At 38.3% G+C, this 288,358-nt stretch overlaps 5 protein-coding genes and 1 long non-coding RNA gene across 16 annotated transcripts; 1 reads left to right on the top strand and 5 right to left on the bottom strand.

The window, feature by feature from the left end:
* Positions 1–2,329: 2,329 nt before the first annotated feature.
* Positions 2,330–7,673, bottom strand: WNT8A (Wnt family member 8A). Its single transcript, XM_004420151.3, has 6 exons — positions 7,482–7,673; positions 7,354–7,387; positions 6,988–7,126; positions 5,702–5,827; positions 4,846–4,988; positions 2,330–3,718 (listed from the first exon to the last, which is right to left on the bottom strand). The coding sequence occupies exons 1-6, from the start codon at positions 7,547–7,549 to the stop codon at positions 3,170–3,172; spliced, it is 1,059 nt and encodes a 352-aa protein (XP_004420208.1). The 5' UTR covers positions 7,550–7,673; the 3' UTR covers positions 2,330–3,169.
* A 10,575-nt stretch (positions 7,674–18,248) lies between these two features.
* On the bottom strand, positions 18,249–21,638 carry LOC147917262 (uncharacterized). The gene is made up of 3 exons (XR_015551958.1): positions 21,314–21,638; positions 19,920–20,286; positions 18,249–19,379 (listed from the first exon to the last, which is right to left on the bottom strand). It is a non-coding gene; the product is annotated as an uncharacterized LOC147917262 (long non-coding RNA).
* A 38,282-nt stretch (positions 21,639–59,920) lies between these two features.
* Positions 59,921–147,423, top strand: FAM13B (family with sequence similarity 13 member B). Of its 10 annotated transcripts, none has more exons than XM_087429749.1 (25): positions 59,921–60,011; positions 72,163–72,329; positions 73,595–73,786; positions 74,243–74,455; positions 79,686–79,863; positions 80,166–80,307; positions 84,738–84,836; positions 87,215–87,375; positions 100,323–100,364; positions 101,040–101,195; positions 103,226–103,358; positions 124,426–124,490; positions 126,673–126,721; positions 127,387–127,534; positions 130,300–130,365; positions 131,791–132,001; positions 132,652–132,781; positions 133,381–133,462; positions 135,412–135,641; positions 137,748–137,831; positions 138,061–138,156; positions 140,957–141,040; positions 141,135–141,298; positions 141,845–141,946; positions 144,002–147,423. In XM_087429749.1, exons 3-25 carry the CDS (start codon positions 73,630–73,632, stop codon positions 144,123–144,125), a joined length of 2,916 nt encoding a protein of 971 aa, XP_087285875.1. In that variant the 5' UTR covers positions 59,921–60,011; positions 72,163–72,329; positions 73,595–73,629; the 3' UTR covers positions 144,126–147,423. The 10 variants fall into 10 exon arrangements, with proteins under 10 accessions (XP_087285875.1, XP_014651188.1, XP_087285878.1 ...); XM_014795702.2 differs by having other exon boundaries at positions 84,741–84,836; XM_087429752.1 differs by lacking the exon at positions 138,061–138,156.
* Positions 147,424–147,674: 251 nt separating this feature from the next.
* On the bottom strand, positions 147,675–195,415 carry PKD2L2 (polycystin 2 like 2, transient receptor potential cation channel). The gene is made up of 14 exons (XM_014795796.2): positions 195,385–195,415; positions 194,561–194,662; positions 192,775–192,908; positions 191,028–191,284; positions 185,296–185,517; positions 181,181–181,409; positions 179,652–179,822; positions 179,169–179,350; positions 162,029–162,149; positions 160,780–160,881; positions 159,199–159,263; positions 158,529–158,583; positions 148,526–148,638; positions 147,675–147,771 (listed from the first exon to the last, which is right to left on the bottom strand). The coding sequence occupies exons 1-14, from the start codon at positions 195,413–195,415 to the stop codon at positions 147,675–147,677; spliced, it is 1,881 nt and encodes a 626-aa protein (XP_014651282.2).
* A 2,040-nt stretch (positions 195,416–197,455) lies between these two features.
* Positions 197,456–224,017, bottom strand: MYOT (myotilin). Of its 2 annotated transcripts, XM_087429755.1 has the most exons (16): positions 224,010–224,017; positions 223,502–223,619; positions 222,752–222,814; positions 221,011–221,152; positions 219,684–219,707; positions 218,742–218,861; positions 218,402–218,645; positions 210,233–210,799; positions 205,807–205,981; positions 204,830–204,934; positions 202,376–202,425; positions 201,665–201,797; positions 200,147–200,354; positions 198,420–198,585; positions 197,853–197,986; positions 197,456–197,628 (listed from the first exon to the last, which is right to left on the bottom strand). In XM_087429755.1, the coding sequence occupies exons 1-16, from the start codon at positions 224,015–224,017 to the stop codon at positions 197,456–197,458; spliced, it is 2,430 nt and encodes an 809-aa protein (XP_087285881.1). The 2 variants fall into 2 exon arrangements, with proteins under 2 accessions (XP_087285881.1, XP_004420213.1); XM_004420156.3 differs by lacking the exons at positions 218,402–218,645; positions 218,742–218,861; positions 219,684–219,707; ... (2 more) ...; positions 223,502–223,619; positions 224,010–224,017 and having other exon boundaries at positions 202,376–202,422; positions 210,233–210,588.
* Positions 224,018–267,614: 43,597 nt separating this feature from the next.
* LOC101387506 (neuropeptide Y receptor type 6-like) lies at positions 267,615–268,960 on the bottom strand. The gene is made up of 2 exons (XM_004420157.1): positions 268,791–268,960; positions 267,615–268,560 (listed from the first exon to the last, which is right to left on the bottom strand). The coding sequence occupies exons 1-2, from the start codon at positions 268,958–268,960 to the stop codon at positions 267,615–267,617; spliced, it is 1,116 nt and encodes a 371-aa protein (XP_004420214.1).
* Positions 268,961–288,358: the final 19,398 nt, after the last annotated feature.

The following is a 288,358-nucleotide window of genomic DNA, read 5'->3' on the forward strand; positions in this document are numbered from 1 at the left end:
TTTTGGTTGCCTATTTCTTCACCAAAATTTTTGTGCTTAGATAGTGTCTCTTCCATTCCCCCTTCTACTACCACCACCACCACCACACACCCACACCCACACACACACACCCACACACACCACACTTCCTTTCTCTGTCACTAACTGTAGTGTGTTTTTTTTTTACCTTCCTTAAAAGGAAGAGGTAAAGGAAATCTTCCACTTCCTTGACATAGGCTGCATTTTTATGAATTTTTCCTTGTCTCTGGTCTCTGGCATCTGTGATAGTTCCCCCCCCCCAAGCCCCAGTAGATAGTTGTGTGTCATAGCTGCACATCCTTCTAGTTGCTGTATGTGGGATGCGGCCTCAGCATGGCTGGAGAAGCAGTGCGTCAGTGCGCGCCTGGGATCCAAACCCGGGCCGCCAGCAGCGGAGCGTGTGCACTTAACCGCTAAGCCACGGGCCGGCCCTCTGTGATAGTTTTAAATGCACAGAAATAAGAGAGACTAGAGTGGACTTTCAAGGCACCTGCTTATGGTTTCTTTTGAGATGCCAACTTCCTTAATGAATATTCCACCTTCCTTTTCACTCAAAAAAAAAAAAAAAAAAGGATTGGTTATTTCCTGTTGAAGTTAAAAACATAACTTATGGGCTGGCCCTGTGGCTTAGCAGTTAAGCGCACGCACTCCACTACTGGAGGCCCAGGTTTGGAGCCGGACATGCACTGACGCACCGCTTCTCCGGCCATGCTGAGGCAGCGTCCCACATACAGCAACTAGAAGGATGTGCAACTATGACATACAACTATCTACTGGGGCTTTGGGGAAAAAAAGGAGGAGGACTGGCAATAGATGTTAGCTCAGAGCCGGTCTTCCTCAGTAAAAAGAGGAGGATTAGCATGGATGTTAGCTCAGGGCTGATCTTCCTCACAAAAACAAAAAACAAAACAAAACAAAAAAAACTCATTATTAATTCTTTTTTATGACAAAAATATTTATGGTAGACAAATGCAAAAATACAGAAAAACACTAAAAGGAAAACAAACCACTCTATTTTGATATTACATGATAGCAAACATTTTCATATTTTTTAAAACGAAATTGGGTTCATCCTGAACATACTGTTTTGTAATTAACTTTATTCACTTAATTATATCATGCATGTTTTTCATGTTACTAAATATTTCTCTAGAATATTATTATTATTATTATTTTTGTGAGGAAGATCGGCCCTGAGCTAACATCTGCCAATCCTCCTCTTTTTGCTGAGGAAGACTGGCCCTGAGCTAACATCCATGCCCATCTTCCTCCACTTTATAAGGGATGCCGCCACAGCATGGCTTGCCAAGCAGTGCATCAGTGCGCGTTCGGGATCGGAACCGGCGAACCCTGGGCCGCTGCAGTGGAGCGCACGCACTTAACCGCTTGCACCACCGGGCCAGTCCCCTAGAATATTATTTTGATGGTTAATATTTCATTGTGGGGCCATGATTTAACTAGTTTGCCCTACTGTTGAGCATTTAAAGTGTATTCTAGGGGCTGGGCCTGTGGCTTAGCGGTTAAGTGCACGCGCTCCGATGCTGGCGGCCAGGGTTCGGATCCGGGGCGTGCACCGTTGCACCGCTTCTCCGGCCATGCTGAGGCTGCGGCCCACATACAGCAACTAGAAGGATGTGCAGCTACGACATACAACTATCTGCTGGGGCTTTGGGGGAAATAAATAAATAAATAAATAAAATAAGATAAAAAATAAATAAAATGTATTCTAATTTAAATCATTAAACATTTCTCCACTCTTGGTGATCAGTCATTTTACTTGTTTATTTAACATAGCTGAAATACCTCCTCCCTGCAGGGTGCTTGGTTTGTAGAGAGAGGAGACTCCCAAGACTGGGATGCTCAGACTTAGGAGACCAGTGGCTGAGCCCCCAGGGCTCTCTTTATGGGAAACTACTCCTCTCCCAAAGATTACCATCAGTGGAAGATGTAGAAGTGCAAATGAGGAAGGTAGAATCCACAACTTTCCTAGTCTCTTGCCCTGGGGCCCAGGTCCTCCGTGTACAGACACCCCAGGAAGCCCAAATTAAGAGTGTAAACACACTTTGAATATGGTTCAAGTTCAAAGGGCTTCCTTGTTCCTTAAGTTGCTTAGGTTGCATTAAAATAACACCTTCTAAATCTAGGAATCTGGATTGTTTTCCTATTCCCCAGTTCCTGGGTCTTCATTTTATTATCTGTCAAACAATGATATCAAGGGAGTTGGATATTTCCAGTTTCTCCCTTAGCCTTGTGCAAAATTGGGATATAGAAGCAGGGTTTCCCATTCCCTTTCTGATCCCAAGGTTTCCAAAGAGAAATAAAAGGTTTCAGCTGGATATATATTCTAGAAGCATTTATTGCAAAATGAAGTTGAGTTCCCAATCTGGGAAAATAAAACAGAGTCATTTTACAGCTCTTTGGGGGAAAATCCCTCCTGGGGGGCCTTGTCTGGATAAGTTGTAGTCACCTGTGTAAGTCCACTTACTGTGACTGGTCCTTCTTGGTGGCTCCAGAGATAGTTTCTGAGCTGGAAGAGTCCTCAGGTTATGTTAGGTCCTGGTTTCCCCAGGGTTAGGTGGGAAGAACTTTTCAAAAGTGCATACTCAGGTGAAAAACCCAACACCGTAAAAACCTCCCATTAGGCAAGTATGTGTCTCTGCCCCACTGATCTGCCTGAACTTGTAGTTGGTCTTTCTGGAGCTAGCCAGACTAGGGGAAGGTTGCTCCTTCAGGAGTCTGGACAGAACTCTTTCATTTTTTGCTTCCATTCCTTCTGATTCTCAGCACACTGGGTTGGACATGGTCTGAAACGTACAGGGACAAGTACTTTGAAGGTCCTTCTGGATATGGACCCCAAACCAAACTCCCCCTTTAGCAAGCTGCAAAAGCACAGGCACAAAGATCAGGATGTAACTTGTAGGAAAGATGAAATGGGGTCTGCCCAAGTTAGGAGGCCCAGGTCCCAATTTCAGCTCTGTCAAGAATATGCTGTATAAACTCAGGCCTCTGTTTCCCCATGTGTAGCATATATCAAGAGGACTACAGACCAACCTTGTGATTTTCCAATTGTTTTCCAATCTTCTCTTTCCAAGAAAGAAGCTGTGTCCCCCTCCACTGTCATGCAACTGAGCAAATGAGTTTGTGTGGGGTGCTATCTTGTGCTGCCCTTGCCCCAGGACAAAGCACTGCCTGGGGAGCGCCTGCAGTAGTACTTGTTCACCACATGCCTACACTGGTCACACTTGACTGTACAGCACCACTGGAATTTGCAGTTACAGCTGCTGATAGCCTCAGTCTTCCTCTCTTCCACCTGCAGGCCACATTCGGTGCACAAGCGCCCGCAGCTGCGTCGCTCCCACCTGGATGTGTTGTGGCTGTTCTGCAGACACTCCCGACCCTCTGTGCCATAGATGCCCAGGCTAGAATTGCGGGTACAGTAATCTGGCGATTCCTCTAAAAAGATCAGCTCAGCCTCTGCACTGGGAAGGAAGGCCTCAGTGGGTGCCCAGCAGCCCTCAGCACTGTTCCCAGCCCTTGGCTGCCGCTTATCCATCTCAATTTTCAGTGCCTGGTCATACTTGGCCTTTAGGTAGTCTCCCATCTCCCGGAAGTCAGCCAGCTGCAGCCAGCATGTCTGGATGCTGCAGCTCCCTGAGATGCCATGACATTTGCAGGTCCTCTTCATGGTGGCTCTCACTGCCTTCACAGAGAAAGAAAGAACAAAAGAGAGAATGGCTCTGAGTAGGGAAGACCAAAGGCTAGCAATTAAATGGCATATTTTAGAGCTGTGCTTCTTAACTTTGGAGGAGCATCAGAATTACCAGGGAGGCCGGCGAAAAATATTTATTCCTGGGCCCTACCTCAGATCTTCTCAATTAGAATGTTCAGGGGTTTAAAGGCCTTGGTATTGGTGATTTTAAAGCTCCCCTGGGTGATTCTTATGGAAAGCCCAGCAAGCGTTGAGAAGGTTACTGGAGTCAGGAATCCTAGGCTCCAGGCCCAACTCCATCAGTTGTTGAGCTTGTTTCTCTCCCTGCCCAATTGGAATAAGAATCATCAAGAAAATACTTAGAAAATTAAAAAGGAAAATATGATCATTGGCACTGTTATTATCTTGAAGCTGGGGGCTAGAATATTTGTGGGGGTTTGGATTTGTCCTCTGGGCCCTTTCCCAGAGGGAAGGAAGCTCCTGGAGTCAGAACCCCTACCCCCAAGGTGATTACCTATTATTGTAATTGCCTTGAAAACCTCTCCCTCTTGCCCTGGGCAACCAGGACATCTAGGTATAGGTTGAAAGGGAAATTTCTATGCTCTTAGCTCTAAATCCAACTTGCTTTCAGATTTGAGTTCAGAACACTCCAGGGATTGCTATTCCACCAGAAGTCTTGGGGGAAAATAGACCCTCGGGAGAAGCTGAGACAGACCTTAGGACACAGGTTGGATGACAAATCCCTGTTAATTTCCTAGAGTATGCAGTTGAAATAGTTAAAAATTTAAGTCTTGGAAGCAAGGCCTTGGTTCTGTATTGTTTTGTGTTCTCAGAAACCCGCCTGTGGAAGAAGGCAGAACATAAGGTTTAGTGATAAGAGGACTAGACTAGAAGATCTGAGTTCATTGCCTGGCTCTGATGCTTATTAGTTGTATTGCCTTGGGCCTTAACTGGCTTTGTCATCCAAGGAATGGGGGTAGCCATCCCAGTCCTGCTAGATGGTGTGAGGATGAAACATGGGTATGAGACAGCTCTTTGTAAGTTGTGAAGGACTGTACAGATGTGAGGCTGTTGCCAATACTGAGCCTGATGGCTCACTGGCTGACTCCTATACCTACCAGCCTGCCTGCCCTGTTGTTGTGAAGATTCATTAGGGCTCTGGCATCCTTTCCCTTCTCCAGGCTGTCCACAAAGAGTTTGGAGATCCTTTCCCCAAATTCCACATTATCACTGCAGCCCCCCCAGATCCAGCCATGGCCTCCTACACATAAAGAAAGAATAAGTTCTGCATACAGCTCCTTGCTGGAGAAGAGTCATGGTCATCTTGGCTGACACAGCCAACCATCCCCAAGAGCCCTAGAAGTGTGTGAATCTATAGCTGAAGGTGAGACAGGGAAATGGAGGTGCTCTGGGGTGGGTAGGGGGGAGTCCTGTTCCCAAAGCCAACTTCCCACCCTTCAGGCACTCTTCAGTTTTAGGCAATTAGTCTCTATACCCACAGTAAAAGTAGGCACACTGGGGCTGGCCTAGAGATCTCAAAGGTACATCACAACTCAAACATTCTGGAATTCTGCACCATTATCCTACAATAGTCTTGTTAGAGCCACCTCTTCCCTCATTAGTGATAAATCTGAGTAAGTCTCTTAGGCGGTCTGCAAATAATTGAGTAGCTCTGGATTACGGACAAGCCATTCTAAGCCTGAAATACAAGCTTTAAACTCTCTTTGGCCTCCTTATTTCTAGATCCCTTGTTAGTTTTAAAGCTGGGTGTTACTAGCTGATTCTGGAACCATGGATCCAGGCTCCTCTCTCAGGAGAGTCTAGGTCCAGGAGCTCCCACCAATGAAGTTGCTGTTGGAGTCTAGGGGTTTGAGGGAGCTGGAGCTGTGTCCCTTGGCCTCTCCCTGGAAGACTTTAGCCTGTGCTCAGCTCTGCACCCCTCACTTCTTCCCCTCATCAGAGAGCCCGCCTTACCTGTTTTTCCATTTTTTGACTCATCACAGCCACAGTTTTCAAAGTCGCCCATGCTACAGTTCTTGGTGATAGTGTACATGACTCCAGCAGAGCTGATAGCATGAATGAAGGAAGTCTCCCTAGTAGCTTTGGAGAGAAAGAAGGGTCTGGAAACTTGGTCCCTGATGACCCAAAGCAGAGGCTTTGGAAAGGCAATGCTATTTCTCTTCCTTGTCCCCCATCCCCTTTGGGTTTAAAAAGATGCTCTTCTACTTAAGAGAACAGAGCATATCTCTTTACTTCATACTTAGTTCATCCAGGCAGGAATGAGCATCCCCATGCTACAGATGGGGAAAGTAAAACCCAGAGACAGAGTGATGAGACCAAGGCCACTCTCCTCACCAGTTGTGGTGGTGGGACCAGGACCCTGCTCTCCTGAAGTCCAGCCTAGGCCCCTGTCCATTAGCTACTGCTTCTGGTCCTTGGGCCGTGAGGACTCAGGGCCATAAGACTGGCTTAGGAAAGTGAGAAGGACCTTTTCTTCTTTCTGACATGAAGCTGGAGCCATGTAATAATCATAAGGGTCATGGCTACCACTTAGTAAGCTCATATCTTACTAAATTCTTTATAAACACTGTCCCATTTCATTTCCCACACTCCCCATTCTATCTGTACACCCCATGGGAAGATAGTTCTTTTTGTCCCCATCTTTTTTACCCTCTTCCCCTCAACTCTTCTCAGGTAACTCTTAATTGTTTCTACATAAATGACTTTTATGCAAACGACTACACAGAGTTACACACAGCTACGCGCACGCACACACACACATACACACACACACCACCTCAGGCACAGCTCAATGTGATCTCTCAGCTTCTCTGTTGGGATTTTATGACAGCTGGGCAGATGGGAAACTCCTTCAGAGGCTGCAAACACAGAACCCTTTCCCGATCTTTATTTCACATAAATCAGTGCAAGATAAGTGTGTACAAACACACAAGTACAGGGATGCATTTAAAAAACAGAGTAATTTTTACATTCATATAGAGATACCTTTGTATTCACCTCATTCAACCCTTACAATACTCCTGGTGAGCTAAAGAGAGCTGGCCTTATTGCCCCAAATGGCAAAACTGGGGTTGAGAGAGGGGAAGTAACTCACTCAAGGTCACATAGCAAAGAAGTGGCAAGTCAGCAGATCACTGATAGCTTTTCCATTTCACTGTGCACATATATGTTACACATATACATATACTGCAAGCCCACCTCCATGCACAATACCCCCCTGTACAGGTGAACAAACTTACCACTTCTCAGTCTGTTGTGAGTGGAGAGCTGGAGAGCATTTTCGGGGCAGTTCCAGCGTTCCCAAGCAAATTGGAACTTACACTCCTCGATGCCACTCTGGGCACCCAGGGCCACGCTGGTAGTGTAGGTCAGATAGGCCTGGCAAAGGGAAAAGGGCTATGAGCTTCAGCCCTGGCTCAGGTCAGGTCATCAGGGGTTGGGGGAGCAGGCAGGACTCAAATGGGTTAGCTCTCCATTAAAGAACGATCATGGGTTCCTCTGGGTGGGGGACTTCTGGCACTGTCTCCCCTCCCCTCTTTTCTTTCCCCAAAAGAATTCCCTTAGGAGCCCCAATGGGTAAAAACAGGACCCAGAGAACATCCTACCTTGGGACCTGTTATCAGGAAATTGTTCACTGACCTACCAAAAAGAGAAAAAGTGAGGCAATGGTGAATGCGAACGAGGTAATGGGGGCTTCCTTGACAGAGAGTGAGGGGTAGGAGAAAGGACTTACCAGGCAGAGGCACTGAAGGTGGCATAGCATATGCCCACAGCCACCCTGAGCATAAACAGGTCTCCCATGGCCTTGCCCACCCCCAGGGGACCAGGTCCAGCCCAGGGCCAAGTCCAGGGAAGAAGTGAGGGGAAGGCAGGGTCTTTCTCCGTATTTATGTGGGGAAATTCTGAATGGCCAAGGGGGAAAAATCAACAGCTCTTCTCATTTGTCCCTCACTGGCAGGGCTGCAGGAGCCACTGACCCAATGGGGGACCAGGGAGGAGGGACTCAGCCCAAAGCCTCAAGGAAAGCCCCGCCCTACCCCGCCCCCCCTGCCCTTCTTCCCTCCCGGGCTGACAGACGGCTAAAGCCTTTCCCTACTCTCCAGGTTTCTTTCCTCTATATATCAGACTTTTGTCTCTTCCTGCTTGAGGGCTCATTTCTCAGAATCTTGTAGCCTGGAGCAGGTGAGGTTCCTAACCCTGAAGGTAAGTCACCTATCCATCAGAGCTACAGACAGTATCATCATCTGTCAGTGAGACCCCACTCCTTGCCCTGCCTTCCTCCCCAAGGTGTTAATAATTATAGAGGGGCTCTATTTGGGGCCTCCTCCTACTCATTTACCCAAGTAAGCAAGTGCACCATTCCTACCTCCTCCTTTGGTGACTGTAAAGTCATGGAATTGTGGGACCATGGAGCAGAAACACTTCAGAGGCCATCTCTCCAACAGTCCCTTCTACCACATTCTACCAAAGTCAGTTCTAGTAAATTTCCTTGATTCCTAGTAGGTCTATAATTTTGTATTTGAGGGTTAGATCTCCAGTTTGTTAACTGCTTGTATACTTCTGTGAGAATCAACCTTTGGGCCACCCAGGGCTATATTTGAAAAGACTGATGCCTTTCTTTCTGACACCACTTTGTTGCTAGGACATCAGCTCCTTAGGCCGCAATCTGTCTCTAGATTCACTTTGTATTCTTAGTGCTTAAGAAGATTCCTGGATGAATGAACAAATGAATGAATGAACAAGTTAATGAAAGAACTTGTGGCCCCTAGTAGGGACCCAAGGCACCATTAGGTAGGGTTGGGGACTATGGTGAAGGGATGGAGATCTTCCTTGGTTGGTGAGGCTCTTTCCCAGGCCTGGGGATGGCAGGCTAGAGAGATTCAGAGGAAAGTATGAACAGGAAGTCACAGTCCTGATTCATTACCCTGTGACCATCCATACCCAAATCACTTCCCAGCACCCTAATTTAGATGAGAAAGGGAGTTCAACATCCCCCCACCAAAGGTGTTTCAGGGGCCAAGGAATCCCAGGCCTTTTTAGGGCAGTGCACTGAAAGTATGGGCCAGGATTGGTGTCAGTCTGCAAACTGTTATCTTTCTATGACAAGATAAGTACGGAAATGAAAGTGTTTAGGAAGTTTTACAGAATTTGACAGAGTAATTTTAGATATGTTGAACCTAATAATAAGAAATTTGGGCTCCTATTTTATGTCCTTTTTTCTGTTCCATTTTTCTAGGAGAATGGGTGCGAAAATTCCAAATGCAAAATATCCTTAATGGACTAAAGCTCTGCCTCTCAGACCAGCAAGCTTTCTTCTTTGCTTGCTTGTGGGCTTCTCTCCTTGGCGAAAAGAGGTGTCCCAGACTTGAGTCACTTGGGAAAAGCCCGCTGAGTGTGCCTCAGTGGTCTTTTCTCTGTTTCCTATTTTTCCCAATCAAGAATCTAATGTTTAACTTGCACTTTTTTTTTCCTGAGGAAGATTGGCCCTGAGCTAACATCTGTTGCCAATCTTCCTCTTTTTGCTTGAGGAAAATTCGCCTTGAGCTAATATCTGTGCCAATCTTTCCTCTATTTTGTATGTGGGTCACTGCCACGCATGGCTCCTGACGAGTGGTATAGGTCTGCACCCGGGAACTGAACCCTGGGCCATCAAAGTGGAGTTCACAGAACTTAACCACTAGGCCACAGGGCCGACCCTAACTTTCACTTCTTAAAAGTGAAAAAGCAGCATTGATTTCCATGCCACTTGCTGTGGGGTTAGAACAGGCTTAGCGTTAGCCCTGAGGTAGTCCCCCGATGCACCTTGAGTTTTAGGTGTGACTCTACATTCACTTCCTGTATATGAGTGAGTGGATCTTATTCTTCTGTGTTCCCATAGCACCTGGCATTTAGTTGGTTCTCTATAAAAATACTCTGTTTTACTTTCTAGGAAGCAGAGGGGAAGGTAGTGAGCTTTTTGTCTGCAAACTTTGTGCTTGCTCCTGCTCCGATTCTCTAAAGATCATATAATTTCTCTAAAAGGAATTTAGTATGTTTGGGAAAGGCCTCTGCTCCAGGTATTAGGAGCCCTGGGGTTTGGCCACTAATTTGTCATGTGACCTTGGGCAAGCTATTTACCACCTCATGGACTCAGTTTCTTCATCTGTAAAAGGAGGGAGTGGAAAAAATGTTGAACATTGAATGACCTCTAAAGACTTTCCCAGCTCTCTTACATGCTAGAATCCTATTTTTAAGATTTACAGAATTTATTAATCCCAGAGGTGATTGTAGGCTGGAAATGAGGAAGTCTCATTTTCCCCAGCTGTCAGCATGGGAATCATCTTATTTATCTTTGAATCCTTTAGTTGGCCACCAGGATAGACCTGTAAGATGGATACCTAGAGGACAACCAATACCTTCTTCAGAGTCCTTTGGGGCTCTGTCTGCATAAGACCTCTGTGCTGGAGTGACCCAAGTCCTTCATTGTGGATAGAAAGTCCCCTGGAAGGAGAGAAGAGCCAGAGACAGGCACTCCACACTGGAGTCTACAAACCATTTGCAGCCAACCTGTGTATCATTTCCTTAACCCCAGCTCTATTATCTCAGTAGTATTTAAGTGACAATCCAACTCTTGGTTTCTCTCTCCCAGGAATGGAAATATGGAACTGAAGACTAGAGCAGAAGATGACAGAGGAAATAGAGCGGGCCTATGACAAGACAGAATAGTAGTGTCTCTGAACCTACACTGGTGTGCTAGTAGATGTTTAACAACTAGCTTTAGTGTGACAGGAGCCATGACTGGTAGTGTTTGCTGATTTCCATGGTGTAAATACTCCCACCATTGCCGATTTCAAACTACCAACATGGACTTGAGAAGAGATGAACAGTAGCACATCATTATACAATATTTCCATCATGTAGATATAACAGATGTAAATAACCTTCAGAACATAGATAACAGTAAAATGTAGTAAAATATTTAGGAAGTGGTGAATTTTGAGTACTTTTTATTTTTGTTTTTAATATAACATTTAATTTTAAGTTTATATAATTTAATTTTTAATAATGGCTGTATTTAACAACCAGTTTGCCAAATTCCTGAAAATTTAACAATCTGCTTTCTGAGGTGGGACAAGCTGCCTTCAGTACACCATTGGAGCCCTGTGTCCTCCCTCTAGGCCACTGGGGGATAAAGTACAAAAGATTTCTCTGTGGAGTTTAACACCAAATATTTATTTGTTCCAGTTGTGTGCAAACCTTTAACCCTTGCTGAGCCGTAGGTCTTGCTACCTGCCCTCAAGGAACTTAGTATCTAGTAAATAGGAGATAAGGTATCTATCTAACTCTATGGGCAGAAACTGGTAAGTGAAATACAATTAATAAATGCATGTACCTCTGGAAAGGTATTCACAGAGCTAGAAAGGAGCTAGGACCGATAATCCTGAAGGCCCCTTCCACCTCTAATGTTCCAGGATGTTGCGATTCCAGGAGTCCTAGGGAAGCACTGGTGGCTGTACTCAATGAGGACTAAGTCACCCTTGCTATGCCCAGCTTCAGGAAATCTAGAGGCATTCATTCACAGGACCACAGAGTGTCTGACCCAGAGGGTCCCATTTTACAAGGAGGTAACTGAGGCACAGAGAGAGGGGACTTAGGGTTACATAGTGAGTCAGGACCAAGAGAGCCTGGATCCTTCCATCTTGGTTTGTCCAGGACTGAGGGGTTTCCTGTGGTGTGAGAATTTCAGTGCTTAAACCTTGGATGGTTAGTTACCCTATGATGATGATGGTATGCATCCCAGGCTAATGCTTCTTTCCAAATGTGCACTTTCACTAAAATCCCCAAATCCCTGGTTCCTCCACATTTCTTTTCCAGGCTCTCTCCAGGGCTCTGAGCCTACAGGGGCTGCTTAGATTGTGGAGCAAGTTGGGGAATGGGAGGGTGGAGGTGGCTGGAGAATGCCAGAAGTGAGATAGGATTTCTGACTTTTTACACTCCTCTGCTAATTAGATAAGGGGGTTGAGGAAGGGGGACAATGAGCCTCTATGCATATTCTTCTGAGCTGTGACACTGAGCAGAGCTTAGGGATTTTCAATCTCTGGTCTCCACCCCTCCTCCCTAGAAGCTTGTCTCTTCCCACCCCCTGGGGATACTTGACTCCCAGTCCAAATGCCACAGCTGCTTGAGCTCCTGACCCTCCCTTTGGCCCCCCAATTTAGCCACAATGACTTGCAAAGTTCCTCAACATATGCCCAGAGAAGGAAGAGGAGAATTTAGTTTTCCCTTTCAGACCCAGAGTTCCAGGTGTGGGGAGGAAAATAGGAGGCCCTCCTGTGTGGAAAATGGGAGCAGTTGGTGGTCTGTTGAACACATGGGTCTATGAGGGCTAGGGTACGTTAGAGGGGATAAATCTGCAAGCCATGACTAGATCTACTTCATGTTTGAAGGTGTGTTCCCTTCATCAATCTGCAAGCCCCCTAGGGCTAGGGTTGTCAATCCCAGCCACATGGGGATCTCTCCAAGGATAGCAGCATATTTCTCCCATCAGACTGAGGTGCACAGATGGCAGAAGCTACATCTTCACCACTAGCCTAGGAAGGTTTGGAGTTGGAGGGGCTTATCCAAGGAGAGATTTCAGATGGCTAAAACCCCTGTATTATATTTTTTATTCTCTCACTGATCTAAACTCCCATCTTTGGACACTGGATAGGACACAGAAGTTCCCAAGTAATGTTTCTTGATTGTTGGGGAATAAAGTATGGAGATGATTGTGGGATTTTTATTAGTTTTCAGAGAAATATGCATCCATCCATCCATTTATTCATTCTAAAAATATTTACCTACTGAGTTCAGGCCAATACTCAACACTTATGGGTCTAAGATGAATTATCCTTAGTTGATGTTTTTATCCTGCAGGAGCGCTCAGTCTGGTCTGAGAGAGATAAGCTTAAACAGTTTATAACAATACAGTGAGATAAAGTACTCTGTAAAATGTTGGCCGGGGAGTGAGGATATTGAGGAAATTCCATAGAAGAGGACTTCTGATAGAGACCTGCCATCTGGTGGCAGGGAATGGTATAACAAGCTCCTTGTTGCTCTCATGTGGGATTCAGTAAGGCAATTTCAGCCTTTATTGAGCACCTGCCTAATGGGTAACCAGCTCAGTGGTTAGCACTGTGGTGCAAATATAGTAAAGCTTCTAAGATGACCTTTGTCCTTGAAAAACTTGCAGCGTGCTTGTGGATATAAGGCATAATTGAAAAAGTTATCAACCAAACAACAAGTATCTGATGGGCACACATGAAAAAATGTGCTTTAAAAAAAGTATGTGATTCATGCTTGTCACCAAAAGAATTAAATAAAATGGAAATATGTAATGTAAAAAACGAGAATCTGGGGCCAGCCTGGTGGCGTAGTGGTTAAGTTCGTGTGCTCCGCTTCAGTGGCCCTGGGTTCACAAGTTTGGATCCTGGGCGCAGACCTATACAGCGCTCATCAAGCCATGCTGTGGTGGCATCCCACATACAAAATAGAGGAAGATGGGCACAGATGGTAGCTCAGGGCCAATCTTCCTCACCAAAAAAAAAAAAAAAGAATCTCCCCCATCCCACTCCTTGTAAGTAACCATTATGAACAGTTTAGTGTGGACTCTTTTCTCTGCACATACAAATGTTTATATATACATATATAATTTTAAAAGTAGAATTGTGCTGTTATTCCTCAATTTGGTTTTTAAACTTTTATTTATATTTTGGACCCCTTTCTGTGACACTACATATCAATTTACCTTGTTTTCTCTTAATTTTCATATGAAATCAAAATTAAGCATACTCCTAAGAGTTAATAGTTCTGTAGGGTTTGTTATGAAAAGCAGCATCCCTCTTCAACTATACCCCCATTTTCCTCTCAAAAAGCAACAGTTTTTAATTCTTGTATCTGATGCTCTCAGTATTACTTCCATATTTCTAAAAGACCTATTTGAATCCTATTTATTAATTTTTCAATTTTAGGTATTATCTGTTGACTTCCCACCACAGAGGATGAGGATTAGCCTCTCTTTTCTCTCCCCACTCACCACAAATGCATCGTTCTCATCTTCCCATCTCCCACTATAGTTAAATTGTAATTTTAATTAGGTCAGTATTCAGTGTTTACATTATGATCATGTAAATACTATTTAGAGGAGAGTCATGTAGTAAACCAGGCTTACTTTTCTTTCCCGACAAGTCTTTGTTTTCCTTGGAATGAATAATTATCTTTTCTTTTGTTGTTTGCTTAGTTTTCTACATAGTTATCACCACTTCAACCCCAAACTCTGCCACTTATCTAAAGCACCTCTCAAGACATTTAGCTCTCAGATCTGCTCCAATCTGGCCTAGTTACTTCTCTACATCCCACACAGCTGTCATCTTAGTAGCTTCTTTCACCATCAGGATGGGGGTTCACTTTGCTTCCTCACTTTGTTGCACATCAATTTCTTAAATCTTGTCTTTCTATTTCTATTTATATTTATTTATTTATTTTGTGAAGAAGATCAGCCCTGAGCTAACATCCATGCCAATCCTCCTCTTTTTGCTGAGGAAGATTGGCCCTGAGCTAACATCTGTGCCAATCCTCTTTTTGCTGAGGAAGACTGGCTCTGAGCTAACATCTATTGCCAATTTTCCTCCTTTTTTTCCCCAAAGCCCCAGTAGATAGTTGTATGTCATAGCTGCACATCCATCTAGTTGCTGTACGTGGGAGGCTGCCTCAGCATGGCCGGAGAAGCGGTGCGTCGGTGCGTGCCCGGGATCCGAACCTGGGCCGCCAGTAGCGGAGCGCACGCACTTAACTGCTAAGCCACGGGGCCGGCCCACTTTCTATTTATATTTATGCTCTCATTTTGGTGGGTAACATATTCCAGTAGCTTCCTGAGAAAGGGTGCATAGTAAGCAAATTTTTTGAGACTTCACATGCTGAAAATCTATATTCTACCTTCACTTGATTGATATTTAAAATTTTTTTTAAATTAATATTTTGGTAGGGTATAGAATTGTACGTTGGAAATAATTTTCCTACAGAATGTTGAGGTCATTGTTCCAATGTCTTCTAGTTTCCAGTGTTGCTGTTGAGGAATCTTATGCTATTTTGAATGCTAGTCTTTTATAGGTTACCTCTTCTTCTTTCCCCCACCCCTCTTGGGAGCTTTTAGAAACTTTCTTTTATCCCTAGCATACTGAAATTTCAAAATGATGTGGCTTTGATGTAGAACTTTTTCATTTCTTGTGTATAGTACATGGACTCTTTCAATCTGTAAATATATGCTTTTTGTTCTGGTAAACTTTCTTGTATTATTTCTTTGATAATTTCTTTCCCTTCATTTTCTATGTTCTCTTTTTCTACAATTATTTTTTTGTATATGGAGGGGAATATCAGACCTCCTGGACTGATTCTCTCATTTTATCTCTTCCTGTTTTCCATCATTTTTTTTTTTCTTATTATCTAGGAGAATTCTTCAACTTTATCTTCCAACCTTTATATTAAATTCTTTTTATTTCTGCATCAAATGTTGAATACCTAAGAGTTTTCTCTTATTCTTGGACTATTTCCCTTTTTTGTGAGGAAGATCAGCCCTGAGCTAACATCCATGCCAATCCTCCCCTTTTTGCTGAGGAAGACTGGCCCTGAGCTAACATCTGTGCCCATCTTCCTCCACTTTATGTGGGACGCTACCACAGCATGGCCTGACAAGTGGTGTGTTGGTGCGTGCCCAGGATCTGAACCCGGGCCGCCAGCAGCGGAGCACATGCACTTAGCTGCTAGGCCATGGGGCTGGCCCCCTGGAATATTTCTTTTTTAAAAAAGTAGTATTTTGTTCTTGTTTCATGATTGCAATTTTATCTTCTAACTCTCTGAAGGTACAATTTTTTAAAAAAAGTTTTGTTTCTTGCATTGTTTCTTCTTTCAAGTTCCTTTTTTCCCCCTATAACATTAGAGCCTTCTCTCAAAAGTCTGGTGATGCTAGGCTATTCATTCATACTTAATAATGAGGGACTAAAAAGCTGATAGGAAGCTCTTTGTACCTGGATGGGGCTTGTTGAATGATGTACTTCACTCTAGAGTGATAAGGTAGGCCCCTAGCTAGTTCACTGAGGGAACCCCAAGCATCAATATCTTTAAGTCTTTTCTCTAGGGCTGGTCAGTTTTTCCAGAGAGAAGTCTTCTAATCTCCTGTCAGAATTCTGGGAATCACATGGGGAAGGGGACTATCACTAGGAGAAGGGGAAGTCTCACCATTCAGACTTATTTAATGTCTCGTTCTTGGTTGTGTCTGGCCTCCCTGAACCTAGAATCTCTCTCATTCAGCTATGAGAGACAAAATCTCCAGTCTTCTGCTGGATGGGGGAGGGAATATAGGATGATAACCTGCTTCCTAAATAGACATTTAACCTATCTACCTCCAAGCCTTCAGAAGAACTAGGCACGTTCAACTTCTGAGCCTTTTTAGGGTTCTATGGCAGAAGCTTCTTGGCATCCCCCTATGTAGGCACTCAGCTTTTGGTTTCTCAAGACTTTGTTGTTTTTTTTTGTGTGTGTGTGTGTGAGGAAGATTAGCCCTGAGCTAACATCCAATGCCAATCCTCCTCTTTTTGCTGAGGAAAATTGGCCCTGGGCTAACAGCCATGCTCATTTTCCTCCACTTTATATGGATGGCACCACAGCATTGCTTGACAAGCAGTGTGTTGGGCCGCGCCTGGGATCTGAACCTGCGAACTCCCTAACATCTATTGCCAATCCGCCTCCTTTTTTTTTTTTCCCCAAAGCCCCAGTAGATAGTCGTATGTCATAGCTGCACATCCTTCTAGTTGCTGTATGTGGGACGCAGCCTCAGCATGGCTGGAGAAGCGGTGTGTCGGTGTGCACCCGGGATCCGAACCTGGGCTGCCAGTAGTGGAGCGTGCGCACTTAACCGCTAAGCCACGGGGCCGGCCCTCAAGACTTTTAAATAGTTTTTAAAAAACTTTTAAAAAGTTGCTTTCCACCTTTCTGAATTTTGTTTTTTATCTGCTATTGGCTCCTCTTTTGTTCTCTTTCACTTTGGAATTTCATGCCTTAAAAAAAATCCCTGTACTATTTTGTGAGGGAGGGGCAATAAATGCATGTATTCAATCTGCAATGTTTAACTAGAATACACATATTTATTATTTTATGTCATATTTCTTAAAAATAGAATTTAAAATGGGGAAGAGAAATGCACCTGGGATGATTTGAGTAAGACCAATTTCAGCCACTGCCTAGCAGTGACCATCTTCCAGCAGGTGCCTTCATCTCTCCCTGCCCAACCCAGGAAACAGAATCAAGGAAAAATCAGGACAGATAATAAAGGGACTAGTCTTAAATACTTGGAATTATTTAAAAATAGAGGAGCAGATTTAGTTTTTTAGTATTAACAACACTAAAGTGAAGAATGCGTGTATCTAAATTTTTACAAACTTCTCTAACTATCACTAAAGAATAAACTCTTACAATAGAAACCTCCTTCAATAGAAATCAAAAGAGAGTTCACATGTTTGGAATTAGTCTGCTCCTTTGCAGGCTGCCATTGACAGAGGTCAAGACGATGGCCGTGATCTCAGAATGAGATTGCTCCCATGTTTGTCTCAAAGCTTCTTCCTGCAGAAGTCAACAGGGAGCCCCTGTGCTTGGGGGAAGACTATTCCTCCACATGACTTTCTGCTTCCATCAGCAGGACTCAAGTGGTAGCCCTAGAACTGTCCATGCTTCTGGCAAGACCTCACACCCCTCTCCCACTAATACATCTTTGTTGCAAAGATCTGCCTTGGCATCATCAAGAATAAGTTCATTATGCTCTTCATTCTTGCCATGTCATTCACTACAAGAAACCCAAGACACCTCATCCTCAGACTGTGACCCCCATTATGTTCTGTGTATCTTCTTTTCTGGCTCCAACTCCTTCCCCATCCTATCTCCTAAAACCACTTCACTGAATCCTCTAGATTTTGCAGTCAAACATCAGCATATTTCCCCTTCTCTTCAACCTCTTCTGATGTTCCCTTCTCTTTCTCACTTTAACTGAACCCTAGCTCAGTAGGGAGGGCATTGTTCCTTGCAACCGTCTCAAAAAGTGACTGTTTTTCTCCTACACCTCTCATGCCACTCAAGTCCTCCTCGCCACTCATTGACACTTTCAGACTATTCTTCTCTCCTCCATAAAAACACCCAGCTTTGTATCATGTGTCATTCAACGTGAACACTCATTTCTCCTCTTTGTTGTAGTTATCCTCTGTACTCCTCCACCTCCAATCTATTGAAGATTTTAGATCCTGTCTCACTGTCAGTCTGTATTAGTTATCTATTTTGGTGTAACAAATTACCCCCAAAACAAGTGGCTTAAAACGACAAACACTTACCATCTCGTAGTATCTGTGGGTCAAGAATCTGACTGCAGTTTAGTTGGATGCTTCTGGTGCAAGGTCTCTTGTGACTGCTTCATAATATGGCAGCTGCCTTCCCCCTGGGTGAGTGATTGAATGAGAGTAAGAGAGAATGCACTTAAGACAGAAGCCACAGTCTTTTTGTAATCTAATCCCAGAAGTGACATCCCATCATTTTTTCTGTATTTTATTTGTTAGAAGTGAGTCCATAAGTCCAGCTCACATTCAATGGGAGAGATTATACAAGAGTGTGAATACCAGGAGGCAGGAATCATTGGGGACCATCTTAGAGGTTGCCTACTACACTCTGCTCTCTGGCTTCCTAATGATTCACATCCCTCCAACATGCAAAATATACTTTCCTCCCGACAGATCTGTGAAGCATACCTTTAATCTTACGAAAGGGCCTTTTGGGTGACTGAATAGTATTCTGAAGCACCTCCTTTGATCTTTCTGAGGTTTTAACAAAAGGTATAACAGTCCTCAGCTTTATATTTAAACCATATTTTCCTCTCAATGTCCTGGATTTAATCTTTTCTCAGAAGCCAATTCTTTTTTCTTTTTTTTTTTTTTTTTGTGAGGAAGACTAGTCCTGAGATAACATCCGATGCCAATCCTCCTCTTTTTGCTGAGGAAGACTGGCCCTGGGCTAACATCCGTGCCCACCTTCCTCTACTTTATATGGGACGCTGCCACAGCATGGCTTGATAAGCGGTGCATTGGCGCGCACCTGGGATCTGAACCTGTGAACCCTGGGCCGCCGAAGTGGAGCGTGTGCACTTAACCGCTGCGCCACCAGGCCGGCCCCTCAGAAGCCACTTCTTAATTTTAGCATCATTTGCTGTCGAAAGAGGCTGAGAATTTTCAAAACCATCAAGTCCTTGCTCCTTTTTGTTTAACAGTCGTTTCTTCAATTTCTCTCTCTCCTCTCAAATTTACCATAAGCAGTAAGAATAAACCAGCTGGCATCTTCAACACTTTGCTTAGAAATCTCCTTAGCTAGATCACCCAGTTCATTAGTCACATTTTCTACTTTCCACATATATGAAAACGACAATGTTACTAAAATTTCTGCCCCTACATAACAAGTACTCCTTTTCCTCCACTTTCCAAAATATTTTTCTTACTTTCCTGTAAGCCTTACCAGTAGCCTCCTCAGAGTCCAAAATTCTATGAAAAGTGTCTTCAAGGCTCTTTAAACTTTTGAAGCTGGGTACCTGAGGATTATTGTAAATATTCAATAAGAACATGATTACCTTTCAACCTTGTTCCCAACACAGACATAGATGAAAAGAAGTTAATCTTGTCAGTTTGCTGTTTTCTTGTTTAACCTGAGGCGTGACTCAGGTCACAAGGATTTATGAGCTTGTTTTGCAGAAGAAAAAGAATGCCTTCAAGGAAATTATGATCTTCAGACAAGCAGCCCCCAGCTGCCAGTTGACACCCAGAAGTCAGATTGCCCAAGGGCTTATTGGAAGTGAAAGAAACACAGATTACCCCTTTGTTTCTCTGAAACCCCTCCTGCCTATAAAATCCTCTGCTTTCTTCTCTTGTGAAGGCAGATTTAAGAGACCCTATCCTCCCACCTTCTTTTGGCCAATTCGAATAAACCATTCTTCATCTCCAAGCACCTATGTCTCAGTGACTTACTGCACATTGCACACAATCTTGAATTTTGGTATCACTTTAAAACTCTCCTCAAAGTCACTGTCCTCTTTCAAAGCAACAACCACATTTTAAGTTATTTTTTACTGTACCTCACTTCCAGGTTCCAAGATCTGTATTAGTTTTCTATTGCCACATGGCAAATTACCCCAATACTTAGAGGGTTAAAACAACAGACACTTGTTATGTCACAGTTTCTGTGAGTCAGGAATCTGGGCATGGCTTAGTTGGGTACTTCTGGCTCAAGGTATCTCAGGAGGTTGTAGTCAGGCTTTGGCAGAGGCTGGGGTCTCATCTGTAGATTTGACTGGGTTGAGAATGAGGGAATCCACTTCCAAGCTCACTCACATGGTTGTTGGCAGCCTCAGTTCTCACCAAGTGGGCCTCTCCACAGGGTTGTCTCATGACACAGCAGTTGGCTTTCCCCAGGGTAAGTGACCCAAGAGAGAATGAGAGCACCTAAGAGAGAAGCCACAGTGTTTTTATAACCTAATGTGAATATGACATCTCATCATTTCTGCTGTATTCTATTTTTTATAAATGAGTCAATAAGTTCAGCTCACACTCAGGGGGAGGGGATTACACAGAGCATGAATACCAAGAGGTGAGAATCATTGGGGCCATTTTAGAGACTAACAACTCACTTTTGCTCCATTTTCCTAGTGATTTCAATATTCATATAGATGATCCTTTCAATTCCCTGGCCTCTCAGTTCCTTGGTCTCCTCTTTTTTGATGACTTTTTTTCTACCACCCTCCCTTAGCCACTCCCTTCCCAAGATCATATCTTAGACTTTGTCATTACCAACAAGCACACCTCTCCATGATTCCAATTTCATATATTTCACTCTCCATCTACCTCCTCACTTTCCAGCTTGCTTCCTGTAGTACCCCAACTCCATCAATCCTTCTGCTCCATGGGGACTTACAGTTAATTAATCCTACCATTTTTCTCCTGTCCTTCACCCTTCTCATGTCCTCACCTTCTTCCTTACTCAACTTAAATCATATTGTAAATATATTTACTTCTTTGCATCCATCCTCAACTCTCTTACCTGGACTCAATTCTTGCCCCCACTTAATTCTTTGTAGTAAATGAAATCCAAATTGCCCCCACTTAATTCTTTGTAGTAAATGAAATCCAAATAAACCTTGATTAAATCTGATTCTTTGCTTACTCCATTCCTGTAATTGCATTACTGAATGTGGCTGGAGAGAAACACATAAACATGCTGTTTGGTTTCACTTACAATCATAACCACTAACCTAAGTGGTTTCTTAATGCTGCCTGGCAATCCTACTTTATTTCCTTAGTCCACTTACTCTCCCATTCTCTAGATGACTATTTCATAGCTTCTCTTTCTTCAAATCTAATTCCTCCTCTCTTATTCTGACTCTCAATCGACTTACTTCCTATTTTACTGAGAAAATAAAAACAATCAGAGGAGAACTTGCATGAGCTTCCATCACCACATATATCCACTTACCTGCATCTGTGTTCTAGATCTTCTATTCTGAGGCAATAGATGAAAGGGCTGTGCTTCTATCTAAGTTAGTCAATCCACTGTACATCAGCTCCTATCCCTGAATTCCCCCCTTTCTATGAGATTTTTTCCATCAGCATATAAAAGTAGTTTTTCCTGGGCCAGCCTTGGTCGCCTAGTGGTTAAGTTCGGCACGTTCTGCTTTGGCAGCCCAGGTTCGGTTCCAGGGTGTGGACCTACACCACTCTTCTGTCAGAGGCCGTGGTGTGGTGGTGGCTCACATACAAAAAGAGGAAGATTGGCAGCAGATGTAAGCTTAGGGCGAATCTTCCTGTCACTGTCTAGTGCCCCTGAGAAACTGAAGGATGGGTTTGGAAGGATTTAACTGTTTCTATGTTAAGGAGACACAACCAGCAACCACCCTGAAGCTAACCAAGCCTCCCTAGAAGAGCTACGCCCATGACCTTGCCTTAATTTTAATATGAAGGTCTCTTCAGGAGGAGATTAAGCCTCATTACCGTAATCTGCAGTGTATGCTGAAGCATGTTTTCCAACTGAGCCTGTGCAAGCGAATACCCGCTTCTCCTTTTTGAATATTCATTCCCCAACCAAAATAAAGTTCCTGCTTCCTTTTGTTTGGGGATGGCATGACTTTGGAAATGATTCCTCATGGCCTCCTATTTGCTGCAAATACACTTTACTTTGTGAGACAACTTCCATTGGTGTAGAGTCTTACTTAACTTACCAGGAGGCAAGCCCACTTGGTTCAGTATCATTCCTCAGTACAAAAAAAAAAGTTTTTCCTCCATTAAAAAAAATCATCTCTTGACCCTACTAATCTCTCCAAGTACCACTCCATTTTTCTTCTTCTTTTTACGGCAAAACTCTTTGAAACAGTTCTCCCTACTCACTGTCTCTAATTCTCTCTTTCCATTCTCTCTTAAACCTAGTTCAGTTACTCTTTCACTCTCACCATTCCATTGAAACTACTCTAGATTACCAGTGATCTCCACATTGCCAAATCTAGGGTTAATCCTCAGTCATTTCATCTGATTTTGCAGCAGCATTTGACATAGATGATCCACTCTCCAACTTGTAACCGTTGATTCTTTCAGCTTCTAGGACTCCAGGGATGCCTGGTTTTCCTTCTACCTCTCTGTCACTCAGTCTCAGTCTCCTCTTCATTTCTCTGACCTATTAATACTGGAGTGTCCTGAAGCTTTTTCCTCAAACATCTTTTATTTTCTATCTATATTTATTCCCATATAGTGACTACTCCAAAATTATATGTTTAGTCAGACTTCATCTAAACTCCAGATTTATATATCCAACTGGCTACTTGACATCCTCAAGTAAGGCTTAATTGGCTATCTAGTAGGTATTTCAAATGTAATGTGTCCAAAACAGAGCTTCCCATTCTCTTCCTCCTTGCTTTCAGTCTGATCCTCTAACTAGTCATCCCATCTCAGTAAATGGCAATTCTATCCTTCAGTTGCTTAGGGCAAAAACCTTGAAGCAATTTTAGATTCCTCTTCGTCATGCTCCACATCTACTCTGATAGCAAATCTTGTCAACAGTAACACACTAGATATTTTACATATTAATCTTGTTTATTGTCTGTCTTCCCACCAGAATGTAAACTTCATGAAAATAGGGAATTTTGTCTGTTTTATTCACTGTTGTATCCCCAGGGCCCAGAATAGTCCCAGGCACATAGTAGACATTCAATAAATATTTGTAAAATAAATTTAAAAAGATACACATTCTTAAATTTTTTTAAAAGTCAAGTTTGGTGAGGCATAACTTACATATGGTAAACTTCACCCCTGTTTAAGTATACAATTTGGAGTTTTGACAAATATATACAGTCATGTAATCACCACCGCAATCAAGACACAGAACATTGCCATTACCCCAAAAAGTTCTTTAGTGCTTTTTTGTAATCAACACCCTTCCTCATCACAACTCCTTGCAACCTCTGATCTGATTTCTGTGTGTGTGTGTATGTTTGCTTTTAAGACTTCATTTTTTTAGAGCCATTTTAGGGTTACAAAAAAATTGAGAGTGAGGTACAGAGATTTACCATATACCCCCTGTCCCTACACAAGCATAACTTCCCCCATTATCAACATCAGTTACCAGAATGGTACATTTTTACCTACATAGACACATCATAATCACTCAAAGTCCATAGTTTACCTTAGGGTTCACTCTTTGTGTTGTATATTCTATGTATTTGGACAAATGTATAACGATATGTACCCATCAATATAGTATCATACAGAGTATTTTCATTGCCCTAAAAATCCTGTGCTCTGCCTCTTCATCCCTCTGCTGTTCCCCTCACCGCCCCTCAATCCCTGGCAACCACTGATTGTTTTTATTCTCTCCATGGTTTTGCCTATTCCAGAATGTCATATAGTTGGAATCATACAGTATCTTGCCTTTTTAAATTGGTTTCTTTCACTTAGTAATATGCATTTAAGTTTCCTTCATGTCTTTTCAAGGCTTGACAGCTCATTTCTTTTTAGCACTGAATAATATTACATTGTCTGGATGTGATAGGAAACCTCTTAATCTCAAGTTTGTGTGCCCAATGTGCAGTAAGGCAAACACTAAGACATCAGTGCTTGGAGATGGAGAATGGTTTATTTGAATTGGCCAAAGTGAGAAGGTGGTAGGATAGGGTCTCTCAAATCTATCTTCACAAGAGAAGAAAGCAGGGGGGTTTATAGAGCTAAGGGGCTTGGCAGGAGGGGTTTCAGAGAAACAAAGGGGTAATCTGTGTTTCTTTCACTCCCAATAAGCCCCTGGGCAATCTGACTTCTGGGCATCAACGGCAGCTGGGGCTGGTTATCTGGTGATCCTTGAAGGCATTCTTTTTCTTCTGTAAAATAAGCTCACAAATCCTTGTGACCCTTGAGTTACCCCTTAGGTTAAACAAGAAAACAGCAGATTGACAAGATTAACTAACCTCTTTTCACAACAAAGTTGAAAGGTAATCTTATTGAATATTTACAGTGACCTTCAGGTACCCAGCTTCAGATGTACCATAGTTTATTTATCCGTTCACCTACTGAAGGACATCTTGATTGCTTCCAAGTTCTGGCAATTATGAATGAAGCTGATAAAAACCTTCTTCTGCAGGTTTTTGTGAGGACATAAGTTTTCAACTCCTTTGGATAAATATCAAGGAATGTGATTGCTGGATCACATGGTAAGAGGATGTTTAGTTTTGTAAGAAAACTGCCAAACTGTCTTCCAAAACGGCTGTGCCATTCTGCATTCCCACCAGCAACGTATGAGACTTCCTGTTGCTCCACTACCTCACCAGTATGTGGTGTTGTCAGTGTTTCAGGTTTTGGCCATTCAAATAGGTGTGTAGTGGTATCTCTTTGTTGTTTTAATTTGCATTTCCCTGATGACATATGATGTGGAGCATCTTTTCATGTGCTTATTTGTCATCTGTATATCTTCTTTGGTGGGTGTCTACTAAACTCTTTGGCCCATTTTTTTAATAGGGTTGTTTTCTCAATGTTGAGTTTCAAAAGTTCTTTGTATATTTTGGATAACAGTCCTGTATAAGATATGTCTTTTGCAAATATTTTCTTCTAGGCTATGGCTTGTGTTCTCATTCTTTTGATGTTATGTATTTTTTACCACAATGTAAAATAATAATAATAATAATAATATATGAATTATTTATCTTATGAAAGTTTGATAGAACTCACAAGTAAAACTCTCTGAACCTGGTGTCCTCTTTAAAATACAGTTTTGAAAACTTTTAATTTCTTCTATGGTAATTGATCTATATAGGTTTTCTACCTTTTCTTCAATTTTGGTAATTTTTATATTCCTCAAAAACAATTAATAATACCATAGGTAAAATCAAAAGACAAATGAAAAATTGGGAGGAAATATTTGCAATTCATATTACAGATAAAGGCTAATCTGCCTAATATAGTGTGAGCCTAGAAACTGAGAAAAGATCACAACTCAAGAGGAAAACTGACGAAGAACATGGATAGACCATTCATAGGCCAACAAATAAAAACAGCCCTTCAACATATGAAAAAATGCTCAAGGGCCGGCCCCGTGGCTTAGTGGTTAAGTGTGTGCGCTCAGCTACCGGTGGCCTGGGTTCGGATCCCGGGCGCGCACCAACGCACCGCTTCTCCGGCCATGCTGAGGCCGTGTCCCACATACAGCAACTAGCAGGATGTGCAACTATGACATACAACTATCTACTGGGGCTTTGGGGGAAAAAAAAAAAGAGGAGGATTGGCAATAGATGTTAGCTCAGAGCCGATCTTCCTCAGCAAAAAGAGGAGGATTAGCATGGATGTTAGCTCAGGGCTGATCTTCCTCACCAAAAAAAAAAAAAAAAAGATGCTCAAGCTCAGTCATAATAAAAGAAATGCAAGTAGAAACTACACTGGAGTACTATTTCTCATGTATCAGACTAGCAAAAATCCAAAAGTTTGATAACATGCTATGTTACCATGGCTATGGAGAAACAGTCAGACTCATTCCCATTACTGAAGGGAATGCAAAATGCCATAACACCTGTGAAGGGGAATCTGGAGATATCTATGAAAATTATAGACACATTTACCCTTTGAACCAGAATTCCACCTTTGGGAATCTATCTGCTACAACTTCATAAGTATGAAATGACATATGTACAAGATTATTCATTGGAGCACTGCTTACGATGGCAAAAGATAGAAACAATACAGCAACAGGGAATGGGTAAAATAAACTATCTATGCAGCGGTATACTCTGCAGCCCTAGAAGAGTAATCAGGAATATCTCCTCTTTATCTACTGTTGTGGAGAAATCCCCAGAATATACTGCTAAGTGAAGAAAGCAAGGTGCAGAACAGTGTGAAGAGTGTGCCCCTTTTGTATAAATACAGGGAGTAAGAAGAATATACATTAATATTTGTTCACATTAGCATAAAGAAACATAGGAATAATGCACAGGAAACTAATAATTAAAGTGGTTTCCTGTAGGCTTAGATAAGGTAGGTAGGATATGGGTAGATGAGGACAAGATGGGAGCAAGACTTCTCAAATCTTTTTATATGGCTTTGATTTCAAATATGAATTATTACTCATTAAAAATCATTATAGTTTAATAAATATATCCATTAGCTTTTTAAAAAGTATTTTATTTATTTATTTTGTGAGGAAGATTGGCCCTGAGCTAACATGTTGCCAATCCTCCTCTCTTTTTTTTTCTGAGGAAGATTGGCTCTGAGCTAACATCTGTGCCATCTTCCTCTATTCTGTATGTGGGATGCCACCACAGCATGGTTTGATGAGTGGTGTGTCGGGCTGTGCCCAGGATTTGGACCTGCAAACCTTGGGCCGCAGAAATGGAATGCGCAAACTTAACCACTACACCACCGGGCTGGCCCCTAAAAGGTATTTTAAAGGGCTAAACAAATGTAAGTTAGGTATAGTGGGCTTGCTGCAATTCAGGGTATAAAGAATGGTCCTTGCTCTCAGGAGAAATTTTATATCTGGAAAATAAAACAACATACATAAAACATTTTTAAAAATTGACAATACTGAAGTAAGGAGAGAGTCTGACAAATACTGAACAATGGATCTGACCCTAATTTCTGTGGGATTCATGGCAGGGAGTGATTTCAGTGGGCTCACCCTCAGGGAAGACGTGATATTGGCTGTGCTTTGAAGGACAAACAGGAACTGGGTAGAGAGGAGGACACAGGTCACTTCGGGTACAAATTCAAGTATAATCTTGAATATGGGAGATAATAAGCAGCCTTTCTGATATTTCTCAAAATACTGAGGAGTTGGGTTCAAAGTGAAGCAGGTTTTTAAAGACAAGAAGTCAGGCATGCAAAGAATAGGGAGAGAAGGCTCCCTAACAGAGGAACCCCAGGGGCAAATGCTCTGAGATCTTAATGGAGTCTAGGAGAGAGAAGCTGAGAAAGGTGAGGGGAGCAGCAGGAGCCAGATCACATGGGCCCTTTATTCTAGGTGCAATGGGAAGTCACTGCAGGGTTTTAAGTGTATGTATGGGGAGTGAGGGGAATCTGACTCACATTTTTAAAAGATCACTCTGCTGTGTGGACAATGAGTTGGGGTGGTGGGTGCAAGAAAGACTGAGAGATCTCTCTCAAGAACTGACTATGGGGCCGGCCCCGTGGCTTAGCGGTTACGTGTGCGCGCTCCGCTACTGGCGGCCCGGGGTTCGGATCCCGGGTGCGCACTGACACACCGCTTCTCTGGCCATGCTGAGGCCGCGTCCCACATACAGCAACTAGCAGGATGTGCAACTATGACATACAACTATCTACTGGTGCTTTGGGGAAAAAAGAAAAAAGGAGGAGGATTGGCAATAGTGTTAGCTCAGAGACGGTCTTCCTCAGCAAAAAGAGGAAGATTAGCATGGATGTTAGCTAAGGGCTGATCTCCCTTACACACACACACACACACACACACACACACACACAAAAGAACTGACTATGTCTTCGTACTTAATTTACCTTTCTCTCTATCCCTGATCCCCATCTCAATCTCAGCATTTTCCAGCCTGTGTGACAGGGGAGAAGGGTGACGGTATCACCTGGGAAGTCAGGGCTTCATTTGGTGAGAAAGGTGATGGCAGCAGAGCCCAGTGGAAATGTTGGTAGCTGGAAATTTGGCTCAGGAGCTGAGGAGAAAGGATAGAATTTTGAAGGTCTAGATCTGGGAGTCTACTGTGGAGAGGAAATAGTTGAAGCTGTGAGACTATGACACATCAGAGAGAGGGAATTGAGAGAAAAGAACAGAGAGCCAAAGACAGGTCCTCAGTGAAGCAACAGCAGCAAAGGAAGCAAGCGGATGAATAGAGAGTAAGGTTGCAGCACCAGGGCAGTGCAGAATCCCCAAAACAATTTAAGCTGAGGGGTGCAGTGCCAGCTGAGTGATGAATATAGTACTGTGTGGCAAAGCGGGGGTCATGGTGGGCTGGAGTACTGAGGAAGGCTTGTGGCAGAAATAGGACTTGAACAGACCGTGAAGGATGGGTAGACTAGGTGGATGGAGATAAAGCCAGGGAGTTTCTAGAGTAAAAAGCACAAGAACTAAGGTACAACAGACAATTCTGACCATTGAGTGTATGTGTAAGTTCAGGGAGTTGTTGAAGTTTGTGAGTGGAGGTTCTAGACAGGAAGTCTCGGGTGATAAACGCATGCAGAAAGAGTTGAATCAATTAGTTGATCAACATATATATTTTTTGAGCACCTCTGTGTATCAGGCACCAGGTTAGGTGCTGGGAATATATCCATGAACCAACAAACCAAGGCCCTGTCCTCCAAAGTATACCCTTTAGTGAATCAGATTGGTCTTCACAAGCAAGCAGAGGAATTTAGACTCTTTCCTGTGTGATACTGCTCTCCTGTGGCCTTACAATGGAAGCTGGGTGGAGAGATGTCCCCAGCATGTGGGGGACATGGAAGGGAGTGTATGCAGAAGAAATGCAGACTGTTGAAGAGCTTGGTCTCCAACAACTGCATGAGCATGTGAACCTGAACTGTGTACACACAGACTAGGATGAGTGCGTTGGAAAGGCAGGGAAGTGGTTGGAGTTTCTGAGACAGTCATACATTTGGAGAGACTGCCGGCTGATTTATTAACCTTTGCAAGGGGAATCTGTATTTAATAAGAGTAAAGCCTTTGTTTGGCTTAAGTGGCAGGAATGAAACTCTGATGATGGAATTATCGGCTTGAGTCAGTAGGAAGAAGAGGTATTTGGTGGAGAGAGGGCAGTCAGAGCCATTCCTACTCAGAGGCCAGCTCCTACCTTCCATGTGATGTGAGGAATACTGCTTCACTTTCTGGACATCATTTTGACCATTCAGAAGCAGAAGTAGGAGTTCTTGATTTTCTACAGATGAAATCATTCCCTCTTAATTCCTAAATGACTATCACCCTGCTTGCCCTGCAAACTCAGCTTTCTCAGAGAAAACAAGGGAGAGGGGATGAAGAGAAATGAGCAATAGGCAGTAGGATATAGTCTTAAAAATTCTGTGTAAAAGTCAAAAGGGAAGTCAAAGGAAACAGACAAAGGTTCTTCCTGAGCTTGGGACCAGCAGGGAATGATGCAGCTTCCTGAAGATATTTTTAAAAAGCACTGGATGGCCAGAACCAAGAGACAAAGTGACCAAGTCATCCTGTTTTTCCCTGAACTTGCCCAATTTTAACACTGAAAGTCCCACATTCTAGGAAAATTGGGACAGTTGATTGTCCCATCAGGGGGCCTGGGCTCTATCTCTGCATTTGCCATTAACTCCCTTCCCCTCTGAGCCTGAGTTTTCTCCTCAATTGTAAAGTAAGGTACCTGGACAGGATGATATCGAAGAGCTCTTCCAGTCCCAATGGGACAATCTGGAAATTTGCCCAGGCTGCCCTGACATCCATGCTTTCTCTTGGAGCCTGCCTTGAGCTTGGGCAGAACCAATCTCACCACCAGAGGGCACACCAGAAGGCTCAGGGACCAGCAAGTTCTTATACAGACCTTTCTTTCTTATAGATCCTTCTGTGAGTGACATTAGTTAATATCAGCAAACAGTGTATTATAATTATTAGTTGTCACTTACAAAATAAAGTGAAGATGATTATTCCTATTTTGATATTGTTTCAAGGAATATGTAAACCAAAAATAAGAAACTTAGAAGAAAAATAAATTTCTCAAAGTTCGCAGCTGGCACTATATTCATTTAAATCATAGCCTATACAATCATATTGGAATGATATGTGGTTATCATTTCTATTTAGAATTTTACTTGGCTACTAAAAGAATGATTTCTGCTCTCAATTTGTAATATCAAATAGAAAATGTTTCCCTCTGTTATAAATCTTCTAAGTATCTACTGTTCCAAAAGTGGTCTTTTATGCCAGCTTTACAAGCTCATAATCTTTTGGCAAGAATTTCAAAACCAGTAAATTTTGAAAGTACTTCCATTGGGCTTTTCCAGAGTTAACAGTGACATAACTTAAGAGCCTAGACCCGGAAGCCAGACTGCCTGGGTTCACATCTCAGCTCTCTAACTGATTAGCATAACTTGACGTTTCTGTACCTCTGTCTTCATCTGTAAAATGTGGATGATGTTAACAGTACCTACCACATAGAGCTGTCATGAGGACTAAACAAGTTGATATGTCTGAAGTACTCACACTGCCGCTTGACACAAGGTAAGCACTATGTAATTGTTCTAATGCTACATCAGGTCCTTCAGCACAGAGATTCTCATTTGTTTTATTCACTTGTATATCCCCCATGCCTAGAACTGTGCCTAGATCATAGCGGGAATTCAATAAATATTTGTTGAATGAAGGTCTATGTCTTAGGAATAGGTGTTCAAAGTGATATGTGGTTATTTATGAAGTTTTTAAAGTTTTTATCTATTTTAACCCTTTAATTTTTACAAAGGAAAAATTGGGGTCCAGAGAGAAGGAATCTTCCCAATGTCATATGAGCTTTGCTGGCAATAAAACTAAAAACCAAATCTTTGTCAGAAATGAAAAGCATTTCGGGGCCAGCCCCATGGTGTAGCAGTTAAGTGCGCTTGCTCCGCTGCTGGCCACCTGGGTTTGGATCCGGGGCACGCACCGATGCACTGCTTGTCAGGCCATGCTGTGGCTGCGTCCCATATAAAGTGGAGGAAGATGGGCACAGATGTTAGCTCAGGGCTGGTCTTCCTCAGCAAAAAAGAGGAGGATTGGCCTGGAGGTTAGCTCAGGGCTGATCTTCCTCACAAAAAAAAAAAAAAAAGAAATGAAAAGCATTTCATGTCTCTGTTTCCCGGAGACAGAAAACCTCTGTTTTCGCACTTTATTTCACCTTTCTTTTACCTGCTGTTCCTGTCCCAATATTTCTACGTGAGAACCTCTCACGTAGAAACACTCAGCTTTTCTTTGAGTAGATGCCATGGGTTTCTGAAGGTGCAATGTCCATTGCAGCAGCAGAATCAGTCTTCTCCCATGGGAACAAAATGGCTTGCACTGAGAGAATATGGATAACTGTGTTCATGCTGTGTCCTTGGCTCCTGTGTTTCTACTCACTCTGATGTCTCCTCTTTTTTCCTTCCTCGGAAAGCCTGAGACTCAGTGTGTGTAGTCAAAACTCCCCCAGCTACTCCAGAAATAAACATTGCACTGGTTATGCACTAAGACAAACTTGGTTTCAAATCCCATTTCAGTTACTTAATACCTGTTTGGCCTTGTTGTGCAAGTTATTTCGCTTCCATAGCGTGGGTTTGTGCATCTCTAAAATGGGCATAATGCCACCATCCTCACAGTGGAGGTAAACATTAGCAATAATATGGGGCTTACTGATTGTTCAATATGATTAACGCAAACAAGACTGACAGCAAGGCATGTTGTAATTACAGGTTAGGTTCTCTGAGAAGCAAATGCTGAGATGGAGAGTAGCAGGCAAGAAGTCCACAAGAGAGTGCTCTTGGGATCAACACCTATGGCAGGCAGGGGAAAGAAACAGGATTGGGCAGAGGAAGAAGTTGGGCTTTGATGCAGGCCCAGTGAAGACCTCAGCTGACCTCTCACAGGGAGCTCTAGAGCTGGGATGAGCCTTCAGAATTGTTGCCAGTTGAGGTAAGGGAGCTGGGCCTTCACACCCCCATGTTGTCAGTTATTGGGTACAAGCTGGTCCTGGAAGTTTTCTTCAGCCAAGCCATTATCCAAAGAGGGCTGACAGCTGAGGGTCATGGCAGCATTCCTAAGAGCTGGGGCAGTAAGTCCTGCATTCCTAAAGGGGGATCTGCGTAGTGCAGCAGAGCATCCATCACTCCCAAACTCCAGAACCAAGCATAAAGAAAAGATCTTGAAAGCTTCCAGAGAGGAAAATGGGGCATCCACAAAGGGACAAGAAAAAGAATGACATCAAAATTCTCAAAAGCACCATTAGAAGCTAAAAGGCAATGGAGAAACGCCTTCAAACGTCCCCTGGAAATCAATGTCTGGCCTAGGATTCTATTCTGAGCCAAACTGTCAATCAAATTTGAAGAAACAACAAAGACATTTCAGACATGCAGTCTTGACTTTTTTCTTTTCACTTCCCATGCACTGTTTCTCGAGAAGCAACTGGATGAGGGATCCAGGAAGTAGAGGATTTGCCAGGAAGACATGAAGAGAAGTCTGAGTAGAGCCACTGAGCAGCAGGGGCACCCAGAGTGGGAGTCTGGGGCCTGGAGGGAAGCTGTTTATTGTCTAAGCCTTATATTACTTATAGCTATGTCAATATTTGGTAAAACAATAAAGAAAAATGAAAAAATGATGATTATAAAATCAGGATAGCGGTTACCTCTTCAAGGGAGGGTGGGGGCTGTGATTTGAGGGAGGAGTTTCTGAGGTGCTGGCAATGTTTTGCTTTTTGATCTGAGTGATGGTTATGTGGGTTTTTGCTTTATAACTACTTGTAAAGATATATATATACACACATATACACATATATACTTTATATATCTATGCTCTATACCATTTTATGTATTTTTGTTATATTTTAAAATAAGTTATTTAAAAAATATTATATTAGGGGTCGGCCTAGTGGTGTAGTGGTTAAGTGCGCGCGCACTGCTGTGGCGGCCCGGGGTTCAGATCCCGGGCGCACACCAACGCACCGCTTGTCAAGCCGTGCTGTGGGGGCATCCCATATAAAGTGGAGGAAGATGGGCACAGATGTTAGCCCAGGGCCAGTCTTCCTCAGCAAAAAAGGAGGATTGGCAGATGTTAGCTCAGGGCTGATCTTCCTCCACCCCCCAAAAATAAAAAAATAAAAAATATTATATTAAAAGAAAATAAATAATAAACATAAAGCCCTCAACATAGTGCTAGGCCCGGCATATAGTACATTAAGTGTTAGTTGAATATCGTTGTCAACATCATTATCATCATCCTGCCCTGCCACTCCTGAACAGGTGCTTTCAGATCTTGGTTTCTACAGACGGGCGTGAGGGGTGTTCCAGAGGAGCATGCAAAAGGGAGGAGGATTAATGCTTAGCCAAGAAATAGTTTTATGTTTGCACTGACAAAAAAGTTGAATCCAGAGCTTCCTGTTCTGAAAATATATCACTAGCAGAGAGAAAATTAAGATTATTTTCTATTTTTCCTCCTTTTACAGCGGTCAAGTGGGCAGTAGGATGGGAAGATCAGCTATTCTACGTCTCCTTTCTTAGCCTCAGTTGATTTTATTAATAGCTCAGTGTGAACCTGGAACTCAGGAAGGTGTTTTTTAAGAGCTGTTGGTCTCATGAAGAATTTGTAACTCTAGGGCCGGCCCGGTGGCTTAGCGGTTAAGTGCGTGCGCTCCGCTGCTGGTGGCCCGGGTTCGGATCCCGGGCGTGCACCAAAGCACCGCTTCTCCGGCCATGCTGAGGCCGCGTCCCACATACAGCAACTAGAAGGATGTGCAGCTATGACATACAACTATCTGCTGGGGCTTTGGGGGGAAAAAATAAAAATTATAAAAAAAAAGAAATGCAATAAAAAAAAAAAAAAAAGAATTTGTAACTCTAAAATTCCCGTTGAAATTTCAGATGTAACTCTGCATGCCCTAACCTGTTGGCAGTTTGCTTGTTTAGTGATGACAGAACTGCAGATACATTTCTTGCATAAATGATTCCTTGTTGCATCAGAATAGCAAAGACCACCAACAAGAAGAAGAGCCATCATGCTTCTACGCACTTTAAAGACCCTGCCTTGGACGGCTGGACTAAAAGGACAAAGGACACAGGAGGTGGGGCTTTACCTGATGGTGACAAGATGCCCAAGAAGCCCGGTGGGAGCACTGGTTAGCTTGAGGGCTGTTTCCAAATGGAAGACACTAGAAAGAGGAAAGCAGAATTACCTTCTGTGTCCTGACAGCAGCCTCTGACCTTTGGAGGGCAGCCGTCGTTTGCCTCTGAGGACCACTTGAACCCCAACATGGAAACTTCTTATGGGGCAGATACTTCTGGGGACAGAGGGGACAATTTTTTTCCTCCTCTTACACTCATCTAATAGGGAGTCAGGTTGATGGACTGGAAAGAGCTCTAGACCAGCAGTGTGGAGGCCTGGGCTCCAGCTCTGCCTTTAAGCAGTGTACATCTTGGTCAAATCATTTCCCTTCTCAGTCATCAGTTTTCTCATCTGTAAAACCAGAGTGCTGGGACTAGGTTATTCTTGAGATCCCTTCCGGCTCTGACAGTCTGTGATTCTAATATCTTGCAGAGGTGCTGAGAGAGGTAGCATGGCTAACAGGAAGAGCATATGGGTGTTGAGTCAGGCAGACCTAGGTTGAGATTCCAGTGCCACCACTTACTTGCCATGTGAGCTTTGTAAATTATTTAACTGTCCTCAGCCTCAATTCCCAGATCTATAAAATTGGAGCAGTACCTACCATGCATGTCTGTCGTGAAGACAAAATGAAACTGTATGTCCATGGTTCCCAAACTGTGTGTTGAGGCGCCCTAACGCTCTGCATTGAACTCACATGGGTTCCACCATGGGATATTTCAAATTTTTGAGGGAAATACAGTGACATACGTTGGGTACCAGAGGTAGTTCACAGTTTCAACATTAGATTGTGCTACATTCCTCGATGCCTTATGTTGTATCTTCACAAAGCTAGGTTTTCAGTGTGAGAAAAAGCAAGTAGCATGTAAAAACCAACATGGAACATGAAATGAGGGTGTGGTGTCCAATCTGATTAAGAAGTTGAGCAGTATGCAATAGGTGCACACATCCATTAGTAAGTAATTGTGGTTATCTACGAATAAAATAAAAATATTTTTCTTTCAATTTATATGTATCATTTTTTTCCCAAACAATTAGAAAGTTGTTAGCATATTAATGCTTCTTAAGTTGTTTGGATCTAATTTATTTAACAAATGGAGCTGTTAGGTATTTCTTTTGGCCTAAGGGAATGGTGGAAAACTTACTGAGACACTGTGGGCTCTGTGAACAGAGAAAGTTTTGGAACCTCTGATATATGGAAAGAACTTGGCACACAGTAGGTGCTCAACAAATGGTAACATTATTAAGGAACTTTGCACAAGGGAACACTGAGCTACCTCTTACAGCGTATTTCTGGTAGTGGTGGGAGCCAAGCTTGAATCAAGAGGAGTCCCCAGGGGCAGACACATCTTTGTAACAACAGCACCAGGCACACAGAAGTGCTGAATAAAGGTCAGCTGAATGAGTGAGCGTCACAGATAAAAGGTTTTACAAGGCAACTGGGACATAATCACCAAAGTGAATAATCATTTTTTCAGGGTCCCTTTGTCTCTTCCTCATGGCCTATTCCCTGCACAATTTATTTCTCAAGGAAATCCCCAAGTCAGAATCTGTCCCTTCCAGAGGATTTTGGTCTTTGGTCCTGTTTTACTGTGGTTAAATTGCTCTGCTGTAGAATTCCAGTTTGAAGAGTTTGCCACCGATTCTGCCATGTTTGGAACCTGCTGGTTGCAGTCTGGGCTAGGCTCAAAATAGGCCTGGCCACAAAACGGAAGCTCTTGAGTGTGAGTTGCATTGTAACACAGTGAACCAGTCATTGGTTTGGCCTACTTCACTGAAAAATAGCTATTTTGTAAGCCCTTAGGAAAACAACAACAATCCACAACAATCCTCCCCCATATTCTGTCAATTTTAAGTTTAAATCAATTTAGAATAAAAGATATAACTATGTTCCCAAAGAGCCTCTACCTACAGTATGGGAACAGGACACCCTTCTCAAATACTCAACTTTTCAATTAGAGTGGTTTTCAGGCCCGGTTTGCAAATCAGCTCTTAGGTGAGCGCTAATAACTTCCACTTATGGCAACAAGTCTATCTTAGGAGATGTGCCTTCTTTCTCTTGACTTTAATCACTAAATGCAAACAGTTTTTGAAGCATACATAAAACAATCTTTTGTTCTTAGTTCTGGCAAATATGGGGTTTTGACAGGTTTACTGAGAGTTTTATTCATTATAGGGTTTAAATTATAAACTAGAACTTCTGTCTGCTGATATTTATTTGTGTTTTTTTTTTTTAAAGTTGGATCTTATTATTATTTTTTTTGGTGAGGAAGATTAGTCCTGAGCTAACATATGTTGTCAATCCTCCTCTTTTTGCTGAGTAAGACTGGCCCTGAGCTAATATCTGTGCCCATCTTCCTCTATTTTATGTGGGATGCCTGCCACAGCATGGCTTGATAAGCAGTGTGTACGTCCCTGCCTGGGATCTGAACGTGTGAACCCTGGGCCGCCGAAGCGGAGCATGAACTTAACCACTATGCCACCAGTCCGGCCCTTGTTTTTTTTTTTTTAAAACAGGGTATCTTGGCAGTTTGCACTAAAAATGGAGGCTGTAGCTATGAGGATAACTTTATTTATCTTATTTTATTTCATTTTATTTTTTGTGAGGAAGATCAGCCCTGAGCTAACATCCGTGCTAATCCTCCTCTTTTTGCTGAGGAAGACTGGCTCTGAGCTAACATCTGTTGCCAATGCTCCTCCTTTTTTTTTTTTTCCCCAAAGCCCCAGTAGATAGTTGTATGTCATAGCTGCACATCATTCTAGCTGCTGTATGTGGGACAGGGCCTCAGCACGGCCGGAGAAGCAGTGCGTTGGTGCGCGCCCGGGATCCGGGTCCGGGCCGCCAGTAGCGGAGTGTGAGCACTTAACCGCTATGCCACGGGGCCAGCCCCGAAGATAACTTTAAAAAATAAGTTTCAAGGCGAGCCCCAGTGGCCTAGTGGTTAAGTTCCATGCGCTCCGCTTCAGCAGCCCAGATTTGGTTCCTGGGCGCAGACCTACACCACTCATCAGTGGCCATGCTGTGGTGGCCGCTCACATACAAAAAAAAAAAACCAATAAGTTGCAAAAACAAGCTCAGTTTCTTGCTAATCTGCCCCAAAGTGTTTTTTTTATTATTCTTTTTGGTCTTTGTCCCTCTGACAGTTCCACTGCAGGTTTGAACAAGACTGATAATTCACTTTCTTTGCCTCATCCTCTCTGACTCTCCCTTATTAATCTGTTGCAGATAGCTTCTTTTTTTCCTAAAGTCACTAAATAATAATTTTTGGGGAGAGGAGATCTAAACCTTCTCATAGCCCTTGTATAACTACTTAGGCTTAAGAAAAATGTTATGGAAATGTTTATTGTTCCCCATCCACCGCTTTTCCTAATTTGAAAATAATGAGCAGTAGGGGAGGAGGGTTCCCCCGCCAAGGGGTCTGTGTTCCTGACAAGTGTTAATTTACTCGAGTGAAAGCCTTGCCCAGAGTAATTTTAGCCAATAGGAGCTCACCCTGATGAGGTAATGCTTTCAGCCCACGCTTCATTGGTTGCTCTTCTCCTTACTTGGTGTTCTCCCAGAGGCTGGGAAGTGAAGTGGGCTTGCTTTAAGGATAATGGGAGCTTTTTTCTCTGGACATTCACACTGCTCTACTGAGTCTTCTCGTAGCATTGCTGGTGCAGGAAGTTGCTGAAAACAGGCAGTGCTTAGAGAAGTGCTTAGAGCCACTGGGGAAAATCTCAGGTTCCTCTTCTTGAGCAATTAGATGTCCTGCAACTTGAGCCAGCTCTTTTACCTGGGGCTGTTGGGGTGTATTCTAGTCTGGCCCTTTATTCCCATTCCTTTGTCAGCAACTAGGATTCTCAGCACTGAGAACGTGAGTGAAATGAGGCTGACGCTAAACTCTGAAGAGCTGAGAGAAAAGCCAGCCAGACCTAGGACAAATATATCCCATAATGCTTGTCATCCAGTGACCTTGGGGCCCAGCAGTGTTTCACTTCTTAACCCTCTTTGACCTGGGAGCAGTAGCGCTGGCTGTGAGTCAGGCTGATTGCCTCCATACCTCCCCCACAAAGTTGGAGGGGTGATGATTAGGGGAACTGAGGCTTCTTTCCAGCCATCTCCCCTCTGTCCATTGCCTTTTACTTTGTCTACCTCCGTTCTGGGAAACTGTGTTGTCTGCACTATAGTGGCTGGTGTAGCTCTTTCGACAAGGAAACAATTGTTTACCTGTGTCCCTAAAAGAACTTGGAGAGAGAGCCCTTGGCCCTGCTTTTATATTAAAATCTGTCTAAATTTCCTGGGAAAGAGGAAGGAAGCATCTGATGTTAGGCTGTGTGCAAATAGGGAAACTGAGGCAAGAAGGATGAAGTAATTATGGGTGAGGTGGGGATAACAGGCGAGTGCTTATCTCTGACAACCAGGCTAGTTTTTGCGCATAAACTCATGGTCCTTTTCACACAAAGAATTAGACAACAAAGAAGCAAGAGGGTATACCCAGTATGGCTGAACTCTCTGAAGAAGTTTTTCAGGTCTAACTCGTTAAGAAGAAGTGGACATTGTACACATGAATAGGATCTACAACCACATGGGTAAAAATTAGTAGGTAGAAACTTCTAAAAGAGAATTGAAGCAGAAGATATTCTGTGGACTCTGAGAGCTGAGAGTAATAGCATTCCAAAGGGAAATGGGTTACTTGGGCAGCTCTATGGAGTGGGCAATCAATCCAATTTGAAACATAATTTAGTTGTAAGCATCAGTCTTCTGCCTTGCATGGAGCTTCACAGAATGAGATTCTGGGAGTTGAAGGGAATGAAATTTTACTCCATTTTGCTACCTAATCCTGGGAAAGCGGCTCGTTTTCTGTGACCCAGTTTAACTGTCTTGAAATAGGAGAATCACCCTGAATTCAAGGGAAGATTTTGAGAGTGAAAGGCTCACCCTAAGTGTTTAAAAAGGTGGAGATGGCATTTAAGATTCTGATAATATTGTCTCAAACATCCTGAAAGTAACTCCACCCGGGTCCCCACCCATAGGATAAAGGTCTCTCTATCCTGGTCTTGCTCACCCCTCCCACCCCCAACGATGATCCAACCTGTTAGAGATCTGGCCCTCCCCAGATTAGATTTATCACTAAAACAAAGACAGACCAGGGAGAAAAGGAAAAATAAAAAGTAGGAGGCTTCCAGGTTGATTTGCAATCATAATATGTGATTACAGGATAAATCAGATAATATATGTGCAAGTGCTTTTTAACATGTAACATGTCAACATGATAATGAAAGGGATTATGGCTCCTCGAAAGAACAGGAACTATGTTCTACTCATTGCTGGATTTCCAGTGCCCAGCCCAGTGTCTGGCACGTAGGATTTTTAAACTTTTTATTTTTGGAAAATTCTAATTATACAAAGGTAGAAATAATAGTTTAATGCATCTCCATGTACCCAGCTTCAAACTGTTATCAACTCATTACATAGGCATTTAATTAATGTTTTTTTGAAGGAAGAGATTTTGGCAGTTTCTTAGACATAATTTACCCCATCCTCCTTTTCTTTAGAAGATTATGATCAATATGAACAATAAAATCAGAAAATCACATTTCCTATTCTTCTCGTTAGGTTAATCACATTTGAGAAAAACAGAGGTGAAATTCTTAGGGACACTTTTCATTCTGGGTTATTTAATAAAAGGGTTATAAAATAAACACCTTGAATTTATAAAGAGCAGAACCTTAAACCGACTATTTGCTACTCATGCCTGTGATTAATACCTTGTCCAGCCTCAGAGCTTTAAAAAGAATTTCAGCATGGCAGGTGGGTGTTGGGAAGTGACGGGAAACCATACTAGGCCCTAGGGCTGACTTGTAGGGCCATCAGCCCTCTGCTCTGACTGTGATATGGATGGAATTGGGGCCAAGGTCTCCATGTTTCTTGGTATTTCTATTTTATTTATCTTCGACCCTTGTCCTGAGGGTTGGTTCTTTATCTCTAAGGACACAGATAATAGGCAGCCAAGTCTGATATGTTTGCCTGAACAGCCGGCAGTTTTCAACCTTGTTTCCTGGGTAGACCAGAGTGGTGAAAAGCCCACCAGTGGTCTGGACTGAGATGGGCATCTAGCTACGAGGCTGTGAGTGTTTGGGTGAGTCACTTCCCTTTGTGGTTTCCACATTTGGGTAAAATGAGGCTTTTTGGTATAGTGACAGTGGAGAAAGTGTAGTCTTTAAGTAAAAGAGACCAGTAAAAAAGATCATGTTTTGAATTTCATCTCCATATGTTTCTCATATTTCTCATCTGCAAAATGGGTTGTTTTTTTTTTTTAAATTTTATTTATTTGTTTTTTCCCCCAAAGCCCCAGCAGATAGTTGTATGTCATAGCTGCACATCCTTCCAGTTGCTGCATGTGGGACGCGGCCTCGGCATGCCGGAGAAGCGGTGCGTCGGTGTACGCCCGGGATCCGAACCTGGGCCGCCAGCAGCGGAGCACGTGCACTTAACCGCTAAGCCACGGGGCCGGCCCCAAAATGGGTTGTTTTAATAAAAAATTTATTTTAAAGCTCCTAGTGCAGTGGCTGGCACACAGCCTAATGCTCAATATATAGTAGCTACTCTTACGATCAAAATGAGGAAGTTGTAAGCAGAAAACCAGGCAATGGAGATGGATAGGTAATCCACTGAATAAGAAATACAACCGGCCAGGAAGCATATAATCAACCTGACTTGTAATTAGGGAAATGCAAGTTCAATAATGTGTACCATTGGCAAAAAAAAAAAAAATATATATATATATATATTCACATAATATCCATTTTTGGTGAAAGTTTAAGCAAATAGGCATTCTCCTACACTGTTCATAAAGCCTCTTCTGAGGTAGGTTTGGTAGTGTCTATCAAATTGTAAATGCGTTACTCTTTAACTCAGAAATTTTGCTTCTAGGAATCTGTTATAAACAAACATACACGAGTATACAAACATTTATTGCACTACTGTTTTTAATAGAGAAAACTGGAAAGAACCTAATTTTTCTAGGAGGAACAGATTTCTATGGAATACTATGGGTAAACATTATGTGTAAAAAACATATTATAGAACATTACAGAATGATCCCATTTATGTTAAGAAAAATAATTACGTGTGTGCTTTTTATAAATGTGTGAAAAGAGGTCTGGGAGGATATATTTCATAAGGTTTACTTTTAGAGAGGAGAGTAAGATTAGGGGGTGAAGGGAGAATTTTGCTTTTTATTCTTCTAAATTTAAAAAATTTTCTCCATGACTATATATTATTTTTGTATTTGAAAAAACAATTACAAAAAGGTGGTGGTGTGAATTAGACCATCTCTCAGACCTTCTGTGAATACTTGTCTAGATTCAACATCATAGTTGGGTAGAGCCAAGCTCTTTTAGGTCTGGAAGGGTGGGAAGAGCTTGTATTTAAGAAGTAAAACTTCCTCTTTGTGATTCAGGGCTTGGATTGTTGGACCAGTGACCCCTTCTGAAGATAGCAGGACTGCATGGGAGCGAGGGAGAGGTGTTTCAGTAGCCTTCTGTCCTAGCCAAGGGGCTGTGTTAAAAAAAAAAAGGTCCTGGGCTTCTTTGGAAGAATCAAGGCGATCTCAGAGTTGCAGTGTCTCAGAACCCAAGACTTCTGGGCTGGCACAGAACCCTCTGAGTTCATCTGTCTGCCTCTTTACCTCCTTTCAGGTCAGCAGGCCAGATTTTATCAGACATGTCAGATCCCTAAAACTGAAATTTCTCTTTAGTCTCAGGGAGCTTTCTTGGATTACAGGTGCTCACCAACTTCTCCATGGTTTACATATTTAGCTCCTACCACTGTGTACAGTATCTGGGTGAGAAAACAGACAAAACCTCTTATTTAAGACAGGGATAGGGGCTGAAAGAAGGGGAATCCTGTTTTCCTGCTCACGGGTAACTTGCCCCAACTCTGAAAAGACCTTACAAGGATTTAAGAAAAGCATCACTCTAACATCCTTCAGAACTCCCTGATTTTTATTTTTCTATTTAATTAATTTTTTATTGAGGTAATATTGATTTATAACATTATATAAATTTCAGATGTAGATCATTATATTTCATTTTCTGTGTAGACTCACCACCCAAAGTTTAATTGTCATCTGTCATGGTACATGTGCCCTTTTACCCTCTCACCTGGCCCCTTCCCTTCTGGAAACCACCAATCTATTCTCTGTGTTTATGGATTTGTTTGTTGTTGTTTTTTTAATCTTCCACATGAGTGAAATCATACAGTATTTGGCTTTCTCCATCTGACTTATTTTGCTTAGCATAATGCCCTCAAGTTCCATCCATGTTGTCACAAACAGCAAGATTTCATCCTTTTTCATGGCTGAGTAGTATTCCACTGTGTATATATATATACCACCTCTTTAGCCATTCATCCACTGGTGGGCACTTAGGTTCCTTCCAAGTCTTGGCTATTGTGAATAATGCTACAATGAACATAGGGGTGAATATATCTTTTCTTTTTTTTTTTATTAAAAGATTTTATTTATTTTATTTTTTCCCCCCAAAGCCCCAGTAGATAGTTGTATGTCATAGCTGCACATCCTTCTAGTTGCTGTATGTGGGACTCGGCCTCAGGATGGACGGAGAAGTGGTGCCTCGATGCGCACCCGGGATCCGAACCCGGGCCACCAGCATTGCAGCGTGTGCACTTAACCACCAAGCCACAGGGCCGGCCCTGAATATATCTTTTTGAATTAGTGTTTTCATGTTCTTTGGATAAATACCCTGAAATGGAATAGCTGGATCATATGGTAGTTGTATTCTTAATTTTCCAAGGAATCTCCATACGGTTTTCCATAGTGACTGCATCAATTTACATTTCCACCAGCAGTGTACGAGTGTTCTCTTTTCTCCAAATCCTCTCCAACACTTGTTATTTCTGGTCTTTTTAATAATAGCCATTCTGAGGGGTGTGAGGTGATACCTCGTGGTTTTGATTTGCATTTCCCTAATAACTAGTGATGTTGAACATGTCTTCATGTGCCTGTTGGCCATCTGTATATCTTCTCTAGAAAAATGTCTGTTCAGATCCTCTGCCCATTTTTTAATAAGGTTGTTTGTTTTATTGTTGTTGAGTTGTTATGAGTTCTTCATATATTTTGGATATTAACCCTTTATCAGATATATGATTTGCAAATATCTTCTCTGAATTATTAGGTTGTCTTTTCGTTTTGTTCATGGTTTTGTTTGCTGTGCAGAAGCTTTTTAGTTTGATGTAGTCTAATTTGTATATTTTTTCTTTTGTTTCCCTTACCTGAGGAGACATGATATTCAAAAAGATACTGCTAAGACCGATGTCCAAGAGTGTACTGCCTATGTTTTCTTCTAGGAGTTTTATGGTTTTAGGTCTTACATTCAAGTCTTTAATCCATTTTGTGTTAATTTTTGTGTGTGGTGTAAGATAATGGTCTACTTTCATTCTTTGCATGTGGCTGTCCAGTTTTCCCATCGTTTCTCATCATTTATTGAAGAGACTTTCCTTTCTCTGTTGTATGTTCTTGGCTCCTTTGTCGAAAATTAGCTGTCCACAGATATGTGGGTTTATTTCCAGGCTCTCAATTCTGTTCCATTGATCTGTATGTCTGTTTTTGTGCCAGTACCATGCTGTTTTCATTACTATAGCTTTGTAGTATATTTTGAAATCAAGAACTCCCTGATTTTTAGATTGTACACAGAGGGGAAATGGCGCCAAAGTACTAGGAAAGGTCTGCATGGGGGGCAATGGTACTACATTTCATCACATTGCTGAATATTTTGACATTCTAAAAAGTGTGAACAATATCTACACAAAAGAGAGCATATGATGTACATGAACAGTTTAAAGGACAATTATGAAAAATGAACCACATGTACCCTCCACCCAGCTTGAGAAGCTGAATGTTACAAAACCTCTGAAGGACTTGGTGGGGCTGCTAGCACTGTGGTGCAAACTAGGCAGTGCACAAAAGTCCTTGCGAAGGAGAGGGGGATCTCCTCCTGGAGGATGGGGTCTTTTTCTTGGGTACAAAGTCTCCATCTGCTGCTAGGCTGTGGGCCCACTGTCGTTTTCTAATTCATCTGCCCAAAGAATGATCCTTTTTCTAGTTCCCATTGAGGCCACTTAAGGCTAGTGCAGCCCTGTTCCTAGGGAGTCCCACCTGTTGCTCCATAGCCTCCACTACAAGTAACAACTATCCTGAATTTTGGATTAATTATTCTCTTATTTTTCTTTAGCATTTTACCATATATGTGTGTATCCCTAAATCACTTACCTCTCTTTTTTTGTCCTCTTAAAAATGCCATTGTATTCATTTTTTAATATTGTTATAACAAATTGCCACAAACTTAGTGGCTTAAAACAACACAAATTCATATGTGGGGGCAGAAGGTACATGGGAAGTCTCTGTACCTTCTGCTCAATTTTGCTATGAACCTAAAACTGCTCTAAAGTTTATTAGGGGCCAACCCGATGACGTAGTGGTTAAGTTTGCATGCTCTGCTTCGGTGGCCCAGGGTTCACAGATTTGGATCCTGGGCGCGGACCGACGCACCGCTTATCAAGCCATGCTGTGGCAGTGTCCCACGTACAAAATAGAGGAAGATGGGCACAGATGTTAGCTCAGGGCCAATCTTCCTCAATAAAAAGAGGAAGATTGGCAACAGATGTTAGCTTGGGGCCAGTCTTCCTCACCAAATTAAAAAAAAAAGTCTGTTAAAAAAAAGGCATTAGGGCTGGCCTGGTGGCGCAAGCGGTTAAGTGCGTGCGCTCCACTGCGGTGGCCCAGGACTCACCAGTTTGGGGTTTGCCAGTTCGGATCCCGGACGCACACCGACACACTGCTTGGTGAGCCATGCTGTGGGGGCGTCCCATATAAAGTGGAGGAAGATGGGCACAGATGTTAGCCCAGGGCCAGTCTTCCTCAAAAAAAAAAAAAAAAAGCAGAATTGGCAGATGTTAGCACAGGGCTGATCTCACACACACAAAAAAAGGCATTAAGTACTAACATTAAGGGAAGCTGGGAACTCTCTGTACGATCTTTGCAACTTTTTTGAAAATCTAAAATTATTCCATAATAAAAAGTTGTTTTAAAAAAGAAAACAAAACACCAATTTATTATCTTACAGTTCTATAGGTCAGAAGTCTGACGTGGGTCTCACTGGGTTAAAATCAGGGCTCTAGGGGAATATCTAGGGGCCTGTAGGTAAGAATCTGTTTCCTTGCCTTTCTTAGCTTCTAAAGGCTACCCACATTCCTGGGCTCGCGTGCCCTTCCCTCTTCAAAGCCAGCAATAGCCGGTGGAGTTAGTCTCCCATCTAATCACTCCAACCTCTCTCTTCTGCCTTCTCTTCCTTTTATCAAAACCCTTGCGATTACATTGGGCCCACCCAGACAATCCAGGATAATCTCTCCATCTCTGGGTCAGTTGATTAGCAGCCTTAATTCCTTTTTGCCATGTAACCTAACATATTCACAGGTTCCAGGGAGTAGAATGTGGACATCTTTGGGACATCATTATTCTGCCTACCACAGCCATCTTTGTGTACCCCTTTGCCACATGCTTGTTCTGCCCACCATCTAAAAAACTATTCTTTTGTTTCTTTTTTACAAATAGCTCACTCCATTTTTGTCAAGTCTGAGTTGTTTTCAGAGCAAGTGAAAAGAATTAATAAGCTTATTTTGATATAGTGACAGTGTTTGGACACGAAGTGACTACTAAATGTATTCTCTGGACATTAAACTCAGGGTGTCTACCAATACCTCCGTGATCAGCTTCTGGGGCAAATAAGGTAATTCAGACACTACCACTTAAGCTCCCCATTGTTTCCAACTTTTTAAATTGCAAGATGAACACACAAAAAAGAGCAGAAACCATAAATATACAGTATAAAAAAAGAATTCTAAAGCACCACCCAATTTAAGAAATAAGACATTGACAACACTCCTTCCCTAAAGTTTCCCTGTGGTCCTTATCTACCACTTAATCTCCTCTCTCCTTTTAGAGATAAACCACTGTCCTGACTTTTATGGTAATCAGTTGCTTGCTTTTCCTTTGTAATTTTACAACCAATGTATATACCTCCAAATAATATAGTTGAGCTTTGTCTGATTTTTAACTGCACATAAAAGACCTATTCTTTACGTTTCTTTGGTATTTTATTTACCTTCTATATCATAAAATCTAACCATGCTGTTACCTGTAGGTTTAGGTCTAGTTCATTCATTTTTCATTGCTGTCTGTATTTCATTGTGTGGTTCATTTTTCTGTGGCTGGAATTTTGTGTTGTTACCATATTGGGGCTATTACAATCAATGCACCTGTGAACATCTTTGCACTTGTATTCTGGTACCTATGTGCACGTAGTTCTCCAGGGTATATACTCAGGAGTGGAACTGCTTAGTCAGAGTTTTTGTTTTCAATTTTAGTGAATAATGCTAAATTGTTTTCCTACTAGCAGTGAATGAGAGATCTATTGCTCCACATCCTTGCCAACATTTGGTATTGTCAGACATTAATTTCAGGCATTCTAGTGGGTGTACTGTGGTGGATGTATTTCATTTTAGTTTGCTTTTCTCTGATTACTAATATGGTTGAATATTATTCACACTTTTTTTTTTTTTTTTGTGAGGAAGACTAGCCCTGAGCTAACATCCAATGCCAATCATCCTCTTTTTGCTAAGGAAGACTGGCCATGGGCTAACGTCTGTGCCCATCTTCCTGAACTTTATATGGGATGCCACCACAGCATAGCTTGACAAGTGATGCGTCGGTGTGTGCCCAGGATCCAAACCTGCGAACCCCAGGCCGCCAAAGTGGAGTGCGCGCACTTAACCACTGCGCCACTGGGCTGCCCCCTATTATTCATACATTTATTGGCCATTTGGATTTCCTCTTATGTGTAGACCCTAAAAAAAAAGGTTTTTTGTGTGTAATTTAATATTGGATTGTCTGTTTTTAAAAAATTTTTAATTCTAGGAGTTCTTTATATCATATGGATAATAGTCCTTTCTGGGTTGAATGCTTTGTAATTAACTTTTCCAGTTCTTTGGCTTGAGTTTTCACTCTTTTTATGGTGTCAAATATAATGTAGATGAATTTATCAATCCTTTCCCTATGGTGAGAGAGTCTGTGTTTGAAGAATCATGAAAACATTCTCCTATATTATCTTTTATTTTTAAAGCTTGTTTTAAAATATTTTTATTGTGAAATATTCATATAGAAAAATGCCCAAAACGAAGATATACACAGCTCAATAATTTAATACTAAGCCAACATCCATGTAACCACCACTCAAATCAAGAAACAGAGCTCTATTTAGCACCCAGACAATCCACTCTTGCCCTTCCTCCCCAAAGAAACCACCACGACTTCTATGTTTAACCCCTTATTGGTCTTTTTTTTAAAAAAATAAGTGTTTCCACCTAAATATGTATCCCTAAACATGATGGCTTTAGTTTTGCTTTTTTTTGAGAAAAACTGTCATATTTAGTTTCAAATTTTTTTTTTTTTTTTTTTTTTTTTTTTAAAGATTTTATTTATTCAGTTTTTTCCCCCCAAAGCCCCAGTAGATAGTTGTATGTCATAGGTTCACATCCTTCTAGTTGCTGTACGTGGGACTCGGCCTCGCGTTGGACGGAGAAGTGGTGCCTCGGGGCGCCCCCGGGATCCGAACCCGGGCCGCCAGCATCAGAGGGCACGCACCTAACCGCTAAGCCACGGAGCCGGCCCTAGTTTCAAATTTTAAAAAAGATAGGGAGTTGATTTTTATTTTTAAATTTTTATTTATTTATTTTTTTGAGGAAGATCACCCTTGAGCTAACATCCGATGCCAATCCTCCTCTTTTTGCTGAGGAAGATTGGCCCTGAGCTAACATCCGTGCCCATCTTCCTCTACTTTATATGGGACGCCGCCACAGCATGGCTTGACAAGCGGTGCATCGGAGCGTGCCCAGGATCTGAACCTGTGAACCCCGGGCCACCGCAGCGGAGCACGCGCACTTAACTGCTATGCCACTGGGCCGGCCCTATTTTTAAATTTTTTGAAGTATAAAATACATATGCAGAAGTGTACAAATCATAAGACAGCTGGATGAATTGTCCCTAGTGAATATACCCATGCAACCACCTCCTAGGTTAAGATACAGAATATTCTGTCATGACCCCTCTCCCAATCACTGACTTCTTCCTTCCCCAAAGAGGCTTTCCTCCTTAACCACAATCCTGACTTCTAAAACCATAGTTTAGTTTTCCTTACTTTTGAAATATATTTAAAATGAAATCATACAGTATGCCTTTGTGTCTGGCTTCTTTTTATTTTTTTTTGTGAGCAAGATCAGCCCTGAGCTAACGTCCAATGCCAATCTTTTTGCTGAGGAAGGTTGGCCCTGGGCTAACATCTGTGCCCATCTTCCTCTACTTTATATGGGACGCTGCCACAGTATGGCTTAACATCGGTGTGTACCTGGGATCTGAACCGGCGAACCCTGGGCTGCCAAAGTGGTACGCGTGCACTTAACCACTGTGCCACCGGGCCGGCCTCTGGCTTCTTTTATGTAAATTATTTTTGTGTGATTCGTCATGTTGCTGCTTGTAGCTGTAGTTTGTTCCTTTTCATTGTTGTATAGTATTATATGGTATGAATATATCAGAACTTATCATTCATTATTCTATCATTGATAGCTACTTGAGTTTCCATTTTTTTGCCATTATGAAAAATGCAGATATGTACATTTTGTACATGTCTTTTAATGCCTATGTACACACATTTCTGTTGAATCACAATGATGAAGTTTAGGGTATGTGTATATTAAACTAGGCTGAATATATCTATATACATATTCACATATATATATACTTTTAATGATTTAAAGAAGTTTAACCTCTCTGTGTTCTTACGTTTTACGTATGTTTGCAGTAAACAGCATTTAGCTGCATTAAAAAATTCAGTTTGACATTTTTTTCTTTTTAATTGAAGAGTTAATATATTTAACATTGATTCTTTTTTTTTTTTCTTGTGAGGAAGATCGGCCCTGAGCTAACATCTGCCAATCCTCCTCTTTTTTTGCTGAGGAAGACTGGCCCTGGGCTAACATCCATGCCCATCTTCCTCCACTTTATATGGAACGCCACCACAGCATGGCTTGACAAGTGGTGCATCAGTGCGCGCCTGGGATCCGAACCGGCAAACCCTGGGCCGCCGCAGCGGAGCAAGTGCACTTAACCGCTTGCGCCACCGGGCCGGCTCCGATTCTTTTTTTTTTTTTTGTGAGGAAGATTAGCCCAGAGCTAACATCCGATGGCACCCCTCCTTTCTTTTTTTGCTGAGGAAGATTGGCCCTAGGCTAACATCCATGCCCACCTTCCTCTACTTTATATGGGATGCCACCACAGCATGGCTTGACAAGCGGTGTGTCGGTCCACGCTTGGGATCCGAACGTGCGAACACTGGGCCACCGAAGTGGAGAGCGAGAACCTAACCCTGATGCCACCGGGCCAGCCCCTAACATTGATTCTAATTACTCACAAATTTGGATTCATTTCTGCTAATTTTTTACTATTTCTCCAGCTTTTAAAATTTCTTAGCCATTTTTTTATTAAGTTCTTCCCATTCCATTTTATCCCCTCTAATAAACTAGAATTTATACATACTGTTTTATTTAATTTTAGTGATTACATAGAAATTTTGACATGCATATTTAACTCAACAAATTATAAACTTCCTATATTTAGCCTCCTCCTAAACAACACAAAGCCTTATAATACTTTAACTCCATTCACCCTTTCCCAATATATGTAAAATTGTTCAGTAATAGTAGAATTTAGACATTATTGCTATTATTTTGGACAGCCAGTGTTTGTTTAGATTTACAGCATGTTTACAATTTTCTTTGGTCACCATTACTTCTTGCATTTGGATCTTCCTTCGGGGATTACTTTTCTTTTTCCATATGTACATCCTTTGGATTTCCTTTAATGAACATCTATTGGTAGTAAATTCTCATTTTTTAAAATCTGAATTTTATCTGATTTTTAAAATCTTATATTGTTTATCTGAAAATGTTTCTATTTTGCTCTCATCCTTAAAATGTAGTTTCACTGGATATAGAATTTGGTGTTGATGACAATTTTTTCTTAACATTTTGAGGATATATTCCAATGTCTTCTGGCTTCCACTGTTGCTGTTGAAAGGTCAGCTGTAAGCTGAATTGCCATTTCTTTGAATATTAATCTGTCTTTTCTTGCTGCCTAATTTTGAGATCCTCTCTTTCTCTGATGTCCTGAACTTTCACTATGAGGTGACTAAGTGTGGATTTCATTTTATTTTTTCAGCATGGCAATTTCTGGTCTTCCAGAATTTAGGATATTTATTATCAATTCTGGAAAGTATTCAGCCATTATTTCTTTGAATATTGCCTTTCCTCCATTCTCTCTATTATTTCCTTCTTGAATTCTAATTAGCTATTTGCTGAATCTTCTTACCCTATCTTCCATGCATCTCAACCTCTCATATTTTCCATTTCCTTGTCTCTCTGTGTTGTATTGTACAAATTCTTCAGATGATCTTTCAGTTAACTAATTCTCCCTTCAGCTGTGAAATGTGATGGTTACCTGTCCTTTGGGTTTTTAATTTCAATTATTGTATTCTTTACTTATGTAGGTTCATTTGGCTCTTTTTCAAATCTGCCTGGTCAATTTTGATGTTCTGTTATTACCTTGTTATCTTTATTTCCACTAATTCCTTCAAAAATATTGAACATACTAAAGGAAAAACTGTTTCTCTATTCACAACACTTCTGATATGAAATGTGTGGGTTTTCCACACCAAACAATTCTCTAATTCTCTGTGGACACCAACTAGGTGTCCTACAATTTAATTCAATTCTGACACTAACTACCTGGAGTTAGTGCAGACCCCATGGGTTAAAGGCTCAGTCTCAGAAGACTGCCCCCCAATTCAGATACCAATCGCAAGTAGTGGGTTCCCAGGTTACCCACACTTCTATTACTTGGCTACAAATCGGGGGTTCCTATGACTCTCTCTTCAGGTTCGATAATTTTCTATAATGGCTCACAGAATCCAAGTAAACACTTTACTTTCTATTACCAGTTTATGATAAAGGATATTATAAAGGATACAAATGAACAGCCAGATGAAGAGGTACATAGGGTGAGGTCTGGAAGGGTCCTAAGCGCAAGAGCTTCTGTCCCTGAGGAGTTTGGAGTGTATCACTGTCCCAGCTCATGGATGCATTCACCAACCGAGAAGCTCATCTTGTTGTTCAAGAGTTTTTATTGAGCCTACTCTCCAGCTCCCCTCCCCTCACCAGAGGTCAGGGGTGGGGCTGAAAGTTCCAACCCTCTAACCATTTGGTTTTTCTGGGGATCAGCCCCATCCTGACGCTATCTAGGGGCCCCACCCTAAATCACCTCATTAGCATAAAATAAGGCTTGATGGAAAGGGGCTTGTTATGAATAACAAAACACACTCCTCTTACCCCTATTGCTCAGGAAATTACGACGGTTTTAGGAGCTCTGTGCCAGGAACTGTGGACAAAGACCAAATACATATTTCTTATTATATCAGAATATCACAAATACACAGTCATGCATCACTTAATGACAAGGATACGTTGTGAGAATTGTGAGGTGATTTTGTCATTGTGCGAACGTCACAGAGTGTACTTATACAAACCTAGATGGTATGGCCTACCACACACCGAGGCTATATGGTACTAATCTCATGGGACCACTGTTGTACATGTGGTCCCTCATTGACTATAACATTGTTATGCGGGGCATGACTGTATTCTGTATCTGATAACTAGAATACTTGCAGTCATTGCAGGTACTATTCTGAAGTTCATTATTTCCTTATGTTTTTACTGATATTTTATTACAAGGTCATATTTTTTAGAACCTTACCTCTAGAATTTCCAGAGAAGATTTACTTTTGCTTATACCAGGTGCCTGGGTCACTAAAGTATCACCTTTCTAATTTTCAGCTCAGGGTTCTCTGGGTCACACAGGTAGTGTGAAATTCTGGCCCCCCACAATATGCTTACAGACTTGTTTAGGAATTCTCAGAGGAGAGTTTTTTCTTTTTTTCTACTCCATCCACAGTTAAGGTAGAGACAGTCAGATATCCTTATCCCTTCCCTCTATAGGTCAGGTTTTTTCTTGTTCTCCCACTGAGGATGTAGCCCTTCAGGGATCTTAGTTTTGGGGAGGTTGCCAATGTGATATATGGGCAAGATGTCCAGGGGCCAGAGAAAAGGGACGCCTTATTCAACCTAGATGAGGTCATACAGGCTGCCCACCCAGATAAAGTGACACTTAGGACACTTAAACTGAACTTACACTTATGGAACAATAAGTGGGAGTCTGCCATGCCATCGGCATATTTACACTGTCTTCATCACAAGGCAGGAATCATGTCTAGTGTGTTCACTGCTGTGTTTCCAGCACTTAGCACAGTATCTGGCACATACTAGGTACTCAATAAATATTTTTAAGTCTATGAATGAGTAAGAAGTATCACAGTATTCCAGGTGGGGGAAAACAATACATATAAAGCAAACAAGAAGAAAAAAAATAGCAAAACCTTATTAAAAAACAACAAATTTGGTTAAACTAAGGGCCATTTCTCTTTTCAACAAGTGTTTTTACAGTACTTGTTTTTGGTAAGATTTAGGATACAGACAGTGCCATACTCTAATAGGGATAATAAGATACAGACATAATAACTATAACACTTCTCCCCGTGCACACAGATTGGCTTCTCTCTCACTATGAAAGCCTAAAATAAGGGTGTGAGCCTTTATGCTTCAGAGCTTCTCTGCTGATGAGCTTGAGGATTGATAAAATACTAAATGCTTCTGCAAATCATTATACCCTTGTCTTTAGTGGAAAACAGCAGTTGAGTATAAATGTTTGGCAAAAATATGGTTGTAGTTAGATTGCAATCTGCAAATATTCGGGCTGTCAGTTTGCCACAGATGTGGTCCTAATGAAAAGTGTTTGAGAAGGAGCCTAGTTAGTCAAATGGTAGGAAGGCCCAAAAGCGTAAGGCCTCTAAGGAAGAGGTAGGGTATGCAGAACAGCGAGACCCTCCTACCTGGATTTCTGGCTAAAGTGGCAGCAGAAAGTCCATGGATTTGTGAAGATCATAATCTCATCGAATCTCTGAGCACTTTTATTTTTCCCTTTACATGGATATAGGAAGAGGGAAGACGAGAAAGGGATATCTATCCCTTTTAAAAAAAAAAACAACAAAAGTTCTGATTGTGGAAAAAATATCTAGTTGACTATAGGAATTTAATCAAGAAGCCAAAACAACTTAGTCTTATAGCTGATGATCTCATTGGCTTATATTATTGTCATACACTGAATTCCAAGTTATCAGGCCAAAAATGTGGACTTGGCAAAGATGAGAGTTACTGTCAATTGTTCCAGCTCCCCAAACTGGATGGCACCAGTGGCTGTGTGAGTGAATATAGAAGCTAACTTTGTTAGCAACATTATGCTAACTTTGGTTCTATTCCAAACCATTCTATTCCAGAGATATGTAAGATGAAGCTTTTTCAGGGCAGAGATCATGATTATATCCCTTAATACAGTGCCTGGCCCATAATAGTTGCTCAAGAAATACGTGTTGAATAAATAAATGGCACAAAAGTTACTTGGGGTTGCTAAGATCAGAACAGTATTTGCCATTATTTTGGATGGCGTGGGATTTGTACACCCTGGAACAGTTTCTTCTCTTTGCAGCTAGTAATATTTTTCTGTTTATGAAGAACATGCATTCTAGCACATTGGTACAACAGTCCTGGGGAAAGTGGCACAGACAGATTTCCACTGCATTCCTCAGAAAAGCGGGCAATACCATTCGCTAATGGTAAGTTGCTTCTTTATCACACGATTTTAACTTTGTTGGGTTTTTAGTCCTTTCTTTTTTCCCAGTAGAGATGAATACTTCAGGAAAGAGAAAGTTAATTAGCCGAGTTTGATTGAATTTGATAGGATTTTACTGCTCTGCGGGAGTCAGAGTAGCTACAACATCATCTCCCCGTGCAGGCGTTTTTCCCACACACAGAACTGCATATGTTGTCCCATCCTTATCTACACTTATGTCTTAGTCTATAAGTGGGCAGTGTAAACATGCTTCTAATTAGGGAGGAGGTGTGCTTATATTTATCATAATTCAGAAGGTTCAGAAGATCTTAAAAACAGCACCAAGAGTTTGGTGGTTCTTGGTGGTTCTTGGTTTTCATTTAAAAATAAATGGGCAAGTATTTAGCAACTTCTGCCAAGAAAAGTTTCCATATGGGGCCTCATCCTTGGCAATAAAAACCCAGATATAGCGGCAAAACATTTCCAGAAACTTCTTTAGGCCTCTGAAAGCCGTATAGGAGGGCACAACACTTTTATGCATACCAATTTATTTTAGTATTATTTTTCCTATCTTACCAATGGAGACTCTAAGGTGCATTTAGGTTAAGTACCTTGACCAGAGTCACATGTCTACTAAGCAACAGGGCTAGAACTGAAATACAAGTTTTCTTAATAAGTTCAATGTTCTTATTCCAAGTCCAACATTGATGAGTATTGAATGTTGTGTCTTTTTTACTTTCTAAGTGATAGGATTGGTGGCGATGGGATATGTCTTTTTGGCTCTTGCTGGCTACCGTGACTCCAGTTTCTTATGAACATTGTATTAAAAAGATAATAGCAGCCTTGACTGAACAAAAGTTAATCCATTTGTTAGTACTCAAATAGCCTTAGTCAGAGATGAGATCAGTAAGGGTGAGGAGGACACTTGAATAATGAAAGTTTCCTTATTGATGGCATAAGAGATGGGCTCAACATCATGCTACATCTGGAAGAGCTGAATTTAATCAAACTAATCTACGTTGGTGGTGGTGGGGGAGAAGTCTATTTGCATTCTCTGTGAATAATAAGGGCATCAATTGTAAAGTGACTACAGAGACAGCTACTCCCTGACCTCAAGTCACATCCCAGTGACACTAGTGACCCTGGGGAGGCAGACATGCTGAAGTCCTCCCTGGCATCTAGGACATGGTCTGGGGTTGCAGCAAATATATACTCCTTTTTTTTTTGTGAGGAAGATCAGCCCTGAGCTAACATCCATGCTAATCCTCCTCTTTTTGCTGAGGAAGACAGGCTCTGAGCTAACATCTATTGCCAATCCTCCTTCTTTTTCTCCCCGCCCCCCAAAGCCCCAGTAGATAGTTGTATGTCACAGTTGCACATTCTTCTAGTTGCTGTATGTGGGAGCTAACATCTATTGTCAATCCTCCTCCTTTTTCTCCCCGCCCCCCAAAGCCCCTGTAGATAGTTGTATGTCATAGTTGCACATTCTTCTAGTTGCTGTATGTGGGATGTGGCCTCAGCATGGCTGGAGAAGCAGTGCTTCAGTGCATGCCCAGGATCTGAACCCCGGCCGCCAGCAGCGGAGCGCGAGCACTTGACCTCAGTGCTAAGCCACGGGGCTGGCCCAATATATACTCCTTTTACAGTGATTTGACTCATGACTTTACTTCTGCGAGGCATAAAGCCTCTGCTAAGTTGGGTAAAATGTTTGTTTCCCTGGGCTATAAAAGTCATCTTGCAAAGAAATAAGTACAAAATCTCACCTTAAGTAATAATTTCCTGGTAGGCCTCACTTCCAGAAGTCTTAGAAATACACCAATCACTTCTGATCCTGGCCAAATAGCTATTTGAAATGCTATTTTGACACTAGTTATATATTAAAATGTGACCTCTACATCTATAGGTAAAGCATTTTAGGAGAAAGGAAGAAAAAGTGATGTAATTTTGAGGTATTCTCTTAGTGACTGCCAAGTGTAGAAATTCTATTGTTACAAGATGTTAAATTGGAAGTTACATTTTCAGCCAGATAATTCTTTGTTGCGGGGAGGGCTGTACTGTGCATTGTAAGATGTGTAGCGGCATCCTTGACCTCTACCCGCTGGATGCCAATAGCATCTCCCCAGTTTGACAACCAAAAATGTCTCCAGACATGGCCATAAAAATCATCTCCGGTTGAGAACTATGGTTTTAACTGAAGCACCAAGATATTACAAAAAAACCCAACTCCCCCCACCCCCTCCAAAAAAACACTGAAGTGAGTTCTGAAATGGACTCCCCCCTACAAATGAGAGAATTTAGACAAAATCAGGTAGATAATTCTGAACAGTCACAACAAGTTATAAAAGGTCAAGTGAGAATTACTGAGGAGTATTTCTTTGGAGACCGTTGCTGGTATGCTGTGATTCTTACCATAGCTGCCTGCCTGCCTCTTACCTCAAGCTGAGAAGGACCTTCAATGGAACTACTCAAAGTACTTGAGATGTGTTTCTTGCAGTTAGAGGGGCACAGTGGACCCGTGTCTAACTCCTACCTGGAAAATATAGAAGAAAAGAGAAGGGCTGACAGCTGTTTTGGCAGCAGTGCAGAGGAATGCTGAAGCTGTACTGGGATTGGCCTGTACTTCCAAGTTTGTTTGCGCAAGAAGAGCGTGAGAGCTTCGTGTAGTCCAGGTGTGGACCACAAAGAGCTGCCACTAGCCTAAACAGCACCATCAGAAAAATGTCTGATGGTGCTGAAGAAAGCTCTGCTTCATCCAGACACTTAGTTTCATCTACTGGAAAATTGTCACACTAATTTAGTTTGGACAAAACACTTTACTGCCACCTGCTGGAAAACTGTCAAAATAAATATACAAATCTACAAGGAGGATGATGTGAATGGCACTCCCTAGGGTATGGAGCACACAACCTTGCACAACAATATGGGGTGGCACCAGGGCCACTTGCAAATGGGCCAGTGTGAGAGCTATCTTAGATCCTATCTGACAGGGCCCTTACAGAGAAAAACAGGTTTGCACAGACAAGAAGTTGGAGGTGGGCCACCAGATTCCTAGGTGCCAAAAGAGGGAGGAAAGAACTGCTAGAATAGAGTGCTTTTGCTCAGATTAGGGGAACTATGGGTGGGAAACCACCAGAGAATGGGGATGGTGGTGGTTTCTGAAGTAACCATAAAAGTATCCATCAGAAAAAAAGGCAGCTTTAAACATCTACCAGGCCCAGAGTGTTAAACCATCACATGGAAGTAAAAGTTAAGAACTTTCTTGCTCCCCTTTCTTTTCCTCTTTCTCCCTCTCTTTGCCCCTGGTTGGTAAGGTGGGAGAGAACAAGAAAGACCAGGCACGATGCCTCTCCAGGGCAAGCAGTGAGCCAGCTGTCCCCAGCTGGAGAAGAAGGGAAAGTTTCACTCTCTGTGACTCAATGACCACAGGACTTTCTATTCCTAAGGGGAACCACAGAACTCATGGAACCTGCCTGAATCAGGTATATGACAGATCTGCACCCACTGCACAGGACTAAAGGGATGACAAAAGATGTGTAGCGTTGTTTTTGTTTTTAAAATTATACCCCTGAATTCTGCATGTTGAACATACTGGTTACATATTATAAAGTAGGATTTGGAAAAGATATCTTCCAAGCACATTTTCTTGAGTTTTACAGGAGAAAATGGTCATTAAATCAACTCATTTGTTTTTTGAGAGTCCATACTTTGGGAGTAGGGCGCATAAATGCAAAGGAGTCTCTGTCCTCAGGAAGCTTAGTCTTGAGTTTCATACTCAGAGTAATGTACCTATCACAGTCAATTATGTCAACAAGAGCCTGTGTTGCATAGGCAGGGCAGGTTCAGGAGGGTCTTTACTCTAATGATTTACTCTCAAGATTTTTACTAGCTTATGATCACACTTTAGAAGCAATCATGTTGCCCCTGTTCTTCAAGCATGGAATCACAGGTAAAGCTTACATTTAAGATGTTTAAAGAGAGATGCAAGGCTGACTGCATAGGCTGCATCTTGATTGGGCTTCTATGAAACCAGGGTCTGTGTGGTCCTCAGTTTGGCAGATCCAAAAACTTATATTTCACTTTACTCAAACTTAATCAGGCTCTGAGAAGTTAATTTGGATAAAACAACTTTATAATTCAACCCAATGAACAGAAGCTGATTTATAAACTATGATGTGTATTTATTAATTGAGAAAGACTGTATAGCTAGTATAACTAGTACTAGTCACGTGTCTTGGACAACGACTTCTTACTGGGTGTGTTGACTTACTCGAGACCCCTCGAGTGATGGGAAGGCTACTTGATGAGTATGGAATCAGAACACGGGTCTTTGTATGTTCTTCAAGGACATCCAGAATTTTAGTTTGCTAGGATATAAACTCAATAAAGGCAGGGATCTTATTTGTTGATGTAGAACATAGTAAGCATTCAATAAGTATTTGTTGAGTGACTGACTGAATCTGAATTAAGTTTTTTAACTGTTCTGATAACGGGTATTGGTCCTGGTCGTTAGAATCAGTAGCCTCTCTCCTGGATAAAAGTTGGAGCCCACCATGCATTCTTACTCAGATTCTGCTGGTTCTAGACTCTTTATGGACCCCACCCTTCTTTTATGACAGCATCAACTGGGCATGTGACACTTAGGTTACAGATGACTTATTTTACTTTCTGATGAAATTTGGGAGCCACCCTGGCCTCTTTAACACATTTACAGATCATCTTATAGGGTGACTTTTTTTTTTTTTTTTTAAATCTTGTCCCAAGTTCTGTGAGGGTTTTTGTTTTACATTTTCCGGGTTACTGGTTTCCAGCTCAGGCAGGTAGGGGACAACCGAATTGTGCTGGTTTATATCTTTACAGACACCCAGAGTTCTTTACGCAGGTATGGATATACCCGCCGTCAAGGACTCCAAAGGCAGAACACGGCCTTTTACTCAATGGTAGATCTCAAAGCCCTTAAAAGACCAAAGCAGAGATTGGCTGAATATTCATACCTCTGGGAGCCGCAGGTCCGTCTGGGCGGCTATGCAAGTAGACTCCCTAGGCTCAGACAGCTCCTCATTCTTTCTGCTTCTGAAACTCGGGGTCTAGTACTGGAAGCTCCCTGTGAACATGTAGCCTATCGACTTTCATATTCCTAGACGCTTTCGGCACCAGAGGCATCTGTGTTCCCTCTTGCGTTTAGGTCATGTCCTTAGGTGAAGAGGAAGGTTGGGGGGCGGGGAGGGTCTCCGATCTAACCCCATCGCTGGGAATGGGGACGTGTCACTGCTTCGGCCTGCCGGGCGGTTTTCTGTTAAGGTCTCCGTGCTCCTCATCTGGATAAGGGCACCCGGGGTTTTCTGGCCTTCTGCAGGGGGGCACGGGCCCCTCCGCAGAGTCCAGGAGCGACCTCGGTCTTCCGGCTTTCCTCCTACGTCCCCTCCCCAGTTTCCTCTATCTTCTTTCCAACCTCCCCAGACCGAAGACCCTCAGACATCTCCCTCAGGCCCACGCCCGGCTTCTCGCACCCTAACTCAAGGGCCCAAATTTGTGGCGGCAGAAGCACCGCGGCTCTGAACACCACAGACCACAAGCCTGAGGCCAGCGGGCCTGGGGGACCCCACCCGCGCGCTCTCGCCCCGCCCCCGCCCCCGCCCGCGGCCCGCCCCGCCCCCTCCCACGCACGTCACGTCCGGCCCGGCCCCCGTCCGCCGTCCGCCCTCCGCCCTCCGCTCTCCTCCCGCTTGCCGTTAGGGAGGCTCTGCGCCTCAGCCGCTGCCACCGTCGCCGCTCCCGCCCGTCTTCCGCGTCTCCGCCGCCGCCCCCGCCGGGGCCATCTGGGGGTCGCTTACCGGGCTGGCCCCGCGCCACAGCCGTCGCTTCAGCCTCCCTCCAGCGGCCGCCGCAGGAAGAGTCTCGCCGGCCGCGGAGCCTCTCGGGGCCTCAGTTCTCGCTCCCTTGCCGTCGCCGCGGGTCCTGGAGAAGCGGCCGCGGCCGGGGAACGGGGCGTCGCGGTTCCAACGGTAGGTGAACGGGCGGGTTCCCGTATCTGCGCATGCGCGGGTCTCCTGTCGCCGCGGCCCTCCCCCCTCTGCCGCCCCCCAGCGCCGTGTCCCACCCGCGCGGGGCTCAAGGGCGTTGCACAGTCGGGGTGCGGGGGATCCGGGCAGTGCCCTGCGGGTGGGGCATTCCGTAGAAAGGGCCCCCTTTCTGCTCGAGCAAGAGGAGATGAAGCCATGCCCCTGGCTCCTGGGGGGTGTGGCAGTCTTCGATTTTTCAGCCGCTGCAGTGCGCGTGTGTCTTCTCACCTTCTGGCTTCCCCAAAGTAGAAGGCACAGCAACCCACGCTTGTTTGCTAGCCTCCCCTGCACGCCGGACCTGCACCACCTCCCTGTCCCCTTCCTTCATGCTGGGCAGTGAAGTTGATGCAGAAAAAAAAGTGTGGTTTATTCCGGGCTCAACTGCGCCCCTTTTTAAGATCACGTGAGATGAGTGGTTGCTGACTTCCTTAAATCGCTCAGCGAGTATGGCCAAAATTGGGCTGTTGGTGCACTGGGGACTTGTCTAGAATGCATTCTGCATAGGCCAGGCGGAGGGGTTACAGCGTTAAGTTTCAGATGAGGCGCCTGGTTTCCGAGATAAGGTTATAAGAAATTGAATCGGTTGGCACAGCTGCCCAGTGGGAAATTTGGTAAACTTTTGTTTGTAATCAATTAAAAATCAAACTGAGTTTTAGAAAGGCAGTTGCAGAATTTCATTCAATTCCCCGTAAAGCTGTCTAATCAATGAAAAAAGTACCTAAAGTTGGGCATTTACCTTACTTTCAGATTTCTGATAGTGTTAAAATGGCAACCAAAACCACAGTAATGCAGACTATGAACATTAAATAACTGGGATGCACTTAGTTTTAAAGGCAGACATAAAAGGATGGTTTTGAATTATTGACTTTCTGGGTTAATGGGAGGCTTGTTTAGCTTTCCTTTTTGTAACCTTGCAATACTTGTTGGCCAGGGTTTCGCACATGTACTGTGCATTTAGTAAGTATTTGTTGAATGGATTGAATGAACTGGTCATTATTTGTATATCTATCAGAGCCCTTTCTTACTTTCTTAATCTGTGCTGCTTTTAAAATTGGGGCAGTATTTTCTCTAATTTAATTGTATCACCAGTTAGGGATCTGTGACAGCTTAAATACTTGGGAAGATGCAGAAAGGCATATCACAGTGTCATAAAATTCTTCATTGGGTGTAGTAAGTGTTACAGTGTGTTTTTTATTAGAATGCCATTGTTTTAGGACAGAGTAAATGGCTGAAAAGAATACATTGTGATTTGTCAGTTTTCCCCCACCAATAAAATGACAACTACGTTTATTATCATTTATGAATAACTTCAGTCTGTGCATGGCTCCCCCTTTGTTGTACACTAACTTTAATACTGTTGGAGAATATAATAGTATAAATTGCTGTAGCTATACTTTGAAAAAAAATTGTGGTAAATATATTTCCATTTTAGCCATTTTTAAGTGTACAATTCAGTATTAAGTATATTCACAATTTTGTGCAACCATTATCACTATCCATTTCCAGAACTTTTTCATCATCCCAAACAAAACCTCTGTTTTTGTTTGAGACAAACAATAATTCCATATTCCCTCTTCCTTCCAGCTCCAGGTAACCTCTATTCTACTTTCTGTCTCTGTAATTTGCCTATTGTAGCTATTTCATATAGGTAGAATCATATAGCATTTGTCCTTTTGTATCTAGCTTATTTCATTTAGCATGTTTTCAAGGTTCGTCCATGTTGTACCATGTATCAAAATTTCCTTCCTTTTTAAGACTGAATAATATATTCCGTTTTGTCTATACATACAGCATTTTCTTTATCCATTCATCTGTTGATGGATATTTGGATTGTTTTCAACTTTTGGCTTTTGTGAATAATACTGCTATGAACATTGGTGTACAAGTAGCTGTTTGAGTTCCTGCTTTGAATTCTTTTTGGTATATGCCTAGTGGTGGAATTGCAGGATCATTTGGTAATTCTGTGTTTAACTTTTTTTTTTGTTGTTGTGAGGAAGATCAACCCTGAGCTAACATCCATGCTAATCCTCCTCTTTTTGCTGAGGAAGACCGGCTCTGAGCTAACATCTATTGCCAGTCCTCCTCCTTTTTGTCCCCAAAGCCCCAGTAGATGGTTGTATGTCATAGTTGCACATCCTTCTAGCTGCTGTATGTGGGACGCAGCCTCAGCATGGCCAGAGAAGCAGTGCATTGGTGTCCCAGGATCTGAACCCGGGCCGCCAGTAGCGGAGCACACGCACTAAACCGCTAAGCCATGGGGCTGGTCCCTGTGTTTAACTTTTTGAGGAACATCCAAACTGTTTCCCAGGGCAGCCACACCATTTTACATTTCCATTAGCAATGCACAAGGATTCCAGTTTGTCCACATCCTCTCCAACAGTTGTTACTTCCCTTTTTTTGTTTGTTGGTTTATTTGTTTGATAATAGCTATCCTAATGGGGGTGAATGAGTGTCTCATTATGGTTTTGATTTACATGTGCCTAAGAGATAGTGATGTTGAACATCTTTTCATTTGTATGGCATCTTTGGAGGAATGTGTATTCAAGCCCTTTGCTGATTTTTGAATTGGTTTTTGTTTCTTTGTTGTTGAGTTAATTTTTTAAAAAGATTATTTAAAAATAACTTTTTAAGTTATTTTGTACATGGCTTAAATCTTTTATCTGAAAACCTTAGGTTCTTAAAATGGATAAAATGCTGAAATTTAAAAAATAGAAATAGAAAATTTCTTTTTTACAGAGGGATAAACAGCACAGAGACTGATTTTATATCTGGAAGAGTTTTCCAATTATTTAGTAAGTCACACTATATGTATATATTTTTTTTTGCTGAGGAAGATTTGCCCTGAGCTAACATCTATTGCCAGTCTTCCTCTTTTTGCTTGAGGAAGATTTGCCGTGAGCTAGCATCTCTGCCAGTCTTCCTCGGTTTTATATGTGGGTCACTGCCACAGCATGTCTGAGGAGTGATGTAGGTCCCTGCCTGGGATCCGAACCCATGAACCCAGGCTGTGGAAGCCAAGCACACCAAACTTAACCACTAGACCACGGGGCTGGCCCCCAAGTCACACTATATTTAGATCTCGACTAGATATATATGAGTATCAAAAACTTCTTTCCATCACTTCAGTATTACAAAGGTGCACCCGTTAAATGAAGACCCTATCCTCACCAGTGAGTAAGATTACTTCTGAACTTTTCTTTGTTTATAAAGTGTTTTGTTAACATGGCTAAGAGCAGAGGAGGGGTTTACTTGGAGTAAAAGGAAGTGTAGTATGTGCACATGAACTTGACCTGAGTCAGTGTTCCCCAAGTGAGGCAGTAGGCTGATACATGAGTAAGTTCCCTTTGGGGCCTCATGGAAGAGCCAAGTTGGATCAGAAATGGAAATAATGAAGGATATTTGGAATGAAATGTAATAAAGGCAGTTTTAGTGCACCAACTCATAATCAGGAGGTACATTAAATAGATATTAGTAATAATGATATTACAGAAGTAATTCATTATTAGATTGGTTTAGTCATTCACCAGATATTTAATCTCCTTCTAAATGCCAGAGAACATTGAGGAGCAAAACCCAAGCAGTCACTTGGTGATGGTTGCATAACTCTGTAAATTTACTAAACACCATTGAATTGTACACTTGAAACGAGTGAATTTTATGGTGTGTGAATTGTAATAAATAGCTTTAATAAAGCTATTTTTTTTTTTTTAAAACAACCCACCAGTGGACTTCAAGAGGCTTATACTCTCTTGGGAGAAACAGACATTAAACAAACACAGAAAGGAATATATAATAAAACTTAGTTATATATAGTAAAATAAATAAAAGGAATATATAATAAAAGAAATATAAAATAAAAAACACTGATGAATGTTTTGGAGCCAAGGAATGATATGCCCTGAGAGAAATTAACAGGGTAGATCATTAGATTGAGTAGGTTGAAGAAAGCCCCTCCAAGAATGGGACTTGAGGGAGAGCTGAAGATGAGTGGGAGGAAGCAGGAGAGAGTTTTAGGTAGATGAACCAGCATGTACAAAAGTCTTAGGGTGAGGAAAATACAGTGGGTTGACAAGATAATTTAATGAAATTTACTGGATTTCTACTAGAGAAGGAAATATCCCAAATCTTTTCTGTCAGTTTATTACGTAACTCTAGTGTATATTTTCTTTTTCTTGTGTATATGATATATAGTAATTCTTATCTCTGATTATAAACAGTTTTCAGAGATGTGTCTACTTTGTCCTGTTATTGCCCTTTTCAGGAATAGAAAAACAGAAAAGTTGAATTGTTTATTTATTAAAATATTTATTTTTGCTTTCGTGTATCAAGCTGCTGTTCTATACATTGAAAAGGAAAAGTAAAAAAAACTGAAAACCTCTTGTTGATTGACATAGTAGGTGCTTGATATTTTTGGGAGGAGGGCAGGGGAAGGTACTTTGTGGTCATAGTTGGAACAAACACCAGTCACAATGGATTAAAAATTTTGAAAGGCAAAGGATCAGATAAGATGAGAGAATTTTTATAGGAAAAGCAGACCATATTATGGTAATTGTAGAATCACTTTTGAAAATTATAATTTCAAAAGATATACTTTTTTCTGTTAAGGAGTATTCCAGTGTTTGAATAATGATTTTTGACTAGCAAGTACAAAATATTTAAGTGTTTTATGAATTACCTTCTGTGTGGCTTCATACATTTTAATGAAATTTAAACAAAATTTTCAGTGATGACTGTAGTCATTATTGCCTGAAAGAGCATCCACCTAAGAAGACAGCAGCCTTATAGTTCTAGTCACTAGTTTCTTCAGCTATCTGAGATTTTTTTTTGTTCCTCTTCTGAGAAGGGAATGATAATCTGCCCTGCTTATCTCACAGGGATAGTTGTGAGGATTCAGTTGAATAGTGAACTGGAAAGTACACCTGAAGTGATAGCATCAGTTCACATACTGGGGATCTGCGATTGTTGAGTGTTCACAAATGGGGAAACAAAGATGAAGTCATATTTTTTGCTCTCCAAGTTCACAATGTAGTGGGGAAGATAGATACAAAAATAAGTATAATCAGTGCCTTTTTTGTTCATGTGCCAGCTTCCTTTTTTTTGGGGGGGGGCCAGTTTTTCACAAGTCTGTGCAAAAAGAGAAATAAGGGACCCATTTGGCTAGAACAAGTTGTGGAATTAACCTCAATACCCCTTACCTGAAAAAATGAAGTGTGTTGTAGTTTTGTATTAATGAGCAATAAGAGATGATAAGCTAGTCTTTTTAAGACCTTACTCATTAGTCTGTGGTAGGCCCTGGGTATGCATGTTTTCAGTGGAGAAGAGGTGAAAGGTTACTAGAATAGAGGAGTCTTGAAGAGTCAGTATTTGTCAAAATTGAGAGTGTATGCACACATGTAACTGACTAGAATTTGTGTTCTCTATTATGCGTTTATGCTTTCTCAGATATTTTGTGTCACCTTCTAAATTGTAGTGCTTTTTTTTTTAAAAAAGGGTCAGTCGTTGATGCTTAGTGGAAAGAGCTAATGTAGTAGATAATCACTTTGACTTAATAGAAAATCATGCTAAATTAGTGGACCAGTGACATTAGAGTGCATGTGGGGGAAGGGAACCTGTTGGGAGCCATCTTGTGCTAGCACATTACAGATTTACCCTTTAATCAAGGGACAGGCATTTAAAGTGTCACCTTTCCTCCTACTTTCATAAGTAGGATTAAACATCCCTCTACCACTCTTTCCTGTTTTTCATGTACTGACGTGTGAACCATGTAGAACTCTAGATCCGACTACTGACAGATATCTCAAGAGGTCATCCTTTGGGGAAGTTTCTTCATCTAATCTTGGAGACTAACTCCAGGTACCTCATGGTCTCCTTGGCTTTTTGAATCAGAATTATGGCTGGTTTCCAAGTAAATGTGAGAGGAAGTCTTTTGTCCTTGTAATAGTGCTCATTTTAATGTTCTGGTTTCTCTTAAGACTTAAATTGCTTTCATTAGAAGGATTTGTGGTTAGATCCAGAGCACATTCTAGCATTACCATTTACAAATTTTGAAGTTTAGCTGAGTGACTTGAGGCTCACAATTGAGGATTTTGTGCAGAGGAATTCAGGTTAGATTTTAGTATAGAGGAGATCAGTGAGGAGAATAGATGAAGGGACTTAGTCACAGGGGATTTTATCTTTCTCTGGTTTTATTACTTTTGCTTTGATTTGAATAGCTTGAAATCATGGTTGGAGGTTATAAAATAATTGATTGTGGCCATGAAACCCTTTTCAGAGTTTCTCAGAATTAGCCAGGCTATTTACTGATAGATTATCTCTAGAGGCAGCCAGTTTTTGCCTGAATACTTTGTATAAGAGAGGAATAATGAGCTGTCTCAAGGTGAAGTGTTTTACATTTAGTGGGTTGCAGTCTGAGAAATATATGTACTATATCTAGTACCACAATTTGGCAAGTGTAGTCCTACAAAAATACGCTTGATTCCAGTGTAGTTTTGTGTAATCACCATGGAGGATTGTTCCCTCAAGTTAAAGTGCACACAGATGAACAGTCTTTAGGCGTAGGGTTAATAATTGTTGCAAGAAATACTTTATACTCTTTTTTTGCTTTTGTTTATTAAGGCAAAGAAGTTCCTAAACTTTTGAGTATTAGAGCTCTCTTTAATTTAAAAACTTTCTAGTCCTGTGTTCTGTTTTAGTTATACTTTGATAAACTGCTTAAGGTCAAAGTGAATATGAGTTTAATAATAGATTAAATGACTTGGTGTTTTCTTCATCAAAGTATCATCTGTGAACATTTGATAAGTTATGTGCTGTTGAGACATTTGTTCAGCCTTTCTGTTTGTTTGGTACTATTAAGGATCTCAGATAAATTAATGCCTTGTCAGTTTCTCAGGGCAGGAAGGGACCTGTGATTTAGCATATTGGCAACTTTTGTAGTCCCATCCTTGTTGAGGTAGAATGAAAGAGGTGCCTTTTCCTTTGCTTTGCTGAACTGTTTAGTGCTTGCTAATGAAAAGCTAAATGTATGGAGTAGGAATAAATTTATTTTCCTTAAACTTTGGTTCATTGACTTGGAGTTAGAGACAGCAGTCGTCTACAAACTTAATCTCTGTTCCCAAAGTTTACCATCTTTATTAAGACCCAGCTCCCTCTTGGCTTTTCCCTCTTTGGATACTATTGATAGGTTTTTTTTTTTTTTTTTTTTGGCTTTAGCAGTTACTGAGGTAGCTCTTTTAAAGTTTTCTATGTGAATTGTATCCTATTTTGTCAAAAGCACTTTAGGCAAAAGTGACTTTTCTTGTTCCTTTGTGTTCAGTTTGAAGGTAAAACTTTTTCACATGAAAATGATCATTTACTTTGGCAGATGCTGCTCTTACCACAGGTTGCCTTATTTGTAAAATGATAAAACTTTATTAGTGTATTGCTGATGCAATATTATTATAGTGTTTTTAAAAAAATTATTTGCTTTGAAAAGACTTTAAACAAGTGTCTAAAATTTATCATGTCTTCAGTGCAAATGATTATTCTGTTTTTCTTAGTTACACTATATAGAAAATTTGGTAATGTCTAAATGTGCTAGATAACATAGAAGGGCCAAACAGGATTGGTTCTGAAATATGATTAAAATAAATCTTTTATTTTCCTTTTGTGAGTGGAAAAGTATATTTTAAAAATGTCATATTCTATAATAAAAATAGTTTGATGTTAATCTATTGAAGTGATGCTATGTCTTTATTCATGTGATTTCTTTTTTTAAAATTTTTTTAGCTTTAATTTTTTTCAGTATAATTTATATACTGTAGTATTCACTAATTTAAAATGTCCACTTCAATAAGTTCTCACAAGTGTCTGAAGCATGTAACCATCATTATCACAATTGTGACATAGAACATTTCCATCTCCTCAAAAAGTTTCCAAGGCTTTTTAGTTTTCTCATCAGTGAAATGGTTATAGTGAAAGTGTCTGTCTCCATAGGATTGTTGTAAGGATTAAATGAGTTAATACAATTAGAGCCCTTAAAATAGTTCCTGGCATATTGAAAAGAGCTCAGTTAATGCTATTTGCTATTATCCATAGTATTGATGTTGGTGTTCCACTCTTTTTTAAAAGCCCCTCACTACTAATTTTATTAGGTATTTAAAACTTAAAGATTCTGTGCTACTAAGAAAGATGTGTTTGTTGCTATCATTTATATGTAAATAGAACTGAATGGAGTGCAAAAGTACCTTGAGCCTTATCAGAACTCAGGTTGATAGCTGATGTATGAGGGTACAGTTACCTGAATGTACGCATCACCCAGCTTTATTGATAATTGGTATTTAATTGTATTATTTTTATATACTCTTGTCTCATGGTAAAGTTGTTTTGTTGTTAGTGCTGTCCAGTCAATTCTGACTCCTAGCGACCCTGTGTACAGCAGAAGGGAACCCTGCCCGGTGTTTTTGCACCATTCTCCGTTGCTATTCATAGGGTTTTCATGGCTGATTTTTTCGGAACTGCGTGGCCAGGTCCTTCTTCCTAGTCTGTCTTAGTCTGGAAGCTCCGCTGAAACCTGCCCACCGTGGGTGACCCTGCTGATATTTGAAAATCCAGTGGCATAGCTTCAGCATCACAGCAACACGCAGCTGCCACAGTATGACAACCAACAGACGGGTGGTATGGGTCCCTGCCGGGAAATGAACCTGGGCCAGGGCAGTGAGAGCTCCAAATCTACCAGGGTTGGCTTCGTGGTAAAGTATGTGATGTAAAATTCAAAATGATTTCTTATTGGTTGTTAGTACCACCATGCTAGGTAGCTGTCACTTGTATTTAAAATGATTTTGCTGGTTTGATTTATAATAAAATTATACTTTTGAAAATCCTTGGTTATTTTGGAAGTCTACACATTGTTTTCTCTTGTGTCAAGCCTTTTATTTATTAACTGTTTTCTTTGCATTTTATTGATCCTATCTGCTAAGATGTTTCATCAGATCTCTTTGGGACATTTTTCTGTGGTATCTGCTGCTATTTTCTTTGAGAACTGGATATTGTAGTTTAGATATTGCTTTAGTGTTCTAGGGCTTTCATAACAAATTACTACAAATAGGGTGACTCTAAAACAATACAAGTTTTTCTTTCACAGATCAAGAGGCCAGAAGTCTTAAATCAAGGTGTTGGCAGGGCCACACTCTCTCTGACAGTTTTAGGGGGAGAATCCTTCCTTGCCTTTTCCAGCTTTTGGTGGCTCTTAGCGTTTCTTGTCTTGTGACTGCATAACTCCAACTTCTGGCTTCGTCTTCACATGGCTTTCTTCCCCTCTGTGTGTCTCTGTGTGTCCTCTCCTCCTCTTTTTTTTTTTTTGTGAGGAGATCAGCCCTTTGCTAACATCTGCCAATCCTCCTCTTTTTTTGCTGAGGAAGACTGGCCCTAGGCTAACATCTGTGCCCATCTTCCTCTACTTTATATGGGATGCCGCCACAGCATGGCTTTACAAGTGGTGCGTCATTGCACACCCGGGATCCGAACCGGCGAACTCCGGGCTGCCGCAGCGGAGTGCCTGCACTTAACCACTTGTGCCACCGGGCCAGCCCCCCCTCTCCTCCTCTTATAAGGACACCAGTCATTGGATTTAGGACTCACCCTAAATCTAGGATGATTTTATTTTGAGATCTTTAATTACATATGCAAAGATCCTATTTCCAAATAAGGTCACATTTTGAGGTTCCAGATGGACATGAATTTTTGGGGAGCACTATTCAACCCACTGTATATGTGAAGGGACTATTTACATCATTTAAGCTCTAAAAAGGGGCAGGAAACAGGACTAAATAATGTTAAAAACTACTTTGCAGTTGGCAGAAATGTTATTTTGGGCCACTCTAGTCTGAATGCCCTCAGCAGTGTGCTCTAGATAGAGGTCTCAAGTGAATAATCATTGGCCAGTAGGGCTTGGAGAATGGGTCTGCTGTTATTAAGTACCTTTTAGAAAGCTAGGAATAAATGACCTCCTATAATGTATATCAGACTCTGTGGTCAGTTTCAGTGATAAAATGTGAGATTCTGTGGTACTTTAAATTGTGAGAATTTACACAGAGCGATAGTGTAGTATAGTGATTAAGAGCAAGGACTTTAGGAGTCACACTCTCTGGGTTCAGATTCTGCCTCTGACCCTTATTAGCTGGGCGGACTGTGGGTAAATTGGTGAAATTCTACACAATGTCTTATTAAAGTAAGGGTTTACGTGTATTATGTATATATAGATAGAACTATATGTATATACCAGAACATAAAATACGTGTAATTACATAGAACTGCCTGGCACATAGTAACTGCTAATTTAATGTTAGCTGCTGCTGTTTTCTTCATCATCTTCAGTGCTCTTCTTCAGGAGAAAGACTCATCACCTGAAAGATTTATGCCTTTGTTTTTCTAGTAGTAAGGATGAATTTCTACTGATGAATTCATATATTCCTACCCAGCTTCGCCTTAGGAAAGATAGGCTTTTCAGATTGTCTAGTTAGGGGTTGGAAGTAGTAGAGAATACAGGATGAGGTAACTGGTTCCTGGTTTCACTGACAGGACAGCTAAACACTGAGTACTCGTTTTAGTGATGTATGGAATTTGCATCTGACAGACTCTTCTAATGAGTCTTCGTTTATTGTACATCAAGCAAATCCTCCTTTCCTTTATGTCACGAGGGTATCAACCTGACTTTTAATGTAAGTTCATTAAACATCTTATCCCTGCAGTTAACCTCGCTAAAGGATGTTATATAACTTTGAAGTTGTTTTTCAGGTGAATAGACTACATGTTTCAGCAGGCGTTTCAGGATGTTTTAGAAGTAGTCATCTATTCAAGATTTGTTGTGGGAATGTGGTTTTCCTTCCCCTCAGTTTTTAATGTCCCTCCTGGAGGTATATGTTACTAATGAGACTTTTTTGAAAACCACATTGGATGGTAATATTCTTCTGCTTACCTGAACCCTGGTGAGCAGAGTGCTGCAGTGTAGTTTATTGAACATATTAAAAGGTTTTTTAATAGGTTACTAGAATTCACAGAAGATGATAAGACCAAATATTAGAACACATTGCCAGACAGGTTTTCCCTTCGCTCCCCAGCCTATTTGCTGGTCTTTTAACATTACGCAAAGAAGAGAAAGAAACTGGTTCTCTGTCTACTACATGCGTGTATTATCTCGGTTAAACTTAACAGGTGTATAGGTATTATAGGCTTAGAGACATGGAAGTTGTTCAGGGTCACACCTACAGAATGGTGGAGTTGATGTTTGAATGTACGCCTTTCTGGTTCTGTTAACTGCTCTTTTCCAACATGTGTCCCTCTTTTTTTTTTTTTTTTTTTAGTGAGGAAGATCAGCCCTGAGCTAACATCTATTGCCAGTCCTCCTCCTTTTTTTCCCCCTTTTTCTCCCCAAAGCCCCAGTAGATAGTTGTATGTCATAGTTGCATATCCTTCTAGTTGCTGTATGTGGGACGCCACCTCAGCATGGCCAGGCAAGCGATGCGTCGGTGCGCGCCCGGGATCTGAACTTGGGCCGCCAGTAGCAGAGGGCGCGCACTTAACCGCTAAGCCATGAGGCCGGCCCCTGTGTTACCTCTCTAAATCAGAAAGCTCAGACAACTCTGTTCTTGTTAACAAAATATTCATTCTACACAAAGAAAAGAATAAAATATATAAGTTCAGTTTCAAGCTTAAAATCATGGCTTTCATTCTTTGATCTGAAAATGATTCCTTGTTTAGTTCTGAATATATAAGGATGGAATGGAACTGGGTGGGATGTGTGTGTGTGCACAAATGAAGGGTCCATTGAGGAAAATGGATTATTTGTATGGTGTAATCCCTGAAGATGTGTACTGTCAAACATTCTCCTGTGCAGTTCCTTTATTTATTTTTAGCAAAAAGATTCTTACCCAGGCTAACCATCATAATTTGAAACCTTGTGTAAGATTTTTGTCTCTAACTAGGTCACAGACAGACTTTTAAGGCAGAAGAATGTTTTTCAGTATAGGCTCCTTCCTAAATGGATTTCACTGCATATTCTAGTCTCTTTTCATAGTTAAGGATGTTGTGAGAAATTAAAAGAATTGTTTTTTTCTTCCAGATTAACTGCTGAAGTACTGATCGAGTTCTGTGTTTCTTCAATGAGGAACTACAGGCTGATCTTCTGCCATAATCTCAAACAGCCATAAATGACAAAAGAATGCTTGCTCAGTGAGGGTAGCTGGTGCAGAAGCCATTTTTTAAACTTAGGTGTTTAAGTACTCAAAGGTGAGTTTTCAAAATGGTAACTATCTCATGCTATATAAATCCACAGAGATTTTGGAGTTTATCTCCTATTGTTGCTATTTGATTATTAACTTGAGGTTTTATAGTTTTTAGCTGGCACTGGATGTGTTGAAGAATGGATCTTGTTTATCTAAAACTATCTAAATTTATGGCATTTTGCTGCTCCCAAGTTAATTTCTGCCATTTCTGTAAGTGGATAGATTTATTTCCCAGTCACATTGTGACACTCTTTGATCAGTGGGTGTACCTGTTATATATATGGACCTTATTTTTGGAAACTTTAGAATATGGAGCAGATTTATTTTTTTGCTCTGTTATCTTTCTCTTGTAGTACAAAAGGAATTGTTTCTCTGGGGTGATGAAAAAAGCCCACTTGTCATTTTGTTCATTATCAACTTTTGAAAAATGTTTTTCTTTCTTTCAAAAATAATCCTTTCCCACATAAAATAATAAATGTTTATTTTAGAAGATAAAGTTTTCTTGGGATCACTTTTTCTTTGATGCTTCAGCTATTGGAAATATTATTTTCTCCTACTGCTTCTTACTGATCACAATTCCTACAAAGTTAACTTATGTCTTTTGAACTAGTCTGGCTGTGGAAATTTTTCTTTTCAATAATTATAAAACAGCAAGATTGATAAAAAAACATTTTCATTGAAAGCTGATGTCTAGAAATGAAAAATTTCTTTTGTTTATAAAAACATATTATGATTGCTCTGTTATGTAGAAATAAGAACTGGTTAATCCTCTTCTTATTAGCCCATTGTTTATAAAATGTGATTCTTAGCCCATTACTTTATAAAAAGTGATTCTCTCCTGTTTGGGTGCTTATGGATTGAGGGGTTAGATGAGCTTCATACAGCAGAGTTCCAGAAATGATTGGGTTTGGCTTTGTACCTGTGTCATTAATAAGCTTGGTCAGTGAAGGTCCTCTTGGAGCCAGATCTGCCTCTTAATTTGTCTTTGAGACATTAATATCCTTTGCTAAGTTTAATGATCAGTTTTCCCATTGTTTGATAAATATGCAAACACTAAAGGGAACATTCAGAACTAACTCTACATAGTAGAGAAGTACTTAGATGATTATATTGAGCTTTATTTGTAGAACACACTATGGGCCTGATAACTGGAGCTTATTTAATAGATGAGTACATTCAGGTGTAAAGCCTTTTTCTTTAATGTATTTAGTCATATTGCCATCTGTTAATCATTATAGTCTTTTTTTTTTTTTGTCTTTCATTTGGCAGAAAAGACAGCTTTGATTTCTGGCTGCAAAAAAGATATGAGGAAGAGCTCCTCCCCTTCCTTGAGTAACTGCAACTCCGTTCTTGCTAACAAAATATTTGGAATTCCACTTGATGAGCTGCAGCAGGGAGGACATCCAGACAATGAGGTTCCGTTCATAGTCCGCCATGTTGTGGACTATATTGAGGAACATGGTATACATTTCCTTACTTTGAGGGCTAGCCTTTGTTTTAATAAACACAACTTATCCCTTTTTGACCTTGGATTTTTTTGTTTTTTGTTTTTTTAGTATGGAAAGTCCAAAATATGGTGAGGAAAAACAATAGAAATTCTTTTTAACATTTTAATGTGTTTTTTACTTAAAGTCATATACTTAGAAATGCCCAGCCTAGAGCATTTTTTAGTGGGTGGGGGCAGGGGGATGATAGAAATATTTTTAGTGGATAATAGGGGCTGGGATAAAAGAGAATATCCCTCAGGACAGAGAGAGTATATTTCTAGATGTGTAATTTGAAGGTGCTTAGCCCAGTAAGGGGAGCCAAGGATAGCTTTCCAAAAGTATGAATATTTTAAGTTGATTGGAGAATGAATGTGTATGGCCAAGTAATTGAAGTTGAAGCTGGTTTAATTTTTGCCTTGAACTGACGTAGGAGGTCTGGAGCAACAAGGACTTTTTCAAGTCAATGGAAATGCTGAGACAGTGGAGTGGCTTCGGCAGAGATATGACAGTGGAGAAGAGGTGGATTTGGTTAAGGAAGCAGATGTTCCCTCAGCTATTAGTCTTCTTAGGTTTTTCCTCCAAGAACTTCCTGAACCTGTTATCCCTGGCAGTTTGCATATTCACTTGATGCAGCTTTCTCAAGGTAACGTAATTTGATTCTTATCCATCAGTCATTTAACATTAATTTCAAAGTCCTTACCTTTTAGAAATCTTGACATGAAAACAGTAATTATATAGTTCTGAAATTAATTTTTTATGTTCTTGTTTGGGAACATATACTCTTTGGGGCTGTATGGTCTAGTCAAGGTAATGGCAACTTCTTAGATTCCTGTAGTACTATTTACTTTTTATGATTGGTCTTAGTAAGCCTAAGATAACAGAGTGAGAAGGAGAAGGAGGAAAGGCAGGAGAAGAAAAAGGAGTAGGAGAGTAGGGAAGGAAGGAAGAAAAATATATATAAGGTGATATATGTGGCAGAATGTCTGATAATAGCCAGTGGTGTTGCTTAGTGGTGATGTTACTATAGAATGTTTATCCCTGGTTTGATAGAACTTCCTAGCAAAAACCAGAGGACAACTTTGATTCTAAGTTTGGAATACAACCTAAAGCTTGTTCTTGGACACCTGCCTGGAGGAAATAAAATATCATATTGGACATCAGACTCCAAGCCAAATAAAGAAAAAAAATTGATTTGTTCTTGTTGGGTTATTTTTTTGGTGGTGACTAAAAGTAGAGCTCAGCTGGAATGGAATAGGGACAAGAAAAATAAAGGTAGAGGTAGGCAGACGGGTAAAAGAATCAGAAGGTGAGGAAATGCTTCTCTTCCTAGCGCCAAGTGGTATTCATGTGCATGTAATGGAGCGGACATGTTTCATCATATGGGAAATTTATAAAGTTGGTATATAATGTTATATATTCATTGAATTTTTTTTTTGTGTGTGTGTGTGGGGAGGATTAGCCCTGAGCTAACATCCAATGCCAGTTCTCTCCTCTTTTTGCTGAGGAAGATTGGCCCTGGGCTAACATCTGTGCCCATCTTCCTCTGCTTTATATGGGACGCCACCACAGCATGGCTTGACAAGCGGTGTGTCAGTATGTGCCCGGGATCTGAACCTGTGAACCCCAGGCCACCGAAGCGGAGCGCGTGCACTTAACCGCTACGCCACCGGCCCGGCCCTCTGAATTTTTAAATTATTTTTTCTGATTTTTCTTTGTATTATGGAGTCTCTGATTTTTTGAATTGAGGCTTCTTGAGAAATGCAGTCGTGTTAAGAAATTATAACTACTTCTTCAATGTCTATTGCATCATAGCTGGACATTTTATATGTTTGTGTGTATCCTTAACCAGTATGTAGTCAGAGAAGGAGAATTTCCTTTTAAGAATATTTATCCATCTTTTCCTTAAATTTTAAACACCTATAAGCCTAAGTTAGTGGATGCCTCTATTTATGCGTTAAGGTCAAGGCAGAGATATTTTATGACCCTCTTACGTATGTTTTCTTCTTTACAACTAGATGATAGGACTCACTTTGAACCTGCTATATTCAGGAGTGGTTAGCCTGATTCAATTTAGTTCTTTTATTGTGCCACCTGGATCAAAAAACAGGTTTCAAAATGAAATGTCATCAATAATGTTACCTTTTTTCATAGTATAACTTTATTTTTTTCTCCTAACAAATATTACATTTTTTGTTTTGAACTTCTGAATCTATTTCTTCCTTTTCTTGTAGGTATTTTTTCAAATGTTTATAATGAGTCACCCAGTAAGCATTTTGCATCCATTAAATATGTGATGAAACTGATGTGTTAGGTTTTTGAGCCCTTTTTATGACTTAGAGCCATTCTTTTTTTGTGAGGAAGATCAGCCCTGAGCTAACATCCATGCCAATCCTCCTCTTTTTGCTGAGGAAGAATGGCCCTGTGCTAACATCCATGCCCATCTTCCTCTACTTTATATGGGATGCCGCCACAGCATGGCCTGACAAGCAATGACTGCATCGGTGTGTGCCCGGGATCCGAACCTGGGCCGCCAGCAGCAGAGCGTGAGCACTTAACCGCTACGCCACGGGACCGGCCCCCTCTAGAGCCATTCTTTTTGTTTTTATAGTGATCGAGTTCTGTGTTCCCTGTGTTAGGTGAATTACAGACAAGACTTTAAAGTTCCAAGAATCAGATAATCTTTCAGTCTTGAATGAAAATTTATAAAAGAATAATTGGAATAAGATTTAATGGTAATAAAGTCATTGACTGTCATTGATACTATCAGAAGCTATTTTATCACTGGTATTGTCATTTTGATTGGTATTAATTTAAAAGTATGACAGCATTGTGCACTATATTATCATTCCTGGAATTACAATATGCATCTTACTAATTAATTATTCTTAACATTCACTTGTGAAAGAATTTAAAGTATGCAAAAATGTTTGTGGCCCACAAGTCTTTTAATGTTATAATATAAGAAATCCACCGTTCTCCTTCGTTTCCCACTTACATAACCATTAGCATGTGTATGTGTGCATGCACACACACCCACTTACACTCATTTCTTTAATAGCTATGCAGATAGGTGTGGCAGTACTTGGTGATATTTGCATTTCTGTTGTAATATTTGTTTTATGTTTTTCCATCGTTTATTCATTCTTTTGGGAAGGTGTGTAGGTCTCCGGACAAAGACTCTTTTCTCTGGACAAAGATTTATTGTTGATAAATATTGTGTTATATTTTGATTGACATTCACAAATACATGAGAAGATTATTGCTTTTAAGATCCTGGAGGGAGCATTATTGCTATTGCATTAGAGTTGGTACTTTTAAAAAAGTGGTTTTCATTTTCTGTGGTAGCAGGACACTGCAGTGTGGCGTTTCTAGTGTAGTTAGATCTTTATTTAGACCAGGATTTCACGACCTTGGCATTGTTGATATTTTGGGCTGGATAATTCTTTATTATAGGGGGCTGTCCTGTGAATTTTAGGATATTGAGCAGCATCCCTAGCCTCTACATACTAGATGCCACTGGCATCCCTTTCCCCCAAGTTATGACAGCCATTCCATTCATTGTCAAATGTTGTCAGCCACTGGTTTAGACCATGATGGTTTGTCCAGTTACTTATACATTGTGTTTTGGTAGAAAACTTAGTTCCTAGTTTCTTAAATTTGTTTTAACATTTACGAAAAATGTTACGATGCTCAAAAGAATTGCTAGTCAGGGGAAGCTTCTTTGATATATAGTCATGTGCCACATACTGACATTTTGGTCAGCGACAGACCATGTATATGACAGTGATCCCAAAAGATTAGTATCATGGAGCCTAGGTGTGTAGTATGCTGTGCTATTTAGATTTGTGTAAGTATACTCTGTGATGTTTGCACAATGACAAAATTGCCTAATGACACATTTCTCAGAATATGTACCCTCATCATTAAGTGACATATGACTGTACATGTATTTTTCCTGGATTTGATTCAACTAGGAAGTAGTTTCAAAAGGAAAGAAATTTAAGCAGGTATGTAATATATATACTTTGAAATGCTTCTCTACCTTATTCAAAGACTTTAGAAGCAGCCTGGTGGGTATAAATATTTTCGTGTAGTAGAAATGCACACAAACAAAAGTAGAACAACACGGACAGTATTTCAAGTAAAAACAGTATTGCCCATAATCTTACCATCTTATCAAGTCAACGTTTTAGTTGTCCAGTATCTTTTTTCGGTTATTGTGTATTCATTCAGCTTATTCAACTAATATTTATTGAACACCTTCTATATGCTAGGCACTGTTCTAGATTCTAGGAAGGCATCAGTGAAGAAAACTGGATAAAAATCTCTTCCATCATAGAGCTAAAATTCCAAAGGGCATAAGGGGAGATAGAGGAGAAATAGATGATAAAATAAATATATAGGTATATTAGGTGATAAATGCTACAAAGCTAGAGAAGATGTTATGTAGAATTTGTCAGTGTTGCTGTAGTCATCATATTGATAATATTAATTGCTTGCATATATTTTTTGAGTTGAGTTGCATATTTTCTTTTCTACTAAATGCTTAGGTTGTTAAAAATTTCCACCAATTATAGGCACGATGGTTTAAAAAACATTAATCCAGGGACTGGTCTGTCCAATTATAAAATCAAAGTACTTGCTGCATTTGAATGGCCAGTTGGTAATATTACAAAATATAGAAAAATTGTTGGTTGCATTTTAAATTTTAAGTAAATCTCATGTGACTACATTCATGTGTCCATCACTTAGCGACAGGGGTATGTTCTGAGAAATGCATCTCCTTAAGTGGTTCGTCGTTGTGTGAATATCATAGAGTGTACTTACACAAATCTAGATGCTATAGTCTACTATGCACCCAGGCTGTATGGTACTAATCTTATGAGACCACCATAGTCTATGTGGTCTGTCATTGACACAAACGACATTATGTGGTGCATGACTGTAGACCCTTTCCTGATAAACTTCTTAGACTTGTGTTATTTTGCAGAGATGGCCGATGTCCTGACCATAAACTTTTACCAAGAATTTTTTTTACCAACAATTAATTTTTAAATTAATTTTAAGAACCTGAAGAAAAATATAAAATGAAATATAATTGGGTTGATTTTCTCCGTTACTTCATTTTGAGGGTAGCTCTGAGAGATTATGTCTCCTAAGTGGGGCCCTCACCAGTCACTGGGGTTGATACAGACCTAGTTTCTGTTAATGAAAACTCATTGACATGATAAATACAGAGCGTAGCTTCTGCTAGTTGAAATTTCACTTGGTAAACAGAAACCAACATCAGCTTAGAGAAGAAAAACAAATGAGAAGTGGAATTTCTTTTTATTTAGTTGTACTGATATTGCTGAAGTTAATTGTTCTTTTCAAGGTGTCAGGGGAAAAGAAAGTCACTCTCACCCTGTTCCTTCCTTGTTTTCCCATTCACTCAAGTGGAAAAGTATCACTGATGCTATTAGCCAGTGAAATTGCTTCTCTTTGCTCACTAGTAGTTGGTGTTAAGTGGTGTTGGCCAGTGCATTTTGACTTCTTATAATCAGCACTAATTTGGAAACACAGGTACAGTCACACAAGAGACAGTATGATGAGAATTTGAAAGAAAAAATTAGAGAGGGAATTGGGGCCAATGAGTAACAGATGAGGAAAACATCCTCCAGCAATTGAGGGGTTGAATTCCTTCTCTCCAGCTCTTCTCTTCCACTTAATAAGTGAAATGCAAAGCCCTAAGGCTTTGGCCTCTAGTAGAGGAAGTGAAGAGATTTTGAATTGTTAGAGTAAAAAGATGATGTGGGTGGAGTAATGGGAACCTGGCAGAATAGCTGAGCTTTGCTTTTACTTCATTAAAAAAAACCTGTCATTATGTTTTGTAGATTATAGTAACGAAGATGAATTTGGAAGAAAGTTGAGGTTCCTCTTGCAACAGCTTCCACCTGTTAATTACAGTTTGTTAAAGTTTCTGTGTAGATTTTTAGCCAATGTAGCATCACATCATGAAGAAATTTGGTCTGCAAATTCTTTGGCTGCTGTCTTTGGTCCAGATGTCTTCCAGTAAGTTTTCCCACAAAATTTTGTTTAATTAAAAAAAAAATGAATTTGTGAAATAGAATCATTATACTGTCTCCCAAGGATCATAGGTTACTTGATGAACCTTTATTTTTTATAGTAGATTTGATTAATCCAGCATTTCTGTGAACAGGGTACAAATTAGGTAAGCTTTACAGATGGGAAAAGTGAGGCACAAAATGATGACATAAATTGCTCAGGTATATAAAAGTGACTCATTGGTTGTCTTCTGACTTTACCTGTGATTGATTTAAGGACTCAAAATTCAATCTGGACTTTATTCTTAGCATTTACACAGATGTGGAAGATCTGAAAGAGCAAGAAATAGTGAGCAGGATAATGGCTGGACTTCTGGAAAATTACTATGAGTTTTTTGAGAACGAAGAGGAAGATTTCTCATCTCATGATTTGAGTTCAATTACTGAACAGGTAAGAATATTTTATTTATTTATTTATTTATTTTTTTGTGAGGAAGATCAGCCCTGAGCTAACATCCATGCTAATCCTCTTCTTTTTGCTGAGGAAGACCGGCTCTGCGCTAACATCTATTGCCAATCCTCCTCCTTTTTTTCCCCCCAAAGCCCCAGAAGATAGTTGTATGTCATAGTTGCACATCCTTCTAGTTGCTGTATATGGGACTCGACCTCAGCATGGCCAGAGGAGCGGTGTGTCGGTGCACGCCCGGGATCTGAACCCGGGCTGCCAGTAGCGGAGTGCATGCACTTAACTGTTAAGCCACAGGGCCGGCCCCAAGTAAGAATATATATATATATTTTTTTAATTTTATTTATTTATTTTTTCCCCCAAAGCCCCAGTAGATAGTTGTACATCATAGTTTCACATCCTTCTAGTTGCTGTATGTGGGACGCGGCCTCAGCATAGCCGGAGAAGCGGTACGTCGGTGCGCGCCCAGGATCTGAACCGGGGCCGCCAGCAGCGGAGCGCACGGCACTTAACCGCTAAGCCACGGGGCCGGCCCTAAGAATATTTTAAATGTACTACTTGGAGGGAGAATTTTTTTTTTAAAGAATATGCTCTTAAGGGCTTGGCACAAACTTAGGTGGAATTCTTTTTTTTTTTTTTAATTTTTATTTATTTATTTATTTTTTCCCTGAAAGCCCCAGTAGATAGTTGTATGTCATAGTCGTACATCCTTCTAGTTTCTGTATGTGGGACGCGACCTCAGCATGGCCAGAGAAGTGGCACATTGGTGCACACCCGGGATCTGAACCCAGGCCGCCAGCAGCGGAGCACGGGCACTTAACCGCTAAGCCATGGGGCCAGCCGTTAGGTGGAATTCTTAAGTACTAAACTGGAAGTAGTTCTCTTGGTTATTATATGTAGTCATAGTGGCACATCCATGTAGTATATGAACGTGATACTTTTTCTGAACAACTTCTCGTTCCTTAATTTGTGTAATATGGAAAAGACATTGAAACCAGAGTATATGGTAGAGATTTTGTGGGGAGTTTTTTTGTGTTTTTTTCCTGTTAACATAAGCATTGTTTATTTTGTAAGAGTAGTGTGTTGTTTTGTTTTGCAAAGAAACTGCCAGCATAGAGGGCTGTAGGCAAAAGGTGAGAATTAGAAGGTAGGGGTGATGATTCAACACCAAGTTCACACATACTTTAAAAATAAGAAGTTTTTCTTGACTAAAATAGCAAGTCAATATAGCAGTGCAATTGTTGTCCTTAATGGGAAGCATCAGGAGAGTAATAGTTTAGGTTGCAGATATTTTTTAGCTCTTGTAACTCTTCAATATTAAAATCCATTTTAGGCTATATTATATTTTATTGTTACTGCTATGCCTTATATGTTACTGCTATGGTTGAGATTGTACAAAGATCCTAGTTACTTTCTCCTTTATGAAGTGAGAATATTGATGCTGAGTAATTGTAATTCACTGTCAAACCACATTAATCCAGACTTCTCAGGTTTAGAATTTGTGATTTAGGTCTTTGTGGAGGTTTTCTTTTGCACTTAAGTGAATGATTTGTCAAGAAAACTTTTATTAGGTTAAAACCTGTGAATTATTTATATTTTAGCTGTGGGGTGGGCTGCTACTTTTTTTTTTAATGAATAATAATTCACCTGGTTAAAAAAAAAGAAAAATATACAGTAAAATGTCTTGCTCTTACCTATATCCACTCCCTCTCTTCCAGTGTTTTTTTTCAGTTTCTTTATGCAAATATAATTAAATATTTCCTTGCAGTTTTTTAACAGAAAAGTAGCATACCATACACACTGTTCTGCACTTCATTTTTTTTAATCAGTTGTCAGTATATCTTGGAGATCTTTTCTTATTGGAATATAGGAAACATTTTCTTTTGTTTTTACATCTGCATAGTTCCCTACTGTATGGTTGTAACATTATAATTTATTTGATTTAGAGTACCAGTCCCTACTTGAAAAGGTGATAGTACATCCCAGTTTTCTCAGAATAGTCCTGGTTTGTATCTGCTTTCTGATGTAATTATTAGTCGCTCCCTTTTTCACTCTAAATATATCCAGGTTTAGATAAAAAATTATACGGTCACACTGTTTATTGATAGACATTTGGGTTGCTTCCCTTCATTTGCTCTTAGATTATAAAGCAGCATCTCTTGAAAGGTAGTTTATCATACAGATTTTCATTAGTTCTTAAAGGCCTTGGGTCTGATTGAATTAAGAGTTTTATTTTCTGGGTAGCCCAGCTTTTATTTAAAAGAGTTTCTATACTGTTGTGAACTTTTATGGATAAGTCTTTTTAACATTTGGGGTTCATATTTTCCTTAGTTTTTCATGTTTTCTTCATGTAAGCATTTTTATCTTTGTCTGATTTTCCCTCTCTCTTTCCTTTCTTCTTTCCTTCCCTCCTTTCTTTCCTTTCTTCCTCTCCCCTCTCTCTTTTTCAAGTATCAGGAGCTTTAAGGAAACAGTAACAGATGCCAGATTGCAACTTGTAACGTGTAAACTGAGGATGAAATCAGTGTGCATATATATATATTTGTAAAGTAAATCAAGTGGGTAGAATTTGTAGCCTGAATCAGTGATCCATGGAACTTTTAGCATACTTTTTTAATGTTTCCAACTATCATATACAGTTCCTGACTTAAAATAACTTGGTTAAGATAAAGAACTGACACATTGCTTCAAAATTATTCTTGCTTAAAAGAAAATGACAAGTAGACAGATATTCCTTAAACTTTTAATGTCTTTTTTTTTTTTCCTCTGAGGAAGATTTGCCCTCAGCTAACACCTGTGGCCAATCTTCCTATTTTTTTTGCTTGAGGAAGATTAGACCTGAGCTAACATTTGTGCCAGTCTTCCTCTATTTTGTATTTGGGTCACTGTCACGGCATGGCTGATGAGTGGTGTAGGTCCGTGCCCAGGATCTGAACCCGGGCTGCCGAAGCGGGGCGCCCTGAGCTTAACCACTATGCCACGGGGCTGGCCCCTTTAATGTCTTTTTATGTCCATTCCTCATCTTTGAGGAATTCTGTGTGCCACCTTTCTTTTCTTTAAATTATGTTTTAGTTCAGTAATTTATTTTTTTAAATAAAATTAATGGCTGCTCAAAATGAAATAATATACATACGTTTGTGTCACTAATTTTCTATATTTCTAAGATGATTTGACTTATTGTAAGAAACTGATGATGTCAGTTTGATCTAATGTTTAAATCTTGAGTCCTCTAATGTGTGCAGGGTATACCTTGATTATGCTTTACATTGTGGTGCAATTCTCTGATATCTATTATCATGTAGCTTCCTTGTGTATGCTGAAATATATCCATATCTCACATTTATTGCATTTGTATTTTTGTATTTTTTATTGTTTTTGTGAGGAAGATTAGCCCTGAGCTAACATCCGATGCCAATCCTCCTCTTTTTGCTAAGGAAGATTGTTCCTGGGCTAACATCCGTGCTCATCTTCCTCTACTTTATATGGGACACCGCCATAGCATGGCTTGACAAGAGGTGCATTGGTGCGTGTCCGGGATCCAAACCTGCAAACCCTGGGCCACCAGAGTGGAGTGTGCGCACTTAAGTGCTATGCCGCTGGGCCGGCCCTTGTATTTTTGTATTTTTTTAAGCACTAGAAAAATACACTTAAAATATGTTGTGCTTTACATTAAATAGAATAGTGGTTAACACCAGGAGATAATGTTGAATTCTGTAGATTTGCCTGTGGTTAGAAAAGAGGATTTTAGCCTATTGAACAGAATATGCTCAATAAATGGAGTAGTGCATTGAGTCCTGGAAGACAGTGATGTATATTTAATTATCTTGGCCCATATTGCTAATTAACAGGATCTATTTTCTTATCTATTTTTATTATATTTCTGAATTATAAGTGGGTTGCAAGTAATAGAAGAACAGATTTCTGAAAGTTTTTCTTTAAAGCAGATTTGATAATTTCAGTTTGACTTGTGAGGCTGAATTGAAAGATATTAGGTGAAAGTAAAATCGCCTCAAACTCAGCACAAATTGGTTGTATTTTTAAGTTGGCATAACTTAAATGCTGCTAATTTCTTATCCGCATATTTAAAGTTGTGGACAGACCTGGCCCATTCTGGGAATGCTTTGATTTTTCTCCTAATCTTGATATTTGAAGGAAGCAAAGTTTATCTAGCACTCTCTCCTTTTGGAGTTTCATCCCAGTAATGAAAGTATTTTTCTGTTAGAACTTTTTTTCAAGGTAGTAGATATTTTTATTAATAGTATGAGAGAGATGACTGGAGATGATGAGTAGGGAGTCTTTGAGAAATGACCGAGAGTCAGTGGACAGGTTCTTTGTATGGGATCCTTAAATGAATGCGAATCCAGTAGAGTGGTTTGAAGATGTAGGTGGTAATTATGTTTCTTTATACATTTGAGAAGGCAGGTAGCAGCGTTCTCCACAAGCTGGAGTCTGGAGAGCAGGCATTTCACGAGGCCCTAGAGAAGGGAATTACAACAGTCAAAGAAAGAAGAGATGTAAGTATGGATGAGAGTTTTCCATAAATGGCGTTGAGGCAGCTGCATATATAGGGCAGGTTCAGAATAACTTATGAATAGAATAGAGTGTTAATAAGCAGAACGTCAGGTTGACAAGGAGAGGATCAAGAAGACTTTTGAACATAAGTGAGGGGTGAGAGAGAGAGCATTTTTATCTAAGTTTTTGATGTTTACTCTTACCCAAACTAATTTAGTCAAGCAGGAAGTTACATTGGGAGGCCTGGGAGTTGGAAGAGGGGAGAAGAAAAATCCATAGGCTATTGTTCATGTCATGTCTTAGTTGATGATTATTGGTGAAAATACTGAAGAATGTCAATTAATTTACATCAAGGTTATTGAATATAATGTATTCAATATAATTGAGTATAAGGCTTTTGTTGTTGCTAAGAGCTGTTGACTGTAGACACAAACTGATTTTAAAACGTATCATGTAACATGTTAAAATAGTAGTCCCTCTGTACCAAAAATTTGTGGACCAAATAAACATTCATCTATTCTCAGTTAAATAAGGTTATCTTTTAAGTTTTTTTTTAATATTCTATTGTTGTGCCAAAGCTTTTCTTAATCAGCCACCGTAGTTCCCATTTTATACTTCTGAAAACAGTATTTTCTTGGCAGGTTTTTCTTGCTTGGGTTACCAGGTTACCAGACAGATATTCATTAAGTACATTCTTGACTTTCACTAATTAATTAAGTACATAGATGGAAAAAGAGGATAATTTTCCATTTGATCCAGTTTAAAAATGGATCTATCATTTGAAATTTTCACCTTTGTCTATAAATCTTACCTCTCAATTAATAACCACTTAGGCCAGTCATTTTCAGTCTTTTTCGTCACTGTTATACATGATAGGAGATAGATGAGGGATGGCATTTAAAGCACAATAAATTCAATAGAATCTGCTGCATATGCTTTATATATAAAGTAAATGGTTCAGAAATTGAGGTCATTAACTATTGATGATAATGAATTTTTAGTGACCTAACTAGTGACCTTGATACACCAGAGGTTGAGAGCTCCTGCTTTAGGGAGTTTGGATGGCAGATACTCTCTTCATTTTTTATAAAAAGTAATGTTACATATAGAAACTAGGATCTATGCTATATAGAAATAAGATAATTCCAGTTCCATTGATTGCTGTTATTTATTGCTTATTATGTATAGACACTACTGAAGAGTTTACATATATTATTTGATGCTTTCAACTAGCCCTGTGAGGCAGGTAGTATAGCATCTCCATTTAATACATAGGCCTGGAGAAGTTAAGTAAGTTGCCAGAGATAGTTAAGGACACAGTAGGGATGTGAACATAGGTCTTTCTGTCTCCAATTCTGGCTTTTACGTACTTACTGTATTATGCTTGAAAGAGCAGGCAATCTGTACATGTTAAGAGTAGGGTAGACTATCAGAGTGTAATTACCTTTCTTTTACCTTCTGAGGGTATTGTAGCAACAATTTTCCTGTCCATCAGGATAAACACCACTGTTACATGTAGTAGTAAATTTATTCTAGGTATTTCCAGTGCATTTGGCTAGAATGGACAAAAGTATACTTTTACTGCTCAATGTTTTTAATGACTAGTATTAATTATAAAAGATGTTAAGACCATTTATGGCTAGTTTCTTCTTTGGAATAGCTTAAAAAATATTTCTAATTTGAAAATATTTTGTTGGTTTTCCTTCTTTAATATTTCAGTGTCTTTTTATTAGAGTGATTATTTACTTATGTAGTCAATTTGATGATGGAAGATGTTTTATAGCCCCTGCCAGAAAGAGAATTATAACCTTGAGTTGTGCTTAATGGTCAAAACAGTGAGTTCCCCCTTGTTGTAAGGTCCAATCTCGTCATGAAAAAATCAATCTGAGTCATTTAGAAGTTAACTGATGTTTTCTAAAACATAGTTAACACCTGAAGGCAAAATTTCTGTGCCCTTTTTTTTTTTTTTTCACACTTACTCTATATTAAAATCATTTGTTTAATGCACCTGGAAATTAGATCAATTAGAAGTCTTTGTAACTATTAGATTTACAAAACTGGTTAGGAAATGAAGCTTTCTTAATATTGACTAACTATAGTGTGCAGGCTTTTTCATAGCTTGCAGTCTTACTCATATTCCTAGTGATGTACTAATGTAATCATTACTTCTTGCTTTAAAATGTTATGTTTGCTAGTTTGCAGTTTTATTCTAATATGGAAAAGTTGGCAATTGCTTACTCCATAAGAGAAATTAGTCCTAGGAAATGAAGTAAAAAATCAGTTGTTTGTGTTTAAAATTTTCTTAGAATAGTATATCTTAGACAATGTCAAATAACAGTTTCATTAAATTTTAATTCTCAATTTCCTTTTATTTACATAGGTTAATGAACTTTCTGAGGAAGAAGAGGAAGATGAAAAGTTGGAACATATAGAAGAACTTCCAGAAGAGGGTGCAGAAAAATCAAATGACATGCCGGAGGTGGTACAATTAAGGATGACTGAAAACATCCTGGAACCAAATAGTGTTACAGCATCAACAAGGTAGTATTTCATTTCAAAGAAAAAACTTTAGCTTTTGAGCATTTCATTCTAGGTGTAGATTCACTCAAGCACTAAATCACACAAATTGTTAATAGTATGTGATAGATTGGTTTGTGTATGAAAAAGAACAGCAAGATTTTAAAGAAGCAACCTTGCTAAGGAATTTTCAGTTATTAGCATTTATACCTTTCTTTAAAAATATAACCTCTTACATATATTTCTTCTTAAAGTTTATTTAGCCAGCCCTGGTGGTCTAGTGGTTAAAATTCAGCACTCTGACTGCTGCACATAGGTTCGTTTCCTGGTCAGGGAACCACACCACCTGTCTGTTGCTTGTCATACTGTGGCGGCTGTGTGTTGCTGTGCTGCTGAAAGCTATGCCACCAGTATTTCAAATGCCAAGAGTGTCACCCATGGTGGACAGGTTTCAGCAGAGTTTTCAAACTAAGACAGGTTAGGAAGGAGGATCTGGCTACATACTTCTGAAAAAATTGGCCATGAAAACCCTATGAATAGTGGAGCACTGTCTGATATAGCACGGGAGGGTGAGAGGATGGTGCAAAAAGACTGGGCAGGGTTCAGCTCTGCTGTACACAGGGTTGCTAGGAGTTGGAATCAACTGGATGGCACTAACAACAGCAAAGTTTATTTGTTTTTGTGTTACTAGCATGTTAGTTGTGTTGGGTAAAATTTCAGAACCTTTGGAAGTAGAATTGCTATAGTGGTTGAATTGACTTTTATTTACAGCTACTAGGCTAGAAGAACTAGGTTGAACTAGGTTGTAAGGACAGAACTTTGTGATCCATTAAGGTAGTACTTTCCAATCTTTTTCATATATAAAGTGATAATATTTATATGGCATACTGGGTAAACTTGGTAAATGTGGTAGGCTGGAGGCACTATCCTAGCATATAACTGGGGCCATTGGACACACTGTTTAGAAAGCTTTAGAGAATTTAAGAACTCCCCATACATAGCTTTAGGTTTGCTAAATTCTATGCTAGTTCTCTGTAAAGCTCCATGGTTTACTAACCCTTTCTAATTAGGGGGCAGCTATATATTTAGACCACTAGATATTTTTCATTAAATTTGTGTTCAATAGAATGGTGGTTAAAAAGCAGAGGAAATAATAATTTAAGAGTCAGAAAGCAAAATGTCATTTAAAAATAACTAGTAATATCTAAAGGAGGAACTATCCAATGTCATTTGGAAAATTTTTCAAGTAATTTAAAATGTATACTGCTAAATAAGACTATTTCATTTCTCAATGGGCCTCTAGATCTTTATATTATATATTGTTTCTTCAAACATGATTGTAATTATGGTATATTAACATGTTTATTTACTCTTTTGCCCTTGATTTAACGTTTTATTTGTGCTTTTCTATGTTTACATGACCTTCTAATTTATTTTTTGATGGCCTCTTAATAATTACATATAAGATATTTATAAACTATATGTTATTTATATCTTAATTATATGTTTACTCTCATTCTTTTCTTTGAACATTTTGAGTTATTCCAGCTAGTTTGTCAGTACTATACTGCTACTAAACAATCATTATTCTTAGACCCTTTTTTCCTTCTTTTGAAATATTTGGATAAATTTATGAGGCTCAAAGAGTGAACTTTTCTATGGCTTTTTGTGTGTGTGTGAGGAAGATCCTCCCTGAGCTAACATCCAATGCCAGTCCTCCTGTTTTTTTGCTGAGGAAGATTGGCCCTGGGCTAACATTCGTGCCCATCTTCCTTTACTTTATATGGGATGCAGCCACAGCATGGCTTGACAAGTGGTGGGTTGATGTGCGCCTGGGATCCGAACCTGTGAACCCCGGGCTGCTGCAGCAGAGTGCACACACTTAACCTCTGCGCCACCAGGCTGGCCCCTTCTATGGCTTTTGATAAGTATTTGCACACTACTTAGATAAAGACTTGGCCCAGTTTGCATTGCCATTAGCAATATTCTCTTGAGGACCTGAAAACAGTAGGTTTAAATGGGTGTTAAGAGTTATGCTTTCCAATAATGTGCCCACTAGCTACATGTGGCTATTTAAATTTAAGCTTAAACCAATTAAAATTAAATAAAATTTAAAAATCACTTCCACAGTTGTACTTACCACATTTCAAGTGCTCAGTAGTGATTAGTGGCTATCATATTGGACAGTGCAGGTATGGAACATTTCTATCATTGCCTAAATTTCTTTTGGATAGTGCTGATTTAGAGGGGCAAATTTGTCAAGTTTTTTAATTTATTTAATTACCAGCAAGGTTAAATGTTGTTTCAAATGTGTGTTACTAATAGTTTCTTCTCTTTGATCATCCATCTAGTTTTGTAGAGAATTCTCCTTCTCTCCAACAGTCCATTTTTAGATGGATTCATTTAATATTTGGTGGTAGTCAGGATTCCTTAATGGGAAGTCATAGAAACAGACCTTGGTTAAAGGAAAGAAAAAAGGCACTTTATTAGAAGAATGCTGAATAGGTCACAGAGTCAAAAGGAAAAGCAGAGATAAGAACATGGGCAGCTTGGGAGAATTTAGTAACAAAGGGTCATGGAAGAATCTCTTTAGCGTGTGACTAGTGCTGTGAGAGTTCCAACTATCTCCTTCCGTCTGTCATTCTGTTCAAGATCAGATTTATGTGGGGTGGCAGGGGAGAGGGTCTGGCCTAAATTGGGTCAAGTGTCCATCCCTCTGGCCAGGGTAGAACTGGTCGTTGTAATTTATGCGTCTGCCAAGATCATTGGATGGAGAAAGGAGCTAGTTTGCCACAGAAAAACGGGATTATTACTGAAAGAAAGTGGTGGGAATATCAGGCAGGAAAAACAAATGTGTCTGCCATAGTAGTCTTCTAGATTTAGTGATGATATTTGTAAATTTCAGTTAATATTTATATATTAACTTTTTATTTTAGTTTTGGCTGATGTGATTGCGTAAAGGTAAAAAATACGTTCTTTGATTATACATCTTGGATGAAGGAAAAGTAGGGGAGAAATATCCCTACAATGCACAGAGCCTAGTATATAGGGAGCTCTCAAATTTGTTTTAGGGAATTAGTGGATACTGTATTGCATGAAACTGGAGATTGAACTTTTGGTAACTTAATGTTTCATCTTTTTGAGTTTTTCTGTGAGGTAGTTCACAAACATTTATTGGAAGTATTAGGTAGCCTACTTTGTATTTCTCTTCAGAAGAAGCTATAGGAAGATATGTTAGAAACCTAAGGGAAATAAGCATTTAGTGACTGTTTAAAATAGTAGTTCTCAAACTTCTGGTCTCACATGTTATACAGTCATGCGCTACATAAGGTCGTTTCAGTCAGTATGGACTGCATATATGACAGTGGTCCCATAAGATTAGTACCATATAGTCTAGGTGTGTAGTAGGCTATACCGTCTAGGTTTCTGTAAGTACACGCTATGATGTTTGTACAATGATGAAATTGCCTAGTGATGCATATCTCAGAATGTGTTCCCATCATTAAGTGACAGTTGACTGTATTCTTAAAAATTATTGAGGACTCTAAAGACCTTTGTTAATTTTCATTATACCTATTGGCATTTGCCGTGTTATAAATTAAAACAGCATATTTAAACCACTGGGAGTGTTTCTTTATTCTGTTATACTTTCAAAGACACTTTTATTGGTAGCTAAAATATAGCTGTTTATGACCAAACAGTCTTTTTATTGATAAATTCCTCCTCCTTTATTAGTTTTAAGTTAGCAGTTCTCAAACTTTTTGGTCTTATGACCCCCTTACACACTTAAAAATTATTGAGGATCCCAAAGAACTTTTGTTTCTGTGAGTTACAGCTATTGGTATTTTCTGCATTAGGAATTAAAACCAAGAAATTTATTTGTTTTTTTAAAGTAACAATAAGCCTATTACATGTTAATATAAAATTTTTTAATCAAAAGTAACTGTGTTTTCCAGAATCTCCCAAAAATTTTTAGTGAGAAATTTTTCAGTGGCATTGTTCTACATTTTTATACATCTCCTTAAGGTCTGGCTTAATAGATGACAACTGGATTCTTAGATTTTCTTCTGCATTTAGTTTGTTGCCGTATGTTATTTTGGCTGAAGTATGTGAAGAAATCTGAAGTATGTGAAGAAAATCACACCAGTATGTAGTTGGAAAAAGGAGGAGGATTTTTATAGCCTTTTCAGATCATTGTGAATACTCTCCTTTGACAATACTCCAAAATTCGATAAGTGGTAGTTTCCTACAGGTTATTTCTAATGTGGAACCTGAAACCATATCTGTGAATTTTTCATAGTCTGATTCGTTGGTCTCTCTTGCACTTTAAGAGAATCTTTTACCCATGCTTGATTTTTGTAGGGTGGTACATTGGTCATTTGGAAAATACTGCTTCTCTGAGTTATTCACATCTTCCAGATGATGATAATTTTTGTTATATAATATCAAAAGCTCATGGTCTTTAATATCACCAGTGATTGTATCAAAAACATCTTTAAGTATTGGGATGCTGTTGAGCATATGGCGGATGATATAAGTTTTCAAGAATTCTAATTTTTGCTTGGAAACTCAGATTTTATCAGTACTGTTAGTTGTTTTTCTTGAAGTTAGTTTTGCTAATTTTTTTTTTTTTTTTTTTTTGTGAGGAGATCAGCCCTGTGCTAACATCTGCCAATCCTCCTCTTTTTTTGCTGACGAAGACTGGCCCTGGGCTAACATCCATGCCCATCTTCCTCCACTTTATATGGGACGCCACCACAGCATGGCTTGCCAAGCAGTGCCTCGGTGCGTGCCCGTGATCTGAACCGGCGAACCCCGGGCTGCCGCAGCAGAGCGTGCGCGCTTAACCACTTGCGCCACTGGGCCGGCCCCAGCATTTGATATTTTTAAAACTTATGGTTATTATAATGTATTGCCAAAGTTTTTTTTTTTGTGAGGAAGATCAGCCCTGAGCTAACATCCATGCCAATCCTCTTCTTTTTGCTGAGGAAGACTGGCCCTGAGCTAAAATCTATTGCCAATCCTCCTCCTTTTTTTCCCTTTTTCTCCCCAAAGCCCCAGTTGACAGTTGTATGTCATAGTTGCACATCCTTCTAGTTGCTGTATGTGGGACGCGGCCTCAGCGTGGCCGGAGAAGCGGTGCGTTGGTATACCCAGGATCCGAACCTGGCCGCCAGTAGCGGAGCACACGCACTTAACCGCTAAGCCACGGGGCCGGCCCCGAAACCATGGTTTTTTAAATGATAATTTTGCCATGGTTCTGGCATGAGTTATCTGGAAATCATCCTAATTTTACATTGGAAAAATTAACCATTAATGCTTTTCTGAAAATGGATAAGTGAACAATAGTACTGTACCTGTTGTCCATCTGTTTTAGCAGTTTCATATTTGTCATAATTTATATCTCTGGGTATAGTAGTTTGACTAATGAAAACAGACAGATTGGTTTTTCTGCTTTACGTTGGGTTAGGCTTAAATATTTTTATAGGAGTTCTAGACAGATTCAAAATTTTGTCCCTTTTTCCCTACATCCCACAAAGTTGCACAGTACTTGGGAAGAAATTTGTGGACTGTTGGTTGAGTCCTTCCTTGTCAGTAGTGACCACATGTTGCAGCCTGCTTCTGTTTAGACTGAAGCTCTGATAGTTTCTCAGAAGTTTTTATAAGCCCATCCCCATCCTTTATAGTGTTTGAAGTCTCTTTACCTGATGTTTTTGTTGGGAGAAGCCTCAGTATTCAGAATGGCCTGCAAGGCTCTATTGCACAGGTAAAGTGATCCTTATCAGATTTAATTGAAGCAGAGCTGCAGTACTTTTATTGAAGCATTGTTCGTAACATTAAATATTTGCAATTGGGAAATTAAAATAATAGTTGTTCCCTATGATGATTGTATTTAAATTACAAAAAATTAGTAATGGGAATAAATGGCTGCAAGACTGATTGTAAGTTCTCAAGAAGTTTACGTGATTGTAGGCAGATTTGAAAATAGAGTTAACAGCAGAAGGGAGAAAAAGGTCAGAGAATGACTACAATCTTTAATGTTACACTTGACTGAAGACTTTAAAATATGTGTGACCCTTGTGATTTATGTTTGTCCTTTCATTCTGGTCTTCCTGGTCTTGGGGTTTAGTGAAAACAGTTAGCATTTTTAGGTAGTCTTTATGGCATCTGTCTATAGTACCTAAGTAATTTGACCTTAAATTTGTCAGCAGTTCTTTTTCTTGTGTCTTTATTAATCAGAACCCATATCCTTATGATACCTATGCTGTTTTGCTGCTGCTGCAGATGCATAGCTCTACTGATAAATCTTTGTTACAGCCATGTGTTAGCCCTGGTTTGTGCATAAGTGCTTTTTTACCCACAGAACTTGCCTTAGTCTGAAAACAAAGCATAATTAAATTCTTTGAAATCTGAAAACTAAATCAGTCCTTTGTCCTTCAGAAGTTCAGAGAACAAAGTTGTACAGTTGACTTTATAGCCTCGTGGGTGACAATCTGACTCATAAAGTACAAAATCTATTTATTTTATTTGTTTACTGTGGCTTTTTGGGGTGGGGAGAGGATCTTCATTGAAAGGAGCTGTTTATTTGATTGTCCCAGCATACAGCCTTCAGGGCTAAAGAATCTTTAGTGTTACACTAATAATCTAGCTTGCTGATCACTACTTTTATATATATTTCACTACTTTATATACTTGTAATTTAATTCCAATAGCATTTAAAAGGGATAGGAAACAAAAAGATCAACTCTTCTGCTTACTCATCCAATTTAAGACTATCAGAACTTTTACTCTTTTTGCTCCTTTGGATAACTGGAAAATCTTATTAAAGTTTAGTATTTTTGGAGGGTAGTTATAGATCTAGGCCAGTGTTTCTTAAACTTATGAGAATGGATAAAAATCATCACTGGTGCTTGTTAGAAATGGCGACTCTGGGGCCTTGCCTCAGAGGTTTGGGAAGGGATCCAGGAATCTACTTTTTTAAAGCTTTTTTGTAAATTGGGAAATAAAATCATACATACAAAAATGGCATATAACAAATGTGTAGTAAAACAAGTTAGTAAAAAGCCAATATCCATGTAACCACCACCCAGATTTAGAAATAAACACTGACAGCACCCCAGTAGCTCTCATAGTCCTGATCCCTATCCTCTGCACTAAAGGTCAGCACTATGCTGACTTTTATGGCACTCAACTTCCTTGTATATTTTTGAGTTTTATGAAAATTAAATATGTATAATTTTGGTCTAGTTTCTTTCACTAAACATTGTATGTGAGATTTATCCATGTTGTTGCACGTCACTGTGGATTGTTCATTTCGTTGCTGTAAAGTATTCCATTATATGATTATACCATAATGATCCAATTTACTGTTGTGGACAATTGGATTGTTTTAACTTTTTGACTATTGTGAATAACGTCACCATGTACATTCTTGTATATGTCTTCTGGTGCACACATGCATGCACATGAAGACATAAACCTGTGTCTCGACGTCAGTAAATATTGCCAAATTGTTTTCCAAAGTGCTTACTCCAGTTTATGTCTTCACTGATAGTGTTTGAGCATTGCCATTGCTTCACATCCTTGCCAACAGTTGATATTAGCTATTCTGGAGGATGTATAACAATATTTTGTTTTCATTTTAATAAGATCTGTCCCCTTTCCATATGTTTATTGGCCCATTCCTTCTTTTGTGAAATGCCTGTTCAAATCTGTTTCCTACTTTTTTATTGGATTTTCTTTTTCTTATTGAATTGTAGGAGCCCTTTTAAAATATGTGTTGCAGATTTCTTTTTGCCATTGTGTGTTGTGCCTTTTCCTTCTCATATTGTGTCTTCTGATGAATAATTTCTAATTTTAATCAAGTTTATCATTCTTTTCCCTTTGTGGTTAATGCTTGTGTACAATTTAAGAAATCTTTTTTTTAGATATACATTCCTGTATTATCTTCTAAGAGCTGTATCATTTTACCTCTCATTTTAGGCCTATAATCTACCTGGAATTGATTTTTGTCTCTGGTGTGTGAGGTGGGGCCAAGTTACCTTTTCCAATATGGATACCAAATTGTTCTAGTATTCATTTTTTGAAGAGACTGTTTTTTTACCTGTAGTGCCACCTTTCTTCTGAATCAAGTGTATATGCATGGGTTCGTTTCTGTTCTGTTTGTCTATTCTTGTGCCAATACCATACTGTCTTATTTACTTTGACTTTATGGTATTTGAGGTCTGGGGTAGGGTCCATATCTCCAATAAAAACACTGTCATTTCAGGAGAGTCTGATACAAGTGGTCCATAGATGACATCCTGTTTTAGGGGTAGTAAGAAAGCTCCCAAATTCTGGTTTAATCTTTACTAGCCTGTGTGTATAATTACTATAAAAACACATTTTTTTAATTTATTTATTTATTTATTTATTTATTTATTTATTTATTTATTTATTTATTTATTTATTTATTTATTAATTATTTTTTGTGAGGAAGATCAGCCCTGAGCTAACATCCATGCTAATCCTCCTCTGTTTGCTGAGGAAAACCGGCTCTGAGCTAACATCTATTGCCAATCCTCCTCCTTCCCCGCCGCCCCCCAAAGCCCCAGTAGGTAGTTGTATGTCGTAGTTGCACATCCTTTTAGTTGCTGTATGTGGGATGCGGCCTCAGCATGGCCAGAGAAGCGGTGCGTCAGTGCGTGCCTGGGATCCAAACCCGGGCCGCCAGTAGCGGAGCGCGCGCACTTAACCGCTAAGCCACGGGGCCGGCCCTAAAAACACATTTATTAAATGTTACCATTTTGATATATAGTTGCACACATTATTTATGCACATATAAAAACGCTTTGTCATGTTATTTCCTAATCTTTATGAATATCAGTAATTTAAAAATGGTCCGTTGATTGTATGTACCCTAGTCCATTTTATATATTTGCTGGTATTTCTTAAAAATAATTCTGTAAATATAGTAAAATTTTAATTTTAGAATCTAGATGGTGGATCTGAGGGTGTTTATGTAAATTTTTATAGTATTGTGAAAAATAATGCTTCAAAGAACAACTTATGGTATAAAGTTTTTTTTTTTTTAATTTAGGATAGATTTTGGTAGATTCGATAGACTCTAGATAGAGTTGCAGATGTGGAATTTCTTTTTTTTTTTTTTTTTTGTGAGGAAGATCAGCCCTGAGCTAACATCTGCCAATCCTCTTCTTCTTGCTGAGGAAGAGTGGCCCTGGGCTAACATCCATGCCCATCTTCCTCCACTTTATATGGGATGCCGCCACAGTATGGCTTGACAAGCGGCATATTGGTGCGCGCCCGGGATCCGAACCGGTGAACCCTGGGCCGCCCCAGCGGAGCACACGCACTTAACTGCTTGTGCCACCCGGCCGGCCCCCACATGTGGAATTTCTGAGTCAAAGAGCCTGTGCATACTTTTAGGGCTCTTGAAAACACATTGCCGGGGCCGCCCGGTTGGCGTAGTGGTTAAGTGCATGCATTCCACTTCGGCGGCCCAGGGTTTGAAGGTTTGGATCCTGGGTGCGCACCGATGTGCTGCTTGTCAAGCCATACTGTGGCGGCATCCCATATAAAGTAGAGGAAGATAGGCACGATGTTAGCTCAGGGTTCATCTTCCTCGCCAAAAAGAGGAGGATTGGCAACAGATGTTAGCTCAGGGATTATCTTCCTCACAAAAAGAAAAACAAAAAAACCCCAACACATTGCCAAATTGATTTCCATAAATTTTTCTAATTTACCTTCCCACCAGCAACATAGGAGTGTCAGTTTTATGCCTTTATCATTTTAGTTTATTAACATCAGCAAACATATATATTAGTTTTATCTTTTTATTTTAAATTTGCATTTCTAGTTAGGTTGATTATTTTTCATTTGTTTATTTGATTCTTTGTGAATCTATGTGTGTCCATTTGTCTACTAGCATTTTAGTGATAGTCTAATCTGACAAAAAAGAGTGAGAAAATTCCTCTGGGAGAATAAGTAGATGATGACTAACAGTGGCAAATTCGAAAATGAACAGAAAGGATATAAGCTCTATCAAAAGTTAAAACATGGTATAAGGCTTTAGTAACAGATTGATGGACTAAGTAGTTGAGAATTAGAACTTTTTGAGAATTTACTATAAGATAAAGCAAAAGCTCACCAGAAATCACAAATTAAATGGTGAAGAGAAGGGTGTTGGATTTATAAATTTTCTTCATACCATTCAACATACTATACTGTCAGTGGATTATAGTTAGGTATTAAAAATAAAATGAATATTTCTAAATAGGTGTGGAATTGTCTAAGTTTAGAGATTACAAATATTACTGAGGAAAATGTAACAACACCATGTAAAGATTTAACTTTTATAATTAAATAGCAACTCGTAACCAAAATCGAAAATATAAACAATAGATCATTGCAGCAAAATATCAGAAAAAGATTTAATCTTAGTTGACATTTAAACACTCTTTAGGGAAAGCCTCATTTATCTTTCTTTCTTTTTTTTTGTTTTTTTCTGCAGAAGTCCCTAAATATTTAACTTTCAGCTCACCTGAAACTACTAGAAGTAGACTGCTGGCTGCATTCTTCTTTGTGCACGTATATGTGATTTTTCTCCTCAGCTTTTCCTTATTTCAGAAATAAAGTCCCAAGAAACTTCAGTTAAATATGAGCATGTCTTTAAGTACTTCTATTGAGAGTATCAGCATGAAAGCATTTAGAGCTAAGAATAATCCATTCATGAAAACCAGAATAATATTGGCAGTTAAAAAATTTTTTTTAAAGCTAGGAGAGGTTATATGTGCCAAACCAGGATGGCTTACTGTTGTCTGATAAAGCAGTTGTGCAATTTGCTACTGTTGTGTTTGCTGTAAGGGAGACCTGAAGATTACTGGGTGAGTGATAAATGATATTCATTTGTTCTCCTATAAAGTATCCTGAGAATATTAACCTGACAGAACCTGTTCCTCGTGTTGGTTAGAGTTTGTATTGGCACATTTTATAGAGGATCTTCATAAAACTAATTTAAATTTACTTTTTTAAAATGACTCTTTTTATTGAAGAATCACATGCATACAGAAAAGTTCACAAATCATAATAAGGTCATTGAATTATCAGAAAGAGAACTCAACTTGTATAACCACCATCTGGGTCATCTGCTCCTGTCCCTTCTCCAATACTACCATCTCCCTGTTCCCCAAAAGTAGCCACTATCTGACTTCTATTGTTGTAATTAGTTTTTCCTGTTAGTGATTTTTTTCCTTTAAAAATCAAGTTTATTGAGGTATAATTTTCACACAATAAAATGCACCCATTTTATAAATGCACACATACACATATATACCTGTTAACATCCACTACAGTCAAGATAGAGACTATTTTTATCGCCTCACATGCTTCTTTACAGTAAATCCTGCCCCCTCACCCCCAGTCTGTGCCCCAGGCAACCACTGATCTGCTTCTGTCACTGTATAGATTAGTTTTGCCTATTTAGAATTTCATATAAATGGAATCACATATTGTAGATACTCTTTTGTGTCTGGCTTCTTTTGTGTGGCCAGACACAAAAATGTTTTGTGAGATTCCTGTTGTTGCATGTATCAGTTCTTCATGCCTTTATGAAAAAATGCTGAGTAAATTCCGTTGTAGGGATATTCCACAGTTTGTTTATCCATTCACCTGTTTGGGTTGATTAATGTTTTGAGCTATTATAAGTAAAGCTTCTATGCTTGTGCAAGTCTTCTTATGGACTTATGCTTTCATTTCTCATGAGTAAATACCCAGAAGTACAATTGCTGGGTCATTTGGTAAATTTTATAAGAAACTGCCAAACTGGTTTCCAAAGGGGTTGGAACATTTTCTATTCCCACCAGCATTATATGAAAGTCCTAGTTGCTTCGCATCCTACCAACACTTTAATTTTTATTTTATTTTTTTTGTTTATTTATATTTTTGTGAGGAATATCTGCCCTGAGCTAACATCCATGCCAATCCTCCTCTTTTTTTACTGGGGAAGACTGGCCCTGAGCTAACATCCGGGCCCATCTTCCTCCACTTTATGTGGGATGCTGCCACAGCATGGCCTGACAAGCGGTATGTCGGTGCGCACCTGGGATCTGAACCCGGGCTGCCAGCAGTGGAGTGCGCACACTTAACCGCTGCGCCACGGGGCCGGCCCCTTTAATTTTAACTTTAAACATTTTAGTGGTATCCACATTTTATTGTGTGTTTAAGTTGCACTTTTGATAACTGTGGTAAAAATGAGGCTATTATCTATCTATTTTTTTTGCTGAGGAAGATTTGCCCTCAGCTAACTTCTGCTGCCAATCTTCCTCTTTTTGTATGTGAGTCACTGCCACAGCATAGCCACTGACAGATGAGTGGTATAGGTCTGTGCCTGGGAACCGAACCCTGGGCCACCGAAGTGGAGCATGCTGAACTTAACCGTTAGGTCATGGAGGCGGGCCCTATCTGTATTTTTATAAGGATCCATAGTATGGTGCAAAATTTGCTAAGGAGAGTCTGTTACTGGCCCAGTGAATGAGGTGGTCTGAATTTTAGTATCCACTTTACCTTTTCTTTTTATAGCCTGAGAACATCCTTTGAGTAGTAGCATATGCTGTTACTTCTGGCAAGGAGTGTAGGGCCAGCACTGAGGCCTTCATACTATCCTAGATAGGATGCTTTTGTTGGGCCAGTCAGTAGTCGGGTTTTTTTCCCTTCAGCCTTGGAATAGGTCGTTTCTCCAAGTGAGCTCTAAGTGGAGTAGTTGGCTACACGCACAGAGTATATATATTTAAGGATCTTTTTGTGTGAGAAAAGATTTCTTTAGAAAATTAGAATCATACTCTGCTAGAGGTGAACATAAAGCTTAGTGCACACTCTCCTGTTTGTCAAGGTAGTGCAAATGTGGCAGTTTCAGCACGTTTTGTAGTCATTTAGTATTGAAAAATTTTATAGCTAATTTCTTTCTTTGATTGCAGTGCCCATATATCTCCCATCAGCATCTTACCAGCCTCTGCGGAGTGAGTAGTATACTTACAGAAGATAATTATAAAAAAATTTTTAAATATTACTAAACTTTAGAAATTAAAATCGTATATTTATTGGGCTCACTTTAGAGGAAGTATTGTACATAAGACCATGAAACTAGTTAGTATATTATGTACTGCAGTAGGAGCAAGTGAAGAAGGAACACATTCCACTAATGTACAAAATAAAGAACTTTCTTCAGATGATTTTTTTTGATCTTCTGAAATGATTGAAAAATGTCAGTAGAGCTTTTTAAAATTGTTTTAAGATGTAGATTTCATGTAAAAAATATGGACAGTACACTACAGTTTCTTTTATTTAGCTGAATCTTGGTAAATTATTTTGCTTTATAAATGTAGCTTTGAAAAGTCTATTAAATGGCTTTCTATGTAGTACTGAGGAATGAATTATTGGGACAACTGATCCTTCCCACCTCAGTAGTAATGGCGACATTATGATTGATTTATATAATACTGATTTGGGAAAATTTAATTTTAAATTTTAAGCCAGTATCATGTATTCCTTTTATGTATTTCATTTTACACTCTAGCACCCATTTAAATACCATAATAATTTGTTTCAGTGGTTGTAGGTTTTAACATTTGTTTATGTGGCCAAATATCCAGTTAGGGTGACTGCTTCTCACTAAAATGTGTTCTGTTTTGTAGCATTTTAGAAAGAACAATTAGAGCAGCTGTGGAACAGCACCTTTTTGATCTGCAGAGCAGCATAGATCACGATCTTAAGAATTTACAACAGCAAAGTCTGGTGTGTAATAATGAAGCAGGAGGTATTAATTGTGATGGGAAAGGATCTAATAACCAGTAAGAAATTTAAAACATTTTACTGTTATTTATTAAGAGTTATACAATTGTTTTGTTATCAAAAAAGTAAATATTTTTACTTAAACAATTGAGTCTCATCTTACTTGGGGATTTCTGAAAAGCGACTTTGTATATACTTGTATATAAATTGCATATACTTAATTAACATTGAAAATCTTATAAATCTTCCATTAAGGTAGTAGACATTAAAGTCCAACACAGCTAGAGTTTCCTCCCTGAACACCAGGTGAAGTAGTGAGCTTACCTTTAGGGACTATGTTGTATGAAAAATAACTTAGAAAAATTAGACCCAAACTCTGTGCAGCACATGGTCATACCATGAGAGACATGCGGTGATCTAGACAGATAGGTGCAGAGACGGCAGATTGACATCACTCCTAGTGCATGTGGTCATTGAGTGAAATGGTGAGCAGAATCACCCTTTGCTATTTGACTTGTTATCCCCTGCTACCAGCCTCTGCCCTCCCTGCATGGTTTTTTTAGGTTAGCTGTTAACAGTTGAATTTGTGTAAGTTAAAAGTACCTCTGTGTACCGTGGGATGTGTGATGTTGCTCTACTCTTCATCTGACTTGTTACCTTTAAATGGACGAAACCCTCATCTCCTTTCCTGTTACCTTAGCCCTCCCGGCACTTTAGGATATATAGGTGCCTTCCTCTGAGACCATGATGCAATCATTTTATAGTTTTTATTTATCAGTTTTTATTTTGGGGACAGATGAGAATGATGTACCCAAGTTTGGATGATTCATAGGAAGGTAAAAAAAATAGATGGTTGGGTAGATTGATTTTTTTTTTTTTTTAAGCATTAGATTTTTTCTTTTTTTTTGTGAGGAAGATTAGCCCTGAGCCAACATCTGTTGCCAATCCTCCTCTTTTTACTGAGGAAGACTGGCCCTAGGCTAACATCTGTGCCCATCTTCCTCTACTTTATATGGGACGCCGCCACAGCATGGCTTGACAAGCGGTGCGTTGGTCCTCGCCTGGGATCTGAACCTGCAAACCCCGGGCTGCCGGAGCAGAGCGTGCAAACTTAACCGATATGCCACTGGGCTGGCCCCAAGCGTTAGACTTTTAAAAGGCTAAATATGTGTAATATACTAGAATAGCTATCAAATATGAAATGAAGCTGAAAAAATTAACAGATGTGAAAACCAATGGTTGGAAGATGTTTATTTTAGGAATAATGTTTATTGTACAGCTGCAGGTGTACCATGTATTCTGCGTGGATGGCATCACCAGTCCCTGCAGCTCTGTGTGATGGCCCTGGTTTGTGTTGTTTGAAGGCATGATTAGAACTGATTCAACTGGATCTATAGGGCGTATTTGGGCTGAATATGAAGGAAAAAAGTGGTATCTAAAAATTGGAAACAGTGGGGAAATGTTTCAAAGGATATGATATAAGCAGATTCCTTGGAGTTTGTCCTTAGCTAGAAATTCTGAAAACCTATGCCCATGCTCAGACAATATTCTTATTTTTATCACTGGGGAAATAGTTCATGTTCTATTAGTGGTAATGTTACCGTCTTTAGAAACAAAAACCTGCAATGTTTTGCGTATTCTAAATTATGTAAGATGGAAAATCTGCAGTAGGAAGGTGTTCCTGTTATACTTGATAAAGTGTTGGACACTATGGTGCCTAGTGCTAGACTTGTATTTTAATCAGAACAAACAGGTCATTATTATGATTGAGAGTGTGCATTTGTAAGGGAAATCATTATTTTGGAACATAAATTATTTTTAAAGCCATTCATTTGCTTTTGAAAATTTTTAAAGGGGATAACAAACAAACAAAAGGGGGGTAGATTACTCACAACATTCTATGGAGAGACAAAAATAAACTCAGTGCATTTAATAATCTAACTTGGCAAGCTAAAAGTGTGGATTTTTGTGAAAAGGACACATTTTCTTTAAAAGTAAAAGTTTCAGATCATTATTGATATTTATTTATTTTAAAGGCATTACATATTCAGCATTTGACCTGATCTGATTTTTTAATCTTTATTACTAGGGTTGATATTGCTGATGATATTATTAATGCCAGTGAAAGTAACGGAGACTGTTCAGAACCTGTGGCCAGCACTAATTTAGACAGTGAAGTTATGCAGCAAGATTTTGTATTTGAGGATGAAGAAAATAACCAGGTAAGAAATGCAAAGAGTTAAATCTCTGTAAGATGTGCCAGATGTACAACTGTCATTGCTTTATGTGTTGCTTTGATACCAGAAGCCATAGTTCAGTAAATTTGCTGACACATATTTGTCTTGATTATAAGTCCCAAGAACATACATTCTCTCAGTAGAGGTCAGGAACCATCATTAGGTAGAGAAGTAGGTATAAAACACCTTATTTTAAAATATTTTCCTGGAAAGAAAGAAATTACAATGTCAGCTGAGGTGGCTGGTGGTATTATGGTTGAATTTTGTTCTTTTTAAAAGCTTTTCTGTATTTCCCAGATTCCTCCTGAAGAACATGGGATCTTTTCATAATCAGAGAAAATCCATGAACTTCGTTTTAGAAATAAGTAAATTATTTTCACTGTCACAATTATTAGTAGTAACATTGTTTTTAAAATAATTAAATTTCAATAAGTGTACAAAGCAGCATCTTTCTAAGACATGTTTCAAAGTTTAGTTTTGATAACACTTTGAAAAATAAGATAATCGATAAGGAAGTTTTCTTCAGCATGTTTTCATTCTAAGCTATAAGCTAAAGTAGGTATAATAAGGCATTTAGAGTCATGCTGAGTGAGATTTGTATTCTGGCTTTGCCTCTTAATAGCAGTGTGACTTTGGCCAAGTTACCTAACTTCTCTGAGCTGCTCTTTGTTTTTCTGTAGGTAAGTGGGGGGTAATACCTGTGTTAGGGGATTATTATAAATATCAAAAGAAGTAAAAGTATAAATTTATATTTTATTTTTTTTATTATTATTACTTTTTTAAAATTTATTAATTTTTCCCCCAAAGCCCCAGTAGATAGTTGTATGTCATAGCTGCACATCCTTCTAGTTGCTGTGTGTGGGATGCAGCCTCAGCATGGCCGGAGAAGCGATACGTGAGTGCGCGCCCGGGATCCGAACCCGGGCCACCAGCAGCGGAGCGCGCGCACTTAACCGTTAAGCCACGGGGCCGGCCCTAAACTTATATTTTAAACTGGAAAAGATTTCACAAAAGTTAAGCTGTTGCTGTCACTTTTACTGGACTTGTATATTACTTGTGTGTTAATGCTATTACTTCCACGGGTATATTAGTTAATCTCTTTGCATCTATTCATGATTATTGCTTCTGTAGTTGTCTCCTTACCCTTTCCTGGATTATCAATTGCTGCCTGTCTACTGGATCATTCCCATCAATGTAAAATATTTATACTACTTTTTCTCCCAAGTTTAGGAAGAAACCCTCTCTCTTTTTTTATAATTTTATTTATTTATTTATTTTCCCCCAAAGCCCCAGTAGATAGTTGTATGTCATAGCTGCACGTCCTTCTAGTTGCTGTACGTGGGACACGGCCTCAGCATGGCCGGAGAAGTGGTGCGTCGGTACGCGCCCAGGATCCGAACCCGGGCCGCCAGCAGCGGAGCGTGCACACTTAACCGCTAAGCCACGGGGCTGGCCCAAGAAACCCTCTCTTGACCCTTCATCCCACTCTAGCTACAACTCTATTTCTCTGCCTCCCTTTATAATAAAATTACTTGAATGAATTGTCTATGTCTGTTTTGTTTAATTCTTCTATTCTCTCTTGGATCCACTCCAGGCAACCTTTTGCCCCTACCATTCCTCTGAAACCGCTCCTGCAAGTCACTAATGATGTCTGTTGCACATTTTATTTGACCTAAGAGCATGATTTGATTCAATTAATTACTCCCACTACCTTGATAAATTTTCTTCACTTGGCTTTCAGGATATCTCACTCCTCTGGGTATTTTTCCTACTTGACTGACTGTTCTATCCCTTTGCTGATTGCTTTTCTTGTTCTGAACCTCTGAAATTTGGGATGGCCTGGGCCCAGTTTTCAGATCAGCTTATTTTTTTTCACTCCTCTGGTAATCTCATTTATTTTGATGTTTTTAAATACCATCTATATGCTAAAGCTTCCCAAATTTATATCTCTAGCCCAGACCTCTCTCTTGAAGTTTAGATTCCTATATCTAGCTGTTATACTCAACATTTCCGCATGAGTATCTTATAAGCATCTTAAACTTAATATGCACCAAACTGAACTTGTAATCTTGTTGACACATTTGCTCTTCCTTTTTTCTTTAAAATCTCAGTGAAGGACAGTTTCTCTTTCCATATGCACAGACCAAAAAGCCTTGGGTCATCTTTGATTTCTTTCTCACTGCATATCCAGTCCTTTACAAAGTCTTGTTGGTTGTACTGTCAAAGTTTGTCTAGAGTCTGACCACTTTTTACTGTTTCCATTGCCACCACACAGGTCCAAGCTAACATCATTTTACTTAGATTAGTATAGCCTCGCAACTGATTTCATCGTCTCCCTATGATCTATTCTCAGCACAGCAGCTAGAGTGATCCTTCTAAAATGAAAATTACATAATGTCAGTTTCTTCTCAGAGCCTTCCAGTGCCATCTATGTATAAAAATATAGCAATAGGCACTATGGAAACACTGACTGATAGTTATGATTGAGACAGCTTAGTCTTAAGGTTCTGTCTAGATTGCTATTTGCCCAGATATACCCATTGTTGTTTCCTCATCTGGATTTGCAGATCTTTCCTCAATTTTACCTTTTTAGTGAGGCCAAATGTCCTCATCACTCTGTATATATTAGCAGGCTCTCCCACTGACCCACCCCAGTTCAGTCCTTGAACTTTCTGTCTTTCCCTGCCCCTCCCCACTTTGATAGTGTTATCACCATCGCACATATCTTTTTGTGTGTGTGTGTGTGAGGAGATCAGCCTTGAGCTAACATCTGCCAATCCTCCTCTTTTTTTGCTGAGGAAGACTGGCCCTGGGCTAACATCCATGCCCATCTTCCTCCACTTTATATGGGACGCCACCACAGCATGGCTTGCCAAGCGGTGCGTCAGTGCACGCCCGGGATCTGAACCTGTGAACCCCGGGCTGCCGCAGCGGAGCACGTGCACTTAACCGCTTGTGCCACTGGGCCGGCCCCTGCACATATCTTTTAAATTATTAGTTTATTGTCTGTCCCCCACCTTTAGACTATAAACTTCATGGAGGCTGAGGTTTTCATCTGTTTTGTTATTGCATCCCCATTATCTAGAACACGTGGTAGGTATTAATTATTTGTGGAATATATGAGCAGACGAATGAATAGCATCTGGCGCATAGTAGGCAACTCAGTGAATTTGTTGAATGAAATTGGTGTATCAATTACTTTGTTAAGGAAGCAGGAATCTTTTTTTTTTTAAGACTTTTTTAGAACAATTTTAAGTTTACAACAAAATTGAGAGGGAGGTACAGAGATTTCCCATATGCTCCCTGCCCCCACACATGCATAGCCTCTCCCCCATTATCAACATCACTCACCAGAATGGTACATTTTTTACCAAGGATGAACCTACACTGACATATAATCATTCAAAGTGTAGTTTACCTTAGGGTTTATTCTTAGTGTTGTGCATTTCATGAGTTTGGACAAATGTATTAATGATATATATTCATCATTATAATATCATACTAAATTTTTTAACTACCCTAAAAATCCTCTGTGCTCTGCCTGTTCACTCCACCACTACCCCCTGCAACCACTGATCTTTTCATTGTGTTCATAGTTTTGCCTTTTCCAGAATGTCATATAGTTGGAATCATACAGTATGTAGCCTTTTCACCTTGGCTTCTTTCACTTAGTAATATGCAGTTAAGGTTCCTCCATGTCTTTTCATGGCTTGATAGCTCATTTCTTTTCAGTGCTGAATAATAATATTTCATTGTTTGGATGTACCACAGATTATTTACTCATTCACCTACTGAAGGACATCTTGGTTGTTTCCAGGTTTTGGCAGTTATGAATAATGCTGGTATAAACATTGGTATACAGGTTTTTGTGTAGACATAAGGTTTTAACTTCTTTGGGTAAATACCAAGGAGCATGATTGATAGATCATATGGTACGAGTTTTGTAAGAAACTACCAACTGTCTTCCAAAATGGCTGTACCATTTTGCCTTCCCACCAGCAATATATGAGTGATCTATTGCTACACAGGCTTACCAGCATTTGGTGGTGTCACTGTTCTGGATTTTGGCTATTCTAATAGGTGTGTAGTAGTATCTCATTGTTTTAATTTGCATTTCCCTGATGATATATGATGTGGAGCATCTTTTCATTTGCTTATTTGCCATCTTCATATAAAAGGACAATTATCTTTGGGAAGGTGTCTATTAAGGTCTTTGACCCATTTGGCCCATTTTTTAATCAGGTTGTTTGTTTTCTTAGTGTTGAATTTTAAAAGTTGTTTGTATATTTTGTATAACAGTCCTTTATCAGATGTGTCCTTTGCAAATATTTTCTCCCAGTCTGTCACTTGTCTTCTAATTCTCTTGATAATGAATTTTGCAGAGCAGAAGTTTTTAATTTTAATGGAGTCCAGTTTAATCACTTATTTCTTTCATGGATTGTCTTTGGCAGTGTATCTGAAAAGGTATCACCATACCCAAGATCATCTAGGTTTTCTTTTATGTTATATTCTAGGAGTTTTATAGTTTCACGGTTTACGTTTAGGTCTATTGTCCATTTTGAATTAAATTTTGTGAAAGGTGTTAGGTCTGTCTAGGTGCGTTTTTTTTTGCATCTGGATGTCCAGTTGTTCTAGCACCAGTTTGTTCAGTTGTATTGCCTTTGCTCCTTTATCAAAGATCAGTTGACTGTCTTTGTGGGGGTGTATCTCTGGGCTCTCTGTTCTGTTCTATTGATGTTTTTGTTTATTCTTTTGTCAATACCACACTATCTGATTGCTGTCGCTTTATAGTAATTCTTGATGGCGGGTAGCATCAGTCCTCCAACTTTGTTCTTCTCCTTCAATATTGTCTTGGCTATTCTGTGTTTTTTGCCTCCCCATATAAACTTTAGAATCAGTTTATTGATATCCGTAAACAGGAATTGCTGGAATTTTGATTGGAGTTGCATTGACTCTGTACATCAAATTGGGAAGAGCTGACATCTGGACAATATTGAGTCTTCTTATCTATGAACATGGGATATCTCTCCATTTATTTAGTTCTTCCTTGATTTCATTCATCAGAGTTCTGTAGTTTTCCTCATGTACATCTTTTGTTAAATTTATACCCAAATATTTCATTTCTTTGGGTGCTAATATAAATGATGTGTTTTTAATTTTAAAATCCACTTGTTCATTTTTGGTATATAGGAAGGCTGTTGACTTTTGTTTATTAACCTCATATACTGCAACCTTGCTAAAATCACTTATTAGTTCCAAGGTTTTTTTTGGTCTATTCTTTTGGATTTTCTACATAGACAATCATGTCGTATGGAAACAAAGATGTTTTATGTCTTCCTTTCCAATCTGTATGTGTTTTATTTCCTTCTCTTGCCTTACTGCATTAGCAAAGACATCTAGTACAGTGTTGAAAAGGAGTGGAGAGAAGGAGACATCCTTGCTTTGTACTAGATCTTAGTGGAAAAGCTTCGAGTTTCTCGCCATTAAATATGTTAGGAAAAAAAAAATATGATGTTAGGTGTAGATTTTCGTACACAGTCCTTATCAAGTTGAAAAGGTTCCTTTCTGTTGCTAGTTTACCAAGAGTTTTTATCATGAGTGGGTGTTAGATTTTGTCAAATGCTTTTTCTGCATTTATTGATAAGATCATGTGATTTTTCTTTTTTAGTTGTTGATGATGGATTATATTAATTGATTATATTAATTGATTTTGACATGTTGAACCAGGCTTACATACTTGGTCATTGTGTATAATTCTTTTTATACTGTGTTGGATTCAGTTAGCTAATATGTTGTTGAGGATTTTTGCATCTGTGTTCATGAGCGAGATTGGTCTGTCATTTTCTTTTCTTGTAATGTCTTTGTCTGGTTTTGGGATTAGGAGAATGCTGGCCTCATAGAAAGTTAGGAAGTATTCCCTCTGCTTCTATCCTCTAAAAGAGATTGTAGAGAATTGATATAATTTCTTCTTTAAATGTTTGGTAGAATTCACCAATGAACCCATCGGGGCCTGGTGCTTTCTGTTTTGGAATGTTATTAATTATTGATTCAAGTTATTTAATAATACGGCCTGTTCAGATAGTCTGTTTCTTGTGTGAGTTTTTACAGATTGTATCTTTCAAGGAATTAGTCCATTTCATCTACATTATCAAATTTGTGGGCCTGGAGTTGTTCAAGTATTCCTTTATTATCCTTTTAATGTCCCTGAGATCTGTAGTGATGTCTCCTCTTTCATTTCTGAGATTAGTAGTTTGTATCCTTTCTCACTTTTTCTTAGCTAGCTTGGCTAGAGGCTTACCAGATTTATTGATCTTCTCAAAGAACCAGCTTTGGATTTCGCCAGTTTTCTCTATTGATTTCCTATTTTCAGTTTCATTGATTTCTGCTCTAATTCTTATTGTTTCTTATCATCTCCTTACTTTGGATTTAATTTGCTCTCCTTTTTCTAGTTTTTGAGATGGAAACTTAGATTATTGATTTCAGATCTTTCTTCTTTTCTAATATATGCATTCAGTGCTATAAATCTCCCTCTAAGCATTGCTTTGCTGCATCCCACAAATTTTGATAAATTGTGTTTTCATTTTCATTTAATTCAAAATATTTTAAAATTTCTCATGAGATTTATTCTTTGATGCATGTATTATTTAGAAGTATGTTGTTTAATCTCCACGTATTTTTGGATTCTCCAGTTATCTTTGTGTTACTGATTTCTAGTTTAATTGTATTGTGGTTTGAAATTAATTCTTTTTAAAATTGGTTTGAGGAAACCTTTATGGACGATGGCTTGTTGGCCTTGAAAAGAAAGCCAGCTAAGATGCAGACTGATTTTATTCTTATTGTTTGAATAAGTCACTTCAGTTCAGCATATGTTTACTTAATGCAATATGTAATACCTGGTTATTTGGAAATATAAACAGAAAAACACCAGATTTAAATTTTCACTGACTTGATAATCTAGATTGTAAATGTACAGTTTATAATACAGAATATAACTAATGCTGTTAGAGGTAGAAATGAAGCACTATAGTTTTGCAGAAGAGAGAAAAGAATTTCTGGCCAGGGAAATCCTGGAAGTCTTCTTGGAAGCAGATTTTTGAACTCAGCCTTTTAGTGGGTGATTTTGTTGGGGATTTGTGGAAGAGACTAAAGGAACAGTATGAGTAAAAATTATAGGGAAATATTGGATGTTAGTGGAGTAGTACTAGTCATAGTGTTCACGGTATTGTGGGAGGGTATGTTGTGGAAGATAATTCTGGAAACTTTAGTAGATTTGGGTTATGTGTAAAGGCCAGAACGCTATCTTAAGAATTATGAATTTTCTCAATAGAAGGAAATTATAGAAGACTTTGAAGCAAATGGAATGTATAACCAGATCTATATTTTGAGGCTGTTGCAGTAGAACTATAGAAAATAGTTCTACTGTAGGGAAGATTGGATGTAAGTACAACAATCAGTAGGCTTTTTATACTAGATTTGGTGAGATCTTATAAAAGGTCTGAATTCCAGGCGCTAGGAATGGGAGGGAGGATAAAGAAAATTCTGCAGGTGATTTAGCTGTAAACTTGGGTAAGAAAGATGCTAGGAGAGTGGAAAAGAGGTCAGTTTTGCATCACTAGGGTATCAAGGTGGATATGACAGCAGAAATTTGGGTCTTGATCTTTGCCTGATGGTGGGGGCTCTTTTGGCTGTGAATGAATGGAATTGCCAAAGAAGTGATTTGAACAAGAGAGAAAAAGGGAATTGAGAGAAGCCTTGGTGAACATCTATATTCTAGGGCTTTGGAAGAAAAAGCAGCAATGGCCATACAAATTGGGATTATCAAAAAGGGTGGATTTTTTCCTAAATCTGAAATTCTGTCAAAATAGTTAAAAGAAACAAAAGGGATGGGAGGCAAATATGCAGAAATAAAATAGCAACAGTAAGTTAAATTTTTATTTATTTGCTTGCTAATCAGGTTAAAAGTCTAATAGTGTTTGGGTTTTTTACCCCCTTTGTCTCACTGTTGAACAAAAGAATTAAAATCACCCAAGAACAATATATTTAATGCTGGTGAGGGTAAGGTGAGATGGGCGTCCTTATACACAGACATTGGGAGTATAAATCCCTACAAACTTTCTGAAAATCATGTTGACAATAAGAACAAAAGACCTTAAAACCTTTTACTTAGAAATTTCAAAATCTAGGACTATGTCCTAAGAAAATACACACAAGTTAGAGATGCATGCAAAGATTTGTCTACTAGAATTCTTATTAAGGGTTTATTTTCAGTAGGAAAAAAACAGGAAGCAGTAGAAATTTTCATTAACTGGGAGATGGTCACATAAATCATGGTATATCCATATAATGGGATATTGTTGAGGAGTTAAAAATGATATTTTAAAGGCCTGAGTAATAGTCATGATGTAAAGTTATATTGAAGAAATCCAGGTGTTGATTGCTGGAACTAATGCAGTCCCAGTTTGTGTGATATTGACACATAGTTGAAAGACTAAGAAGAAATGCAACAAAATATTTACACTGGCCATCTTTGACTGATGGGATTATGGGTGATTTTACTGTTCTTCATATACTCTTTTACATTTAGGTTTCTGACTGTTTCTGTTGATTTTTAATCAAATAATTTAAGCAAAAAATTAATTTCAATTAAAGAAAATTCATTGGATTTAGTGATAGAAATTATTGGTAAAGCAAGAGGAACTTTGGTAGGGTAGTGGATTTCAAGGAAGAAGACAGATGTTAAGGGTTGGGGAATGAGTATCAAAGGAGTAGGTAGAGGCAGCAAAGTGGAATGCCTTTTGGACAAATTTTGCATTGAAAATAAAAGAAAAGAGAACACTTGAGGCAGTCTAGTGTGGAAGAGTTTTTGTGTTGTGTCTGTGTTTTTCTTTCTGTAGGAAGGAAGGAGATTTGAGGATGTTGGTAGGAAGGATGGGAATCAGTCACTAATAGGGAGAGATAGAAAAATGTCAGTAAACCAGGATAATTAATGGAAATGTTAGTAAAATGGGATAATTAATGGAACACTACATAGGGAGGTTGTGTGGTGGTGGGAGATGGAGGGAAGATGATTCAGGACACAGATTGAGTGACTAGTCCTACATAGGAAAAGATACTTTTAATCCTCAATTGAAGAGGAGATAGAGAATATTTTTGAAGTGGGAGGAGTTTGGGGGACTTGTTCCAGATGTTTTTGACCCCTTTCAGATGAAATGCCTCATCTGCAGAGGATGAGGAGAAAGGAATAGGGTTTGGGGTTTGAAGAAGCTGGTAAAGTTTTATAAGAGCCTCCATGTGGAGAAATCAAGTAGATCAGAGATCAAGTAGAAGTGAATTAGTAGTACTTGAATACCAGTAGGGGTCTAATTGAAGTTTGACGGCATGTTTGTAGTGAGCCAACTCAAGCAAGGTTATATATGTGATGTTATCTTGTAGTATTTGCCTGGAGGACAGAAAGCTGACCTTTAACTTGTTCCACATTGGTAAGAGCATTGATAAAAAAGCTTTGAAATAGTTGGCCAGAGGGGCAGAGTACATGTTCAGTGGGTTGGAATCTTGAAATGAGGCCTTAAAGCTGGTTCAGTAGAAGTGAGCAAGGTGAAAAAGTTACCAGAAGAGGGGTATATGAGTTGGAAAAGATATGTGACATGGCATGATTCAAATGACTTAGATAGGAAGTAACTAGAGTCCAGAGAATTTGTAAGGCTGGCTAGAGTAGGAGTCCGCAAGCTTTTTCCTAAAGGGCCAGATGGTAAATATTTTAGGCTTTGTGGACCTTACAGTGTGTCATAACTATTTAGCACTACTGTTGTAGCATGAAAGCAGCCATAGAAAATATGTAAATAATATAGCATGGCTATGTTCCACTAAAAACAACTTTATTTATGGACACTGAAATTTGAATTTCCTATAATTTTAAGTCACAAAATATTATTATTCTTTTGATTTTTTTTTTTTCCCTCCAACCACTTAAAAATGGTAAAAAACATTCTTAACTTACCGTAAAAAACTGGCAGTGGGCTGGATTTGGCTATAGTTTGCTGACCCCTGGGTTAGAATATTGTAAGGAGGTCAAGATTTTAGCTACAAAAAATAATTTTGAAGATCGTTTCTCTGAAATTGACTTGAAATATAAGGAAACCTGATTACTTTTTAACATTTCAAATAAACTAACGAGTACTAGGTGCTGCTAGTCACACCATAGATCCCTAGTGGTTGTTGATTAGCTAGTGTGAAATTAGTCTTAAGGAATCTTTGGTGACTAAATGCTTTATGTGTAGATAATTGATTTTTGTTCTATAGATTTTTAAAATATAATTTTTATATATTTGTCATTTGAAAAGGGATAGATTCAGATAGTAAAAATTAAAAAGTTACCAAAGAATATTCCCATCCCTATCTATCCATATTAATTTCTCCTCCACTATAATGGCATGTAATAAAACTATACAAAAACATTGTCCTTTCCTAAAAACTGCTGCAATGAATAGCCTCGTACATACACTATTTCACCATGTGCAGACTTATCTTAGGATAAATTTATAAAAGTAGAATTTTGGGTCATAAAGAATATGAGTTTGTAATGTTATTATATACAGTCATGCGCTGCATGATGATGTTTTGGTTAACAATGGGCCATTTTTACGACGGTGGTCCCATAAGATTAGTACCATATAGCCCAGGTGTATAGTAGGCTATACTATCTAAGTTGTGTAAGTACACTCTCTGATGTTTCTACAATGATGAAATTGCCTAATGACACATTTCTCAAAACGTATCCCTGTCATTAAGCGACGCCTGACTGTATTGCCAAATGGCCCTCCATTGAACCAGTTTACACTATGAACTAGTAATGTATAGGAGTACCTATTTTATTTTACCTCACCCTTACCAATAGCAGATTTTTTATTACGACCTGGTAAGTGAAACTTGTAAATTATAATTTTCATTAACATTTCTATAGAAATGTTTCTACTTCCAATTGTCTGTATCCTTTGCACATTTTTCTATTGGGTTGTTGGGTTTTTTTTCCTTTTTGATTTTTAGGCACTTTTTTTTATTAAGGAAATATCACCCCCTTTTTGTGATCAGTTGCACATATATATTTCCAGTTTGTTGTCTTTTGACTACTTAAGGTAATTTTTGACAATATTCAATTTAATCAGTTTTTTGTTTTTTTTTTAGATTTTAGGTTTTATGTCGTTAGAAAGGCCTTCCCTACTCTGAGATTTTAAACTGATTTTCTTCTTCTTTTTAAATATTTCTATAGTTTCATTTTCCATATTTAAATATTTGGCCCATTTGGAATTTATCATTGTGTGAGGTAGGAAGAATGGATTTAGCTTTTTTCTTAGCTGTTTACCTAGTTTTCCCAATACATGAATTTATTGAATAATCTATCTTTTCCCCACTGATTTGAAATGCCACCTTTATTATAAACTAAAAGCCTCCATAAATTTGAGTGTGTTTCTCATTCATTCACCAGCAGTGAATGAGAGTTCCTGTTGCTCCACATCCTGGCCAGCATTTGTTGTTGTCAATCTTTTGATTTTGGCTGTTATAATAGGTGTCTAGTGGTATCTCATTGTTTTAATTTGCAATTCCCTGATGACATATGATGTTGGGCATCTTTTCATATGCGTATTTGCCAACTGTATATTTTTGGTGAGTTCAGGTCTTTTGCTCATTTATTAATCAGGTTGTTTTCTCTTGAGTTTTAAGAGTTCTTTGTATATTTTGAGTAACAGTCTTTTATCAGATATATGTCTTTTGCAAATTAGCTTTTTTTTAAACGTGCTATTGGATTCTGTAGTAAATATGAAGGGTTTTGTATCGATATGACAAGATTGGTCTCTGTAAATTTTTAAATAGGTACAACAAGTTGTATGGTAATTTGGACTATTTTGGGGGTTGAAACTGTATAAAAGTCAATAGCCTGATTAGAGTTCACATTATAATACCTGGTCTTATTAGTAAACTTCTAAGAAAATCAATCCATTTCAGGATTAGCAGGGCTTCATTGGTGGTGCCCTGCCAGATTTACAATTATTTATATCTTCCAAACACTGAGAAACTACTGGAATGTAATTATCCCCTTTCAGAAGTGGAGGCCGGAAGTTATTAGGGAAACTCTAGCAGACAGCCAAGAGGAAGACATAGCTGTCCATTTGACTTGTACTGTTATGAGACCTCATTAGTTTTTTTTTTTTTTTTCCTTAAACAGTTAACAGAAATACTGAAAACCTCCAATAGGGAAAAACCACTCAATAACATTTTTTTATCACCCCAATCTCTCTCTCTCTCTTTCTGATTTTTTTAAATTGAGATATAATTGACATACAACATTATATTAGTTTCAGGTGTATAACATAATGATTTGCTATATGTATACATTGTGAAATGATCACAACATGTCTAGTTAACGTCTGTCACCACACACAGTTAAACCTTTTTTTTTTCTTATGATGAGATTTTTAAGATCTACTCTTTTAGCAACTTTCAAATATACAGTACAGTATTATTAACTATAGTCACCATGCTGTACATTATATCCCCGTAACTTATTTATAACTGGAAATTGGTACCTTTTGACCATCTTCACCCATTTCACCCACCATCCAACCCCTACCTCTTGCCAACCACCAGTCTGGTCTCTATGTCTATGAGTTTGGGGTTTTTTTTTAGATTCTACATAAGTGAGATCATACGGTATTTTGTCTTTCTCTGTCTGACTTATTTCACTGAGCATAATGCCCTCAAGGTCCGTCCGTGTTGTTGCAAATGGCAGGATTTCCTTCTTTTTTATGATTGAATAATATTCCATTGTGTGTGTAGATATATATATCACATATATATATATCACATATATCTACACACACACACCACATTTTGTTTATTCATTTCTCCATCAGTGGACACTTAGGTTGTTTCCGTGTCTTGGCCATTGTAAATAATGCTGCAGTGAACATGAGGGTGCATATATCTTTTTGAATTAGGGTCTTTTTTTCCTTTGGATAAATACCAAGAAGTGAAATTACTGATAATTCCTGGTAGTTCTATTTTTAATTTTTTGAGGAACCTCCATACTGTTTTCCATAGTGGTTGTACCAGTAGTGCACAGGTGTTCTCTTTCTCTACACCCTTGCCAACACTTGTTATTTCTTGTCTTTTTGACAGTAGCTGTTCTGATAGGTGTGAGGTGATAACTCATTGTTGTTTTGATTTGTGTTTCCCTGATGATCAGTGATGTTGAACATCTTTTCATGTACCTGTTGGCTGTATATGTTCTTTGGGAAAATGTCTGTTCAAATCTTCTGTTTTTTAATTAGATTGTTTTTTTTGCTGTTGGATTGTATGAGTTCTTTGTATATTTTGGATATTAACCCCTTATCAGATATATGATTTACTAATATTTTCTCCCATTCCATAGGTTGCCTTTTCATTTTGTTGATGGTTTACTTTGCTGTGGAGACCTCATCAGTTTTGACCACATCAATTCAATGGAAGAAATTGGGCTAGATTGAAGTATTTAATATACTACTTAGTAGGGGTTTGCTAAGCACATGAAATGTGCAGGATGGAGTGGGGATATTTAGCCTATTTAAAAGAAGTAACTAGCATGCTTGAGCAAAACTAGGTGGGTGGGGATGGGAAGATGCAGAACTAAGCAATTTAAAGCACCAATTATGGATGGCTAAGGAATGGGTGGAGACCAGAGAAATTACTGGAAATGCCCATTAGGCTTTAATTAGCTCCTGACAGTAAGCCCTAACAGCCCCTAGGACTTTGGCAGTATGATTGTGCTGCAGCTGCTGTTCCCACTACTACTGCCGCCGCCACCGCCACCACCACCACCACAGCTCTCTAGCTTTTGCCTCAACTGAGACCAGGGTGCCTTAGACCTCCTTTTGAGGACCCTGATGTTTGTGGAGAAGGGAGAGGAGAAAAAAGTATGGGCTCTTTTTCCAGTTGACATTTTTTAAAAAACAAGCTCTCTCTACCCATGTGCAAAGGAATGAATGTTTTTTCTAGAATGAATTCTGAGGAAGTAAAATTTCTTCAAGTAATGAAACATTTAAATTTCTAAAGAAAGTATTACATATTTACCTGTTTGTAAATTGAAGTCTAGCCATATTCTAACCTGACTCTAATAACTCTTATTTTTCTTTGTCCTGGGGCATAATATAGAGCAGAATTCTGTACCTGACTGCACATTTCATCTGCCTTCTTCACTGCTGAGCTGTCAGCTTTTACTTCTGTCGCTGTATCTTTCTTTTAAATTGCCTCCAATTGCCTTTTTGTTTATTACTTTTCACTATTTGTTTAAGAATTATCTTGCCTAAATCTGGCTGTAGGGTGTGTGGGTATTAATTATATCAGTCTTTATACTTTGTTTCAATTATTCCATACTAAAAAGAATTGTTGGTTAAATTAGAGTTGGTGATGTAACAGTATGCTTTTATAATAGAGCTTTATAGTTTTTCTTATAAGCTATTTCTTTTGATTCTCTCAAAATAACTGTAAGATAGGCAAGTAAATGATTGTTATTCTCATATTTATGATGAGAGAGAGAGCTGGGGCTTGAATTTGGTTCTTTGAGTAAAATACCAAGGCTCATTTTATTTTTATTTTTATTTTTTTTGTGAGGAAGATCAGCCCTGAGCTAACATCTGCCAATCCTCCTTTTTTTGCTGAGGAAGACTGGCTCTGGGCTAACATCCATGCCCATCTTCCTCCACTTTATATGGGATGGTGCAACAGCATGGCCTGACAAGGGGTGCGTCAGTGAGTGCCTGGGATCTGAACCGGCGAACCCCAGGCCGCCACAGTGGAGCACGCGCGCTTAACCGCTTGCGCCACCGGGCCCGCCAAGGCTCCTTTTAAATATTGGGTCTGGGTAATGGTTATTTCATGTGCTCAGAAACCTTCGTATTTAAGAATGTAAAGCTGCATTTCTAGCTTTCTGCATATTCCAGAGCGTAAAGATTGCTGAAGTCTGATTTCTAGATCAGTGCTTCTTGCACTTTGGGTCTTAGGACCTCTTTATACTGTTAAAAATTGTTCAGAATCCCCCAAAACCTTTGTTTACATATAAATAGTTACCATATTAGAAATTAAAACTGAAAAATTAAAAAATGTTTATAAATTCACTGAAATATAACAATAATAAACTCACTCAAGATAACATAAATAAAGTTGCTTTTTTCCTTAGTAAAAAACAGCTAGGGGCCAGCCCCGTGGTGTAGCAGTTAAGTGCGCGTGCTCCGCTGCTGGTGGCCTGGGTTCGGATCCTGGGCGCGCACTGATGCACTGCTTGTCAGGCCATGCTGTGGCAGCGTCCCATATAAAGTAGAGGAAGATGGGCACGGATGTTAGCCCAGGGCCAGTCTTCCTCAGCAAAAGGAGGAGGATTGGCATGCATGTCAGCTCAGAGCTGATCTTCCTCACAAAAAAAATAAATAAAATAAAAAAAATAAAGAAGATTGGCAACAGGTGTTAGCTCATGGCCAATCTTCCTCACCAAAGAAAAAAACACAGCTATTTTTTCCCAAAGTATTCTCAACTCTGTATTTCTTTTTTATTTTAGTTTATTTTATTGAGGTCATATTGGCTTTTAACATTGTGTAAATTTCAGGTGTATGTTGTTATATTTCAGTTTCTGTATAGATTGCATCGTGTTCACCACCAATAGTCTAGTTTTTATCTGTCACAATACATGTGCCCCTTTACCCCTTTTGCCCTCCCCGCATCCCCTTTTCCTCTAGTAACCACTAATCTGTTCTCCTTATCTATGTGTTTATCATTCACACATGAGTGAAATCATACGGTATTTTTCTTTCTCTGTCTGACTTATTTCGCTTAGTTTAATACTCTCAAGGTCTATCCCTGTTGTTGCAAATGGCATGATTTTGTCTTTTTTTTTTTTTTAAATATCTGGCTAGTATTCCATTGTATATATATAAGCACATATTCTTTATCCATTCATCCATTGACGGGCACTTGGATTGCTTCCACGTGTTGGTTATTGTGAATAATGCTGTGATGAACATAGGGATGCATAAATCTTTTTGAATTGTTGATTTCATATTCTTTGGATAAATACCCAGTAGTGGAATAGCTGGATCATATGGTCTTTCTATTTTTAGTTTTTTGAGTAGTCTCCATACTGTTTTCTGTAGTGGCTGCACCAGTTTGCATTCCCACCAGCAGTGTATGAGGGTTCCCTTTTCTCCACATCTTCTCCAACATTTGTTATTTCTTGTCATGTTAATTACAGCCATTCTTATGGGTGTGAGGTGATATCTCATTGTAGTTTTGATTTGCATTTCCCTAATAATTAGTGATGTTGAACAGCTTTTCATGTGCCTGTTGGCCATCTATATACCTTCTTTGGAAAAATGTCTGTTCTTAATCCTCTGCCTATTTTTTGATCATGTTCAATTTTTTTTTTGTTGAGTTGTATGAGTTCTTCATATGTTTTGGAAATTAACCCCTTGTCAGATATATGATTTGCAAATATTTTCTCCCAGTTGGCGGATTGTCTTTTCCTTTTGTTGATGGTTTCCTTTGCTTTGCAGAAGCTTTTTAATCTGATGGAGTCCCATTTGTTTATTATTTCTTTATTTCCCTTGCCTGAGTAGACATGGTATTTGAAAAGATGCTGCTGATGTCAGAGTGTACTGCCTGTATTTTCTTTTATGGTTTCAGGTCTTACATTCAAGTCTTTAATCCATTTTGAGTTAATTTTTGTGTATGGAGTAAGATAATGGTCTGCTTTCATTCTTTTGCATGTGGCTGTCCAGTTTTCCCAACACCATTTATTGAAAAGGTTTTCTTTTCTTCATTGTATGTTCTTGGCTCCTTTGTCAAAGACTAGCTGTCCATAGATGTGTGGCGTTATTTCTGGGCTCTCAGTTCTGTTTCATTGATCTGTGTGTCTGTTTTTGTGCCAGTACCATGCTGTTTTGATTACTATAGCTTTGTAATATAATTTGAATACAGGGATTCTGATACCTCCAACTTTGTTCTTTTTTCTCAGGATTGTTTGGCTGTTGGGGGTCTTTTGTTGTTCCATATAAGTTTTAGCATTCTTTATTCTATTTCTATGAAGAATGTCATTAGGATTCTGATTGGGATTGCATTGATCTGTAGATTGCTTTAGGTAGTATGTAAATTTTACCTGTGTTTATTCTTCTGATCCATGAGCATGGAATATCTTTCCATTTCTTTATGTTTTCTTCGATTTCTGTCAGTAATGTCTTGTAGTTTTCAATCTATAGGTCTTTCACCTCCTTGGTTAAATTTATTCCTAGGAATTTTATTCTTTTTGTTGCAATTGCAAATGGGATTGTGTTCTTGACTTCTGTTTCTGCTAGTTCATTATTAGTGTACAGAAATGCAACTGATTTTTGTGTGTTGATTTTGTATCCTGCAGCTTTACTGTATTTGTTGATTATTTCTAATAGTTTTCTGATGGATTCTTGAGGCTTTTGTATATATAGAATCATGTCATCTGCAAATAGAGTTTCACTTCTTCCTTTTCAATTTAGATCCCTTTTGTTTCTTTTTCTTGCCTAATTGCTCTGGCTAAAACTTCCAGTACTGTGTTGAATGAGAGTGGCGAGAGTAGGCAGCATTGTCTTGTTCCTGTTCTCAGAGGAATGGCTTTCAGTTTTTCATCATTGAGTATGATGTTGGCTGTGGGTTTGTCATATATGGCCTTTATTATGTTGAGGTGTTTTCCTTCTGTACCCATTTTATTGAGAGTTTTTATCAAAAATGGATGCTGTATGTTGTCAAATGCTTTCTCTGCATCTATTGAGATGATCATGTGATTTTTTTTTTTTTCTTTTTGGTGAGGGAGATTGGCCATGAACTAACATTCGTTGCCAATCTTCCTCTTTTTGCTGAGGAAGATTGGCCCTGAGCTAACATCTGTGCCCATCTTCTTCTATTTTCTATATGGGACGCCACCACAGCATGGCTTGATGAATGGTGCGTAGGTCCGGACCCCGGATCCAAACTGGCAAACCCCGGGCCACCGAAGCAGAGTGCGTGAACTTAACCACTACGCCACCGGGCCGGCCCTGATTGTATGATTTTTATTCTTCATTTTGTTAATGTGGTGTATCACGTTGATTGATTTGCAGATGTTGAACCAACCCCGCATCCCTGGAACAAATCGCACTTGATTGTGGTGTATGATCCTTTTAATGTATTGTTGTATTCTATTTGCTAATATTTTGTTGAGGATTTTTGCATCTATGTTCATCAGCAATATTGGCCTGTAATTTTCCTTTTTTGTGTTGTCTTTTTCTGGTTTTGGTATCAGGGTAATGTTGGCCTTGTAAAATGAGTTAGGAAGCATCCTGTCCTCTTCAGTATTTTGGAATAGTTTGAGAAGGATAGGAATTAAATCTTTGAGTGTTTGGTAGAATTCACTGGAGAAGCCATCTGGTCCTGGACTTTTTTGGTGGGAGAGGTTTTTGATTACTGTTTCAATCTCTCGTGATTGGTCTATTCAGATTCTTCTCTATTTCTTCTTGATTCAGTTTTGGGAGGTTGTCTGATTCTAAGAATTTATTCATGTCTTCTGGGTTATCCAATTTGTTGGCATATAGCTTTTCATAGTAGTCTTTTATAATCCTTTGTATTTCTGTGGTGTCTCTTGTAATTTCTCCTTTTTCATGTCTAATTTTATTTATTTGAGTCTTTCTGTCTTTTTTTCTTAGTGAGTCTGGCTAAGGGTTTGTCAGTTTTGTTTATCTTCTCTAAGAACCAGCTCTTAGTTTCACTGATCCTTTTTTTAATTATTTTTTTAGTCTCTAATATGTTTATTTTTGGATTTTTATTATTTCCTTCCTTTTACTGACTTTGGGCTTTGTTTGTTCTTCTTTTTCTAGTTCTTTTAGGTATAGGATAAGGTTGTTTATTTGAGATTTTTCTTATTTGTTTGAGGCAGGTCTGTATTGCTAAAAGTTTCCTTCTTAGTACTGCTTTTGCTGCATCCCATACATTTTGGTATGTTGTGTTTTCATTTCATTTGTCTGTAGGTACTTTTTGATTTCTCCTTTGATTTCTTCATTGATCCAACAGTTGTTCAGGAGCATGTTGCTTAGTCTCCACATATTTGTGACTTTCCCAGCTTTTTGCTTACAGTGGATTTCTAGTTTCATAGCGTTGTGGTCTGAAAAGATGCTTGATATGATTTCAGTCTTTAAATTTATTGAGGCTTGCCTTGTTTCCCAACATATGGTCCATCTTTGAAAACGTTCCATATGCACTTGAGAAGAATGTGTGTTCTGATATTTGGGGATGGAATGTTCTTTTTACATCTACTAAGTCCATCTGATCTAGTGTTTCATTTGAGGCCACTGTTTCCTTGTTGACTTTTTGTTTCGATGATCTATCCATTGACGTAAGTGGGGTGTTAAAGTCGCTTACTACTATTGTGTTGCTGTCAATTTCTCCCTTTAGGACTGTTAATATTTGTTTTATATACTTCCTGTGTTAGGTGCATATATATTAATAAGTGTTATGTCTTCTTGGCGGAATGTCCCTTTTATCATTATATACTGCCCATCTTTGTCTCTCATTATCTTTTTTATCTTAAAGTCTGCTTTGTCTACACCTGCTTTCTTTTGCTTGCTATTTGCTTGGAGTATCATCTTCCTTCCCTTCACTCTCTGCCTATGTGTGTGTTTAGAGCTGAGATGTGTTTCCTGGAGGCAGCCATATTGTTGGGTCTTGTTTTTTAGTCCATCCAGCCACTCTGTCTTTTGATTGGTGAATTCAATCCATTTACATTTAGAGTGATTATTGATATATGAGGGCTTAATACTGCCATTTTATCTTTTGTTTCCCGGTTGCTCTATATTTCCATTGTTACTTTTCCCTTGTATTTCTGTCAAAAAGCAGCTATTTTTGAAAAATTTTATTTTGAGGAGTGGCATTGTTTTACATATTTACAAATATTGTTAATGCCTGTCTGACATAATAGAAGTCAGCTGGATTCTCATATCTGCTTCTGCATTCAAGTTTGTTGCTATAGGTTCTTTTGTTTTGAGGGTATGAAGGCAATTCAGCCTTACGGAGATATGTAGTTGGAAAAGTATTTTGATAGCTTTTTTCAAATAATTATGGACTGTCTCATATTAAACAAAAGTGGACAATTAGGGCCAGCCCCGTGGCTTAGTGGTTAAGTGCGTGTGCTCCGCTGCTGGCGGCCCGGGTTCGGATCCTGGGCTTGCACTGATGCACCGCTTCTCTGGCCATGCTGAGGCCGCGTCCCACATACAGCAACTAGAAGGATGTGCAGCTATGACATACAACTATCTACTGGGGCTTTGGGGGAAAAAATAAATAAATAAAAATTAAAAAAAAAAATCTGGACAGTTGGTAGTTTCCTAAGAGTCTAAGAAGAATCGAACCTTTTGTTGATTTCAGAGGTAATCAAAAACATTAAAAAGTTAACATGGTTTGTAGTAATACACAGGACATTTGTTTTAAACTTGGTAGGTATTTATTTCGGGGAGGAATAGGGATGGGATGTTGTCAGTAAGCCCACTGGAAAATTGGGGAGCATTCTCATGTTTCTGAGGTTCACAGTTGTTATTTCAAATATATGTAGTAAAGGAATCTAGTGAACTACATGACTCTTCTGTTACCTTGGTAGGAAGCTACCAACTTACATGTTTGTGGCTGAGGAGAAAAAGAAGCAACAGGTAGCTGCTGGGACCACAAGACCATCATTTTTGGAAGAAAGAATTCTAAGGAAGGAAAAGGAATGTGATAGTAGTAGCAGTACCTTTGACCTAATAGGGTAGAGAAATGCAGCGTCCCCATTTTACACACACACTCAAACGCATGACTCAGGCTTTGAGGAAGATAAATTACTCTCTGTAAAAAGAGATGTCAGCACCTACAGGCTATTATAAATAGTAGTTAAAGATGGGTATTTGACTAACTTGTAATCCAATATCCTAATTTAGATTGATAACTTTCTCTCATATATGAGTGTTGGGAGCTCCATTAATACAGGGGTTCTTTTTGTCAGTCTGTAGGTATACTGTTAGAGCCATGCAATGACCATGGTGATAGTGAAGATGGCTGTCTTGAGAGGTAAGCATTTTCTCTTATTATTGCCAATTAATCATTTTGAGAATTGGAGTTCCATACAAATTTTGGGGTGAAATTTTTAGATAAAGCTATCCATTATAACATACATTTTAGGTAATCTAAAAAACCAAGGTTCTTGTTTTAATGGTAAGCATAAAGCATATTAAATGTCCATAAATATTCAGAGAGGGTACAGGTTCAGACAGACATTAGTTAAAATTTGGAAAACATTCAGAGGGAAGAACACAACCTTCTTGGAGACACTTAAAACTTTCAGTTGATTTGTAGAACAATTGGGAATTTATTGATATTCTGAATATACCTTTCAGTGAGTTAATTCATAGTTTTGGAACTATGGATAACTAACTGAAAGATTGTAACATATTTGCTTTGACAAATACATATAGGATGTTTTCCTTCCCCTTCAAACTCGTCCTTGGTGTGTCCCAGTGCAGTCGTATGCAGTTGGTGCTTGTTTACCTCCTTGGCTAGCAGTAATGGGAGGGGGACACCTGAGGCAATGAGTACTTCAGCCAGATGTAGTCTCCATAGATACTTGATAGATAGAGTCCTCTTGAATGAAGCTTTCTAGAGTATTTTAAGTCACTGGGTAGGTTTTGGGTCTTGTTACTCTTTTTATGATTCTGGAAGATGTTGCCAAGAAGTATATTATCACTCTCTTAGGAAAGATGATTTGATATTCATCTTACACATCAGTAATGAAGTTGCAGACTAGATTGTAAATACTGAGAAATTCCAAACAGCATTACTAATTTGGTGATAGCCTGTTGGCATGGGTAAACTTGTGTTAATGCCATTGTCTCAAATTTTAATTGTGAGTTGGAAACTTGTTCTCTGAGGGTAAGTAAATTCTTTGGAGCCATGTCTCTGGAGCATCCCCATACTCTGAAGGTCCACAGATTTCCTGCTTACAGCAGTTCCTTGTGCTTCCTTTCAGGAGGCAGGAATGATCTTCTTCCAGCCCAGGGAGTATTGGAGCTGTGGGCTGAAGATATAAGATTAACAGCATTAACAGGCATCTCCAGAATGATGACATCTGGATTTGGTAGAACCATAAGGATCCATTTAGTGAGGACTCAGTCTTTTTGGAAAAAGCTCTTTTCTCTTCAACTTGTGTATAGGTTAGCAAACTTGTTTTTAGATCCAAAATTATTCCTTGGTTAGGTGGATTACATTTTGCATGTTTAACACTCGTTTCTCAAATTTAGGTGATTAGGTCTTTTAGTGTGTGAGGGTAGAATTTAGCTCTTCCCACCATTTGCTCCCACTCCAAGCAGAGGAAGGCCTTTGAGCTTGCCAAGGAATTTAGTTTGTTTCTTGTGCTCAGCAAGAATAAGGTAATTAGGTATATGAGGAGATGACGTGCTGTATTGAGAGCAAGACCTGTCTTCTGAGTGCACTCTTTTATGGCAGTGTTCACAGCACCTGTGTGTATCATCGTAAATTGCCGCAGTATCTGGGGAGAAGAACTTTCCCACAATAGGCATATTGATAACCTACTATGATACTAGATGCTCTGTTGACTGGTCAAATAGGTAGAGATCATTTGTGACAGCTTGCTGTAACACTTGTTCTAAATAGGGATTAGTGTTGTGGGGGGAATAAAAGGTGAATTGAAATTTTAAGAAATTTTCTTTTTACACGGTATCATGTTTTGAGGAAGAAGAGGTTTAAAGTAGTAACCTTGTTTTGATTGTGATAGAACACAATCAGTTTTAAAATATAGGACACAGCTATACCTTTAAAAAAATCTTCTTTAAAAGAAAAAAAATGTCCTAGAGTGGGGAAGAATAGAGCTGTTTGGTTAAAACTAATATTTATTTTACAAAATCTTTTCCATTATATATTCAATCCTTTTGGTTTCTATTCATTGTAGATTTTATTTTTCTTTTCAAAATGTTTTCCTTTTGGGGGGTGGTTGTGTGGGAGGGTGGTGAACGTTAACTTAATTTTTCTGAACTTGAAGTGATTCTGTGGATCTTTTCAGTAGTGTGTGATTTTCAGATATAGGGCTCCAAAGAATGGGCATATGTTCAATTGTCATTTTCTTCTCTCACACTATAAATGCTAACTATATGGGGAACAGAGAAATCTAGGTAAGAAATATGCAATGATAGTAACCTATTTATTCTTAAAAGACTAATAACTTCACTTGTATTTTTAGGAAAGAATATTTGTCATTTGACAGTGGTAAACTGTCACATTTGATTCTGGTAAGAACTACTTTTCTCTTACAGTTCTTAAAAATTCAACTAGGTTTAATCTACTGATTATTATGTCTGGCCTTTAACTCTTAGGTTGAATAAGTTTAAAGGAAATTAAAATAGAGATACTCTTACCAAATGTTTTACAGTTAAGCAGCAACTTAATTTGCCACTTTTGGTTACAAGAAATTTGGTTATGAAAACACTTTCCTGGGGCTGGCCCCATGGTGTAGCGGTTAAGTGCACGCGCTCCGCTGCTGGCAGCCTGGGTTCGCGTCCTTGGCGCGCACCAATCCACTTGTCAGGTCATGCTGTGGCGGCGTCCCATATAAAGTAGACGAAGATGGGCACGGTTGTTAGCCCAGGGCCAGTCTTCCTCAGCAAAAAGAGGAGGACTGGCATGGATGTTAGCTCAGGGCTGATCTTCCTCACAAAACAAAACAAAACAAAACAAAACACTTTCCTGAATTTGGGGTCCAAACTTTGTCTCCCAGTAAGATATATTATAAAATTGCAAATTTATATTTGAAAATAGTTGGGATGGTGGGAGTGGGACAGTTGACTGTACAGGCACAATAAACTAATGAAGACTACACAAGGATATATGCTAGTTATATTTAAGCTGGGTGAAAAGCTTCATGGTTGTGAAATGTATTTTTTATTTTAAAATACAGGATTCTAGTAGCAAGATATGTGATTTGAATGCCAACACTGAATCAGAAGTGCCAGGAGGTCAAAGTGTTGGTGTTCAAGGGGAAGCAGCATGTGTCCAAATTCCACATTTAGATCTGAAGAATATTTCTGATGGTGATAAATGGGAAGGTAATTTTACCCATACACATTATTTTCCTGACAGTGTTATTTGTAACTGAAATTACCCAAAGCAGTAATGAGATTACTGCCCTTTTCTGGATAACATTATTCATTTCAATTTTTCTATTCTCTCTTTCATATAAGAAGAGCTAGTGAGTGTTTTTACTCAAATACACTAATGAGATTATGGACAACTATCTTGTATGAACTAGAAGTTCTTATTTGATCCACTAGCTTTAAAGATGGATGTTAGATCTGATTAAAAAAATAAAACCACCTAGGACAGGCTTTTGTTAATTGTTAAACCAGGTGCTATCTCCCAGTCTTTGCAAGACCAGTATGTTACAGCTAGGGGATCTCACCACATCTAAACAGAGGGCTTATATATAGCTATCTTTTCTTTATGATCTCCAGGAATACTTTTTTTAAATGATCTTCAATGGCATTTGTAAACAAATATTGTACCATATCCCTGTATCCCTGTATCAGGTTATGAAGATATGGGAGTGGGGTCCTAACAATTTTCACAAAGGAGAGAAGTTTAAATTTTAAAAGCCAGCCACATGGAAATACGTATTTGTCAAAAGTCAGCAAATGTATATTTAAGATGTGCATTTCATTGTATATAAGTTTTTCTTTTTTTATCACAAGAAGCAAAAACTAAATAAATATTGAACTCCAGTGAGTGATTTGCATGCTGAAGTGTTTCTGGGGAAGTATATTGATATCTGCAGTTTACTTTGAAATCCATGAGAAAAATAAGATGGCAGCAGGATGGATAAATGTTATAAAGCAAGTATAGTAAAATGTTATGGTAGAATATAGGTGATTGGTATATGAACGTTCATTGTAAAATTCTTTCAACTTTGCTGTATATTTGTAAATTTGCAAATAAAATGTTGGGGGTGGGGGATGCAAGCAACAAATTTGGATCCAGGAGTCCTTCTGGATCATAAACCTTCCTAGGGAAAGAGACAATGAGATGACTCAGGAATCTTAAAGTTACATATTTGTTCACTTGGATGAAGATCCCTTGGTTATCTCACCTTTGGCAAGTTAGCTGATGACATACAGTGGCAATAATAAGAGGAATTGCAATACCAATACCATGGACTCCTTTTGCCACCTCAAGTCCACTCACCTGATCACAGTTGGAGTGTTTTTATATATTTATATATTTTTAAGATATAGCCAATTTTTAAAAAGCCCCAATCAAGTCATTGTCTGTGCCAATCTTTACTGCTGTCTCTCCACCCCTTCCTTTTTTTTTTTTTTTTTTTGGTGTAGATGTTTGGCATGCCCAGTGGCATATTGTGTCTTAACTTACACTAAATCAAGAAGTTGTCTTTCATTTGCTTTGTTCTGGGTTATTCAGGACATTTGGAATTTATGAAGATGCTCCCCGGAGTTAGGGGATATGTTAGCATCCTGGTGGCAGTGAAGATCAAATGTCCCTTTTAGTTAATTATTCTGGCATAGTCACTAAAAAGGAGTGGTAGTCAACAGAGCATCCCAGGAGCCGCAGTAGGAAAGGAATCTTTCAAAGATGAGGCTGGGATTCTGACAAAGGACTTATGCTTCTTCCTCTTGGAGGATGCAGATAAATAGCCCTTTGCAATCTTCGGCCTAGGGTCCTGATCTTATGTTTTAAACATAGAAGAGCGGTTGGTTCCGTTGTCTGAGGAGATAGGACATTCTCTGTCTAGCTTCAGCTTTTTTGAGGCTTCCCCAAAGAGAACATAATGCTGGGCTCTCGTTTGTTTCCCTGTCAGAATCTACCCCTTACACCTTGTGGTAGGGAAAGGAGGTAACTATGGACTACTTGATCCTGATTTTCAGTGCCTGATCTGCTGTTGTCCACCTGGCTCAACAGCTGTGACAAGTCCACGTAGGCCTCCTGCTGGCTCTTCCAGGAATAGGAGTCAGTGATTTTCTGAGAGCCAACGGTAGTAGACATCTGAGTGAACTTCTCAGCCACAAACCCTGCATGTGCTTGGGAGAGTGGCTGTTAGCAGACCATGTTGTTCCTTCCAACTTTGCCACCAATATAGTGATTGATTTTCTACACCTAGGAGTTAGGATATTAGGATAAATAAAAGTTTTCCTTAAGAGACCAAATTACTTTAGACCCTAGAGAACTTGGAATCAGAGACATACTTTGTTTGATGTGACTCTTAATAGAGAAGTAGGGTGACTCCAAATAGAGGCCCACCTTCCTCCTCCTAAGTATGTGGGTTTTGTTTTTTGAATTGCTGAAGGGATAGTCAGCAGAATGCAGTTAGCAAGCAGGTAGCACTTGTCTACCACTAGTATGAATTTGTAGCAGCCGTTTAAAAGTCTTGGCTTTTAATAGAAGTGGACAGCATCTTTCCTTCAGATTCTTTCCTGTTAACTCTTGAATGAAATATAGTAGGATCTTTTCAAAGAGCAAACTAAGGGAGATATTTATCTGTCAAATCAATTATACTGAAAAGCTTCAAACAGAACCTGGTTAAGAGTTTCCATTTCTTCAGTTTTATGTTTGAGTTTTAATAAAACAGCACTACTTTGATTTTTTTGCCTTGCTTGCTGAAATGGAAATGTATGTTTGTGTTTGTTTATAAAGTTTGGTTAGTAGTAATTTCTTTGAATAAAGTTTTTGAGCAGAATGTCTTAACTGGTTTTAGGGAAATGTTTTTGGTATCTTTGGCTTTGTGTTAGTTATGTGTATGGTTTGTTCTGACTGTGCTGTGTGTTCACTTTAGTATTTTTTGCCATTTTTTCCATTTTATTAGCGTCATGCCCTATCACTTTTCCCCTCATTGATTTCAAAACAATGCATCTGCAGAGAGATGGGGAGGGTAAGTATGGTTCACCATAGTTTAGTTTTTTTGCCTTTTTATGGTTCACTTTGTTTGCCCTTTTATTAGCCCTTCTCCTGCTGTCCCCATATGTTAGGAAAACTGTTCTGGGTTAAAAATGATACCCAGAAAAAATTGTTTTTGTTACTTTTCTCTTTTCTTAAAATAGGAGATTTCTCACAAAATGTTTATTACCGGTTGCTTATTTGCTGGGAAGCAGGTACAAGGGTTGCTTTGAAAATCACTTTATTGTTGGGTTTATAGTGGGATTGCACGCTTTGTACCCAATTTTTAGTTATCAGATTGATCTGGGCTTTAAAAACTAACTAAATTATGTTCTTACACCCTGAAAAAAATGTAATGCTTTAAATTGCTAATGCATAAAGTTAAACTACGTTACTAAAGTAGCAGTCTTTAGCTATTGTGTGAAGAAAAAGAAAACATCATCCTTGATTTCTGACACTGTCAAGCCATCTTTGCATCCAAAAATACTTAAAAACTCATTTTTGCTATTGTTAATAGTCATAGTATCAAAGTTTTAAATTGTAGTTATGAATAAAATTAATGTGTAGATGAATTTTTATCCCCCCTCCTGGACTCCAGTGATACTTGAAGTTAATTTTGTATTTGGAATATATTTGTGGATTTTGTGTTTATCTGTATGTGTTCTGGATGTAATCAAACCTTATATGTGCAGAAACATCACATATATCAACATAGTTTCATTTGAGAACATGCAGGATAACGCCAATAAAATAGATGTACTTAAGAAGGACTAGTGCTATTAAATTTTGTCTTGTTAATACCGTTGGGTGTTTAGGTTAAAATATATATTATACACAGGTATCCTGTAACAGAAAATAACCACCACAGTTTAATGTTAGAGGCCAGGTGCTGTCAGGTCAGTTAGCTGCTTGTTTGGAAATGTTTTGGAGTCTAGAGAGCTCCATTTGGTGAGTGTTCTGTATAGCATGGGGTATAGCTTCCACTTCTTGACATACAGTGAGGGACAGTTTCTCTACCTGGCAGCATTTGGCTAAGTTAAATTCCTAAGGACTATTGAGTGTTTACTGTTTCTAAATGAAGACTTTCCCCTACTTGAAAAATAACAATTAATATAATTTTAAAGAGCTTGACAGTGTTTTTTCTTGCTTTGTGACTGGGTTCAGAAATTTAAGCTATAACTCCCTTATGTGAAAATAGAACTCTGGGGTAAAAAATGAAGCTCAGACAATTTTAAACTATAGTAGGCTTTATGAAGATCCTAGTATCCCTTGTTTTGTTTTGTTTTTTTTTTTTAAATATATATTATGTGATCCACTACATACTGATAAGATTTAAAGAACATATAGCTGATATTGTGTGACATTTTTTCCATGTGGAACCAAGAGACCCATGGTACTATCCTTTGTGTTTGTTTTGCAGAGCCATTTCCTGCTTTTAAGTCTTGGCAGGAAGACTCTGAGTCTGGAGAAGCTCAGCTCTCTCCACAAGCTGGAAGAATGAATCATCACCCCCTGGAAGAGGACTGTCCTCCAGTATTATCACACCGTAGTTTAGATTTTGGGCAAAGCCAGCGTTTCCTACATGATCCAGAAATGTTGGATTCCTCGTCTAAAGCACTTTCTTTTGCTAGGTATGTGATTTTTATGTACTTATGAGAAGTGATTCCTAATATGTACCCAGGTTCTTTTAAGAGATTTAATCCTCCAGACCTGCAGCTCAAAGCTTTCTCCTCTATTTCCTGAAGCATGTTTTGGTAATTTTTTATTTTTTGGGCCCCTAAATTCTGCATTCATTGAGGTGCAGTGTTTGGGGTTTGCTCCCTAATCGACATTTCCTCACCGTGTATTTGTTCATTTATTCATGCATGACTGAAATCCAGAACTCTGGAAGGGAAGCAGCAGGTGGAGCTCACCAATCCCTAATGTTTTTATTGTCAAAACTTTAAATTAAATTGACTCTGTCAAAATCTTTCCTTTGCAGAAAGAGCTCTGAGCTGCTAGGTATCTTTGTTTCTTTTCTGCCTTTGCCCAAACAACTTTTGAATGATTCCAAATTGTTTTCATCACCACTTGTGTTAGCTAATTTTGTGGTCTGTAAAGCAAGAGTGTAAGTTTCTTTTTACTACCTGTCCTTTAGTGTTAGGGACTTAATTTTACTTGAAAGATATACTTCTTGGTAATAATATCATGTTATATTAGGGCAGTGAGAGATATAGGGTTGATAACTTGAAAATTTAAGTTATAATTTAATATATAATGTTCACCTCTTGTTTTAATTCAGAATTCGAAGATCATCCTTTAGTTCAAAAGATGAAAAAAGAGAAGACAGAACACCATATCAATTGGTCAAGAAACTTCAGAAAAAAATCAGACAATTTGAGGAACAGTTTGAAAGGGAAAGAAATAGCAAAGTAAGTTTGTAGCATTGCCCAGCATGAGGTAGATCTATTGGAACTGAGTGGAAGTCTTTGGAGAGGATTAGTCCATCTCTTTCCTGGGAGAGAGAATGAATCTGAGATGCCCAGAGAAATAGTGATCATATAGATCTGAGATTATACAGATCCTTAGCCTCCTGATTTCCAGGCCAGTATTCTTGCCATTGCACCATTGCATCTTTATATTTCCATTGTAAAACAGCTTGTAGAATTTTTAAAGCAAATACTTTACATTGACAAATCATGTTAATTCTGTTTCTGCTCTCTCAAAAACCACAAGTACCCAGGGTGTGGGGAAAAGAGAGAGAGATTTAATAATTAGAACATGTAACGTGGAAAGAGTCCTATACTTGGAGTCAGAAACTCATCTTCAAATCTGGGCTTCTGCCATTTGCTAAACCCTGCTCTGACAGAGCTTTACTTAATATCCTGCCCTATCTACTTAAAATAAGGAAAGCTGAAATGAGGAATGAGTGAAATCTCTGATGTGGAAAGTGTGAAATGTTATTTGGGAATAAATTAATAACTATTGCTTACCACAAAAGTGTCAGTGATATTGTTCCTTAATTTCTCAGCCCTCCTACAGTGACATTGCAGCCAATCCAAAGGTATTAAAATGGATGACAGAGCTTACCAAACTGCGGAAGCAAATTAAAGGTATAAAATGTGCCATTTTTGTAATATATTTGCAATTAAAAATATTCTTTATAATAATGTCCATAAGAATTATAGTTATAATTTTTTATAATTTTAAATATTGGACACTGGCAAAAATAAAAGTTTCCTTTTGTTCTTTATTAGTTATGGTCCAAGTTGAGGTACTATATTATATAATTCTTCCAAATGTCTTTCCTGTGTTTTTATTTGGAATACTCTTTTGAAAGATGCCCTAGCTTGTATATTCATAGGTGATAAAAGTTTATCTGAAATATATTTCAAATATTAAGCAGTTTTGGGTTTTGGTAGCTATTTCATTAAGAATTTTTGGTATTTCATCTAAAGCTAAGAATATCTGATCATAACTATTTATACTACAAAGACTAAATTATAAGTCTTCTTGAATCAAAACCTAGGTCTTGTGTTACCGAGTGTCAGCCCAGTACAGCAGTTGCTAAGGCATATCTACCTTGTGGGTGTTTAGTGAGCATGCTTTTTTTTTTTTTTTTTTTTGGTGAGGAAGATCAGCCCTGAGCTAGCATCTGATGCCAATCCTCCTCTTTTTTCTGAGGAAGAGTGGCCCTGACCTAACATCTGTGCCCATCTTCCTCTACTTTATATGGGACACTGCCACAGCATGGCTTGACACGCGGTGCGTTGGTGCATGCCCGGGATCCTAACCAGCGAACCCCGGGCTGCTGCAGCGGAGCGCGCGCACTTAAGCGCTTGCGCCACCGGGCCGGTCCGAGCATGCTTTTTAATAATTGTTAATAATTAAAAAATTATCTGTACCAAGTAGTGTGGGTTTATAATCTTGAGCATCACATTTTGGTTTATTCATTTGAATTTATTCAGCAAATTTTTAGTGTCTTTAAGTACTAAGTACTTGTAGACATCTGAGACTATAGCAGTGAACAAGAAGACAGTGTCCCTATTGTCATTGAGTTTATATTCTTGTGGTTAAGTTCTTTTACCTCTTCTTTAGAATTTTCCCCTACAATTCTATTAAGCATTTTCTTGTTTAATACCAATTTCCAACCATCAGTGAAAATTGTTACCTTGTATGTATTACTAGTGAGTGTTATTAAATTGACTAGCATTAGCCTAACTGATTTCCCAGTTTTCTCCCACTCTTACTGTCCTACAGTCCATTCTCTACATAGCAGCCAAATTATCTTTTAAAAAAAACTATGTTACTGTCTTGTTCAAAGCCCTCAGTGGGCTTCTCTTTCCACTTAGAATAAAGTCCAGACTCCTTACCATGGCTTTCAAGGCCTTGCATACTCTGCCCTTAGCCCATTTTATCACTTTCCTCTCTCATTTTCTGTTCCTTAAACATGGTACGCTTTAGGGCCTTTGCATGGGCTCTTGCCTCATTGGGGAGTAATGCTCTTCTCCTAAATCCCCTAAATCTTCTATGCTAGGTTAGCTCCTTATTCCGTGTTCAACTAGGATGTCACCATCTCAGAAGGGCTGCCTTTGTCAATCCCATCCAATGTAGTTCCTCTTCCACAAAGCACACTCCTTTTAGCACCATGACACCATCCTATTTTATCTTCTTTATAGCACTTAGCACTCTTTGAAATTATTTTGCTTATGAATCTGATTGCTTGGTTTTTGTTTTTACTTTTCTGCATATATGCTCCATGAAAACAGGGACCACGTCTGTTTACTACCACATCTCCAGTGCTTGACTTTATACTAGGCTTTCTATGAATGTTGGTTGAAAGAATGAATATTAGAGCTCTCTTGCTATACATACTTTATATATTTATAAAATATATAAAATTTAAATTTAAATATTTCATGTGACCTTCATGAATATCTGAGCCTGTGTGCTGTTAATACATGCTTTCCTGTTGTATACTATATCTTGCTTACTCTTTTGACTAGTTGCACTTTAGCTGAAATCAAGATTACCAATGTATTCTTTTGGTTCTGAAATGTAGATGCAAAACACAAAAGCTCTGATGGAGAATTTGTACCTCAGACACGTCCACGTAGTAACACTCTTCCAAAAAGCTTTGGCTCTTCTCTAGACCATGAAGACGAAGAGAATGAAGATGAATCCAGGGTCATTCAGAAGGAGAAGAAGCCATCTAAGGAAGCAACACTTGAACTTATTCTGAAAAGACTGAAAGAAAAACGTGTTGAGAGATGTCTTCCAGAAGATGTCAAAGTAATGTTGAGCTATGATTTTTGCCCACACTAGCCTTTAGAGTCTCTGAAACAAAGAGATGTCTAGGTTGTCTGACTGGCCTTAGTCTGCTCCCCAAACTTGCAGATGTAGAAACATGTTTTTATCAGCACATCAGAAGTGCCTGATCATTCAAGGACTGAATAATAAAACTAAAAAACTAGAATGCTGATCTCTTCATTTATGTTAGAAGCACTTGGCAAGATGAGTATGTAAAGAACATGAAGTATACCTGAGTTTGAATCCTGGCCTTGTCTCTTAATAATTACTTGTATTGAGCTCTTAGCCTATGCCAGGCTCTGACTGGTTATATTACGTGCATTCTGCCACTGAGTCCTTTCAATAGCTCTGTGTCTTATATGGATGTGATTATGTCTATTAAAATACTAACACAATATGGTTGTTATGAGGATTAAATGAATGGATTTTTTTTTGAAGAACCATTACTCAGTAAAGCTATGTCTAGGGCAGTCCTGGTCAAACCATTTGGAAACCCAAATCATGTATCAGATGAGTTTTGCTGGGAGAGTACAGAGGTAGATGGTCTCAAGTGAACTTTTGTCCAGGCAGTGATGAGTCCTGATGCACATTCCTATCTTGAGAACAGAGTACACCTCTTTTATGATCTAAGTATTGGAGTCTTACTCTCCTTTGAACAGAGCTGGATTAGAAATTCGAATTGCTCCCCTCCCCAATTTATCTTGTTTTTCTGATTTTGTTTTAGACCAGCCTCCTCTCCTCCCCATCCCCTTTTCCTATAAATGATTTTGATTGGATTAGCTTTATTCAAATTCATTACCTTAGGTTTAAGGTTTGAGCTTGAGGTTGAAATCACAATGATTTACAGAGTCTACACCCAGATATCCTCTACTGAATGTACATAGTCTAAAGTGATATTGTTATAGGAAGATACTATTCAGTGAATTTGTTTTTTACCTCTAATTTCACTCTGGTGAGAAACAGGGTAGTATTATCTAGTCCCAGGAATAAGTAGAGAGTTTGTTTGGTCTAGTGTTAGAGGGTATTCTCTGGAACATTAGTTCATTGGGATATTAAAAAGTGGCCCTATGGGGGCTGGCCCAGTGGCATGGCCATTAAGTGCACACGCTTCACTTTGGCGGCCCGGGGTTTGCAGGTTCGGATCCTGGGTGCACACCGATGCACCACTTGTCAAGCCATGCTGTGGCAGTGTCCCATATAAAATAGAGGAAGATGGGCACGGATGTTAGCCCAGGGCCAGTCTTCCTCAGCAAAAAGACGAGGATTGGCATCGGATATTAGCTAAGGGCTAATCTTCCTCACACACACACAAAAAAAGGTGGTCCTGTGGAACAAAGGGAGGAGGGTTCTTTGGGCAAATAAATTTGAGGTGTCCTGCCTACTCTACCCTTTAGATTACTGAAAGATATGAGAAGAGTAATGCAGTGTAAAGACACAGTCAGGTGAAGGGAAACTGAGGTCATAGAGTAGAAATCTAAGGTCACATACTGACATTGTCGAGCTTTTTCCAGGATCTTTCTACTATACTGCTGCCAGATTTTCTTAATCGTTTAGGAGAAATATTGGATTATAAGACCTGTGCTGTGTATGCATGTATGTGTGTGTCTGTTCACACACACAAAATTACAGTTATAATGCCAATAAAAGACTGTGCAAAATTAAATAATAGGCATTTATGTGTGCTTATTGTGTGCTAGGTAGGCACTGTTGTAAATGTTTTACAACATATTAACTCATTTAGTCCTCATTAGAGCCTTTTGAGGTACAGTGAAGTATTCTCATTTTACAGATTATGATATTGAACAAAAGGAGGTTATGTAACTTACCCAAGGTCACTAAGCTAGTATTCCTAACTTATTCAGATAAAATATAAATCAAGTCACCAAAGAGGATTGGTACCTACTTATTGGAAGACCAGATTCTATAGGAGACTGAAAAATGTTGTCTGTAAATCCATAAGCAAAGGATGTATTATTATTAGCCTAGGCTAGACTGGTGATGGCCTGCCCTTTCAACCTGATTATTTACAGTTGTGGGGGTGAGGAGAATAATGATGGTGCCAATGGAAGTTTTTTTTTTTAATTTTAGAAGATGACAAAAGATCATTTGATAGAAGAGAAAACTTCTCTCCAGAAAAGTCTTCTTTACTATGAAAGTCAACATGGAAGGCCGGTAATGTCTCTCTTGCTAAAAAGATTTGATTTTCTGTCTTAAAAAAGGGCATGGATCACTTTTGTAGTCTACAGTATACAGAACTGTTTTATAGGACATTGTTTCCTACATTTGGGAGATTACCTACTTATTTAAAATAACTTCTTAAAAATTGGAGAGAAAGTCATATTGCTTACTATTTTGGGCATTTAGATTTCTGACTAGGTAATTTCCATTTTTCTTGCTTCAGGTGACCAGGGAAGAAAGGCACATTGTTAAACCTCTCTATGATAGATATAGACTTGTAAAACAGATGCTGACAAGAGCTAGCATCACTCCTGTCCTTGTAAGTAAAACACACAAATATTTATCTAGTTCATTTTACCAAGATCTACTCTTTAAAAAAAAATTATTACGGTGGTATATTGGAGAGATAAACAGCCAAGGTAGCAAGAATTGTGTATGTAAGGTGAGGTTACTGCTTTGAAAAGAATAGGAAATTAATAATACGTGCCTACTACTATCTCCCAGGCATTTTTATAAGCATTTTTATGTATGATTATGTCATTAAGTTCTGACAGGTCACACCATGTAGCAGATGATAGCCTCATTTCATAGATGATGAAACTGAGGCTCAGGAGTGATGTACTCAGGGTCACCTACTTTGTGAAATTAAAAAACTCATATTTCAGACCCTCACCTAGTTTCTTTCCATTTAAATTCATGTCTTTGAAAATATATGTTTTGTGACAGCCATCATGACGATGTGCTCTTAATCGCACAATAATATGATGTTTTTTCAAGTTCATCTTTTTTAATCAAAAAGTCTGTTAAAATAATGCTTATTCATATTGGTGTACATTTTTAGAGAAAAATGAAAACTCTAAACTTACGTGCAAATTAAGTACTATCCCCAAATTAACCTTTAGATAGTATGGCTCTAGATTTCTCTCAGGCTCAAATAGAAAACAGTGTTTAGCCCATTCTGCATCATCTCCTAGGAATTAATTCACTGAAGCTTATGGTTTGCTTAGGCTTCCAGGCCATTTTTATGTCAATAGCCACTTGCATGGGGCTTCCCTTCAGGCTTTGACTGCCTCACTACTCATTATTAGAAGGTTCACATTGGCCTTCTGAACACTTTTTAGTTAGCCTTCATATAAACGGATTATTTTTTAATTGGCCATTTTTTTAGTTGGTCATCTGAACACTATTTTGTTTAGATATAATCAGTTTTTTTTGAACAAGGAATTCTGTGTGGGTTATATTCTTTACACATAAGACAGTTTATTTAATACAGATTTTATCCTTTGATTACAAGGTATTTTTGTGTGTGAGTGACATTTTCACAATTCCATAATAGTGTAAACAGTCTTTGAATTTCTTTATGAAAACCATTTTAGAATTCCACAAGTTTGTTTTTAAAAACAGTCTATAGGAGGCATCTCTAGATCTTATGGACTCCTAAATATGACTATCCTAAAGAGAAATTTGGAGTTTAAAAATTAAGCCAAGACAATTCACTAGGAAAGAATAGTCTTTTCAACAAATGGTACTGGGACAACTGGATATTCACATGCAAAAAAAGAGATGAATTAGACCCTTACCTCACACAAAATTTCACTCAAAATGGATCATAGACCTAAGTGTAAAAGCTAAAACTATAAAACTCTTAGGAAATAGAAGAATAAATCTTTGTGACCTTGGATTAGGCAGTGTTTTCTTGGATATGACACCAAAAACACAGCAACAAAAGAAAAAATAAATTGGATTTTATCAAAATTAAAAACTTTTGTACATCAAAGGACACTTAAGAAAGTGAAAAGACAACCCACAGGATGGGAGAAAATGTTGGCAAATCATGTATCTGATAAGGGATTTGTATCTAGAATATATAAAGAACTATTATAATTCAATAATAAAAAGATGAATAACCTGATTAAAAAATGGGCAAAGGATTTGAATAAAAATTTTTTGGGAAAAGATATATAAATAGCCATTAAGCACATGAAAAGGTGTTCAACATCATTAGTCATTAGGAAATGCAAATAAAAACCACATTCAGATACCACTTTATACCCAGTAGTACGGCTGTAATCAAAAAGACAGATAATAGTGTTCGCGAGGATGTGGAGAAATTGGAACCCTTACACACTGCTGGTGGGAATGCAAAATGGTATAGCCATTTTGAAAAACAGTTTGGCAATTCCTCAAAAGGTTAAACATAGAGTTACCATATGACCTAGCAATTCTCCTCCTAGGTATATGCCCAAGAGAATTGAAAACGTTTGTCTACACAAAAACTTGTACGTAAATGTTCATAACAGCATTATTCATAACAGCCAAAATGTAGAAACAACCCAAATGTCCAGCAACTGATGGATAAACAGAATGTGGTATATCCATATAATGGAATATTATTCAGCCATAAAAAAGAATGAAGTACTGATACGTGCTACAACATGGATGAACCTTGAAAATATGCTAAGTGAAAGAAGCCAAACACAAAAGGCAACATATTGTGTGATTCCGTTTATATGAAATATCTAGAATAGGCCAGCCCATATAGATAGAAAGTAGATAGATTAGTGTTTGCCAAGGGCTAGGGGGAGAGGGCAAATGAGTAACAGCTAATGAGTACAGGGTTTTTTGGGCAGGGTGATGAAATATTCTGCAACTAGATAGTAGTGATGTTGGCACAACTTTGTGATTATACTAAATACCACTAAATTGTACGTTTTAAGAGTGAGTTTCAGGGTGTGTGAATTATATTTCAGTGAAGCTTTTTTTTTAAAAAAGGAGTGTAAAGGGGTCCTCAGACCAAAAAAGTTGACAGTTCTTGTTAAAAAGAAAAATGCTCCCAATTAAATTATATGTAATGCTTTCTTATCATTTAGAATTTTTAGAATATTTATGGAATGAGCTCTTTTAGAATTATATAGATATAAGTTATCATTTATCACTTTTGTACATATATAACAAGAAAATATAAGCAAAAATAAATTTACTAAGGAATTCCTAAAAAAATTAAAAGCAGATGGTTAGGATTTTAAAAATAAAGTTTAATATCTGTTCCATAGTGAAGTGAAGCTTCGTTGAACACTAAATTCTTAAAATGTAAATCATTTGTATGTTGATTGTTACAGGGATCTCCATCCACCAAGCGAAGGGGTCAGATGTTGCAGCCAATCATAGAAGGAGAAACTGCACATTTTTTTGAAGAAATCAAGGTAATCTTTAAGAGAAATCATTCACTGATCTCTTTCCTAAAGGGAATGTTGAAAGTCAACGCCTATTTGATTCTCTGTTTGGATATCTTTTTAGGAAGAAGAAGAAGATGGTGTTAGTCTGTCCCCTGAGTTAACTGATATCTTGAAAACTGCTGTACAGGCACAGTCTTCATTGGAAAACTCAGAATCTGATGTTGAAGAAAATCAAGAAAAACTGGCTTTAGATCTCCGATTGTCAAGTACTCGGGCAGCTTCTATGTATGTATGCTGGTTTGTGATTTTAGCTTCTTTGTATAATAAAATTTGTATGCCAAGAAAATCAATGGTAAATAATTGAGCACTTGGAGGGAATTAATACAATGCTCAAGAGATACACCCTTTTTAGAAAGTGTGATTTACAAATACATGTTGTCATTTACATTTTATATATTAAACATTAATGTGTTTTAAAAATTTTAAAAACTAAAATCCTATATTTGCTACATAACAAAGTGTAGGAACCAGCTGAGAGTTATTTGTTAGTTTGTTCTCTGTCAGCTTCTTTACCTGATATAGTTTATGGCTGTGGTTCTCAGCCCTAGCTTCACTTTGGGATCACCTAATGATTGAGTTTTTGAAGTACTGATGCAGAGCCCTACCTGCAGCTGTTCTGGTTTAGTTGGTCTGGGGTGGAGCTTACGCTTTGGTATGGTCCAAAAGTTCCCCAGCTGACTTTAGTTTGCAGCCAGGGTTCTAACCACCGTTAAGAACATAACGAATCCACAGTGCCCCTTCAATAATGTTTTCTTCCCATCTCAATTTTAGGCCTGAATTACTGGAACAACTTTGGAAAGCCAGAGCTGAAAAAAAGAAACTACGTAAAACATTACGGGAATTTGAAGAAGCATTTTATCAACAAAATGGAAGGTTTGTTGAGCATCACAAAATCGAGTTCTCTTTCTCCTTAAATACAGTCATGCGCTGTATAAGGATGTTTTGATCAATGATGGACTGCATATGTGACTAGTCCCATAATGATGTTTTGGTCAGTGATGGACTGCATATGTGACTGTGGGTCCCATAAGATTAGTATATAGCCTAGGTTATATAGCAGGCTGTACCATCTAGGTTTGCGTAAGTATTGTAGGGAAGGAAGAAATTTTCCTCTGCTTTTCTAGGTTCTCTGGCTGGTCTAAGAATTAAATTGATATGAGACAGATTAGTAGTAGAAAAACAAAAGTTTAATGACATATATATACACATGAGAGAAACCCAGGAAAACTGAGTAACTCACCAAAATGGCCAAAGCCCTCACCTTAAATAGCATCTTCAGCTAAAGACAAAAGAAGATGTTGTGGGTGGGGAGAGTCAGGGACTTCAAAGGAAGGTAGGCAATTCATAGGTAGGTGAAAAGGAGCAAACGTTTGGAAAACATGTGTTTGGCCACACAGAAACAGAAGAACACAGAGGGGAGCCCAACAAACAGGCTTTTCTAGGTTCCTCCCTGTCTGCCACCTAGTCATGTTATGCTAAGGTGATAGCTCACTTCCTGAGACAGGCTTTTTAAATCTGAATTCTTTTTAAGGGGGATGTAACAAGATTTTCTGAGTCTTTTGTTTTTTAAAAATAATCAGCCTAAAATAATCCTTATGTTAAGGAGACATATTTTGGGATGGCAAATTTTCTTCCCCTTCAGTACACTCTATGATGTTCACATAATGATGAAATCACCTAACAATGCATTTCTCAGAATGTGTCTGCGTTGTTAATTGACACATGACTGTGTAGGAATAGAAATAAATTGTGCATATTAAGGATGTTAGCATTGAAAATAAAAGTAAAAAACATCTCTTTATACTTTGAAGCCCTTCTATTAATGGCAAGAAAAAGTCAAAACTGGAGTAAACTACATCTGATAAAATATTTCAAGGTTGTCCTAGGGAGGTTTGGTTGAGTGGCAGTTATTCTTTGTTTTTTAATTCTCCATCCTCACCCTTTTGGAAGTGTTTGTGAAACAAGATATTTCTGCTTTTAGAAAGGGTCCCATAACATCCTCAACTAGTTTTGATTCTTATACTGAGACTGTTCATTACTGCTTAGGCTGCATGTTGGGTCATTCCAGGCTGCTCATTTCCAAGATGTGTAACAGTGTGGCATCATGTGGGTCCTATAATACAATATGGCAAGCACCTTTATCTAACTGGATAATGCACAGTTGACCCAGTGAGGCTCTTTTAAAAGTAAGAAAAATACATTCTAATTCAGATGGTGGCCAGAAATGAGGGTTATCTCAGGCCTCAGAAGAAGTTTTTCCATGTAACTGGGTGCTCTTACCAAGCCAATAGCTATGTTAAGAATTCCTAAATGTGTTTACTTTAATTTGAAAGTGTTCTATATAGGTTGGCAAAATGGTTAAAAAAAATCTCAAGTGCAGGAATGCATTTTCCAAGTACCTTCTAATTCTTTGTCTCATTGGAAGAGAACTTTGCTTATAATTATACTTAGGATGGTTTGATGCTTTTACCTAGTGATTGAATTACATTGAGTCGTTAATATAAAGTGAGAAAACTACTTTCTTGCTATGTGTAAGATGTTTGACATCTCAATTCACTGAAGCCACAGTTAAGTAAATGTATGAAATGACTCAGTGTAGCCCTCTAGCACTTAATGTACACTCACAGACCTGACAGAGTCTAGCAATGCATGTCTTATTAAAATATTTGGTTACTTATAGCTATCTACAGTGATCATTGATAATAAGTATAGCATCATTTAATCTGTCAATAGAGAAATCCATAAAAAATAGAAGTATTTTAGGAATGTTCCTTGGGGATGGGGGGAATTAGTCCAATAATCTTTTTTCTTGCAGAGCAGTTTTTTATTTGAATTTATATTTGGTAGCATTGTGTCTTACATTAGGACAACTTCTGGAACTTGACCAGATGATCTCTAGAATATTACAGATTTTATTTTCTACCCTAGGAATGCCCAGAAAGAGGATCGTGTTCCAGTGCTTGAGGAGTACAGGGAGTACAAGAAAATTAAAGCCAAGCTTAGACTTCTTGAAGTTCTTATCAGCAAACAAGATTCTTCAAAATCCATATAAAATATGCTCCTTGAAAACATCATAAAATCAGTTGTATTCCCTGAAGCTATCATCCTGTGTACTTGGCTGGTTCTTGAGTTCATTTTGTCAGGCACTCAGCGAGTCTCATTTTGTACTTGGTTGTGGTGCCACTAGAGAAATGATGAGGGGTAAGTAGACCCTCTCTAGGGAGCGCAATGTTCCATATTAACCACAGACTGTCCTCTCGACCTTTAACAAACATCTAGTTTTCTTCATTGTTTTGTACTACAGATACATCCTGTTAGCAAAAGACTAGTATTTTATCCTTTCAACTTCAAGAACTTTGGAAATACAAGCTTTTTGTTATTACCAACTTTATTATTATTATTTTTTCATTATTGAAGAAAATTGAGAGGAAAATCTTCACATTGAATTCTTCGGTTGCCTTTTTCTTACAGAATGACTGAAAATTTGAAAGAAAAGCCTATAAATATGCACGTATGCAAATGTTTTCCTAGAAAACCAAAATCAACTGAAATTTCAAGTCCTACTGTGGAACACATTCCTGTTTAATTCCCAAAGTGACACTTTCTTGCAGGTAGTATGTCAGTGAAATTTTGCAACTCATTGGTCACACAGCTCCTGGATGAAGATATCAGTGGGTAGACCAAAAAGTGACCTTGCGTATTAGTATAGTGAAAACACACACCGCACATCACACACAGAACTGAATCATACCACATGCTGCCTATGGGACTTAAGTTACTGTTTGTTTCCTCAGTTACTGTTTATCAGCTGGCGATGATGTGATTTATCTGGATCAGATCCTGCATTTTTTCCCCCTACCCACCTCCAGATAATGTGAGAAAATAGATATGTCAGTATGTAGGAACTCTGATGGTGCTCAGATTTGTGTGTTCAATCAAATGGGCCTAAATTGGCAAAAGAATCATTATACCGGAAGTAAATCTGTTTTTAACAAGGGCTATACCACTGCATTTTTACATGTACCTTCAGGGGGTTGCATCATTTTCTTTTGTTTTAATCAGCAAAATCCATATAGAAGACATCCTCTAAAGGGACCACCTTTTGCTCACATGCTATTTAAAGAAGATGGTTACAAGATGTATAGTGGTATGCCCCTTGTCATATACATATAAGCGTATCTTTTTCTCTTTGGCTTTGCATGGCTTTTCTTAAGGTACTCTCCTGGTATCATTCTGCTAATCATTTTCACAGAATGGTGACTTTATTTATGCTAACAATATAATAGCATAATCTGGTCAGGCTTAATCTAAGTGTTAAATTTTCTTCCTGGTGCTTTTTTGGATTGATGAGTGTCTCACTTTGACTGTGCCCATGTTTTGCATGCAGTGACTCATGCATGGTTTTCTTAACTAGCTAATAATAACAATTTGTTCCATAGAAAAATGGACTTTTTCAACATCTTTTAATAAGATGAGGGAAGCATGAACCTCAGACTTCTGGCACTGTTACACAGTAAGCACATGAAGTAGCTTGATAAGTAGCATTTCTAGTACTTCACATTTCATCTGTGTGTGCAATGCCTTTTTTGGGGGGAGGGAATATCCATTGGTAGTGAACGTGTATTTAGGGAATAAAGCACTAAATCCAGCCCTGTTCTTGTGGTTTCCTTTTGATACTGCTAAGTTCATAATGTATACCTAGAAAAGTGAAATTGAAAATGCCAAAAGTTGTATCACGTTGATTTGAATCCATCATGCAGTGTACATTTAATTTCTTTCAGTCTCCAGACAGGAGTATATCCAAACATCTAATTTAATGTGCACTGTATATTGTTTTATATGAATGTTTTATTTTATATACCACATGCAAAAATGTCCATATGCACTATTTAAATGTTTTAAATAATATATTCCTTCTTTATAATGCTAAATCTATATGAGTACCATATTTTTATAAGTCAGTGGCCTGACTGGTTTCATTTTAGAATTAACAGCTGCTTCATGATGTTGGTTATTCACTGTTAATGTTTGGTTGCAAGTAGAATAGATAAAGTGGCATGGCAGCACTTAACGCTATGTGACAGTATTGTGTGTCATAGTTGAGCAGTAGGTGGTAGAATTAGGCAATTTGTGATAGTTTTACTTTGGTACAAGTAAAAACTGTATATCTATATACAAATAATATATAGATATATATGACCACCAGTATAATTGCATTGCTATGTCTGGCACTTCATTGTATAGACTTTTGTAATAAAAGAACTTTAATGTTCTAAGTAATTGTAAATGTTCCCCCCCCCCCCACTAGATGTTAAAAAAGAAAAAATAGAGACCTCAAGTATTCCCTTGCCTTAATGTTTCTGGGCTTTTTTGAAGTACCTCAACCAGGGACCATCTGGGGGACAACAGGGTTACCAAACCACTTGGCTGGCTACAGCTCTGGGGACTAGTAAGGCAAGGAAAGGCCATGCTGTTGATTCCCTGTGGAAATCTAGGGAGGAGATGTAGAGAGAATAGTCAGCATTTTTTGTTGTAGTGAGTTATCCTCTTAAGAAAACTTGAAGTACAGTCTCTAAGAGAAGAGCTTGGCCCGAGGAAGGTGGGTAGACTTAAAAATTACGTTGTTCGAGTTTTAAAATCCAGGGACTTTGAGCACCAATGTGGAAGTTGAGTGCTATGGTCAAATGATGTACTTGGGCTAAGAGAACATGTGGCTCTTCTAGGAGGGCTTATGTAACCTAAAAAAATTAATAGAATTTCCTTCTAATTTCCAAAATGCTGACCATATACAACTTTCCAACCATCCAAACAGGGCTTTTGCAGCACCCTCATTTACACTTAGAAACATAACTTGACTTCTTATAACTCTGATACCCCTAGCTTGCTCTTTATTTTTTAAAGTATATCTTGCTTTTAAAGTAGTCAAGGAAGCACTTTGGGGAAGCTTTAAATGTGTTACTTTAGAAACTATCTAGATGAATTTCCAGTTTGAAGATATTCGTGAAATTTTTGTAGGTGGTTGGAAAGTTTATTCTTCTGCACTATGACTTTTTCCAGGAGACTTCAAATCGGAAAGAATGGAGATAAGATTATTTTACTTGGGGTATTATATAATGGTTTTCCAGAATCCTAAACATTTATTAATTTATCTGTGGACAGTGGAAGTTAAAACATGGTACATGATGAGAGCACCAACAGTTGTTATACTCTGTGTAACAACACTGAGAAAACTGTCTATCTACTTACTGAACTATTAATTATAGAGACCTGCCCCATGAACTATAAGCAGCATTATTTTGTACTTTCCCTTCACATCCCTAGAGTTTAATAATAAATCTTGTTATAAAATCCTTTGTGTGTATCAATGTGTATATACTCTGGAGGCGTGTTGTAATATGCATGGATTATACGTTGGTCTCATTCAGAGGCACTTAATTCCTGGAAATCATTTGGTGATTATCATTGACTCGGACAATAGGTGGTTTAGTACTTTTAAAGTGTACCTGAAATGGGGACAAGTTTAGGAAATAATTGAATACAAGAATAAATCTTTGTTAGGAATGGTCAGTGATTGCATCACAGATTCTCACCTCCACTTCTCTCAATATCGTAGAGCTGAAACCTTTCTCATTACTCGGTTTAGTTTTAAACTGACGTAGTGTAATTCTTTTTCCAGCTCCACGGCATATAAAAAGAGTCTAGAGGATAGTTTAGAAGGAAATAGAAAATGAGTCAGTAACACACTTTCATGTGTAAAGAGACGGCAGGTTATTAGTGCCTATTGTGAAATGCTTTGAGTCGGGGCCGGCCTCGTGGCTTAGCGGTTAAGTGCGCGCGCTCCACTACTGGCGGCCTGGGTTCGGATCCCGGGCGCTTACCTACGCACCGCTTCTCCGGCCATGCTGAGGCCATGTCCCACATACAGCAACTAGGAGGATGTGCAACTATGACATACAACTATCTACTGGGGCTTGGGGGAAAAAAAAAAGGAGGAGGATTGGCAATAGATGTTAGCTCAGAGCTGGTCTTCCTCAGCAAAAAGGAGGATTAGGATGGATGTTAGCTCAGCGCTGATCTTCCTCACAAAAAAAAAAAGAAAAAAAAATGCTTTGAGTGGGAAGACAGTATTTTAAGCTCCTAAAACATGCTTGGTATAGACAGCTATGGATCTAATATTCTAAATCTGTGGAGAACAGTGTCTGCTATGCATATCAAGTATAAATGACAATTCCATTTATTTAGAGATGTAAAGATAAAAGCAATCTGTCTCTCACCTTACATTTAAACTAATGGAGTCCTGTGCTTTCTGTTTAAAGTTGGGTAAAAATTTTTTAAAAAGCGGCATCTCAACAGAATAAGGTTCTGAGTTCAGGAAAATAATGTTTGTAACTCATGTCCCCCATCCCTGTATCATTGATATCCCATAGTACCCTGGTTAGAACAAATGCTTACTCTCGAAATTCTTGTTGAGTGACAGGCTGGTAGTCATCTTGAGTTTCTGTAGAATAGTACTTTTTCTCAAGCCTCTCTTTCCATTTTTTCATCCGCTCTGCACTTTGAATCTCCTGTCAATTTGGAGGAAAAGCATAGGCTGCAACCTTTCAATTTTTCTCTGTTTCACTGCTTTGGCACACAAGTATCACAGGGTTGAGAATCTTAATTTATTCTCTGTTCTCCAGGGCTGTGACTTTATAAGCCGCACTGGCTTTCTGCTCTGCCTGGTTTTTAGGTCTGTGCATCAGCAGAGTCACTTCAAAGGACTTGTGTTAGAACTGTTTAGCAGAGTTAGGGGATTTTTAAAATTATAAATATCAGCTTATTCTTGTTTCATTGCCTCTTCCCCTCTGCATCGCTAGCTGATTTTCTCCATTCATCACTTGGCCAAAGCTGAGACATTCTTTTTTGTACTTCTGTTCTTAAATGAAGCAAATGTACTTCAAAGTACATCCGTGGGTATTCTTTGCCCTCTCAGCTGCTTCTCAGCCAGACTCCTGCAGTCTTACCTAACAATCCCAATCCCTTCTTCATAATTACTGCATCAATTCGTGCACTCCAGTCTGTCCACATACCCAAAAATACACTCCTCATTCCGGAAAATTCTTGTGGTTGCATCCTTCTCTGATCCTAAAGAGTCCTTCCCGTGCATTGTCCTCACTACCACCCACTTTCCTTTTAGTATGCAAATACCTTTTCCCAACTCTAGAAAAAAAATGCCCTGTAAGTTGTGGAAAATAGGGACAGCCCTAGAAAAACAGGTAAAGGAGACTGCACCCAGATAAGATTCTAGGCCTCAGTAAATCAGTATGCTACTGCCCTGCTCCAGCAATAATGCTAGGTAGCAAAGTGGCTCCTTGTGTAAGGGTTCTGATTACTTTCCTCAGAGAGAATGGTGATGCCTAAGTTCATACCCTGTTTACCTGATAAATGTGTGCTGTTCTGGTCAGAGAAACTGTATAGGACAGTGTCTGTCTTTACACTAACGTATCTTAAGTAGGAAAGGATGGCTTTCAATCTTTCTAGTTTTATTTTGGCCACATTATGGCACCCATGTTTTGACATATTTAGTAATCCTTTTAATGTGGTGGTAAAAAAATGATAGGCCCCACAACTATTTCTAATTGACCAGGCCTATAATAACGTGGATGCATTAGTAATATGAGTTGAATAGACTGTCTGGTAGACTTGACTCATTCTACAAAAGACCCATTTCAACCATCACTTTTTCTGTGAAGCCTTCCTTGACAGTCATGGGAAAGTGGTACCCTTCCTCATAGACAGAGCAGCAAATCTTTGGGGGCGTTTCCTCCAAGCTCCTAGGTTCTAGTCACCTCACCTCTTCCCTGTAGGTGGTGGCTGCCTCCTACAGTTAGTCTGGATTAATTTAGTGTTCCACATTGGCTCTTAGAGTACTCTAATACCTCAAAAACAAATTGTCTGTAGTAAATCCTCTGTTTTTGAACTACGGGGTGTGTTTCTGTTTTTCTGACTGGACCCTAACTGATGAGTACTTGGTAGCAGGGGAAGTCCAAGGAAACGGACCTTCATAGATAGCATGCTTCCACCAAGGGACACAACAGTTGACTTAAGAATTTGAGACTACCACCTGGCCATTTGGGATTCCTCAGCCTACTGAACCAGCAGGCAAAGAAGCAGGTACTCAACTGACTGAGGTGATTGATCCCGTTACTAAAGGGAAATTGGTTGCTGCTACAAATTGGGTGCCGAGAGGGCTGTATTTGGAAACCAGAGAATTCTCTGGGAGGTGCCTCTTAATACTTCCATTTCCAAAAATAAACTGTAGTTTAAACATTAAGTTCTTAAGGAATTATGGTTTGAGTAGAAAACGTCTTAATGTCACCCAGAGATGGATACAATTACTGTTGGGACTTTGCTTCTCCCTTTTTGGGGAGAGGATAAGAGTCTCTTCATTTGTATAAAGTATAGTTTCATCTTATTAGATGGAAACTTGAAATAGTCATTGACATTTTATGGAAGTTCAAATGTGTGTTCTAAATAGCCAAAAGGGTGAACTGGGCCGACTTTAGCTAATGTCTCTCAATTCAAAATTTACTCTTTTATACTCTTGCTCTGTGATGCTGGGTCTACGGCTTTGCCACCCTCATTCCCTAGACTCTCTTGCTATTGGATTTGTTAGGTTCTGCCTTATTGAAGGATGGAGGGAAGAAAGGTCTTCTTGTTTTTTTTCTATCAGCATTGCTTTTGCAAATGGTAGTTATTTCCAGCAGCAGTGGTTGGCTTGAGGCTGCAGCGGTCCAGCTTCTTTTGGCATACCCAGAACCAGACTCATCACACTTCCTCAGAAGTAGCAGCAGCAGCAGCAGCAGCAGGAGTGGGATGGGGGAAGCCTTCAGAGGTCGGAGCAATAGCTCCACAGACCCGTTCTTTTAAGATACTGGGTTTCGATAACCCCACCTTTTGTAACATTAGCATCTTCTTACAGTTATTATTTATTAGTTGCCTGAGTGTTTTTACTTCTTCTGTCTTCCAGTACCTGTGTAACCAATTCCCTAGTAAATTTTCTCTGTTTGAAATACATAATGTGGTTTCTATTTTCCTAGGTCTGACTGATACATGTAGTAAGTATGTCTTCTAGTTTGGTCAAGTATATTATTTTTGTGTCTTTAAGGAATGTTTTAAATTTTTGCTTGTCATGGTTTTAAACATTTTTTATTAATTTCTGGGCATTTTCTACTGTGTTGCTGTTATAAATAGAGTCTTCTATTATAATTTTTAACGAACTGATGTTTGCATATGTGACATGATTGTGTTTATGTAAATTATTTTCTTCTACTATTTTACTGAATTCTCTTTTTGTCATAATTTTTCAGTTTATTGTATACCTAGAAAACTTAAGAGAATCGTATCTCAAATAAAGGTAGTCTTTACCCCTTCCTTTTTAATTCTTATACTTCTATTTTATTTCTCTTACTTGTTTTGGCTGATCCCTTCAGTACATCCTTGTCTTGTCCCTGACATGTCCAGTGTTTCCCTATTAAGTAAGGTGCTAGCTTAGGGGTGAGATAAATATGTTTTTATCATATCAAGAAAATGTCCATTGATTCCTGTTTTGTTTTCTCCCTCAACATTGGAGGTTGAGTCTTACCAAATGCCCAGCATCTGTGGAAAATGATCATGTAATTTTCCTCTTTGGATCTATTAATGGAATGAATTATGTTAATTAGTTGATTACCCAATTTTGAACTGTCTTTCCATTCTTAGAATAAACTCTATGTGAATCATGATATATTACTGTTTTCTGTTAGGTTCTGTTTGCTAATATTTTTAGGATTTTTGCTTCAAGATTTATAAGTGATATTTTCTGTTTTTTTTTAAATTCTTTTTTTGGGGGGTACAGTCTTTGCCAGGTTTTAGAATCACTATATGGTCGCTTTATAAAAATAATTTGGAAGTTTTCCATTTTCTCTTTGTTCTGGAACAGCTTAAATAGCTTGAAATTATTTGTTCCTTAAAAATCGGGTAAAATTCCCTTGTAAAACCATCTGGCCATGATTTATTTTGGAGGTGGCTCTTTGATGACATTATTTCTTCCACAGAATGGACTTGCTTAGGTTTTTTAAAATCTCTTCTGGGCTCCTTTTTTTTTGCTGAGGAAGACTGGCCCTGGGCTAACGTCCATGCCCATCTTCCTCTACTTTATATGTGGGATGCCTGCCACAGCATGGCTTGGATAAGCAGTGCGTAGGTCCATGCCTGGGATCCGAACCTTTGAACCCTGGGCTGCTGAAGCAGAGTGTGCAAACTTAACCACTACACCACTGGGCTGACCCATGGGCTCAGTTTTAGTAAATTTTATTTTCATTGAAAAATTATGCATTGTATTCAGTTTTTCAAATGTTATTTGCATAGAGTTATACAAAAATTCAGATAAGTCTCAGTGATTTTTTTCAGGTGTTGTAATGATTCGATATATGTATATATTGTGAAATGATCACCACAATAAGTCTAGTTAACATCCATGACCACAGAGTTACAGACTTTTTTTGTATATGATGAGAACTTTTAAAATCTACTCTATTAGCAACTTTCAAATATATAATACAGTACTTTTAACTATAGTCACCATGCTGTACATTATATCCCCATATTTTATTTATTTTACAACTGGAAGTTTATACCTTTTGACCAACTTCACCCATTTTGCCTGCCTCACCTGCCACCTCTGGCAACCACCAATCTATTCTCTGTATGAGTTCTTTTTTTTTTAGATTCCACATATAAGTGAGATCATATGGTATTTGTCTTTCTCTGTCTGACTTATTTCACTTATCATAATGGTCTCAAGGTCTATCCATGTTGCCACAAATGGCAGGATTTCCTTCTTTTTATGGCTGAATAATATTCCACTGTATATATATAAATATAATATTTTCTTTATCCATTCATCCATCAATGGACACTTAGATTGTTTCCATGTCTTGGCTATTGTAAATGCTGCAGGGAACATGGGGGTGCATATATCTTTTTGAGGTAGTGTTTTTGTTTTCTTTGGATAAATACCCAGAAGTGGAATTGCTGGGTCATATGGTATTTCTATTTTTAATTTTTTGAGGAACCTCCATACTGTTTTCCAGAGTGGTTGCACCATTTTACATTCCCATCAACAGCACACAAGGGTTTCCTTTCACCATATCCTCGCCAACACTTGTTATTTCTTGTTTTTTTGATAATAGCCATTCTAACTGGTATGAGGTGATATCTCATTGTTGTTTTGATTTGCATTTCCCTGATGATTAGTGATGTTGAGAATCTTTTCTTGTACCTGTTGTCCATCTGTATGTCTTCTTTGGAAAAATGTCTATTCAGATCTTCTGCTCATTTTTTTTTTGTGAGGAGGATCAGCCCTGAGCTAACATCTGATGCCATTCCTCCGCTTTTTGCTGAGGAAGACTGGCCCTGAGCTATCATCTGTGCCGATCTTCCTCCACTTTATGTGGGATGCCGCCAAGCATGGCCTGTCAAGTGGTGCATCAATGCGCTCCCGGGATCCGACCCAGGCCACCAGCAGCAGAGCATGCACACTTAACCTCTATGCCATGGGGCCGGCCCCTTCTGCTCATTTTTTAATTGGGTTGTTTGTTATTGAGTTGTATGAGTTCTTTATATATTTTGGATATTAACCACTTATCAGATATATGATTTGCAGATATTTTCTCCCATTCCGTAGGTTGCCTTTTCACTTTGTTGATGGTTTTCTTTGCTGTGCAGAAGCTTTTTACTTTGATGTAGTCCCACTTGTTTATTTTTGCTTTTGTTGCCTTGACTGTTGGTGCCAAATCTAAAAAATTATTGCCAAGACTGACATCAAGGAGCTTACTGTCTATGTTTTCTTTTAGGAGTTTTTAATCCATTTTGAGTTAATTTTTGTGTACAGTGTAAGATAGTGGTCTAGTTTCATTCTTTTGCATGTGGCTGTCCAGTTTTCCCAACACCATTTATTTAAGAGACTGTCCTTTCCTCATTGCATATTCTTGGCTCTTTTGTCATAAATTAATTGACCATATTTGCGTGAGTTTATTTCTGGGCTCTCTATTCTGTTCCATTAGTCTGTGTGTCTGCTTTTATGCAAATACTATACTGTTTTGATTACTATAGCTTTGTAATATAGTTTGAAATCAGGAAGCCTGGTGCCTCCAGCTTTGTTCTTTTTTCTCAAGATTGCTTGGCTATTCAGGGTCTTTTTTGGTTCCATACAAATTTTAGGATTGTTTGTTCTATTTCTGTGAAAAATGCCATTGGAATTTTGATAAGGATTGTGTTGAATCTGTAGATTGCTTTGGGTAATATGGACATTTTAACTATTAATTCTTCCAATCCATGATCACAGAATATCTTTCCATTTGTTTGTGTCTTCTTCACTTTCTTTCAGCAGTATTTTTTAATTCCTTTTGCTTCTTGATTATTTCCCCATTGTAATTTCTTACTTTGTATGTTTTTTTTTGATTTTTAGTATGATGCTTTTTTTTTTAAAGATTTTATTTATTTATTTTTTCCCTCCAAAGCCCCAGTAGATAGTTGTATGTCATAGCTGCACATTCTTCTAGTTGCTGTACGTGGGACACGGCCTCAGCATGGCCAGAGAAGCGGTGCGTCGGTGCGCGCCCGGGATCCGAACCCGGGCCGCCGGCAGCAGAGCGCACACACTTAATCGCTAAGCCACAGGGCCAGCCCACTTACTTTGTATGTTTATGCTTTTTCTTTCTTATTCTATTTGTTGTCTAGTGGTTTCTTTTCCCTAATCTTTTCAAAGACCAGCCTTTTATTTATTTATACTGCTTTTTGTTTGTAACTCATGAATTCTGCTTTTCTCTTTATTTCTGTTTTCTTTCTATTTATTGTTCCTTTATAACTTTTTTGAGTTACATGCTAAAATTAATTTCTTTTCAGTCTTTGATTTTTATTGATAAATTTAAGGCTATTAATTTTCCTCTGGTTAGTCTTTGACTTTATCTCATAGATTCTGCTATATGTAGTGCTTTTATTACTTTATTTTCTAGGAATTCTGCAATTTCATTTTGTATTTTCTATTTGATTCAAGAATCTTTTAATAGACAGTTTAAAAATTTCTTGGTTAAAGAAGCTTTATTTTCTAATTTTGTTAATAAAATTTTTATTATGTTGTTTTCAGAGAATTTTTTTCTACATTAACTACTTTTTGGAATTTATTAAGATTTTCTTTGTAGCCCAATACATGATCAATTTTCATGAATAGGTTTTTGACAAGCAGGTTTATCTTCTGACTATAAAGAGTTTAATACTTAACTCTAAGATTGCCTTATTCATTATGTTGTTTTGCTTTGGGTTTTTTTATCCTTTTTTTTTCCTTGCTCTGTTCTCTATTTTTAGCGTGTTCCTGTCTATTCCTCCTTTTATAAGTCCAGTAGTCTTTACTTTATGGAAGTTGATGAAATATTATTTGGTGTATAGATAATCATAACTATTAAGGTTTATCTTAGCCTTATAAACTGCCCTTCATCTCATTTAGAGCTTTTTGTCTAGAATTCTACCTTGACTTACATTAAGTTGTATCCCCTGATATCTTTAGCTTTCCAGTTCTACCTTTGCTCATGCTTTCACATTTAACTTTTCTGAATCACATTGTTTTAGGTATATATTTTAGGATCTAGCATAGAATTGGGTGCTGCTTCGTGATTCAATCTGAAAATATTTTCTTTTTCTTGTTAAATAAATTGAATTTAGTCGCCTTTACTGATATGTCAAATATATATGGTCACAGTTACATCATCTTGTTTTATGTTATATTTTAAGTCTTTTACCATGTGGTATATTTTCTGTTCTTTTTTTTGTTTTGGTACTTCTGCACTTCAGAAGTGTATGCATTTTTGTTTTAGGGGTTTGTCTTTATTCATGTATCTTTCTATACACTCTGAGTCCTCCCTTTCTTGCTTTGGTTCCCTCAACAAGGAACCAAACAAGTTGAACAAGAAAATTAGCTTGTAATTTTTTCCTCCATATCTCCTTCCTCTCTACTACCCAATTATATTTAATTGTATTACCAAATTTCATTGTATCTGAGAGATGGAGTTTATTGTAAGATACCCCATTATTTTATGTACCACTTGGGGAAAAAAATGCTGCCAGGTAAAGTATGACACACTATCCACCAACCATAAAGCACATCTTGATTTCAGAGATGTTAAAATGTGAAAAAAAATGTTTTAAAATCAGTAAAACAATATATTTTTACTATTGTACTCTTAAATATGCTACAGTTTCTTCTTCTTGATTATTAACTCTAAATGATAATTCTTTCACTACTAGCTATTACATGTGCACCAGTCAGTCAGCTTTTTGCACTTTATACCTTCTCTCGCCCTTCTTTTTTCCAACATTTCTCCAATCATCTCTTAGTTGGCTGAAGCTGATCTTCTTGTAGAATCCTCAGGAATACAACAGTATTCTTTGAGTTCTTACACGTTCAAAACTGTTTGAGCCTTTATACTGAAGCACGGCTTTGCTGGATATAAAAATCCTTGGCTTACGTTTTCTTTCCTTGCATATATTTTAGGTGTTCTGTTGATTTATGGTGTTGAATGTTGTCATGCTAACCTGATTTTATTTTCCTTGTAAGTAAATCCAAATTTTACTTGGATAAGGCTCATGTTCATTCTAGGTACTTTATCCAGGTATCTTTTATTTCAGAAATGGTTTATTGAAATATAGTTTTATTTTGTTTTTTATAGGAATTTCAAACTTACGGAAAAGTTACAAGAACAATACAAATACTTTTTTTCCCCTGAAGTATTTGAAGTTGCCAACATGAATGCCCCATTGTTCCTGAATACTTCAGTGTATGTTTCCTGGATACAAGGACATTCTCCTTTATAATCACAGTACAACTATCAGAATCAGAAAATTAATATTGATAGATTATTACCATCTAATCCTCAGTCCCCCATTCAAATTTACCAGTTGTTCCAGTGATGCCTTTTATAGTAAAAAGATCCAGTTCAGGATTATGCGTTGTATATTCTTGTCTTTTAATCTCATTCAGTCTTGCATAGTTCCTCAGCTCTACCTTGACTTTCATGACTTTGACACTTTTGAAGAATATAGGCCAGTTATTTTGTAGATTGTCCCTAAGTTTAGCTTTGTCTGATGTTTCATTATGTTATGCATCTTTGGCAGATGTTACAGAACGGATGCTGTGTTCTCTTTGGCATCCTTTCAGGTGGGGTATGATTTCGACTTGTTCCAGTACTGATTAAGGTGATATCTGCCAGACTTCTCCACTCTGACATTACCCCTTTTCTTTTTGTAATTAGTATGTATTTTGTGGAGAGGTGTGGAAATGTCCTATTCTTCCTCAGACTTTTATTCATGTGTATGTTTAGATCAGTGTGGACTCATGGAATTCTATTTTATTCAATGAGTTATAAGTCGTTATTCGTTATAGTGCTTAAATAGTCCCAGATTTGGCCAGTGGGAGCCCCTTCAAGCTGACTCTTGTCTCTTTTTCATAGATTTCCATCAGTCTGTGAGCACTTGTACTTTCTGGCTCAAGAAGATATTCCAGACTCATCTTGTACTTTTCAGCCCTGGAATTAGCCTTATCTCCAAGGAGCCTTGGTTCCTTTTAGAGGAGAATGGTATTTGGAAACCAAGATCTAGGCACTAGTTGTGTCATTGCTACTAGGATGTCATTGCTTCTAGCTTTCTCAGTGGAAGTGCTAGGACAGCAGGACCTTATGGTGTCTGAGAGTAACCACAATTCAAATGTGGGCAACAGAGCTAGAAAATACACACACACACATATACATCTGCAAATTCTAATCCAACACCGCAAGGTTCGTTTTAACCTTCAACCTTTCCATTTTTGTAACTCCGTTATCTGATAATGAGAAACCTCACTCCAACATATGTACTTTCTTGCTTATTCCAATTTCCTGACCATGCTGTCCTCTTTCTGAGCAATTCAGGGGTTGGGCTGGCAATCAGAAGTAGAGCAATGTTCTGTTTTTTTCACTTGGGTGGTAATTGTATGTGAGGGTTTGCTTTATAATTGTTTCTTAAAATAAGTGATTTGTTGAACATATATATTACAATTTTGAAATATAAAAAAAATCATTAAAGTGATTCATCACATTAATGATTGCAAGAGAAAAATTATATCATCTCAATAGAGTGTATTCACTAAACCCTGTGTGATGGTCCCATAGCGAGTGTACAGCTGTAGGACCAGGGTGTCTGGCTGAGAGCACCAATAAGAGAGAGGGAACATCTGGAATCCAAATGATTTGTCCTAAACAGGAAAGGATCTAGATTCTGAGAGAAATATTTGGAGGTGGCAATTCCTGCTCTGAAAAAACCAAATCATTAATTCTTAATCAGAACTTTTTTGTAAGCGTATTTCTAATAGAGTTATCATTTCTTTATGATAAAATTAAAATCTTACATTTTCGTCAAAGCCTTCTCTTCTGGCTCGTTCAGCCAAATCTCCGCTTTTCATACTGAGAATATAAAATAAAAATCAGAGGCATGTGACAGTAAAAAGGGAAGTGCCAGCATAAAATACAATCAGATATGTAGTAAGGATCTGAATTGCATTTCTGTTCTTTCTGACAACACTAATTATTTGGAAAATGTGGTTATTAATAAGTTTTCCAGAGTATCCCATTTATACCTATAAAAAAATGTTTATATTGTGTCCCATTGCCAGAAGTATGAGTTTGGAAGCAGTTTGACACCAAAATGACTCAATAAATATGTGTATCTTTAAATATTTTGTGTAAAAATATTTTTATTTTGATAGCTAAATAAATGCACTTAATGTAGACTAAAACTGTTTCTTACCTTTTTAGAGGAACTTTACTCTCCTGTCCAGCTTTCTGTTAAAACTCTGAGTGGCATGGCATGCCTTACATTAATTTTAAATTAGCTTAGAGTTTCATGACACTCTCAGAAATTAGAAGGCACTAGCTGAATGTATTGAGAACATATTTAGAATCTGCACATTTGATGGTGAGTGTTTTGCAATCAAAACCTTACTCTCATTGTAACCTTACATCTCATATAATTTAGAGCTTTAAAATGGTAAGTTAAAAATTTAGGGAAAGTCGTCTTACTTGTTCTTGTTTTCATCCTTTTGAGGTTTCTTTAGATTGAGTTTTTCGAGAGCATTGTTGTAACTCTGGGCATAATTAAAAATAGTTAAAAGTTCATCAAAAAATATATCCTGTACTGTTAATGTTTGATCAAGGTAAAGGGAATATGGAATGCTTGTCTCTAGGGACAGCTACCCTATAGAAATGTGGAGGCAAATGCTATGATTATCCTTTCACTTTGTCACCACTTATGGTTTCTGCCTGATGGTGAAAAAGAAAAAGGGGTTCTCTTGTGGACATCATACTTGAACTTGAAAAAAATCTTTAAAGAGTATTATTAACATGTATTGCATTAAGGATGTTAACACTTTAATGCACATAACCAACATCATAATCAAGAGATAAAAGATGAAAAAAACCACAGTTAAGCTCAATGGGGGACATATTAATAGTTTTCTGTTACAGGTAAGTTCTTGGGCAGAACTAACCCCACAGCTATTAGGACCTTTTCTATGTGAAGTGCTATGGTTAGAGCCGTGGGTATGCAGAGATGGGCAAGATGGTACACACAACTCTGCTACACTCAAAGTGAGAGTAGGTGTTGAGAGGACAGGGAAGATTCCACTCTGTCAGGGAGAACAGAATGTCAGTGAGAGAGTGGAGGGAATATTCCTGGAGTTAGGGGATGAGATGAGTAGAGGCCCAGAGGAGAGAGTGAGAGCATAGCAAAGAGCACTGTGCTCACACATTAGCTGGGACGTTCAGTGCTGTAAATGGAGGCAGGGAAGGTAGAAATTCTATAGTTAAGTGATAATGAATAAAGCTAGGTTGAGACTGTGAGAATTGAGAAGGGCCTTGAATGTTTGAGTAAAGAATTTGGACTTATTTTGACAGGCCCAGGGAAACTTTGAAGAATTCTGAGCAGAGAAATGATATGATCAGAGCTGGGCTGGCACAGGAAAGAGGCTAGAACAGTTAAGAACATGTTACTATTCAGAAGGCTGGGTGAAAAGTACTTAGGGCCCTAATTTAGTGATGGCAGTTAGAATTCAAAGAGTCCTTGAGTTCCACATAAGTGAGCAAAAATACAGAGATGAACTTTACACACAAGCCTTGGCAACAGAGCATATAAGGGACAAGGGAATAAAAAGTCCAAGGTTTTTGAGCCAGGGTGGGTGACTGAGAAGAGCGTTGCCATTAACACAAACAGGAAAGTGAGGAAGATAAGGCACATGGAGTTCTGAGTTTAAATTGTTTGTGGAAATTTACCAGCATCTAAATTAAAACTTTTGGAGAGAAGAACGAGTTATTATAATATCCAACAGTGCTTTGCATTTAGTAAACAGCTCAATTACTATTTGATATATGGAACTCGGAAATAATTTTGGCCACATTTTTAAAGCCAGAGAGCGTATCTCACTGCCTTGTTAGTGAAATTATACGAATATGAGTAACACTGGACCAAAACAAAAAAACACCCCCCCCCAAAAAAATCCCCAAAACCCACTACCACTTGGGGTTTAAGTGTTACTTAAACTATAAGAGTATAAAACTGTACAAGATTTGTCTTAGAATTCTAATTAGGAAAAGAATTTGACATACCTCTTTAATCATTTTACAAAGCTCAAAATCTGGCCTTCTGCCTAGTGAATAATCAGCTTTCACTTCAGAATAGGTATCATTAATTATTGCCAAGAACATGTTCTGGGGAGAAATATTCAAATAATTATTTCAATAAAAATTTAGTTTAAATGTTAGTGACTTTGACAGGTGCTGGGATTTGTAAAGTTAGATTTAAATTTTAAAAGTAACTCATATGCTCAATACTTGAGAAATGGCTTTGCAGACTATAATATAGTAGAATGGGAAATGTGTAGTGTGTGGATATAGGCATATATATTTATGGTAAATGAGAAAAGCAGAATGTAAAATAGTGCATGTGAACTGGTTACTAATATATATACATTAATTTATCAATATTACATATCAGAAGAAAAAAACAGAATAATGTAACTATATGTTCCTAAGGGCAGTGTTTTTTTTTTTTTTTAATTCTATAAAGCTGTTTAAAGGCAGAATCTTACTAAGGCTCTTATGACTACTAATGTCCAGATAACACAAACAGAATTGTGGAGAGGGTATTCTTACCCCCAGCCCTCCTCTCCACTTGTCACTGTGGCCCAGCTCTGTCACCCTGAGGACTCTTGGCCACCACCAGGGTATATCTGCTGTGTGTGACAAAAAAATGTTTTCATGGAGGACAGTAGCAGTGCCTTGACTAGGAAGGCCAGGTTCCTGGATTAGGAAGCCCAAATAGATTTGTCCTCTGCACACGTGAGAGACCCATCCTGGGGACTTCTAAAAATCACAAACGTGTGAGCTTTCAGCTGTAAGGGCCAAAAGCCATTGCAATATAGGCAGAATATAAAGGGCCTAATTCATACCTACTGGTATGGCATGTCCCAGGCTGGAGAGACCTGGACGTTCAAGTTATATGTGTAGAAGATTTAGCACATTCTTGGCGCACAACAAATACCCAGATGGTAACTATTGTGATCACATTCTCCATTGGACAACTTGAAAACATTCAGACATTGGACTGGAGAACCTAGATTACTAGGAATCCACACTATTCTTTTTTTTTATTGTGGTAACATCGGTTTATAACATTATATAAATTTCAGGTGTACATCATTATATTTCAATTTCTGTGTAGAACACACCATTCTTAATAAATGTAAAGTGTTGTGACAGCTAGGCAGTGATACTATAATTTCTTCCAAATTAGTAATTTCATTTTATTATTCTAAAAAATGTAAGCAAAAAAGGGAACATATATGGTCATTCTTACCAGCAGGACAAAGAACACAAAAAAGATGAAAGTGATGAAGTAAATGGGTCCCAAGATACGATTGGCTTGCTGAATTCCAGCAAAATTAAAATCTCCAAGAATAATTCGAAATTGTGCAAATCTGATGGGAAGAAAGAAAAACATTAGAAAATATTATTTCTCTTTATACATGCATGATGACTGATGGAGTTACCAATGTGTCTAGGAAAGTGGCTGCATGTGGCGTATGTTCTCTGGCTTTAGTTATGTTAGCACAGAGTTCTATAAAACCGGATGTAGAAAATTCCCCTAAAGGCAAGACTTGAGGTACCTCAGTAGCTGAACAGGTAGTTCAGGAAATCATGGGCTTCAATTTATTTAACCAATGTGAACCCAATGTTCACCTACAAGATTTGAACCTTGAGATACCTGCTTACCAACTCGTCTTGGCAGTGGTTTCCTTAGCCCTGCCTGTGCCCTTCTAAAACTTGGAATACTTTGACCTTGTTCAGTCAGTGATTTTCTTCTTTTTTTTTTTTTTGTGAGGAAAATCAGCCCTGAGCTAACATCCATGCTAATCCTCTTCTTTTTTTGCTGAAGAAGACCGGCTCTGAGCTAACATCTATTGCCAATCCTTCTCTTTTTCTTTGTCCCCCCAAAGCCCCAGTAGATAGTTGTATGTCATAGTTGCACATTCTTCTAGTTGCTGTATGTGGGACGCGGCCTCAGCATGGCCAGAAAAGCAGTGCGTCGGTGCGCACCCAGGATCCGAACCCGGGCCACCAGTAGTGGAGCGCCTGCACTTAACCGCTAAGCCACGAGGCGGCCCCCAGTCAGTGATTTTCAACTTGTACTTAGACCCAAGAGCCCTAAAATTTCTAATATTAATGATATGTTTAATTTTTGCACCTGTTCTGCTAAAATAAGGATGCCAACAATTTGTCACTTGTTAAGTCTCAAACAAGTGCTACAAATGATCCTCAAACGTGATCCTGAGGTTTATTTTATTCTCTTCAATAACTATAAAAGCTTGGTTTTGATGTGAAATAGCATTTAAAATATTACAAAACTTTATTTTATTAATTTTAAAGATGAAAAATTAAGAAATTAAGGCTTTGAATGAGCAAGTAGTAGCAGAGGTAGAATTAGGATTTCTTAACTTGAAGTCTTATTTTATTTTCTCACATTAATTTGCAATGACATTGCCAGACACAACAGGGATATAAGTTATATAGTGAGTTCTTTATTTTAAGAGGAAACCTGGGAAGGAATTTTTAATAATATGTAGATACTTTGCATGATTGGTCAGTCAGTCAAAAGGGAGAACACTTGTTCCTTTTTGCTTTTGCGAATCACGTAGAGGGAGCATAGGGCTATCTACAGTGAAGGAAGATGTATTTAAAGAAATTGGCTACTTGGAGTCCTAGGACTAGAGTTATCTAGAATTTCACCCCCAGTACCTAACTAAGATCTGACTAAATCATACTTAGAGTATTTATTCAAACTGTAATACTGGTTTGTAATGCTCTTTTACACAAGATAGAAAAATGCTGACTTGGAAGGAGAGCAAAGTTTTTCAGCAAATGTTTTTTCCTCTCTGGAATAAGAGAATAAGAGATTCTGTTTTCCTGTTTCTAACTTGATCTTTTACCCTTAAGTTGTGTTTATACAAAAAAAGTTAAAGGCAGCATTTCTCCTCTCCATAAATTAGCTCATTAACTAAAGCTTCCATTCAGCCCTTTTCTATCAGGAAAGTGTCCAGATACTTCTGTTCTGTAAATAATAATGTGAATAACAAAAACCTGAGCAATTTACTGAATGGTTATAATCACACAGGAACTGGAGACTCCAAATACAGTGTTAATTGTCACTTCTGTCCTCTTACTTGGAGCTTAGTTTATCCTTTTTTCCCACAAGCTAAAAGGAACACCATGACCCCTCAGCATACAGGGTTATATTGAATGAAAATAATTTCATAACTTGATACCCCTGCTAGATTTCTAGAGTTCTCTCTTATTGAATAAAATAGCTAACAGACTGTTTCATAATAATGTACCATTTGTGGTTAATATGACTTCCCAGTCCCTCACTTGGAGGCATGATTTGGTGGTAGCTATTCCTAAGCATTCTCCCAATATTGCCTCTATTCCACACTGTCTTCTTCTGTAACTCAGGTTAAACATGAATTAGCCCTTCTCTCTATCCTTTATGTCTCATACCCTCTCCCAACATTTTGTCTCTCTATGCCACATTTTCTTTTTTATTGAGGTAACATTGGTTTATAACATTATATAAATTTCAGGTGTACATCATTATATTTCGATTTCTGTGTATATTACATCATGTTCACCACCCAAAGACTAATTACCATCCATCACCATACACATGTGCAAATCACCCCTTTTGTCCTCCCCCCTCCCCCCTTCCCCTCGTAACCAGCAATCCAGTCTCTGTCTCTATGTATTTGTTTGTTGTTGTTTTTATCTTCTATTTATGAGTGAGATCATATGGTATTTGACTTTCTCCATTTGTCTTATTTTGCTTGGCATAATACTCTCAAGCTCCATCGATGTTGTCGCAAATGGCAAGATTTCATCTTTTTTTACAGCTGAGTAGTATTCCATTGTGTATATATACCATATCTTCTTTATCCGTTTGCCCCTTGATGGGCACCTAGGTTGCTTTCAAGTCTTGGCTATTGGCTAATGCTACAATGAACATAAGGGTGTGTGTATCTTTACGCATTCATGTTTTCATGTTCTTTGGAAAATACCCAGCAGTGGAATAGCTGGATCATATGGTATTTCTATTCTTAATTTTTTGAGGACTCTCCATACTGTTTTCCGTAGTGACTACACCAGTTTGCACTCCCACCAGCAGTGAATGAGGGTTCCCTTTTCTCCATATCCTCTCCAACATTTGTTATTTCTTGTCTTGTTAGTTATAGCCATTCTGACAGGCACGAGGTGATATCTCATTGTAGTTTTGATTTGCATTCCCTAATAATTAGTGATGCTGAACATCTTTTCATGTGCCTGTTGGACATCTGTATATCTTCTTTGGAAAACGGTCTGTTCAGATCTTTTATCCATTTTTTAATTGGGTTTTGTTGTTGTTGTTGAGATGTATGAGTTCTTTATATATTTTGGATATTAACCCCTTATCAGATATACAGTTTGCAGATATCTTCTCCCAATTGTTAGGTTGTCTTTTTGTTTTGTTGATGATTTCTTTTGCTGTGCAGAAGCTTTTTAGTTTGATGTAGTCCCATTTGTTTATTTTTTCTTTCGTTTCCCTTGCCTAGTCAGACATGGTCTTTGAAAATATGCTGCTAAGACCAATGTCAGAGCATACTGCCTATGTTTTCTTCTAGAAGTTTTATCGTTTCAGGTCTTACATTCAAGTCTTTAATCCATTTTGAGTTAATTTTTGTGTACAGAGTAAGATAATGGTCTACTTTCATTTTTTTGCATGTGGCTGTCCAGTTTTCCCAATACCATTTATTGAAGAGACTTTCCTTTCTCCACTGTATGTTCTTCATGCCCTTGGCAAAAATTAGTTGTCCACAGATGTGTGGGTTTATTTCTGGGTTCTCAATTCTGTTCCACTGATCTTTGTGTCTGTTGTTTGTTTTTGTGCCAGTACCACGCTGTTTTGATTACTGTAGCTTTGTAGTATATTTTGAAATCAGTGAGTGTGATGCCTCCAGCTTTGTTCTTTTTTCTCAGGATTCCTTTGGCTATTCAGGGTCTTTTGTTGTTCCATATAAATTTTAGGATTCTTTGTTCTATTTCTGTGAAAAATGTTGGAATTTTGATAGGGATTGCATTGAATCTGTAGATTGCCTTAGGAAGTATGGACATTTTAACTATGTTAATTCTTCCAATCCAAGAGCATGGAATATCTTTCCATTTCTTTGTGTCCTCTTCAATTTCTTTCAAAATGTTTTATAGTTTACAGTACAGATCTTTCACATCTTTGGTTACATTTATTCCTAAGTATTTTATTCTTTTTGTTGCAATTGTAAGTGGGATTGTATTCTTTTTTTTTTTTTTTTGATGAGGAAGATTAGCCCTGAGCTAACATCTGTTGCCAATCCTCCTCTTTTTGCTAGGGAAGATTGGCCCTGGGCTAATATCCATGCCCATCTTCTTCTACTTTATATGTAGGATGCCTGCCACAGCAAGGCTTGATAAGTGGTGCATAGGTCCACGCCTGGGATCTGAACCTGCAAATCCTGGGCCGCAAAAGCAGAGTGCACGAACTTAACCACTACGCCACTGCGCCGGCCCTGGGATTGTATTCTTAATTTCTCATTCTGCTACTTTGTTGTTAGTGTATAGAAACACAACAAATTTTTGTCTGTTGATTTTGTATCCTGCAACTTTATTGTATTCATTTATTTTTTCTAAAAGTTTTGGGTGGATTCTTTAGGGTTTTCTATATATAAAATCATGTCATCTGCAAATAGTGACAGTTTCACTTCTTCCTTTCCAATTTGGATCCCTTTTATTTCTTTTTCTTGCCTGATTGCTCTGGCTAGGACTTCCACTACTACGTTAAATAGGAGTGGTGAGGGGCTGGCTCCATGACGTAGTGGTTAAGTGTGTGCGCTCTGCTGCTGGCGGCCCAGGTTTGGATCTTGGGTGTGCACCAATGCACCGCTCATCAGGCCATGCTGTGGCGGCGTCCCATATAAAGTGGAGGAAGATGGGCACAGATGTTAGCCCAGGGCCAGTCTTCCTTAGCAAAAAGAGGAGGATTGCCATGGATGTTAGCTCAGGGCTGATCTTCCCCACAAAAAAAAAAAAAGAGTGGCGAAAGTGGACATTGTTGTCTGGTTCCTGTTCTTCAAGGATAGCTTTCAGTTTTTCTTTGTTGAGTATGATATTAGCTGTAAGTGTGTCATATATGGCCTTTATTATGTTGAGGTGCTTTCCTTCTATACCCATTTTATTCAGAGTTTTTATCATAAATGGATGTTGTATCTTGTCCAATGCTTTCTCTGCATCTATTGAGATGATCATGTGATTTTTATTCTTCATTTTCTTAACATGGTGTATCACGTTGATTGATTTGTGGATGTTGAACCATCTCTGCATCCCTGGAACAAATCCCACTTCATGGTATATGATCTTTTTAATGTATTGTTGCATTCGATTTGCTAGTATTTTGTTGAGTATTTTTGCATCAATGTTCATCAGTGATATTGGCCTGTAATTTTCTTTTTTTGGTTGTCCTTGTCTTGTTTTGGTATCAGGGTAATGTTGGCCTCATGGAATGAGTTAGGAAGCTTCTCCTCCTCTTAAATTTTTTGGAAGAGTTTGAGAAGGATAGGTATTAAGTCTTCTTTGAATATTTGGTAGAATTCATCACAGAAGCTCTCTGGTCCTGGACTTTTATTTTTTGGGAGGTTTTTTTTTTTGGTGAGGAAGATTCACTCTGAGCTAACATCTGTTGCCAATCTTCCTCTTTTCTTTTCTCGAGGAAGATTAGCCTTGCGCTAACATCTGTGCCAATCTTCCTTATTTTGTATGTGGGTTGTCACCACAGCATGGCTTGATGAATGGTGTACGTCCGAGCCCAGGATCCAAACCCGCAAACCCGGGCTGCTGAAATGGAGCATGCCAGATTTAACCACTATGCCATGGGGCCAGCCTCTTTTGGGAGGTTTTTGATTACTGTTTCAATCTCCTTACTGGTGATTTGTCTATTCAAATTCTCTATTTCTTCTTGACTCAGTTTTGGAAAGTTGTATGATTCTAAGAATGTATCCATTTCTTGTAGATTATCCAATTTGTTGGTTTCTTCATAGTGGTCTCTTATAATCTTTCGTATTTTTGAAATGTCCATTGTAATTTCTCCTCTTTCATTTCTGATTTTATTTATTTGAGCCTTCTCTCTTTTTTTCTTGGTGAGTCTAGCTAGAAGTTTGTTAATTTTGTTTATCTTTTCAAAGAACCAGCTCTTCATTTCATTGATTTTTTTCTATTGATTTTTTAGTCTCTATTTCATTTATTTCTGCTCTGATTTTTATTTTTTCCTTCCTTCTACTGATTTTGGTATGCCACATTTTCAATAACTTTTTCTTACCTATTTATTTTTCACTTTATCATTCTCTTTTCATCTGTGTCTTATATGCTGTCAAACCTGTCAACTGGGTTTTTAATCTCAGTTGCTATCATTTTCAGTTATAGAATTCTATTTGATACTTTTTCAAATATGTCACTATCCTGTTCTCTGAAGATATTTTCTGATGTGTTTTATTTCTCTAAATATAGTAAATAGGAGGAGGAGTCAAGATGGCGGCGTAGGCAGACTCTGAACTCACCTCCTCCTGTGGACACAGCCAATTTACAACTACTCGTGGAAAAATTACCCCTGAGACAGAACTGAAAACTGGATGAGAGGAACTCCTGCAACAACGGACAATCCTAACTGAGGTGGAAGAGGCAGAGACTCCCTTCTGGAGAGGAAAAACGCCGCCTTCACAAGCCGCCAGCTTCACGGCCGCCGGGAGCAGCTCACAGGTACGCAGCCTCCCTGGAGGCGCAGGGCCCTGAGCCGGGAGTGCCCCCGCTGTGGGCATATTGTGGACCCAGCACAACTGAGACCAGCGGCATAATATCTGACTGTACCTGCTACTAAAACACTGGGGAGCACCCCCAGAAAACCCGGTTCACAAAGAAACTAAAACTGGCTCTTAAAGGGCCTGCGCGCAAACTCACCCGTTTCAGGAAGCACCCTAAAATCACAAGAAAGGTGTACAGTGCTTTGGTGACAAGAGACTCACCTAATAGGCCCTGAGTGCATCTCGGTGAGGGGTGAGACCTCTCCAGGGACTGGGACATTGGCGGCGGCCATTGTTGTGGCCTGGTGTGGGCGTGCTGACACAGACACCATTGGAGTTCTCCCTGAGGCCTGCTAGTCCAGGGTCTGCCCCACCCGCTAGAGCACCGATTTAATCCAGCCCAGCCAGGGCAGGCAGCCCACCCTAGATACTGGCCCCACCGAACAACAAGCCCTCAGGCAACTTGTGGGCCTGCATAGATTGGTGACTGGATTCTCTGCAGCCTGGCAACTGAGCCAACTTGGGCAGGGCAGGGTGTGCACAAGGAGCGGGTGGAGAGTGTGGGGCGGTGGCAGAGTGTGTGGGGCTCCCGCCGTGGAGAGACTGGGTCCGCTTGGGGAGGTCGGGGCGCTCACACGGGGCAGGACTGTGTTGACTGTGTGTGTGGACCTGTGGGCGGCAGGGCTTATCAGCCGCAGAAGACTTGTACTTCTCAAAGACCCACATAGGAGGTTTGCTCCACCTTCCAAAACCTGAAACAATTGGGTGCTCCTGTGCCTGAGGCCAGCCCCACCCAGCTTCAATCCTCAGAGAGCTGACAAGAGACCTAATAGGCTAGAGGCTTACAGCAATTGTAAGGCCCTGAGCCTAACAACCTGCCACGGTGGGGGCCTACTCACTTAAAAGAAATACTGCAACACAAATGTGGTATTAGAACTTGCAGCCAACTGTGCTGGGGATCCCCACACCTGATAAAGAGACTGAAGGGCCCACAACAACTACAAGCAGCTGAGCATTACAACAGCTGGCCAGGAGCATAACTCAGCCTCCCTGGGTGCCTACAGGGAGAGCAAACAGGCCACAGCAGAAGGATACACGTAGCCCACATAGGGGTCACCCCTGGAACATTGAGAACTGAGGGAAGCACACTGGAAGCCTCCTAAGCCATCACTTACCTAAGGTCACCTATCCAAGAGCAGGAGACGTAGCTGACCTACCTAATACGTAGACACAAGCACAGGGAAAGAGGCAAAATGAAGAGGCAAAAGAATACATTCCAAGTAAGGGAACAGGACAAAACCCCAGAAAAGGAACTAAGTGAAACAGAAATGAGCAACCTACACGACAGAGAGTTCAAACTAAGAGTGTTAAGGATGCTCACTGATCTGGGGAGAAGAATAGATGAACTCAGTGAGAATGTCAACAAAGAAATGGAAGATATAAAAAAGAACCAATCAGAAATGAGGAATACAATACTGGAAATGAAAAATTCATTAGAGGGACTCAAAAGCAGAGTAGAGGATACAGAAGAGCGGATCTGTGAGCTGGAAGAAAGACTAGAAGAAATTACCCGAGGTGAACAGGTAAAAGAGAAAAGAATTAAAAAGAGTGAGGACAGTCTAAGGGACCTCTGGGACAACATCAAGCGCACTAACATCCGTGTTATAGGTGTCCCGGAGGGAGAAGAGCGAGACAAGGGGTCAGAGAATCTATTTCAAGAAATAATAGATGAAAACTTCCCTAACCTAAGGAAGGAAACAGACATCCAGGTACAGGAAGCACAGAGAGCCCCAAACAAGATAAACCCAAAGAGGCCCACACCAAGACACATCATAATCAAAATGTCCAGAATTAAAGATAAAGAGAGAATCCTAAAAGCCACAAGAGAATGTCAAGTTACGTACAAAGGAAACCCCATAAGGCTATCAGCTGACTTCTCAGCAGAAACCTTACAGGCTAGAAGAGAGTGGCATGATATATTTAAAGTGCTAAAAGGAAAAAACTTACAGCCAAGAATACTCTACCCAGCAAGGTTATCATTCAAAATGGAAGGAGAGATCAAAATTTTCCCAGATAAGCAAAAATTAAAGGAGTTTGTCACCAAGAAACCAGTGCTACAAGAAATGTTAAAGGGACTGATTTAAGGGGAAAAGAAAAGACCACAAATAGGAAAAATCATCTATTTCCATGATAAGAGGGTAATGGATACAAATGCACAAAAAAGAGGTTAGATATGATATCAAAAACATAAAAGGAGGGAAGAGGGGTGTTAAAGAGTAGAGCTTTCAGACAGAGGTCAAACTAAAGAGACCATCAATTCTGTATAGAAGAAGAAAGGAACAGAGAAGGACTACTAAAACACTGAGAAAAAAAAAAAAGTTAAAAAATGGCAGTAAGTACATACTTATCAATAGCTACTTTAAACGTCAATGGACTAAACGTTCCAATTAAAAGGCATAGGGTGGCTGACTGGATAAAAAAACAAAACCCATATATATGCTGCATACAAGAGACACACTTCAGACCTAAAGACACTCACAAACTGAAAGTGAAGGGATGGAAAAAGATACTCCAGGAAAATGGCAATGAAAAGAAAGCTGGGGTAGCAGTACTCATATCAGACAAAATAGACTTTAAAACAAAAACTGTAAAAAGAGACAAAGAAGGGCATTACATAATGATCAAGGGAACAATCCAACAAGAGGATATAACACTTGTAAATATCTACGCACCCAATGTAGGTGCACCTAAATATATAAAGCAATTATTAACAGACATAAAAACAGAAATAGACAGTAACACAATAATAGTAGGGGACTTTAACACTCCACTTACACCAACGGATAGATCATCCAAACAGAAGATCAATAAGGAAACATTGGCCTTAAACGACACACTAGAACAGATGGACCTAGTAGATATATACAGAGCATTCCATCCAAAAACCGAAGAATACACGTTCTTTTCAAAGGCACATGGAACATTCTCCAGGATTGATCACATATTAGGCCACAAAACAAGTCTCCATAAATTTAAGAAGATTGAAATAATACCAAGCATCTTTTCTGACCACAACGGTATGAAACTAGAAATCAACTATAGGAAGAAAATCAGAAAAGCCACAAATACGTGGAGATTAAACAAAATGCTACTGAACAACGACTGGGTTAACGAAGAAATCAAAGAAGAAATCAAAAAATACCTGGAGACAAATGAAAATGAAAATACGACATGCCAGAATTTATGGGATACAGCAAAAGCAGTTCTAAGAGGGAAGTTTATAGCGATACAGGCCTATCTCAACAAACAAGAAAAATCTCAAATAAACAATCTAACAATGCACCTGAAGGAACTGGAAAAAGAAGAACAAACAAAGCCCAAAATCAGTAGAAGAAGGGAAATAATAAAAATCAGAGCAGAAATAAATGAAATAGAGAGCAAAAAAAAATAGAAAAATTAATAAAACCAAGAGCTGGTTCTTTGAAAAGATCAACAAAATTGACAAACCTTTAGCTAGACTCACCAAGAAAAAAAGAGAGAAGGCACAAATAAGTAAAATCAGAAATGAAAGAGGAGAGGTTACAACAGACACCTCAGAAATACAAAAGATTATAAGAGAATACTATGAAAAGCTATATGCCAACCAATTCGACAATCTGGAAGAAATGGATAAATTCTTAGAATCATACAACCTTCCAAAACTGGATCAAGAAGAAGTAGAGAATTTGAATAGACCAATCACCTGTAAGGAGATCGAAACAGTAATCACAAACCTCCCCAAAAATAAAAGTCCAGGACCAGACGGCTTCCCTGGTGAATTCTACCAAACATTCAAAGAAGACTTAATACCTATCCTTCTCAAACTCTTCCAAAAACTTGAGGAGGGGGAAGCTCCTAACTCATTCTACGAAGCTGACATTACCCTGATACCAAAACCAGACAAGGACAACAAAAAAAAAGAAAATTACAGGCCAATATCACTGATGAACATCGATGCAAAAATCCTCAATAAAATACTAGCAAATCGCATACAACAATACGTTAAAAAGATTATACACCATGATCAAGTGGGATTTATTCCAGGGATGCAGGGATGGTTTAACATTCGCAAATCAATCAACGTAATACACCACATTAATAAAATGAAGAATAAAAATCACATGATCATCTCAATAGATGCAGAGAAAGCATTTGACAAGATACAGCATCCATTTATGATAAAAACTCTGAATAAAATGGGTATAGAAGGAAAGTACCTCAACATAATAAAGACCATATATGAGAAACCCACAGCTAATATCCTCAATGGTGAAAAACTGAAGGCCATCCCTCTAAGAACAGGAACCAGACAAGGATGCCCACTGTCACCACTCCTATTTAACATAGTACTGGAAGTCCTTGCCAGAGCAATCAGGCAAGAGAAAGAAATAAAAGGGATCCAAATTGGAAAGGAAGAAGTGAAACTGTCACTATTTGCAGATGACATGATTTTATATATAGAAAACCCCAAAGAATCCACCAGAAAACTTTTAGAAGTAATAAACGAATATGGTAAAGTTGCAGGATACAAAATCAACATACAAAAATCAGTTGCATTTCTGTACACTAACAACGAAGTAGCAGAAAGAGAAATTAAGAATACCATCCCATTTACAATTGCAACAAAAAGAATAAAATACCTAGGAATAAACTTAACCAAAGAGGTGAAAGATCTGTACACCGAAAACTATAAAACATTTCTGAAAGAAATTGAAGAAGACACAAAGAAATGGAAAGATATTCCGTGCTCTTGGATTGGAAGAATTAACATAGTTAAGATGTCCATACTTCCTAAAGCCATCTATAGATTCAATGCAATCCCTATCAAAGTTCCAACAACATTTTTCACAGAAATAGAACAAAGAATCCTAAAATTTATATGGAACAACAAAAGACCCCGAATAGCTAAAGGAATCCTGAGAAAAAAGAACAAAGCTGGAGGTATCACACTCCCTCATTTCTCAAAATATACTACAAAGCTGTAGTAACCAAAACAGCATGGTACTGGCACAAAAACAGACACACAGATCAATGGAATAGAATCGAAAGCCCAGAAATAAACCCACACATCTATGGACAGCTAATCTTTGACAAAGGAGCCAAGAACATACAATGGGGAAAAGAAAGTCTCTTCAACAAATGGTGTTGGGAAAACTGGATAGCCATATGCAAAAAAATGAAAGTAGACCCTTACCTTACACCATACACAAAAATTAACTCCAAATGGATTAAAGACTTGAATGTAAGACCTGAAACTGTGAAACTTCTAGAAGAAAACATAGGCAGTACGCTCTTCGACATCAGTCTTAGCAACATCTTCTCACACACCACGTCTGACCGGGCAAGAGAAACAATAGAAAAAATAAACAAATGGGACTACATCAAACTAAAAAGCTTCTGCACAGCAAAAGAAACCATCAACAAAACGAAAAGACAACCTAACAATTGGGAGAAGATATTTGCAAACCATACTTCTGATAAGGGCTTAATCTCCAAAATATATAAAGAACTCATGCATCTTACCAACAAAAAAACTACCAACCCAATTAAAAAATGGGCAAAGGACCTGAACAGACATTTCTCCAAAGAAGATATACAGATGGCCAGCAGACACATGAAAAGATGTTCAAAATCATTAACTATCAGGGAAATGCAAATCAAAACTACAATGAGATATCACCTGACGCCCGTCAGAATGGCTATAATTAACAAGACAGGAAACAACATGTGTTGGAGAGGATGTGGAGAGAAGGGAACTCTCATACACTGCTGGTGGGAGTGCAAACTGGTGCAGCCACTATGGAAAACAGTATGGAGATTCCTCAAAAAATCAAGGATAGAACTACCATATGATCCAGCCATCCCACTGCTGGGTATTTATCCAAAGAACTTGAAAACACCAATTTGTACAGGTACATGCACCCATGTGTTCATTGCAGCGTTATTCACAATAGCCAAGACTTGGAAGCAACCTAAGTGCCCATCAAGGGACGAATGGATAAAGAAGCTGTGGTATATATACACAATGGAATACTACTCAGCCATAAGAAACGATGAAATCCAGCCATTTGTGACATCATGGATGGACATTGAGGGTATAATGCAAAGTGAAATAAGTCAGAGGGAGAAGGTCAAATACCGCATGATTTCCTTCATTAAGTAGTAGATAATAACAACAATAAACAAACACATAGGGACAGAGATTGGATTGGTGGTTACCAGAGGGGAAGGGGGGAGGGAGGAGGGTGAAAGGGATAATTCAGTACATGTGTGTGGTGATGGGTTGTAATTAGTATTTTGGTGGTGAACATGATGTAATCTATGCAGAAATAGAAGTACAATGATGTACACCTGAAATTTTTACAATGTTATAAACCAATGTTACTGCAATAAACAAAAAATTAAAAAAAAAATAAATATAGTAAATAATGCTTAAGTATTTCAATATCTGAAGTCTTTGAGTCTGTTTCTATTGTCTGCTCTATCTGCTGGTTCTTGCTTTTGTTTTTTTACCTTTATGTACCAGGTTATCTTTGACTATGAGCAGTAAATTATATTTGAAAAAATTACTTGGAGAAGTAATTTGAGGTTTAGGATGAAGATATATTTCTCTAGAGAGGTTTTTTGTTTGTGTCTGCAGGTGCCTGCAGGCATTCTAGCCTGGGACCATCTTAATTCTAGTTCAAGACATGAGATTCCTTGGACACTCACACTTCAAGTCACAATGAGGGATTCACGTTTAACTTGAGGCTGTAGCACTTCAGGCTCTCTGCTTGATGTGTGGAGAGGTTATTAGACAATTTTCCTCTCCCCTCACCCCTCACATACACCCACACACACACACACACACGCAGGCCCTGGGCTTTGCCTTCTGTTTCCTTCTCCCTGAGAGGTGGCCAGGAACACAGTTTCTTAACTATTTCTTCTGGATGAGCAAAAATGCCTTCAGGGAGGAGGATTTGGGGAAGATAGTAGCGTAAGAAGCACTAGGAATCTTTCTCCCCACCTAGACAACAATCACACTGGTAGAATCTGTCTGATGTAACTATTTTGGAGCTCTGGAGTCTGTTGAAGGCTTGCAACTTCCAGGGAAAGGCTCAACAATTTTGGTTAATTTCAGCTTTTAGTTTGCAAGCAGCTACCCATCTCCCACCCCTCACCCTATGGCAGGAAGCCATGCAGGTATTCCTGGAGCAGCTCACACACAGCTTGCGGGAGTCAGGGGTGGGCAATAAAGACCCTGTGCTCTAAACATCAAGGGTCTGTGTTCTGATTGCTGACTGCTGCTTCTGCTCACATAGGTGCAAACACAGAGGCAGGTGGGTATGTTCTCCCACTTTGTTGCAAGCCCCTCCCCCTCTGGCTGAAGCAATGTCCTTGGAACTTAAAGGGTCAGTCCCCTTCCCTCCTCCTTCATTTTTCTTTTATTGCCCTTTTAGGAGCCAGACATTAAAGACTAGGACATTCAAAAGCAACTGCATATATGGAGGAAATTAGAAAGTCACCATGCATGCCCAGGAGAAGGCACAGTCTTAGAAAATACCTGAGAAGATCTTAAGTTTACACCTCAGGCTGATCGTCAGCATGGAGACAGTCTACAACAATCAAAAGCAAAAAACAGTAAACCCTGGGGAAGGGAAAGAATCTGATTTCCACAGTTATCACATTATTACATTTAAATGTCTAGTTTTCCACACAAGAAAAATAAGACATACAAAGAAACAGGGAAGTATGGCCCATTCAAAGGAAAAAAAAATAAACCAATAGAAACTATCCCCAAGAAAGACCAGATGGCACACCTACTAGACAAAGACTTTAAAACAATTGTCTGAAAGATGCTCAAAGAACTAAAAGAAGACATGGAGAAAGTCAAGAAAACAATGTATGAACAAAATGGAAATATCAATAAAGAGCTAGAACACCTAAAAAGAAATTCTAGAGCTGAAAAGTACAATAACTAAAATGAAAATTCACTAGAGGGATTCAAAGGCAGATCTGAACAGGCAGAAGGAAAAAATCAGTGAACTTGAAGATAGGACAATTGAAATTATCAAGTCTGAGGAAAAGAAAGAAAATGATTGAAGAAAAGTGAACAGAGCCTAAGGGACCTGTAGGATACCATCAAGGAGACCAACATAGGCATAAGCACATGAAAAGATAGTAATCAATATCACTAATGATTAGTGAAATGCAAATCAAAACCACAATGAGATATCACCTCACACCCATTAGGATGGCTACTATCAAAAAAAAAAAGCCCAGAAAATAACAAGTGTTGATAAGGATGTGAAGAAATTGAAATCCTTGGGCACTGTTATTGGGAATGTAAAATGGTATAGCTACTGTGGAAAACAGTACGGCAGTTCCTCAAAAAATTCAAAATAGAATTACCATATGATCCAGTAATTTTACCTCTAGGTATATACCCAAAAGAATTGAAAGCAGGGTCTCAAAGAGATGTTTGTACACCCATATTCTCATAGCAGCATTATTCACAATAGCTAAACTGTGGAAGCAACCCAAGTGTCCATTGACAGATGAGCAGATAAACAAAATGTAGTGTGTGTGTGTATATATATATATATACATATATATATATACACACATACACACACACAATGGAATATAATTCAGCCTCCAAAAGGAAGGAAATTCTGACATATTTTACAACATTGTTGAATCTTGAAGACATTATGCTAAGTCGAATAAATCACTCACAAAAAGACAAATACTGTATGATTCCACTAGGTACCTACAGTAATCAAAATCATAGAGACAAAAAGTAGAATGGTGGTTGCCAGGGGCTGGGGTAAGGGAGGAAATAGAGAGTTCTTGTTTAATGGGTATAGAGTTTCAGTTTTGCAAGATCAAAAGTGTTCTGAGATGGATGGTGGTGATGGCTGCACAAGACGAATGTACTTAATATCACTGAACTGTACACTTAGAAATAGTTAAGATGGTAAATTTTATGTTATGTGTATTTTAACACAATAAAAAAAAAATCCTTATCAACCTAAAAAACAAAAGCCTTCAGTGCGAAAGTAGCTTTGGGTGCTGGGCTTACTTCTCTGGATTCTTGCCTTCTGATTTTGGCCCTCATATTACTCACTTTTTTGTTAGTTCTTCAGTGTTTTCTATATTTCATCCAGCTTTTAAATTGTCCTGAAGAGGTGGCTGATCCAAATAACCTAGCACGTCGTTACCAAAAGTAGAAGTCCCCTCATTCATCCATTCCAAAGTTTTCTACCTGTTTATTCTGTGCCTTCTACTTCCTTTCCTACCACTATTCAAGGTTAGACAAACTTCCAAGGTTCTATAAATATATTCAATGTCCAATGCTACTAAGTGTTATTATTAACTAACACTTGAATTAAGGTCCTAGGAAAGGGCCAAGAAGTTCTTAGAACTGAAAACATTATTCACTCAAGATAAGCTGATTAGATTTCTCAAAATATAGGTCATTTGAAGTTGGAAAGGACCTTTGGGAGTAATTTATCCAGTCCCTTCATTTACAGATAAAGAAATTAAGGTCTAGAAAAGCTAAATAGCTAGTGGCAGAATTGGAAAGTAGAATTATGTCCTCTTGGTTCCTAGTCCACTCTTCTTTCCGCTATTGATCTAGTAAAGGGTTATTTCAGAAAAATGTTATTAAATTTCATACTATTGGTACTTCAATTATTTAGATGTGGATGGTGAAAAAAGGGCAACCTAAGACATTTCTTTAGACCAGAGATTCCTCTAAATTGGGTAAAAGGATCACGGACAAATAAGTTTGGGGAATTCTTAACCAAAGTTAAGAAAGTTATTGTAGTTTTTCTCAGAGCCATATATTACTATGCACCACAAATTTCCAAAAGAGTGATGCAAAATTTCCCAAACTTACTTAAATATGAAGCTATTTTTCTCCAGACAATCTTGGTCTAGATTCCACAGAACACATTTTGAGAATTGATATTTTAGACTGTCATAGTTTTATTATACAGACAGAACTTGCTTTTCTTACCCTAAAAGGGCAGTAAACTTATTAAAATTATTCACTTTTAAAGAAAAGTCTGAATACTTTTCTAGGGATTCTACCTAATCAGTTCTGTAAGTTTGTTGCCTGCTGATTGCTTTATGGGTATAAAGATATTTTTAAAACACAGGTTTGCCAGATCAGCAAAGGACAATCAGGTCAATATCACTAAAAGGATTCTAAAGATGGAGCCCTCCAAGGAAAACACTTCAAAGATTTCTTTTGCCTAGAGAATAAATAGTACAGAGACATGGAGCCAGATTCTTTTATCTTAGGTAAAATTTTCACTTCTAGTGAAAAATGAAAAATTATTTTTATAACTTGACTTAGTAACACTTAAAAAATGGATATTACCATCCATTTGGATCTTTCAATGCCTAACTGTACTTTGAGCGTGACAGATATTTAGCCATCGGTGAAAATATCAAACCAAGTTTAAATTTATTAAAGCTTATGTTACTACTTATCATAGTCCTTTTCATGATTTTTTTTGTTATAAACTTGAAAATATAATCACATTTATACTAAGAGCTTACATGGAATTGTGAAAAGTGGAAAAGTCATCAACTTGTGATCCAAAAACAAGAAATCCTAACTGGGCGTAAGCAAAGAATATTATAAAAAACATGATGGCAAATCCTACTATGTCTTTGATACAGCGGGACAAGGTTGATGACAGCTGAGACATCGTCTTATTAAAGCTTATGAATTTGAATATCTGAAAGAGAACAAAGTTAATTGAAATAAGAGAATATTAAAGATTATAATTACTTAGAGTAAGTTAAATTAATTTCAGAAGAAATCTGCTTTAAATTAAAGGAAGTGCTTAATGATAGTCAGGGGTGTTTGAGGATTCACCAGCAATCGTTACAAGGACAAACTACCTTTAAAATTACTTTATAGTTAAGAATATCCTTTTGTTTGTTCATGACTTTGTAGTTTAAGTTCCCATTTTGCTATGTAATATAATACAATATCATATCTAATCTGTTGTATCTAATATAATAAAATATAAATACCTTTATCCATGCAAAGAAGATGGTAATAGCAAGTATATTGTTGTAATAAATGTGCCAGTATGCAAGAAAATAGAAATCTGAATATTTTTTGGTATTTTTTAACAGCTGTCCAAGTAACAGGAAAACTTGTATATTACAGTATGAGTTGAAGAAAACAGCCACAAAACACAACTAAATGGGAAAATAAGAAAGGTTAAATTAGAGACTATTTATCTAAATCTCCTGCAGCCTATGAAGAAATACATGAAAAAGTTCATCAAAAGTTAACAAAAAGGGAGGGAGAGATAAGGCATAGGCTTTTACATAAATGGAAGGAAGCCTCAACTTATAGAAGTTTAAGGAAGCATAATTATCATAAAAGCAGAAAAATATTGATCACCTGGTCATCCTAACCTATCTGCCTGTTTGTTTCTTTGAGTCATAAAGTACAAATGTATAAAATGATTATATAATTCTGACTAGGCTGTAAGAGTTTCTGCTCCATGTAACTACATACTTTAAAAGTTTAATATTTTCCACGATGTAACACTATAAGAAAAAATTTTTTACAGTTCCAAAAAAATAAACCCTTTTAGAGCCCTTTAACAACTCTTTTAGAAGAGAATTTCAGAAGCAGGTTATCTTAAGTATCAGAGCTTTGTAACTGTCATGAAAATTTTCCTTTGATTTCTCTTGCCTGAAATACTCAATAGTTAAACACTTAATGCACTGTTAAACCTTACTTGGGATACCAGAGAGGTAGATGGCACACTTTCTGACTCTGAGAAACTTTCAATCTGGGTTTTGGGAAAGAAGGCTTATATACTGGATTGGCTATAACTACGGGCCAATAAAGGTGAAAGATCAGATTGTATAAGCCAGAAATGTTTGTTCATTGTTCCTAAAACCAAGCTCTTACCATTTGTCCTGCCCTGCCTACATCTCTATGTTTAATTTAGTATGTCCCAGTGACCAGAACTGGCAGTCTTTGGAGTTTCTTTCAGGGATTATCTCCCCAGGTCTGGTGTCTTCTGTGCCCACAAGCTACCCTCTGGCTGTTCAAACCTCCTCCTCCTTCAGTATCCTGCTTAGGCTTGTCTTTTGCCTATCCTTTCAAAATTCAGAGTGAGAAGGAAAGCAGATTTAGGCAACACAGAAGACTACATTTTAAAGGACCTTGCCCAAAAAGATCCATGAGTTTTAACACGAGGCCCTGTAAGGAATACATTTTTGAGTGGGAGTAGGGAGACCTACTGTGTACATTAAATCATAATACCTACGGGATCTCCTATTCCTCCAGGTTTATGCTGGTCCTCCCAAGGACCAAATCAGAAAAAAAAAAAAAAAGACTTTTCCCTTTTGGAGGAACACCATTAGTATTTACTAAGACAGTTCATTTTATGATTCATACTTTCAGCTTTTAAAATAAGTCCCATATGAATAGAAAATTCTGCTGGTCTCAGATGAATAGAAAATTCTGCTGTCACACCACCCTCACTGGTGGGTTCAGATGTGATTTCATTTAACCATACGTGTGAATATATACTTACCACCAAAAGTAGCAATTCTAGCCAGTTCCAAATACTTTTGAAATAGGCCCACTTAAATTCTTTCATATTTTTGATTTCTTGTATTGTGAAGACAATAAGAAAAATACAAAATATGATTTCACAGGAAGCAATAAAATAATCATAGTAGCTAACATATCTGAGGAGCTTCACAGAGTAAAACTGCCATGAAGTAAGTATTCCTCCAGTTGCAGGGAATTCTGCCACCAGTCTGTAAAATAAGGTTTGTGAAAGTAACTATGCATTTCAAGTATTTATATTTCAGTTCCTAACTCAATATGAAATTTCTATTCAGTTATGATGTGTACTTGAACGATAACCTGTAATTTTGTACAAAATATGTATTTTGTTATTTTGTACAAAATATGTTTTCTCGGGGTCATGGGTTCAATTTTGAAAATTTGTAGTGGATTTACTTCTTTTTTGATGGCTTCTTCACTTTTTTTTGGTACTCTGAATATTCACAGTGGTCAAAGACAAATGCAAATCAGAAAGTAAGATGTGATTTTAGCCAGGCATTTGTTCTATTCTGTGTTTAGATTGCTCGTTCATAACTGGGAATACTAATTTATCTCCACAGGAGAATGAGATGATGTTCAAAAAATGCAGTGCTGTTAGTTACTGTTATTAGTCAGGACTCCCTCCAAAATATATAATTCTTGAACATTTCAGAGAGGGGAAATACACTCTCCCTCTTTAGCTTATTAGAGATACTTCTTGCTTCTAAATGTCAAGTCGCACATTCTACTAAAGCAAATGTTTTCTTTTTACTTTAGGCACTGGATGTTGGATACAAAGATCTATACACAAATAGAAATATAAAAGTTAATTCCAACACTGAATATAAAAAGATTTTGAGGTTGTTCACTGTATTTCTACTGTTCTCCACAATTTCAGTTAATTAAGAATTGGCAGTAATTTACTCATACAACTGAACAACAACAAAAAAACCCAAACAACCCAATCAAAAAATGGGCAGAGGATCTGAATGGAGATTTTTCCAAAGAAAATATACAGATGGCCAAGAGGCACATGAAGAGATGTTCAACATCACTAATTATTAGGGAAATGCAAATCAAAACTAGAATAAGATATCACCTCACACCCGTCAGAATGGCTATTATTAAAAGGACAAGAAATAACAAGTTTTGGAGAGGATGTGGAGAAAAAGGAACCCTTGTACACTGCTGGTGGGAATGTAAATTGGTGCAGCCACTATGGAAAACAGTATGGAGATTCCTCAAAAAATTAAGAATAGAACTACCATATGATCCAGCTATTCCACTTCTGGGTATTTATCCAAAGAACAGAAAAACACTAATTCTAAAAGATATACGTACCCCTATGTTCACTGCAGCATTATTTACAATAGCCAAGACTTGGAAGCAATCTAAGTGATCATCAAACAGATGAATGGATAAAGATGATGTGGTATATATATATATATATATATATATATATATATATATATATATATACACACACACACAATGGGATACAGCCATAAAAAAAGACAAAATCCTGCCATTTGCAACTATGTGGATGGACCTTGAGGGTATTATGCTAAGTGAAATAAGACAGAGAAAGACAATTACTGTGTGACTTCACTCATATGTAGAAGGTAAAGAAACAAACACATAGATACAGAGGACCGATTGGTGGTTACCAGAGGGAGGGGGGTGGGAGGAGGACGAAAGAGGTAAAGGGGCACATGTGCATGGTGACGGCAACTAGACTTTTGGTAGTGAACACGATGCAGTCTATACAGAAGTCGAAATATAATGATGTACACCTGAAGTTTATATAATGTTATAAACCAATGTGACCTCAATAAAAAAAAAGAATTGGTAATAATTTAAGGAACCAGCATCTCTAGCACAATGTCACAATGTAATTATTCCTACCTAAAGATATTACCAAATCTTATTGGTACTGGAATAAGGTACTGCCAAAAAAACAAAAACAAAACCACCAGTTAACAAATAGAAACAGAACTGTTTGTTACACCTTGCACATGTATGTTCACAATACTGGAGAAGTGAGTGAAGTGAAAGAAACTCAATATTTTGATTTGAAGTGTAGACTAATAAACAAAAAGAGAGAAAAAGAATAGCATACAGTTTAGTTTGCCAGATAAAGCGTACAAAAAGGAAAATAAGTGGATAACTTCTTTTGTTGTTAGTGCCGTGGAGTTGATTCTGACTCCTAGAGACCCTGTGTACAGCAGAGCAGAACCTCGCTCGGTATTTTTACACCATCTTCTCACCTTACGTTGCTTTATCAGAAAATGCACCAGTGCTATTCATAGGGTTAATCATGGCCATGTTTTTAGAAGTGGGTGGCCAGGTCCTTCTTCCTAGTCTGTCTAGTCTGGAAGCTCAGCTGAAACCTGTCCACCATGGGTGACCCTGCTGGTATTTGAATGCTGGTGGCATAGCTTTCAGCATCACAGCAACAGCAGCCACCACAGTATGACAACCAACAGATGGGTGATGTGGTTCCCTGACTGGGGAAACTAACCAGGCTGCAGCAGTGAGAGCGCCGAATCTTAACCATTAGACCACCAGGATAAGGTCTTAGCGTAAGCAGTATGCTTCCATACAACTACTGATTAGATATACAACTAGTTAAAAGTTTCAAAATCTGCTGAAGTTTCTAAAAAATAACACTTTAAAAGGTAACATAGAATAAGTATAAAACGTAGAAACAAAAAATCCGGACTTAATCTAGAATAACAAGGTGTTCTTCATATGACTTTAAGCCAGTTACCCCAACATTTCTACTCTTATTTAGGACATAGAAATGATTTGCATTCTTCACTTTATCCTGATCAAGACTATTGGGAAGAGTGACTAATGTTGGTTAAAAGCTCTGATTCCCTGAAAGAAAAGAAAGAACTATAAAATAAAAGGTATAATGTCCATTGGCTGCTTAAGGTAATTCATTTGTTTTATTGTTTCACAAATTTTAAAGGCCATGGTTGTGTTTCACTGTCACTGTTGCACCAGGGCAGAGTCCCCTAATCAGAGTAAACACCAATTCCACATTCTATTCAGAGTAAAACTGTAAGACTCACGAGAGGAAAGTGGCTCACTGAGATTGTGGGGGACACTATTGTTTGCCTGTCTAGAGGTCATTATCCTGGTCCTCCTTCTAACAGAACCCTGATTGTATCAGGCATCCACCCATTCCCAGATCACTAGAGGAAGCTGATTCAATCCCCAGACAGATCTAATCATGGCAATCCTATTTCCTTTGCAGTATTTGATTCTAGAACCCAGGCCTACGCCAATTATATGGTCCAGGTTAGGCACACAACCTAAGGTAATCGGACTAATGGAAAGAATTTTTTCTCTTTGGTTGGTTCTCTCTCCTCCTCCAACCCATGAGAGAAGGTTTCTCATCCTCCTCCTGGGTCCAACAAGTTAGCCCAGGCATGTCCTTCTTATGCAATGGCAGAGTGCAAGAGAGCAAGTTTTAATGTCCAAACTCATTTCAAGCTTCTGCTTGTATCATTCTGCTAACATTCCATTGACCACAGCAAGTCACATGGTTGAGCCATGGGCACAAGGGCTGGGGCAGTGCACCTTGCCCTGGGTGGCAGGGTACTACAAGTATACACGGCAAAGATGTAAAGAATTGGGGCGATTTTTGCAAATCACTGCAGGCTCTAATCATTTCTAGGATGTTGGCTACTGTTATATTTGTTTGAAATTTAAATTGTTCATTCTTGAGACTAAAATTAATAACTTTGAAGAAGCTCATTCTGAAAGGAAATCAACAGATTTGAATGATCTGATTAAGAGGAATAAATCATCAAAACTAAATGTTAGGTCTGCAGAATGACAAGAAATAAGACAATATATCCTTAAGTAACATAAAACTAACATATTATTCTTGAATATATTCTGAAATAATGAAACAATTAATATGATGTTGCTTTACTTTCTTTTTCATTATTGGCAGAACTACATTATATTTATTTTGAAGCTTATAATTTAATCTCCATACAAATATACACAAATTGGAAACCCTAATGAGGGCTCTGAATGCTTTTTAAATTCCATATACTAATAAAGAGGATTTGAGTCACTCACCTTATGATGCAAAACAGATTTACATTAGCATTGTATAATGAAAAATCAATAAAAATAACTCTAGTCCCTCTTGTGATCCAGCTGTTCAGTCGCAGGTTAACGAACTTGTCTTTGATTTCAGACTTTGATTTTGATAAAGTGAAAATATAGCCCCCATTTCGGTAAACACCAACAAATCCCCAATGCCAAGGGGAGTTGACACTAGGAGTAGAGTACTTCCATCTGTTAGATATAAAAAGAATAACGGAGATATGAGAAAGCATGACTGAGAAGTATTCTAAGAATTTAAGCTAATTTTTGGTTCAAAAGTAGTAGTAAAAAAAAAAGTAGTACTAAGTTCGTAAGTATTATAGTAATTTTGAAGCAAGACAATGTGTTAAGGATTAAGATTTAAAATGTTTTCATTTTTTTAGTTTTTATTGTGGGCAACACACTGGACTAGATGCTATGAGAAACAATTTTTAAAACTCCATCTGTTGCCTCAGGGAACTTAAAATCTAGAAAATAAGGACTGATTTTTTTCCTTTAACATGCTGTCTCTGTGTATTATGAGATATTTAGTCTTTGAATATCAAGGGTTTTGATTCAGAAATATCTGTCTCAACACGGGAAAAAAAGTGTTCACAGTCTGTCTTCTAAAGGTCACATACCATTTATAAATGCCCAATAAATAAAACCTTCGATACAATGTCTATATGGTTATATAGGTAACTTATTTTAATGAAAGTACATAAATCAAAGTAAAATGTGTATAACTAAATTTTGTTTCCATTCTACTCTTAACTCATGGGATATCAAAAAATAAAGCCTTGATTTCTCATTTCAGTCCCTATTCACTCTCCCCAAAACAGATCTGAACAATTATCCAAAGATGTACTCACTCTTAAACTTGTTTTTCTATTGATAATACTATTTGTTTTCAGCAGAGGGGAAAAACAGTGACACCATAAGAAAAAATACTTATATTTAATGAAAATTCCCTAGATGTATTTTTGAGTTTTTTCTGCATGATTATGAAACCGAAACAAGAACATTTGTTACACCAACCCTCTCCTACTTCCAATTTTTTATAATGTTTTTAATTAATGAATGTTACATTTTAGATGGACAAACAAGCACAAATTGGTTGTTAGGGAACAAAGGTATTACAATTCCAAATCCCTAGTGTTAATTTTGGTATTTAAATTATTTGTAGTTGTTATGAGAATTTGGAATATCAGAATACCTAACAGATTAGTCTCGAGATTCCAACTTAAAATGTGTAATTAAATAATTGATTTATCTTGTAATTTTTCACTGAAAGGGAAATAGTGTACAGTACAGTCATGCATCACTTAATGACGGGGATACACTGTGAGAAATGCGTTGTTAGGCGATTTTGTCATTATGTGAACACCATAGAGTGTACTCACACAAACCTAGATGGTAGATAGCCTACTACACACCTGGGCTATATGGTATAGCCTACTGCTCTTAGGCTACAAACCTGTACAGCACGTTATTGTACTGAATACTTTAGGCTATTGTAACACAATGGTATTTGTGTATGTAAACATATCTAAACATAGAAAAGGTACACTAAAAATATGGTATAAAAGATAAAAAATGATATACCTGTATAGAGCACTTACCATGAATGGAGCTTGCAGGACTGGAAGTTGTCCTGGGTGAGTCAGTGAGTGAGTGGTGAGTGAATGTGAAGGCCTAGGACATCACTGTACACCACTGTAGACTTTATACACACTGTACACTTAGGCTACACTAAATTTATTTAAAAATTTTTTCTTTCCTCAACAATAAATTAACCTCAGCTCTGTAACTTTTTACTTTGTAAACTTTAGTTTTTCAAAACTTTTTGACTCTTCAGTAATAACACCTTAAAACACAAACACATTGTACAAAAACATTGTCTTTCTTTATATCCTTATTCTATAAGCTTTTTTCTATTTTTGAAATTTTTTTTTTTTTACTTTTTAAACTTTTTTGTTAAAAACTAAGACACAAACACACACATTAGTCTAGGCCTACACAGGGGCAAGATCATTAATATCACTGTCTTCCACATCCACATCTTGTCCCACTGGAAAGTCTTCACAGGGGCAATAACATGCATGGAACTGCCATCTCCTATGACAACAATGCCTTCTTCTAGAACACCCCCTGAAGCACCTGCCTGAGGATCTTGAGGTGGAGTCACTCTTTTCAGAAATATGTCCATGGTGGTTTGCTTGGTTTGTTTCTTTTTTTCATCATAGATTTGCTTGTAAGCAGGTAATGCAACATGAACATTCCTCTCTATTAAAGAAAAGTTTTTGGTGTTGGGGTCCATGTTTTCAAACTTTTTAAGGAGCTTGTTGAGGTCTGAAAAAGCTTCTGCTAAACCCCTCACTGTGAATTTTCTTATGGGTTCTTCATCTTTTTCTTCTCCTGCAGTTTCCTTTTCTCTTGCCCCTTCTTCAGCTCTGTGTTCCTGTTCCAGTTCCAACAACTCCTTATTAGTTAATTCCTCAGGAACCACCTCTAGGAGCTCCTCAATGCTATTCTCACCCACACCCAGGTTAAAGTTGTTTGCTATCTCAACCAAAGCCTTGTTAATTTTTGCAACCTCCTCATCCTTGGTAAACCCTTTGAAGTCATGGAAGAACCTCTTGAGTGTCTTCTTCCAGATGCCACTCATACACTCCTTGGTGTCATCACTCCAAGCCCAAGCAAAGTTCTTGATGTAGTCATAGATGTTGTAATCCTTCCAGAATTGCATCAGTGTCTTTCTCAGTTGCAGCAATAGCCTGGACAAAGGTCCTCCTCAGGTAGTAGGCCTTAAAAGCTTCTATGACTCCTTGATCCATTGGTTGGATCAAAGAGGTGGTGTTTAGAGGGAGAAACACCACTTTGATATTGGGATGAAGATCACCAATAAAAGAGGATGTCCAGGAGCTTTATCAACAATATGCAAAATCTTGAAAGGTATGTTATTTTCCAAACAGTACTTCTCCATTTCGCTGGCATAGCAATTCAGGAGAGCATCTTGGAAGAGGAGGTGGGTCATCCATGACATCTTATTGCTTCTGTAGTACAACGGCAGTATATGCTTACTGATATGCTTGAAGGCCCTGGGTTTCTCACCGTGCTGGATCACAAAGAGTTTCAATTTGTAGCCTGCAACACTGCCCCCAAGCAAGACTATTATCCTTTCCTTAAAAGCCTTGAAACCTGGCATTGACTTGGCCTCCTTATGGATGAAAGTCCTCTCAGGCAACCGTTTCCAGAATAGGGAGTTTTCATCCATATTAAATATTTGCTCTGGCAAATAATTTTCCTCCACAATCAGCTTATCTAGAGTTTCCAAAAATTCTTCAGCTGCCTTTACATCAGCACTTACAGGCTCACCACTCACTTTCACATTATGTAATGAATAACAATTCTTGAATATTTAAACCACCCAGAGCTAGCAGTAAATTCAAGATCGTGGCTGGGTCCAGCCTTTTCTTTCAACATCACAAACAAGCTTTTTGCTTTGGCTGTGATCATCATGGTGCTGAGAGAGGTTGGCTTCTGTGTCTTGTCTTCAATCCAGATCATTAGAAGTTTCTCGATGTCTGATATAGGCCCTTCTCGAATTTTTGTTAGTCTCATTGCCTTCAATGAAGCAGATCCTTTAATAGCTTCTGTCACTTTGTTCTTGTTCTTCAAGATCATAGCTATGGTGGAATGGGACATGCCTGATTGGTGAGCAATAACCATCACTATTTTCCACGTTTGTAGTCCTTAATCACTTTTTTTTTCCAGTGAGGAATATTGGCCCTGAGCTAACATCTTGTTGTTGCCAATCTTCCTCTTTTTGCTTGAGGAAGATTAGCCCTGACCTAACATCTGTGCCAATATTCCTCTATTTTGTATATGGGTTGCTGCCACAGCATGGCTTGATGAGTGGTGTAGCTCTGCGCCCAGGATCTGAACCCGTGAACCTGTGCCACCAAAGTGGAACACGCACAAATTAACCACTACGGCACTAGGCCGACCCCCTTAATCACTTTTAATTTCATTTCCAGGTCAATCACTTAACACGGTCTCTTACTGGCAACATTAGCAGTGGATTTTGTATGTTTAGGGGCCATGATGAACAAAACAACATGAGATTAAATCAAGCACAAGAGAAAATGATGCAATCAAGAGAGACGGTAAACATGAGAAGTATGAGGCTGCTGCTGGCATAACAGGACATATTGTTTTACAGTAAACTGTTTTTATAAGTAGAAAGAGTACACTCTAAAATAATGATAAAAAGTATAGTATAGTAAATACATAAATCAGTAACACAGTCATTTATTATCAAGTATTATGTACTGTACATAATTGTATGTGCTATGGTTTTCTACAACTGGCAGCACAGGTTTGTTTACACCAGCATCACCAAACATGTGAGTAATGTGTTACACTATGATGGCTATGACATCATTAGACAGTAGAAAATTTTCAGTTCCATAATAATCTAAGGAGACCACCCACTGTATATGTGGTGCATTGTTGACCAAAATGTTATGCAGCACATGACTGTACTGTAGTATTTAAGATAATGTCACCATACTTATGAATTTATTAGATTTATAAGAATTATACAAGCATTTTGTTGCCCTTAAGAACACCCAAAAACTCATACAAAGAAAAAATAAGTTAACAAAAACCACAAAGCAATGATTAATCCTGGGATACAAGGGAGGTTGTTTATGAAAGGAAATGCAATCATTGTTCTTATTTATAATATAAACATTGACTAATGATTAACAAGAATTATGGTATAACTACAGGCTAAGAGGAACAAGAAGAGTGTGTGTAGAGGGAGTGGTAGAAGAAGGATACATGACAGACACCTTCCATGATAGAGACAATAGATATATAAAACTGTAAAATCAAGTAATAGCAGTATAAGCATGTTATTTAGAAATGGAAAGTATATACTGGAAGAAACAACTAAAAGAGCTAAAAGTGGCACTTTCTGGAGTGGGAATTATGAGTAGGAAAGGGTGGACTTTTATAAATATTTGTATCACTTTGAAAATATTAAGTTTTAAGAAAGGTTTACTCTCTGACCCCTATGATTTTCATAGGACCCTAAAAGCAGCTTCTGTGTTAAGGGGAGATAGTGTCAGTGGCTTTGAGCTTTCACATTTTCAATATAAAGTATAGACATGACTCTACACCAGCATTAGCCTCAGGCACTTTGGAGAACAACGGCCGTAATATCTTTGGCAGGCATCATCAGATGCAGTGCCTATGGAGCATAACTGCCCCTTTTCCGTATTGGCAACAATAGAATCTTCCGAATCACTGAACTAAGCCAGAGTGAGAAAGGAAGAAAGTGGCAGGGCACACTGAAGACACTCCCTAGGGATCCCAAGAAAACATTTGGGATGTGTTTGAGGGAGTCTGGCCAGAGCCAGAAAAACTGATTTGAGTACTATAAAAGCAAAAATGGACACTTTGCCTTGTGTCCAATATGACTTAGCACTTCATATACCACAATCAGAAAACACTTTACATCCTTTGTTAAACAAAAAAATAACAGGTTCACTCTTCCTTTTCTAAACACTGCATCTCTGAGTCTTAGTTTGATACTATTATTTAAACAGTCTTCTTACCTTCCAGATGCCTGTTGGTATTATTTGGAAAATACACATATTTTCACAATTGTTTAAGCTGCTAGAAAAAGTTATGTATAATTTTATACTACTTACTCAGTATCATCTTTAAGGCCAAACTCAGACAGGTCTTCATTTGCAGAAGTGTATTTGTCATAACATTCACTCATCAAAGACTGAAAGGATGAATAAATCTTGCACGTGTTGTTGCGGACTTTTAGTTGACGGACTTGGGGGACTCCTAAAAGTATGTTCTCATAGTAGATGCGATTGCTGTTCTTTAAATTATACAACTTCTGGTTATTGTACCATGAGTCCCAGTACAGACCTTCCAAAAGGGGTCCTTCCATAAACTTCATATAGAAAGATAAATGTTATGGGAAAAATATTTTCATGTCAACTGTATAACAGAATCTACAGTCATTGTGTTACCCATAATATAAAAATGAGTGATTTTCAGGATGAGTATGAAAAATTACTGACCAAGTCAACATTAATATTAATGGTTATGATGATGATGTTGATGATAATGAAGATGGTTAACCTTTACTAAGCACTTACTATGCACTAGGGACTGCTCTAAGCACTTTACAAGTATTAACTCATTTAATTCCACAATGCTGCTTCTTCTTATGAGGGGTATACTGAAAATTGTCCCCCAATACTTGAGTATTAGAACTGGTCATGCCACAGATCAGCACTTCACCTCAAAGTTGTCTGTGTCCCTCTTTCCCAGCAACTCTGGCGGTGGTGACTGCTACTTCTGGTTCTGCCCCTATCTGCTCCTAAGAGATCCCAAACCCAGGGTTCATTTTTTTCTTTCCTGCCTTTGTCTTCTTTGCCATTGGCCCTGTACGTACCTCAAGACAGTACAAAAAAAAAGAAGCAGGGTGAATTCCACTTCTTGTTTCAGGGAAAATTTCCTATCATTCTTTCACATTTCATCTGGCCTAAACCAAAGACTTCTATTTGCCCTCATCTTACACTTCCCCTCTCACTCTCAGGAAATGACTTTGTCTCCTGGATAAGTTTCAAAGTCCTAGCGTGGCATTCATGACTTAACCTCTGTCCAATTCATAGTTTGGCCTTTTCCACCTCATCTTCTATATGCCTATAATGCCAAACATAGCTCCATATGTAGAATTACTTATAGCACATATTGTTTATTCTTCCTAGAATGCTCCTCCATTAGTCATCCTTTAAAACTCAACTGAATCATCATCACCTCTCGAAAGGCCTCTTCCCTGTATGCCCCGATGTTTGTGACATGGAATACCTGAAACTGCTATTCCGTTAATTGTTCTTTCCTCATAATGTGAGCATCTTGCTAAGTGTAATGGAAAAAACAATCTGTTCCAATGCTGAAGGAATGATTCTCTTAGTAATTAAAAACACTGTAAAATTATATTTTGTATATGTACTCTTTATTATATACTGTACATTATTGTAACATACATACAGACAATACAGGATTGTATACCAAAATCACATATATTTTACTTTATGGGCAATTTAAGGACTTTTTAAGAGGAATTTTCACTATACACAATTATAGACTTACCTTGGATCCTAACTCCCACATTAGAAGCAAGTCTTCTATTTTCCAAATGCAATGATTATGTTAAAAAATATCATTTTTTTTTAAGTTATAAGAACTCTATCACATTGAGAATAAAGAGTCTCAATAAACACTTACTGGTTGGTTGATTCTAATAGTTTAAAGAAATGATATTCATTTTTACTCATTCCTTCAACAAATATGTATTGAGTGCCTATATGTGTGCCAAGGGTCTGTTTATGCAATACCTAAAGACACTTCATCCACAGTTACATGATACCTTACCTTCCAAAAATCAGTTATGCTGCGAATAGACTTAAAGTTGGTTCTCTCATCACCAGGCACAGAAGTGTCCAAAAATAGAGATGACATAACTTTGTTTAAGTAATACATATGTGGGTTTACCATCCCAAAAGTCACTAAGGAGAAGAATTTTTTGTTTAAAAATTTATGCTTAAAAACTCAGTTTATTAGGATTAAAAATGTACTTAAAATTTGTTCCCAATTTTGTTTTGAAAATTCAAATTTTTTTGTCTAATTATAAAACTAATAATAAAAAAAAAACACCCAAAATAGAAATATACAGAACAGGAAGAAGTTTCCTGTAATCCTACTGCTAGAGTTAGGTTTGGCATATATTCTTCCGATTTTTCTATATGCATACACATTCATAAAGAAAATAACTTTATTTTTACAAAAATGAGATCACATTATACATACTATTCTGCAAGTTCGTTTTTTCTCCATATTGAGAGTAGGCAATATAATATGGTGAGTAGTTACGGCTATAGACTTTGAATTCAAACAGATAACAGTTTGAGTCCCATCATAGGGATAATATCTCCTACCTCATAGCTTTGTTATAAAAAGTAAGTGAGGTAATGCATGTGGAACATTTAAAACTATGTTTTGGCATATGGCAAGAATTTTTAAAATATTAACTAGCATTCTTTCTCACTCTCTTTTTCTAGGGGTGCGTGAGTGGCTATTAGAGCAGAATGTAGATTAAATATGTCTTTATCTTTTTGCTAGAAGCCCTTTAGTCTTTAGAAACCATTTATCTTCAGCATCAGTCCATGGCACACATGAGCCTATGCCATTCTTTAATGTTGCATATTATTTCACTGTGTATACCAAAAAGTTAAATCTTCTGTTGACGGAGATTTAAGCTGTTTTCAGTTCTTCCTAATTATAAAAAGGTTTTTTTTAATCCCTGAATAATGGGATTATGAATGATCTTTTTATATTTTTCCATTCCCCAAATATTCTGTAGTAAGCATTTAAAAACCAGTCCAAGATATCTTAATCTATAAGATTGGCCATAGTTGTCTTTTTAATCAAGATCCGACTCAAACTCACCCCTACAATACCAATTAATTAGTTAACTGATATAAAAATTGCCGGTATGTAGGCCATACCAACATGAGATAAGTCCCGCCAGTGAGCTTACATCTACTGTATGTTGGGTGCCCTAAAGACAAAACGCTCTTTAATACTGATTAAGTCAGTGCTATTGATCCACAAATAGGAGGAATGCAGGCTGACATGCTTTCCTGGTCCTCCTTAAAGATTTGCATTGATCCATACCTTTCGTGACTCAGCACTAGTATATTTTGCTATTAACTGTGCAACAGGCCAGGGAAAAGAACAAAGCAGACAGCAAGACTAACTTCTTTGGCCTTATTTGTACTCTGACCTATGAAAGTAAGTTAATGTATCTATATGGATCTAAAAGAAATCAAGTTAGAATTGCCAACTCAAGGGAATAATTATATTCAAGATAGAACTGCCAACCGAAGGAATAATTAGTTCAATCAATGTTGACATGAAAGCTTCTCATTATATCCATGACCTAAAGTTTTGCCCATTAAGAACTGAACACTACTAATTGCCCACTAAGAACTGCCTCAAACTAAACGAATTTAAGATAAATGTCTAAAATGTTTCACTATTTTTTGAGAAATTTTAGTAAAGTCTGAAAGCCTACAGTTTATAAAGTCCACGTTTTATTTTTCATGTCCACATAACCTCTTAGTTCAAACAGTGTCATCATCTCCATCTGTGTACTTACATATACATAGGTTTATTAAAAAAATAAAGTAGAGTAACAACTCCTGAAGGGTAGTTCTAATTTCTACTTCCTTCCTGTAATGCAGAGGATGTTTTGGAGTCCCTGTGAGATATAAAACAAAATTTTCCTTTACAATATGTAATTTATAACGTACATAAATATCGATAGAAAGACACAGCCAGTTAGCTGTTACACTGTGCGAAGGAAAGGTCCAAAGGCTTCTGGTTATTTTTTTATTCTCATTTGATGAAGGAGGAATAATTACTAACATGTTCCCATGGGGTAAGCAGGCAGTCATTTTATTACTGTATACCAATGACTTTTATCACATGGATGTTTCCTCACTGGGTCTGTATTAAAATGGAAAAGCAAAATACAAAACAAACAAAAACCCCTTATCTGTCCCTAATCATTTTCTCTACCAGTCAACACTGCTTCTTGGGATGGCTGGCTTCAGCAGGGGGTGGGGGTGGGGGTGGGGGTGACGGTAGAACTTGGCCTGGGGTTCCCTCAAGGACACGACTCCCTAAATCAACAAAGCACTTCGGACACCGCCCTAGCGACACTCATTCTACAGCAAGTGACAGCCCCAGCTCAAGCCTCGGGCAAGGGGCGAGTGCCACGTCCCCGTGGCGCTTCAGTTTTCCTGTCTGTGAAATGGGACCACCGTCCCTCTCCGCTTCTCAAGAGGAGGCTGTGAGGGCTAAGCGTGCTGGAGGTCCTCTCTCTCACATGAATAGATACGGGGCTACGGAGTTTCTTCTACCGTATGTGGAATTGCCAAATCTGCCCTGCCCCACCCACTCCCGACAAGCACCCCTCACCGCCTCGGTGCCACCGGGAAGCCTCAGCCATGGCCGACCTGGAAGATACCGCCCGTTCGACCTCACCAGGTCTTCCGCGCCTGCGCGATAGCTTTGCTCCGCGCGCCGCCTAGCGCCGGCCCCCGAGCGAGCCCTCCAGCTCTGCAAGCTGCAAGCGCGAGGGCGCGCCGAGGATGCCCTGCAAGGGCTTCGCTTGAGGCCAGGCGGGGGATGGCGGCGTTTGTCCCTGGTGGAGCGCCGACTTCTAGGGCGAACCTGGCTTTGGGCCTGGGGTTAATCATAAAAATCGTAGTAGTTAATTTTAACGGGCTACTTGTTCTTGAATACCTTTAACATTTATTGGCTTGTTTAGTCTTCACACCTCCTTCCTGAAAGCTAGGTGTTTTGTCCTCATTTTAGATCTGAAGAAACCGAGGCACTGAGAGGGTAAATAATTTATCAAAGTCCACGGCCCGTTGGGGCAAGGTCTGCTGGACGCCAAAGCCCGAATGCCTCCGCAGGACCCAACGCTGCCGCTTCAACTTGCGAAACTGCTTGTTGGTAACGGAGAGCTGTTGCTAGAAATAGCTACTACCCCCTTTTCCACCCAATATGACTAAAGAGAACGTTAAAATAGATTTAAAAAAACAAAAAAATCCAGTTCTGGAGTGATTACGTAAAAGGGTAGGCCAAAACAGTAGTACTTGGGAACCCAGACTCTCAGCTGGCCCGGAAGCTTTACAAAGATGAGAAGAAGGTTTGTAAACCAGCTATAGACAAGGCCAAACAAATTTGGTTGTAAATTAAGGTATCCCAAAGCCCACCAGGATTTGAGACAGGAGGGATTCTCATGTTGGTAAAAAGGAAAATAAAACAGAATTCAGTCCAAAGGCCCCTGGGCAGTCAGCGAAGAAAACCATCAAGCTGTTTTGAAAGTAAAAAAGCCACTTTTGTTATTTCCCTGAAAGAGATGTAGAGTCATGTTGATAAATGCTGTTTTATGTACAGATAAAAAGCAAAAACTAGGCCACACAGCAGCGAGGGTCAAAGACTTACCAAAGATAAAAGGAACAGGAGAGGCCTAGCAAAAGGCTGGCAGAGGCCTGAGAAAAAGAAAGGGCTACTGTCCTAGCTTAATAGTTTAATAAAAGAGCTTGCCCTTTTCTGTACTTGGACTCTCAGATGTTCACAAAATTGTGCTTTCTAATGTGATAGGTTGTCTAAACTTAAAATGTAGGAGGAAAAAATATAGGAATACAAATTTACGTTAAATATAAGAATTAAACAGATGACTCTACAGACTATTCTTACTCCATTGAGCTCAACAGACTCAAAGATCTTGAAGAATTAGAGACCTGTTTGGTTAAAACAAAATCACAATTTCAGGAGAGATTTCCTCATGATTCAAGTCACTGTGGTCGCCTTTAATGTGCAAACTGTGGAAAGTCTAGCTCAGTTTCAGGAGGGATTGACTGAGCTGTAAGTGAGCTTCACCAAGAAGACACAGTGTTCTAGACTATAATATTGTTGCTCTTTTGGAACTTGTCATTCATAGGTTTTGCTGAGTGTTGTTTACTATATAAAAACCAGAAGTTTTATCTTAAAGATCTAGACTTTTGTGAAGAGGAGACAGTCTGTTTTAAATATTTGAAATTTTATTCTCTTTTGACATAAAACTATGGGGCACTCATAATCTATACCATGTTAGTATTCCTATAAGAGAAAATGAGTAAAACAGTATTTAGAAAGCAGTACGGGTACATCTTATTACAAGCATTAGATATGTTTGATGTGTTTAAAAAGTTGATATTAACTCATAACCTGTAATTGTTAAATGTGTATGATTTAATTGTTAAAATCCCACATTTTAAGATAGTCATCTACAATTACAAACTCATTACCCAGATTTTCTGTAGGCTTCATAAATCAGAGAAGTAAATAGAATGTGCAAGAGTCAAAGGATAAATAATATTAGTTATATTACCTAATTAAAGCCATAATCTGTTAATACAGCTATGGATTTATTTCAAAAATTTAATTGAATGTGTTACTAATAGTGTAGTTGTTGCGTTTTCCATTGTTGGTAAAGTTATTAAAGTTCTTCACTTTCATAGAGTCCAGATTGAGCTGCCAGACGCTGAAATTCTCCTTCAGGATTAAAAGCTTGTTTCACATTCAAACCTTTCCCATTAAGTGCTAAATATTTGCTGAAAGTTGGTCGAACACGTAACTGCTTAGGAGCTGGAAGAGTTTGGTTTGGACGGGCTGAAATAGATCAAATAAAAGTTAATTAAGAAATCCTGTTGTAAACAAAAGGGTTGCACTAGATATTCATTATCAGACAGGAAAAGAAAAAAAATCAAAACTGATTATGTATGGGGAAAATTTCTCAGATTTTATACTGTGCTGGGATTTGTGTTTCTTATTAAATCTTCCTGGTTAAGTTTTTTATAACACTTGACATAACACTTGATAACAATGTGACATACCTGTAACATCTAATCTCGTGTTACATGAGGTTACTCCAGCTTCATTTACTGCAGACACAGTGTACCACCCAGCATCTTTCTTGTTTACATCTTTTATCAGTAAGGTAACTCTTCCAGAGTTATCATGATATAAGCTGAAAAGAAACAGTTAAAAAATTAAAGTATAGGAATTAATTTTCCTGTGAAAGTTTATTTATGATCCCTCTAACATACACAGTCAGACTAATAAGAAAAAAAGAAGCATTTGGAAATTCTGAGGCTGTGTCTAGTCATTGCCAAATAGCTGTTGGTTTTCTTGAATTAAACATCCCCCCCAATCTTGTTTGTATCATCTATTTCCTTGAGCCATCTTTCTTTATTGTTAGTAAAAAGGTAAATCTTACCCTACTTTATGCCATAAATTTCTGATTAGTGGAATCTGGCTTAATGAGGTTTATTATATGTCTATATATGTTTAAAAAACTAGACAAATTGAGATCACAAATGCATGCCATTTATAATGCATTTCAAAGTATAACTGGATTCACCCAAGTAAACTATGGTTAAATCTAGAAATACTTATCCTACCTTATTCGATCAGTGTTGAAATGTACCATTTCATTATTTCTTTTCCAGAAAAGCTTTGGTGGAGGTATAGCTGAGATTTGGCATTCTAGCTTCACTGAGTCTCCCTCAAAAACTTTTTTGCTCTGTGGTTTGTAGATAAACATTGGTGCTCTTCTATGTTCTTTTGCTACATATTAATAAAAAAATTCAAGTATTTGAAATATTATAAAAAAGATTAAGTCAAACCAAAGTACTATGAAATTTGTATGTTGATATAAAAGTTTTTAAAAGTACTAACAACAGGATTGGAAGCTTTATATTTTAGCTTTAGTTAAAATAATATACAATATTATTGTATTATTATACCATTTAGAGTTCTAAAACAGTAATGTAATGATGCATTGAATTTATAATCATATTTTATTCAAAGAATTTAAGTCATATTCTCATTTGTCATCTCATCTATAGGGAGGCAGCATGAGTGGTGGAAAGAGTACCAGACAACTTGGTTTCAAATTCTCTATTTGCCCCATCAGCCATGCCAAATGGGAAAAAATTTATTTAGTTTCTCTGAGGCTCAGTTTTACCTATTGTAAAATAATACGCAAGCAATAGTTACTGCTTTGCCTACCACACAAAATTATTGTGAGGATCAATAGAGATAATGAATGAAGAAGTACTTTGTAAACTTAAAATAATATATAAATGTCAGTAATTATTATGTCTTTATTTTTCTTCAAATACCTGAGGGAAAAGGGGAAATGATACTGTAATACTATAACCCTAGCTTTTCTGAAGGAGAAATGAGGAGATTGGACAGATGCCTGCCAATGTCTCTTTCAGCTCTAACATTATAGTATTTCTGGAGCTAATGGCACAAAAAGGATTTGCCCAAAGCTTAATCACTTGAATTTTTTTTTTTTAATTTCCAGATCACTAGTTTTTCCCTTAGACTGAGGCCCTTTATTATATCGTAGAATAATCTTAAAGATTTTTCATTGATCTGGGTAGAATACAAACTCAAGAAAATTGTCCATCCTTTAACTTGATCAAGCTTTTATATAATAAACAGTGAATTATAGCACAGTATTTCTTATGCAATATACCGTGGCTTAAACCATTGCAAATGTGATGTATTTAATGCAGTTAAATTGTAGTATTTTTAAAACAGGACATGAGTTTTATGAGAACCGCCTTACTAGAGACAAATTTGAGACCTGAGTTTTGCCATACCTGTTTTCTAAAGCAAGTAGGCATATTTTTGTTGTCATAATTAGAGACTAGTTTCCTAGTAAAGAGAACAAAGTGTAAGGCTAAAAGTTGACGTTTACTCTTCAGTTTTAAACAATGCATGATTATGACAATTCTGTAAAAATATGAGTCAGGTTGATTATTTTAGACTGTAGACCAGAGAAAATGATTAGAATTGTTCATTTTAAGACGCTTTAGTTACATCTAGAAATGCTTATACTGCCTTATTTGGTCTGTCTGAAATTGTACCATTTCTTTATTCCCTTTCCAGAAAAGCTTTGATGGTAGATCTGTCATTCTAGTTTCACTGAGTTTCCCTCAACAACACCGTCCCCCCACCTCCCACCATGGCTTTTTGATAAAAATTGGCGTTCTAGTGGGTTGTATAGTGTAGACGTTAACCTTAAATATGAAGTCCTCTGGGGTTTTCTTTTTTAACACTTTCTTTATTAATGCATGATTTTAAGGAACTCCCCAGGATCTCTTTGAATGCTTACCCAGGACATCCAGCTGCACAGTAAAGGTGGCTTCTCCTGCTCTATTCTTGGCAACACATGCATAAGCTCCTGCATCTGAAGCTCTGACCACTTCAAAGATGAGTGAATGAAAACCCTTCTCAGACACTATCATTTTGTGAAAATCATCTGATTGAACTGGTCTTCCGTTTAGATACCATGACACATCAGGAGCTGGCAGTCCGCTCACCTAGAAATGGAAACACAAGGAGATGACAGAATTTTAAAGATTTTATTTATTTATTTTTTCCCCCAAAGCCCCAGCAGATAGTTGTATGTCATAGCTGCACATCCTTCTAGTTGCTGTATGTGGGACGCGGCCTCAGCATGGCCGGAGAAGCGGTGCATCGGTGCACGCCCGGGATCCGAACCCGGGCCGCCAGCAGCGGAGCACGTGCACTTAACCGCTAAGCCACCGGGCCGGCCCCAGAATTTTAAATAATAGCATCACTGGAACCCATTTGTCCATTTATGAATTTTAACAATTCCTGTATGTGAGTGTGTTTGTGATTGAAAATGCAAAGCAAGAGCTTAAAAAAGATATTTGCTTTCAATACTTTTTACTAAAACCCTCGAAATTAAATAAACCCCTGAAATTAAAACCCTTGAAATTAATATAATATTTTCAGACTATCTCAAACCACATCTAGCTCTTTCATATGCAACCTCAGGCTCTTTAAGGTCTGTTAATTACTTATATAATTAATATTTTTATATATAATTAATATTTAGAACATTGATTTATGTTATATTGGTCTCCACAAGGAATATGGAAGTCATATGGCTCTTCTGGCTAATGGTGACTGCAGATGAAGTTCCAGAGGCACATATATGTGAGGCTTGCTGATCTAATGAATAACCTTTCCGAAACAGTGTTCTTGAGCTGTAGTTCTGGGGTATAAATGGCAGTTTAAGTGTTTTTATATAAGCCTTAGCTATTAAATCCATACACTGACTTTCATTCATAAGGAATCTGGGAAAACATTTTATAAGAAAAAGTTCTCCAAAATGATGGTAATAAAAATGTAGGCCTTTCTAAAAAGTTATTCTAGCCTGAAGCACTCTTCTAGGGCAAGAGAAAGCAGGGTTGCTTGAATTTCTTATTGGAGAAGAATTAAAGAGGCATTCTACTTTAGAAATCCTATTATAATAGCTTCACTTATAGAGTATGTGTTAGGTAGTAGGCACTATTGTGAGTACCTTATACGTAATTACTCAGTTAATCCTCAAACAACTTTATGAGGTAGGTACATTTGTTATTCCCATTTTACAGATGTAACAAAGGCACAGGATAAGTGACTTGTCTGAGGCTACACAGCTGGAAAGTGGCAGAGCCAGGATTCAAATCCAGTAAGCTTGGCTCCAGAATTTATGTTCTTATCCCCTATACATACTGCTTCTCAAGCTGTGCAGCAAGCTATGAAGAGGAAGACGACATTTTTCAAAACTTAGTATTCCCGTTGTTAATTTTCCTCCAATATTTTTGAACTCTTCTCTTACTTTGAAGTCCATTCTGCAGAATCTTCCTTCTTCAATTGACATGTTTTCTGGCACGTGAATGAAACGAGGCGGGTAAAATTTCTCCTGGATCGCGTCCTCATCATTCACACCTCCTCTTGAAGATGATCTGCTTCTACAAAACAATTTTAATAATCACAATGCAGAAAAATTGTCATTGCTCTTCCTTTCACACAGATATAGATTTAGCCATCAAATTTGAAGCCCCAGAGTCTGTTTGATCTGATAATGGAGTAACAATGCAGAGAGGCTATGTTTAGTTGTGGTATATTTGAAATATTAGAAATGGTAGCAATTTAGAAACATCTGGCACAAATTATACATCTTTGTTTCCTTTTTACAGTGCAATGAATTGGTGAAGAAACTGATTAAAATGCAGAGTACCCCATGGACGATTCTTATCATGTGCAAAGATTGTATAGTTGGAATTGGGTTTCGATTGTCATGAGAAAGTTGTTTAACATGGAAACATGGTCCTGGCTTATTTGACCAAAACATTTTAAAAACTTCCTCTGAGATAGTTCTGATAATTAGCAGATAAAAATTTTAATCATCGTCTCGGACATTAGAAAATTCACATTGTTTTTTATAAAAGGTATGTGGGAGGCTTGAGGGCTTTAGAAATAGTACACTTTTAAGCTGAAAACATTCTAGGTAGCAAAATATATGTCTTTAAAATTAAAAAATGTTTACCTCACTTGTGACGTAGGACCTTGCAGTCGTGCATGTTCTGAATTGTGCTGCTTGAATTTAAAACAAAATGATAATGTTAACATGCAATTGTTAGCTTGAAATGAAGCAGACTTAAGTAGTTGTAGTTGAAAAGAACATTTCTATGTTGTCTGTATTTGTACAGTCATGGTTAGTTCTGTATATTTAGCTTTTAAGAACTTAAAATATAGTGCACTAACCTTCTAATACTCCAGCAAGAAATCCCCAGAATTAATAAGACTATTCAACAGGTATGATTTATGAAAATTAAGTAGACTTTGGATTGATGGTGGTTCATTTTTCAGGTGACTATTTTACAACAAAGGATGAGGTGTCCCCCTTGTGTATTTGAAATGGGAGCACATAGTACAGATTGTCCTTTAGTAAAACAGGAATAGACATGAAGTCACTTGTGTTGGCAGTAGATAGAGGGTATTATGCCTACTGCTCAAAAGTGGCACCAACAGCAGTAAACACATGTTAGACGGGAAAATACTTCTCTTTTTAGCTCGTGGCACAAAATCCTGATGCACACCAGGAAAAGGCTTTGAAAAACAACATTAATTACTTCCTGCTTAATAAGAGTATATTTAATTTAAGCAAACATCTTTTAGGAGTTATATCTAAGCACCAGAAAATTATTTCTATTTGAGAATAAAATCAGGAATTGATTAAAATTATCATAGAATTAATTGATGAAATATTTAGTGCCTATTTTGTGTATTTCACTGTGCTTGGCTTAGTGGAAGATACAAAGGAGTGGAAAATATAGTCACTACCCCACATATCTGAAAAACATGTGTATAGCAACACAGCAAATCAGTACAAATACTTTATTTTGGAATGAATATATTTAATGTATTTTGTCATTTTAAAACAAAATTCTACAACTCTGTAACAATTTTTGGCTAGCTTTAGGGTTCTCTAAGCAAAATGTCAAAACAATTCAGTGACCAAACAAATCAACTAACTTTTTGGTAAAAAATAAAAATAATCCAGTTAAACTCAAAATACCCAAATGAAGTTTTTGACTTTTTCCTATAGTGGTTTCATATATATATATGTATATATGAATATATATATGATTCGTATATATATATTCGTATATATATTCATATTCACAGATATGATATTTCCATTATACATAGTTTGATGACATTTTGTATTATTTAAGTAGAATATTTGAAGTATACAAAAAAATGTAAGATTTTTTTTTTCTGATTTCATAATGATATGTTTTGCTGCTATCTCTTTTCCTGGTACCGTGACCTTCATTTTAAAGTTTTTAAAGAATGAATGAGAAAAACAATACATCCTTGCCCTCGAAATCATATACTGTGAATTTATAAGATAAACCATCATCAATATAACGTTGTTTTGAGTTATTTCTACTAATAAAAATAGATTTGTGGCCTATTCTTGCTGTAATCTCCTGTACCAAGTCCAGAGCCCAGCACACAGTAGGTGCTCCATATAAATTAGTTGAACGAATGAATGTGTGAACTGTGCAGTTGCCAAAAAGAGATTTAATTTCTGTTTTCAGTTTCTAGTTACTTGCTCTGTTAGACCCTGCTCCATCCCTTAGTAGGTCTAGTCGCATTTAACCGAAACAAAAATCTTGTTTTCAGCTTTCTATACTTAGAAGCTTGGAATTCTTGAGTGCCCAGTTTTCTCCCTTTGGCTCTCAGTTTCTTGTGGACTTTGTGGGAGGGAATGAGAAGTAACTATGGAAGGAAGACAGAAAGAGCAATAACAGTTCAATCTGCCTCTCCAACTGTACATTTCTCTTCAGGGTTAGGTTTACTTTTTAAAATGAAGTTGGTCTGGCACAAGCCTGTGGGATCTTTACTTTTTACCCTCCATAAAGTTAATCCCTGTGGAAAGGATGCTTTTGTTAGTCTCGGAGCCATTACTCATGAGGGTTTTGTTGTTGTTGTTTGCTTGTTTTGTTTTGTTTTTATTAAGAAGCATTTTTGAATACAAGAACATGACAAAAGAAATTGGATGGCTCATTAGTACCACGAGTATATTTTAAAACATTGAAATGATAAACAGCTTGTGAAAAAAGATTGTAATTATTTTGGTTTAGTTTTAACTTCTGTCTTGTTAAAGATTTACAACTTATAAATTCTCTGTCCATGTAGGCATTGTAGAAAGAGTCCTAGGTCTAAGTGACCCCCTAATTGTCCAGTTGAAAAGTGACACCATTAACCTTCTGGTGTTTTGACTTTGTAACATTTCATATGCAGATATTAGAACCATCAGAAAATGGGGTAAAATTTAAAATTATATATATATATTGTGGTTCATCATGGCCGACGGAGCATGGAAGTGATTGACTTTTGCTTCAAATGCTGTTTATAAGCATTTAGAAAAGCAGACATTTAAAAATCATTTAAAAAGTGCTCCAGTTAGATAAAGATTATTTTAATTTACCTGTGGTGAATTTTGTGCCTCACTGTCATTTTGAGCTTGAAACACAGCAGCTGCATTCTGTGGTCCTAGCAATCTACGAGCCATCTTCTCCTCATATGTTAACCGCTTTAAAGAAAGAAGTCATTAAGGAGATTGTAATGAGATTTAATAGGAGTTGTTTGTATAGCTTTACCTTAAAACCACCAAGAATTATACCAAAGATGTATAGTTCTGTCTATTGAATTGTAAATAGATACTCTGTTTTGAAAAAGCATTTTATTTCATTTACAGCATTTTCCTTACATTCTAGTGCCACTTCTCTCATCTGTAATATTCATTTCTGTTTTCTTTTTGCTCCTAGGAAAGGCAGGCATAATCACCCTTAAATAAGGTTCTTTCCAAGGAGTAAAGGAAAGTTTTTCATTTCCTCCTTATTCTGTAAGTTCCCATTGGCTCTGTCTTCGAATATAGTACTGCATGTCCTCATATTCAGAAATAATTTTTATTAAATGAACAGTGAATATTTGACTTACTAACTTCTGGTTGAAAGCAGTGCAACTGGTATGTTAAATTTGGATTAAAAGCATATAGTACTGTTTCAAAGATAAGTGACTAATACAATGTGCACAGTAAGAATTACATAATAAGAATTATGGCTATTTATCCATCAATAATATATACCAAAGTACACGAAGAAGTCAGGTTGACAGTATTTCCTATTAGTTATTTGGTCATCAGGCATATTTTACAAGAGGGTAATGCTTAAAACAGAAAATTTTCATTAAATCATTCAGATTGATTTTTCATTTGCTTCATTCTTTTACTACTGAAAAGCAAGAGGTGATTTCATGCAGAGAAATAATGGAATAGGACCCAAATATTCCCCTCTTTTTAGATAATCCTATCCCTTACTGATTGTGAAACAGAAAGAACTTTTTTTATGAGATTAGATTTTATAGTTTAATTGGCTTTTTGTACAAAGTAGAAACCTTGCTCACTTGATTTCCGTTATGAAGAAGGCTATCTTTGCATTTTAGCTTTCTCTCCAAATCTTGAATCAGAGCTTCTTTTGATCCTTGGATTTCATGGTCAGGAGTCCTTGGTGTGGGCTTAGTATTTACAGGTTGGGATGGCTTAGCATTTACAGGTTGGCCAACTGAGGGTTGTTGATAGCTTTAAAAAGAAAAAATATTGAAAAAAAAGATCTTAAAGATGTGGTATCTGAAATAGAATTGGCCTCATTTTGTCAGTCACCTTTAGATAGGTTGAATTTACCACTTAATACTATTAGTGTTATTAAAAACACCAATTGCCCTAATAATAGTCAAGAAGGATTTTATAATAATGATTACTAGCTTCTTTTTTATTGGCAAATGAAAATTAAGTGGCGAGAGGAATAGTTCAGATTAGACATAAGGAGGATGTCCTTCCTTGAAGATAGTCCCTAAAGAAGTGAGAGTAAGTAGAGTTACTGGCAGCTTGAGAGCTCTTCCAATCTTACAATTGAATTTAATGTTTGATTTATGAGTGGATATTAAGCAGCGGTGTGCTAGAGCTGACTCATGTGGGCTCAAGAGAGCTGATTTTTAGCATCTTTTCTCTGCTCCCTGTGATCTCATGTTAATAGTTTGAAATTGGTGGTGGTAAGTGTATCTACACCAGGGAAATTGGTCGATACCACTAATCATGGCTCCTTCCTCCAGAGCTGATTGTTAAACATTTACCAGCATAACCAGTGGTATTTAGTGAATATTCTATTGCTTTGAATAAAGTCTACATTTTACATAGTCTCTGGCTTTCCTATTAATTTCCAATTCCTATTAATTTCATATTCTAGAAAATCCAAGTATGGCACTATGTAAGAAATAGCTTCTACAGTAATGACAGTTTCTTCAACATTGCTAAAGTGATTTTTAGAGAAAGAAAGGGATGATTAGAGGAGGAAGGAGAAAGAAATGTAAACTGAAAAAAAGGGGGTTTGAAAAAAAGCAAATTTGAATAGCAGTTGAAGAGTTTGGTTTAATCCTTATTTCAAGTTTCAATCCTAAATTTTCTTCTAGGATGTTCTTCTCCTCCTGGAGTTCCCCTGTTGATTTTGATAGAGGGCAGGGGTGGTATTTAGGGAGTCTTCTATTGTTAGATCTGTAGACAGCTCACACTTTTCGCAGTGCTTTGTTCAGATTTCACCTACTTTATTCATTTATGAATAAATTCATTCATTATGAATAAAGCTGCAGGTGCTAGCTTATATTATTTAATGTGGGAAAACTGGCCTCAGTGAATATTTTACCACTATCGTAATAAACGTTCTCCAGTAATCCAAATGAGGCAACCTTAGTCTGTTCTCTGACGTGTTGCTGTTCAAATATTCTCAAGGATCATTAAAAGAACTTGTAAGCTAAGTGGAAATGTGTCTCCTCTGAGTGGAGCTAGAGTTTTAATTTTTGCAGGCTTTGGGGACTTGGTTAGTAATCTCTAGATTGTAAATATACTGAAGAAAAAATGTCTTATTACTCACCAATGTAGCATTTATATCCACTAACACAAAGCCTGGTTATAGGTGATACTCACTGTCAGTTGAATGAATGGATATTTTCCACTGTACATATTCAAGATGCTCTGTATTGAATGTTGATGATGCACATTTCCCCTCCTTACATTTCAGAGCTTCAGGGTTGTTTATATTAATTCTCAACTAAAGTCTGATTTGCTAGTTAAGTAAATAGCCACACCAAGTGTTTAAATAGTGAGGTTTTTTTTTTTTCCTTTTGTTATAAGATTGTATTCTCATGTCAAAGTGGTAAAATTCCTTTGGTCTTATAGATCTCCTATTTCTCTAACTGTGAAGTTATAATAACCTAATTTTTTTTTACTGCTAGCCTACCATTTTTATAAAAGTCACACATGTTTGTTAAAGTGAATTAGCATTAAATAATTCTGTTTTCAGACTGTCATAATACAATGTAATATATCTGAGAAATCCTGAAGGATTATCAAAACGAAGCCTGGGAATCACTGATGTATATGTAACTTCAGTCACTTTATTCATTGAATATCCCCATCATTGCCAGTTTAGATGGCTTAAGTGCTAGGACTTGATAGTGCTCATATTTATAAACTGATATTATACTTGCACACTGCTTTATAAGTCTTCTTTTCCTATCATTAATCACCCAAATCCTGGGGCCAGCCTGGTGGCGCAAGCGGTTAAGTGCGCACGTTCCGCTGCGGCGGCCCAGGGTTCGCCGGTTCGGATCCCGGGTGCGCACCGACGCACCGCTTGTTAAGCCATGCTGTGGCGGCGTCCCATATAAAGTAGAGGAAGATGGGCATGGATGTTAGCCCAGGGCCAGTCTTCCTCAGCAAAAAAAAAGGGGAGGATTGGCATTGGATGTTAGCTCAGGGCTGGTCCTCCTCACAAAAAAAAAAAAAAAAAATCACCCAAATCCTTAATTTTGTTACAGATCATAAAACTGAATCACTGAGCAGGTAAGATAAACTTGCTGAATGTTACACAGCAAGCTTTTTGAAAAGAATAATTAGAATTAAAGAGTTCTCCTCAATTTCCAGTCTATGGTTTGATCAACTGAATAAAACATTTGCTTCAGGGTTTCCTACTGATGAAAAGCTAAATAAAGCTTTCAAACTTCTCTAGGTCAGAATTCAAGGGATTATTTTAGAAGACAGGGCAAACTTAAGCCCATCATAACAATGAGGGAGTTGTGCACAAATGTTCAAAGGGCCAGAGCTTTCCACCCTGTGCAGTTGGACACTGAATGAGTATCAAGTGGCTTTGGGAAGATTAAAAGAGTTATCTATGGTTGCTGAAAATGGAACAGCTAAAGCTAGATCTTTGATCTCTAGTTTGGGGACCTCCTATCCTTTATTTCTTATCCTCTCCATTTTTGCCTTTCTTCCTCTTTTCCCAATTCTGTGCACAGAGCTAGGTACGTGGTTGAGGCTCAGTAGTATTTATTCGATGGCTTTCTTTTCTGGGCAGGAATTTGGAATAAGATTGAAAGATTTTACTAAGGAAAATATTATAGTCAGAAAAGGTTATTTTAGATTTAAAAATGCTCATATAGAAAATTTAGAAATAATTGAAAGCTAAATGGAAAAAGATCATCTGGGTAAAATGTAACCAAGAAAAATCTATAATGTGTGATAATGAGTATAATGGGAATTTGGAAGGGAAGAGAAAGAGAGAGCTCTTAATTCTTGAAGGCATCTTTTAAAAATAGGTCAAACCTATGAGGATGCTATTTTTGTAGGTCAAAAATAATTGACTATCAGCCATTTCAAATGGTTCAACCTAGTATCTATAGGATTCTGACAAATGTTTTTGGCTTTCCTGGTTTTTAGTTTTAAAAATATTGAAAAGGTTTCTTTGCAAGTCGAATGGCTGTAGTCAGTTCGAGTAGGTTTCCCGAGTTGTCACCAACAATATGAGTCTCTAGAAAAACTAGCCTCTAGAGAAGACTGAGAGAAATTAACAAGAATTTCAGCAAATCTGTTGATAAGACTGCAACAAACAAAACATATTCCATCAGACAATTTTTCAGATGCCTCTGATTTAATTCTCTGATGTTCTAGCCAGCCAAGGAATAGGAAAACCGATAGCCCTAAGTTTGCATAAGGACAAAGTATTCAGTTCATGTGTTAAAAAAAGCACAACCACTATGTCCTTCTTCATATCAGGTTCTCCTAGGACAGTTTTAGGGCTGTGGAAATAGTACATGCTTGCATAAGGCTGCCGGTATTCTTCCCTGTATTTCCATCAGCCCAACCAATTTGAACAAGGTGTGATTTTAATTACCCAAGGAAACCTTACAGTCATAGCCTTTATCTATTCAAATCTTCTTCTGGTCATAGTAGGGAAAATTCAAAAACTTTAGTGTCTGAATCCCAGATTTTCTTTTTAGCGAAGTGGATATTCAGGATCAGAGGGGAAAATGGATAGGAAGAAAAGGCTAAGACTGAGGAGAAACTTAATAGCCTCTACATATGTGAGAGGAAATCCTAGCTGAAGAAGAGCAGACAGGTGTTCTTCATCTCAACTGAGCCCAGAACCAGAGCAATTAAATTTACAGCATGAGGAACTTAGAACTGGGGGAATAGTTCATTATTCTTGGGTATGTTAGAAATCTTTTTTTCCAGATGGAATATAATAGGTAAGTAATTGTCTCGCATAATAGGTGATTTGGGTCCAGCTCAGCCTGGACACTGGAGAATGGGTCAGATGACCTCTTACTGCCAGTACCCTGGTTCAAAGTGTTCTAGGAGAGTTACGGAATAAGACCTTGAGCTTACGTTGCCTTTTTAGATAGTGAAGAATGAACTACAGCATACCTCCCACACTCCTCAGATACAAGCTCACTGTATATGCAGTATATATCCATATATATTTTTTAAAAACTCACTTACTTGGAGTCCACAGTGGAAGAGATTTTACTGCTACTGTAATCAGGCTGTGATGGTAATATGGAGCTGAGGAAGCTGGCTGGGGACTGGTTATAGGTGGCTGTAACCCTTTGGCCTGGATTGGAGCCAGCAAGCTGCTGCGAAGAAGTAGGGAAAGCAGAGGAGGACATGGTGATGTGAGAGCTCACTGTTGAGGAGGCAGAAAATCTTTGCTCTGTGCAGTGGCGGGGCTGGATGATAATGGAAGACTGTTTGGTCTGGCTAGAGTAGCTGGAGGTTTCCGGTCCAGGAGGCTGCAGTCTGGAGCCACATGGGTTTTGGGGTTGGATGAAGTGCTTTGGACGTTCGTAATTAAACATGCTTAGCTGGTATACAGAAGAGGAAGGCAATTTATTACTATAATGATTTGCTCCTGGAGGGGTGGGGTCCTGAATTTGGGGCTGCAAGCCTGGAATTACAGAAGGTTGCAAGGAATCGGAAGCAACCTTGGTCTGCCCCTCCTTGTTGAGATCCTGGGAATACTGTGCTCCTGGGTTTGATGGAGTGGCCTTCTCTTGAAGAATATTGTTCCTTCAAAAGGAGAAAATGATTCAGTTACAATATTTGTGTAAAAAGCAGTACTCTTTGTTTAACATCTTTAGGAGCATGTGTACTTTTTTTTGATCTTATGTGCTTTCAAGGTCACCTGAAGGTGGAACTTTCCTGGCGTATAGACTTCCCTTTCCTTTATTTCTGTCTTTGCACAAATGACTTTTCCCCTAAGAATATGAAAAAAGTATTCATTAGTGTTTTTTTTGCCTCTGGGTGATTCTTAAAGCATGCCCAGGGGCTTCAAGATGTAGGAGCACAAAGTTTGAGTTTGCCAAGTGGTTATTGATGAAAAGAAATTCTATGATGTTGCTCAATGTGAGAATTTTATGGTCTCATGATTAACTTTTGCCCAGAGGCTACAGTTTCATTAACCACAGAGATTTAACGCTTTAAAAATATTGACAGTTAAATATATAACACGTCAGCTTTCATTCAGTCCAAATTCTTCCCATTGCTCATCAAAACCGATGAACAGCTCTTTTGATACACCAGTTAATTCACGTCCTGGTGGTCTGTGATGAATGACGTCTAGGTAAATCAAGGGGAGCAATATGCTTCTTTTGTAAAGAACCTTACTTTAATGTTCATATTTACTCTTTCACCCGTTCACAATTTCACGAAGTAGAGTGAACATCCATAATTCACTGTTGTCAACTTTGAGTGGATTTTTTTTTACCTTAAAATTCACTGCCTCTTTTTCTCCCCTTGATTCCAAATTGACCATAGTACCAAACTAGATGGTAATTAAGGAGGGTATGATGTGTGTGTGTCTCTTTGTGTGTACGTAATGTATGTTACTGACTGCATTCCAGAGCCATTTGTAAATTTTTTCTGTTATTTTTAGATTATACTATCTAGTTATTGGTCTTGATGTTCTTTTAATTATTTAGTTTTAATTTTTATTATTTTTACCTTTTTAATATATATTTAGACTAATTTTAAAATTGTTTTAGCTCTTCTCTTACTTTTTCTTTTGCAACGGCAAACAGGATGTACAGAAGGTAGTAAGGCAACTATGAAGCTAGCCTGTACCTTACCAAGAAAAGGTGAGTGCTATTTTTCTTACTTAGCTCTGCATTGGTGCTCCTGATTTCCTGCAGTAGATTCCCATTTTTCCTTAGATGAATCATTTGCTACTAAAATCAACCTTGAAGGATTTTATTTGCCTCTGATTTCTTCCAAGAGTATGGTAAATCTAAGCAGGACTATATATAGACATTACGTACAAAGACTAGCCCCACAAATTGTTGTAGTGTTGATTTCATCTTTATTCAAAATACATTTAGTTTGTTTCACATAGTAGAAACCAACACTGAGATAAGGATGAATGAGACTTTTAACTGATAAAAGTAACCAAATTGTTTGTCATCATTGAAACAAAGTCTTATAATTATTTAATTTCCTGTCTTGAACAAAGTATCATTTTTAATGAAAATTTTCCAGACCAAACAACTTCAACCTAAGGTTGTGCATGTAGTTTAGAGTTAAATTAAAACTAGAAGTTTTAGGAAAGAACAAAAATACAACTAAACAGTCAAGAGAAAGATTCTATTGAAAAAGAACACTTAAAAAGTAATATATTCCTTAATTTCAAGTTTATAAACACAAGTACTTTCAATTAGAATGTATTTTAGTAGTTAACTATATTAAGCCTTTAAATTGTTTGGAGAAAACATCCTGAAGGAGGTTTTAATTAGATTTTCTCAAAAAAAGACTCTCCTTCAAGGCAAGTAGTCTTGTAGTTACGGGTTTGTTCATTCCACTGCAGAATCAAATCCAGAAATCCAGAGTTTGGTTCCTAAATTTCTTTCTGGGCAGGCATATTATTCAGATTCATTTCAAATAGCAAGGAATAAACTATAACAGCCAGTGGATATTTTCCCAAAAGTTCCCTATTTTTCTTTACATATATTTTTAGAATGTTAGCTATCTTGTACATTTTGGTATTGGCTTACATAGTTAACAATTACTGTTATTTTTTAAAGCTCAATTAAAAATATGTTCTTTCAAAAGTTTTGTTTTATTCATGTCTCCACAAAATTTTATACAGATGTTGATACAGGTAACTCTGAAAGGGTTTTCTTCATGTTTGTAGTTACTGTTCAACAATTCAATTCTATAATAGATTCTATTACATAACAGTATCATTTTATTCCAAGTAATATTAAATAAATTTCAAAGATCTTATAAGTAAAATACTTTTCAGTCTCCTATTTTAAATATCTTAAAAATTTTTTCTATCTCTAATATAGCACAGACTTGCATAAAAACTGTTTAAGGATATTTTGAAGCTGTAGGACATTACCACAATTACAGTAAGATCAAGTGTCCATCTTCAAGGAAAAATGATGATTTAAAAATAATGACACACAACTGTCTTTCCTTTTACCCTTTCTATAATGCCTTCCAGTTTCAGTGGAATGAATAAGTCACTTTCTCTTCAAATCTTTGCATAATATGTTGTGGCTTTCAAACTTTTTATCTGAAGATCACCTTTGTACACACTTCTCTGATTTGGGCAAAAAAAACCAAAAACAAAACCCCAAACTGTAGCAGGAATAAAGAAGGGACTTACCCGTAGTTCCAGAGGGTGCCAGTTGGGTTTAACCCACTATTGAAGAGAAGGAAGAGGCATCCCCTTCCCTCACGGACTAATCTAGTGGCTCTGTGCTTAGTAATATAGCACAGCTGACTTTTATCAGCTGCCAAACAGTGACATCTGATGTGCTTGCCTGCTCATCTACCTATGCTGGCATGTCAAAGTAAGAGTCCACAATCTAAACAATATCTCAGATGTCTTAGTGATATTTAAGGAGTGGTATTACATGAGCTTCTCTTGCAGGCCTCTTTATTTTAGATACGAATTTTGACTATGAGCTTTAGCAAGCTCATGTAGGGGAAGAACAATGAATTGGGAAATGGGAAAAAGTATAAAGAAAACTCAGTTTTGTGGGGGCTTTGAATTTTCCCTGCTGAAGAAAGAAAGACTAAAAGGGAAATAGTGTTCTAGGGCTGGCGTTCTATCTAGTAAGACTTCTCCAGAAATAAGACTGGTGATGGATAGGCTCCAAATTGATTTGTATTGGATAGTGGTTCATGTGAAGGCTTTTTTTTTTCTTTCTCCAAATGGGAGTGAGGGTGGAGCAGGGTTCAAGCAGTTTGTTTCAAGAGAGGGGGTGTGGTCTGGGCAGAGGCAGGAGAGCAGGCTGATGGTAACTGTTACTGGGAAGATGGGGAGGTAGAAAAACATGACTTTTTTTAAGGAAGTTTTCTGAATCTGTATGGCATGTGCCTCCTTGACCTTGTACTTTTATTCTAAAAGAGTTTTGAAACACTTAAGAAACTATCAAACAAATAAGCAATCTATACAAGTAGGGCTCTGTACTGTCAACTCTCTTTCCTTCATCTCCCTTACTCCTAACAGTTACACAGTTTTCTTTCTGTTTTCACCAAGGAGACCATCTTGGCGTTTAGGTTTCCATTTTTATGCAGGAGTGTAAATCAACACAGAGGAAGAAACCTTCAAATCATCAAAAGAGGTGGTGGAGAGGAGTAGGTGGCATGAGGATCAGGCCAATAGAGTGGAATTATCCCCATTTAGTGGCTTCAGTTTTGGTATGGTTAAATTGTTTAAAGCATATTTATTCCCCTCCCTGAGGGATACTCCAGTCTTGATTTAATTACAATGTACATTAGGGTCCAACAAATAGATATTTGAGTACATATGAGCCATATAAAATTCTTCACAGCTGACCATGTAGTTGTACCTTCCTTTGGGGTTCAGAGAAAGTTTGATAATCACCGCCTGGGCATGCAGCCATTATTTAGTAGAAAAAGCATACTAGACTTGATGAGTAGGTGTTTGCCTACACAGTCTTATTTCAGGAATGTCCCAAAATATTTCTCCACATCTGCTCACTGATATTTCAGATTCCATTAATAAGGACAAAGCCTTTCAATCCAGATTAGAGAGACTTAAAATGTAAATGCAAGTGACATAATACAAATAATAAGAATAGCCAGCACGTATAGCATTTACTGTGAGTAAGGCACTATTCTAAGCACTTTAAATGTGGTATATGTGACTGATATATGGTTTGTCCCGAGAACAGGGTTTGATTAGAGCAAGGAAGAGGAGATCCTAGAATTGAAGTGTCTCAGTACCTAAAAGTTTGAGATATATCCTGCCAGCCAAGTAGGGAAGATGCCCAGGACAAACTGTTAAATCCTCAGTTTTGCCTATGGCAGGTTCTAACCATCCCATAGTTGAGGAAGAACGTTAGTTTCATTTACTCTTTATCCTTTAGCCATTGCCTCTTCTTCTCCCTAGGCCTTTGTAAGACGTAACATGGGTTACAGTGTGGTAGCTCCATGGTACATCTAGGCTAAGGTTCTTGCTACAATAAAGGGATCAAGAGATGATTTAGGAAAGGTAAGTAGGTCCTCTTTTATGACACCATTATCAGAAGTTAAGGGTCTAGGGGCTGGCCCAGTGGCATAGTGGTTAAGTTTGCACATTCTGCTTTGGTGGCCTGGGGTGTGCTGGTTTGGATCCTGGGCATGCACCTACTCATCACTCATCAAGCCATGATGAGGCAGCATCCCATATAGAAGAGCTACAACTCTACAACTATGCTACACAACTATGAACTGGGGCTTTGGGGAGAAAAAAGTAAAAAAGAGGAAGATTGGCAATAGATGTTAGCACAAGGCCAATCTTCCTCGAAAAAAAAAAAAAAACAGAAGTTAAGGGTCTGTATTTAATAATCTATTATGAATCTATTTTTCTACTTTTTAATGTTTGGTTTGCTTTTTTGAATGGTGTTTTTTATGTTTCCTCACAAATATGGCTGTTTGAATGGTTTAATTGCTAATTTGAGAAAAATCATCCTAAAACTGAAGGAATCATTAAGATGTCAGGTGGGTGAACCACATTCCAACCTGCCCCCAAAGATAACTTTTTCCATTCTCTAAATTATCAGTAAGGACCTCTGGTAAATCATTGTAATGCCTCACAAAGTATAGGTAATTTCCTGCTATCTTACTGAAACATTTTCTGCTGCATGTTAAGGGAATTCCTTCTTGTCCCACCATCAGTGGAAGGGTAGCTATTTAACTGTCTCTCATTTATTTCTTCTTCATATATAGCCCTTGTTGTTTTTTAAAATGTAAAGTATTTATATTATTGTAAAAATTGTGCTGTGAGCTTCTTCTAAAGTCAGAGGTCAGATGTGTGTGATGAAGCTAATTTCTGCTATATCAACTGAGAAGGAACATGTCACATTGAGGATGAAAGAACTGAAGAGTGAAGAATGTTTTATTTATTTTTAAGTTATGCATAATTCACTGTGATTACTGAAGTTCTGTATAGACATATAGCGAAAGGGAATCCCACTGTAGCATTTGTAACTTGAAATATCCATTCTAGCACTTGACTCAATCTTAAATTCTTCTCAGATAACGGAATAATAATGGGCACACCACTGGGTTGGGAGCCAAACAGAAAAAATTATAACATTTATTTGATTAATGTTCTACAACTTTCTGGACACATTAACTTTTTTATTATCTATTTTGGAGACCTGAGTGTAAATGCCCACTGTACCACATACTTGTTGTGTAGCCTTAGGCAAATTGCTTACACTCTCTGTGCTGTAATAATTAACTGAAAAACAAAGATAGTATCTGTTTTACCAACCTGAATCAGAGGGTTACTGAGAGACTGGAATGAAATAGGAAATCATACAACAAACTATTATATGGCATAATACGTCTCCTCAACAATGTTAAATTTTTTTTCTGGGGGAAGGACTGTTTATTACTTATTTTTCTTGCCTAGGACAATGTAGCTTATAGTAGTATTACCCAATAATTTTCCCCACAGATGATTTTATTAATGAAAAAGATAGTAATCTCCTATGAAAGATACTATATTATAAATTCAAGGTCTTTTTAAGTCCTAAAGGCTCACTGCTAAACACAGGTACTCATGGAGAAAAGTTTTAGATATCAGTATTAGCCATCTTCCCAAGGCAAGTCTAGCACAGAAACTGACAAACACACAGAATGTGCTTAATATGTAAATGTTTGTTGAATAAATTGCAATCTTATCTGTTGTCCCACACAACCATTCTTCCTGGACCCCATGAAGAATCGTTATTTTTAGGGGTAGCTACTGCCCAGCAATTAGAGCTCCCAGAAGCTAAAGAGGTTCCTGGAGACCAACTGAGAAATTAGTCATAGGCTCTTACTGGGGGTATACTTATCCTGATAAAAAAACAATCCAGTGAAGTAATAGCTACTATTAATTGAATTCCTGCTGTGTACTTCACATACATCTGTTAGTCTCCAAGTCCAAACTCTTTCCCTCACTGTCTTCATTGCAAGAAACACTTGGAGAAGTACCTATGCCAAGCTCATGGAAGCATGAGGAACCAGCCCTCAACAATATGAGCCAATCGTCTACAATTTTAGTTGTTTGCAGAATGAGGAACTTTACGTAGATGACCTCTGATTCCTTCCATCTCTAACGTGATATATTTCTCTCACTTAATAGACCCAACACTGCTTCAGAAATCTCTTCTTAAAAGAGATTCTAATATCTTTATTTTGTAATTAACAGAGGCTACATTTAGTTGTACTTGATAAGTGGTCAAGAATACTGATTTATTACGTTTTATTAAAGGTGTTAAACCTAAATTTAACCTAAAGGTAACTTTAGGCTGGTACAATATTTAGGGGACTATGTTAGAGATTAACACAAAAAATTTTAAATGACTTTTTTTTTTGTGTGTGTGAAGAAGATCAGCCCTGAGCTAACATAAATGCCAATCCTCCTCTTTTTGCTGAGGAGGACTGGCCCTGAGCTAACATCCGTGCCCATCCTCCTCTACTTTATATGGGACACCACCACAGCACGGCCTGACAAGCTGTGTGTCGGTGTGTGCCAGGGATCCAAACCTGGGCCGCCAGCAGCGGAGCGCGTGCACTTAACCACTACGCCACGGGGCCAGGCCCTTATATGACTTTTAAGTATCAGTTTTAGGTTGTTCTTTAATCAATATTTTGGTTTGAGGTTTGTGTTTGGGGGATGGGTATGGTGGTGGATTGTGTTCTTTTAAACATAGCCTGGTTGACAAATTCACTTACTGTATTATCTTTCCATTTTTATATTTGTCCTCTAAATGCAAGGACAATTCTGTCTGTATTCTAAGACCAACCATGAAGAAACCTGTATCACAAAATGTTTTGTATATATATATTGAGATAGGACCCTGAATTCTATTTTGGAAAAAGATTCCACTTCTTTAAAAACTTGTGCCATTTCAGCATTGTTGATTTTTTTTTTTTTTTTTAGTAAGTCTCTGTAACAAACCCTTAAATGTGGGTCTAGGCACATGACTTATTATTTCAGCCATGGTGAAATGCATGATGGAGGGCAAAGGGGAAATGACAGAGTTAAAGTGACTCATCTCAGAATGCAAGCTCTCTGAGGGTAGGAGCTTTGTCGTGTTCACTGTTCTATCTACAGAACCAAGAATGTTTGTTGAATGGGAGAATGTTAGGTCTGTCTGCCCTTACCATTGTGGTTGTAGCCCAGAGGAATTTTCACTGAAGGTGTAGACATCCTCCTTTGGAACCTGGATCTCACGTTCGGTGTGACTGGCTGATTCAGGATTGGTTGGCAGAAGGTTTATTGGGGTATTGTCTGGACTTTTGTCCTTTGTGTAGCTGTCACTTCTCCAAGGAAAGGAAGCCAGTTTTGGAAAAAATTTCCTCATGGGTAACTTTGGAGAACTCCCTGATTTCTCCACTTCTTTTCCTTCTGAAAAATATAATTAGTCATCAGTTCACATGGAAACAGAATCTTCCTTTTGGCTCAGCATTGAATTGGAGCAGGGAGATCCTGAAGAGTAATTACCTGGGGAAACAAAGAGTCTTGCTGTGGAGACTGCAGTCCCAGCCTCATTTTCTGCAGTGCACCTAAATTCCCCAGAGTCTTTAGGAAATGCTTCTGTGATAATCAAGGTACAGACTTCCTCTGGAAAGGGAAGAGATTCAACTTGACTCAAGTATTTGGATGCCCAAAATTAACAAACAGAGAGTGTGGGAGGATGTCAGGGAGAGTAGGTACTAGGAATAAATAGAGTATTCCTGAGATTAAAAAAAAAATCCATCTGATTAGATTTTTTGTCTTTGAGTGGGCTCATGAAGATAATCTTAAAAATAAAACCTAAAACGATCCCAGCATAGTCCCTGTCACCTGCCTCTCAGACACATCTGTTTTCTCTACTAGACTGTGAGTTCCTTGAAGGCAGGGATTAGACTTTATTCCTTGACTTTTAGATTTCTGTAGGTTTAGTGCTTAGCATAAAGGTCCTATAGAAGGATTTTCTGAACAGACCTAAAAATTATCATTGCCTGGTAATTAGACCTAATGTTAGTACAGTGATGGCCGTTGTGTGATGGGCACCACATCTACTTCTTGAACAGTCAACAGTTTGGATGTTTGATGTCAGGATACCTCTTTACCGCCTCTGTGTATAGTTCATAAGTCACAAATACTATGCCAAGTGAAAATAGAGGAAGAATGCATGCTCTATGAGGGCAGGGACCTCCTCAGTGCCAAGAAGGGAACCTGGCCATAATCTGTCCTCAGTAAGTATATGTTGAGTGAATGAATAGATGAATAAATACACTGATAAACCTGTTATCTTGCTTTTTCTGTTGTGTCAGGTCAAGAATTGGCATAGGTTAGCCTTAGAACTGCTCATGAAGGCAAAAGTGATTTAGGAGACAAAGTCTTTTGATGCTAATTTTGATTTAATCATTTATTATCAAGATGTTGAAAAATTGTGCTTACCAGGAATGGATGATAAACAAGCTTCTGAAAAATAAAACAAGAGAGTAGAGAGAGAATTTAAATAATAACAATTAATTTAGTTGGGAGAAGAGGCCATATGTATGTGAGAAAAACTTGAAGCAAATACAAGGTTGACTATAATCTGGAGTCATATCATAAATTCTGTAGAAACTCAGGAAAGGTGCATAATGGAATGAACACTTGGCAGGGTGCTAGAGGAACTGTATTTTAGTCGTGTTGTTGTACTACTAAATTGCTCTGTGACTTTGTGAAAATTACTTTACTTCCCTGGCCCTTTAGTCCTTCATCTCTAACATGAAGTTAAGACCAGCAAATATTTCTTCTCTGAATGTGAACCATTGCTGAAACACTAATCCTGAGGTGGCCCCTTTCTCCTGAGAAAATTCTTTTCTTTTAGTCTCTCTAATTCAAATGAAGTTGAATTTTACATTATAAAAATACTGTAGTATTACTGTAGAAAAAACACAAAAAGTTAATAATAGTTTTCTCTGGGTGGTGAGACTATGAATAATTTTAAATTTCTTCTTCATGTTATTATATATTTTCTAGATTTATTATAATAAATTTGTATTACTTTAGTTTCAGAAAATGCAGTAAATGTTATTTTGAAAAGAAACACCATATTGTGTAATAGAGATGTTTCTTCCTAAATGTGATGTGCAAATGTTCAGTTGTTTTGAATTAATATTTAAATAAACGTATATTCTTGGTGGAAGAACTATCTTGGGCTTGAACTGTGGCTGCAGCATGTACTAGCTTTGTGACCTTGGGCAAGGCATTTAGCATTTCTGATTTCAGTTTTCTTGCTTATAAAATAGAGGTAGTAAAACATACCCCAAAATGTTGATGTGAGAATTAAATGAGAAATTGTTTATAAAGTATACACTATGTTTAGCATGAGGTAGATCATCATACCTGTTACACTTCCGTAAATCAATTCAATATTTAGAAAGTTATGCATCAGTTTTCATTTGTTTTACTCTTTCAAAAATATGTCTATTTTCACGTTTTTTCTTGTTTGTATGCCAATAACTCATTAGGGCGATAGTTAAGATTAATTTATGAAAATAAACCATTATGAAAATAGACAGCTATTAAAACTATTGTTTCATCAAAACAAAATAGCTATCTTTGCTTTTTTGTTTTTTTTTTTTGTTTTTTTAGGAATTGTTTGGATTTGAAATGACAATTGTTTAACAATAGAAATCACTGAGCCTGTAACAAATCAGCTATTAAACTTTAAAACATGAATTAGATTTCAAGGTTAATTGGCATAAAAAACAAATTGAAAAGCTAATCATGATACTTTTCCTCAGAATCCGGAAGTCATCTGAGTCTGCTATCTGCTCTTTCTCTCTGTACCAGTGAACTTGAACTGTGGCTGTGGCCTGGACTCGGCATTCAAACACGACAAATTGACCTCTGGTTGTAGAGATGTCTTGAAGATGCTGAAGAACAAACAGAGAATTCACAGAATGGAAGAAACTGTTTCACCGTACAATGATTTGGGATGCCAATTGCAGTAAGTGTGCAGGCTTTTTTATCATAATTATTGATAACGGACTGTACCTTAATCAAAACAAGGAGCTGCTGGGCCTTCTTTTGTGCTTTATAGTGTGCTCTACAGCCAGGTGTTAAGTTATTTTTATCTTAACTTCACAGAGTTGTGTTTAATGAGAAAGTTGTTGTTCACTTCCCCAAGAGCCATTTTTCAAAATAGAAAACAGGTGAGTTGAAAAGTCTTCACTTTGTTGTATTAGATTATTTTGTTGAGTACATACCTAGTCACAGATTTAGTCTTTATTATTGGTCACAGTAGCATGGGCATATTGTAATTTGTTAAGGGCTCTGAATCATGACTTAGAGGACTTGGGCCAAAATCGCAGTGCTGTTCCTAGCTGGTTGAAGCTGATCATAGGACATGGAAAAGACTCTTAACGTCTATGGAACTCGGGTTCTTTATCTGTGAAATAGGGCTAGCAAAATGCTCAGCCTACTTTGAGGTTTCAAGGCTTGTTTCAGATAAATAATCTGAAAACTTTCTTTAAAGAATAAAGAGTTATATTGATATATAAAAAATGTTTGTTAACAGTAGCTAGTTTAGTCTCAAAATGCGTAAATGAATGGGTGGCAATTGTGGTAAATTTCCCCCTTAAATTCTGACCCCTCCCCCGCCCCCGGGTCCTCTAGAATCTAGAATTACATTTCAGATTATAACTTGGCCCTGAGACCAGGGAGGGAGTGTCTGAGATTCTTCTATCACGTGAGACCTAGTTGAGACATAATGACCAGCAGTCCAGCCCTTGAGGCCAGGGCTGCATATCACAGGGAAGGAATGCAGCAGGAGAGGAGATCTGTGAAAATAACAGATATATGTGCCTGATAATGTCTGCTGAAAACAAGCTTCCAGAATCAATAGTAGCGTTCCTTACTCTTAATGACATTGTTTCCTATGTCTTGCATCCTGTATCTGGTACGGATTAAGTCCCTGCCCTGCTTCTCATACCTTGAACTAGCAATGGGCAGTGGTTCCAGTTCTGTCAGGTTTAGAAACTGGGGGACAGAGATCCCAGAGAAGGCTTCAGCGTTAGTTTGGTTTGACCTTGGTGATTGAATCCTGCTATTTCCAGTGAATGATAGAGGAGCCTTCTCTATCCTGATGTCTGACTGTGACCCAAGCAGGAAATAGATATTGCTTTGCTCATTGACTTCTTCAGAAAGGCTTCTTGTAGCTAGTTAGGAGAATCTGATGAAACTTGAGGTCAGGCAGAGGGTAGTCTGCCTGGAGAGGACAGTCTAAACATTGTCCTCCAGAGCTGGAAGATTGACACAGAGCAAAAGGCTAAAGAGCACAGGATAAACCATGAGTTGCTCTGTGACATTGAACAATAATTTTACCCTTTTGGGGCCTCAGTTTTCTCGTATATAAGATAATAATAATCTCAGAGATCCTTTCTAGTTTCCTCTTTCCTTCTTCTTACCCCTTGGATAATGTCTACAATTTATCTATAACATTCAGACTCCATCATGCAGTATGGGTACGTTACCTTGGTAAACACAGGGGCTGCAATACATGTGGATCCTGACAGGCTGCTACAGGGACTCTGCATCTGATTAAGAAATAGAAGAGACATTATCATCCATATTGTCACGGCCCTAAAATCTAGGTGCATGGTGGCTATGAACTAACTGGATCAGTTTTAGCTGCTACCAACCACACCCTAAGTTTCCTTTTTGAAAAGGATGATGCTTTTAATTTTAATGTCATTTTGGACGTCTGCTCCACTGCCACCCTTTTTTCTCTTACCTTCCACATTCCATCAGCTGAGATGGTGAACTACAACACTGGGCAGTTACACTTGAGAAATGAGTATTGCCAATTATTTAGAGACTGTGCATTAAAGATTTAAATAACTTCTAAATTTTACTGACTAGATTTTTTTCTCTTCCGTACAGTTGCTCTTGTTGGATCTTTTAGGTTTTTGAAAAAGCATCTCCCCTTTTTTTTTAATTAAAGGGGAATTCATTTCTTGGGTAGTTGGGATACCCTTGTTATGGGTCTGAGCTCCTAGACACCAACTGTCCCTTGTGGTCTGGCACACAGACAAATGGCCAACCCATAGAACTACCATGAAGTTATTTCTGAGACCCATGGATTTCATTCTTGTTCTTTCTGAGGTCATGCAGCTGGAGGCTCTCCTCACATAGACTTTTCAAGAAAGTTGCATTGATTCCTTCTTCTCTGGGCCTGTGTCTCCATTACCGGGACCCCTCAGAAGGCATAAAACTGATCTTACCCTATGGGGGTCAATACACAATGGTTGAACTAAGGTAGAATAACTTGATCTGATGTTGGAGGTTTCGTTAACTGGGGAACTGATGGTCAGAGAAACTCTAGTGGTTTTCTTCTTTATCCTGTGGGGGAAACAAAAACAAACACAATCCAGTGAAAGAAAGATTAGAGGCAACTTGGATAGAAATGCCTTACTGTACACATTTGAATGTATCACATTTTTTACCTATAATCCTTATTTTTCTCTTGATTTGCGTAATAATTTCAGTTTTTTTTCTTTTTGAACAATTATTAGTGGATTATGGATCCTAATAGTTTCACTTTAAATTTCCTTTGTCTCAGTTGGATAATCATTGGGCTGTTACTCAACACTTAAATTGTCCAGAAGAAATAAAGCAAATAGCCACTTCAAAATTTGTCTGGGAAGTTTTAGGTTTGGTTATTTTTTAAGTGGAATTCCTCCTATATTCATATGCAACAGATGCACATTCACATACATATTCTGTACTTACTCTGACATTTTTGTAGCATATTCCAAGCACAATCCTGGAGAGAAAACTTTTTCTTACTTCCTTGGGTACCTACAAGGAAGAGAAAAAAGAAATTCTGTCTAAATCTCATTAGAAATTTAGTTCAAGTAATTTTAGTAAAATTTAGTTCAAGCGTACTGTATTTACAGTAGGACCAGCACGTTAGTTAGTTACAGACCGCGGGTCAATCCAGAACATCTGAATTCTTGACTAAGGATGAAACTGCTTTAATATTCTCAGTTTAAAATATCCAGATGTTCACTATTACAGAGCTATAGAACTTGCACCTGGAAGATGTACTGAGTCATTTCCCAAAAGCATCATTTCAGAGGGCATATATAAGTGTCTGTGAATTTGTATTTTGGTCTGAAGTCTTCAGCATATTTGTTATAACAAATCTATTGAAACACGTTGCTGTGTTTAGTATAAGGAAGAATGTTGTCAATGTTCGTATTATCTCTATGAGGACTTAGTAGAGAAATATATCTCAATTCTTAGTATTAGGAATAATTAGGCTTCTCCTGTGCTACTAGTTTAGTTTTTCCTCATAGTTACTGTGAATCTTACTATTGGTTGTATTTCCTTCTGTATTAGCTACTTGAAAGTTTAGAGCTCACTTCATAGCCAATAATTCAACAGAGATTAGAGCCAGGATCTCCTAAACTTGTAACCTGAAACTTTTTCTCACTATTATCTATGATGATTTATTTACCCAAAACCAACATTTAGATCACATGGCCCCACAAAGAACTTTTTTGTTATTTCCAGACAGAAGAGGTAGATTGGAAGATATAGACTAGCCTGAATAACAAAATATTGTAATTTCCAGAAAGCCTTTGTTTTATGGAAATAGAATATTAGAAATTACAACTATTCCCGAAAAATCTAGGCTATAATGCTTTAAAGAAAAAAAATTAGATTTACATGCTACAATGCGTTAATGAACAAAAAATTAGTTTCCACTTAAAAGTCTTTTACATATAATGTTTGATACCATCATTAGGACTAGATTCATCTAATCTCTTTCGAATCTCAGTATATAATCCTGTAATGCTTGGTGGCTTTTTTCAGTCTTTAGAAGCTTCTTTATCATCTTAGAGTTTTAAAACCATATTAGGCTTAATTTGCTTTAGACTAAAATTTGGGTGATGTAAAAGATTTACTAATACTATTTCATGTTTCATTTCCTAAGGTGGATAGTGGCTAGGAAGTGTACATTTCATTATTATTTAAACTGTATGTATAGATTATATTTACTCCTTTCTATGTATATAGTATTTTATAATAAATTTGTAACATTAAAATAAATCTGTGAGGTGGAACTGCCTTTTTTTAAAGGATTTGTTGGTTGTTTTTACATTTTCACAGAACAGATAGAATTATTCGTTGGTAGTTCAGAAGAAGATAGGTTCAGTTCCATGAGTATACATGTGCTAAAGGGATTGCAAACGTGCACAGATTATCTTTATGTCCAAAATTGGGCACAAACAGAGTCTATACCTACAGACTCTCTAAACCGGGTGGAGTCAAACCTTGAAGTGTTGGCTGTATTTACTTGACTTGGATCACTTTTCTAATGAATGAAAACTTCACAAACACTCAAATTCTTGAATTGGTGAATACTTCCTGATGTTTCCTATGCCAAGGCCCCGAGAGCAAACAAAGGAGTTTGGAGTTAGCTGACGCAATGAAACTAGGTGAAAAGCTCAATAGTTCAAAACATGCATAATAATAATATAGATACCATCTTAAAATGCCATAAGACATCAGAAACAATAATGTCACAAGACATTAAATAGTACCAATGACATCGCAAGACAGCACATGATCACCCCATAGGCTGTAGAAGTAAATGCTATGACTTCAAAGGAGACAGAAGCTTGGCTGGTCTAGGAAAACTTACTGCCCAGGGTGGAGCTTCAGCTGAACTTTGAAGAATGTTAAAATTGGAAAAAATGAGGTGTGTATGTGTGTGAGTTGGGGCTGGGGGCTGGGAGTGAATGGTGGTGGGGGATGGATAGAAAAGGGAAGTAAGTAACTTTTATGCAACACTAAACCGTGTGCCAGATACTGTGCTTATCCCTTTATCTCATATGTGAGGAAAGCATTCCATAACCATGCAATGGTGTGGAATACTCTGAGATCAGGTTGCCTGGATTTACCATTCATTAGGTATATTAGGCTTCCCTCTAAGCCTCAGGTTCCCTATCTGTAAAACAAGCACAATAATAGTGTTTATTTCTAGGGTTGTTTTGAGGATTAAACAAGATAGCCCACAAAAACATTTAATTCATACGTGCCACATATCAAGTACTCAATAAATGTTAGCTGCTATTATGATTGTGATGTTGGTTGTTATATGTAGATCCAGGTGAAGTTCCGCCTTTCCTCAGAGGTTTCTAATCTAGCCCTCCTTAATTTTCTTCTCTTGTGAATTTACAACCTCTATAATACACTTTTATTTTTAATTGTTTGCTATCGTGTGCTTTCATTTGGAAGCTCCTTAAGATCAGGGATCTTTTAATGTCTCCCATCCCCAAAGTATCTAGCCCAGTGTCGAACACATAGTAGGTGTGGAGTTGATTGATTTTATAGATTATTGTATAGGGAGATACTATTCATAGTTGTCCTAGGAGGTGTGTGTTGCTTTGTGCTATTTCCCTGCACCCATCCCACAAATAAAAACAATTGATACAGAAAGATTCCTCCTCTTTTGACCTTGGCAGTAAGTCCTTATTCCACACCAGCTACTTAGATGGAGTTAACCAATCACAGAATTGCAGAGCAAGAGAAGACATGGGGAACTTTCTTGTCTAACATCTTCAGAGAAGAAAACTAAGGGTCAGAGAGGTTATGTTATTTGCTCAAGGTCATGCAGTCTGTTGGTAGAAGAGTCAGGAGTAGAATCCAAATCGCCTGTCTTCTAGTGAAATTCATATAGGCCTCTGGCAAATGGACTCTCTAGGTAATATCATATCATATCATATCATATCATATCATATCATATCATATCATATCATAATAAAATATAATATCATAATATAATATAATATAATAGCTAAATTTAAAACTGTAGCTATTAGTTTGAATAGTGAAACTGTAGTGATTTTTTTCTTTTATTGGGGTAGAGTGTATTTATGGTTCTGAATTCACTGGGTAATGGAACAGTCCTTTAACTTTGTATGTAAGCTCCATGAGGGCAGAGACTTAGTCTGTTTTGCTCACTCTTGTATCCCTAGTGCCTAGAATGGTGGCAGGTGCATAGGAGATGCTAAATAAATATTTGTTAAATGAATGAATTTGCTTTATTAGCAATATTGGCTGAGACTTCAGTTGAGAATGTTTGTGGCTTCTAGAGATTCTAACCTTTAAGTATCAAACCCTGGAGAGAAACCTTATGAACAGCAGGGAAACTCTGGCTGTGGTAGGAAGGTAAAAATGAAATGCTCCCCCCCATGGGAAGAGAAGGATTAAGTGAGAGTGAGTATGAAACTTTTGGAATGACTTGGAAGAAACATGTCTTATAAATAAATATAAAGTCAGTTGGTTCAAGAGGCTAGAATTTCCTCTAAGCCCCTTGGCACATCTCAAAGGAGAAGCTAGAAAACATCAGTAGAATAGTTTTGGTGGTGAATGAGATTCAGGTTTTTTCCCACCTTGAAACTGTCCCATGTCCCAGGATAATGAGAACAAAAAAGAGAAAATCCAATCCTTATGAAGGGAAGGTCATACCAGGCCTCTTAACATTCCAGATGCTTTCTGTTCTAAGCATGAACAATCAAACTTCCTGGGCAAGGCACTAGACAGCCCATGCTATCATTTAATCCAGGGGGTGAGGAGGCCAGGCAGTTTTTCCCATCTGCTGTCCCTGATCTTCCAACCAATGAAAGAAGATAGTGATAACTAATGGAACCAAGAGATGCCCTGAATTTTACTTTGGGATGCCACTGGTTAGCATGAGTTAAGCAATCTATGTCCGAAGATCGTATAGAAATGGATAAAAATATAGAGAAAGGCCAGGTAGTATATGAGAGAGGGCACTAATTCAGGATTGAAGAAATCTGGATTTTGGTTCTAGATCTGTCACTAATTAGTAATATGACCTTGGGCAAGACCCTTTGGGTTCTCAGTTATCTCATATCTAATGAGAAGTGAGAAGTGAGATGGTCCCCAAAATTTCTTCTAGGTCTATTTGGTCTTTTAAAATATTTTTTAAATCTCAGGGTCTGATTATGCTTTAAAATCTCTGATTTTCGTAATTACTGGAGTAGATGAAATTCTATCAGAGGATAAGAGAAAGAAAGATGAACCCTGGAGCTAAAAGCAAAAGCAGTCAGCACTTAGGGCTGTGGCTTAGACTGCCGCTCCAGAATGCAGAGCCTTGAAAGATGAGCTGAGCTTTAGAAATTAAACAGTTTAAAATATTATTTATTTTTTAAAACAAATCTTTCAGAACTCGTTTGGGTAAGTGATAAAACAAAACCAGACATGAGAACTACCCTCCCCCTTCCAGAAAAGGAATAATTTCTAAAAAGCAGCTTTTGACTTCTCTTGCTAAAGCTACTGTAGTCTTTACATTTGATTCTCATGTATTTTCCTCTAGGGGATAGAAAAGGAGGTTTTCAAAAAAAAAAAACCCTTTTGCTTGATTGCTATGAAATAATACTAGACTCCAGAGTATCAGAATGAAAATGTGGATTCAGAGTACGTGTGAGTGCTATATGTGACCTGTCCTGAAGTGTTCCTTCTTGATTTCAGGTAGCACTGGGGATGTCCTTGAGAGAAAAAATAGCTAGAGGTTTTACTTTGGTGATGAGTTATGCTCGCAGGCTTCATGTCTCACGTAAATGGTAACCTTTGCTGAGTGTAACCCTAGCTCTTTGTAAAGAGAACAGAATTAGACTCCACCAAATGAAGAGTCCAAGACCTTGGCAATCTTGCCCTGGAAAGATGGCAAGATACATAGAGAACATACAAACGAACAATGATGATGCCCTTATAACATTGCCTAAATAGCTAGGATGTCTGCAGAGTTACACTAGCTTCATGGATATAATGTAGGTTCAGTGGTCTGAAACGTAGAATGTTAGATCTATTTAAAAGTGAGCAACAGAAGAATATGATAGTAGCTACGATAGGAAAAAATTGAGGAAAGAGAAGTGAAGTAACGCAGGTTTAGCAGTGTACAATATTGCAAATGTTTTAAAATGTCACGTTAGCGAGAATACTTAGTGAAAATTCACGCCATAAAATAATTAGTGAAAATTCACACAATAAGCTAAACTTGGTTCATTCTTTTTAAATGTTACTTAAGTTATTTGATTTGATGGAGAAGTTTACAGTATTGTTCCAATTCTTTTTCTTTTGTTTGCCTATTTTATGATTTAGTGTTTATTTAAAATATTTATCTCCTATTTGGTAACAGATGCCATACTAAGTAATCTTTATTCACAGAAAGATAATTAATTTGAAGTGTCCACAAAGCAACATATATTGTGGAAGACGTGTTTTTTATTTTATATTATACCTAACAGAGCAAGAGGAAAGAGAAAAAATAGTTGAGCAAAGAGGTGCATGAGTTAAGTCAGAAAAGGAATTGTGAGTTGTGTGTATGTGTAATGATTTCCATCCCTTTTCGAACAAGTCCAGAGCTTCCACTCTTTGTGGTCCACTGGTGTCAGTTCCTGCAAAAATGAATGAATTTGACTTGTGAACATATTCAAGCTGTTTGAAGAGAAGGTGATATTTGACATCAACTGAGTATTTTGATGATGGTTTTGAAAAATTCTTAAGGAAGTTTTGGTACACAGGAAATTCTAAAAATGCACCTCACCATTTCTTCCCCAGTTTATCTAGACCGTTTTCTAGCAACGGTGGAATTTTATTTTTCCAGATCTCTTGATTCTTGAGCATACTGCCTTCATGTTTGGCTCTTTCTCTGTCTTTTGTTCTCTTTCTTGCTTTTCAGAAAAAGAAATTACCTCTTTTTATCTTTGACACATTAAACTAATGTGAAGGGTAAGCTCTTATTTTCTAGATGACTCGAGATTTTACTTGATCACACTTAATATTTTGCCTCTTCCCCAGTGTTTTGTCAAATTTCAAGGACATTATCAACCATGTCTCTCTATGTTAGAGTAAAATACTCACTGTGCTAGTTCTCGTGGTTCCTCCAATAGCTAAATTGTATTTTGATATAAAACCACTTTTTCTATGAAGCTATTTTAAAAGATAACTACTATTCTCTAACTAGCGTACAGACTTATATTTGGATATCTGTGTGGGTCAACCCTTACTGCACTTGTTTTCCTGTTGTCAAGGTCTGCATTGTTCATGGCCTTTCTCAGACTGCTTCTCCATCAAACGATATGATGCCTGGTCATGAGTTAGGAATGTCACTACTTCCTCCCCTGATGCTGAGATCCTAGTGTGCTTGGAAACAATTGGGACATATCTTGAAACTCTTACTCACTAAGGGGCTCTTTTGGGGCATATGGTCTTTCTCCTGTGGCTTGATGTTTTAGGTCAGGAATTGGAGAAGAGTTAGCTGGACAGTTCATCTCTGATCCATGTAGTGTCAGCTGGGACAGGTGGGGCTAGAGAGTGCATTTTTCGAAGATGATTTCTTCACTCACATGTCTGGCACCTTGGCACTACTCGGTCTCTCTCTCTCTCCTCCTCCCCCCTGCATGGTACCTTATCTGCCAGGGCCTCTCTGTGTGGCTTGGGCTTTTCGTAGCATGGTGATCTCAGGATAGTTGGATTTCTCACATGGAGGCTTAAAGCTCTAAGAGCAAGTGTTCCAAGAATCATCTCTCTCTTTTAAAGAAAAACTTCCCCTACTTTGTTTTGTTGTGGTTTCTTGGACCCTCAATTATGTCAGTACAGGAATGAGTATTAAAAGACCCAATTTGTGATAGTCTTCTATATAAAAAATTCAGGTAGGGGCTGGCCCAGTGGTGTAGTGGTTGGGTTTGCACGCTCTGCTTTGGTTCCCTGGGGTTTGTGGATTTGGATCCCGCGGGCCATGCTGTGGTGGCATCCTATATACAAAGTAGAGGAAGACTGGCACAGATGTTAGCTCAGGGACTATATTCCTCAAGCAAAACGATGAAAACTGGTAACAGATATTAGCTCAGGGCCAATCTTTCTCACAAAGAGAAAAAAAAATTCAGGTCTTAGGGCTCAAATACTAAGATAAACAGATGTTTGGTTTGAATTATGTGACAAGTTTCTTTTTACTTTGTTTTGTTAGAGAACTTTTGAATTTAGCGAAAGATTGGATTTAGGACATTTTCTTCGTATTGAGGATGAAATATTGAAATTAAACTAGCCCTGGGGCAAAGGAGCAGTGGTGGCAGAGGTCTAGACTCCAGGAGAATAATCTACACTACTTGTGGTTTCATTCTCCAGCGCCTCAGGGATTGTGCTTATGAGAAGTGTCAGGAGAAAAGTTACCTAGAGTTAAGAGCCTTACTGTCTTGGAAGCAATCAACAACTTTCAGTCTGACTTTTGGCAGAACTGCCAAATTGACAAACTTTGTATTATGCAAACTCCCTATCTCTTTTGTCTGTTCTCTCCCCAGAACCCTCTCCCGCACAGACTTTGTAGTATTTTTTTCCTTTAGACTTAGCTCTCCAAAGCTATCACTTCCTCAAGCCCCCATCAAAACTGACTTGTTTTATGCTAATCCTCTGATAGACTGCTTCCGGCAAAGACACAGATTTCTCCATGAATACATTCCACTCCTCCCTTTGTCTTTAAACAGGAAGAGCCATTACTTTAACCCAAATGACACCTTCTCCAGCGGTGGCACTCTGAAGCAGACAAGCCAGTTGGTGAGTCATCTTGGAGGTGGGGGAGATTAGATTCCTTCCAATGTCTTTCACATCCTGGTAAATTCAGAAGAGACTGATAATTAACCCTAAAACTTTTATTTCCTTTGATATTTAACCTAAAATAGAAAGGGGTTGTTTGTCCTTTTTGATGCCACTGGCTTGAGTACGTAAGTTTTTATGTTATAAGATCATTCCCAATTTTTAAAAGAGGCTGTTCCATTTCTGTTTGCTCTACACACACACGCAGAGTTATTGCCAAGAGGAATACTGTGTGCACAAGGACAGCTAAGACCACATACTGTCCTTAGCTGGGAGTCAGGTTACCCACCACATGGACAGTGGCATGTGCTAGAGCTATGTGTAACTAGAAGGGTCCTGGAGAGGAGAATCTGTAGCATTAAGCAGGCTTTGCAAATGGAAAAAAAAAGACCAAGCACAATCTTCTCTGAGCTTGATTTTTAACAACTGTAAAATGAGGCTAATCACCCAGGCAGTGTACTAACCACTTTATATGCATTTTCTCATTCATTCTTCACAAAAACCTCAAGATGTAGAGATAGTATTATTCTCATTTTGCAAATAAAGAAACATAAGCTTAGAGAGGTTACACAAATTGCCCAAAGTTGTATAGCTAGGAAGCAGTGGACCCAGCAATAAAATCCACACAGTCCATCTCTAGGGCAGAGAACTCTTAACCTTAAGAAAAATACTTCCTTGACCTATGTACTTCTGGGGAAACAGGAGGAAAGGGGACCAGAGTTTTAATGAAAAGCCTGAAGTTCTACTTTATAACTAATCTTTGGGTTTAAGAGAGACCTTATAAGCATATGAACAGAGACGTTCACCAATAATCTTCTCATACACAGGACACTGGGTTAGAAACTTAACTCTGACAGTGGTTTCTGTTTATTGCTTAGATAAGGAAATATATGTGGTGTTGAGATAAATTGAACTGGACAGTGTGTAAAAAGCTGTTTGCAAAATGTGAGAGAGGTGTGTGGTAAATGTGTTGATTCCATTTTTGAGATGAGAAATGGCTTTGGGTCAAAGCCCTAAAGACCCATATCAGAGGCCTTGGCAGAGTTAGAAGTGAATGTGTGTTCAGTAAATAAAAATATTTAAGAGATCCAAAGGGTAAAGTCTCACTAGGTTCAGCCCCCTCACTACAGAATATAATACAATAAAACCCATTTCGGTTCTCTCAAGGAAGTTACCGAAGACTTATACAAGGGGAGAGGGAGAGGGTGATTAGGACAGGTTAGCAGGACATCTGTCTTCCCTAACTTTCTGCTTTTAGCACAGTTTAATTTAGCTCATTGTCACCTTGGCAATGTTGAACTGTGTGAGAGACCAAGAAGCTGAGTACAGAGTAGGGGAGAGAAGTGTGACAGTGACAAGCACATGGAGGCAGGGGGCAATTTGAGGTGCCGGGAGATAGGAGGGTCATGATAGTAGACACAGGTGCAGAACAGGACCTTTTTGGGGAGGTTATAGAGAAGCTGGGGTTTAGAGGGAACTGAGAGAAGAAGTCAGGCTTTGCAGCTTCAGACCTAATCTAGGGCTGTCCCTGGTCCCTACAGTCCCTTCCAGGACAGTACAGAAGTGATGTCCCCTAGAATCATAGAATCATTCACTATTCCAGCCCAAAATGACCTTGGGGTTCCAACAAGTAAATCTAGCCCCTCAATTTTAGTTTAAAGGGAACTTAGAATGATTGCCTACTTGATCCAAAAACAGCTTTGATATTCATGTTACGCTTTAACATCGCTTTCTTTTGCAGTTTTCTTTCCTGTTAAAAATCCTATCCATAAAAGACCCTGTTTGTATATGTCCATGTGTGTCTGTGTGGGTATGAGGTCTACGTTGGGCCTGGCTTGTCAGACAATAGAGTGACGGATGATGATTTGAGTTATCCTTTTAGCTGCAGAACTGAAACCAAGTTAGTCAATTTATGGATTTTTGTTGACCATCTACTCAATGTATTTCTTTGTTTCTGAGGGCTGGATGGCATGTCTTAGGCACACAATTTGGATAGCCCTTTGCTTTCTAGGGCTCACACATTCTGTAGGGGAATAAATAATGATAACAACCCCTCAAGCATCTAGGAAAAGCATTTGATAGTTTTACAGTGGTTCTCAAAATTTAACACGCATATGCGTCACCTGAAAATCTTGTTAAAATTCAGATTCTGATTTGGTAGGTCTGGGTTGGGATCCTGCATTTCTCACAAACTCTCAGATAAAATTGATGCTGCTGGTCCACAGATCACATTTTGACAAACAGCATGAGCAGTCTTAACATTGATTAAAACGTGAAGCATGCATAGGGTAAATAGCAAGCAAGTCCGTTTGACGAGAGAGAGAGAAGGTTGGAAAGATTAGTTAGGATCAGATCTCAAAGAGCTTTGAGTTCTAGGGTAAAGATTTAGATGATATTATGTGTTAAGGAATCATTGCAGGTTTCTGTACTGGGTATAGAGTGACATGATAGGACCTGTACTTAAGGGAGATTTATCTGTCATGTATAGGACAGATGGAGTAGAAGTTTCATATTAGGTTTCAAGTAGCAGAGACTCAACGCCTGGCCCTTAATGCCAAATGAGAAGAAGGAAAGGACAGAGGAGAAAGGAGAGAGGAGAGGACTGGCAGTAAGGAAACTACCTGCTTTACAGACTGGCCCTGGGTGGGGGGCTGGAGAGTTGTTTGGATCATAAATCTTTTTAGTTGGCCCAAATTCCAAGAGATCCCTGCCAACCCCTTGTTTATTTAAGGATGCAATCATAAAATATGTACTTGGTAAATTTTTCTGCTAGATCCAATTCAGTAAAATGTATTAAGTGCCAGATACAGTGCTCTGCTATCTCAGGCATTTGTGTATCCCCCAAAGTATCTAATGCGGGGTCCAATGAATCAAATTCATTGTAATGTTAAGGGATGAATGAACAAATTCATTCTGGTTAATTCTCCTATTGTAATTTAAGATACAATAATTTACCCTCAATAAGACTATTTAAAAGGCACCACTATGATAAACACAAAATACAGGGTAGTGGGACAAGTGGGGGAAGTCAAGGGGAAGAGATAGGGGAGGAGCACATAGATAATGTAAGTTATTGGTATTGGTCCAGTTCTTGGGTTAAATAACTGGCTCACAGGACTTGTTATATTATTAAAAAGAAATAAAGAAATGAACCAGTAAATAAAATAAAGTAGAAGATGCCATGCATGTTAATTCATAATTCAAAATATGAATTATTATATGTGTTATGCACCTGAGGTCCATTAAAAAAAAACTACATACATACACACTTACATACTCAAAAGTAACATCATGGAGAAACCATCCTGTCTACAGGGTCTGCCAAAAATAAGAGAAGGAAATTAAAATTGCTACCTTAGTCTCAATCTGTGGAGGGCTTTTCTGCGCAGTATGTAAAAATGCAGATAATTTAAGTAGTTATCGTATCTCCAGCCTGAGGCTTGGTGAGATGAGATAAGGCAGTAGCCCCAACAAAATACACTAACACTCTACTATCTAAATTTCTGTTCCATTTAATAATTTACAGACTGCTTTCCCACATCAGAACATGCTTGCCTGCCATTTGCTCGATGTTATGTCCTTGAATTCTTGAACCTGAGGTCAGAGGTCCCTTTCTGAAGGGGAGGAATTTAATGTGCTAAGAGTATTGTCATACTTAATATTCTCCTGACGTTAGATCATATGACATTAAATCTTTTCTAATCATTGAATTGACACCAAGGTATGAAGAAATATATTCTGGAAGGTCAAATCCATTTTCAAAATAAAAGTGAGATATAAAAATAGTTTCCTCTTTGTTATCTGTCCTAGTAAGTGAATGAAATTTTGGCCAATTCTACTGAACTACTGGAATTACTAATTTTCAGAGAATTAGAATACAGTAAAGTATAGTCAGTGCTAAAACTAATCTGAGTATAATTTAATTCTTTAGATTCATAAGGTACTTTTAGAGACTTGGGATGTTCCATGCAAATGAATTTTCCAGAAAGTTGAAACAAACCTTTGAGTGCCAAAAGATTTTAAAAAATAAAAGTAGTAGATGCTTAGGGCAAAAATTCTAAGAATTCAGAGAGAACAGAAGGTTTAAAGTGAAAAGTAAAAGTTGACCCTTTCCAGTCTCCTGTTTCTATAAATTTCTACAAATTCGACTCCAGTTTCTACTGTATGCGCATACAGCTATGTATATAATTTTATTTTTTCATGAGTGGGATAATACTATATATACTATTCTACACCTTGCTTTTCCACTTTATATATCTGGGTCATCATCTGATAGCACATAAAAATCTAATTAATTCTTCTAAATTCCTACATAGTATTTTTTATATGGTTTATAATAGTTTACTTAATCAGTTGAAGAATATGTGGGTTGTTAAAAACAATACTTAAGTGAGCATCTTTGTAAATTCACCTTTGCCTACTTTTGTAAGTATATCTATAGCAGTGGAATTACAGGGGAAAAAAGCACATGCATTTTAAATTTTAATAGTTATGTCCAAATTACCCTTTTCTAAAATGGTACATTTTCAACAGCTATTTGAGAATAGCTTCCTCATAATCTTCATAGTGTGATATCTCATTGTTTTGTAGGCTTGCATTTCTTTAATCATAAAGGAGGTTGTGCATCTTTTATGTGTTTATTGATCACTTTTGCTTTTTCCTCTTATAAAATGCCTGTTGAGAAATATGATCTTCCAAATTGAACATAAAACATTAACAATGTATTCTTACAGGTACATTTTTACAATTAGACTTCATTCAAGGTGATTATTTAACAAATAATATTTTAGAATTTTGAGATTCTTCTTCATTATTATTATTTTTTTACACAATACTTTGGCACACCAAATATCTAACACCAAGATGTTGACGTTTGGTCTTTCCTGTTTGATTTAATGAACAGTTGTACCTTACCCAGACTTCAGTCTAATTTGAGCCTCATACGACTTTGGAAAATTCCTGAAGTGGAAAGCTCCAAAAAAGGGGGGGAGGGGTATTGATAGTTGACTTCACTCACTCCCTCCTCTGTCAAAACAGTATGTACTTTCCTCCCACTTTGGTGAGAAATAACCTTGGAAATAAATTTCTACCCATGGGTATAATTGTATGAGTTTAGGGCTCATGCCTTTATTTGTGATCTATCCAGTTTCTACCACACTGTGGCTGCTTAGGAAATGTCCAAGAAAAACAACAATAATCCTGGTATTTGGTTTGTCAGTTGTGGCTCAGGGCATCAGTGGGCCATAGAACAGAATTCTTGCTGAGGAATATGATCCTCACTTGATTCTAATTTTATCTTTGTGGTGCAGCTTTTAAATATGAGGACAGCTGGTGGTGTATAAATCTGTCCTCACAAGCTGTATGAGATTGAAGTAAAATTAAATATTTGGGGTTAAATCCAAATACAAAAATGTGGAAATGAGTGATTAATCTTTTGTTATTTCACTTTCTGCATCTTGGTGAAAAGGCACTCACTATTCATTGTGAACTCCTAGCAACAGTCAATTTGATGCTTAAGACAAGCAGAATGTGTTCCCTATTTTAAGGTCTAACATTTCATGAAAGGTAAAGCAGAATTCTTGATTTTCACCCCATCCTCCACCCTGCTGATAAAAATGATGGGCTGTATGTACCTGTTTTTGTTAGCAACCTCTCTTTCTTTATTTTTCTCCCTTGAGTAAAAGGTGCTACCAATGAAATAGTGAGGCCCACACTTCCGCTTGGGTTGGGATAATAATCCTGTGTGGCCTCTGAAAGTTTGCAAATGATAGGACCCCAAACTCCTGGTATATTCTCCCCCAAGTGACTAAATGTCTTGCTAATTGCTAAGGGATAAATAAGGGTGGTGAACTCAGAGAACAGTCAGGTTGCTGGCTTTTCTTCAGCTGACTGGATTACTAAGGTAGAAAAGCACTAAAAATAAATCAGGGCACAAATTCTCCTGCCAGGAGTTGAGTATTGAGATAACTTGTCTCCTTGCTGGTGTTGACATCATCTGTTCTAACGCACTGTGCAAATAGGAGCCAGAATGAGAAACAGATTTGGCCATGAACTAGTGTCAGTAAAAGTCCGTAGCCCTGTCCTGATATTATTATTGTTGCTTCTTGTCAGACTAATAGCTATATACATCAAGGTGAGACCTTGAAACCAAACTCGGGACCAATCTCAGGGGAAATCACTTGATCTCATCTAGTTTCAAATATATCTTTGCTAGGTCTCCTCCATGTCAGTTGGGTTTCAGTGTTTCCCCCAAGGAGTCAGAAAGGTGGGAAGACCTCTGAAAAACTCAGTTCTAGGACCTGAAGATTTCACAATGATCCAAGTCATCTGACATGGAGTAAAGATTCTTATTGCTGAATTTGTTTCTATTGTTGCTTCAGTCGTCCTGAGCAGAGAGCCTTTGCCAGTCAGAATTATTCTGTGGATCTCATTAGAACTAAAATAGCTGGGATCATGTAAATCTCTACTTTCTTTACATCTATCCCTACCATCTTTTAGTTTTATAGAATGTTGCCTTTAACTGGAATAATACTGTCTCACACTGATTATGCGCTTGATACAAATGCTTTCACACATTTATCTTGTGGCCTTCAGAACAAGTCTGTAAGGAAGGCAGATGTTATTATCCCCTTGTTAAAGGCTGGACTCAGAAAAGCCAACAGATTTAGACCTTGGCAGCAATTGGTGTTAAGAGTCCCAGGAGCTCTGGGATTTCTTGGTCCACTCAGCCATGTCCAGTCTGACCAAGGGCCCTCTCTCCAAGTCTGGAGGTTTGTCCTATTTTTGTAAAATGATTTATTTAAATATTTCTATAAAAAAATCCATTATCATTATTGAAAACTTGGAAAATATGGTAAAGAAGAAACAGAAAAAAAAAAAAAATCAATCAACCAGAGACCCAGTACACAAAAACAAATTCCTTGGGTTTCCTTAGGTTTTTGACTGAATCTATGGGATTGAAGGAAAGATCAAATAGGTATTTAGTAATGCTTATTCTTTCTCTACCCACTTGCCTGCATTTAGCATAACATACATAACAGACTTTTAAATCCAGCCTCCTCCTCTAGGCATCCTTCCCAGGTAGGTATTGGCTCTAGACCTTCCGGGCTGAGCTCTAAATGGTGAGTCAAAATCTTACTTCCATCCCTGGTAGAAATCAGCTGTTCATTGTTCTCCTTTCAGTACTCTTCTCTTTTTTTCACACACCCTTCTTCCTTTCCTTCTGGCTATATCAGTACAATTTTTCTCCATCTTTCCCTGTTAGTTTTCATTTCCAGTCAAAGTCACCAGCAGCACTTTTGCAGATCTTTCTTCAAGTTCTGCATGGCTTCCCTAGTGCAGAGTCAAGGGTCCAGATAACATTGAAGAGTATGAAAGGACTGCACTTTCTTTAGTCTGCCACCCCCAGCTTGGCACTCAAAAGATACATCTGACCAAAGAGAGGAGCACTGGGAAGTGCAGGGACTTTAGCAGCTCCAGATGTTTGGAGCCAGGAGATGTTGAGTTCCAGTATACCTTTGATTCCCCTTCTGCATTTTGCTTAGTGCTTTAGTAATAGATGTTAGGTAGGTATTTATTGATGAGTGTGTGAGTGAGTGAGTGAGTGAATGCATTTGGTCCTTGCAGTAGAGGTGGGAAGCCACTGTACTGACTTATATAAATTAAAAGCATCAGGATTGTATTCTCTGTCTTGCACCCAAGGAATTAGGAACATCTGATTTTCCTCATCTGTAGGATCACTATGATATGAAAAAACCCAGCCAACCAGCAGCCTTGGTTTCAAAGGTACTCACAGCCTCCACGTTGTCTGTCTGCTTTTCTGCTCCTGTTGTCCCCACAGAAAGAGCCCCTCAGGCTGGGCTTGTTTGAGGTAGATCCCTGCTCTCTGGCAAGGAGGGGCAGACAGTGGAATGACAGCTGTGTGCAGAGAGGCTAGGGTATCAACTGGAAGGGATGAGGAAGGGTCTCCCTATTCCACTCTATTTGGTGCAGACCCAGCTTTCAATTAACCACACTTGGGGATTGCGTATCCTCCCAACAGAAGGACAAAAAATATGTGACCCTGAGTTAACCATTGATAATTATACATCAAATCTAAATGAAAACGGGATAAAAGGCAGGACAGAAGCCAGCGTCTCATGGTGTGCAAAGCATTTTTAGCTGGAATGTAAAGAATCTTGGTATTGGCATTTCAAGAAATTCAAGCCACCCTTCCTCTCAATCCAGAAGATAGGAGATAGCTCACAGTTGCTTGGGTCAGGATTACAGTTATACTGATTTCAGAAATCTAATATTAATCTTAGCGTTGGCTTTGGTGGAGGATCTATGCAGGGTTGTAGATTTTTATGGAGAGGTATGTGGAGCAACACATTTTTCCTTGGAAGCCTAAGACTTTTGTTTTACACACTGTTGGTGGATGTGCTTTTGATTGTGCTGGAATGATCAATACGCTTAAAATACAATAAAAATAATTTAGGTCCAATAAATAGAAAAACTTCCTGTTATCAGGAATAAGCTGAAAATTTCTGTGACAGGTATAGACTTCCACTCTGTAATAAATTATGTGGTTAAACAGCAAGCCTTGATTGAGGAGCTACTGGGGTCCAGTACTGAGCAGTTGGAGAGTGCTAACAAAAGGAAGAAACAGGAATGTCATACTACATTTGTAGTAAACTAAGTGTATCCTAAGTGCAATCCTTAGTAATCCTTAGTTTTCTTGTGTAAGTATCCCTGAGTAAGTAATACAGAATTACTGCAATACGGTAAAATAAAGTACAATTGATCACAACCCCACACACACGTGGTATAAAAATTTCAAAAGCCATTCAACTCAGCCAGTATTTTTTGAGTATCTCATGTAGGCCAACTACTTTATTTTGTTTTGTTTCATAGCTCCAGACTGCTTCTCTCTCTAGTTTTGGTCAGTTGTTTAAAAATGATGCTTGTTGGTCATGACAGAAACTGGGGGAATTCAATATAACCCTGTTTCCAGTAATAGTACAAAAAAGCAAATTATCTTGAATGATTCATTAGAAATATGGTCTCCTTCATCAAGGGATGGCATGTCGCATCAGAAGAGAAGTAATTTATGTGATGTGATCATGAGTACTGATGGCTTAACGGGCTCTGTTACCTATAGGAATCTGTGTCTCAGCATCTGACCCCTGGAAGCTGGTTCTTACCAGGCTGTCAAAGATCAAAGCAAGCTTCAGGTGATCCAAGCCAACCTGTCCTTAAAATTTTTTTTTAAACAGAGAAGGACCTGAAATCGAAAGAAGAGAAGGCATTTACCAAGGCAGTGAATTACCTTGAATGCCAGAGGAATGTCAGGAAAAACTGCAATTTGGATTAAAAAAAAAAAAATTACTGGGTATCCTTTAGAACGCTAGGCATTGACTGACTCGTGCATCCTTCCAAGTTATCTGATTCTCTAATGATCTGTACCTTTCATTGTCTTTGAAGTATTTTAAACTTTGTAAAGTTGTAGAAAACTGAGAGTAATACAAATTATTCTTGTCTGTAGAAAAGCAAATGAATTTTGACTTGTGGAGGGGCAGTTGATCAACCGTCCCCCCCCCCACCAATACAAAAAGCTAGTTTTGCATCTATTAACAAATTTATTTCAGTATTTCTGGTTACCTTTTGAACCAGTTTTTTTTTTTTGTTTGTTTATATGAGGAAGATGAGCCCTGAGCTAACATCTGTTGCCAACCCTCCTCTTTTTGCTGAGGAAGATTGGCCCTGGGCTAATATCCCTGCCCATCTTCCTCTACTTTATATGGGATGCTGCCACAGCATGGCTTGACAAGCGGTGCGTCAGTCCGCGCCTGGGATCCGAACCTGTGAACCCTGGGCCGCTGAAGCAGAGCACGCGCACTTAACCGCTACGCTAGGGGCCCGGCCCCCTGAACCAGTTTTTAACCTCTTACTGGTTCTGTCTTTAATTAATGAGTTAAATAAAACCTTTGACATCTTCATTTTATATTTGTATGACAAGCATAATTTTACCTTTTAAAATTATCCCTTAACAGGAAAAAACCAGGATTTTAGTAAGAACTCTCTGTTCCTTCTTTCACTGTGAATAGACATAGGCCCGGTTTACATGAGTTTCTGAGATGGCTAAGCAGTCACTTATAATATTTTTTCCTCACGTTTTTATATGTTTATAGGCCATATGGGTAATATCTTTAAAAAAATATAACTTCTTGAGACGAATTTCATGTGACCTAAAACTAACCATTTTCTTTAAGAATATTTGTTATAAAACTAACCATTTTAAAGAGTACAATTCAGTGCCATTTAGTACAGTCACAGGGGGCCAGCCCAGTGGCGCAAGCAGTTAAGTGTGCGTGCTCCACTGCGGTGGCCTGGGGTTCGCTGGTTCAGATCCCAGGCGCGCACCGACGCATTGCTTGGCAAGCCGTGCTGTGGTGGCGTCCCATATAAAGTAGAGGAAGATGGGCATGGATGTTAGCCCAGGGCCAGTCTTCCTCAGCAAAAAAGAGGAGGATTGGCAGATGTTAGCACAGGGCTGATCTCCTCACACAAAAAAAAGTACATTCACAGTGTTGTATAACCACACCTCTATCTAGTTCCAAAACATTTCCATCATTCCAAAGTAAAACCCCTCATCTATTAGGCAGTTTCTTCCTATTCCTCCCTCCCCATAGCCCCTGGCAACCACTAATCTTCATTCTGTGTCTATGGATTTATCTATTCTGTCTATTTCATATAAATGTAAGCATACAATATGTGACCTTTTGTATCTGGCTTGTTTCACTTAGCATAATATTTTGGAGATCTGTCCATGTTGTAGCATATATCGGTAATCCATTCCTTTTTATGGCTGAATAATATTCCATTGTATGTATATACCACAATTGGTTTATCCGTTTATCAGTTCGTGGACATTTGGGCTGTTTCTACCTTTTGGCTATTGTGAATAGTGTTGCTATGAACATACATATACATCTACTTGTTTAAGTACCTGTTTTCAGTTCTCTGGGGTATATATCTTGGAGTGGAATTGCAGCACCATATAGTAATTCTATGTTTAATATTTTGAGGAACTGCCAAATTGTTTTCCACAGAGGCTGAACTGTTTTACATTCCCACCAGCAATGTATGAGGATTCTAATTTCTCCACATCCTCACCAAACTCTTTTATTTTCATTTAAAAAATTATAGCTACCCTAGTGAGTGTGAAGTGGTAGCTCATTGTCGTTTTGATTTGCATTTCCCTAATGACTAAGGATGTTGAATATCTTTTCATGTCCTTGTTAATCATGTGGAATTTTGAACAGTATATCATATTTTGAATATGCTAGGGAAATTGGCTATTGAAAAGAAATCTTTGATGACTCCCACTGGTAATTATCCTCTAATTTATGTTTCTTTCTTTTTTTTTTTTTTGTGAGGAAGATTGGCCCTGAGCTAACATCTGCCAATCCTCCTCTTTTTGCTGAGGAAGACTGCCCCTGGGCTAACATCCATGCCCATCTTCCTCCACTTTATATGGGACGCCGCCACAGCATGGCCTGACAAGTGGCGCATTGGTGCGCACCCAGAATCTGAACCGGCGAACCCTGGGCCGCTGCAGCGAAGTGCGTGCACCTAACCACTTGCGCCACCAGGCTGGCCCCTAATTTATGTTTCTTAATTTAAGATTTTATGCGTTGTTTTATTAAATGATTTCTGTAGAGAAAGTTGTCTTTTTTGGACATAAACTGGAGAGGATTTTCTCCACCCCCTACGTGATGCTCTTTACAAGATGTTTTCACAGACCATGCCTGAACCCTCCACAGTATCAAGCAAGTGCTCTTGAGGAACTCAGAAAAATGTTGCCATGGTGATAATATCTGTCCTAGTGAAATGCTGCTGTGTGAGCTATTTTATGCCCTAAAATCTTGCTTGGAGCTATCTCTTTGTAAGATTTATTTGCTGATTTTCTTTTGAAATGTGGATATATACTACATTTTTAATAACAATAACAACAGTAACTTTTATTGAACATTTATTAGATGCCAGGCTCTGTACTAGGCATTTTATGTAGATTATACCCCCCCTTTTTTTTTTTTTGCTGAGGAAGATTCACCCTGAGCTAACAACTGTTGCCAATCTTCCTCTTTTTTTTTAACGTGAGCCGCCACCACAGCATAGCCACTGACAGATGAGTGGTGTGGTTTTGTGCCCGAGAACCAAAGCCAGGCCTCCGAAGCAGAGCGTGCCCAACTTAACCACTAGGCCACCGGCGCTGGCCCAGATTATACCCTTTAATCCTAGTAGAGTGTTAGCTCCTAAGAGTAGGAGCTTGTTTTTCTTGTCCATTGTTGTATCCCCAGCATCTAACGCAGTACCTGCCACAGAGCAGGTGTTCAACAAATGTTATTGAATGAATAAACAACCCTTTGAGGTAGTTTCTGTGATTATCTTCATTTTACAAATGAGGCAGCTGAGGCTAAGAAATGTAAAGTGGTTTTCCCAAGGTCATCCAGAAGGGCCATGGTGGAGCCCCAGTCAAAACTCAGGCAGCCTGCCCCAGAGTCTATACCAAATTGCCTTTTAAACCATAGTATTCAGAACAGCACTTTCATCTCCTCCTTCCACATTCTATAGGGTGGCCAGGTAGTTTTGTTAAACAAAGAAGATGCAATTAAATTCATTTCAGTTCAATAAAATATTTATTAATGGCCATCTGTGTAACCAGGCATTTGTTGGGTGTAATGTTGAGAACTGGGAGTTAGGAAAATGAGGTGCTACTATGGGGTCTGACACTAGCTGGGTGACCTTGAACAAATAATATACTCTCTCTAGACTTTGGACTTGTCATGTGTAAAGTGGAAAAGTTGGACTAGATGATCTAAGTGTGCTACAGCAATAAAATATGATAGTTTTAAGAAATGGCACTGATAAGGCCACAGTGAACTTGTCTGCTGGGATAGGGGTGGTTGGGCGTGTCATTAGTTTGTGTATCTTAATCTTTAATCTAGAAGGAATGAAAAAAGAGGAAGGGCAACAAAGTGGTAAATATCTGATGGCAGTGGTAGAGAGTCTCATCTGGGAGAGAAAATAAAGCAATTATCCAAGTAACAAGGAAGCCTCAGCTCACCCTTAATTTCAAGAAACGAGATTTATTTCTATCCTGACCCTTACCTTTGAGAAATATAATAGCCTAAAGTTGTTTAATATTTTATAGTTTCTCAATGCTTTCTTCTCCTTTGTGCCCTATAACTATACTGAGAAGTAGTTTGGGGACAATAGTCAGAAAGACCAAGGGCTTGGCCAAGGTTATACAATTGTCTAATGATTCCCAATCTTGGTTTTTTTTGGGCGGTGAGGAAGAATGGCCCTGAGCTAACATCCATTGCCAATCCTCCTCTTTTTGCTTGAGGAAAATTGACCCTGAGCTAACAACTGTGCCAATCTTCCTCTATTTTGTATATGGGATGCCACCACAGCATGGCTTGATGAGTGGTGTATAGATCTGTGCCTGGGATCCGAACCTGTGAACCCTGGGCTGCCAAAGTGGAGCATGTGAACTTAACCACTATGCCACTGGGCTGGCCCCAATCTTGGTTTTTTAATACCCCAGGCTGTCTTATCTCAGAATTTGAAGAAAATGTGAAATTATTATTTTTAATGTTGTGAATTTTTCTTTTAAATTCACTTGATTAAAAAAATATATGCCTCATGACAGTTTTTCCTTAGGTTTCTAGGAGTAGAGGATATTGCCTAATAAAACAGATAATAATAGGGTAGCAAAACTTCCAAAACAATGTGTTCACTTTTTAAGGAAAAGATCTTATGGATAAAACACACTTTTTTTTTTTTTTTTTTTTGCTGAGGAAGTTTCACCCTGAGCTAACACCTGTGCCAGTCTTCCTCTATTTGGTATGTGAGTTGCTGCCACAGCATGGCTGATGAGTGGTGCAGGTCTGCACCCAAGATCCAAACCTGTGAACCTGGGCCGCTAAAGCAGACTGTGCTGAGCTTAACCACTAGGCCATTGGGCCGGCCCCTAAAACACACTTCTTTTTGTGTGTGTGTGAGGAAGATCAGCCCTGAGCTAACATCTGATACCAATCCTCCTCTTTTTTGCTGAGGAAGATTAGCCCTGGGCTAACATCCGTGCACATCTTCCTCTACTTTATGTGGGATGCCACCACAGCGTGGCTTGACAAGCGGTGTATCGGTGTGCACCCGGGATCTGAACCCGTGAACCCCAGGCCGCTGAGGCGGAGTGCGTGCACTTAACCGCTGCACTACCCGGCCGGCCCCTAAAACACACTTTTTAAGTCTCATTTGTTTTATACGTTAAATTGGGTTGAATGATTATTATTTCTTATTCCTCAAAGTTTAGCCAATAAACGCATTAAATGCTATCAGATGCCGGGTGTGTACAAAGCGCTATGCTGGTTGCCTAAGAAATTCAAAGATGACCCTTGCCCTCAATCTTGTAAATATTATGAAACCTATACAACTAACCACAGCATATGATAGAATCAAACTAAATCTAAAACATTATAGGAAATGAAGAAGATACCCCTTTCAGCTATAGTGGCTGAGAAAAGTGGAAGAGGAGGTACTGGAGCCAAGTCTTGAAGGGTATACGTATTGAGTGGAGAGAGACAGAGAGAGAGACAGAGAGAAACAGGTGGAGGGAATAGTATGAACACGGGCCACGGGCTCAGAAGGAAGAATATTCAGGGTGTATTTGGGTAACCATAAGTAGTTCATTGGCGTGGAGGAAAGTTACGAGAAGATGAGTAGTGGGAAATAAGGAGAAGAAATGAATTGGCAGTTGTGAACAAGGTTGTACTCCCTGACAAAAATGGTTACAAAGATGCCTTCACCACTTGGTATGCCTATTAATGTTCCTTTCTCATTCCTGCCCCACTCCAAATAAAATAAAACAATAAACAATTAATTCTTTCACTCAGCAAATATTTATTGAGTACCGGCTCTGTCCCAGGTACTTTGCCAGGAGCATAAACTATAAAGATAGACTAGACATGGTCCTTGCCCTCAAGGAGCTCACAGTCTGTTGGGGAAGACCAACTCTTGGTTAGAAAAGGGGGGCATACAAAGTGCCCATTTTATTTGCAATTAGGCCACCTTGAAAAGAGGATGATCTTGGCTGTGCTGGGCTGATTGCCTGAGCTCTGTTTTTAGCCCTTGGGAGCAACCTCAGGATGTGTGGCATACCAGAAGAACAGCTGCATACTATATTCTGAAAAGGATGAAAGTGGCGCCTCCGTTTTTCCAGACCCACAGCAATGACTCTCACTGGGAAGGAGAGCCAAGCTCTTTCTCTCCTGGCTTGTGCTGTTGGGTACGGTGTTCCATAGAATTTTAGATGGGAAGTCTCAGATTTTCTCTGCCTTTGTTCCAAAGAAAGGAGATATGGAGAAGGAAGGGATAACAGAATAATAAACTATAGTCTTTTCATTTTTTAAAAAAATATACAGAATTCATCTATTGGTATTTCTTAGATGTGGCAAGAGATAATAACAATACTGATAGATAACATTTACTGAGTGCTTATGTTGTGCCAGGCACTATGATAAGGGCTTTAACATACAATACCCAATTTAACCCACACAGTAGTCCTAAAAATTAGCTACTATTTTCATCATCTTTTACAGATAAGGAAACTAAGGCTTAAAAAGATTAAGTAACTTTCCCATGTCACATAGCTCATAAGTGGATATAATGGAAAGTGTATTGGAATAGGTTTTATATTTCATATTTTATAGAGAAAGCTGAAACCTGGAGAGAAGTGATTGGTCCATAGGTACAGAGCAGAATGATATCAGAGCCAGATTTAAAACCCATATCTCAATTTTATTACTCTTGAAAAAATTTTAAATTCTGTGATAATAGAACATTTCAAATGTGTATATCATTCAGCTTTTATAATTACCTATTCTTGACCAATCTTATTTCATCTATACTCCACCCACCTGCCCCCACCATATTAATTTGAAGCAAATAATAAACATCATATTATTTCATCTGTAAATATACCAGAATGTTTCTCTAAAAGATGAGGCTCGGGGTCAGCCCCGAGGCGTAGTGGTTAAGTTTGGCATGCTCCACTTCGGTGGCTCAGATTCATGGTTTTGGATCCTGGGCACGGACCTACACCATTCATCAGCCACGCTGTGGTGCAACCCACATATAAACTAGAGGAAGATTGGCACAGATGTTAGCTCAGGGCTAATCTTCCTCACCAGGAAAAAAAAAAGAAAAAAAAGATGAGTCTTTTAAAACATATAATCATAATACCACTATCACACCTAAAAGTAATAATTATTCCTTAATACCATCAACTATCTAGTCTGAGTTCAAATTTCCAATTGTCTCAGAAGTGTCATAATTTTTTCTTATAGTTTGTTTACTTGAATCAGGTTCCAAATACAGTCCACACATTACAATAGATTGATATATCTTTTAAATCTCTTAATCTATAGCTTCTCCTCCACCTTTTAAGTTTTCTTATAATTTAAATTGTTGAAAAAACTAGTTGTTTGTCCTATAGAGTTTCCTGCAATTTTGATTTTGTTAATTGTATCCCTGTGGTGTAGTTTAAGACATTTCTCTGTTTTCTGTATTTCCTATAAATTGGTAGTTGGATCTAGAGGCTTGATAAGATTCAGATTTGATATGTACTTTTTTTCAAGACAACTTCATATATGACATCATGTCGTCAGGAGGCACATAATGTCTTGTTATTTCTCTTTTTGTGATGTTAGCAATCATTGATGCTTAATGTCTAGAAACGTTAATTTATTTGGGGTTTCAAGGCCTTCCATTTCCAACCATGATGAAGTATCAGGAAGAGGATTTACCCTCTCACCTTAAATAACTAAAAACCCAACAAGATATATAAAACAACAGTTTTCAGACATTGGACAACAGGCATCACAGGGCTGTAATCTCTAAAGGAAGAAAAATTACATGTCTGGCATCTGGTGAAAAATAACTGGATATGCAAAGAAACAGGATCGTACAATCATGACATGGAGAAAATTCAGTTAATAGAAACAGAATGTATAAATGAGAGATCATAGAATTAGTAGACAAAGATATTAAAACAGCTGTTATACATATGCTTCCCTTGTTCAAGAGGTAGAGGAAAACATGAGTATAACAAGGAGAGAAAATGGAAGATATAAGAAAATACTCGAATCTAGAGATGAAAAATACAGTATTTGAGACAAAAAGTACATTGGATGGGATTAGCAGCAGATTAGACACAGTAGAAAAGATTAGACACTTGAAGACATAACAATAGAAACTGTCCAAAATAAGGCAGAGAGAAAAAAGACTGAAAAAAAAAAAATGAACAGAGCATCAGTGAGCTGTGGGATAATATCAAATGGTCCAACATATATGTAATTGGAGTTGGAGAAGGACAGGGACACCAGAAAAATATTTGAAGAAATAATGGCTGAAAAATTTCCAAGCACCTTAAGAGGACCTGGAGACCTCTTTTTCTGTTGTAATGAAAGACAAGATTGCTTCTCTGCAGATAAAGAGAATGGTTTCACGATGAGCAGGCAGAAAGCTATAATCTATAGACTAACCCTTTTAGAATTCATGGTGACCTTCTGCATGATACGTTGTGTTGCCTTCCCTTTAGGATCATCCTGGAAAAACTGTGATGTTTGTCTTTTGTCTTCCTCTTTTTTCCAGCCTGGTATCTCTTATTCACTCTTTTTTTTTCCTTGAGGAGGATTGGCCCTGAGCTAACATCTGTTGCCAATCTTCCTCTTTTTCTTTTTTCTCCCCAAAGCCACAGTACATAGTTGTATATCCTAGTTGTAGATCCTTCTGGTTCCTCTATGTGGGACGCCACTTCAGCATGGCTTGATGAGTGGTGAGTAGGTCTGTGCCCAGGATCCAAACCGGCAAACCCTGGACCGCTGAAGCAGAATGCATGAACTTAACTGTTATGCCACCGGGCCGGCCCCTCTTATCCACTCTTAAAGTGATTTCTTTCCCTCCTCCACTGAATACCCTCAAAGTGTCCCTGGTTATGCAAGGAAGTCTTGCATCTGTTTCCTGAGCTGCCACCTGGGTTCCAGGCTCCTTCCATTCATCCATGCATCCACTGCCACCCTCCTCTAATGATATTTTGACCCACTTTGGTCTTTTTGGCCCATCTTAAAGGCTAATCCTTGATAATCAATTCTAGTGGGTTCCAGTGGTTTAAGGTACAACATTGATAGGTTAATGTTCACATTTAAAAGGCCATCCAGAGGTATCCTTTAATTTCTATTTATTTAAGGTCCAGCTCAAATACAATCTTATTTATTCAACAATAATTTCTCTAGTGGAACGATGAGTCATATCCTGTGCTAGGTGCTAGGGCAGAATGAGTAAGACCTAACTTCTGCCTTCTGGAGCCTCACAGACCTGAAAGACAGACTTACAAACAAATACAAGTTGATATCACCTAAATACAGTAAAGGAGGATGGACGAAGGTTCTGAGCACTCAGGGGGGAACAGCTAGGAGGACCTGCGGCACTCAAGAAAAGAGACTTTTGTGATGGCTGTAGAGGAGAAATAGGGGTAAAACAGTTTGAGAAGGTGAAAGAAATCTCAGGCGAAGCAAACAACATGATCAAAGGCACAGAGATAACTAACAATATTGTTTGCTGTTAAGTCTTTACTGCATGTCAGGCACGAAGCTAGGTGCTTTGCATGCATTATATCACTTGACTCTCACAAAAACCTTTTAAAATGAGTATTACTATAATCTCTACTTTATAGATCAGGAAACTGAGGCTTGGGGAAAATCTGTTACTTGCGCAAGTTTGTCTAATGTGTCAGAGCTGGGATTAGAACCAAGATCTATCAAAGCCTAAACTCTTAATCCTTAAATTACTGAAGGAAACTTATGTTCTGAATACAGTAGCGTGAGAGCAAAGTAGTAACAGGAGAGAAGGCTGGGAAAGGTTTTATGTGTTATGTAACCGTGAAAGCGTTCTTTATCTACTTCTTGTCCCCAGTCCCCTAACCCCCAATCTGGAAGGAATCTTATTGTTCCCTCTTAACCCCCAAGCACTTAATGTTTATATCTCACGTGCACTTATAATTATGTCCTTTCCTTATTTCCCTCTGTTCACCACTAGGCAACAAAGTCTTAATCAAAGGGATTATCACAGTGCCTGACTCATTTAGTGAATGTGCTCTACTCAGTGAATGAAAGAATGAATGAATCTAAAGGATTGCCTATGGTGGTGGCAACTTTAGGCACTGGGCTTTGCAATTCTATGTGAAAGGAGTTATGATTGCCTTGGAGAAACTGGAAGCTCTCAGATTAATGTTAGCCCATTCCTATAGGCCATTCCTATATGCCAGTTGGCATTCATATAACCTCAGCGTTGTCCCTTGGGTTTCAGTGAGCATGACATCATTATGGGACAAGCCAATTGGGCTTCCCACCAAAACTTATAAGAAAATTTGGGCTGAGACACAAATATTATGAACTCTAACCCAGGGACAGAGCAGCGCTCCCAGTAGTTCTTGCTGATTTCTGGATGTTATGGCTCCCTTGCCTGTGATCTATTTGGTGTTCAGCATTTAGCTATAAGTAAGTCTTGAGCCCCGATGGGTAGGCTGGGGTTGGGGAGCAGAGGGAACGAGAGCAGCTGGAGAGGCCTAGCGATGTTAACCAAGAATGTGCAAACAGGAAGGAAGACAGGAATCCAGGCTTATCTGGATGCCTTTTTCTATAGACGTGAAGCCTGATCGCGGCCTGTGGCCAGTTGTGTCTGCAGCAGAAATTGAGCTTTCCTCTTCCTAAGCCTCCCTTTCTCAAATTCTTAGGCCTAGAGCACACCTAAACCTGTTTCATCCCCACACCTACATAGTAGAGTGAATGAGTCACCAGACTTATAGTCAGGAGATGTGGTTTCAAGTCCTGACTGCTAGTTACTACCTCTGTGACCTTAGGCAAGTCACATAGTCTGTCTGAGCTTTGATTTCTTCCATGGTAAAATGGAGTTATACCTCTATCCTGCCACTCCACATAGTTGCTGGGAGAATGAAATGAGATAATAGGGTTGAAAGTGTTTTGTGAATTATCAAGCTCTGTGTAATTGTAAGGGAGGAGGCAGACGGAGGATGTGGTTTCCTGAAGGGGATTTAGACTGAGGGATCAGATTCAGTAAACCCTTCTTTCTAAGCTGCCCAGTATGCCACAAGATGGCAGCAGGATCCTGCCTTTGCTCCTGTCTTTAGCACAGGGAAAAAAGAAGAAAGGGAGTTGGATGCTGCTGTGCTTTGTTCTGCAAAGGTGCTCTCTCCTTTACCACTGCCTACATCTCTCACTCCACCAAATCCTTCCATCCTTTGTATTAAATAGTTTCTCAAAGGATTCACATTCTTAAATCAGATCCCCACTTTGAGTTTACACCAGTTCCGACTGCTTTCAGTTAAGGGTTGCAAACCTGTTCTGGGCACTGGGATTTCGTACAGCTTTTGCCCTCTTGGGATTTCACTGCTATAAACTCCAAATTCACTTTCATTTTCATCCTTGAATCAGAGCTCTAGTGGACCTGGACAACCATCTAATCCAACCTCTCTTCTCACGGAAGAGGAAACTGAGGCACAGAGAAGGGAAATAATTTGTCCAAGATTGAACAATCCGTTCATTCAAGAGTTAAGACTTAACAGATGGAGCAAGACAAATACCATATGATTTCACTCATGTGTGGAAGATAAACAAACAAACACACACGTAGATACAGAGAACAGCTTGGTAGTTCCCAGAGGGGAAATGGGGGTAGGGGGAGACGAAAGGGGTAACGGGGCACGTGTGTACGGTGATGGACGACAACTAGACTTTTGGTGGTGAGCACGATGTAGTCTATACAGAAGTCGAAATATAATGATAGACACCGGAAATTCATATGTTACAAACCAATGTTACCTCAATAAACGAAAAAGAGTTAAGATTTCAATCCAGGTTTCTTCCTGTGGGTTCAGTCTCTGCAAATCTAAGTATTTTCAAGGTGTTTCGGGAGGCGTGAAGCAGCTTTGTTTCTCTTGGTGCTGGGAATTTTGAGGGCTTTCTGAGGCAGAGGGAGAGAGGAGACCTCTCTGTGGCGTCAGTTTGAAACCCTTTGAAGAAGTGTTGCCAGAAGCAGCTGACTAGGCCTCCCCACGTATCTGACAGACAGGCCTTAGAAACTCGCAGGTGTGCTTGCTCGGACTGCAACAGACGCCTCAGGAGAGAGGAAGAATTGCTTCAAGGGACACGTTTCAGTCTATGGGGCTTTTGCGCTAGGCTTGCCTTCCCAATTCTATTCTGCTCGGAGGCACGTGTTAAATTGAGACCATTCTCAGTACACTGTGGCTTTTGGCAGAAGGCAAGAATGAGGGAAGCCAACCTTAAACATTGGCTGTCTTGCACAGGGCATTCTCTGTACACAGAGAATCCACATAAAGGTGGCAGGGTGGTAGAATAAAAGAATATGACCTTGGGAGTCCCACAGACACTGCTTCAAAGCCTGCCCTAGTGACTTACCTTTATAGGCAATTTTCGTATGTCTCAGTTTTCTTATCTATAGAATGGGCATAATAACATCTACCTTATTAGCTACGTAACCTTGAAAAAGTTATTTAACCTCTGTGTACCTCCGTTATAGTGTCTGTAAAAAGAAGATAATAGTAAAACAAAAAATCCTACTTCATAGGTTTATAGTGATTAATAAGTTATTACCTAGAACCATGCATGACACAGAATAAGCATTTGGAAAGTATTAGCTGTTGTTATTATTACTACCACCACACAGGGTTGTTGTGAAGATTGAATGAGACAGTGTATGTAAAGTTTTTAAAGAGAGTAGGCACTCAATAAAATGGTATTTATTTTTATTTATATGTAATTAATAACCATAGTGATGTAAATAGTATTCACAGTAAATGAACCTGCTTACTTATGATCTAGCTACAGGAGTATTATTTTGTCATTTGTTTTATGTTTATTCATACTCTGTTATTGAGGATAATTCTTAGCTTGTCTAATTATAGATTCATCTTCTTTTTGGTAATCTAAAGGCAGTAATAACGATGAACATTTATTGAGCCCTTGCACTGTGCCAGATCCCGTGCTTTATGTGTATTGTCTCAGAAGGATTCAGTACTTGTTTATGTCCCTACAGCTAGCGAGTGATAGAACTGGGATTTGAACCCAAGCAGTCTGATTCCAGAGTCTGCTTTCTTGACTATTTCTTACTATTCTGCCTGCCTTAATAAACGTTTACCATAAGAGGATTCCATTTCTTAGCAGTAGAATTAAAATATCCTGGAGCCAAGAAATATTTAAGAATTCATCATGGATATATAATATGTATCAGGCATAATAAAAATGTTTGTAACCTTTGACCTGACAGATCCACTTTTAGGAATCTATCCTAAGGAAATAATCCAAAACACAATTAAAGTTTTATCTCAATGTCATTTCATCATAGAGTCATTTATAATGTGGAAAACTTTAAAGCAATCTAAACATCTAACCACAGAAAAGATTAGTAAAATATGGCATATCTGCTTGATGAGTTATTATGCAGCTCTTAGCAATTGTAAACAGTGATGCTATTTGGAACCTTGTAAGAAAACAGATGCTGCATATGAACTCATGAGAGGATAAATAAATAATAAATATTCTTTCTTTTTCCTTCTTAGATACTAATCTTTAATTTCTTCACTCTGGCAAGATTAGTAGGACAAAGGGATTCTCAATCCTGTTATATATTAGGACTTGAGGAATGTGGGTTATTTCTAAAGGTTGAGTCTTCTCTAGCTGATAGGGAGTCTCTAGGTAGTCTTTTCTTCATCAGCAAGTAGGTCTGGCCCCATGCTGGACACTCAGAGAGTAAAGAAATGTAAGGCCTCTGTGGGTGAGGTGCTCCCAGTCTGGTTAGGACAGTCTGGCAGCCTGGAAGCAGAGTACTATGTGTGGAATTAGAGAAGAGCTGGGCAGCAGGAATAGATGACTTCATGTACATGTGCTGAGGGGGCCCAGGGACTGGAGGCACAGTGTGAGTCAGGGCTGCTGAGGAAAGGCTCTTTAGGGGAGGTGAGTCTTGGCCTAGACCCTGAAAGAAATTATGGGTCAAAACTGGTTGCTTTCCAGACCAGAGGAAGAGCACCATGGACAAAGGCCTGGAGACTGAAGTGACCATATGTTGTGGACAAAATAAATGTCTGTCTTAACTGGAGTGGATGGGCCACCTCGGGAAGATCAAGGGGTGAGCTTTGCTTTGCTTTTTAAAAATACGAGATCGTTAAAACACACTTAGTGTAGGTCATTAAAAAACACATAGTGGCTGATCATCTTGTCCTGGCTTTCTGGCCCAGACTCAAAGATAATGAATTTTATTTTCAGGTATCTTTTTCTTGACCATTTTTAGGAGTGTGTGTTTGAGATGGGTGCTGTGCCAAGAAGGTAAGATTTAGGACAGAAAGAAATAATTTAGTGTAGAAAGAAGCCTTTTCATTGTGTTGGGAAGAAGCTGCAAGGGAATGCTTTTTGTAAATTAATTAGTGTTTCTATGAGCACCACAGTGGGGGTCACCTGGAGCAAACGGATATTCATGAGAAGAGTCAAGGCTTAAGGGCCAACTAGCAAATCTGTCATCCCCAGAATTTTAGAAAATGAAAAATGGTAGGATGATAGTCAGATGATGATAGCATGATTATCGTTTTCATTTAAATGAAGAGTGATGACCAGGAGATATTGTAAAGCCCTTCAAGATCCTTTGTAAAGGCTATAGGCTGACCCATCTGAATCAAGATGCCAATAACCCCAGATTGGTTGTGGTAGAGACTTCTCGTGTTTGCTCATGTCTGGTTCTCTTCTTCTTTTGGGCACACTGGAGGATTGTATTTCCTCATCCCTTGCATTTAGGTAGGGACGTATGAATAGTTCTGGCCAATGGGCTGTGAGTAAAGTGATGTGCATGTCACCTTTAGGCCAAAGCATTTAATTGCTGGTATGAGACTCTTAAGCTCTCCCTATCCTTGCCTTAGTAACTGAAAAAGGTCATGTACTCCAGATGGTATAACTACAGGATGGCAGAGCCTCAATATCTTGGATCCCTGAGTGATTATGGGAGCAGAACTCCCCTCTCACCACCACCAGTTCTAGGCCCTGATCTGAGAGATTTGGTGTTGTTTGTTACCATAGCATATACTAGCCTATCCTGACAGATATGTTCATCCTGCTTGTTTCTTTCCTTTTTCTTCCCTCTTTTCTTGGGACTTTGAAGAAGCTTTTATTCACCTCTAGAGAGTGGGGTGAATGAGTTGTAGAGGTATATTTGGGAGGGAGGGGAGAAGTGAGAGGGTGGATTTAGCTGGCAATAGTATAGAATTGCTTCAAGGTGTGTGTCATGAGGGTTGGAGGAGGAAGAAGGATAAATTGAGAGATCTTGACAGTTTCTTCATCATCTCTGTGGGTGTTATATTCTATCTTGGGGGGATCATGAGCTACAAATGCTAATATTTCCTCATGTCCACTCCTTGACCTAACCTGCAGAGGCCTTCTCCTGAGGAGGCTTTGAGTGATAACTGAGGAGAAAGAAAACTGATCCAGAAAGCTTGACAGTTAAATCCAAAGTCAGCTGTAGAGGCTGAGGTTCCCGTGGCTCTGACCCTGGTTGTTGGTGGAATTGCTTTGAAGACTCACTATAGAGGAAAAAGTCAGCTCATCCAGCTCGGTTTCATTTGAAGTCTCTGTGGGAATTTGAGAATCCTCAATCATTAAACAATAAAATCAGATCATTTAGAGAATAAATATTCTTATAATGTAATTTACTCCAAAAATATTTCTCAGCAGGAATCAGAAGCCAGCCGTCTTGTTTAATTCTGCCACCAACTAGCTTGGTGGTGACTAGCAAGTCACTTTCCCCCTCTGAGCCTCAGTCCTTTCTATAAACTGTTCGGGCTGTGATATTCTTTTTTTTTTTTTTTTTTGTGAGGAAGATCAGCCCTGAGCTAACATCCATACCAATCCTCCTCTTTTTTTTGCTGAGGAAGACTGGCCCTGAGCTAACATCTATTGCCAATCCTCCTCCTTTTTTTCCCTTTTTCTCCCCAAAGCCCCAGTAGATAGTTGTATGTCATAGTTGCACATCCTTCTAGTTGCTGTGTGTGGGACGCCGCCTCAGCATGGCTGGACAAGCGGTGCGTTGGTGCGTGCCCGGGATCTGAACCTGGGCCGCCAGTAGCGGAGCGCACGCACTTAACTGTTAAGCCATGGGGCCGGCCCGGCCCTGATATTCTAAAGTTCTGAGAGGAGAGAATGTATAGGAATGTTCCCAATTTAGGGGTTGAGGATTCTCATGGGAGAAAGGGAAGAGAGTTAACTCTGATCCGTGATTTACAGTGTCAGAGGTGGGGGCCAGCCTGGTGGTGTAGTGGTTAAGTTTGTGTGCTCCACTTCAGTGGCCTGGGGTTCACAGGTTCGGATCCTGGGTGCAGACTTACGCTCTGCTCATCAAGCCATGCAGTGGCGGCATCCCATATACAAAATAGAGGAAGATGGGCACAGATGTTAGGTCAGGATCAATCTTCCTCAGCAAAAAGAGGAAGATTGACAGTGGGTGTTAGCTCACAGCCAATCTCCTTCACCAAAAAAAGAAAAAAGAATACACTGCCAGAGGCTGTCCTTGTTTCCTCTCCCCGGGGGATGATGACAATGCAGTATGTACATGAAATTGCTTTAAAGCTTCCTCCCTGGAGGCCATAAATGCCTTGAGGTCAACAACCTGGTTTCATTTGTCTCTGCCTCTCCTGTGCCTGGCACAGCTCTTGCCATAGAGTAGATGCTTAATAAATGTTTGCTGACTTGAATTGGAGCAAATACTTAAAAAAAATTTTTTTACAGCTTTATCAAGGTATATTGAAATACAAAAAATTACACGTATTTAAAGTGTGCAGTTTGATAAGTTTTGACATGAGTATACACCTGTGAAGCCATTACCACAATCAAGATAATTGATGTATCCATCACCTCCAAAAGTTTTCTCATGTCCCTATGTGATACCTCCCGTCTACCCTCCCTCTATCTTCACACAACCACTGATTTGCTCTCTGTCACTATAGATTAGTTTGCATTCTCTAGGATTTTATATAAATGGAATGCAGTATGTACTCTTTTTTTTTTTGGTCTGGCTTCTTTCACTCAGTAACTATTTTCAGATTCATCCATGTCGTAGCCTGTATCAATAGTTTATTCCTAGGTAGTATTCCATCATATAAATACACCATGGTTTGTTTATTCATTCACCTGTTGATGGACATTGGATTGTTGCTGGATTTTGGCTATTATATATAAAGTTGCTATGAACATTCATGTACAAATCTTTATATGGGCATATGCTTTTATTTCTATTAGGAGAACATCTAGGAGTGGAATGGCTGGATCAAATGGAGGTGTCTAACTTTTAAGAAAATATCAAACTGTTTTCTTTTTTTTTGTGAGGAAGATCAGCCCTGCGCTAACATCTGCCAATCCTCCTCTTTTTTTTGCTGAGGAAGACTGGCCCTGGGCTAACATCCACACCCATCTTCCTCCACTTTATATGGGACGCTGCTACAGCCTGGCTTGCCAAGTGGTGCGCCGGTGCGCACCTGGGATCCGAACCAGGGAATCCCAGGCCGCCGCAGCAGAGCACGTGCACTTAACCACTTTGCACCACCAGGCCGGCTCCTCAAACTGTTTTCTAAAGTGGTTGTATCATTTTAGATCCTGCCAGCAGCTTATGAGGGTTCAATTCCTCCACGTCTTTGCTAACTCTTGCTATATGTCAGCCTTTTTTTAATTTTAGCCATTCTAACAGGTATGTAGTAGTTAGTATCTTGTGGTTTTCATTTGGATTTCCCTAATGGTTAATAAGCATGAGCATCTTTTTATGCCCTTATTTGCCATCTGTATATCTTCTTTGGTGAAATGTCTGTTCAATTTTTTTTTGCCCATTTAAAAAGTTGAGTTGTTTGTTTTCTTATTATTGAGTTTTGAGGGTTCTTTATATATTTTGGACACAAGTCTTATATCAGATATATGCTTTGCAAATATTTTTTCTCAGTTTGGCTGTCTTTTCATTCTCTTATCAGTGTCTTTCAAGAACAGAAGTTTTAAATTTTGATTAAGTCCAGTTTATCAATTTGTTCTTTAAAGGACCATGCTTTTGGTGTTGTATCTAAGAAATCTTTATCTAACCCAAAGTCACAATGGTTTTTTTTTCCTGTTTTCTTCTATAAGTTTTATAACTTAAAATTTACATTTAGGTATGTGATCCATTTGAGTTTTTATATGGTATGAGATATGAATCAAAGTTGTTTTTTTTTTTTTACACATGGATATCAAATTCTTCCAGCCATTTCTTGAAGAATACTTTATGTATAATTTTTCAGATTAAAGAAATCTCTATTAGCCCAGACTATTCCACTTTACAGATAAGAAAATAGGATTAGAGAAGTAAAGTGACTTGTCCAAGGCCACATAGCTAGTTAGTGTTAGATCTAGGCCTAGAACCCAGGTCTTCTGATTCCCAGTCCGTTAGTTTATTCACTATATTGTCTTTTTATATTATCCTTTCAAATACTCTGTTCTTAAGTATTATCATTCTGCCTTTTTTTCGTTTCGTGAGGAAGATCAGCCCTGAGCTAACATCCAATGCCAATCCTCCTCTTTTTTTTTTTGCCAAGGAGGATTGGCCCTGGGTTAACATCTATGCCCATCTTTCCTCTACTTTATATGGGACGCCGCCACAGCATGGCTTGACAAGTGGGGCATCGGTGTGTGCCCGGGATCCAAACCTGCAAATCCCGGGCCGCCGCAGCAGAGTGTGTGAACTTAACCGCTACACCACTGGGTCGGCCCTCATTCTGCCTTTTTTTAGAAGAGAGAATTGAGGCCTAAGAGAGGACTACCACTTCAGAGGCCATGCTGTGAAGGCCCACATCTCTCGGACCTCATCCTCTATTATTCTCCCCTCACTTACTCTGCTTTAGTCTTCTTGCTATTCCTTGGATCTGCCAGGCACACTTCTGCCTCAGGGCCCTTGCACTTGCTCTACCCTCTCCCTAGACTCTCTTCTCTCAGCCATCTGCATTGCTTCCTTACCTCCTTCAAGTCTTTGCTCAAATGTCACCTCAGTGAAACCTTCCCTAACCACACATTTAAAATTGCAAGCCCTTCCTCCAACAATCTGCATGCCCCTTCCCTGAAGTATTCTGTAGTCTGGTTGTGAAGCCAGGTCCCATGGGGTGACAAGAGATTTCCTGTCAGAGCAATACCAGGGTCGTGGCTGAGTGAAGGTGGAGAGTCTTTTTCTACATGATCAGGGTTGAGGAAGGATGCTGAAATCAGCTTGAAATCATCTGCTTTTTTCTCCCAGCATCTTTAGGAACTGAGAGTCCTCTATAGATTTTTAGCCTAACTCTCTGATCTGTGGGCTGAGTCTGACCCACGTAAATTTTTAGAAGAGCAGCCTCCTCAGGGCTTATATAGGTGTCGGAGATTTTAATATTGCTGCTGTTTCTTGAGTCCCCTCTTGGTACAGGCACTGTACATACATTGTCTTCGATTCTCACAACAGTCCTGCAAGGCAAGAATTATTCTCTCTCTTATGTGCTTAACTCTAGGGCCACACATGTTAAAGAAGCTTGCCTCAGTTCACACAGCTAGTAACTGGTAGGGCCAAGATTCAAATCCAGGGCTGGATGGCTCGATACCTGAGCTTTTCCCACTTTGCTTTGATAATATGTTTCCACTTTCCTGTCCATCTCTCCCCACCTAGAAGGAATATCATCAAGCAACTACTATAGCATGGGGGTGAATAGGGAAGGTTATTCCCGTGTCATCTCTACATCTCTTCCAGAAGGGGAGACAGCAGGAATCCCTTTTCATAGATGGCAGAACTGAGGCACAGAGCGATTAAGTGACATGCTTAGGGCTACAAAATAAGTCTTTGGAAGAGTTGAGATGAGAGTTCCAGGATTCCTGGCTTCCAGGGACATTGTTTGAGAGTCCATGTCCCACCAACACAAGAGACAATTTTATTGTAGATCCGAACATATGAGCAGGTGGATGATACTTGTGGCCTCTCTGAAGGATGAGTGAGCATCTGAGATCTGTGAGCTATTCACTCACAAATGAGGTCCCTCCACACAATACTGTAGGTGTGGGTTCCACTGAATTATTGACTTATAAGCCATATCCCATACCCACTCCACAAAGCGAGATGCCTGGAATTTTTATTAGGCTCCAAAATTAGACTTAACATCTGTTTCTGAGACCTCCTAGCTCTTCCAGGAGCATCTCTCAAATCCTGGTTTTGTACTTTTCTCAATTCCCTGAAGTCAGAGAGAGGGGGTGTTTTTCAGAAGACGAAAGGGTAACGAGGGGCTTTGTGTGAAAATTTTCGTGAAGTGTTTCATGGTTATGGCAGGCTTGATTTAGCTTATATCTGTGTCTCTCTAGGAGCCTGTGATGCTACTGCTAAAGTGTCTCATTACTTTGGGGGGCTGAGAGCATGCCTCTTCTGCATAGTAAGATGAATAGGTACCATTTGGAGATGCATTCCCCTGGAAGATTTTCATCTGAACAGACTGGCAGGGTCTAATGGCATAGCAGACAGAGCTGTTGGTCATTGAAGTCAAGGGTGCTGGGCTTTAGCTACAGCTTTGCCAATTTACCAATTTATACAGTCTTTGTTAGTGATCATGTACCCCCTGGGTTTCCTGGGGGAGGTAGGGAATTAGATTCTGATGAAAAGGCACAGTCCCACTCTGCCTCCTTCTAAACACTTATGATTGTCTGGATTACTTACAGTCCCCCTTCCTTATTCCTCCTTCCTCCTTCCAGTGCATTCCTCAAGAGCAGGGACCCGGTCTTACTGTTCTCTTCATCTCCAGTGTCTAGCAGAGAACTTGGCAGGTACTCAGTAAGTGATAGTTGAATGATGAATCAGAGAGGATGGAATTTTAAGCTAGAGAGATAAGGCTTTACCACTGTGTGACTTTAGGCAACTTGCTTAACTAACAGTTTCCTAATTTGTAAACTGGAGTAACATTATCTACCTACAGGAATGTTTTTAGGGTTAAATGAGTTAATGAGTGGAGGGACAAAGTGAGTGACAGATGGCCCTTTGGACTCTGTGATTCAGTAATACAGCTTAGAACGCAGAATCACAGAATTACAAGGCAGCTAAGAGTATAACCAGCCTTATCTCTGCCTGGCTAGGTCCTAATCATCCTTTGGATCTCAGTTTTAAAATTATTTCTTCCAGGAAGAGTCCATTATCTACTCCCTGTCCCCATTCTCCCCAGACTAGGTTAGTTCCTTCTGCTAAGTGCCTTCATAATGTTGTATTTTCTCTGTTACAGCACTTGTCACAGTTTGCTTTTTTAAAAATGTATCATCTCTGATAGACTGTAAACTCCGCGAGGATAGGGAGTTATGTAAATCTTGTTCACTATTGTATTTAATCACATAGTAGATGCTTATTAAATATTTATTGACTGAATGATGCATTTTACAGGTGGGGAACCTAAAGCTTAGGAAGGATAAGCGATTTGCCCAAACCGCAAGCTGGGCCCCCTGTATCCTGACTTCTTGTACCCCAGCTGCCTCACAGACAGGGACTTTGGATTCTTAGTTGTTTTTTTAAAGTTTTTATCTTTCTCTTACCCACTTGAAAAAATTATACAAATAATATATGTTCCTAGTAGAATATTTAGAAAGTATAGATAAGCAAATAGGCACAAAGAAAGAGAGAGGAAGGGAGGTTAGAAGGCAACATGGAACAAGGAAGGAAGACGTAGAGACTCCTGGGGATAAGCACTGTTAACATTTGGGAATATTTTCTTTCAAACACTTTCCTAGGTGCTGTGCACAAACACATGTGCACCCCCCCACGCACGTTAAAATACTTGTTTTTGCTTTTAAATCGAGAAACTTTGCAGGCAATAGAAAAGTGTAAAACTTGAATCATTAGGTGACGGCTGTCTGGTGGCAGTGTCTGGGAGTCGGGGACTCCTGCTGCTGCAAAAAACCAGAAGGCACCTTCTGGAATCCCAGGATGAGGAGACTGCCTCCAAATCAATAACTCAACAACTTTTGCTTTTGGGTTTTATGTTCCCTTAGTGGAGAAGAAGAATTTGGCTCACTGAAAAAGACAAAGTTCTGCCCTGCCTTGGCCTTTTATATAGAGTCTGGGTTTTCCTCTAATGGAGTCATAAGGGGGCCCACTGTCCTGGAGCCTGGTTGACCTGAAAGACTGGCCTTTTGTTTCGAAAAGCTGTTTGCTCTGAGAACTGTCAACTTAATTAATTGGAAGTTAATGGAGCATTTTCCTCCCGTCCGAGGACCTGCCCAGTTAGCTGACGCTTATTGACACAATTCTTACTGGCAAATAACATTTGAGCCATAAAAGTCCACTTTGCCCTTGAGCCTCCCCTGGAACCAAGGGGTGTTTGTATTTGTCTCCTGCCAGTGCAGATTTCCTGAGCACTGGCTCTTATCTTTCAGATGGAAGTTTGGCACTCTGCTTCTTCAGGTACTGGGTCCAGGGAGTACAGGTCCCACTTACTATCCACACACCACTTCCAACCAAAGATTTGTTACCCCTAGATTTATTCTACATCTACACTTTGCAAATATTGATTGAGTCCCCACTTTGTGCCAGTGGGGACTGGCACTGGAGCCACCACAGTGAATAAGACACTGTCTGTGCCTTCAAGGAGCTCATGCCTTATGGAGCAGGCACACATATAAACAGGCCTTCATGGTTCTATGTGGTAGGTATACACGGGGTACGATGAGAGCAGTGACTAGGGGATCCTAACAGCCCTGGGGGATCAGAGAAGGTTGTTGAGAAAGGTTTAAGCTGAGTCTCAAAGGACTCAGGATTTTGTGGTTTATTGACATTAGTATAACCTTTGTGTAATTAGGGTTATGTCTTTATGCTTTCATTGGATAATTAATAAAGCATAGATTTGAAAACATTCAGGCATTCAATAAGTAATTAATGACTGCCTAGCTTGTTTTTTAAGAAATAACTTTTAAAATCTATATGTATTAAATATTTTTTCCTTGCCTAATCCTCTCTTAAATATTCTGAGGGGGCTGTGAATAAAAGAAGATGTAGAAGGAATAAAAGATGTAGGTCAAGGTCTCTGGAAGTTCACAGTCTAGTTGAGAAGAACAGATTTATCTACCTAAAATAGAGAATTGCAAGAAACAGTCAACGACCCAATGTAAGATACATATGTCCTGTCACCAGCACAAACGTCCTTTCACTTCTTCTGCAGGGAAGCACCATCCCAGCTTCAACAAGGAGTTTGATTTGGGCACAGAAACAGGGGAAAGAGACCTGCTGTGCCTTCCTTAGCCCCCTGGAAATCTTTGTCTTGTTCTTTCTCCAGTTTATTGGGTGAGCACATTTATTGCATACATGACTTCAGGGAGGATTTTAGGAATTCCTGGGCATATCAGTCTTGAAATAACTCCCCTCACCCCTCGTCGAGTATACTTCCTCTTTGCTTCCCCTGTATAGTCTCACTTATGGGTGTAAAGATAAATTGAGTTCTCCTTTGATATTAACTCTGCCTTCGGTTACTCTTAACTTTCCTTTAGGCAGCTTTCAATCTAGCCAGAAGGAAAGCCTGCAAAACCAAGATGTTGAATTACTCCTCTGGTGTAGTGTAAACTTTTTAAAGCCTCAACTAGATTGTAAACTCTTTAAAGCTGTATCTTGCACTTTTTCTATACATAATACACTTTTTCTATAGTAAGGACTTAATATATTTTTCTTGATTTATTATTTTACAAAACACAAAGCTTACAGGAAGAAAGATTGGCTGTTTTCATTGTGCTGATGTACTATGCTGTTCATGCTCAGCATACAGGGGAGAGCAACTTCTTTGAGTTGAAGCCTCATTCATGTTGCTTTGTCAAGTTATTTATACCTTTTCCAGAACATCCCATTTTCCGTTGCAGAAAAATATGTGCCATATGCGTTTAAACCACATTTGGGTATTCTTTGTTTTGAATCATTTATGTTGTTGATTCTCTCTGTTAGAAATTATTCCTCCTGGGGGATCTTTAGAAAGAGGCAGAGAGAAAACTTAGGGGACTCATTGCAAGGATGTTTTAGCATTTTCTCATTTAGCTCTGGTTCACTGGACAGATACATTCAGAATAGTTAATTTACTAATTTTTTGAGGGCATAAATATTTATTCATCCTGCTAATAGTCATCTTTTCTGGTAACTTTTAAAGATATGAGATATTACTCTCAATCCAAAATGATTTGAGGTCATGGGATAGAGGAGCGGATTTTTGGGGCAATGACTAGAGGAAACTCTGTTTCCAGGGCTCTCTGGCAAACATCATGAAGTTCCAATCTCAGACAGATTCCTAGAAGGGAGAATGCAGACCCATCTGGCAACTGGGGAGAGGCGAGTGAGAAAATGAGGCCTTATTTCATTCACCAGGTGGCTCAACAGTAGACCAAATTGGTGTGAACCATCCACAAATACTGGAAAACAGGAAATCAGGTTGACTTTCTTGAACTCTTTCCTTGTTTTCTCTCGAAAATGAATTTTACCTCCACTGGACCCCACAATACTTGGTTTATATTTTCACTATACCTTCTTAAGTAGCTATTTATAGACCCGGGCTCTCCTACCTGTCAGAATGTAAGCCCCTTAAGGGTGAGGGCATACATTAAAAAGTACATTTAATTCATTACTTTTTTGAGGTAAAAATAAACACAATAAAGACTATTATTGATAGTCATATCATTAGTGACTTTTGTTTCATTAAAGCTCAAGAAAAGTTTAGAGGAAAAGACAAATCAGTTTTATGGGAGAAAGGAATAGCTCTTATCACAGAGCCAGAAAGAACACCATAATATTTAATCATAGATGGGAGATCTCTTCTGAATGTTTAGGGTGGGGGGTCAGGGTTAGAGGAGCGTGGGTGTATGTGTGTAGGTGAGGAGAAGGGGTGGTATCAGAGTTGGATGAAAACCCTTTCCTGCTTTCAGTGGCTAGGTCAGAATAATTTTAGTAATGGAAACTAGAATCAATATATCTTTACCAAGTAAGTAAAATATCACATTGGATCTTAATTATAGGACTAACCACTATCTGCCAGGGGATGTAGAAAAGGTATCAAGGGAGTGTTGACTACTTTCTGGGCTAAGGGGCTGCAGTCCTATACCTTTAGGATTCTAAGCTGACACCATTTGAAGTTGATTTTTAGATAAGAGTTTTTATCTCCTCCTAATACTGTAAGACTGTTACTTTTTATTTCATTTGGGCGTCCTGCAGTGCTTTTATTTTTCATTTTAATTATATAACAGAAAGAATAGGAATCCTGAAAGAAGGAAAAGAGAGGGAGGAAAGTAGGGAGGGAGGGAGAGGGAGAGGGAGAGAAAGAGAAGAGATTTTTCAGGCATGAAAGACATGAAGGTAATGTGTAAGAAAAAAAACACAATAGAAAAATCACAGATGTTCAGAGAAATATTACCTTTTATTCAAAAGAGGAGAAATACAGTGAAATTTTTAACATACAAATAAGCTGCAGCTCAAACTTAATAGTATAAGGGAGATTTATCCAAGGAAGAGATAAAGCTGTCATGATTTAGTAGAAGTCACTGAGCTAATGGCTATTTGAATAGGAGCTTAATATCCTTTTTAAAAACAATCTAGCTGATTCTCCCATGTAAGTGACTCTGTGAGGACGAGGGACATTTTTTAAATGTTTAAGTCATAAGATTTGTGAGAGGTTTTAAAAAATCTGGATCTAATTATATAAGTGCTACTGATGAAATCCCTCAGACCCAATGATAGTTATAATGACCCCAACTTAATATACATAAAGAATTAGGGATAATTTATATAATTTCATTTTATAATGAAAGCTCTGTCTACATTGGCCATTAATAAGTTAATGTGATTTCTAGCATACCTGGAGTGCTAAAGAGTTTGTGGCCAGTCCTAGTGGCACTACTAGCATTGTTAGTGAAGAAAATATACTGTTATCATAAACTAGAGAATCTGATTCAGGCATGGGAATTAATTATAATTACAATACTTAGTTTAAATCTTAAGTTAAAACCATTCCTTCAATTTTCAATCTAAACTTACTTTGTTCACTAATTAATAAATTATGATGGGGGCTTTCTGACTTGGCTGATTAATCGAATAGTTACATGGTTGAAAGTTACAATTTCCATATCTGAAAGTGAAATTTCTTCAAAGCTAAGGAGGTATAACGTTGTTTTTACTAGGCATATGATTAGTAATAACTTTTGTGAATATTCCATTGAATAACGGTATTTGGAAACTTTGTTCCCCAGCTGTCAATGCTGCTTGCCTCTCTGGCTTTCTCATTATCATTCTTTGCCACAGATGACAGCAGCTAGGTTGTTTGAGTATTTAGAGTTATACTCCTAAGAGAAAACAGGTGGCATGTGTGTGCATGCACATATGTGTGTATGTGTGTGTGTTGGGCAGATGTATGACACAGACAGATCTGGCCTAAAGCAAAACTGGGTAGTATAAAGTTGCTCTTTTTTTTTGGTTCTGGCTTCTTCTTTATGCATCTTGCCCTATCCTCAGCCATTATCTCTCTGTCTCCCATTCAAGAAGGGCTTTAGCATTAAGTGTTAACAATTTTTATATACCTCTTGATGTGTAAGCCAATCTTAATGATCCTTTGGATTCATCTGTGTGCATAGTGGAGATGGCAATATTGTCACATCTTTCCTGAGGTGCAAAGCACCAGCAGTGGTGAATAAGCATCACCAGGTCCTTCTGGAAATTTTTGTTGAGAAAGCCATAAAAGAGAGGGTTTATACATGTAGAAACCATAGCAACCAAGTGGCAAACTACAAATACAAGATCATGGTGGCAGCTCATCAGCACCTCATGATACCAGTCAAAGATGACATTGAAGATGTTCAAGGGCAACCAGCAGGCCCCAAAGGTCACCACAATGGAGATCAACATCGTGCTGATCCGCTTGTTCTCACTGAGCCGGCTCTCGCTTTTCCTCTTCTTGTCTACTTTCACATTTCTCCTGCGGAGGTAGATAACAATCTTCAGGTAGCAGATGAGGATGAAGCTCAGAGGGACACAATACTGGAGCATAAACAGGGAGGTGGTAAAGAGGAGCTGGTTCATTCTGGAGGGCCAGTTCTCTACACAGGCCACACGATAGGTGTAGAGGTCAGTGGGGAGAGAGAGGTTGTGGAAGGGCTCATTGGTGAGGTGGTAGGACAGGAAGAAGGGAACAGACAACAGAAGGGAAAATAGCCAAATCAATAGGATACCCCAGTAGGCATGAGATACTCTGGGCTTCCAGCCATGGGGGTTCACAATCAGCTGATATCTTTCAACAGCAATTAACACAAGTGAGAATATCGACACAGAGATGGAGACACTTTGCACATAGGAGGTGAGTTTGCACATGATATCCCCAAATATCCAGTGGTCCATCAGAGTGTAGATGACAGTAAAAGGGATGCACATGACACACACCAAGATGTCAGAGAGGGAGAGATTGGCAATCAGTATGTTGGTGACGTTCTGAGCTTCTCTATGCTTTTTAAAGATGATAATGGGGCCGGCCCCGTGGCTTAGCGGTTGGGTGCGTGCGCTCCGCTGCTGGCGGCCCGGGTTCGGATCCCGGGTGCGCACCGAAGCACCACTCCTCCAGCCATGCTGAGGCGGCGTCCCACATACAGCAACTAGAAGGATGTGCAGCTATGACAGACAACTATGTACTGGGGCTTTGGGGGAAAAATAAATAAATAAAATCTTTAAAAAAAAAAATAAATAAAGATGATAATGATGAGAGAGAGGTTTCCAAAAAGGCCCACAATTAAGACTATAGTGTAGGCTATGAGTAATAGGAGCAAGGCTAGAGAAGGGAGTTGACAGAACTCAAAGTAGAAAAATGCAGAGTTGTTGCTCTTTGCATTGGTTTTATTAGATGCTGGATGGTTTAGGGAAAGTTCCATTATGTCAGAACTGTAAGACGAGCTTTTCTAAGCTTACTTGTATTATGGGTGGCTATTTCGACCATCAGTTCTCGGGAAGCACTTTGTTCTGAGGCTTCCAATGAGTAATTAGTAGGGTTTAATCTTCCCTGATCTTTGTCTTTGCTTGCTGGAGACCCATGAATGACTTGAGTATGCTCTTGAGATCCTAAAAGATTAAACAGAACCCAGAATATTAATACAAGTTCTTAACAACCCGGACAATTCTATAGGTGGAACAACGTCCCTGAGAGGACATAGACAGAAATCCAGAGGGTCTCTCTGTATCCTGGCCTTCTTCTCATCTCAGGAAGCTTTATTTCTCCCATTAGTATAGCCTTTAGAGCTAATGAGGCAGGGAATGTGACAGCATTCTGTTAACTGTATAAAGCAGCCTAAATGTACATTTCCATCCCTATTACCTTCCATCTTTTATTTATTTATTTATTTTTTTACTATTGTCTGGTTATACAGACACCTGCTTCAAAGGACTATAAAAGCTACAAGGATAGGGATTGTGCTCTGGAGGCCAGAGTACTATGTATGGAGTTGGATTCCAACTGAAACATCATTACTTGCTATCTGTATGACTTGGACATGTCAATTACCCTTTCTGCTCAGTTTTCTTGTCTGTAAAATGGGGATAAACAATGTCTGTCTGAGTTGTTGTGAGGATTAAATGAGATCATGCAAGTGAATTTGTCCCTTGTCTCAACATAGACCACATAGTAGGTGTTCAGTATATGTGTGTTGAATAAAATTTGTCAGCTGCACTGCCTAGAGCTAGTCTATAGTCTCTAGTCTGGGGCTAGAATCACAGATCACACTTGCTATGCAACAGCATATGCTTTCTCCTCTTCGTACTTCTACTCTCCGGGGCTGAAGCCATACTCTGCACAGGCAGTTTCTGGGAACGTTGCTCAGATTCTGGAGATCAAGCCAATGTAGCTAGTGAGCTATACTCAAAATTAACTTTATTTAGAAAGCATTCCTCTAATTCTCCTTCTTTGGGGTTCCTTCTTCTTCTGACTTCCAGAGGAAAGGGGTGCTCTTGTTCTATGGCTCAGCATGGTTTAGGGTGGTTGTACTCAATGGAATTATTCATACCAGGATACACGACGGGTGTGATAAACTTGCCACCATTCTAAGTGCTGAGATTTCTGGCCCAAAGAGGACACATTGAAAGAGGGCAAAGGAAAAAAAATACTCCTCATTTTGGTTTATTCTTTAGGAATTTGAGGGAAACACCATAAATAACATTGATAAAGGAAGCTGAGCAATAGGAATGAAAGAGAAAAACTTCTTTTGTTGTTTGAAATTACCCTGGACTGCTGTCACATTCTTTCTGAGTTCAAAGGCTTAACAGATTCTTACTGAAAAGAAATGACTTTAAGAATACTTGTTATGTCTGTCATGGTTTTAACAAGATACCGCAATGAAGAACACCATAAAAATACCACAGATGAGTAGAAACTGTTGATAAAGACAGTATATTTTATAAAGAAGGACCCAAGGGACTGATCTGTGGCTCAGATGTGATGTGATAAGTAGAAATAGCAAAATTTATAAACAGTGGTATTTGAAGTGAAGGTTTAGGGCTTGGATTGTTCAGGGGTTCAGCAGACGTAGAGTTCACAGATACTGGCTGTAGGGAAATGTCAAGAGAGATTTAAGTTCTTTGTGACAGTCGATGGACTGAGAAATAGAAAGCTTTAATTGCTTATTAGAGACCTCCTACCAGCGAGCTTCACTTGGAGGGGGAAAGGAATGAAAGGAAATAGGCAATAACTACACATACAGTTTGCTAGAATGAGCACCAGACTCCCTGTCGGGAGACATGTCCTGCTGCTAACTAGCTGTTTGATCTTGGGCAAGTCACTCCCCTTCTCTGGGCCTCAATTCCTTCATCTGTCAAATGCAATTTTAAAAATGGCCTCCCTATTTCACACTTTGTTATAAGGGCCAATGAAATGATGTGTTTAAAACATCTTATAAACTGTTAAATACTGTGCAAATTCAAGTGCTCATTATTGTTGTCATTTTTATACTTGTTGAGTGTTTCAGTCATTTGGACTGAATTATCTAATTCCCATCCTCCTGAGAGCTATGAGTGCTTTCGTAGCTGCTGTACTATTTATTTCTCCGACATCAGGTTTGCTGGAAAGAGGTGGCAGTGTTATATTTCCATTTCATAGACAGAAACCAAAGTATAGAAAGGCCCAAGAGCTTAGCTAAAGCCAAACAAAACCAGCAAAGACATGCTTTTTTTCTTCCCAGCTCTTATTGTCTACAAGAAAGAAAAGCTTCCTATGAATCCCGCAAACATAGATCTGAATAACAGTTTTCTCTTTACAGATGTAGAAATTCATACAATTTTGCAGTTCCCAGCAGGTTGGTAATAGAGATAGGGATAAACATCGGGAACCCTTTTGTTGTCTATTCTAGTTGATCTGGGTTGTCTGGGCTGAGTGAATGGGGATCACTCACCATCCTGCAACAGCAGGTCTGAAACTGGGTGGAGACCCCTCTACTTTCCTCTATGCTAATTAGTAGCAAAGTACAAATTAGCTCCCCAGTCTGTAAATTCCTATAGGGTCTTGAAGCCCAGAAAAGCCAGAAGAAGGTCAGATGGGCCTCATCCATGAGGGAATCAAAAAGGAGTGCTGGACTTACATTATCCAGTGCTCTCCACACAGTACAGAGAAGAGCAGGAAAATCCCCAATGTGGCAATTAAATGGCAATGTGGGATTTACACTTTACATAATTGGTAACTATTAAGTTAAAATATTTAAATCCTGCCTATCTGGAAGCAAAATAATGCTAAGCCTTGTTTCATAAAAAAATTCTTGGGATACATTTCTATTTTAGGAAAGTTCATCTTTGGCTTCTTTGGTTGGAAATGACCCAGGGGTGTGAGATCTCAAATTACCAAGTGACTTTTTGCCCAAAAATATGAGTATTATATGGCAGAGGTAGGCAATCTTCAACCTTCAACTTGATTGTATCTAGCTCATGAGGCATATGCCTTGAACTGGCTCCATTTATGCCTTTTAACACAAAAGTACAGCATTACATTACACATTTTTTGTAGATTGTGTTTGAAAGTTTCAAGATGTACAAAATAAGAACACTACTCCACCAAAGTCTCTATATGCATATTTTATTTCTGTATCAGAATGTCTTTTTTGATAGTGTGTGTCTTTGTCTCTTCATTCATGCAACTCTATTTTTTGGGTGGGGTAGAGTGGTGTGTGTCTGGCCCTTGGTCTCTCTGTGTTTTTTCCACACCTCTCAGTGTCTTCCTCTCTTTCTGCCTGTCTCATTCTCTTTTCTGTTCTCCTCTTTCCCTTAATTGTCCATAACATGGAAAAATTAAAGCATGTTTTATATTATTTGTTATATATCACTTGGTGCTATGGTGTTTTGACTTGGAAGAGACTCCGTGGGTCTTCCAATATACGCCTCTCATTTGACAGATGTTGCAGCTTTGCAGTTAATTACTGGCGGAACAGGGACCAGAGCCTGAGTCTGCTGGCTCTCAGAGAGTACCATGCTCTATCCACTATTTTCTGCTGCTTCCTGTTTCATATTTCTTGAATAAAGTTCTGTATTTCTTGTTCTTAATTTTAAAAGCAAGTGAGTAGAATATTTTCTATTTCTTTTATGTTAAAAATTTTTTCTTATGTAACCTCTGGGATTCTGTGGCCTTGGTCAAAGTGAAGTTTTGCACACCCTCCACCTCCCAAGTATGTATGTGAGGGGCCCCAAATAGGACAGGACCACATTGCAAGCATCCCTCCATAGGACTCTCTGTCCTTTTCCTTAAACCTCTAGGAATACAGATTCTATGCCTGTGTTGATGCAAATAACATCTCACACTTGCTTAGGGCTTAATGATTTTAAAGTACTATCCCATTCATTAATTCATTCACAAATTCAAGCACTGACAAGTGGGCTGTCTTGGGTTTTACAGCAGTCCTGAACTCTAGATAGGAATGATACTTTAATTCTGATTTTACAAGCATGGCAACTAAGACCCAGTGACTTGCCCATGGTTGCATAGTTAGTAGCAGAGCCAGGAAACAGACTTCTACTTTGTAAACAATACAGAAAACAATATTTCTAGTTTATTTGGTCATTTCATTTTTTAGAAAAATCAAATTAGTCATTTGTGTTTGATGAAAACAAATAGAATTAGAATCTCTGTAAAGACACATCTTAGAGCTTTCCCTAGGAACAAAGGCTATGTTAATAACCACAAGAAGCATCAAGAAACAAATGCCTACTCTCTCACAGCGTTGTTAAAAAAGATAATTGGCCTGGTTATTCTATATCATCCAAACTCGTTATCCTATTCAACTATTCACCTATTCCAAAAAATCAAATTTCACATCTATCTATTGCAGAAGTGTGTGCTATCTTTTAAGATTTTGGATAACATTTGACCCATCCATTATTTTATTACGTGTATTTTGATTTTTTCTGCTAGAGATAGTTTATCTGTTTTTCCTTGAATTTGACAATTGCCTGAGTCCATATAAAGTGTTAGTGGAAAATACACACATTTTATTTCCCAAAGCCTAATAGTTACTTTTAAAATCAAACCAACACAGATTGTCTGAATTGGCTTTAATTTTCTTTGAAGGTTAATGACTGACTTGTCATTATAGAGATGTTGAGGTTTTTAATTCTTTAAAATACAATATATTAAATGTATCAAGAAAGGAAAAATAAAATCTGCCAATGCAAATAAGTATACCGGATTTTTAAGTTTATTTGCAAAACAAAAAGTAACCCCATTGTGCCAATACTAGCTTTTGGTAATTTCTTTCAATAATTTTCCTACAATGGTACCTTCTAAAGCTGTGGGGTTGTTTTTCAGATCACACGAGCAAGAAGACATCTGGTACAATTCGGCTTGAAAGCACTACAGGCCTAATTCTTAATGATCTTCACGTATTTTAAAACTGGGTTATTTTAACCTGAAATGTACATGTGAAAAACACATTTGCAAGATTTTTCTTTAGCATTTTAGAGATTTGTTTCCCAGTTTCTTACCTGTTGGAAATTTCTAGCTTTATTGCTGTTCTTTTCATCTTCTACATGTTTTCTTTCTTCATTTCCATGATTATTTTTCTAAGTTTATTTCTCCATCGAGAGATGACATGTTAGCCGCCTCTCCAAGTCACAACATCTCCCTCGCTGTTCTTGGCTTATCCACCAAACAATCTATATAGCTTCATTTCAGAAGCTGCTCCCTGGAGTTGAAATCATCGCGCAGAGGATCAAGCTCTGGAATCCAGAAGGATCTGAGGCCGCTGAAGAGCCGGCAGGGAGGAGTCAGAAATCTCAGCAGCAGTGATATTAGATGCGGCTGTTTAAAAGATGTGTTCCAAATGTCACTCTCAGTCATCTTGTAGAGATGATAATAAGAGTGCATCTTGAAAATCTGTGGCATTTTCTAGTATACATACGTTTGTAGTTTTTAAAAAATTAGCTTTGCCAAAATCAGACATTCAATTTAAATATTCCTGGAAAATTATTAGTAAACATGAATGGTTGTTCTTAGAGAATTTACTACCATTTAAGAGATAGGTTTTGTTCCTGATTTTGCTACAATTTGTGAGATTAATAAAAATTCTTCTAGAATTGAAATTAACTCCAAATTACCCGGGAAAGTATGGATTATTATATAAGAGTTTCATCAACTAGTTTGAAATTGACAACTGAGCTGCTTAAATAAAAGTGGGGACTGAAAAGCCCTCTTCTGTATTTGAAAAATTATTCCAAGAAGGGAGCTGTTCCTCAGTGTTACAAAAGACTGAAAAAGAGATTTAGATTAAATATAAGAAATATTTCCTTATAGTGAGAGTGTTTGAAGGCTTTGAGAAACAAGGTTGTGGAATATGAAGTGTGGTTGAAGATGTTTCTGGCATGGCCTAGTGGATAGACCAGCAACATTTTGAAATATTTCCTAACCTAAGGATTCAGTGGTGAAGCCCCAAATTTTAGAACTAAGCCGTGCAAATCAATTCTGTTTCCCCACCCAATACACCAAACTAACCAATAAAAACTGCAAATTCCCAGGCAGTCAACAGCACTGAAATTGTGTATTTGTGTTTTGTAGAACGCTGCCGGGTCACTGGCTGGGTGGAGTAGTGGAAGAGTGGAATGGGGGTGTGTACTACAGGAGCGGGAGCCAATCTCCTCCTCTGTAGGAACCTGAAGAACAGATGCGGTCAAAGTAGCTTGATACATACCTCTTCTTTCCCCAGTCTCTTTTAGTGGTATCCCCATTACTTATTTACCTGTTTGTACTTGAAGATAGAGAGTAGCAAACTTTGGAAGACTGCAGGGCTTGTTAAAAACGAATATCTTTTCTGTACGTAGAACACAGGCAGAAGCCAGCGGTGGCCACAGGGTTGGTTGATACTAAGAGATCATCTTCGTCATCTGTGGTGTTGGTGAAGATTTAGAGGCAGCTTGAGTCAGACAGAGCTGGCTTTGAACCCAGATTCTCCCATATTGCCTAGCTGGGTCCCCTTGAGCTTCTCTCTGAGTTTTTGATTCCTTTTCTATGAGGTGAATATTGCCATCTGTCTGGCAGGATTATTTTGAAGGTTAATGATAGCACATAGTAGCTATTCATTAAGTGGTAGTTTTTATTGTTGTTTTTTAGAATTTCCCTTAGTAGAAATACATAATCCAGGTTAAGAACAGAATTAATTGTTTTGTTTGTTTGTTTTTCCTCGCCAAAGCCCCAGTGCATGGTTGTATATCCTAGACGTAAGTCCTTCTAGTTCTTCTATGTGAGCCGCTGCCACTGCATGCCAACTGACAGACAGGTGGTGTGGTTCTGCCACCAGGAAACCAACCCAGGCCACCGAAGTGGTGAGAGCGCTGAACTTTAATTGCTAGGCCATCAGGGCTGGCTCTAGAATTAATTGTTTTCTATTCCTGCGTCCCTTCCCAAAGGAAGTCTAAAATGAGTGTGAGAAATTGAGAAATGGTAAAATTAGAGTCTTTTAATTTTTGGTATAATCCTGTGCTGTCCTTATTGGTGATAAACTTTAGCGAGCATTAGGCTTGTATTTGCCTCAGCTAAAATTCGATATTTTAATTGCAAAAGTTAGTTTATAGGCTGATAGCCTTGGACAGTAGGCAATGTAACTGATAAAAATATCCAAAGAAAGAACCAAGTCTCTGATTTCTCCCATCTCTCTGGAGCCCTTGCAGACTTGATATTTTCTCTTTCGTTATATGCTTTATTTTTAGTTATAAAACACATTTTATTGTCTTTAATCTGATGTACCTGATAAACATAAATTAGCACATTACGTGATTCTCTGAGCCCATACTTTTGCCGTATTAAGGAAAATCAAGATTGAGGAGCATCTTGAAAAATATAAGTAGTATCTAAACTCAAAGTCCTAGTCATCTGTGTTATAATTGACCGACGATACCAAAAGCTTGGTAAAGAAAGGCTTCCTGTGTTTTTTCACCCTGCTGCAGCTGTCTTTACCTCTGTCAAGGACTTGTGACTTTTGTTAACAGCTCTCTCATTGTATGTATTTTCAAAAAGAAAAGCTGTTATGATTAACCCGCTTGAATTAATTGTTTTTTCCTTATATTTCAGTAGATCCTAGATGGTCTGTTTACTTACTAATGCTTAGAGTACCACCCTGAGATGTGGGCAAGAGGGACCCCTGCCCTGGATCTTGTACTCAGAGGACCCACGTTATCACAAACGCTAAAAAAAATGTGTCCTTTGGGATTCAGCACTCAGCACTGGCAGAGAACAATTGTAATCCAAACATTCACTCTACTGACTGACACCATTCAGGTCCCAGATACACTTCTCTCCATCACTTGCCCTGTGTCCTGTAAACAAAAGGTGATTAGGTCTGAATGTCATGAAGGTTGTGGGCTCTTGATGTTGGTTATGGATACTGCTTTGGAGTATTGGGAGGATTTGAGTGGGGGAAGTTCTTAGGTGAGAGAAAAGGTGAATTAATTAACTTAGCATAAATGTAATAGATTCTTGCATAATGAATTATCGTTTTCCGGCACTGCTAACCATCCATTTTCTTGTTTCTCTTTGTATTCCAGCTTGTGGTTCTACTCACAAATTAGGGTGATGTTTGTAATAGTGGTCCATGGCAGCTGAGAAATATGTTGCAATATTAAACAATTTGTATCACTCTCATATATGAAGGTCCAGACATAACATACGTGATGCCAGTTGTTGATATTGCCAATGGATGAGCCTTGAACCCTAGAATTGTGAGTAGTTCTGTTTTTGTAAAAATATGTAATAGGATTTAATTAGTCTTTTAAACAATTTCATAAGTTTCAATTTTATTATAATAATTTTAGTTAAAGTTTGGTTTTTGTTCATTATAATTTGTATATTGCCTTTTAGTTTTATAGATAATTTTGGACAGTTAAGAAAAAAGATAACGTTGGAAAACAAATATGAAAATAATTTTAATTTTTGATTTTTCGCATTTAATATATATTTTTCCTGACAATATCCTTAAATTTTATACACTTTGAATAAATTACACTCTATTTTTAATCTTTTAGATCCTTACTGGCAATATGACACAAATTATGAGAAAAGCTTGTTTATAACAACATAAGTAGTGATTTCGATGAAATTAAGATAAGAAAAATAAATTCTATGGAATATATTGTAGTCTATGAATTATGTATTTTTTATGTTATTATTCATCCATACATTGCCAGCTATCAACATTGTATCCAGATATGTGCAGTAATACTTAAATTCAATTGTCTTTGATATTTTATCAACTTTTAGTCATATAAAATTATAGCTTTACACATTTTTATTTATTTATTTATTTTTTATTGATGTTTTAATAGTTTATAACATTGTGAAATTTTGGGTTGTACATTTTTGTTTGTCCAACACCGTATATATGTCTCCCTTCACCCCTTTACACACATTTTTTTATTTTGTCAAGTCATGTGGATTAAACATTTTATTTAATAGACTGTTTTATAACTTTCAGATTTTTAGAGATATGGTATGGGCTTTCATTTATACTCTTCCCTGGACCCTGCAAATATTAGGCATGAATCTGCTTAGAAATATCTTATGTATTTCATTTGTTTATTTTAGGATTTAATTATTTTAAAGTAAATGTTTTTTATTTGAAATGTAAGGACATTATTTTTAGAAACTTGGGAAATAGCACGAGGAGGAAAGTAATCTTAATAGCACCACCGTAATGCAATCAATTTTAGCAGTTTAGAGGATTGCCTTCTCCAAAATGTGTCTTAAATCCATCCTTTTCTCTCCATTACTATTCTACTCACCCTAGTCCAAGCCATCATCATTTCTCACCAAGACTAAAGCAATAGTATAGTTACTTGTCTCCCTAGGTTTTCTTTTACCTCCTCCCAATCATTTCTCCACAGTGTATCAGAGTGAATTTTGAAAAAATTTTATAAATTAGGTCACATAACTTCTTTACCTAAAGCCTTTTGACAGTGTCTGATTGCAATGGTAATAAAATTCACGTACTTTACTATTGCTTACGAAGTCTTATATGATGTAGTTCCTGTCTACCTCTCCAATTTTATCTCATATCTCTCCCCTTCTCCACAATTCATCAAGTTCTTCTCAACTCCAGTTTTAGGGAGAAGTTTTAATAGAGGATAAGGGTATCTTCTTCACTCTACAGGAGGAACTCTGTGAGCTGGTGGCTAGCTTGATTGTTAAAGGGCAGCTAAAGTAATCCTTTATTTTTTGACATTGCCTACTTTTTTACCTATCTTATAGGATCCCACCTTCTCTTACCTCTCTTTGATGATGACTGATCAGGTTTGGAGGGGGAGAGTAGAGGTAGGAGTGGGAATTGATAACATAAATCAGGAGATATTTCAAAGATACTACTCCTTTAACAATAATAATCCATTTTATGGATAGAGCATAATTTAGCACGTTTCCTGTTGATAGTCTCCCCCTAGCCCATTACAAACAACACCACTTTATAAACAACAACCTTATTTGTGGCTAAATATTAACTCACATTTATTCCTAGGAATTATCCTAAGGAAGTAACAGTCTGGGACACAATGATGTTCGAATATGTAGGATATACCCTCTTATCCAGACCTAATCAGTGTCTTGTGATGCAGTTGTAGACAAGTATGTCAAAGCATAAAAACCTCGGAAAGAACTTTTTACTAGAGTTTCATTTAGAATGTTGGGGTCAGTTAATTCCAAATAATCCTTTCATCACTGTCATCCTTGTCTATTCCTCAAAATGCAGGCCCCTCCAGGCAATGTACCCCTCCTGCACCCTCTTGACCATTTCATTCAGAGCTTCACATGGTGCTTCTCAGACAATATATGTATTCAGTTGATCCTCAGTCTAGGATTTCATATTTATGAATTCACCTACTCACTAAAATTTATTTGTGATGCCCAAATCACAGTGTTTTCGTGGTCATTCACAGATATGTACAGAGTGGTGAAAAATTTGAATCACTCCTTGAGCACGTTCCCAGTTGGGGTTGATTAAGGCAACTGTTCTGCCTTCTTGTTTCAGCTCTCACACTATGAACAAGTGTTCTTTTTGCAGTCTATTTAGTGCCATATTTTCCACATTTTTGTGCTTTTTTTGTTGGTGATTTCACTTTTAAAATAGTCCCCCAAGTGTAGTGCTCAAATGCTGTCTAGTGTTCTTAAGTGCAAGAAGGCTGTGATGTGCCTTATAGAGAAAATGTATGTTATATAAGCTTCATTCCAGCATGAATATGCTGCTGTTGCCATGAGTATATTCAATAAGGTATCTTTAGACAGAAACACTCAAAAAAGGTTATATAATTGGCTCACAGGAACCTGACCTTTTATTTCCTCTAGGAGCAATGTTTCAGTATTCTCTAATTCAGTGTTCACAGCAACTTTATAAAACATAACTACTGCACATTACTGCACATAACTGCTGTGAGAATCGGCTTTATTGATCTATCTGTCTATCTATCTATCTATCTATCTATCTATCTATCTATCTATCTACCTATCTATCATCTATCTCTCTATCATCTCCCCATTGCCATTTAAAACCACTTATTTTCCACCTTTGTGGCATTTCTGTCCATTTGGATGTACCCCTCTAACATTTTACTTTGCTGTCATTTTCTGATCCAGGTCATTGTCTTCTCTTTCACTCCTAAGTTCAACAAAGATTAATGTAGTTGAATTTATCAATCTTTAGCGCTTTTTGCATCTTATTTAAGAAATTCTTCCCTATCCTGAGGTCGTGAAGATATTCTCCTATATAATCTTTTAAAAGATTTTCAATTTTTTTAAATTTAATTTTATTGAGGTATAATTGACATATTATTTTGGTTTCAGGTGTACAACATAATGATTTGATACTTGTATATATTACAAAATGATCACCACAATAAGTCTAGTTAATATCTGTTCTCATACATAGTTACAAAATGTTTTTTTCTTGTGATGTGGACTTTTAAGATTTACTCTCTTAGCAACTTTCAAATATGCAACACGGTATTATTAACTATAGTTGACATGTTGTACATTACATCCCCATGACTTATTTATTTTATAACTGGAAGTTTGTACCTTTGGAACCCCTTCACCCACTTCGCTCACCTCCCTAACCCCCACCTCTGGCAACCACCGGTCTGTTCTCTGTATCTATGAGCTTGTTTTTATTGTTGTTGTTTTAAAATTAGATGTATAAGTGAGATCATACGGTGTTTGCCTTTCTCTGTCTGACTTACTCCACCTAGCATTATGCCTTCATATGTTGTCACAAATGACAAGATTTCATTATTTTTTATGGCTGAATAGTATTCCATTATATGCGTATGTACACATACACACACACACACACACGCATGGTATGTATAATGGTACATCTTCTTTATCCAGCTTTTCACTTTCAATTTTCACATTTAGGTTTTTTTTGTGTGTGTGTGTGAGGAAGATCGGCCCTGAGCTAACATCTGCCAATCCTCCTCTTTTTTTTTTTTTTTTTTTTTTGCTGAGGAAGACTGGCCCTGGGCTAACATCCATGCTCATCTTCCTCTACTTTATATGGGACGCCGCCACAGCATGGCTTGACAAGCGGTGTGTCAGTGTGCGCCTGGGATCTGAACTGGCAAACCCTGGGCTGCCGCAGCGGAGAGCGCTCACTTAACCGCTTGCGCCACCGGGCCGGCCCTGCACATCTGGGTTTATAATCTACTTGGAATTGATGTTCTTATGGTATAAGGTATAAGTACAATTGTGTTTTGTTCTCATAGATATGTAGTTGTCCCAGAACCATTTATTGAAAAGAAAGTCTTTCCCCCTAGTACTTCACAGTGCTGTCTCTGTCATTTATCAAGGGTCTATATATGTATAGGTCTATTTCTGGCTGTCTATTTAGTTTTATTTGTCTTTTTGACCACTCTTGTGTCAACATCACACTATATTAATTACTATATTTTATTAGTCTTGATATCATACAATAAGTTCTCCTAGCTTGTTTTGCTTCTTCAAGAGTATCGTGGCTATTTTTGATCTTTTGTGTTTCCTGATAAATTTTAGTGTCAGCTTATCAAGTCCTAAAAATAAACTGCTAGTGATTTTTATTGGGATTGCGTTGAATCTGTAATTCATTTTAGAAGAGTTGAAATGTTTCCAATGTTGAATTTTCCAAATTCCATAGATATGGTGTATCTCTCTATGTATTCAGGTCTGTAAATTTTCTCAATAAAGTTTGTAATTTCCATATAGAGGTTGGCATATTTTTAAAAATTTATTCTTAGATACTTCATGTATGTTATGCTAACATAGTTGGTATTTTTAAAATTTTTCATTTTTAGTTGTTGCTGATATATAGGAATACAATTGATTTTGCAAATTCATTTTGTATTCAGTCATCTTGCTAAAATCTTATTAATTTAATAATTTATCCTGAAATATTCTTACATTTTCTACATTTGTGTTCTTATTGTCTGCAAATAATGATAGTTTTTGTTCTCTCTTTCCAATCCCTATTCTTCTATTTCATATTCTTGCCTTACTGGGATGGCTAGGTCCTCCAATACAATTTTGAATAAATTGTGGTTTCAGCATGGGGCTGGCCCAGTGGTGTAGTGGTTAAGTTTGCATGCTCTGCTCTGGTGGCCTGGGATATGCGGGTTTGGGTCCCAGGCACAGACCTACACACACTCATCAAGGCATGCTGTGGTGGTGTCCCACATACAAAATAGAGGAAGATTGGCACAGATGTTAGCTCAGGGCCAATCTTCCTCAACAACAACAACAACAACAAAAATATATATATATATATATATATATATATTCAACAGACATCCTTTAAAGGCAAAGCTTTAAACATTTCACCATTAAGTCTGTTGTTTACTGTACTTTTTTTGTAAATACGTCTTTCAGGATAAGAAAATTCTCTTCTTTTCTCAGTTCGCTAAGATTTATTTTTTTTTAAATCTGGAATAGGTATTAACTTGTATCAAATACATTTTCTGTCATTATCAGGATGATCATATTTTTTCTTGTCTCTTCTGTTATTGTGGCTAGTAGTATTAATTGATATTCTATTGCTAACTTTACTTTGTGTTATTTAGATAAACACAAATTAATCCTGATGCATTATCCTCTTTATATATTGCAGTTTTCTGTGTGTTAATATTTTGTTTAGGAAATTTGCATTTATTTTCTTCAGTGAGCTTACCTGTAAGTTCTTTTTCTTACTGTCCTTAATGGATTTTGGTATCAGAAACCTAACCTCATAAAATGAGTTGGAGAAAATACTCTCTTTTTTTAATTCTCTGAAAGAATTTGGGTAGTATTGGACTCATTACTCCCTTGAATGTTTGTAGAACCTGATGGTGAAGTCATCTAGGCCTATAATTTTCTTTGAGGGAAGATTTTTGGGAAAAATAGAATGTTTGTAGTGTGAGTTAGTTACTTTGGCTGCATTTGATAGATTAGATATGACAAGAAAGAGATGGGCTCAACAAAGAATTGGCTGATTTGCAAGCAGAAAAAGAATTTAATTCCTTAATTTGAAAGGAAATTAAGAGAACACAGAAATTCAGAATTTGCAGATCTGGAAGATACAAGTGATTCTCATCTCCATCTGCTAAAAGATAAAACTAAGGTCATTGAATGATCAAGTCTGATTAAAAATACTTAGCCTGTAAATCAAGGATCACATCAAGAATGTGAACATATGGGCCGGCCCTGTGGCTTGGTGGTTAAGTGCACGCGCTGCAATGCTGGCGGTCCGGGTTCGGATCCCGGGTGCGCATCGAGGCACCACTTCTCCGTCCATCCTGAGGCCGAGTCCCACATGCCGCAACTAGAAGGATGTGCAGCTATGACATACAACTATCTGCTGGGGCTTTGGGGGGAAAAAATAAAAAATAAATAAAATCTTTAAAAAAAAAAAAAAAAAAAAGAATGTGAACATACACTCATTGTTAAAAACCTGTGAATAGATTAAAATGATGTTTACTAAGTCCTTTTTAGTTTGACAAAATGATCAAGGAAAAGCGACTAAGGGTATGTCTATCCCAACAGAAGCTTGACAAGCTCAAGTATCTGAATGAACTCTAATGAGGGAGGAGTGTCTTAAAAAGAATTGTGGATATGGCTATTAGTATAGGGAGCTGTATAAAATAAAATAGATTAAAAAGTCAAGTATGTTTTTGAGAAAAAATTGTACATCAAAAGTAAAGTAAAACCAGCCTGGATTAAAAGAGTCTGCAACTGTCCGCCCCAGTATTCTATGGGAAGGAAACATACAGAGAAAGCTGCTAAGTCCCCAGGAGGGCGTATTTTCCAATGCCCTCTTCACAGTGACTAGTAATAATTGAAAAGGAACATCCTGCCAGAGGGCAGAACCAAGAACCAGTGGATTAGGGAGTCATTCCTGGGGAGTGAAATCAAGACCTATTCAAGAAATATTCCACCTCCCCAGAGCGAGAACCCCCTATAATTGTCTGCCTGGTGGGGTTTTAGAATTGTGTCTTCCATTTTTCTCTTTTCCAAATGTGTGTATTTGAAATCGGGTACCTGAGGGTTACTGTAAATATTCAATAAGACCTTTCGACCTTGTTCCCAACACAGACATAGATAAAAAGAAGTTAATCTCGTCAATTTGCTATTTTCTTGTTTAACCTGAGGGATGACTCAAGGGTCACAAGGATTTATGAGCTTGTTTTACAGAAGAAAAAGAATACCTTCAGGGAAGTTACAATCACCAGATAACCAGCCCCCAGCTGCAGTTGAGGCCCAGAAATCAGATTTCCCAAGGGCTTATCTAGAGTGAAAGAAACTTGGATTACCCCTTTGTTTCTCCGAAACTCCTCCTGCCAAGCCCCTTAGCTCTATTAAACCCCTGCTTTTTTCTCTTATTGAGGTGATTTGAGAGTACCTATCCTCCTGCCTTCTCAGTTTTGGCCAATTCCAGTAAAGCTTTCTCCATCTCCAAGCACTGATTTCTCAGTGATTGGCTTACTGTACATTGGGTACAAGAACTTCAGATTAAGAATTTTAGTATCATATTTATAGTAATTATCCTGACCCTATTCCACTATTGTATATATATAGCGGTGGGGTGAAACAGATAACTTGTATTACTAGTACATGGATATCAGGTGAAAATGAACCTCATCTAGACCTGATGTAGAGATGAACACATATCACTCAGGGATCCTGGACTTTGAGCTCAAAGCAGTGACTGTGTGGACTTTAGGGTTTTCTCCCTCGAGGAGGAGGTAAATATATTTGTATGTCACAGTGAGTGGTAAGTATATATTTAATAATAAGAAGGGTGGGCTGTGATAGACTTTTTATTACTCATGAAATTTAATGCCCCTCCTTTCAAGAGGATTATACTTCAAATGTGGGCAGAAGTGATATGTATCACTTCCTGGCAGAAGATTTAAGAGTCAGCGTGTGCTTGCCCATACTGTCTTTCCCTTTTCCCATGATAAGCATTAATGTTTCAGATAATGGCTTACCGGTCAGTCTTGGTCCCACAGCAAAGAAGATGTGGGTCAGTACCGCAGCTGACCCACAGTGAGCATAGAGAGAAAGCAAAATTAAATGTGTGCGGTTGTAAGCCACTGGGATTTTGGAGGCACTTATTACTGCTACATAACCTAGCCTTCCATGACTAACACAACTCTGCTTACAATGTTTAAAGAGATAAAATACAGGCCTAAAAATATATACAGGGAATAGGAAATTATAAAAAAGAGCATAAAATATTTGAAAAAGAACCAAATAGAACTTCTAGAAATGATGGATAAATAACCTAGTAAAAACTCAGAAGAGTGAGCAAAGCTAAAGAGAAAATTAGTGAACTAGAGGATAGATCAGAAGATATTATCCAGAATTCTTTGGAGATAAAAAAATGGAAAATATAGAAGAGAAATTAAGATGTGTGGTGGATATAATAAGAGGACTTATCATTTGTTTAGATGGGATTACCCAAGGAAAGGAGGAAAAGAATGGGGCAGAGGGAATATTTGAAGGTATAATGACTGAAAATATTTTAGAATGAATTAAAGAAGCTCAAAAATCTCAAATAGGATAAATAAAAAGAAATCCACCCAAGATACATCATAGAAACTATAGCAAATAATAGGCAAAGAAAAAATCTCAGAAGCACCAGAAGAAAAGAGTGGATTACTTTTAAAGGAGCAACAGTTGGATTAATAGTTGACTTCCTAACAGCAACAATGGAAATCAGAGGACAGTGGAATGGTATCTTTAAAGGGCTGACATAAAATATCTGCCAATCTAGAACTTATACTAAACAAAAATATTTTTCAAGAATTAGGGCAAAAGAGGGCCGGCCCCGTGGCTTACCAGTTAAGTGTGCGCTCTCTGCTGCTGGCGGCCCGGGTTCAGATCCCGGGTGCGCACCGACGCACCGCTTCTCCGGCCATGCCGAGGACGCGTCCCACATACAGCAGCTAGAAGGATGTGCAACTATGACAGACAACTATCTACTGGGGCTTTGGGGGAAAAATAAATAAATAAATAAAATTATTTAAAAAAAAACAAGAATTAGGGCAAAAGAGACATTTTTTCAGAAAAACAAAAGCTGATAGAGTTCATCTCCAGCAGATGTTCACTATAGGAAATTCTACAGGATGTACTTCAGACAAAAGGAAAGTGATCCCAGAGGGAAGATCTGAGATGCAAAAACAAAAGAAGAGCAAAGAAGGTGGGAAACATATGGGTAAATGTAAACAAACAGTGATTGTATAAAACAGTAATAATCATGTCCCAGTAGGGTTAAACAATTAAAATATGCAACAATAACAACCACCATCATATAATCCAGGAGGGGGTTAATGCTTTTTTTTTTTTAAAATTTTTTGTTTATTGCAGTAACATTTGTTTATAACATTGTATAAATTTCAGGTGTTCATCATTATACTTCTATTTCTGCATAGATTACATCATGTTCACCACCCAAATACTAACTACAACCCATCACCACACACTTGTGCCGAAGGATAATGCATTTTAAATGATTCTCGTATCACCTAAGGATAGGATAAAGATATTCATTAACTTTAGTTTTGATAAATTGAATATGCTTGTGGTAATTTCTGGGCTAACAACTAAAAAAGAATAAAAACTGTGCATTATTTCCAAACCAGTAGATGAAGAAAAAGAATGATAAAATACTCATTCTTTACAAGTTGAGGGTTATCGAAACAACAAAGATGACCTGAGGGTTTCTGGATTTGGCAACCAGGTGGATGATAGTATTCTTAATGGAAACTGGGAACGGGAGGAGGAGAAAGTGTGGAAGGAAGATGGTGAGTTCAGTGTGGGACAAGCTGAATTTGAGGTGCTTGAGGGATAGCCAAGTGAGGATGACCAGGAGGCAGCCATTAAGTTTCCTCAAGGAAGTCAGTGCCCAGGCAGTAGGTTTTGTTTTTTTGACTTTTTTTTGTTTTGTTTTTGGTAGCTTCTTTTTAAGCTAACGTGATTCTTAGTTCTTTCTGAACTTATGAATTTGCCTAACTATTCTGAGCTCATCTTGGCTATATTGTCTTGATATACATTTTTAACAGGTTTCCCAAATATCAGTTGGAGGAAAATTGTGAAATTGATGTCTCTAGAAGCCTTTTAAAATATGGTGCTTTTCTACTCTAAGATGTTTAGGTTTGCCCCCTATCCAGAGAGCTGGACTTCTCCAAATGTAAGAAAAGGAGTTTTTTTTTTTTTAATGTTTAGAAATTTATTCTCTGCTCTTCTCTGCCATCTGGTGGCATGTAAATGGAACATGGCATTCGGAAGAAAAATAAGGAATTTGAGCTATTTCGAAATATGTAACTTACTGAAGAGAAGCAATATATGGTTGTGTGTGTTTGTGATTTTAAACTTTGAAACCACCAAATCACAGCAATAGTTTTATGGCACAGAAACTTGTTTGTCTGTAGTATTTTCTGGATTCGCTACTCACTCTTCTCTTACCTCCCTTGCCCTGCTTTACCATCTGGAATTTTCAACCTCATACATACTGCTAAGTAAATTGCGTAGTCAAAGTTAAAAATTTACTTCAGCACTTAATTAAATCAATGTTGGGTTTATGATCTGTACAAACATGTGATTTCCTTTATCTCCCATGTGTATCTCCTCTTCTATCTCTGTAGCCTTGTGGTAGGCAGAATAACAGCCCCCAAAGATGTCCACATCCTAATTCCCAGACCTGTGAATGTATTACCTTACCTGACAAAAAGTACTTTATAGATGTGATTAAGGTTAAGGACCTTGTGATAGGGAGACTATTTTGAATTATCTGGATGGGTACAATCTAATCATATGAGCCCCTGTCCTGGTTGCAGTCAGAGGGAGAGAGAGAGACTGAGAGATAGAGATAGAGGGAAAGGTAGGACAATGAAAGAAGGAGCAGGAGAAATTTGAAGCGTGAAAGGAACTAGACTCACCATTGCTGGCTTCGAAGATGGAGGAAGGGGGCCATGAGCCAAAGAATGTGAGCGGCCTGTATAAGGAGACAGTTTCTCCTCTAGCGCCTCTAGAAGGGAATGCAGCCTTGCTAACACCTTAATTTTAGTCCAAGGAAACCTGTGTCAGACTTCTTACCTACAGAAATATAAGATAATAAAATTGTGTTGTTTTAAGCCATGAAGTTTGAGGTAATTTGTTATGGCAATGATAAAAGCTAATACAAGCCTCCACCCTGTGTTTTCATTAGAGTTGGTTCTAGAAGCCCAGATTGAGAGGAGTGCAGAGCTAGCTTGAATTTGGGCTAGTGGCAAACCTAGAGAACTGGAGGTAGGGTGGTAATGAACTAGTTTCTTTGGCAAATTTAATG

This window comes from Ceratotherium simum, chromosome 4 (assembly GCF_057802395.1).
Source record: "Ceratotherium simum simum isolate JZ-2026a chromosome 4, ASM5780239v1, whole genome shotgun sequence".
NCBI lineage: Eukaryota > Metazoa > Chordata > Mammalia > Perissodactyla > Rhinocerotidae > Ceratotherium > Ceratotherium simum.

Coding starts and splice junctions, on each gene's coding strand:
- WNT8A (XM_004420151.3), bottom strand. CDS start 7,549: ATGGGAGACCTGTTTATGCTCAGGGTGGCTGTGGGCATATGCTATGCC. Junction 7,388..7,481: donor ACCTTCAGTGCCTCTGCCTG/GTAAGTCCTTTC, acceptor TCTTTTTGGTAG/GTCAGTGAACAATTTCCTGA. Junction 5,828..6,987: donor TCACAACAGACTGAGAAGTG/GTAAGTTTGTTC, acceptor TTCTCTCCAAAG/CTACTAGGGAGACTTCCTTC.
- FAM13B (XM_087429749.1), top strand. CDS start 73,630: ATGAGGAAGAGCTCCTCCCCTTCCTTGAGTAACTGCAACTCCGTTCTT. Junction 79,864..80,165: donor TTTGGTCCAGATGTCTTCCA/GTAAGTTTTCCC, acceptor CTTTATTCTTAG/CATTTACACAGATGTGGAAG. Junction 133,463..135,411: donor ACTGCGGAAGCAAATTAAAG/GTATAAAATGTG, acceptor TCTGAAATGTAG/ATGCAAAACACAAAAGCTCT.
- PKD2L2 (XM_014795796.2), bottom strand. CDS start 195,415: ATGGCTGAGGCTTCCCGGTGGCACCGAGGCG. Junction 194,663..195,384: donor TTCCCGGTGGCACCGAGGCG/GTGAGGGGTGCT, acceptor TATATCTCACAG/GGACTCCAAAACATCCTCTG. Junction 191,285..192,774: donor GCATAACTGATTTTTGGAAG/GTAAGGTATCAT, acceptor TTCTATATGAAG/TTTATGGAAGGACCCCTTTT.
- MYOT (XM_087429755.1), bottom strand. Junction 219,708..221,010: donor CTTCCGGATTCTGAGGAAAA/GTATCATGATTA, acceptor TTTATTTTTCAG/AAGCTTGTTTATCATCCATT. Junction 202,426..204,829: donor AGGCACAAAATTCACCACAG/GTAAATTAAAAT, acceptor TTTAAATTCAAG/CAGCACAATTCAGAACATGC.
- LOC101387506 (XM_004420157.1), bottom strand. CDS start 268,960: ATGGAACTTTCCCTAAACCATCCAGCATCTAATAAAACCAATGCAAAG. Junction 268,561..268,790: donor TTTGGAAACCTCTCTCTCAT/CATTATCATCTT, acceptor CGGGGCCGGCCC/CATTATCATCTTTAAAAAGC.